This window comes from Marmota monax, unplaced genomic scaffold (genome assembly GCF_021218885.2).
Source record: "Marmota monax isolate L192 unplaced genomic scaffold, Marmota_monax_Labrador192_F-V1.1 WCK01_AAM20220418_F8-fsc00061, whole genome shotgun sequence".
Classification (NCBI taxonomy): Eukaryota; Metazoa; Chordata; class Mammalia; order Rodentia; family Sciuridae; genus Marmota; species Marmota monax.
This window is the reverse complement of record NW_026695230.1, coordinates 3,978,279-4,266,636: the sequence shown is the minus strand read 5'-3', so window position 1 is coordinate 4,266,636 and position 288,358 is coordinate 3,978,279. Positions and strand designations below refer to the sequence as shown.

The 288,358-nt window shown below is 35.9% G+C and overlaps 3 protein-coding genes across 5 annotated transcripts; all 3 read left to right on the top strand.

Moving 5' to 3' along the window:
• Positions 1-55,916: 55,916 nt before the first annotated feature.
• Ano5 (anoctamin 5) lies at positions 55,917-168,643 on the top strand. 3 transcript variants are annotated; one of them, XM_046438268.2, is made up of 22 exons: positions 55,917-56,372; positions 63,760-63,806; positions 80,141-80,188; positions 82,679-82,720; positions 84,784-84,897; positions 103,785-103,853; positions 105,549-105,833; positions 111,024-111,137; positions 113,904-114,019; positions 122,099-122,233; positions 122,590-122,695; positions 122,801-122,861; positions 137,083-137,234; positions 140,488-140,562; positions 141,999-142,221; positions 144,236-144,405; positions 145,050-145,147; positions 151,900-152,030; positions 154,031-154,236; positions 155,966-156,144; positions 157,678-157,783; positions 164,786-168,643. In XM_046438268.2, the coding sequence occupies exons 1-22, from the start codon at positions 56,333-56,335 to the stop codon at positions 165,005-165,007; spliced, it is 2,739 nt and encodes a 912-aa protein (XP_046294224.1). In that variant the 5' UTR covers positions 55,917-56,332; the 3' UTR covers positions 165,008-168,643. The 3 variants fall into 3 exon arrangements, with proteins under 3 accessions (XP_046294224.1, XP_046294225.1, XP_058432883.1); XM_046438269.2 differs by lacking the exon at positions 82,679-82,720; XM_058576900.1 differs by lacking the exons at positions 80,141-80,188; positions 82,679-82,720.
• A 28,829-nt stretch (positions 168,644-197,472) lies between these two features.
• LOC124088516 (protein FAM204A-like) lies at positions 197,473-198,773 on the top strand. Its single transcript, XM_046438197.2, has one exon. It carries the CDS (start codon positions 197,524-197,526, stop codon positions 198,223-198,225), a length of 702 nt encoding a protein of 233 aa, XP_046294153.1. The 5' UTR covers positions 197,473-197,523; the 3' UTR covers positions 198,226-198,773.
• A 42,834-nt stretch (positions 198,774-241,607) lies between these two features.
• Slc17a6 (solute carrier family 17 member 6) lies at positions 241,608-281,061 on the top strand. The gene is made up of 12 exons (XM_046438277.2): positions 241,608-242,480; positions 245,149-245,401; positions 246,945-247,063; positions 261,951-262,065; positions 263,023-263,110; positions 264,548-264,634; positions 267,891-268,033; positions 272,052-272,201; positions 276,991-277,123; positions 277,573-277,683; positions 278,076-278,203; positions 278,979-281,061. Exons 1-12 carry the CDS (start codon positions 242,395-242,397, stop codon positions 279,312-279,314), a joined length of 1,749 nt encoding a protein of 582 aa, XP_046294233.1. The 5' UTR covers positions 241,608-242,394; the 3' UTR covers positions 279,315-281,061.
• The last annotated feature ends 7,297 nt before the right edge of the window (positions 281,062-288,358 follow it).

Below are 288,358 nucleotides of genomic sequence, written 5' to 3'. Positions count from 1 at the left end.
CAGCTCCATTGATAAACTTCAGCACCAAGTTTTAAGTTGAAATGTCATGATGGTATACAACATCTTACTTGATGGCTCAAAAGCTCCCTGGCTTAATTTACTGCAATTTTCTCTTTTTAGAGCAGTTCTTTTCTGAAAAGATACATCAGATTTTCATGATTGTATTAGAGATGGAAATTATAAATGTTACTTTTATAAATGCTATTTTTACATAGCACTCAGCAAGCATCAGTTGTCAGATCTAAAACAGGCTGTCGGTGTGCTCTTGCTTTAACTGGTGTTCTAGCTGCTTGAATAAGCCTAAAAATATTTACCAGCATGCACACCCAACTGGCCAGATACATACAGAACCAGAGCCAGAGGCTAGCTATTTGTTATTTGAATAGAATATTAATGTCATAGAAGTAATAGAAGGTATTTGCTTGTTTCAGCAAGACTACCACCATAAACTTTGCAAAGTAATTCCTTGGCTCTAACAGCATAACTCAGGAATCATTTCAAGCAGTAGCCATAATATGTCAAGTATGGTAATGGATGGCTGTTCAAAACAGAATTTCCCACTCTACATTACAAATTTAGGAATTCTATAAAGGTGAACAAGAAAGGTGAAAGGCTCAAATATCAGCACCCTAGCACCTTGGATTCCAAGACAGAGAACAGCTAGAGACGTGCAGTTACCCAGGATATTATCAGGCTGCCCTCCAAGTTTCTTGGGCCTGGCCATGTCTTGGTCATTTAATCCCCCGTCTCTTTACTCTCATACTCTAGAAGATTAGACAGAACGATTCCTTCAAGAAGATTCAAATTCCTGCTGATTCTCAATCAAATATAAATATGTACAAAGTGTTAAAGACTCATATAGGAAGACAACCTAAATGAAATTATATTTTCAAATACATATCAACTAGCTGCTAGGCCCACTCCCTTTCAATTCCTTCCTTTCCCTCTTTCAAAGAGTTTGCTTCTTAGTATTTTAAATTAACACATTCTCCTTATAAAAAGAGATAAAAGTTTAAAAAGGAAAAAAAAAGGTTTCCTATAATGTCTCCAAAACCAGGAAAACCACTATTTATATTTTGGTATATTTTCCCAGTATTAAGAATTTATTATAAGTAAGAAAGTATGACATATTTTGTATAACATAGCAAACATATTGTGTATTCTATTTTATATAAAATATATGATTTATTTTTTAATGTCTTCTATGTATTTTTTTATTATTTATATTAAATATATAGTAAAATTAGAAAAGAATTCTGGCTTCTTTGACAAATTTCTCCATTTAAAATACAAAGATGATTTTAAATGTTTATATGATATTTGTTTCAGTCAGCCTTTTCAATGCTGTGACTAAAAGGACCCCACCAGAAAGACTGTAAAGGAGGAAACGTTTGTTTGAGGGCTCACGGTTTCAGAGGACTCAATTCATAGACAGCAGGCTCCATTCTTCAGGGCTTGAGGTGATGCAGAACAACATGAAGGAAGAGTGTGGTGGGAGGGAAGTTGCTCACATGATGATCAGAAAGTAGAGACAGAGAAACTCCAACCTCCAGATACAAAATATGTAGCCCATAGCCATGTCCCCAATGAACCATTTCCTCCAACCACACCCTACCTACCTCCAGCTACCACTCAGTTAATCCCATGAGGGATTCACCCATTAGGCCAAGATTATAATCCGATCATTTCTCCTTCAAAATTTCTTGTACTGTATCCCATGTGAGCTTTAGGGGGACACCCCACATCCAAACCCCAACAATATTATATTATATATGATATATTATCTAATATCTCTAAATATTTTTATATTGTTTCCAATTTTTCAATTTTTGATATTGAAAATGATGTAATAAATATCTTTGTAGTTAAGTCCTTGTTCATATATCAGCTTATTTTTTCAATCTGTATTCCTATAAATGAATTGTTCTATCAGAAAATATGTCATTTTAATCTTTGGGATACATATCACTGAACAGCATTCTAGGCATGTTTGAGTAGACTATCTTTCCAGTAGCAACAAATGAGAGGGGCTATGACATTATTCCAAGGCAAGCAATGAATGAGATCTTCAAAAATTACTTTCTTATTTTAGCAAATTTGATAAATTAACAAGATATTTTTAATTTCAAAATTAATTTATTGAATTGCTAAAAATGTTATAATTTTAAAATATGCTTATTAGATAGGGAGCAGATCTTTGATAGTTACTGGTTTTGTAGGGTCTATCAAGTCAACTTTTTCTTCTGAAACATTATGTAGAAGGTGTTATTTGAAACTTTATGAAAATCAAAATTATTAACAACAAATGAATCCAAACATGAATTATATACATATTATTTATACTGTAACTAAGGAGCACCACAGGAATAAAATCTGAAATCTATGGAAAATATATATGGCTATAATCTTCCATGAAGGGAAGAATTCAGCATATTTGAGGAACTAAAATGTTATGTCTGATATGAAGCCTGGTCCCCGCATAAACTGTTCATACCTTCCTTGTTTCACAACTGTGTTAAAAAATCACCTGATGTGCTCAGTACTTAATTATGTGTTTGCTTAATTTTTCTATTCATTATGCTGTTGAAAATTCGTTGCTATAGAGTATTACCCTTTCTAACTTTGGCTCTATGGTTTTGCTGAAGGCCCAGGGATAGTTTCATGGAACTGCACATTCCTCTCTAAACTTACCACGATTTTTGACTTGTTTTCCCCACTCCTGAAAATGCACTGTAGTATATGATGATGGGAGGGTATTGTGAAGACTCTCAATGTTGCTCGTTGATTGGACCAGGATCCCAGATGAGAATTGTCCTTGATCTTGATTATTATCCACAATCATGATACTTTTATTTATAAGGAATATTTCAGAGATAATTCTCCTTTATTCTTCTATGCTCTGTATGTGGCTGACTACCCAGATACTGTTCATTAAACAATTTATGCAACATAATATCATATACAGATGAAGATTGCTGAAAAATTGTTCATATAGACAAGGCCTAAGCTTCCATTGCTAGATAGCCTTAAAATAATATATGTGAATTTCACATAATCAATTATCCTAAAGTAAATGGAGAAAGGGGAAAAGATAGAAAGCAAAAGATTAAAAAGAAAAAAAATACTTAAAGGTGGTATTTATCTTATTTTATATAAAGCAAAAGCTGAATTAAAGGTAATAGGTTTCAGCTGGGGTATAGATCAATAGTAGAGTGCTTCTCTGGGGGAAACAAAAAAAAGCATGTTTCAGAGGGGAAATGAAAGGGAATAAAATACAATTTACCAAGCACTTACTAAGTGTCAGTTACTGCATGATAGCTACTTGATGATAAGCTAGTGATAAGAATCAGGATAGTTTCTATTTTTAAGCCAGGCACTGTGTTACATTCTTTGCACGTTATTACATTTAATTCACATAGCAATAATGTATGTGCATATTATATGTTGGTGCTTATTGACAACGGAGAAAATTTGGATTTTTTTAAAAATTTCCAATATCAAATTGCTAAGAAATTTGTAGCCATAAGAATATGGATATAAATCCATCTGATGCCAAATTTCATGAACTTAATTACTATGCTTAACTAGCTCCTTGTAAGGTACATTTAATCACCACTTTTAGAATTCAGAAATTGAGGGTCAAATCCATTAAGTAACATAGCCAAGGACATTAAGACTTAGATCTGTTTTGCTCCAAAGCTCTAAATTATCCAACACCAAGGGAAATAAATAAACATTCATTTGTTAAGAAAAAGATCTCCTGGGTATGAAAATAGGGATAGCTTAAAAAATAGATATCGGGCAATGTTAATTAAATAAACAGAAAAAAACCTCTGGTTACTCTTTCAGTTAAGAAAAGCAAAGGTCCTCCTCAATCCTAAATTACAAAGAAAAGACCAGTCCTGAAAAAACAACTACTCTCTAGGTCAGGATGTTAGAGTTAATTGATTATCTCTGCTTCAGTGTAAATAATTAGAACACACACTCATCAACAGGGCAAGCCACTTGAAACAAATCGTTTAGAAATACCAATGAAACAAAGAAGAAAATCTGCTCAGAGCAGCCCTCCGAGTTTCCCTAGCCCCCTGAAATATCAATCCCCATAACAAGTGAAGGCTTCACCATGGAAACTCTTGATTTTCAGGTTTCAGGACAGCTAAAGCATATCAATATTTCAGGATAAATGTATGCCCAACAATCTCTTTTAACAATGTGTCAGGAAAATTCTCTTTTAAGAAGACTTTACAGATATGTAAAACACAGATGGTCAGAGGTTTTACCGAAGGATAGATTTTATAGATTAGAAGTTTCACAGTTTTGGTTTTATTTTCAACAAAGAGTACTCCTCCCTGTCCTAGAATATCAACTCAAGTAGCAGAGGCCAGCTATAATACAGATCTTGCTCTTCTGAATACTGGAAGACTGTATTGATAAGCCCTACCCTGAAAGGAGGTGTGTGAATCCATTGTCTGTCCTGCATGATAAAAACATAACTAAATATGAAAACCTTCATAGCACCAAATTTGCTTTTTTAAAATAGTTCTCACTGGACGTGGTTATGTGTGTCTGCAATCCTCACCACACAGGAGGCTAAGCTAGGAGGATCAAAAGTTCCAGGTCATTCAGCCAACTTATGAAACCCTATCTCGGAAATAAAAATAAGAAAAGAAATGGACTGAAGATATAATTTGGTGGTAGAGCCCTTGCTTACCATGAGCAAAGCTCTAGTTTGATCTCCAGCACTAGAAAAAAAAAAGTATTTTAAAAAATTAAAAATAAAAAAAAACTTCATTTCTTACCAAGCCCTTACCTATTCCAATTCTTGAGTCCTAATTAATAAAGAACATATAGGAATATATTTTTATTATAAGCACAAATTATATTAATTTTTCATAGCCATCTCTAGAGCTGCCTGTAGAGCTTTTCTACATTGAGAAAACTGTTCTTTGTGCTGTCCAGTACACCAGCAGATGACCATATGTACTTAATAATAGTTTGCCCTCAATATCTGTAAGTCTGAGAAACTGAATTTTAAATTACATTTAAATTTAATTATTTTGTAGTAATTTAATGAACAATTTTATTTTATTTTTAATGTACTTTTTTATACCTTTATTTTATTCTTTTATTTTTATGTGGTACTGAGGATAGAACCCAGTGCCTCATACATGCTAGGCAAGCACTCTACCACTGAGCCACAACATTAGCTTAAATAAAATGAACAAATTCTTTGAAACAAACAACCAAGCTCACTCAAGAAGAAATTGATAACCATAATAAACCTATATCTAATAATTGAATTGAATTTACAGTTAGAAGCCTTCCCAGAAAGAAAACTCCAGTCTTATAGTTAATAGCTTCACTAGACTATAAAACATTCAAAAATGAAAAAAAAAAATACCAGTTGCACAAAAATTCTCCTAATTACTCCAGAAAATTTAAAGGTACACTATAATTTCAACTCAGTTTGTGAAGCCAGAATTACTCTGGTAGCAAATCAGAGAAAAATACACAAAATACATATAGACCAATACCTCTCATGAACATAGGTGAAAACATTATTAAGTTTTTAGCACGTTTAATCCAACAATGTTTAAGTGAATAATACTTCATGACCATGTGATATTTATTCCAGGAATATAAACTTGGTTTCATAATAAAAATAACTCACCATATTTGCAAACATAGGACAATTATCTCAATAGATGCAGAAAGTATTTGTTAAAATTCAAAACACATTTCTGATTTTTTAAAATGTCTAAGAAAAATAAGGATAGAAGAATCTTCCTCTACCTGATAAAGATGACATATGAAATACCTATGGATAACATTCTCAAGAGTGAAAGACAGGCTCTAAGTTGCATAGGCCTCACTAAGCTGAGGCTGGTCTTAAACTTGTAATCCTTCTGCAAACTTAGTGAGACTCTGTCCTAAAATGAAAAAATAAAAAGGGCTGGATATGTAGTTTAGTAGGAAAGTATCTCTGGGTTCAACTCCCAACACCCTAAAAAAATAAAAGAAAAAAAAATAAGAAGTATAAGACAGCATACTTTACCACTAAGCAAAAAAGGACCAATGAGTCTTCTTGTAGCTTCTATTCTACAATGCATTAGAGACTAGCTATTGCTATGAGGCAATAGAGAGAAATAACATAATTCTAGATTGGAAAGGGAAAATTTAAAACATCTCTTTTTGTAGACAGCACAATTTTCTATGGAGAAAATGCTAAGTTGAATATAAAACATAATATTTGGTTTCATTTATATACAATTCTTCCAAAGGAGATTAGTGGTAATGTACATCAGTATTTCTTGGAGAACAGGAATGGAACACTATCATTTATGACAACATGGATGAATCTGGGGAACATGATGTTAAGTGAAATAGGCCAGTCAGAGAAGAAGAAATTCTTTATTAAATGAGGTAGCTAATATATTCATATTCATAAAGGCAGAGAATAGAATGGTGGTGGCCAGTGAATGTAGGGCAGGGGAAATGGATAGTTGTTGTTCAATGGGTATAAAGTTTCAATGATATAATTGTAATTGAAAAAACAAGTTCTAGATATCTGTTGTACAACATGTCTATAATTAATAATATGGTATAGTGTACTTAAAAACTTGTTAAGAAGCAATATCTCATGTTAAATGTCCTTACCTTAAAAAAGAGAGATAAGAAATATTTTGTTGTCAGTGGGTATGTTTACTAACTTTATTGTGAGGGTAATGTCACAGGTATAAGTCAGACACATCAAATGGTATACATTAAATATAAGTAGTTTATATTGTATAACAATTATTTCTCAATAAAACTGTTTTAAAAAGAACATCTTCCATGATAGCAAGATGAGAGTGTAACTCAATTTAAGATATTAGCAAAGCTAAAGAAATAGCATCAAGTGTAAGGAACATTGGGTAGCAATAAAACCAGAAAAAATAAAAATCAGGAAGACAGACATGCTTTGCAACTACAAGGAAGAGCACACTATGAAGTTGATGGAAAAGTCCTCCCCCTCTCAGCTGACGTCTGTCTCTGGGATACCTATCCAAAAACCATGACTTCCTGTCTCCCTTGATAAAAGAAGCTAATTTTATTCCAGTGTTAGATAGAGTTTGTCAAGGAAATCTGAACTGATTCCAGATATGAGATAAATCATAATGAGCTTACAACAGTTTTGGGGTTGGAGGACAGTTTTGAAAAGTAGAATTTAAGAAAAGAGCTTACTCATTTATCAGTTGGAAATGACACTTGGAACAAGGTAGTTAGTTATCTTGAATGCATGACACCAGCCAGCCTCAGAAGACAAGCCAATAGGAAATATAGATGGAAAGAAAACCAGATCATCAATGATAGAGTAGTTACTGAATTTACCAACTCTAGATCTTCCATAGCTTTAAGCTAAAGTTTCTGAAATAACTATTTTGGACTACATAACTTTTTTCTGAACTAAATAAATTTTTGTTGTGAGAGTCTGTCTTTGCATTACAGTAATATAAAATGGTTAAGCATTCTTAGCCTCCAGCCACTAGATGTTAGTAGCATCCTTTCTTCTGTGGTAACAGGAAAATCATCTCTTAGCATTGCTAAATGTTTCTTGACTGCAGAAACTCTTCTCAAAAATATCTCTGGCTGAGAACCATTATTTAGGCTCATTTTTTTTTTGTACAAGATAATACAATCTCCTTATTATTTAAGGCATTTTATTTGGATATGCAGCCTGAAAATTTTCCATCCAGAACCTTTTTGTCATCAACCACATCTTTTTACCCATTCAACCTCATATTTTTGTTCTAGTATCTGATTGAAATAGAAAAAAAAATTTTTTTTCTTTTGTCTCTGTTGCATTTTTTCTGTCTTCTTACTTTCCCATTGTCTTTCTATTTCTTTGTTTCTTCCACTCTATTCTGGTTTGTAGTTTTCCAACTACAGGAAGAAGGCATTATAAAAATTATTTCTTAATTTCTCTTCCTTTCCTTTTTTCCCTCTTCCTTTCATCTCTCTTCATTCCTTCCTTCCTATTTTCTTTCATTTTTTTTATTTGAATCAGAAAATCCTGAATCTGCATAAAATAGCTATTAGAGCTAGCTTTGGGAAAGTTGAGGTGATTATGATTCATGCATTAAATCAAAGAATTTGGAGTGACAAGGCCACTTATCAACTGATTGTGGAATAGAATGGCAACAAATGAATTACTCCATCTGCTCCTCTTAGAGTTATTGTCAAGCATGCGTCATTTATGCTGATTTTGAATCTCCTGATGAGGTACATCAAAACATTCCACTCATAAACTGGCTTGAGTCACTCCAGGCAAAGCTAAGGTGAATGCAGTGTGTCAGAGGAAGATATTACATACAGAGGACATTCCTTGGGGATCCTGTGGGAAAGGTCTGTTCTTCCCCACTCCTTCTGATATCATAATGTCCTAACCCTCTCACAGTCTTTACTTTTCTATGTTCTTGGGAAAAGGACTTCTGATATCAAATTGTGATGAAATTTAGCATTTCCTTAAAGTGAACTTGCTTGAACTGAATTTAAGACACACACTAAAATGGCTGTATTACATGTTAGAGAATATTCTCCTTCCCTAGAATTCTTCTATGGCAGACATAATGTAGGGATAATTACAGATTGTCAGGATCAAGTTTTGCTTCAATTTAACATAATTAAAAATAGCATTTCCCAAATTCAGTATCCTTTTTTTTTATATTAGCAAGAATACCTTAATGCCTTCTTCCTGTAGTTGGAAAACTACAAACCTAATGGAGCATTTCTGCTTCAGAATTAAAGTGCCATGTTTGTCAAAGATGCATCTAAATCCAATGCCAAAGCTTTTGTTAGCTGTTACGACAATTAAGTAACAGTTTTACAATTTAAGAGGCAATAAAATATCACATATAAATGGAATTTCTAAATAATTAAAATCTTAAAAATATATAGTTTTTCCAATACTATTTATGATTTACCAAATGACCAGTATTATCATCCAAAGAATTTCCATATCATATTCCCAACAGCGCCAGTAAATAGTTATCCAACTGGAGTTTAAATACTTTGTTGCAAAGTGCTTCATTTCTATTGTTGAACAATTCTGATTCAATTTCTTTCTCTTTCCCTTTGTCCTTTCCCCATCTCTCTCCCTCCTTCCTTCTTCTGATCTTTTCTTCTTTTATTCTACAATTCTTATTAAATGCTAATACATGAAAAGTTCTATGTTAGCTCTATGGACATAATAATAAATCACGCTATGATTTGAATGTTTGTATCTCTCCCAAATTCATATGTTGAAACCTAACCCCCATGTTGATGATTTTAGGATATGGAGATTTGGGGAGGTGATTAATTCATGAGGGTATTCTTATAAAATAGGTTCAAGAGAACTCATTCACACTTTCTATCATGTGAGGACACAATGGGAAGATGCCATCTATAAACCAAAAAGCAGACCCTCACCAGATATTGGGTCTTCCAGCACCTTGATCTTCAACTTCCCAGTCTGGAGAATCCTGAGAAACAATAAATTTATTATTAATAATGTAATATACAGTGTATGATAACATATCATAGCACCTGAGTGAACTAAAAAACACATACACAGTGCTTGATTTTAGGTGGATTACAGTCTTTGTTGAGGCATAGTGAAGTGAAAAAGCAATGCAGGATGGATGTGTCAAGACAGAGAGTAACTTAAACACTGAAGCAGAAAATCAGTAAATATATTTGCTGATTTTTACTTAAAGCTAGGAAACTTGCAAGACAAATTTGTACTTAAAGTAAGGCAAAACCTGTACCTTTGTAATTTTCATTCACCTAGTTCTTTCCTCTAAAAACATAAGAAGGGTTCTAATCATTTTACTATACACAATAATCTTAATACCTTTTCTTCTTTTCTTGGAAGGCACTACAGGGCAGTCAGATAGCCTATACTTATTTCTTAGATGAGGGTAAGTCTTTGAAATGTTCCTAACATGGGAAAATATGGATGAAAGTTTGTTTGGAATTTTCCATCATTGTTAATTTCAGTTGTAAAGACAAAGCACAGAAGATTGTAGTCACAGTTTCATTTTCCCAAAATATGTTCTGCAAACAATGGCCTTGATGAGTCATTCTCACTATTGACACCAAAGTCAGTGCTCTCAGATCAGTATTCCAGGCTACACTAGCATTTCAAATGGTAAAAAAATGTCAAGGTCCTTAAAGGAACAATGTTATCAAAGTTGAATTTTCTTGATGGGGCACCCAAAATAAATTTGGTTCCCCTTTATTTTTTTCCCCTTTTTAAGAAACTACTTTAAAGCAAAACATGCAATTTAGGATGTGGTGTATAAATTGATAAAAAATATGAACTGACTGCTTGAGGTTTGGCTTGTGAATCAGAAGACTTGAATTCTGTTCTCAGTTCTCTGACAAATTTGCAGTGTAACCTTGGGGAGAATGTTAATTATATTCCAAGGATACCATCAAAATAGAACTGATATTCCCTAGTGCCATTTTTATTTCTATCTTTCTCTGATTTTGAAAGGTCTGTATTGAAGAAGTAGTTAAGAAGTCTGAGAATGCTTCAACTCTTTCCTACATACTTTACCAAATACCCTATGGTCAGAAAATCTAAGGTATCCTGTATTTCCCCTTCATAATATTCATGTATTAAATTTATAAGCTATAGATTAAAGATGGCTCAGACAGAGAAGAAAATAATTGAATGTCTTCTAAGCACTTGGTAATATGACACATTTGTTTCATGGGCTTCTTTATTCAGTCTCGCAATAACTCAGTTTGCATGCCTCTGTCAAATATTCCCTATCTTATCATCATTATCTTGAATGAAGGGACAAGAAATGAATAATTATTGAGTTTTCACTATGTACCAATAAACATTGCAAGTGTTTTATAAGCATTAATACAGTGTTTGATACATTTTAAAAGTTCATTTTTAAGTTAAAAGTTGTTTAAACTTTAATTTAAATATTTCCAATATTGATTATATCAAATAACAACTGTATGTTCTGTTGTAGTGTTCTGAAAAAATTTTGCCTTGAATCCAGTCTGCTTTTACCTATTTCTAATTTCCTTATCTAGGAAAGCAGGAACACTCAGTGAAATATTTGTTAGGATCAAGTGATATTTTAAAATGCATATTTTGTTTTAGATTATCTGAAGTTTGTATTGATATAAATCATTATGTCCTAGTCTCATAATGAAGATGTCATAAGAATTGGCATCATAAATTCTAGACATTATAAAAAGAGAGAAAGAAGAATCTAGAGATGGAATTTGAGAAACTTAGGCTATTCTCATAAACCATTTATTTGCTACTATCATCGTTGCAAACATCCCAGGCCAAAAGTCCTAAAGCAGGGGTCACAGGGTCAAAGTCACATGGTCTAAGCAAGTATAAGTAGTGGGATTGGTGAAGGATATGGTTAATTTCAGAGTGAATAACTCTTTCTAATTGGGCTGTCATTGCTCAGCTCTAAAGTTCGCTCTGCAGAAATTCAAGACTAACATTACTAAGTTTTCCAGATTTAAAAAGATGGCTAGAAATTCATCACTTATTTGAAATTCCCCATGTTTTTAAAATGCCATGGAAACCAAACGTTTAATAGATTGCAAATTATATCTGCCCTGATGTCTATTTTCTTGTATCCCATAGGAGATTGTGTTTTTTAGGCCTTTTTTCTGCCCCTTTCCTGAACAGGCCATCATGTCCCATACTTCAAGTTTATCCTTTTCTCTGGATAGTCCCAGGGAAGCTGGGAACTCATAATTCTAATTGTTTTCACTGTTTCTTTCCAGATTAATCTTTCTGAGACACCATTTTAATCAATTTAATCCCATTTTCAGTCATCTATAATGGCTCCCTGTATCTTTCACATTAATTCTATGCTCCTCTGCCTGACTCTTGGGATTCCTTTAACTGGATCACATCTTGTTTAATCTTTTTTTCTTTCACATCTTTAAAGACATACAGAGTCAGTCAGGCTAGTCCCCTCTGTCTTTAGAGCTGACATGTTTGTTTTCCCTCTACCTTTGCTCACGCCTGCCCTTCAACCTGGAATGTACTCATCTCTCCAAACCTGTCAGACCTACACTCTTCTCGTGGGACCTCCCACTTGCCCCAGCCAATACTCAATAGACATTACTTTTTTCTGAATTTTTATTTTTCTAAATTTCTACATTCAGGAGCCAATAATTTAACAACATGAAACTGATGTCAAATGATACTACATTTTAGTCTTGGGTATAGAGTTATGTCATAATCCCCTTAAGAAAAAAAATATTCTATCTTCCACTTCTTTAGGTAATTTATTGTGTACAACATGTTCAGTACTTAGGTAGTAAATTTTAGAAAGGGTGACAGGATGAAAGTCCATAAACACCTGGGTAGAAAAAGGTTGAGTTTGAATGGGAACTTTGTTGTAACCCAAACCTGAACCTTGGACCTAGATCCAAGATCTACAGAATCAAACTTCTGGATCTTGGGTTTTGAAAATCAATTTTCTTATCTGAAAAGGCATTAATGACAATATATTATATTCAATTAATACTTATTATCCCAGGCAGTGTTCTAAATAATTTTATGTATTAATTCAATAATCATGACACTAACCCCCAAGCCAGTTAATATTCTTATTCCTGTTTTAGAGCTAAGAAAACTAAACAGAGAAAATTAAGCAACTTTCCCAAGATTACAGTTAATATGGGAAAGACTCAGGATCTGAACACAGGCAATCAGGTTTTTTTCTTTTCTTTTTTTTTTTTTTAGTTATACATAATATTAGGATTCATTTTGACATAATTATAAATGCATAGAATATAATTTGCTCTAATTCAGTCCCCAGTACTTCCCCTTTCCCTTTCCTCCTCCCTCCTCGGTTCTCTTCCTTCTACTCTACTGGGATCTTTTTGCTATTCACTTAAAGTTTCTTTTTTTTTTATAACTAGTATCTTATAGATATACATGATGGTGAGATTCACTGTGGTATATTTATATATGTTCATAGGAAAGTCAGGTCAGATTATTTCTCTTCTATCTTTATTTCATACCTTCTCCCTTCAATTGCCTTCATCTACAACACTGATCTTTCTTCTATTTTTTATTCATGCTCCCCCAAAGCTTCCACATGTCAGAGAAAACAGTTGACCTTTGACTTTGGGGAACTGTCTTATTTTACTTATCATGATAATCTGCAGTTCCATCCATTTATCAGCAAATGTCATCATGTCATTCTTCTTTATGGATGACAAATACTCCATTGTGCTTCTATATCACAATTTCTTTATCCATTTATCTGAACATAGGCAATCTTTGTCCAGAGTCCATATTCATAATCACAGTGCTATGGGAACTATGTAGTACCTACCAAAAAAGTGTTAATTCCAAGTGGAGGTGATAGTGGTTGGAATAGAACTGTTTAATATTTGGAAAATCAGCCAGGCATAGTGGCGCATACCTGTCATCCCAGTACCTCTGGAGGCTGATGCAGGAGGATTGTGAGTTCAAAGACAGCCTCAGCAACAATGAGGCCCTAAGTAACTCAGCAAGACCTTATCTCTAAATAAAATACAAAATAGGGCTTGGAGTGTGGCTCAATGGTTGAATGCCCCTGAGTTCAATCCCTGGTACCCTCCAAAAATTTGGAAAATCAGTTTCTCTGATGTATAGTTTTCATTAAATTCTATTAATTTCATCAGCACTATTGAGATGTACAAATGAGATAATGCATAAAACATTAAACAGACTACATGTTGTTGTTTTAGTACTATCATTATGTCTTGAAGGACTTCTCAAACTGTCACTCGTAAATCTTTGGTTTTTAAAAATTCTTCCTAAATCATGGCAATCCATGTCAATGTAGCTTATCAGGGCTCTTGTCACAGGTAACAGACACTCTAAACAACTCAGAAAGTAAAATCCTAGGCCAAAATAAGGAACTTAAGTTTGCTTTATTTATTGTTTCTTTCTTTTTTTTTTCTTTTTCTTTTTTTAATTTTGTTTGTTTCTAACCTGTGGGATAACGATATAAAGCAAAAGTGAGATTTCTACTAGGTTCTTAAAAATGTATTTGGAGAAAAGCAGACATCACCCACATTATTGGCTAAAGGATCCCAGGTTGAGAATGATACTGCAGGTTGATATAGGCTAAGTAAGTTTCGGGCTCTTACCTCCCACATACCCTCCCTGTAGATCAAAGATCCCAAGTGGTCAACTCACCCACCAAAGGTTTTATTGAGTGCTTTGCGGTTCATTTATATTAATACCATGCTAGGTTTTTCATTCGCTCCTAAAATGACCATTCTCTCCTTGGACTCCACAGTTATAAAATCTTGTTGTAGATCTGTTCTAACTGATGGCCCCAGGGACATGAGTGATGATGTTCTTGGTGAGAAGTTTGGGGGCAGCTGTCATAAATAGTATAACAGAGAATTAAATGAGGTAGACACCCATTTGAGAAAGTAAATATCCTGACCTCAAATAGGGAATTTGGTTTAGGGACCATTGGGAGAGATTTTGTTCCAATAAAATTTGAAAAAGAGTGTTGAAGAGTTTATTTGTTATAACAGCGAGTAACTATTATCTTGACAGCAATGACCTCTAGCGTCCTGATGGTATTGTAAAGACCAGCAGCCACTATTTGCTTGGGAGAATATTGGAAAATTATGTTGATCTTCTAGAATTCCCCCACACTTTGGAAGTAAAGCATCATCTCTTGAGGCCTTCTTCAGGGTAAAAGCATTACTAAAGATTTTACAAGCTTTAAAGTCACAACAAAATTCCAAGCCCCTTCTCACTGATATAACCTACTTCTCAATAACACAGTGTAGGCCTAGAAGTAGTTGCAAAGTACAAGTAGCTGTAAAGAAGGGAATGGCAAAGAAGAGCAAGTTATTCTAGTTTATTCTTTGCCTAAAATTTTATATCTCTCATTCCTTGTCCCTTAAAATTTCAACCAAGGCTGGGCATGTAACTCAGAGGTAGAGCATGTGCTTAGCACATGTGAGGCCTTGAGTTCAGTCCCTAGCAATAACATAAGCAAATTAATCTAAAAGTAAAATATAAATTAAACCATGACCAGAATTCTTGGCAGCTTGTTAACATCAAAATTTGTAATTCTACACATAGGTTTCCCAACTTGAAAGGTAATTTTTTTAACTTTCTACTAATTTTGCTTATAGAGGTTGTTTTCAGGTTCAAAGAATATAGGCATATTTGTTTAACAGGCATAATCTAATTAGATTAGCCATGAAGGAAAGGACTAAAAGGTTTCAGTCCTCTCCAGTTCACTCATAACTCCAACAGTTTTTTTTGTTGTTGTTGTTGTTGTTGTTGTTTTGGTACTGGGTATTGATTTCAGGGGCACTCCACCACTGAGCCACATCCCCAATCCTATTCTGTATTTTATTTAGAGACAAGGTCTCATTGAGTTGCTTAACGCTTTGCTGCTTCTGAGGCTGGCTTTGAACTCACAAATCCTCCCATCTCAGCCTCCAGAACCGCTGAGATTACAGGCATGCACCACTGCCCAGCCTCCATCCATCTTTAATATGCTTGATGAGAACTCGTCATTATTCTATTTCAAAGTAGTCACAGTCCAGTCTTTTAAAGAACTAGTATGAATATAGAGATTAATGTCAGAGACAGATTATCCATGAGGCTTTCACTCAGGTACAATAATAGTAGTAATGGCAGTTTTCCCTCTTTTGACCCTGCTTTCTGACCTTTCAAAACATTTAATATGAGTGAGCCGAACAAGGCTGAGTGAACCCTTACTTAGGAAAAAATTTTTTAGAAAGTTAAAAATCTTTAATTTTATTCTATATTTTAAAATTAAATAGAAAATCACCAAGAGCTTAATTTATATTTTGAAATATGTTGATGAAAAATAAATCAACACTAGGAAAAAGAAGAAAAAAAGGCATTCCCAAAGGGGCCACTATAGTTACCTTCTCTTTCTCACTCATCTCTTGCAGAACCTCTCAACAAGTGCTCTGTAACTCCCTGACCTAAAGATCTTTCCAGAGACTGACACTGACACAGCTCTACATATGGCCAGATGTGGCCAGAGTACCTAGAGATATTCATTTTTCCATAACCTTTAAATTTCACTCCTGTGCCTACAAATATTATCCATGTACCATTACAAGATAAAGGTTAGAAGGAAATGCTGCTCAAGTTTTTTCACAGGATAGACTATACTAACCTAGCAGTTTATGTGGTGTGTGTGTGTGTGTGTGTGTGTGTGTGTGTGTGTAGGTTTGCTTTCACAGTTAGCCTAAACATTCCTTGAAGATAAGCAAATCAATATTATAAAAGTTATGAAATTGTGTACTTAGTACATTAATCTTCACATAGTAGGACCTTCATAGTGAAATGATGGTAGATGTCAGCCCATTTTGTGTCAAAAAGAATACGGCACACACAGATCAGCCACTCACCCAACTGCACAAGGAAACCATTTCCCCTTTCAGCATTGTGCATATTCCATCTGGTGACTAACACATAAGGGAAGAGCTTGCATTTCAATGTTTCCAGCTGTATGAGTAGTGGTTAGGATATCATTATTTTATAGACAAAAAAAAAAAAAAGGATTGGCATGTCAGTTACTGACATTACTGGCCAGACCACCATAAGTTGACTGCTGATCCTCAAAATTGTTTTAAAAATTTTTTTGTGGATAATTTTTAAAAATTCTGTCCTTTTGCTTTGAGTCACACAGTCTGTGGGTTCCCCCTGCTGGCTCTTTGGCTGTTAGAATTCAGAAGCCAAAAACACTTAATACCTACACACTGACAACCAACTCCAGGGAGAGAAAAAGGTACCAGTATGAGCCTGATCCTAGAAGATTATGGTTTGGAAGGGCAGAGGGATGTGGAGACAGGACTAATCTATTTAAGCTAAGAGCCAGTGAGACACAGCACATGCTATTTAACATACACCCTCACTGAATGTTTTATGAATGTTTAAAGTCAATGTTTAAAACCTGGATTTCTAGTCTCCTTTGAGAGCTAACAACAGAGGACCAATAACTCCCTGTGGCACAGTGGTATTTGCCCTTCCTAGATGGTTCATGCCATCTAGATTTTGCCACAATTGCCTATATACCTTGTGATCTGACTCACGCTGATAGAGTGTTAGTTCCTATCATTGTCAGGCATGAACATGTATTTTCATATGCTTTTCCCCTCACTCTCCTGAGTTGTGACCAGATTTCTACTACATGTTTGAGTCTTGGACTTCATCTTTGAAGCATAGTTCTAGTATCACTTTTTCCAAAACCAACAATTGATTCCTCCACATCCTTATATTTCAAAAAGCTTTCAAGCAAAATGCTTTTGTTATTTTAACATAAAAAGGGAAAACAAGCCTAGGGGAAAGTTTGCTAGGAAAACTTTAATCCAAGGTTTGGTTGCTTATAATGAGACAGTTTTTTATCATTTGGAATTTTAAAATGAGAAAAGTACATATAGAGATTTCTCTTAATAAAGAAGATTATCAAAAGAATATACTTTCCAGTACTGTTTGTTTATTCTGAATCCATTTCAACAGCTACCACAAGAAAAAGAGAGAAATTAGTATCCAAAAAACCTTTTTTTTTCTTTTAGTAAAACAGCAGAAGAAAAACATGTGCTGTGACTGAAAATGGGATGAAAGGAATATTTGAGTTTTTTTTTTTTTTTTTTTTTAAGAAGAGACCATATAATCTTATCAAGACCTGCCCACGACAAGCTGGAATTTAGAAAACCCAACCCTCGTTTTACACTGTATTTAGATAAAAGGAAAACATTTATTTGGTCTGTTATTTTGTGCCCCAAGAAACTCCAACCTGCCATCTGGGCTCCTTGAAAATAGCGATCCCATATATTGGTGGCTCACCAAAGCAGTTTTTACTTGTATGGGTGGCATGAAATGAGGTGTGTTTGGCAGGGTGGACATGGACCTTTTTTTTAGCAATAGAGTGGTAAAATAATGGCTTTCTGAGAATTTCTGTCTTAAAGGTCTTCTATCCAAGCTTAGTTTCTCTTTTCAACCACGTCTCACTCCAAATCCTTATTTCCCATTTCTCAGTGGTCCTTCTGCCATTATGAGATTGATACCGCCAGTTTTCAGAGACAAGTCCTGCTTCCCCGAATGCTGAAGTATAACACCAGAGAAGCATGCCGAGGCAAGCATATGAAGCAGGGTTTATTTAGAAAGGGATAATATAGACTTCTCCCATGAGGGAGAAGGGGGCCATAGCTGGTATCCCAAGAAGCAAGGTGTTCTGCCCTTTTTATATGTCCTAGGATTCCTTTGTTCTCCTGCTTTTCCCCCTTATCTTTCTCCTTCCTGCTGAAGTGACTAGGTCCAGGAATGCTTGGTGGGATGGCCTAAAAGTGGGAAATAAGTGGGCTGAAGGGGGAAGGGCAGGATTGAGTATATAAGAACACATTAACAACCATATAGCTCCCTGTAGAGTGGAGAAATTCCTGGGACAGGTTACTTTGGCAACAGGGGCAGGTTCTTGATAAGATCCCTCAGGGGACAGTCTCCAACTTCCCAGACTCACTCAAAATTGGCCTCCTTGATGGACCTGACTTGATTTACCTATCTACACTGACTGCCTGTCTAATTCTGGCTTCAAGATTACACAGTGGAGCAGTATTAAGATTCTGCCCGAGAATTGGAATTCCTTGGTCCAAATCCCATCTCTGCCACTGGCTGGTTCTGGAACAGCTTCTCTCATTGACAAAATGTGACTTTGAAATATAGGGAAATATGCTGTTTTGCTGTAATTACTAATGCATGATTGCACATCTGCAAGCAGGTGGTTAGCTAGTTTAATCTTTTTTAATTGAAAACAAAGACAAGTCAAAGGGTTCACAGTTAGTGCATGAGAATTGTACATGACCCAAACATGAGTGAAGCGCATATAGAGGCCTTATTCACATCTGTTTTTTGTTTGTTTGTTTTATGGCAAGGATCTTGAGTAAGGATCCCCTGTTGTTTTCTGAAGAAATGTTTGTAAAATGAAACCTGAGCTGCTCAAACTAAATAATGAATTACTAACTGCATCAAGTAAAATAATGGATTGATCATGCCAGCTAGATAGATACTGGGCAGTTGGTCATAAAAATAAATATATGATTAGATCCCCAATCACTTGAAGGATTTAAGTGCACTCCAAATATTATATGATCATTTGTGTCTTTTCACATGTTAATATTCCTTTCCTTTTCCTTCTTCATAAAGCATTGTTTTCAAAAGGACATTCAAAGAGATGCCACTTGGTGTTTTAAAGAGAAATAAAGGGGCTGGGGAAAGGAATCCTATAGGTATTTAGGAGATATTTAATTGATTAAAAATACAAATAAAGGGAATTCTTCCCTGAATCTTTAATATACTCATGTGCTGTGTGCTTTTTGTATTTGTATAAGGTGATAGCAGCACATTTTCAGTGAGGCTTATTGTTATCACCTAAGGTCATTTATAAATGTATTATGGGCAATCTGATCATCACCATAACTGAAGTCCTCCACTTACATCTGAAGGCCAGGCGACATGGATGCCAAATGCCTTGCAATACTTGGGACTACCATACACATCACAGAATTGCTGGCTGTAAATGTATTACCCTCACTGACATCAGCAACGGCTACCATATTCCCCAAAGGGATTTGACCACAGAGTCTTTAATTTAGAGTGCAATTTGTGGGACTAGTATTCTCTGGTTCATTTGGGGAATATAAGGTACACACTTACAGGCTTCGGTTGCAGAGCTAACCAACATGTTGGCTCCCCACACGCACATACACACCCATTAATTTCTCTTTTTAAGTGGACTTGGTGAAGACCAAAATAACTAACCCTACTAATTATGGTGAAATAGAAGTCAGTGGAAGGGAGATGCATAATGTAGGCTAAAATTCTGCCTGAATAGCTCCCAAGTCAGAAAACCAGCTTCATCTCCTTATGACATTTATAACTTACTCTACTTCCCTCAAATATTGGAATGACCCTATTATCAAAGCCCTTCCATATCATAGTACAATTTGCTGAAGTAGCTGCTGTTCACACACTGGGATGGGTGTTAGTATTTTGACAAATACAAAAGACACAGAATTAAAGATGTATTGAAAAAAACCCAAATCTTATATGTGCCTTTGCATTAGCTTAGGTATTGCCCCCACTTCCACATCAAGAAGTCTGTTCCTCTCTGCTTTCATACAAACCTTCTCAGCCGACATAACAACTTAACAACTGTCTGAATACAGTTCATTATCCAATTTCAACACTAAATATAGAAAGCATTTTCAGGAGAGTAAAGGGACATGTGATGGCCATATTAACATCACCCCTTATTTGGATAATAACAGTTAAATTCTTTCCAAAGCCACTTAACTGAGTCATCTTGGGCAAAACAATAATACTTTTTGAGACTCAGTTTCCCTACTAATAAAAATATTCACTCACAGAGTTTGCAAATGAAATAAGAACATGTAGCAAAGTCCTTGGTCATGTCATGTAGCTAAGTGCTCCATAGATGGTAAAATAATTGTAGTGAACTAACAATATAGTTAGTTTAAACTCAATATATATGTATATACACATATATATATGTCTGAATACATATATATAATATTATATATATATATATATATATATATATATAATATTATATATATGTATGTATCAGAAAAAGAAACACCTTAGACTCAACAATACCTGTCCTTACAAGGAACCTGCCCAAAAGGTACTGAGTCTTCCTTTGCTGTTGAGGTGGGATATGAAGAGTGTGTCTTATTGAGATCCCACAGGGATCCGGCTCTTTCTTTTCCACCATCTCCTGCTGAATATTTGACTTAAATAGGACAAAAGGTATCCCTGGCTAACTTTAACAGTGAAGACTTGAGGAGAAATGTCACAATCTTTATTTGTGTAGTTAGGGGAAGACAAAGGTTGATGAATTTCTCCTCCTTAGACCTCCTACATAGCCCTTCTTCTCAGAGGTTTTGCTGAGGCTTCTCTGGGGGCATTTTTAGAAGTCTGAGCTTGGATCCTTGTGATCCCAGGACCCAAGCCCATTTCTCCGTTTTCTTCAGCCTTTTCCTAAGGGGACCCTGTCTCTGCCTTCTGTTGCTCACATCCACTCTGCCTCTCTCTATATGCTTCCCTTATTTCTTCCTTTCAACACAAATAACAAAAGTGGAAAGGCACTTTTCTCATTGACATTAGTGGCTCATCAAACTTGGACCTAAGTAATCCGCCCCCCTTATCCTTGAGGGTAAAAAGGCTTTATCTCCAAACCTTTCCAGAAGGTGAGAAGAAAAATGGCAACTCTTGTAGAATAGCAAAAAAAAAAAAAAAAAAAAAAGGCATGCAATGCAAATCAATTCTCTATTTTGAGATCATCTGAATGTTTACATTCTGCCACAGTTGTAAATACGAAGAATATTTAGTCAATATGAAATCCAAACCAAACTTCTCATCTTACTGCAATTAACTCTCTGCTCTTAGTTTCTGAATTTTTTGATAGGTCTTTTATCTGGTAAACTCCCTTATTCCATTTAATCTTTTGTCTCTTTTCTTCTTGTACTCCTTCTTAGACTTACATATTCCAGATTTTCAGGGTTTACAATGGAAATAAAATAGGGATATGGGAATACTCCCTCAATATAATCTACAAAGTTGTGACAAAGCTGGCCTCTTAAAATAGGAATAATAATAGAATCTCACCTATAATGTCATTGTGAATCCTAAAATGACAAATTTCATGTGAAATATTTAGTATACCCCTTGGCACATAAGTGTCAATAAATGTTTACTATTATTATATTTTATAGCAAAAATTTCCCTAGATAATAACAATATATTTCTTCCCTTCTCATGAAGAATCTAACCTTCAAGGAACTCCTCTCCCAGTGGTGTGACGTACTTGGAATTATTAGGAGAAAAATGTATTAATTGATCCCTTTGCTTTGGTTCCACTAGCTGTAAATTTAAAATGAAACTGAAATAGGGAATATCTTCTGGTTCACTACAAAAGAGTCTATTGTTTGCCAAGCACTGTACAACCACAGGGGAGAGAAAAAAAGCAAGCATGTTGAAAGCAGCAGGAATTAACAATGTCATGGGAAAATAAATAACTTACCTGGGTTTTTATTTTGAGAGGTAGTGAATTGAACTTTATTTTTCCCTTTCTTACTTCTCATTTCTAGTTATCAAAATTATAAACAAATGTATTATGTAGAAGCTTTACTTTCCTACACTCCTTTGCCAAGAGTGCATCTTCTGGTCATTTGATGGATTCAGGAACTATTTATCAAATACTGAGTTCTATACTTCTCACTTCTCAAATGATATTATTTGAATTACCTTAAGCTGTAAGATTTCTACCCCATTCAACAATTCTAGTAAGTGTATTTTTACTAAATGTTTTTACTAAACATTTTTACTAAATGTATTTTTACTAAAACCCAGATTTAAAAATTCTAACCAAAATAATAACAATGATAATTTATTAAAAATAAATAATTATTTAATAAATGTAAATAATATTTATACAATAAATCATTATTGTATAATTATTATTATAAATTAAATCCATTCAAGCAAAACTGCTTGAGTGTCACTGAGCACATTGCATAACTGTAAAGAGATATATATGTATAAGCACTATATAAAGCACTAAACAAAGAACTATATAAAATTTAACTATCTTATTAAATGGTTATTGCCAATACAACTAACAGTAATTATAATGAAACATATCTCCAACATTCAGCTATAATATTATGCCTTGGCAAGAAACTCTAGAAGAAACATAATAAACTCAAGGAGATGTTCCTAGAAATAAAATTCTGACTAGTCAATTAAATATTGTGAGGAAGAAATAAGGGAAGCATATAGAGGACCCGATTTGAGTCTTTTAAATCATTCAAATGAGTTTTAATTTTACAAACAGTAAGACAGGGATGCTAAAGAAAGCATTGCACTGGGGAAGATGAGCAGACAGAAGTTGATTTTATACCAATATTGTGGGCAGGAGCAGGCAGAGCACGGACTAAGTCTGGCCATTCACATTCCATTAGAAATATTCAAGTTTTTTTTTTTTTTTTTTTTTTTTTTTTTGCGGGGGGGGATGGGGACAGTAGGCCATCTATGGTGGGCTGATTGGCCTTATTCAATGAAAATGTAAAATTCCAGATTGCAGAATCACATCGGTTACACATCTGCAATCTGTATACAGGGTAAAAATGGGAGTTCATAACCCACTTGAATCAAAGTGTGAAATATGATATGTCAAGAACTATGTAATGTTTTGAACAACCAACAATAAAAATTAAAAAAAAAAAAAGAAAATGTAAAATTCCTCCAATCTTTGTGACAGGAGGTAGTTTTACAGCTCAGAACAAAACGCCTGCTGGGGTTAGTCTCCTACCCTCCATCAGATATGTACCAAGATTAACAAGATAATTGTTAAAATGATTTTAAAATGAAAGTAGCCTGCTCTTTAGCCCCTAACATATTTTAGTCCCTAAAACAGATGAAATCTTAGGCACTTTTCCCAACAGGAAACTGTGACTACTTATGCCTACAATATGAACTCCCAGTGACTTATGTAATTTGTAGATTTGCTTTAAGTGCTGTCTGTTTTCTTTGATGACAGTTCTAAACACTGAGAGAAAAAAAAAACTAGTCAGAACATAGATTTATCTAGAAATAGTACAGGCAATAATATATTACCTTTATATACTAGTATATAGCATACTCACATTTACTTACATGAACATATAGTACTTCATAGTTTGAAGCTACTTTTTAAAAATCTTTTAATTCCTTTAATTCTCACAATAGCCCTTTAGGATTTATTATCTCAGTTTTGCAAATAAGATAAATGATGCTACTGGTCACAAAGCCCAGTCTTATACCTAATAGATGTCCAAGTCACAAACAGAAGAATAGGAAAAGTCATTTCTGGTGTTGACTTTGAGAGGTTTTCTTTTTCTTTTTCTTTTTTTTTAATATTTTTTAGTTGTAGTTGGACACAATACTTTTATTTTATTTATTTTTATGTGGTTCTGAGGATGGAACCCAGGGCTTTGCATGTGCTAGGTGAGCGCTCTACTGCTGAGCCACAATCCCAGCCCCAAGGCCTTTCTTTTATTGGAGCTCTCTTTAACAACTTAGAAATGGACTTAGACTAGGTTAGGTGTGGGTCCCTTTAGCAATAAGTTTCAAAGTTTGCTCTGGAGTTTTTTTGTAATTACAACTTCAATTCACTGTCCGTATGTTAATTTCCATGATAACATATGTACATTTTTATAAGAACTTCTGAAATCAAAGCTGTCTGTCAAAGAAACAGCTCAACTTTCCTGTCCCACTTGCATGAAATTAAGGGACCAGAAAAGAATGTATCTAAGATATTTTCCAGATCTATTATTCTATTAATTCTTTTTATGGTTCTGTCTCTTTCTACTATAAATCTGCTTTACAAAATGTATGTATTTGTTGGCAAATTCATGAGAAAGTACATTGCATTTTCTAAATACACAGACAACTTCAGAAACTCAGAAGCAACCCATCTGAATCTGTCGACCAGTAACAAACCAGAGATCTGCCTTTATAGGCAGGCTGATCTAAATATAGCCAATTCATGAACATGAAGGTGTTCCTTTCCCAACTGCAAGTGACATTCAGTCATCCCACTGGAAAATATTTTCTATCAGAGGACTCAAATAAAACCACATTTAAGGGGAGGCTATATGACAAATGTACCATACTACATGTAGTCTGAAGAACTTGGCAAGGTTTCCATTGCTTCTACACTGAGAATGAGATTTGTGATAGTATTATAAATCTGGAGGAATTGCTCAAAATCTACACCCTGTCTTATTTAAATGATGTAGCTACCCAATCTCACATTTAAAAATAAAATTTACAGTGCACAGCTCAAGAAGCAAGCAAAAAGGAGAGATGAAACTACCAGGCAGCTGAATTTGTGTTCCACAAGTTAAACAAGCAACAAGGGAGGCACTAATGATTTGTACCAGCTTCTTATTTTCTGCAGACCTACTCCAGTCCCTGCCTCACACTGCCTTCCCCCCTCTACTCAGCTGTCAGGAAATAGTGCCACCCTAATCTCCACTTCCACAACCCTCTCCCACATAGCGTATCCCTCGTGTACATAAGCAAACACCCAATAACATGCTGGCATCTCTCTCACTTTACAATCAACTCCTTTCCCTTAATGGTGGGAATACTCCCATTCTTACCTAGGCAAGAATTTCCTGGCTGTAGATAATAAGTGTTTGATTCAACTTATATAAAGGCTAAGATCCAGCTTTTGGAATCAGACAAAATTTGCTGCCACTTACCATCAGACATTAAGTAAAACACGTTAAGTTTTACTTTCTTAATATAAAGTGAGCGTATTTCCTTCTTTACTGTTCTGTTGAGCACATAGTTTCTGTCCCCAGAACTATAGTCATTCTATTTGTTGATTTCACTTTAAAGAGAGAAAATAATTCCAGGAGAATATAACTTGAACTTAAAAGTAAAATCAGCTTGCAGATGCATGTCCACATGGTAAAAATGGTACTATACTAGCCTAAGCATTGGAAGATTTAAGATCTGGCCTTGGCCCCCACCTCCTTTTTATGCAAATGTAGAAAAGCCCCTTAACTTCCAGATTGGTAAAATAACCTATGATGTGCGTTTCAGCTTGTGCTGTTGACCAATTTATTTCTTTCCAGATTCAAATTCATAATATTTTTTCTGTTCTGTGAAAACAAAGCTGGGTCCTTTCAACGTTTTTTTCTTTCGAAGCTGGCAAAATGTTAGGCTTCCTCAGTAGATGGTGCAGGAAAGATTGCAGAAGAAGGGAATTTTTCTTAATGGTTGTGATGTGCTGGTTCAAAAGGACTTTGCAGCACCCACTGCTTCTACAGTGCCCAGCTCTTCTGGTGAACTGTTTCTCTAGCACCCTCCTCTGCAGCAAGCAGTGCTCCCCAGATCCTAGTTCCTACAGTAGGTAGCGTAGGCAGCAGCCAGTGTGCAGCAGCTTCCCCAGCATCCCCTCACCTGGAAGACTAGATTGGAGTGCCTCACTCTCCATACAACATTCTGTGAGAAACTTCCCTGACTTTCTGTAAGTTCCACAGGGCCGAACTCCATCTATTTCAAAGTATGAATGATCTCTACAATTTCTCTGCCCCCAGTGGACCAGAGCAGAGCTTCCTTCCATCGCAGCCTAGGGTTGAAGGTAGGATGTCTCCTAGACATCTATTTTAAAAAAAAAAGTTGCCTATTTTTTTTTCTTTTTTTTGCAGTGCTGGGGATTGAACCCAGTGCCTCATGCCCTTTGCAAATGCTCTACTACTAAGCTACATTCCCAGCCCCACAGGTTGCTTTTTGTATATGCTACCTCCTGTATTCCTTAAAATCCTCTTCACTTCTCACTCATCAGACCCTCATTGCTACAATCTCCTCTGACAGTCAATGATTCTTTGGATTAAATTCTCCCTATTCGAATCATCACATAGTTTTCAGCTTCTGATTGGACATTGACTAATGCACACCTTGAAGATTTTGATACTCAGAAATACTATGATACCAGTGTTGGTGTTGTTCTGAAAATGTTTTTCGGATCTCGATACTTAATCTCCTAAGGGTAAGAAGGCCTTTGAAATGGAAGGACAGACAGACCTTCACTTCAGATGCAAAAGAGATTTGACTTTTAAAGTAAACAATCATCCAAATAATCAAAAGAAACATTTAAAAGTTTTGATTTGTTTCTATATCACTTTGCATTATCCAAACTGCAAATTGTAGTGATAAGGGCACAGTGCTCTAGACTGACAAATCTGACCAAGATTTCTGACGCCATCTCTAAATTCTGAAGACTCAGAGTCACTTTAGGCTCCATAATTTACTACACAGACTCACAGAATTCACTGAAAGCCATTATACCCAAAGTCACATTTGTTATAGGGAAATGATTCAAATTAGAACCAAAGGAAAAGACAGTGGGCAGTCCAGGAGGGATCCAAACAGAGCACCCAGCCACTCCCTCCCTATAGAGTCAGGAACAGACAGTGTCACCTCCTACTGGTCACATATATGACAGGAAGCAGGAGTAGTATGCATGAGTATTGCCAACTAGAGACTCTCAACCTAGGTCAAAAGTTGGGCCCGACAGTGCATGCCTACAATCCCAGTGACTAGGAAAGGTTAGGTAAGAGGATAGCTAATTCAAGAGGCCCTATGGACTTAGTGAAGCCCTCTCTCTAAATAAAAGATAAAGAAAGGGATGTTGATGTGACTCAGTGATTAAGTGAGCCTGGGTTCAATCCCAAGTATCAAAAAAAAAAAAAAAAAAAAAAGATACGAGGTCCAGAATTTTTACTGGAGATAATTACTTAGACACAATTAATTGAATCATGCTCATGTTGAACTCAATCTCCAATACCCACCTGTTCCTTGGAGGTTGAACTTAGGTCATATGGCTAGAGGTGCTTACCATGTACCATGGCTTTCTCAGAAGCATAAATTATCAGGTAAGGTCCTAAGGCCCAACATAATAACAAAGGCACCTGAATCACTAAGGTTTTGAGGTTATCTCCCCAAAACTTGGTCAAAGGCCAGCCCTTCCTCTGAATAGGCCAAATTTCTTACTACTCATGCAACAAATACGTTGAAGAGCTGCAGTAAAAGAAACCACAGTAGTTATTACACTAAGGGTGGATGGCACTAGAAGCAAAAGTAGCTGTTCATTTAAGGGCAGTGTCATTGCAAGGAGATACATTGCATATAAAAATGGGGAAGCAACAGTAAAATGTTAGAGGATCTGCTCTTTCACTGCTTTTTACCTCTATTTTTCAGTTCGGGGAGCTGAGGTCTCATACAACTGCAGGAAAAGATGATCTACAAATGAAGTGTCATATTAAATCTCTGTTTTCTTCCTTTTGTATAACAACATTTTCATCTGCATGCGTGTCCCCCAACCCCTTGCTTTCTTTATTTTAGCCACTGTAAACTCCAATTAATAAAAGTGCCATGTTGCTTCCTGTCCTGTGTTCTGCATGAGATATTCCTTTACCTTTGCTCTACCCATGGAATGTTTTATTGGGATAAGTGTAAATTTCTGTTCTCTCACAAAGATCTGAAAACTACTAAACTAGGTAAATCCCAGTGTATAGATGAGGAAAAAACTAAAGCACATGTAAAACAAATGAACTAACCCAAAGTTGCAGAAATGGCTAATGGTAGAATCTCCATATTAGATGAAAAGTGGAAATTCCCCAGAATAGGAAATCCTCAAGAGTAGGAAAAATCCCTTGAAAAGAATAAATTACTAGTTTCTTCTTTCCCTCGGCTCCTTTCTGCTCCTGGTTAGTCGCGTTTTTCTCTTGCTGCTTTTATTCTCACAACATTTTCTACACACCAAAAAGTCAACTTCACAGACTGTATGTGAATATCTCATCTTTTGGCCTTGTAAAAGAGAGTCCCTCCAGTCACACTCCAGTCACTGTGTTGCCCAGGCAATTTGCATTCTTCATTTGTCAGATGGAAATCCCCCAAATTTTTAATGTTGGAGTTACTCCCAAATGACTGTCATTTCTGAAATAAATGTAAAAACATTCAACGTTAGCTCAATCTGTATAGATGGTATTCATCTATACCAAGAAATCCTAATAAGCAGGAAACCAACTAGAAACCTCTGCAAACACCAGAGGGCAGTAAATACTGAAGAAAAGGTCAGAAATTCAGCAAAGGATATTTTTTAAAAAAATTACTAGAGGAATTTTTTAAAAAAGAAATGTTATATTATGTATGCTCTTGAAAGACACTCTCTAAATAGAATTCATATGCTACTTCAAGACGGAGGCCAGCACATCTGTTGTAATCTAGAGAAACATAACTATCAGATTGCTATTAGGAGTCTGCAACGAAAATCAACCAGAATAATGATCTCTTGCTTAGGAATCTTAAAAAGATGAAAAATCAACATCTAAATTATATATATTATTTTCTCAGACTTCCTCTCTTCATGTACACTGTGTCATCTCCTTCCTTTCCATATCTCTCCTGTAATTATCTCTTTATTTCTGTCTCCATTTCTAGCTATAGTTCTAGCTCGCTTCTCTCTCTCTCTCTCTCTCTCTCCCCCCCACACACACACACACAAAAAAAAAACATATCATGTAATGAAATACAAACAAAAACTAAATTATATTATTCATCTATAGTGATAGGTTGTGTTTACCCAATGAGTATAGCAAAACTTGTATTCTCATACAAAACTGGCAGAAATTAGTAATTTGGTAAAATATTTGCTATTCTTTTGGGGGAAAATATGCAGTTTTTCTTTCTCCACCTTTTATTCATTCACTTATTTTTATCAGTATGAGCTCACAGATTGTTTCAGTGATTGGAATACAACCTATGAATATCATTATTTTAATACCAATCTTCTCAGCTTCGGGCTCTGGGAGGCATCTCAGGCCAGCCCCCTTCCACTGTTGCCATACACTCTTACGTTTTTCTTTGGGTACTTTCTTACTTTGCACTACCACCAAGTGCTCTGTGCTCATCTTGTATTTTTTCTTTTTCATAAAAGCTGTGGAAAATTCCCATCCAACAGTACAAGGTTCTTCCTAGTCCTCTTCTACTTTATGTTCACCTGATAACTCTGCATTCATATATTGCCAGTGTCTTCACTCATTTGCTCAATCCCACAACACACATACAACAGTTCACAGTTGCTACATACTACTGTGAAATACAAACAAACCAAGCAGAGTTCTGAATTAGTTTGTAGCTTATTTTATCCTTGAAATAAGGCACTAAAGTACACTGTCTAAAATTTATTTGGTTTTAAAAAATATATTTAAAAGTTATTTTTTAAATATATTTAAAAGTTATTTTAAATATATTTAAAAGCTACTGAAGGGGACTTTTATCCCCTTCAGTGTAGTTATGCTACTGAAAAGTTTCTTTTTATTTTACAAAGGTAATTATATTTGATTAAATTTAATTTACTTTAAAATGTCCAATTAAAGTTTCTTACATGCTTGTTAATGCATTTTCATTTGATTCCAAATTATAAATATTCAGTCTTTTTTCCTAATAAAAAGTATCATATACCCCAAGCATAAAATAAATATCCATGAGTCTATACTGATAAAAATAAGTTATTAGATAAATAAATCAGAGATGAGACTAATTTCCTATGCAGAAGAATTCTGAATAATTTATGTAGGTACTTTGTCTTCAAGGAAGATAGTACAACTCCTCACTCTCTGAAGTATGATCTGTATGTATACAGTGACTTCCTTTCAAATTGCATGAAAAGTATGATAGTAGATTAAAAAGAGTAACATCACAGTACAGAAGTCCACCAGGCACTATCTGCTAGGTCATCAAGGTCAACATCTACAGTGATAGGTTGTGTCTACCGTTGATAAGCAGTGAAGGAAATGGCTTTTACCTCTGTGATTTTTCTTCCCCCAACTATATTACCCCAATTTAACCATGAGAAAATCATCAAATACATCCCAATTGAAAGACATTCTATAAAATGTCATACCAGTACTACTCAAAACTATAGAGGTTGTCACAGAAAAATGAAGAAAACCCAAGGATGTTCCACAGCCTTAGGCTGGCTCACTAGAAAAACCAACTGAATTTACTTGTAGCATTCTGGATAGCATCCTAGAACAGAAATATGCCACTGGGCAAAATGTAAATAAACCTGAATAAAGTAGGAACTAGCTATTGATAATATATCAATTTTAGTTTATTAACAATGACATTATGTACTCTACTGATATAAGATGTGAATCATAGAGGGAAAAATGGTTGTAGGGTATTGGAGGAATTTTCCTACTAGCTTTTTAATTTCCCTGTAATTCCAAAACTATTATAAAATACAATTTTTTATTTTTAAAATCATTGTAAACTATTTGGAAGATTTGTGTATAAAGAGGAAAGCTTAAATTATCTTTTTTCACCAGTTAATACTTATTTTAAAAACATTTGTAGCACACTTTGGCCTATCTTTCTCTCTCCCTCCTTCCTTCCTACCGCCATTCTTTTTTTTTCTCCCTTAATCTTTTTTCCCCTTAATCCTTAATTAATCTACTTCTACTTCCATCAGTTAATATTTTTAGGAGGTCTCTATTTCTCCCTTGCACCCACTGACCCTCTTTGGGTTAGTGTGTGTGTCGCGACCGTATACCCAACATAAAATAGATGTGAAATTTTAACTGATTTTGAATATCTGCACCAAATCAAAAATATAGAAAGATTGGAGAGCAGACAGAAAAATTACCAGAGAGAGTTCCTTGAAGAAAGCTGCTTCTACAGTGTGAATTCTTACCTATTTCACCCCAGACCTGGAAAAACTGTCTTTACTTCAAGCATTCTGAGGCAGGAGAATGCTTCTAGGACCACCTTGCAGTAATAAAAATGTGTTCCTTCAATTGTGAAATCTTGAGGACTATTAGCTGGTTTGTGTCAGAATGCCAACGTAGTCCATGGCAACATAATTGAGGGAGTTGCATTGGGATAGGCTTAAACTCTCAGGCTTGGCTAGTGCAAGAAAACAGAGAGATTCCCTACTGACCAAATATAAACACCCCAGGAGAAAATGTCATTATAGAATTACCCTGGGACCTGGCTAATAAGGCTGACTAGAAAGGCAGAGGGCTTCAGCTGCACGAAGTTAGATATAGCCAGATGGTTACAGGAGTCTAAGAAAATAAACCACAAGCAGTCACTTGAAATAAGGACATATGCACTCAGGTCAAGAGAATTGCTGGAAAGAGGTGCTCATCCCTGCTGATCACTAAGGCACTTAGGTGATTAAGATGATTACTTAAGCATTTGCTGAAGCACAGAGCTGTCCAGACCAGTGAGTCAGGACAGATCTGTGGCTCTTCTTACCTCTACTTCCTTTCTTGTCCCTTTGCCTCAGAAGAAGAAACAGCAGTTTGTAGGTAGGTTAGAGGAAGGCAGACAGGTGAAGAGATTTATCATACACTCTCTTCTCTAAAGATAGGCAGCTGCCACGTGTCAACCTTAGCACAAATGGAGGAAGGAGAATGATCTGACCTGTAATGAGCATTGAATCACTCAATATTTGGAAATTGGCACAGCCTACCTACTGAATTGAAACAATATTTTGTGTATTTAAGTGATCTTTTTAGCTCTCTGAAAGCTAGAAAATTCTTGAACTCTTTTCAAATGCTTTTTAGGCTCAGAAGTGTTTACCTCCATTAGATAAATGTTTAAGGGAAAGCATAAAACTAATGTGAATTAGCATTTATACTGTACCCAAAGCATGTTTGTTCATTTTACTGAATATATATCTATTAAGGGTTGAATTGTATTCTAATCTTCAAATTCATATGTTGATGCCATAAGGATGGAGTTAAGATTAAAAGAAGTAACAAGGTGCAGTCCTAATACCACAAAACTATCTCTTTATAAGAAGAGAAAATTTGGACACACAAAAAAGACACCAGGGATGTCGGAGCACAGATGTTCAAAACCACAGAGGGAAGGTAGCCCTGCCAGCCCAGGGGAGAGTCCTTGGGAGAAAGTAAACCTTTATCTTGGATTTAAGCCTCCAGAAATGTAAGAAAATTAATGTGTTATCAAGCCACCCAGTAATTGGCATCTTATTACAGCAGCCCTAGCAAACTGTCACAATAATCAAATGTCTGGGCTGCCAGCTGCTAGCATACCTGTATTTGAAGAAAGGAGATTTGTGGGAAGCAGTCAGGTGTATTCAAAGGGAGCCTTGAAAAATACAGAGGGGCTAGTTCCTCAAGGCAGTTCCTTACTGGACTAGGTAGGGGAGAGTTTTCATGGGGAAGGGAGGAGGCAGTGAATGCTATCTTCTCCAAAAGTTCACAATGGATGTCCATCTCCTGCACTAATTACTAAGGACGGCTGTTAAAAAGCCATCTGATTTCTATGACTCCAAAGAAAGGTTTAGCAGTTAACTGTGTGTATGGGGAGGAGTGCTTCTTTTTCAGCCAAAGAATTATGGAAGGATGAAAAAGCTAAAGGAAAGGGGGAGGGGAGGATAATTTCAAAAGAGTCCCTGTTACAAAATGAGTACAATATCGCCTTCATAGGTTTGGAATATGTCTTAGTCCATTTATGCTGCTTCAAAATGCCAGAGACTATATAATTCCTAAAGACACAAGTTTATATTTCTCATAGTTCTGGAAGCTGGGTAGGTCAAGATAAAGACATCAGCAAATTTGGTGTGTACTGAAGGTCCATTTCTCATTGAAGGCATCCTATGTGTCCTCACATGGTAGAAGAACAAAACAGACAAAACTCTGCCACAGTCTGGCTGGGCACAAATGCCACAGTCTGGCTGGGCACACAATCACGAGCCACCACACAGCTTGTAGATTCAAACAGCAACTCTTTATTCCCGAACTCACACCAGCCGTCTACAATCACGTTCTGGGGAAATCCACGTTCTCTTCCCAAATCCACACCCACTGGGCTTCTATCTCCAAAATATATTGTCTGAATCCCATGAGAACTCAAGGGGAACTCAGGCAGCAGGATACGCCCTATTCCCAGCAGGAATAATCTTAAACCTTAAACCTGGAACCTAAACTGGGAACGCCCTAAACACGATTATCTTAAAACCGGGAACACCCTAATCTGCCTTGGTCCTTGAGCAAGGTCACGTACATTCAATGTCACTGCAACATGGGGTACGCTGGCAAGGAAATTGTCATACCTACTTGGCTAATGGCTCCCAGCATCTCCCCCCTTCTGATTAGTTAAACAACAAGCAATGTGGCTTAAGGACCGTGCCTGGTAGGTTGTCCAATTCAACATATGGTTCTTACCCGTCATCGGAAAACTGACCTTTAGGCGTCAGCCTCCTGTCTTAGGTTGATACCACTGCAATTGAATCATACCCGTCACTGACTACCGGTCCAGCATACAGCCATACTTGTGGATAGGTCTATGCACCAGTGGGGGGGTGAGGTTCTTTGCCTCACCTTTGTTGGCCCCCAAATTTGGCCTTGGTGCCAGTGGGGGAGTGAGGTTAATGTGGCTTATGGACCGTGCCTGGTAGGTTGTCCAATTCAACATATGGTTCTTACCCGTCATCGGAAAACTGACCTTTAGGCGTCAGCCTCATGTCTTAGGTTGATACCACTGCAATTGGATCATACCCGTCACTGACTACCGGTCCAGCATAAGCCATTGGCCCCCAAATTTTATACCATCACTAGCAGAAGGGAGGAGGATACAGAAATGCCACGACACCAAGCCAATTGACGGCTCCTTGGGAAAAATTGCATCACTGGTGACACCATCAGCAAAGATATGCCAGCATTACCACAATTCACTGCACCAAACGATAGTTACATAGTCCAGGCAAGTTCTGCAAGCAGTTCAAAGCACAGGAATCTATCAATATGTCCATTTCCTCCCAAAATCCGTTTCCTCCCAAAGTAAGTTGACTCTTTGATTGAGCATTACTTGTTGAGTTCTTCACCGGCACTGGGATGGAGATAGGAATTCTGGCAATGATGCTAAAGAGACATTATCCTGAAAAGAATTATTAAATATAATGAAAAGGAAAGGTGAAAGTAAACAAACAGATCTGTTAACCTACTTTAAAAACAATCCTTAACAGCCTTTTACCTAATTTAAACTAGTAAACAAACAGATCTGTTAACCACCTTTAAAAACAATCCTTAACAGCTGTTTACCTAATTTAAATTAAACCATTTAAATCACGTGAATAAAAAAAATAATAATTCGGATCCATTTTTTCATGAGCGCTCCTCATATAAGAAATATGGACATACGCACATACAGACATACAACACAAAACACAAGAGTGTACACAAACGTACAACACATAAGAAAATAGTAAAGGCCTTGTAGCTTTACCTAGGTGAAATCTCCATTGCAATGTTTAAAAACTCCACAGTCAAAAAATAAAACTGATCAGAAAAACATTAACCTAGGTTTGTATGAGCTCAAAAAATAAAAATAGAACCTTATGATGTGGAAAAATGCAATAATAAAATAGCTATTGAAAAAAGCATCCTGGTTAATCACTGTCGCAGATGTAAGAATGGCTAAGCTGGAGTTCTGGATATCAGCTGTTATGGATTTGAGTCAAATCATCTTCTTTTCGATCTGTAGAAACTGTTTTAGTTAATCTCTCTGGAATCCAAATGGGCTGCTGTTCTCCCTGTGGAAAAACACAAACAGACCCCCGACTCCAGACAATCACTGGGTCAGGACCTTTCCATTGTCCTGTTAGAATATCTTTCCAAAGTACTTTAGGCTTATGTACATTTTTTGGATACATATGCCTTTCCGCAGCACTAAGTCCTGATGAATCCAAATTTAAAAAGTTTAGAGTAAAAAGGGTTATTTTAAGTTTATCTTTGGGGGATATATACCCCCTTCCAATTCCCTCTTTTTGCTTTAATAAGTATGTTTTAATAGTTTGATGAGCTCTTTCAACTATGCCTTGTCCCTGTGGATTGTATGGGATTCCTGTTATATGAGTAATACCAAATGATGAGCAAAATTGTTTAAAAGAGGTAGAGGTATAGCCAGGACCATTATCAGTTTTTAACTGTTTAGGAACGCCCACAGTGGCAAAATTTTGTAAGCAATGAGCTATAACATCTTTAGTTTTTTCTCCGGCATGAAGGGAGCCCATCAAAAATCCAGAAGAAGTATCAACTGTAACGTGTAAATATTTTAATTTTCCAAATTCTGGCAAGTGTGTGACGTCCATCTGCCAAATATGGTTAGGTATCAGTCCTCTAGGATTGACTCCAAGATTAACTTGTGGTAAAAATGTCACACAATTTTGACATTGTTTTATTATATGTCTGGCTTGTTCCTTAGTTATTTTAAAACGCTTTTGTAAAGTATTAGCATTAACATGAAACCTTTTATGAAAATTTGTAGCTTCTTCAAATGTAGAGAAAATATGTATGTCATGTGTAGTTTTATCTGCTAAATCATTGCCTAAACTAAGGGCTCCAGGCAATCCTGTATGTGCCCTAATATGTCCTATAAAGAATGGATCTTTTCTGTCCCAGATTAGACTTTGTATAGTGGAAAGCAAAGAGAAAACAGTAGAAGAAGGGGAAATCCTACCAGCATCTTCAAGAGATACTATAGCATTAACTACATACTGACTATCAGAAAATAAATTAAATACAGAATCTTTAAACATCAAAAAAGCTTGTAAAACTGCATTAAGCTCTACCTTTTGAGCTGATTGTTTGGGTACTAAAAATGTAAAAGTTTGATCAGGGGTAACTACTGCTGCTGTACCATTATTTGACCCATCAGTGAATATATTTGGAGCATTCATGATAGGTGTTTTTCTTGTCATTTTAGGAAAAACTACAGGATGCTTAGACCAAAAAGACAACAAAGGATTAGATGGTAAATGATTATCAAATGAAACATTAGATTTACACATGATTATTGCCCAAGTATTTAACTCATTAGCTAACTCATCAATTTGATCCATAGTATATGGAGTAATAATTTTATTGGGAGAAATTCCAAACACTCCCTTCGCTGCTTTTATTCCTTTGAGTATTAATTGTCCTACAGCCTCAGGATACCTAGTAAGAATAGTGTTAGGAGAATAAGATAAATGTATCCACAATAATGGACCTTTTTGCCAAAATACTCCTGTAGGAATATTTTTTGTTGGTAGTACAATAAATAATAAAGGCAAACTTATATCAATTCTATCCAAATGCATATTTTCCATATATGTTTCAATAATTTTTAATGCCTTTCTTGCTTTAGGAGTTAACATGCGGGGTGAATTTGGATCTGATGGACCTTTTAGAATATCAAATAAAGGTCCCAACTCTCCTGTTGGTATACCTAGATAAGGCCTTATCCAATTTATGTCTCCCAATAACTTTTGAAAGTCGTTAAGTGATTTGAGTCGATCTACTCGTATTTGAATTTTTGGTGGACGGACCATGGTTGAGGATAGTAGAACTCCTAAATAATTAATTGGAAAATTTAATTGTACTTTATCCATTGCTATCTCTAGATTATAATTTTTTAATAAGTTTGTAAGTGTGGCATAACATTCCAGCAATATGTTTTTATCTTTATGTGCCAATAATACATCATCCATATAGTGAAATATTTGTAGTTCAGGATTTTGATTTCTAAGTGGCTGGATTGCTTTGTTAACATATATTTGACACATAGTTGGACTGTTAGCCATCCCTTGAGGGAGTACTTTCCATTCATATCTCTGATCAGGACCTTCATGATTTAATGCAGGGATAGTAAATGCAAAACGTGGACTATCCTCGGGATGAATTGGAATTGAAAAAAAAAACAATCTTTAATATCTATAGCTAAAACATGCCAGGTTTTTGGCAAAGCAGACAATTGAGGAATCCCTGATTGAGCAGGTCCCATAATAACCATCTCATTATTAATGGCTCTTAAATCTTGCAATAATCTCCATTTACCAGATTTCTTTTTGATGACAAAAATGGGAGTATTATGGGGAGATATGGAAGGTTGTATATGTCCTTCTGCTAATTGTTGTTTGACCAGATCATGGGCTACTTGTATCTTTTCTTTAGTCAGGGGCCACTGAGGAACCCACACTGGTCTTTCTGATTTCCAAGTAATTTTGATTGTCTCAGTGGCCCTTTCTGAAAATCCAACCCATGTCTGTCTGTTCCTTGATCTATTTGTACTGGTGCTGCTATAAATTGCCCTTGTTTTCCTAATCTTTTTTCTTTCCTAAAGCCTTGTCTAGCCCTAGTAGTGGGCGCATTAGGATTGATGTTATTTGTTAACGTCAAACCTAATTGATCTAGGACATCTCGTCCCCATAAATTTATAGGAAGATGATCCAATACATATGGCTGTATAGTTCCTTCACATCCTTCAGGATCCTTCCAATCTAATACCATTGCACTTCTATGGGGATTAGTCGCCACTCCTAGGCCTCGAAGCGTTTGAGTGGCTTGTTGTAATGGCCAATGTTTTGGCCATTCTTGACGAGATATGATGCTAAGGTCAGCTCCTGTGTCCAGTAGCCCATTAAACTCATGACCTTGTATATTTAGTTTTAGCATTGGGCGAGAATCTAAATTTAAAGACAACATAGCCCAATCTACACCTGTGGAGCCTAATCCCCTGGAACCTCTTTCTACACTATGACTAGGAAATTTATTATGTAGGCTGGGTATTATTAACAACTGTGCTATTCTATCTCCAGGTGAAATTACTGATATACCTCTTGGAGAACTAGCTATAATTTTTATTTCACCTACATAATCGGGATCAATTACCCCAGGACTTATCATAAGTCCTTTTAATGTAGATGAACTACGTCCCAGTAATAAGCCTACTGTTCCTTGGGGAAGAGGTCCTTTTACTCCTGTGGGAATGATTTGAACTCCCATCTCTGGAGTTAATACTGCTCTGGCAGAGGCACAGATGTCCAACCCTGCGCTCCCTTGGGTTTGTCTGATGAGGGATTTAATGGACAATGTGTCCTGGGCACTAGCCTGATGGTGTTGCTGGGTTCCTCCACTGCCCCGTATATTTGTGGTTGTGGGCCCCGGAGCATTGGGCCCCCCTGTCCGTTTTTTGGCAATGGAGCCTGATGCCTTTCTCCACGATATCGTGGATAAATACCTGGTCTTTGTCCGTTTTTTGATAAAGGAGTACCCTCAATGGTGGTTTGAGAACGGCATTCATTAGCCCAATGTCTCCCTCTATGGCATCGTGGGCAAATACCCGGTATTCTATTCCTTTGATACCTACTTTTGTTAAACCCTCCTCCTATGGGGCAATTCCTTTTAAAATGTCCTGTTTGTTCACAATCATAGCATGTTTTTGGCCTGGCATCTAAAGCCTGTTGTACTGCAGCTGCCAAGACTTGCCCTTGTTCATTAATATCTCTACATAATTTAATATATGTGTTTAAATCTTCATGTCTCCATGGTCTAATAACCTCTCTGCAGCAACGATTTGCTTGGTCATAAGCTAGTTGTTTTATTAATGGCATTGCTTGTTCTGTATCCCCAAAAATTTTGGCAGCCGTTTGAATTAGCCTATCTACAAAGTCAGCGTAAGGTTCATTAGCTCTCTGTATTACCTTAGATAGCTGACCTTGTAAATCTCCATGTCCTTGTAAAGTCTTCCATGCCCTAACTGCGTCTGCAGCAATTTGTGCATATATAGCAGGATCATATTCAATTTGTTGCCGTTGACCCTCATAAGGTCCTTTTCCTAACAACATATCTAGATTTCTTTGAGGGTAACCGGCTGCTGCATTTCGCCTAGCTGTCTCCGTGCAAAATTCCTCATTGGCAACCTTCCATAACAAATATTGTCCTCCATTTAATACAGATTTACACATGCTAGCCCAATCTGCTGGCGTCATGTCCAAGTTAGTAATGGACTCGACCATGCTTACCGTGAAGGGAGCTTGGGGACCATAGGTTGTTACAGCCTCCTTTAACTGCTTCACTGTTTTAAAATCTAAAGCACGGTGAATTCGCTGCCCTCCTGCCTGTTCAAGTACAGGGCATGCTAATCTTTGAGGTCCTGTCTCAGGATCCCATTTATCAACTACGGGGTTTGAGGGCCACTCAGCTGTCTCCATCGGTGGGGCTGTTGGTTGAATTACGCCCTCTTGTGATAAAATGGAGTTAGTAACAGCCTCCTGTTGTGGCCTTTTTCCTAACAACCCCTTTTCCTTTAAATTTTCTTCCTCTGTCTGACTAGCTCGAGAGACCTTCTCTTTTGTTTGATCTAAAATGTCTTTCTCCATGGTCTGAACCTCTAACAATTTACTTAACATCTTTTCGGTTTGTTTTTTACTAATTTCTAATCTACTATAAAGATAATGCAACCCAATAAGATAGCACAAAACAAAGCCGAAACTGAATGAAACAAAAACGGAATAAAAAATCGTTGTATCAATTTTCTCTTCCTCAGGGCCGACAAACTTCAAACCTTTAGTCAACCATTTTTTCCAGTTTGCCTGAGAAATTTCTAGGGATAGGCAGCTTGAAACAAAAACAAGATAAATCAAAACAATAACACATTGTTTTTTGAATTGGTCACCCATTCTTTCGCTCTTCCTCAGGGGCGAGCAATTTCACTTACCTCCAAGCTTCAGAAGTTCCCCGTACGAGCCGCCAAATGCCACAGTCTGGCTGGGCACAAATGCCGCAGTCTAGCTGGGCACACAATCACAAGCCACCACACAGCTTGTAGATTCAAACAGCAACTCTTTATTCCCGAACTCACACCAGCCGTCTACAATCACGTTCTGGGGAAATCCACGTTCTCTTCCCAAATCCACACCCACTGGGCTTCTATCTCCAAAATATATTGTCTGAATCCCATGAGAACTCAAGGGGAACTCAGGCAGCAGGATACGCCCTATTCCCAGCAGGAATAATCTTAAACCTGGAACCTAAACTGGGAACGCCCTAAACACGATTATCTTAAAACCGGGAACACCCTAATCTGCCTTGGTCCTTGAGCAAGGTCACGTACATTCAATGTCACTGCAACATGGGGTACGCTGGCAAGGAAATTGTCATACCTACTTGGCTAATGGCTCCCAGCAAAACTCCTTTCCTTGAGACCTTTTATAAGGACACCAATCCATTCATGAGAGTGGAATCTTCACAGCCTAATGGCTTCCTAAAAATCTCACCTCTTAGAACTATTGTGTTAGGGATTCAGATTCAACCCAGGTATTAGGAAGGAAACAAATGTTCAAGCTAGCACAACACATTGCACTTAATTCCCTAACACATGCTTATTGTCTGTTTATGACTTTGAACTCATTTTTTAAACTTAACTCAATATCATTTTTTTTCTCACTGTCCTCTTTTCTTTCTGCTATTTTTCTTGTCTTCTTTCTTGAACTGCAATTGGCATCAGTTCTCTCACATCAGGACTGCTTTTAGCCTCTACAGGTAAAATTGATCTAAGTGGGTGCTGGCAGCTTTCCTGAGGCCGCGTCCACAGGGCTAATGGAATGGCCAAGTTCCATCTTTTCCATTCTCAACCTAAAGCCTGTGGTGGATGGAGCCAAAGTCCAGAAACTAGACCTTATGAACTTCTCATCAATTAACAATCTTCCATCAAGACTTGGAGCAGGAAACTTCCTTCCAGGCACTGGAAAGAGCAACAAGTCAGATCAAGCTTCAAAGTCTTTGACAGTACATCAGCACAAATAGGGTTGATGGTAGGAAAAGAGTTGTTTGTCTCTGACAACCTTACACTTGCTCGGTACCAACAATCCTATTGTTTCTTTTTACTCTTGCCTTATGCAATGATTGTGTTATCTGGAGTGGAGTTTGGTGTGGGTAGAGAATATTACTCTTTTTTCTAGAGTTCTCTTTATATAATTTTTTTTACTGTAGTATGTGGTGTGTGTGTGTGTGTGTGTGTGTGTGTGTATCCTTACCAAAGAATATATGTGTATGTGTATGTGTGTATGTATGTGCATATGCATGTGTATATGCATATGTGTGTGTGAGTGTATATATATACACACACATATATATCATATACATATATATACATATGTTATGGTGTTATGGTTTGGATTTGAGGCATCTCCCCAAAGCTCATGTGTGAGACAATTCAAGAAGGTATGGAGGAGAAATGATCAGGTTACAGCCTTAACCAAATCAGTGAATTAATTCCTGATGGGATTAACTCTGTTGTGACTGGAGCCAGGTAGGGTGTGGCTGGAGGAAGTAATTCATAGGGAGTATGGCTATGGGGTATATGTATTTGTATCTGGCAAGTAGAAACTTTCTCTCTCTCTCTCTCTCTCTCTCTCTCTCTCTCTCTCTCTCTCTCTTTCTCCTTCCTGATCATCATGTGAGTTGTTTCCCTCTGCCACACTCTTCTCCAATGATGTTTTACCTCACCTGAAGCCCAGAGGAATGGAGCCAGCTTTCTATGGATTGAAACCTCTGAAACCATGAACCCTAAAATAAACTGTTCCTCTTCTACCATTGTTCTGGTCAGGTCTTTAAGTCACAGCAGCAAAAAAGCTGACTGAAACAATCTATACCTACACACAAACACACACCCAGACTATGAAAGAGATTAGAGAGTAGAGGAGTTGAGGCAGTGGGACTGTGCTTGCTGCCCACACTCTGTGCCTGGTGTGACAGATGTCCTTGGGGAGAGAGGAGATAAGACTGGAGGAGCATGAGGGAGCCTCTCACATGATGAACTTAGGATCTGGCACTGCCGCTGTGCCACGATTGGCAGAAAATTGAGAAGGTCATTCCCTTCCCTTCCTTACATGCCCTGCTTTGGATTCCAGGAACATCAGTGCTTTCACATGTTTATTGTTACAAGTATGCTTTGGTTGCCCCCCTTTTGGCTTCTAAGGTTCTGGATTAAAACAAGTGGGTGCTGAATAAGAGGCAGAAGAGAATATATGCAGGCTGTGACTGAACCAAGTGTCTGCATTTTGAACATGTTCTACAAATGCTCTTTGAGGGTCTTTAGAAGTGGCAAGAGGAGACACTTTGCTGGGAGAAAGAATTTGGGGCAAAATGGGAAGTGATGACTGAAGACAATGTATGGTGGAGAATCTTTTTTTTTTTTTTTTGCCCCATGTTTCTACATAGAGAGGCCTATGATCTCATCTCAAGATCCTTAATTTAGTTTTATCTGCAAATATCATATTTCCAAATAACATCATATTCATGGTTTCCAAGGATTAGGGTTTAGGCATATATTTGGGGGGATACACTATTCAACTGTCTATACTCCACTATGGAAGTGTTCCTTCAGTTGAGAATCCATGTATTTTCTACTAATTTCTTCCCTGGAAGGTACCCAGAGTAATGGGAAAATATGGGTTCAGAAATGATTTTAAATTCATCCTCAGCTGCTTAATATCTGTATGATTATGGGAAATTCCTAACCTCTCTGATCATCAGTTTTCTCATTCACAAACTAGTGCACATAGTAGGTATCTCAGTGTTGTGACTGTCCAATCTGAGAGATATTTCTCCCCCCCTCTATCTTTTCCTCACCAAGGCACCAGATCCAGCCTCAACTTCCCAGCGGTTCTCCAATACTGCAGGGTTTACTTTCTTTCTTCTCCCCAACCCTTAGATACTAGTCTAGGCTAATGTTCTCATCTACCATAGGTATCTAAAATGAAGTGACTTGTTACCTGTTATAGTTACCTGTTACCTGTTATAGTTTGGATTCATAATGTCCCCAAAGGCTCATGTGTTAAATGCTTTGTTCCTAATGCAGCAAAGCACAGATGTGGGAGTTTTGGGAAATGTCTGGATCATGAGGGAATCTAACCTCATCAGTGGATTAATCCATTGATTGATATGGAATTTGACTACATTTTTGGGGAAAAAATAGAATCATAAGATGTGGGACTTATTTGAAGGGAGTGGGTCCTTGGGGTAATGTCCTGAGGGACTACATCTTGTCCTTTCCTTTTGTCTCATTTTTGCTTTCCAGCCACCATGAAGTGAGAAGCTCTGCTCTGCCTCATGTTCTCTGCCATTATTGTCCATCTCACCTGAGGCCCACAACACTGGAACCAGCTGATTGATTGTAGACAGAATTTGTAAAAAAAAAAAAAAAAAAAAAAAAAAAAGCAACAATTTCCTCCTTTACATTGATTTTGATGTTATTTTGATGCAGTGATGAAAAGTTGACTAACACATGATACAAATGAATGAAACCCTAATGGTGCTATTAGAGGCAGTTAGTGAATTATGCTATTCCCGATAGTGGAGAAAATCCCCAATGGTAATTCTACAATATTAACTGGCAATCACTTAGGTATCGGAACACATCTCCTTGGTAGTAGTAGTTTTCAGCTAATAATATATAGAATCAATAATTTGTAAATCATTAAAGAACAGAATTACACACAAAAAGAAAAGTTGAATTTTTGGAACCTATCTACCTTTGTGAAACATAGGAATTATGTGATCTTGAGAAAGTTATTAAGACCATCTGTGCCTCACTTTCCTCAACGGAAAAATAAGGGAATAGCATTGCTATGGTTTGAGTAAGGTTTAATTGTGTCTGCCCCACAAAGGTTCATGTCATTGGAGGCTTGGTCCCCAGAGCAGTGATACTGGGAGATGGTGAAGTCTTTAACAGGGAGTGGGAGATCCTTGAGTCACTGGGGAATTAAGTACTTCCCTTGCAATCCCTTGATAATTCTTGTTTGATTTTTGGTATTTCTCAGGAGAGTGCTGTTCCAACAGGAGTAAGCCTGACCTTATCCAGTTCTCGCTTCCTGGTTCCAATTGTAGTTTTTTCTTCTTGCACACACTCCTGTCATTGCTGCCTGTGTCATGAGTTGATACAGCCAAGGAGCAGTCCTTGAGGAGCCTGTGCTGTGCTGCTTGGATTTTTACCTTTCAAAACAGTGAGTTAAAGAAACTCTTTTCCTTATAAGTAGCCTATGTTGTATACTTTGTTGTAGTGGTGAAGAGCTGACTAATAGAAGCATCTGGTTTTCAAGGTTGCTGTAAAAGAGTCAATATATTAAAGTCCTTAGAATAGTACCAGAATCAGAATTGAAATAAGTTGATTAAAGTTATTAAGGTGAGATGCAGTGGCACATGGCTATAATCTTAGTTACTGAGGAGGCTGAGGGAGGAGGATCCAGAGTTCCAACCCAGTTTATGTAACATAGTGACCCCATCTCATAAATAAATAAATAAATAAGGGAGAGAGCTTTTAAAAAAAATCAAGAAGATGAGCAAAAGAAGGATATGGGAATGATGCTCTATGGTAGAGTGCTTACCTAGCATGTGTGAGGCCCTGGGTTCAATCCCCAGCCCCCAGAACTTGGATGGGGGGTGGGTAGAAAGAATAAAGAAGAATACATACTATATTCTTGGGCCATTATCCTTCTTTTATTCAAAACGGCTAAACCTACTATGTGAGCAGATTGTAAACTCTAACTCAGAGATAAACAACCGCCACCCCATGCTCCTAACAAATGAAGGGTTAGGACCCCAAATATTTATCAAGTATGATGCATACTTGTCTTTCATGCATGCTTTGAGAAGAAAAATAGATGGTCCAAGTCAGACACAGACATCTTTACCCTCTCCCTCTCACACTCACACAAGGACCATCGTCCTTTTTATTTTTCTCCTATACTAGCTCCATATCCTGTTGTCTGAACACTAAAAATTTTTCTGCTAATGGATTTTATAGCTGGTTTAAAACTGTAGTATACTGTAGTAGTTATACACATGAGCATCGGGCCACACTTATAGTTCCTTGTCTGTAAAATGGGAACAATAATAACCATATCTACCTCATATAATTATTAGAGAGATTAAAGGATATATTGAAAGCTTTAAACTGATCCATAAAGACACCTATCACACCTAATTTGCCCATTTTAAAGATGAGCAGATTGAATTAAAGAAATGTTGAGATACTTACATGAAGTGATTGGGAGGAAGAGCTATTTTAATTATTTGAAATGGGCTAGAGATTGTAGAGATCTCAGCTCACCTAACTTTCACACTAGTGCTCCAAAATGGTCATCACACCCATTTTAAAACTCAGTCTGAGGACCAACCAAAATTGTGAGCTTCTACAATATTGAAAACTAATGAGTGTCAGGGCTTTGACTGAGATTTGATTGATGGCACAGAATTCAGGTTTTTTTGCTCTGCTCTCTTAACATTTATTACTACCTGGAAGTTTGATGGAATCACATGAAACTGATGTGAAATAGGTAAAAAATATTCAAATTTGCTAACTGTGTGTACTCAATGTACACTTAGACATGTTTTACAGAAATCATCCCATTATTACCACTTTTGTTTTTTTTTTACTTTTTCCACAAGTTCAGAACTTAATATCCTACAGGTATTGTAATTGGAAATGAGACAGTCAGGACACTGACATCTGAAAGCAACACTTTATTAGTGGTGCCAGGCCCAGAGGGATAATTCGCAAAGTTTGAGCCCCGAGCACAGTAGGGCTTTAACTTTTATGTGTAAGCAAGTTTGGGGTATATCAAGGCAAGGGAGTTGGTGAAATTCTATTCAAGGTTGCATTCTACATTTCCTTGACAAGCTTGAATCAGCTTGTTAACAATGTATAGACTCTTAGTTCATATAGCTTAGAGACTTTTACTGCACTAAGCCTAAAGCAGGCTTGTTCTGTCCCCATTGCCTGTTTCTCCTTCTGCTTCTGTGGTTATCTTTTATAGGTCCCTGTTAGTCACTGCAAGCCTCTTTGGTTAAATGTCAGTAAGCAGAGCTGCAGTGTGTCAGCATGCAAAACTACAGTTTGTTAGCTCTTAAAACTGCTAAAATTCTCATTTTGCTCTGCCATAGTATCAACAGTGATTTTGAAAGAAGACCAGCATGAAGCTTTGGAGGAATATAAGATGTGGTCTCTGCTCTCAAATGATTATAACCTACTTGGGAAGATAAGAAACCACATGAGGAAATACCAGAGAGCAAAAACATGAAGGAGAGATTCAGCTGGTCATCAGTTGATGGATATTCCTGTGTTGTGCCCTGTGCTTGCCTATGGAGAACGCAGGGACAAGTAAAAGTGACATTTCTTGCCTTCATAGAACAATGGTCAAAATAATGAAACCAAATAACTAGATAATTGCAGATGTTAACTTTTTTATATATATATAGTATTATACACTGGTTCTTTTCTGGCTAAATTCCGTACCTAGACAAGTAGGTTATTCAAACCCCCGCCCTGACATTGATCTGCAGGGCTGTTCTTGTGAGGTGGATGGTGATCAGCTAATTTTAGGAGCAGTCTATATTGTTTTTCAAGATTCCCATTCCTTGATTTTTCTGGCAATTCTGACTTAGAGCCTTTCCCTCAGTGTAAAGCAAGTATATAATCAGGCAGGGTAGGCTCATCTCTCTGGGGAAGACTGCTTACTTTCAAATAACTAGCTTGGGAGAACTAAATAAAGAACATGATCAACAACTTTCTCCTTAAAACAGGAGATTACAAAGTACGGCAGGCTCAGTTACTAACATGCTCATTATTTGGGAGGAATAAAATATATTTTTGATGCTTGATATGACACTGGTAAAGACCATGTAGCCACTGGGTGGAGCATATAGAAGATTTAATTAGGAGGATTAAACCCAGATTTCACCACCGAGGCAATGGAACTCTTTAATTTCACTTTCTTTTTACCACATGGTAAAATTGTATATAAATTAGACATATTGAAAATAGATTGTGTTTTTAAAATATATTTTACAAACGGTCTGACCAGTTTTAGTGTAAATGAATTGTATGCTTTCACTTACTTGAAGCTTCTACATTTCAATGAAGTTTGTTTTTCTATTTAACCCAAATTGTTTCAAGGACCTTTTTAGAACATTAGTAGTGGCTATAATATATTTTAGGGAACACGAGTTGTGTAACAGCATATTTGAGTTCAAGCATGAAGTCATTTTTTAATGGGAACCTACTATTTATCAGGAGTCTTTATTTCATTTCCATAGCACTAAAGCTCATCTGAACACTGCTTAATGGAGCACTAAAATCAATATGTGATTCCACTGGGTCTTGAGAGTTGCTTCTATTGCTTCAAGAAATATTTGTATTGACATTTTTATGCATCATGTACTTACAATGTTAAAGTTCAGAAATCTTTGGATTTGCTCCACAGATTACTAGAAGCATTACAGACCTAAGAACCCTTTTGTGAAAATGAAAGGAATTAATACCCATTAAACAATAAAATGTCCCACCTTCTCAACACTCTACCACTTAAACTCAACAACAATAACAATGAACACAATGAAATGAGACTGACATCCTGTGTTTTAATATTTGAAAAAAAAATGAAGGAATGGATCATTACATGTAACTCACCAAACATCCTTAGAAGAGAGAGGTTGTTTTTTTTTTCTTTATATAAATAAGAAAACTGAAGTTTAGAGAAAATATGAAACACAACAACAACAAAAAACCACACAGTTAAAAAGTAAGTTAGGATTTGAAATCAGTTTTATCAAGCTATTAAATGATTAATTCTCCAATATCACTTCCATTAAACTATATTGCTTGGTTGGAAGAATGAAAAATCACTAACAGGCTATTGTAGGAATCAGAGAGGCAGACAGTAAAGTGACAGCAGTAGAAAAGATGAAGCAACAATGGTTTCTAGATGATCCCCAAAATTACCCACTGTGGCTTCCAACAAGATGAAATTATATTCAATAATTGATGAGTGAAACTTTTTACTTTTATTTATTTATTTTTTTTGATATTGGGGATTGAACCCAAAGGAGCTTTGCTACTGAGCTACATTATCAGCCTTTTTTTAATTTTTAATTTTGGAACAGGATCTTGCTAAATTGTTGAGCCTGACCTTGAACTTGTAATCCTTTTGCCTTTCCTCTGGAGTCACTGAGATTACAGATATGCACCACTGGCACCTGGTGCTTGAGACATTTTAAAAGAAAGGGCAAAACTCCAGAGAGTTTAGATATAATTTTTTGAAATATTCAACAAAATCCAAACTAACTTTTTTCCCCTTGGAAAGCAATATGGTGATTAAACCATGAAGAGGGGAGTTAGGTTATCCTGGATCCAAGCTCTTGCTCTGTATTGTAATAACAATGTTTATTTGGAAAGTCATTTAACCTTTTTTTTTTTCTTTTTGCATGGGTTTCCTAAGTGATTTTTAAAGGGATGTAAAAAAATTGTAATGTTAGTTACCCTGAATTTCCCCTCACCTGAGAATCAGAGATAAGACTTGTGTACAGAAAATTTATTTGGAGGAAATGGCCCTTTGGAAGAGGAGTCAGGGGCAGGGGCATGAAAGAATTCAACATAAAAAGAAAGCCAATCAAAGACTGTTATTGAAATGGCTACCACTGTGGGCAAATAGGCACTAGTCCTTCTGAGGAACCCTTGAAGAGCCATGTGAAATGCATCTCAGAACTGCCCCTCCAAAGAATGGAAAAGAGGAATATTTACTCATCATATTTCTTGTTCAGAGTTGCCCCACATTGCAGTTTTTCCTACTAATGGGTTTACGTATGTCAGAGTTGAGGCATGGACATGCACAGGAACCCCATATTGTGGTAAAGAAGAAGCTCCGGGAGAGAAAGCGTAAGGTACCCAACAGAGTTGAGGTAAGGACCAGTCAGGTTATGTGTGTTCACAACAAACCATTATAATAAAAACTGGAGTAAAAAACTGATCCCCAATATACTGATACCTAGTAGCCATTATAAATTTAAATCACTAGTTGATGCTACTTCTGCTATTGGGGATTGAACTCAGGGACACTTTACCACTAAGCTACATCCCTGGCCCCTTTTATTTTGAGGTAGGGTCTTGCTGGGTTGCCCAGGCTATCCTTGAATTTGCAATCCTCTTTTCCTCAGGCTCCTGAGTCTCTGGGATTAAAGGATACACCACCATGCCTGTGGTGACTTTGAAAGAAATGGAAGAATTTGAAAGCCAAGTTAGTATGGGGTACACTTGATAGAGACTTAGGTATTCTCAAATTAGGTTAATGTTAGAATATGTAAGTAACTTTAAAATTGTATTATGAATTGAGAAATCTTCGATGAGAAATTAGTGGGGAGCTGGATATTTGAGAGACTTAATAAGTGATAGTTATGGAAAAGAGTAAATGGAAAAGAAAACAATAGAGATTTCGGTAAAGGAAACAATGAAGTCATAGAGGCTACAAAAGAAGGATAAAAACTAATATTCATTTAAAATCTATTGGGGCCAAAGAGAGCATCACTGTTTAATTTTCATAACCATATCTTTTGGTGGATATGATTGTTTCTATTATATAGATGAGCAAGTTAGGATTTAGAGACATTAACCCTCTACCTCAAGGCTACACATGCAATATGGTGGCTGAGGGAGGATTCAAGATTGAGGGAAATTTACCTGATCCATAGTTGTCTGATTTTAAGGTACATGCTCTTTCTTCCACATGACACTGTCTAGAGTAGAAGGATAAGAATTATTGGAAAAGATCGAGAAAGGTACAGATCTTGGAAGCCATAGTGGAGCGTTTGGAAAGAGATATTGGACTTAATGACTGATACAGGATAATGAAGAATGAGTTTGGGGAATAGTCCCCTCAATGGCATTATACAATTTTTTTTGTTTTGTTTTGTTTTAAAGATTTAATGGTAAAGAAAATGTTTGAGAATTTGTAATATAGATGCATCCACTCAGGACCCAAAGTCCAGATGCTTACTTTTTGATGCAACCAGTATAGAGTATTTGATTTTATTTTTGGAGTCCTATTTATGTGTATGACAAAGAAAAAAATAACAATTCTAAGCATCTCCCATTTAAACAAGAGGAGGAAATCATACTATAGCATACTTGTTGCTTCAGAAACAGAGTATCACTAAAGCTGAGGTAGTAATAGCTCACCTCTTCCTGTCATTTTTTAAAAAATATTTTTAGTTGTAGATGGACATAATATCTTTATTTTATTTAGTTTTTTTTTTTTATGTGGTTCTGGGGATTGAACCCAATGTCTTACGCATGCTAGGCAAGCACTGTACTACGGAGCCACAACTCCAGCCTCTCTTTTGCTGCCATTGCTTGCTTCCTTTACAGGAAAGTGGAGGTTGGTGCCCAGATGATGAAGTGAATTTCCAAATTACTGTCTCTAACTCTGCTAAATCTAGTAGTTCCCTTAGGTACATGTTATAGTTCTTTAGTATTAGAAAACTAGTTTTCTGACACTCAGCATTTCAGAGCCATAGAGCGGTCCAAATATGTAATATGATTACTCTCCCAGCTGCTTGGAAGCAAGAGACATTGGAGAAGCCAACCCTTAGCCAGACTGGGGCAATGTGAAATTTGATGATAGCACGGAGTCAAATCATTCCTTTTATAGATATTTACTGGGAACCTCTTTTTGTCACTACCGTTCCAAGTGTCACAGATATAAAAGTGAAGAGGAGAACTTCAGTCTTCATAGAGCTTGTACACAAATAAATAAGCAAAAGCAAATATAAAAAGTTAGGAAATGATAAATGCTATGAACACAACTGACTCTCAGTAAATAGATATTGATGTGGCGATGTTCTCTTCAGGTGGTCAGCAAAGGTCTTTTGAAGTAAGGAACTAAATGATGTCAGAGTGAACCATCAAGCATCTATCTGTGTGAAAACCTTTATGTGGGAAAGAGAGGTGGAAAATAATGATGGAGATTTAGCCAGGCCCAGATTATGTAAATACAGCATTTGCAAGCCTACTGACAAGAAATGTGTTTGGGTTTTCCCCTATATATGATCAAAAGCCATTTGAAGACTAAAAGCAAAGTCTATTTGTAACCTCAGTTACTGTCACATGGAGACATGGGAGAGACAATGCCTCCATGTTCTTTATGTTTTACTGAGAAGGTCGCCATAATCCCTTTAGTCAGGAAACATAGTCATTTTGCATTCTAGTTACAATGAAGAAGAGCCATGTCATCCTTAGGCATTTAGATTGGCAAACATCAAGCATGTATGTAAATGCTAAGTACTAAACTTTTTTTCTAAGAGAGGGAAGAATGCCAGGCGACGGGCAGGGATGAAGGTGCTAGTAATAAAACTAGGTTCACACTAAGCCCAGGACCTAAAAAGCCAGGTTTCAGCATGATAAATTTTGCAAATAAAGAAACTTGGACCCTTCTCTAAAGCCAGGAGGTAGTAAATGTATAAAGTCAGAAAGTGTCTGCATATGGAGAGAAGCAACACCCCCATCGGGATTTCTATCTCAAGGTAAATCTATTATTTTACCTCTGGTAGTTGATAAAACTCTTTCTCATGTTTATTACATTTTTATTGTTTATAAATTCTTTCATGCACATGATTTATTTGACTTTCACAACAATGTCAGAAGAACCTCAGTATTTCAGAGATGGGACCTGGGCTTCAAAGAAATCAAGTCACCTGTCCATGGTCTTTGTACTGCTCACATTTTTTTTTTATCTTTATACATGTACTTTGTTGTTGTTGTCGTTTTTGGCATTACAATTCTTATTACACATATATACCACAATTTTTCATATCTCTGTTTGTATATAAAGTATGTTGACACCAATTTGTGTCTTCATAAATATACTTTGGATAATGATAAATGGGGTGGAATCAAACTAAAAAGTTTCTTCTCAGCAAAAGAAATAATCTGTGAGGTGAACAGAGAGACTACATCATGGGAGCAAATTTTTACCCCTTATACATCAGATAGAGCACTAATCTCTAAGGTATATAAAGAACTCAAAAAGCTAAGTACCAAAAGAACAAATAACCCAATCAACAAATGGGCCAAGGACCTGAGCAGACACTTCTTAGAAGAGAACAAATATATGAAATCAACAAATATATGAAAAAAATGCTCATCATCTCTAGCAATCATAGAAATGCAAATCAAAACTACTCTAAGATATCATCTCATTCCAGTCAGACTGGCAGCTATTATGAAGACAAACAACAATAAGTGTTGGCAAGGATGTGGGGAAAAAGGTACACTCATAGGTTGCTGGTGGGACTGCAAATTGGTGTAGCCAATATGGAAAGCAGAATGGAGATTCCTTAGAAATCTGGGAATGGAACCACCATTTGACTCAGCTGTCCCTCTCCTCAGACTATACCCAAAGGACTTAAAAACAGCATACTACAGGGACACAGCCACATTAATGTTTATAGCAGCACAATTCACAATAGCTAAACTAGTGGAGCCAAACCAGATGCCTTTCAGTGGATGAATGGATAAAAAATGTGGTATATATACACAATGGAATTTTACTCAGCAATAAAAGGGAATAAAATAATGACATTTGCAAGTAAATGGATGGCATTGGAGAAGATAATGCTAAGTTAGCCAATCCCCCCAAAAAAACAAATGCTGAATGTCCTCTCTGATTTAAGGAGGCTGACTCATGGTCTGGTAGGGATGGGGAGCATGGGAGGATTAGATGAATTCTAGATAGTGAAGAGGGGTGGGAGGGAAAGGGAGAGGCATGGGATTAGCAAGGATGGTACTGCTCACATTTTTAAGGGGCTAAAATTAGCTTGCAGGTCTTTCCAGCCCTGTCACAAAGCTCCATATATTAGAGTATGCTATTTTTGTGGGCTATGGTGATGTTGAAAATACATGAAGTAAATTATAATTTAGGGGATAAACATTGATGATGAGTAATCCAAAAGGAGGGAACTTATTCTAGGAGTCAAAGTTTGACACTTAGAGAAATTGAGATTGATCCAGTCCAGACTAGAAGTACAGTATCTTTGTTTTAAATACCAGAAGGGAGGATTCATTTGTTGACTTCCCGAGTCTTTTTCTGGCATTCAAATTCTATATCATAAACTTACACTCTTCAAAATAAGTCCACTGATCCAATCAGGCTGGTAGAATTAAAACAACCCCCCCACCACCACCACACACACATACTCACAGATACTACTTAAGAGCACTCACATGACTTTTATACACTCAAGTTTTCTTTCATACACTATATACTGACAACCCTTTCCTATAGCAAATTCATACTTTCCACATCAGCTGGCCAACAAGTATTTCAAGTGGCCAGTTGCCAGCTTAGTTTTCAAAGTATAGTTATTTATAGCTGTTTGTATAATTATGTAAATAATTTTGCATGCTTTAAAAGACCTAAAAAAACTACATAAAGATGTTACCAGATGCTTGTAATAATTTAAACAAAAGCTGAAATCATTTAGAGGGGAAAAAACAAAAACAAAAGAAAAAACAAAGCCAAGCCAAGCCTTTTGAATCCCAATAGAGTACTTACCTGTGTATTCAACTACATTCAAGGAATATGTATTCAGTATTCAGTACATAATTCTGGAAATGAATGGTTGCAGACTGTGTACAAAGAGGCAAGGTGTAGAGATGGAGGAAATTGTAAAATTATGAATGGATAAACAACAAAAAAACATGTCAATGATTCAAATACAAAGAATATTTCTCAAGATTTAAAAAGTTATGGATAAGATGTTATGTAAAAAGAACACAGCTGGTTTCAAAATTTTATTAACAAAGTTTAAAGAAAGTTGATAAGATATTAGCAAATTTGGTTTCAAAAATATTTAATTTCTTGAAAATCATCAGTACATAATATCTTCTCATATATGTAACTTTGAATATAGTGCAGAATCACGAAATATGAAACAGAATTATACAAAGTACAGAAAAATATTGTTTCTTTATATTTATTTAATCAATGTAAAGCAAAGATTCTACCCATTTGTTTACTTATAACATCCACAGCATCTATATCTATATGCAGAATACCTATCTTATAGGAAGAAGAACATTTGAGATATTCACATTATCAAGCATTCATTAGAATGAAACAAAGTTTAATAATCAAGAGGTAAAATACAAACTGGTCATCATTCGCCATTTATTATAATCACATGTAAATCTATTGCTTGACTCGTCCATATTCCCCTTTCAAACATAATTCAAGAACACATCAACTAGGGAATTGCTTGTAGTCTTGAATCACTTGGCAAGCAAGAACTGATGATTCCTAGAAGTTTTAGTAGGGAAGATACAGGTGAAAAGTGATTTCAGTTCTGCAGTAAACCATGACCTTCACCAACTTTACCAAAATCTTCTCAATATGCCAGTTCCTCATCTGCCAAAGGTGATTCTCCGTTTGAAAATATCAGTGGAATGGGAAAAACAACAATACAGTAGCAGAGCAATGAATAAAGACCAAGTTTTCTTTAGTCATCTCTTCCTTATTCTGAAATTACCTCAAAACTCAGTCCCTCTTTCAACATTCTCAAAGCTCTCCTATCTGCTCAGATGTCTGCATCACTTTCAGTTCATCACCACTCATCTGTTTCCTGCTCCCCATTGGACAGTAATTCCTATATCCTGACTATTATGGAGCTGGCAATTGACAGGGTCTCAACAACAAAAAACCAGAGAGGCCTATGAGCATCAGGTTCAAGTTCTCTGGGCACTAAGGGATCGAAGTAGGACTCAACGTGATATAGGCTAATTTTAATAGTAGCCAAATTTATAACACATTCTGGGCCAAGCACTCTGCTCCTCACAACACCACTAGAATTAGAAGGTGGGTACCATTATTCTCACCTAAAGATATGGAAACTGAAGCTTATAGAAATTTGGCCAAAAGCTACGCAACCTTTAAGGAGCGGAGTCTGACTTTAACCTCTGGCCACAATGCATGACTTTCTCCTTTCTCTCAACTATAGAAAAGATTCTGTTCAGCGTCCAGGTAGCTGGCAGTGCCCAGAGAAAAAGTGCTCAGACTTGGGCAGGACAGGTCTGCTGGAATCTTGGAGACCCCAGCCATTCACCGGCGGTAAAGGGGTGGGGTCTCTTTAAGGGACGGGGACTTTTCTCACCCGACAAAAAGTAACTCCCGAACCGGGGAGGGGGTTCTCTCTCGGTGGCACCCACGGTGGGTGGGGGCCAGGCGGATGAATGAGGACCAACTGGCTGAAGCAGCGTCTAGCCCACCCGTGGGGGTCGGAGGAGGGTTCAGAGAGAAGGAGGGAAGTAGTCGCGGAGAGCCCGGATTCCGAGGCGAGGGTGGCCCGGGTGAGATAGGACGGGCGAAGCCTGTTGAGAATGGAGCGGGAGAGTAAAGAGAGGCGGAGGGCCGAGGGCCAGGAGGCGGACCGCCGGCGGGCGAGCCCGGCGGCGGCGGGCCCCGAGCAGGAGCAGGGCCGGCAGGTGGAGGAGCCGCGGCCGCGGCCAAGTGGAGAAGAGGAGGCCAGCGCCCCGCTAGAAAGGCGGGAGGGCCTGGAGATGGCGGTTCCCGAGGGTGGGGCGCCGGCGGGTCCTGAGGTTGGATGTCGGGACGAGGGGCGGGGAAAGAGGTGGGGAGACGGCGACCTAGAGCAGGCGAAAAGGAAGCGCCGGGAAAGCAAAAGCAGAAAGGACTCGGGCAAGGAAGGCTGGCGCCGGGACTCGTACTGGGAGGCGTACACCGAGAGAGCCGAGAGGCGCTACCGGGAGAGGTCAGTGAAGCGCAAGGTCAAGGACGCGGAGTCCCCCGACGACAAGTGGACGTTCCCGCTGGAGAGGAAGGCCAAAGTGCCCATCCAGAAGGCGTCGGAGGAGTCTGAGGAGTCGGGGGACAGCGGCCCCGAGAAGCCCGAACTTCCCAAGCAAGCCAGGCTACCACTGCCGCGGCCCAGGATCCGTTTCAGTTTCGCCCCCAGATTGTCTCGCCGCTGGTCGCAGTGGTCGGCCACCGACACCCGTCCCCGCGACAGTGTGATCAACGAGCTAGCGAAGATGGGCGATCCCGACCTCCTGGAAATGGTGGAGCAGGAAGGTAGGACCCCCTTGGAGAGGCACCGGGAGAGGGCGGGCTGCCCGCGTGGACCCCCTCCATTCCCAGCACAAGGACCCAGGGGACGTTGGCGGCCCTGCCGCGGGAGTACCGGGGACGTTCGCTGAGTGGCCAGCCCTGCGCGAGACAGACAGCAGTATGGACATTGGGTGCTTGAGCTGGGCAGGTGGGTTTCCTTGTCCCGCGATTTCCTGTGCCACCCTCGTTGCTCCCCAGGACTCCACTGAGCCTCTGAGCAATTCTGGGCTGCTAGAGTGTGCTGAGCCTCCTAACAAGGCCCAACTGGAAAGGAGGGATTTCCCCCAAGGGAGTCACAGCTTAGAGTGCAAGATGGGGTGCCCTCTCCTGTAGGGAGCTGGCCCTCGGGTCCGTTTGCCTACCTGTCTGCTGATTACCAATCATGGGTGGAGATGCTCAATTATGGGAGGCACAGACCTTAAAGTTTCTCTGCCTGAGATTCCTTTGTTTCTGGGGACACTACTGTTTTAACAGAACAGCTTTAGTTGAAGGCTAAGTTCTGTAGAGAAGTATTTGTCCATTCTTTGCACAGACCTATGCTTCGTGGATCTATTTTAATAAACACATTTTCTTTAAAATGCACTTAGTTTTTTTGCTCATTTTCCAAGACAATAATTTCATAATAGTTTCAATGACAATAATTTCATGTCCTGTTTATTATTTGATCTAAACCTGAAAAGCAGCTTTTTAAAAAAAGTAATGAAATACACGAGCATAGTCTTACTATTCAGTTTTCAGAGACCAAGAAATAGTGTATTATTGCATCCTTCTATCCTTTAAAAACAGCTTTATTGAAATATAATCTATATACCATAAAATTCACCCATTTAAAGAATAAAGTTCAATTGTCTTACAGATTTTTGTAATCATCACCATAAAGTAATTTTAGAACACTTTCATCACTCCAAATAGAAACTGCCTATGCAGTCATTTCCCATCCTTCTCAGTTCCCACCAAAAAAAAAAAAAAAAAGCTTCAGGCAGCCAATAATCTATTTACTGTCTCTATAGATTTACCTTTTCCAGACACTTAATATAAGTAGAATCATACAATACATGGTCTGTTGCAACTGGTTCTGTATATTGGCATGTTTTTGAAGTTCACCCATTTATCAGTTCCTGATGACTTTTAATTGCTAAGTAATGTTCAATTGTAGAGATGTACCACAATAATCCAGTTATCAGGTGGTGGTCAAATGGGTTATTGAAAACATATATGTTTTCAATTTTGGAGGGTATATTCCTAGGAAGGGGATTCCTGGATCATGTACTAGCTCTGTGTTGCTTATTTTTCCAAGTGTCTGTATTGTTTTATTTTCCTACCAGTAATGTATAAGGATTTAAATTATTCCACTTCCCAACACTTGTTATGGTCTGCTTTTATTATAACTATTCCAGTAGTTGTAAACTGGTGTCTTAATATGATTTGATTTGCATTTCCCCAATGACTAATGTGTAAACTATTTTATATGCTTATTTGTTATATATATGTGTGTATTTGCATATATTTATATATGTTTATATATTCTTTGGAGAAATGTTTATTTTCAAATCCTTTTGCTCATTTTAAAATTTGAGTTAATTTTCCTTTTGTTATTGATTTGTGAGAGGTCTTTATATATTCTAGATACCAGTCCTCTTTTTATATATATGACAATATTTTCTTCCACTTCATGGGTTATCATCTTTTATTCTTTTGTTCCAGGTCACTTGAACCTCATGCCCCCCCCTTTATATTTAAAAAACTAATTCGAGGGGGCTGAGGTTGTGGCTCAGTGGTAAAGTGCTTGCCTAGCATTTGTGAAGCACTGGGTTCGATTCTCAGCACCACATATAAAGAAATAAAATAAAGATCCATTGATATTTAAAAAAAAAAAACTAATTTGAGGATAGAAAAAAATGAAGCTATTAACAACTCTAAGCTTTGAATAATGACTGATAAATATATTTATTAGGAAAAATAATTGTTCAGTGTTGCAAAAAACAGTCACATGGCTTTTAGAAGTATAAAATTGAAAGTCGTTTTCCATATTCATTTGATGGTTTAGGCTTTTGTTGAGATTTATTTCCTGTTGTAATTTTAGTAATTGAAGAGTCTGAATGGATTTTTTTTTCATTCACAGCATTCATTAATTTTTAAAAATTGATCCTTTTCAGATAAAACTATGAGAGCCCAAAATTTTATTCTTTATTGAAGGAAGAGTGGAGGGAATAAATGTATATGATGAAACTTTCTCTGTATAATTTTTTGTTTTGTTTTGTTTTTTATGGTCCTGGGGATTAGACCAAGGGCCACACATGTGTTAGGCAAGCACTCTATCCCTGAGGTACTTCTTTATATAATGAAAAAAATATATTTTAATATAACATTACAGAGATTAACCGATACTGTCTTTCAATTGTTTGGAGTCTGATGATTTTACTTACTAGAATCTATACTTAGAACTAATAGCATTTTAACATAAAGTCACATGCAGCATAAGTTCATTCTAAGACTGTTTTAGTACTTTTCCCCAAATGACTTGAGTTTTTACTTTTCATCACAAAAGACTTTGTAATATTTCTTTATTTATTTACTTGAACTTGGGATTGAACTAGTGACACTGCACTGTATAGAGCTACATTCCCAGTCCTTTTTATTTAGCCTTGTCTAAATTGCTAAGACTGATCTTGAACTTGACAACCTCCTACCTTAGCCGCCTGAGTTGCTGGAATTATAGGCATGCACCAAAGCTTTGTAATTTATTTATGCTCTCTCATCTGATTTTGATGTAGGTGAGAAAAAAGACATTGATGAATAGTACTATATATTTGATGGATAAGTCTATGACTTTATCCTTCCCAAATATCTGTGCCCAGATTTGTTCACAGATCCAGAATCCAAGTTGCAGAGTGTTGTGGCATTGGTGGGAGCAGGGCCTAAGAAGGAGAGTGGACAAGGCCACTCAGTATCTTTTATATTCTGGATGCAAAATTAAAATGTCAATTACTTTGCTGAATTGGCTTTGTTGCCCATTATCTTCTGTTATTAATAGGGTCTTATGAAAGTGCATTGTGATTAAGATGTTTATTTTAACATCAACAATCCATTGGATTTTTAGATATCCCCTTTCAGATCCCTCCCCACCTCCGAATTAAGTGACACAGTTATAAAAACAAAAGTGCTGGCTAAAGAAAGCTAAAATTTTCTAGGTTCTGGAGCATCGATTTTTAGAAGCCACTTTCATTTCTACATTTTATAGTGTCAAAGGATTTTTTAGAGTAAGTTCATTTCCTTACATGTAAACCAGTCTTATATGTCATGTGTTGCCTAAATCGCCTTCAAAGATTAAACATGGGAGAATTAAACAATTGATTTACATGTAATAAGATTTGTTTCTAGAGAGACAGTTAACATCTGGCCTGTTAAATATATTAATGAGAAATTTCTGATTTGTTGCATTTTCTCAGTCTGTTTTTATTCAGATATTTCCGTTTGGCTATTTTCCTACTGTCTACTAATTTTTAAAATGAAATTCTAATGGAAATTTGTAATAGTACACTTAAATAGTTATGTAAACAAACAGTAAAAACGTCAATGCTGCTGGAATTGAATTACTGACTAGTTGACATTATAAGGAATCTGATTTGCAATGTTCATGCTTTGATTTATGTACAGTTAGCATTGGAAGAGACAGTTTGAAAGTTGAATGTAAAAAAATAATCTATACTTAGAATCTATACATAGAACTAATACCTTTGCATGTATATTAAGCATCATGCTTAATAAAACCACCTATCATTAAGGAATGTAGATATTTGATTGTATATACAGTCATAAGCTGTTGAATTTCAGTGATATGTTCTGAGATTTTGTTAGGTGATTTCACTTTGTGGGAACATCATAGAGTACTTACACAAAAATGGATGGTATAGCCTATTACATACACAATGTCTGTAAGATTAAATCTAGGTTATATTATAATGTTACAGACATTGTGTTATATGTTGTCCATTGTTGACAGAAATGTTATTATGCTAGCACAAAACTATATTTTATTTTATGCTGCTGGTAGGAGTGTAAGGTGAGAAGACCATCTGGTTAATTCAAGAGCTATTTTAGGACTCTGGGTTTGCTGGAGAGTATATTCTTAGGAATATGCTTTCAGTGAAAACTCAGACCTTAGTCTTGGAGCTGGCTTTTCTTTTAGCATCTATCAGATAATTCTCCACAATTATTGGTACCAAACCTTTATATCTCTTGTTTCTACTCCACAAGAAGAGTATAGCCACTTAGAAATTGGAGAAATAGCAAGAAGTTGATTTGGAGTTGTTGGCTTCAAATCCTGTCCTTTCAGCTAGACCTGTTTTGACAGTGGTTTGGAGATCATGCATCATGGTTAATGTATCTTCATACTCTGTGAGGGAGTGTGAAAGTCTGTGTAAATATATGGCATGTATGAACGTCTCATTGTGCATGAGAGAGACACAGTGAGCAATGTGTGAGGAAATAAATCTATCCTGAATTTTTCTGCTTTTCACAAAACAATCCACCTTACAAAGTGTGCTCCTAAGAAAAGGATCCTCCTTACAAAGTGTACTTCTGCGGCAGTATCAGCAAGGCCTGAAAGGAGAATGTTTAAACTGACATAATGTGAAATATAAGCAGGTGTCAGCAGGGGAAGAGAACAGTTGTTCATTTCAGTGAAAGAAAGCAGTGAGTTTAAAGGTTAAATGTGAGAGGCGGACTAGTAGTGATGGGAGGTTTTCTGGAGGATTCTCTTTTCCTCTTTTCTAAATTCTCAATTAAATGAAGTGTAACAAGTTCAGACATAAATTTGAAATTTTTTAAACTTTGTTGTTTTCCGTTAAATGGGGCAAAAATAATTAGAGGAAGGAGGGATTAGTGTCTGCAATTTTTCAACTTTCTTTTCATAAAAAATGGTATTACAAATGATCAATAAACCTAGCCTAAGACTTGTACTCGATGGATTGTTCTGTCCTTGGAACAATATTTTGTTTGATGCATTCTTCTTCAGTGTAATAGTGACTGTTTCAGTTGTTAAAAAAATGTAACCCTCCTTAGGTCAATGTTCAAAGACAATATCTTGAGAGACAAAGCATGTATTTCTTAAAATACTGTTCTTTACCTATGCATTATAAGGTATAGTTCACTTTGGGTTGCTATAATAAAATAGTTGAGACTTGATACTTTATTAAAATAGGGTTTAATCAGATCACAGTTTTTGGAGGCTGCAAGACCAAGATTATGTGGCCCCATCTATTTAACCTGAACACCTTCTGGCTACATCAAAACATTGTTAATGGCATGATGGCAATTGTGTATGAGAAGGAGATATTACATGGCAAGATAGAAAATAAGAAAAAATTCAAGAGCAAGGCTTGCTCTTTTTATAAAATCTTGTTTTTGTTTTAATTTGGGTCACTGAGTATTATGTTAGTCTCTTCAAAGATTGTTGCCTCCAGTGGCCTAATTACCTGCCATTAGGACCCAAAAGTTCCACCCACTCTCAACATTGCCACAGTGGGGACCAAGCCTTCAGAATGTGAACACTTGGGGGATACACTTAAATCACATGCAAACCATGAAACAAGAACATCAGATTAGTGTGCATTCCATATTCAATGCAGCGATAGGTGTTCTGGACATTGTGAAGTTTTCAACGGTGTATCAAGGTAGTATTCATGGGAAAACATTTCTTTTGATGGTACTGTACTACATATATTTTCAGAGTATTTTAATTTATATATTTCTCTTTTTACATGAGAAATTCTCCACTCAGAAAAGTTAAGCTCTAGTTGGTTAGTTTTCACGTTTCGTTATAGCAACTGTTTGCATTTTAAGATCAGATCTTTCAACAACAACAAAAAATGCAAATAGGAAAGAAATCATTTCAACTTTATTCTGACATGCTGAAATTTAATCCAAAGAAATTTATAATAGTTATTATTAATAAGGAACAGAATCTCTATCTTAAGAGTAATAGCAGTATCAAAAAGAAGACTATTTGTTGGCCTCTTGTTTATGCTCACACAAATCTTATGAGACAGACATTATGCCCTTTATGAGATAGTTGAGAGCTCTGAACTTTTGCTGTACTCTTCAAAGGAAGGATAGGGAATCTTTTGTTTAGTTTATTAAAACACATCATACACCTTGGATAGTAGTCCCCCTTATTTGTGGGGAATACATTTTAAGACCCCCCAGTAGATTCCAGAAACTCAGATAATACCAAGTCCTATATGTATATTATTGTGCTTTTTTCTTATGATATCATACTTATGACAAAGTTTACCTTATAAAATAGGCAAAGTAAGAGATTAATAATATGAACTAATAGTATAGAACAGGTATAATAATATACTATAATAAAACTATTTGAATATAGTCTTTGTTTCTCAAAACATTTATGGTACTGTATTTACCCTCTTGTGATTCTCACTAATCATTAGTGATTTGAATAATCTGTGAAAATGAATGGACTGTTGTAAATTAAATCTTTTTCATCTGTTTAAAATCATTTTGTAAAATGAATTGTTTCTTGGATTCCGAGAAAATATTTAAATGATGGATTTGTGATTTTTCTATTTTCTTAGAACATATGTTAACTTTTCCTAAAATTATAATTATTTATTATGGGTGGCCTTTAAGTGATACCAGAATTTTATTTCATTCACCTTGTGATATTTTTTTAAAAAAATTTCATGTAAGAAGTTTTTGAGTTGATAAATATTTCATAGTATTTGTCCAAATTGGAGTCACTAGAGAGTAATAATAAGAATTCTACATTATAATATTTTTTAGTATTAGAAACTTATTTGAACATGTATTTCAGTCCAAATAAATAAGAACATAGCCGTTATGAAAATATCTGTTTGTTGGGAAAGTAATCTGAACCTGCTGAGAACTGGTATGCTCTGATAGTGTTTCCCCTGAAACCAGTTTGGTTCAGTTCCAAGAACGAAGTGGAAAAAATATTTAATGTCTCATGCTGAGAATTAGAAGACACCAGTGGACATTCTATTGAATGTTTTCTTCTTAGTGCTTTTTACCTATGGTTTGATAACTCCATTGATCAAACTTTAAGTTTATTTCTTAGTGGATGAGAGTATATCCTACACATCAGTAATTGGCATTTTCCTTTAGATTATAAACAGATTTTAGCGAGATGTCTTTTTAGGCTGTTTTCAATAATTTATTCCCAGAATGGTCTTTCAGGTATTTTCCCAGTATTTTTGCTTTGAATTTCATTTGTTTGTTGAATTCCAGTTTTCTCATTATGTAAGTTTTTGAAAGTAGTCCATCAGCTGACCAATGAAACGTGTTTTTCTATTTCTTTTTTTTTATCTAGGGAGAAGAAACAGTAGAGAATTCATCTATAGTGTTGAAACGAGTGATGTAAGTGAATTATATATGTATTAACTCCCTTGTATTTAAGAGACAAAATTTATCAAGGCAAAGTTAGCAGTGTCCTTCCTATGAACAGTTAAGTCTTTGTACTTTAGTTTATTTACTCAGGCTACATTTTATTTTGTCCTCCAACCTATTCACTTTTTTGTAAGTCCATGTTTCATGCAGATTTAGTAATAGATATTTCTAGCTGTTATAAGGAACAAACCTAAGTTTGAATGTTTTAACCTTTTTTTGTGAAATGAACTCGGATATTCTGGATTTTCATACACAACGTAATAGTATTCAACCAAACCCTTTGGGAGAGCTTAATACAGGCTTATTTATACCTATTTTCTTTTTTAATATTTATTTTTTAATTGTAGTTGGACACAATTTTAAAAATAAAATAAAAAACACAAAATAAAAATACCTTTATTTTGCTTATTTATTTTTTTGTGGTGCTGAGGATTGAACTCAGGGCCTTATATGTGCTAGGTGAGCACTCTACTGCTGAGCCACAACCCCAGCCTCCGAACCCACTTTTTATGTTAAGAATCTTTAGTATGTTATGTGTTTTAATCAGTCAATCTGCTAGAATTCAAGTGATTCAACTTTAGTTAAATAAACATATTGAATAGCATAATAAAATGAGTGGCTGGGGTTGTGGCGCAGTAGTAGAGAGCCTTCCTAGCATGGCTCAATTCTCAGCACCACATATAAATAAAATAAAATAAAGGTCTCTCAACAACTAAAATTTTTTTAAAAAAAATAATAATAATTGGCCCTTTTTATTTGTGGTTTTCACATCTGTAGCTTTAATCAACTGAGAATCAAAAATATCTGGAAAAGATAATTGTGTCTCTATAGAACATTTATATTTTTTCTTTGTCGTTATTCTCTACACAATGCAATACAATACTACTTACATAGCATTTACATTATATTAGATGTTATAAGGAATCTAGAGATGATTTATAGTATGAAAAAATTAGGTGGAGGCTATATGCAAATTCCATGCCATTTTTTTAATGAACTTGGGCATTGTTGGATTTTGGTATCTACAGGGGATACTGGAACTAATCCCTTGAAGATACCAAGGAATAATATACAACTTGTAAAAACCTAGAATTACTTCAACCAAAGGTCTTATTTTACTTATATAAGCTTTTAAAAAATATGACACTTTATATTGCTTCTATGCCAAGTATAAACATTCTAAAAGTGTTTCAATAAAATAATCTTTCTGGTAGGTTCTAATTGATTTAGAACTCTGCACAGCTCTCACAAAGGTAGATGCCCCAAAGTTAGGTTAGAGGTATCTAGTCAGATAAAATCAGTTTTTTAAAAATAAATTTCTAGGAGCCAGGCACAGTGACACATGCCTGTAATCCCAGCTACTCAGGAGGCTCAGGTGGGAGGTTTGCCAGCTTGAGACACATTTGAGCAAAATAAAAAGAGTCAGAGATGTAGCTCAGTAGTAGAGCACTTCCCTAGTAAGTCTCAGGCCTTGGATTCTATTCCTGGCATTCAAATAAAAATTCTAGGAATAACAGAAATTACCACTTGGGGAAACATATCCTTTCAGGATAAGTTGGCTGTGGGTTGGTTGGCTGGATAAATTGGCTGAATAATAAATATGATGGTTGACTTAAAAGAAAGTCCCTAGGATTCCTTTAAAAGCTCAGTGAGCATGATACTGAGAGAAGCAATATGAGAACTGGCAGGTACTATGAAAATAATATAGTCCAGTGATTTTTTTAATGGTGTAGTTTGCAGATCATCTGAATAAATTTTTTTTTTTAAACGCAGACTCTTGAACCCAATCTCATATGTCTACCAATCTTTGAGGATAAGGATGAAGTTGTTATGATTTTTTAAAAAGTATTAAACATGATTCTTAATGTCACTAGATTTGAAAATCACTATCATAGAGCAGGGTCTCCACAACCAGAGTGATATAATGTGCTACATTATATACATTAAAACATATTGAGTAAGTGAATACATAAATCAAGACAATTGTTTAGAAAATAAAGATCATGAAACATAAGTTTTCGTGTCATTAGTGTAGACAGAGGAAAGATTTATGAGACTGATCCAATTAAAATAATAACAAATATGTTGTTATTTTCATATTGACATAGTTACTACTTCCAGGATGATGTAGAAAATTTCTATCCTATTTGTTCTTCTAAGTACAGCTAAAACTTCTAGACATCATATATAAAACAAACATAATAGGACTTTGAAGTTAGAAGAATAGAGACCAAAAATGGGCAGCCTTGAAACACAAGAAAAAAAAACAAACAAACATGGAGTTAGTTCTTGGGTTTACTCTTTGCTTTGTATGTTGTAGCTGGCTATTGGAGAAGCCAGCAACCAGAAATGCTGACACTGGCAAAGAAAATCTCAAGAAATGCCTACTCTGTATAGGAAAAGGCTGACCTAGGAAGACAGAAAACTCTTAGCCAGTAAATACTTTATTGCAGCCAAACACCATGGGGTGGGGTGGGGAATCAAGACCCCATCACTACCCCCTCTACCAGAGCTTAAGCATGGAGGCTAGATTTTCACCCCCAGCTGTTGGTGATAAAGTGCTTTGACTCCCTGTAGTGTTGGTGTCAGAGAATTTTGAACAGAGAGCTGGAACTTTCATTCCCACAGGTGATAAAAGTCCTTTTGACATCCTGTCCCTTTATGGTGTCAGTGGAGACCATGTGAGGAACTGGGACTTCCATACCCAGTAGTGGTAAAATGGTACAGCAACTCTTCCTTGCTGGGGAGGTGACAGAGGTGGTCTGGTGGTAAGTTAGAAGCTTCATCACTGCCCACAGGAAGAGAAGCCACCTCTACCCCCTTTCCCACCATGGTGACAGTGGAGGGCATTTGGGAACTGAAAATGAGGCATTCTTGCTCTTGGAATCAGGGAAGGCCTATGGGTGAGATTGGAGTCTCACCCCAACTGAGCAGTTATGAGAAACCCTTCCACTGCTGCCTTCTTCCATGTCCACAGAGGCTGAGTTTCTATTATCACTGAGAAGTGAGGCATCACCCTGCTTACTCACCTGGAAGTAGTATCAGCAGGTTTAAATAAAATCAATAGTTTTAACACATTATATTCCCAAGTCCATGTTTTTATAGGAAATGACTCACAATGCCAAGAAATGGAAGAATGAGAAAATATGATTAACAGATGCCAGTTCTAACATGATATCAAAAATTAAAAGTATAAAGAAGAGTAAAATGGAAACTTTAGAAGTGAAAATACTTACTAGGAGAATCAAGGGAATAGAGTAAGGAATCTGTGATGTTGAAGATAAAAGAATACAAATTGCCCAATGTGAACAGCAGAGGAACCTGTGGGACTTAACAAAAGTTTTAGCATTCAGGAGAGTAGAGTCCTGAGAGAGGAGAGAAAGTGAACTACAGACATATTCAAGAAAATCATAGCTGGAATACCAAAGCGTCAAAAGACATTAAGACCCACAATTTCTAAGAACTGAAGGAACCCCAAATAGGATGAATCCCAAAAATTACAGATGAATCAGACTAAAATTAATTCTTAAAATTGAGAATTAGGAAAAAAATATTGAAAGCAGTGAAGAAAATAACACATTAACTCTAGGAGAAAAGTAGTGAAAATGACAGCACATTTCTTATAAGAATTCAGATTCTGAAGGAAATGATGCAAAAATTTTCAAAAGTATATAACTCAAAAGTATATAACTACAGAAATTTATAACCAGTGAAATACATGTCAGGAGTGAAAATTTCAGATAAAGGAAGGGAAGATGGCGGCGAAGGGAGAGCATTACCCCCGTGTACCACGTCACTGTGCGGGAGAATGACGAGTTAGAACGGCTAAAAGCTATCTTGTTAGGAATTTCCAGCAAAATTGGGGTGCTCCAAAACCTAGAGGAAAGATTTCCATCTCATGAGGATCAGCTACGGGGGCTCAAACGCGAGAGATTTGTCTGCACGGAGGGTCACGCCGCTTATTCAGCAAATTGCCCTGCGGCTAGAGTCTGCGGCGCACGCTGGGAAACAAGGAGATAACAACGCAAAGATACAGTGCTGCAGTTTCCGCGGGCTTCTGCCAGCTGTGCAGTCACTGTACTAAGTGCTGAATTCTGGGTTTGAGACGGGGGAAGGAAGCGGTCCAATTCGGTTCTCCACACAGGTCAGACCACAGAGGAAGCCAGCGGCCACCATCTTGGAGAGCTGACGTCACCATCCCTGTTTTCGACTGATCGCAGCTCATTCAGCCATAGAACAGGTAATTTCAGGCTGCCATTCGCCTGCGGCTCGCAAACAAATTACTCAGGCTCAGTGCTAAATAACCCGCAGAAACTGCTTCTTGGAGCCTGCTCCTATCAGAACATACACCGAGCACGGAGTGGCCAAATTCCGGCTCCCGGAACTGCTCTGGCCCAGGGATAAAGAACCCGCAGAAACTGCTTCTCGGTCCGGGTCCTGCTGAATACTGTGGAGGTAAATACCAACCGAGCCTTCATAGGCAGTGGCAACAGGACTGAGACAGGGCTTGTGAGGGCCAGTCAGGACTCACCCGTTGCTTTGGTCACCCAGCAAAGGGAACGAAATGCTGCCATTCGCATGGGATACCAACATGGCAGAGATCTGATGTCATCAGAAAGCGGCGGAGGAGAGAACTTCATCGATACCAGCGGCGACAGAAACAGTTGGTCTCCTAGTAAAGAAAGTGAGTCACAAACACCCGAGTCTCTCTCACTTTCTCATCAAGCCAGAGGGGCAGAGCAGAGCCACCGCCCGCGACCGGATCAGGCCCAGCGGCCCGCTGGTGTGGTAGTCACGTAACCCCAATTGGAGTAGGGGCAGAGCAGAGCCGCCACCCGCGCCCGCAAGGTAGGCAGACCTGCGCGCGACTGGCAGAACAGGCCCAGCGGCACTCGGGTGTGGTAGGAGGGGCAGGGCAGAGCCGCCACCCGCGCCTGCAAGGTAGGCAGACCTGCGACAGACTGGTGGATCAGGCCCGGTGGCCTGCCGGCATGGTACACACATCACCCCAATTGGAGTAGGGGCAGAGCAGAGCTTTCGCCCGCGCCCGGGACAGGCCCAGCGGCCCGCCGGCGCGGTAGTCACGTCACCCCAATTGGAGTAGGGGCAGAGCAGAGCTGCCTCCCGCGCCCGGAATAAGCCCAGCGACCCGCCGGCGTGGTAGACACGTCACCCCAATTGGAATAAGGGCAGAGCAGAGCCGCCGCCCACGCCTGCAAGGTAGGCAGACCTGCGACCAACCAGCAGAACAGGCCCAGGGGTCCGTGGGCGTGGTAGATTCCTCACACCAATTGGAGGAGGGGCAGAGCAGAGCCACCGACCGCGCCTTCAAGGTAGGCAGACCGCAGCCCGACCCTGCAAGAGAGACTTTTCAACTATACAAGAGCAATATAAATATATAGGGGGAAAATTTTTCAAAAACACAACAGTTTCACCAAGCAGAAAGAAACACAAGCAGTATGAAAAGACAAGGAAAGAAAGGACCACAAGCAATGCAGGTCAACTCAACTTTAGAAGAGGTAACAGCTGCAGCAGATGGAATGTCAGATAAAGAATTCAGGATATACATGCTTCAGATGATCTGGAGTCTCAAGGAAGACATTAGACAGCAAAATCAGACAATGAAAGATCACTTCGACAATGAATTACACAAACAAATCCAGGAAGCAAAAGATCAACTATACAGGGAGATAGAGGTTGTAAAAAAAAAAAAAAAAAAAACAGAAATCCTAGAAATGCAGGAAGCAATAAACCAACTTAAAAACTCAATTGAGAATACTACCAGCAGAGTAGAACACTTAGAAGATAGAACATCAGACAATGAAGACAAAGTATTTCAACTTGAAAAGAACATAGACAGCTCAGCAAGACTGTTAAGAAACCATGAGCAGAACATCCAAGAAATATGGGATAACATAAAGAGACCAAACTTAAGAGTCATTGGGATACAGGAAGGGATAGAGGTTCAAACCAAAGGAATGAGCAATCTATTCAATGAAATAATATGAGAAAACTTCCCAGACTTGAAGAATGAGACAGAATCCCAAATCCTAGAAGCCTACAGGACGCCGACTGTGCAAAATCATAAGAGATCCACACCTAGACACATTATAATGAAGATGCCCAACATACAGAATAAGGAGAGAATTTTAAAAGCTACAAGAGAAAGGAAGCAGATTACATTTAGGGGTAAGCCAATCAGGATAACAGCTGATCTTTCAACACAGATTCTGAAAGCTAGAAGATCCTGGAATACCATATTTCAAACACTGAAAGAAAATGGATTCCAACCAAGAATTGTGTATCCAGCGAAATTAAGCTTCAGGATGGAAGATGAAATTAAAACCTTCCACGATAAACAAAAGTTAAAAGAATTTGCAGCTAGAAAACCATCTCTTCAAAACATCCTCGGCAAAACATTACAGGAAGAGGAAATGGAAAATATCAATGAAAACCAACAGTGGGAGGTAGGACACTAAAGGGGGGAAAATAATCAAAGAGGAAAACAAACCATGTATAGTAACATAAATAAACAAATATGGCTGGAAGAACAACCCATATCTCAATAATAACCCTAAATGTTAATGGCTTAAACTCACCAATTAAGAGACACAGGCTAGTAGAATGGATCACAAAACAAGACCCAACAATATGCTGCCTACAGGAGATGCATTTGATAGGAAAAGACATACATAGGTTGAAGGTGAAAGGTTGGGAAAAATCATATCACTCATATGGACTTCGGAAACAAGCAGGAGTGTCCATACTCATATCAAATAAAATAGATTTCAAGCCCAAGTTAATCAAAAGGGATAAAGAGGGACACTACATACTGCTTAAGGGAACCATACACCAACAAGACATAACAATCATAAATATATATGCCCCAAACAATGGTGCAGCTATGTTCATCAAACAAACTCTTCTCAAGTTCAAGAGTCTAATAGACCACCATACAATAATCATGGGAGATTTCAACACACCTCTCTCACCACTGGACAGATCTTCCAAACAAAAGTTGAATAAGGAAACTATAGAACTCAATAACACAATTAATAACCTAGACTTAATTGACATATCCAGAATATACCACCCAACATCAAGCAGTTACACTTTTTTCTCAGCAGCACATGGATCCTTCTCAAAAATAGATCATATATTATGTCACAGGGCAACTCTTAGACAATATAAAGGAGTAGAGATAAAACCATGCATCTTATCTGATCATAATGGAATGAAACTGAAAATCAAGATAAAAGAAGGAAGGAAAAATCATGCATCACTTGGAGAATGAACAATAGGTTACTGAATGATCAAAGGGTTATAGAAGACATCAACGAGGAAATTAAAAAATTCTTAGAGATAAATGAAAACACAGACACAACATATTGGAATCTATGGGACACATTGAAAGCAGTTCTAAGAGGAAAATTCATTGCTTGGAGTTCATTCCTTAAAAAAAGAAAAAACCAACAAATAAATGCTCTCATACTTCATCTCAAAATCCTAGAAAAAGAAGAGCAAAACAACAGCAAAAGAAGTAGAAGGCAAGAAATAATAAAAATCAGAGCTGAAATTAATGAAATCGAAACAAAAGAAACAATTGAAAAAATTGACAAAACTAAAAGTTGGTTCTTTGAAAAAATAAATAAAATCGATTACTAGCATACAGGATGAAAAAGGCAATATCACAACAGACACTTCAGAAATACAGAAGATAATCAAAAATTATTTTGAATCCTTATACTCCAATAAATTAGAAGATAGTGAAGGCATAGATAAATTTCTTAAGTCATATGATCTGCCCAGATTGAGTCAGGAGGATATAGACAACCTAAACAGACCAATATCAATTGAGGAAATAGAAGAAACCATCAAAAGACTACCAACTAAGAAAAGCCCAGGACCGGATGGGTATACAGCAGAGTTTTACAAAACCTTTAAAGAGGAACTAATACCAATACTTTTCAAGCTACTTCAGGAAATAGAAAAAGAGGGAGAACTTCCAAATTCATTCTACGAGGCCAACATCACCCTGATTCCTAAACCAGACAAAGACACTTCAAAGAAAGAAAACTACAGACCAATATCTCTAATGAACCTAGATTCAAAAATCCTCAATAAAATTCTGGCGAATCAGATACAAAAACATATCAAAAAAATTGTGCACCATGATCAAGTAGGATTCATCCCTGGGATGCAAGGCTGGTTCAATATATGGAAATCAATAAATGTTATTCACCACATCAATAGACTTAAAAGTAAGAACCATATGATCATCTCGATAGATGCAGAAAAAGCATTGGACAAAGTACAGCATCCCTATATGTTCAAAACTCTAGAAAAACTAGGGATAACAAGAACATACCTCAATATTGTAAAAGCAATCTATGCTAAGCCTCAGGCTAGCATCATTCTGAATGGAGAAAAACTGAAGGCATTCCCTCTAAAATCTGGAACAAAACAGGGATGCCCTCTCTCACCACTTCTGTTCAACATAGTTCTCGAAACACTGGCCAGAGCAATTAGACGAAAGAAATTAAAGGCATAAAAATAGGAAAAGAAGAACTTAAATTAGCACTATTTGCGGGTGACATGATTCTATACCTAGCAGACCCAAAAGAGTCTACAAAGAAACTATTAGAGCTAATAAATGAATTCAGCAAAGTGTCAGGATATAAAATCAACACGCATAAATCAAAGGCATTCCTGTATATCAGCGACAAATCCTCTGAAATGGAAATGAGGACAACCACTCCATTCACAATATCTTAAAAAAAATAAAATACTTGGGAATCAACCTAACAAAAGAGGTGAAAGACTTATACAATGAAAACTACAGAACCCTAAAGAGAGAAATAGATGAAGATCTTAGAAGATGGAAAAATATACCCTGTTCATGGATACGCAGAACTAACATCATCAAAATGGCGATATTACCAAAAGTTCTCTATAGTTTAATGCAATGCCAATCAAAATCCCAACGGCATTTCTTGTAGAAATAGAGAAAGCAATCATGAAATTCATAGGGAAAAATAAAAGACCCAGAATAGCAAAAACAATGCTAAGCAGGAAGTGTGAATCAGGCGGTATAGCGATACCAGACTTCAAACTATACTACAGAGCAATAGTAACAAAAACAGCATGGTACTGGTACCAAAACAGGCGGGTGGACCAATGGTACAGAATAGAGGACACAGAAACCAATCCACAAAACTACAACTATCTTATATTTGATAAAGGGGCTAAAAGCATGCAATGGAGGAAGGATAGCATCTTCAACAAATGGTGCTGGGAAAACTGGAAATCCATATGCAACAAAATGAAACTGAATCCCTTTCTCTCGCCATGCACAAAAGTGAATTCAAAATGGATCAAGGAGCTTGATATCAAATCAGAGACACGCCGTCTGATAGAAGAAAAAGTTGGGTACAATCTACATACTGTGGGGTCGGGCTCCAAATTCCTCAGTAGGACACCCATAGCACAAAAGTTAATAACTAGAATCAACAAATGGGACTTACTCAAACTAAAAAGTTTTTTCTCAGCAAAAGAATCAATAAGAGAGGTAAATAGGGAGCCTACATCCTGGGAACAAATCTTTACTCCTCACACTTCAGATAGAGCCCTAATATCCAGAGTATACGAAGAACTCAAAAAATTAGACAAGAAGATAACAAACAACCCAATCAACAAATGGGCCAAGGAGATTTCTTGGAAAGCTGGGAATGGAGCCACCATTTGACCCACCGCTATTCCCCTTCTTGGTCTATTCCCTAAAGACCTAAAAAGAGCATGCTACAGGGACACTGCTACATTGATGTTCATAGCAGCACAATTCACAATAGCAAGACTGTGGAACCAACCTAGATGCCCTTCAATAGACGAATGGATAAAAAAAATGTGACATTTATACACAATGGAGTATTACTCTGCATTAAAAAATGACAAAATCATAGAATTTGCAGGGAAATGGATGGCATTAGATCAGATTATGCTAAGTGAAGCTAGCCAATCCCTAAAAAACAAATGCCAAATGTCTTCTTTGATATAAGGAGAGTAACTAAGAACAGAGTAGGGACAAAGAGCATGAGAAGAAGATTAACATTAAACTGGGATGAGAGATGGGAGGGAAAGGGAGAGAGAAGGGAAATTGCATGGAAATGGAAGGAGACCCTTAGGGTTATACAAAAGTACATACAAGAGGAAGTGAGGGGAAAGGGGAAAATAATACAAGGGGGAGAAATGAATGACAGTAGAGGGGATAGAGAGAGAAGAGGGGAGGGGAGGGGAGTGGAGGGGGGATAGTAGAGGATAGGAAAGGCAGCAGAATACAACAGACACTAGTATGGCAATATGTAAATCAATGGATGTGTAACTGATGTGATTCTGCAATTTGTATACGGGGTAAAAATGGGAGTTCATAACCCACTTGAATCAAAGTATGAAATATGATATATCAATAACTATGTAATGTTTTGAACAACCAACAATAAAAAAATTAAAAAAAAGAAAATTTCAGGCATAATTGAATAAGGAAATCTTAAGGATATTCACAAAAAATAAAACAGAGATTCACAAAACAGAAAATACTATCCTTCATAACATAAACAAAAAATATTTAATAAAATATTAGCAAATAAAATTCAGTACTGTATGAAAAGAATTGTATACCATGAAAAAGTGGAGTTTATTCCAGTGATACAAACATCATTTATTATTTGAAAAACATCATATTAAAAAGTTAAGGAGGGCTGTGGCTATAGCTCCGCGGTAGAGCACTTGCCTAGCATGCATGAGGCACTGGGTTCAATTCTTAGCACCATATAAATACGTAAAATAAAGATCCATCAACAACTAGAAAAAATATTTTAAAAAGCTAAGGAATAAAAATGATATTTTATTAGAAAAAAATTGTTAAGACTCAATGTCCATGCATTAAAGACAAAGAAAGAAATCCTATACAAACTCTCAGAAAAGTAGGAATAGAGGGTTATTTTCTTAATTTGTTAAAGAATATCCACAAAATACCTTCAGTAACATCATGTTTTATAGTAAAGGATAGAAAGCTTTCTTCATAAAATCAGGAATAAAGATCACTTGCCATTTCTATTAAAGAAATTGTTGAAGTCTTGAGATAAGACAAGAAAATAAAAGGCACACAGAACAGAAAGGAACAAATAAAACTGTCCCTGTTTGCAGAAAATTTGATGGTCTACATAGAAAATTCCAACAAATATGTAAAAACAAAAGCAAATAAACCTACAGCTAGTTAAGTGAGGTGACCAAGGTCATGGAATACAAGAGAATAATATAGAACTCAATTGTGTTTATATATACTGGCAGTGAACATATGAAAACCCCAGTTGGCATATGGCTTAATGCAATTCCTGTCAAAATATCTGCATGGTATCTTGTATATAGACAGGTTTATTCTTAAAAAAATATGGAATGACAAGAAAGTAAGAGATAAACCAATTTCAAGAAAGAATAAAGTGGAAGGAATCACCAATACATCTTATTTTAAGATTTTTTTTTAGCTGTATTCTGAAGAGGGAAAGCTATGTAGATTAATGAAACAGAAAAAGAAACCTCATAAATAGCTTCATATACATACAGCAAAATGATTTTTGGTATGAAAAACAGTTCCAATGAAGGAAAGATAGTCTTTTCAACAAATGTTGCTGGAGCATTTGTGTATCCATGGGCATCCCTGGGAACGTCAACCTAAACTTCACACCTTATACAAAAATTAATTCAACCCTGAATATAGGTTTCAATGTAAAACATAAAACTTAAAACTTTTTGAAGAAAAAGTAAGTTAAACTCTTTGAAAACCAAGTCATGTTAAAGAGATTTTAAACATAACAGAAAAGCAAGATGTATAAGAGAAAAAATTGATAAATTGGAATTTGTCATATTAAGTATATCTTGTCCTATGAAAGATCATAGGAGAATTTACAGAGTTATAGTATAAGTTACACACTGAGAGAAATATTTACATATTATTTATCTAACAAAAGATTTGTGTCATGGTATAGAGATGGTCCCCTACTTATAGCACAACTTATGTTTTTTTGTATGCTATCATGATATGAAAATCCTATACTTTCAATAGAAATTATACCTTGAATTTTAAAGTCTGGTCTTTTCTTGGACCTGTAATATGTGGCATGATACACTGTCATTATACTAGGCAGCAGCAGCAGCAAAACACACAGTTACCCACACACTCTAGAGTATACGGTGTTGCTGAGCTGTGATGCTCGGTAGGTTAGGTGTATTAGATATATTTTCATTTTGGAATATTCTCAACTTGTGATGGCTTTTTAAACATAACCCCATTGTAAATTGAGGATCATCTATAAAATAATAAAAATGTTCAACATTAAAAATCAAACCACCCATTTAGAAAATGGACAAAATATGTGATGGAACATTTTCGTAAAGAGGAAATATAGGTGACAGATAAGCACATGAAAATATGCTCAATTCATCTGTTGACAGACAACTGGTAGGCTGGTTTTTAATTTTGCTATTGTGCATTCTGCTGCTGTAAACATTGATCCGAATGGATCACTATATAAGGTGATGGCTCTTATTTTGAATAAATACCAAGGACTAGCATAACTGGGTCATATAGTGATTCCTTTCCTAATCTTTTGAGGAATCTACAAAATGTGGTATATGTACACAACTAGGCTCCAGGGCATTGTGCTGAATTAAAATATATATACATATATACATATATATATGTATATATACATATATACATATATATATGTATATATATATATGTATATATATAATCAGAAGTATACATATTTTTTTCACTCCATTTTTATAACTCCCCTGAAACAACATTAGAAACCTGGAGGAAAACATAGTGGTTCCTAGGGGATATTGACTTTGAGGAGAAGGAAAATGGACAGAAATTTAAAAGGGTTGCATGAGGGAGATCTTTGTAGATGGAATAGCTCTGAATATTGCTTGGTATGGTTCGCATCCAAATGTACATATGTGATAAAAGAACATGGAACTATACACACATTGTACTCATATTAGTTTCCTAGATTTGATATTTTTTCTGTTATTATGTAAAATGCAATCATTAGGGGAAATTGATTCAAGGGTATATGAGATCTCTCGTATTTTGTAAAATTCCCATGAAGCTATCATTATTTCAAAATATTTTTAAAGTGAGTACAACCTTCATTATTTAATGCCAATATTTTCCATCAATATTCAAGTGCCATAAAAATGAAAACTCTACTTTGCAGTGAATTTTAAAAAAAGAAATATGTTAATATAATATTCATCCACATATTGGATTGAGGCAGAGATGACTAGAATCAATGAATAATTTAATCCATTAGTAAATGTTGGGCTAATGAACTGATGAATGTTTGGGCTATTTATGACAGAAGTATGTATAGAAATTCTAGTTTCCTTATTTCAAAATTGTTTTGTGCATTGAAAAGTTCTTCTGTATTTTCATAACTGCTTAAAGAGTGAAGAACTGAATTCCAGAGTGTTGAGTTACCTCTGATTTAGAATTAATATAGGTCGTCATTAAACATTGTTACAGTCTTTTGGAGATAAGATAATTCATATGAATTGAAAATTTATGATACAAATAGCAAACTTATCAATGACCACTGGAAAGTAACTAAAGATTAATTTTAAGAAGCCAATATTTATTGAGAACTTTTTATCTCATTTAATTTTGCTGTGTGGATGTCATGGTAAACTTACTCAAGTATACATATGTAGTTAGTTTTACATATTGAAGAAGAAATTTATGAAGATTCTGTAAAGTGAAACTATATAAATTGATATATTATTTTATCTATGAAATTTAGGAGCTGATCATTCCATATTTCTTTTATTTTTCCCATTTTTGCTTAATTTTTTATTGGTGCATATTATTTACACACAATAATGGGTTTCATTGTGGAATAGTAATATAAGAATATAACAATTCACCTGACAGTATTACTTCTTTAAGAATACTATATTAAGAACCCTATGTAAAATTGAGCTATAGTTCTGGGATTTTCTTTGCTGATGGATTACAATTATTTCTTCTATCTCTCTCCGTTATTGGTTTATTGAAGTTTTCTATGTATTTCTGATTGAATGATAGTAGCTTAATAATAATAAATAATAATAAATTATAAATAAATTATAAAATCCATATGTAAACTCATACGAACACAGACATGCTTAGTGGAACAGAATACAGAACCCAGAAATAAATCCAAAAAGATAGAGTCATACAAATTTTGACAAGGGCTCAGTCTAAGAGGTCTCAGTGGGAAATGGATAGTCTATGCAGTAAGTGATTCTTGAAATACTGGATTTCCATGTAGAAGAATGTATTTGGATCCTTATCTTAAATCCTATACCGGCTACTTAAAATGGATAAAATAGATGAAAGACTTAAATGTGAGATCTGAAACTACTGATCTTAGGAAAAAATTTCCTGGAAATTGTCCTTGAATTTTTGAGTATCACAGTAAAATTCAGGTTACAAAAACAAATAAGTGAAAGGTACTACATCAAACTAGAAACTTCTTCATAGGGAAGGAAATAACAAAACTGAAAAGGCAATCCATGGACTGGGAAAATAATTACAAACCACGTATTTGACAATGTGTTAATATTGTAAATTTTACTCTACAACTCAAAGGTAGAAAAACATGTAACCCAGTTTAAAAAAAAATGGGCAAAGGACCTGAATGTCTATTTCTCCAAAGAAGACATAAGAATGCCCAAAATATGTGCTAAACAATCGGAGAATGAAAATTAAAACCATTGTGAGATCAGATTATATTGAATACCTTAAATATACATAATGAAATATGCATAATAAGTTAATTCAAAACCAGAAAATTCCTATGTAGAAGTTTTGTTATGTTTTTTTTTCTGAATTTCAATCTCCACATCTTTCCTATTTAATATTCCAAATATTCAGAATGACTGACTTCTCTGTGTCTATGATGATTTATAGCTTCTGAATAGTGTCCCATTTTGCTACTAAAGTTTGTATTACTTTCCGTTTATTCATTTTGTCTCATTTTGTACTATTTCACTAAATCCTTTGATGGTTGGAGTCAAGAAAGAAGGCACCTGAGAAATGAAGGTTATTGCCACTGTTGAGGGAAATGTAGAATTGATAACAGTCTTTTGCCAAATAAAGAGGTCAGTAAGAAGGGAGATAATGCAATACTCAGCAAAAAGTAGAAAAACTCATTATTTTATTTTACATTTTGCCAACTGGAGATATAACCGCAGACTTTGATTGAAATGAGACCAAATTTATTTTTCCTGAAGTGAGAGATTATAAGGTACTACACTGGTTGCTTTTGGAATATTTCTTAAATTTTTTTGTATTCTTTTATAAGCAAAGAAACTGACCTTTCTGTAGGATAATTTTTAAAAAGTTATAAAAAAGCAATATACAATGAAAATATACTATGGAACTATACATTTTATTTGTAGAGACTGCTATTTCAGAATTGACTGATTAAGATATTCCTTATTTGATAGCTGACATATTTAGATTTGCTAGTGAAAATCATTCACAGTCCACAAGTTAGAATCACAGGTAAGTGGAATAGTATTTTTAGCAAGTCTTTAATGATTCCCACTACTTTTTGCGTAAAGTTATATTGAATAAAATGCTATGGTAATTTACATGTGTTCAAAATTATCTCTTCTTCCTCTTTAATAACACAAAGAGATCACTTCTTCCTGGCATGGTTTGCCACTTAACTCCTCCCAGATTGCCCTATGAGTGTTTTATATAACTATAAATTCTTAAGAATCCTGATGATAACTTTTATAAAACCAATGTTGTAAGGCAGAAAATACCAATTAATTTTGCTCTTCTGGTTGATCCTGTTCAAAATTCAGTGCATTCGAAGAATAGAGCTTCTGGTTCTTTCCCTGTAAAATTATTACATTCTTAAGCATTTCTTAGGTCACATATTATTTAATAAAAGTACTTCCCAAATTATCATTCTTTCTAAAAGATCCATTCCTTCTCTTTATATACAGAGACTTGTATACATACAGGCACATACATAGATATCTAGATCCATACATGTACATGGATATATATGTATATACAAAATTTGAGGCCCACTTTCAGGAGTTTCATAATTCACTTGAGTTCCCATTTTTGTATCTGTGCATAGGAAACCTTAATTTTTTTGTTATGGAAATTTAAAAGTTCCACTTGGCTTGATGGACACTATTATTGACAGCATTATATCTCCCCCCCCCCACGCTATTAACAGAGCCTGAGCAGCGCAGAAACCTGTTTTCTCATCAATGAAGAAAGAATGGTAAGCAATTGGTACTAACAATGGCACACATGGGATACCTTTTTGCATACTGCAAGGTGATGCTATCTTTCCCAATGTAGTCTTTTTGAAGACCCTAACACATGGTATTTGATAGTTCATTACTTTTGTAAAAATACCTTATGTAGGGAAAATAACATCAGTCACACTAATGAGAATGACATATTAAGCATAGCATTTTGCTTGCATTTTAATAACTTCTAGTTTGCAAAAGAGAAAATGAAAAGTCCAGTGAGTTTATGACTTGATCCACATCATCAGTATGGGTGGTTAAAGGATGGATCCTAGACTAGAGCTAAGATTATGGTATTTTTTTTGTCTCTTTCTTAATTTTCTTTCTTTTTTTTTTTTTTGGTACCAGAGATTGAACCCAGGTGCACTTAACCACTGAGCCACATCCCCAGCCTTTTTATTTAACTTGCTAAGTGTTTTAGGACCTGGCTCAGTTGCTGAGCTGGCTTTGAACTCAAGATCCTTCTGCCTCAGCCTTCTCAGCCTCTGGAATTACAGGCATGTGCCAACGTGCTTGGCTAGAGCTAAGTTTCTGATACCTAGTTTGGAATTTTTTTTCTGTTACATAACCCTTCTTATTTATGAAGAGATGCCTAAAAATAATCATGAAGAAATACAACTAATTTAAAATTAAATTTAAATACCAATTAAGAAGTCAGTAGAGAGACTCCAAATTTTTCACTCTGCAAATAAAAAATGCCATTTTGGAAGGTGGGAAAATAAGAGTTTCAACATAGATGATGGTTTGTTTTTTATCAAGGTCCTAAGCTTTAGTATTCTGAATGAGGATTGTGGAGATGATCAAATTAAAATAATTGAAATTTTGTTGGTTTACTATTTATTTTTGGTTTTGGAATCATTTACATGATTCCAAAGTTGAAAACCACAGATCAAATAAGAATGATGCCTAAAGCTTATAAAATTTAGGTGTTTTTCCTTAAGGAAAATCAATTGAAAAATTATTTAACTATGAGAACATATTGCTAGGGTCTTTCCTAAATCCTCTGAAGTGGCAGGTGCAAGTAAAGTGCCCTGAGGCTTAGACTTTATTGACTTGAAGTTAAATCCATCTCAGTTGAAAATGAGAAATAAAGCGTTTTCAGAAAAAAAAGAAGTTTCTTCCTTCTTTGGCCTCTCAGTCCTTCTGTTTTAACTATTTTTATTTGGTTCAATTCTTAAAAGGCTGTCCAATAGGCTACAATGAATACCCATGGGGGTTAATTTTAAGCTACTTTGGCCAGTATATCTTTCTACATCGGATTTCTTTAATAGAAAATGAAGACACATGCGATCCTGCCATATGTTGCGAAATTCCACCCCATCTATTCTAATGAGAGTGCCTGTCTCCCTACAGCCTTGTCAACTGGGCTGTTATACCTTTAGATCTTTGTCCATTTGAGAGCCTTTTGAGAGCTATTTCAAATTGTTCAGTATCCTTGCTTTAGTTTAAATTTTCATTTCTCTCTATGTGAGTGAGATACTAATTTTTTCAACATTGAAAGGTCATTTTAATTTATTTGGCTCTATAATTCTGTTTGTCTATGTTTTCCACTTTCCTGTCTGGCACTTAGGCTTTTCTCTTATCTCTTGATTTGTTTTTCTTGTCTTTTTACACACAAAACTGCTCATTACTTTATAGAACAGGAATTTTCACCCGCAATGGTCACCGGTTGCCTAGGTCCCCTCAGTCTATTCCAGAAAGAGAATAGTTGAAACAAAACTTTTTATTAAGAACTGAACCCCTTCACTGGTAATTTTGTTGGATTATTATTCTTTCATGACACTGTAAGGTATGCACAATACTGGCCTTTTTGTGCTATTGATTTTGTTTTCTTTCAGATATCATTGCTTATTACAGATATTTTAAAGACATTTCATTGGTATTTTACATGTTGGTATTTTATCCATGATAACAGAAACTAGGATACAATTCAGCATTTCAATAATTGAATGACTTTTTCTTTTCTTCGGTGTTTTAGGAAGTTATAGGAAATTTAAGAAATAAACCCTGGGTAAACTTTCCACATTATGTATCATCCTAGAATATTTAATGTTAGTAATTTTGCTTTCTTTGTCTGATGTATAGAGGCATATTTACAGAATATATATTTTTGCTTTACATTTCAATTATTGCCATGTTTCAGTTCATTATACCTCTCTTTTTTTCCTTAATTCAATTTCACAAACATCTTTCATCTACATTTTCTTTACAAACAATTTAGGGAAATTTACTTTGAAGTAATTTTTTATTATTCTTTCCCATTTTTTCTTTCTTGTTAACCTTTTTACCCTTCAGCTTTAATATCTCCCCCCCCTTCTCTTTCTCTCTCTCACACACACACACACATACCCACACAACACAGAGCAATCACACTAAAGGTTTGTTTAATAGTGATTTTCTGTTTTTTAAACTTTTTAATCCTGAGTAAGGTTGCTAACTCCCTGTTGATTGCTTCACAGCCTGCAAAGCGATTCAATTTGTTCCTGAAGCGGCGTCTTATGGTAAAACAGTGTTGAATGATGTTGCTTATGCTCTGGATGGCTCAATTTTCTTCCAATGAATACTATTAATATGGGGGGGATTTTATTGCCAATTCCTATTTCCCTGACAATTGACATTTAAGAATGGTGATTCTTAATCATTGATATAATGAGATCTATGTACCCTCTTCCTAAAAATGTATATGAACACACACACACATACACATACACATATTAAGGCACAGAGAGTTTGTGTAGTTCAGAGGTATATGAACTCCTGTCAGGAATACAGGTCATGAACCTCAGAATAAACCCATTATTCAAAGAGAAGTCACTCCGGACGTTTGCTTAATTATAGACATTTCTCAGAATCAAATATAAACACTAATGTATGCATATATTATAAAATATGGTCTTTGTGTCATGTTTTGAACAAAACAAAGACAAGATGTGTTTTAATAGTATTCTATTATATGTAACAGAATTATACATTTTTGCCCCAGTTAATTTTAGTCAGTTTTTGTTAACAATATTAAAACATGTGCCTAATGGTGATTGCAAAGACACCAGTGATTTTTTTTCTGTATTTTACAAATATGTTACAATTTATAATCAGTGTTACATATGAGAGAAGTTTGGGTTGTTCTAGAACTGTTCTTTGTGGACTTACATTTAGCTTCTATAAACAAAATGATCATTTGTAAAAATAGTAGTCATTTAACAAACCTACCATATATGTGGCTGTAACAGAATCAGAGCAAGAGGAGTGTTTTTTTTTTTTTTCTTCTCTATCTCTAAATTTGTACTTAGACTATACTTAGTTTGCTTAGTTTTTTCATCCCACTTAGCTTCCATAAATTTGGGGGAATTACATAAGATGGGCTTATATTATGATGATTTATAAGAGTGCCAATGCTTTTTTGTTTTGTTTTCAGTTCTTTTCCTTTTGACTGATTTATAATCATAGTATACCATATAACATATAGCAATGTGAGTTTTCTCAGGTTATTTTACTTTCTTATAGGAAAGAGTAAATGATTATTCAGTTCTTCATATGGTGTGCCAAAAACTCAGACATAACTTTGGAGTTTCTACATTTTAATTCTTTGATACCATAAAAGAAAATCAAAAACTAATAAAACCACCAGTTAAGAAAATACAGACATCTAGTTCTCCATTTGCAAGTTAGCTTAATCAAGTAGAAAATGATCGCATGGACATCCACTGCATAATTTATTTGCATGATTCTAAATTTTACATGCGAACTACTAGAAGTATCAAGTATTACATATTGCATATAGACTGTAAGGAATACTAAATAAATCAAACATGAAATCTCTTTTTTCTAAGCTCTGTAGTACTTTTTTTGCTGTTTTGAAAGGGAAGGAATAAATGAACTATACAACATATGAAACCTAAACTTGTAAATTTGATTATAATAGTGAGATAATTCCATAAATTTAAACAAAAGATTGATTGTAACTCACCCAAGATCAATGATGGAAGAGAGATTTGCATGAGAACTTATTTACAGTGAGACCAACTAGCAGGCTACCCGCTTTCTAATTTTTAACTGTGCCTTGATTTTATTCTTAACACTTCAAAAGTTGAATTAAAAACTGATAATTATATGAAAATATCTGGAACTATCAATCAGAAATTTATTTTCTTATAGTAAGATACCATTAATTGGTCTGAAATTAATCACATCCTGGAAGAAGTGTGTAATCATCGTTATTTAATGAACTAATTGGTATGTTTAATAAGTATAATAAGACTCTGTGCATTTTGGGATTAATATATACATATGTTCATTTTATAATTTGGTATAGTTGCAGCATTGTTGTGTGTGCATGTAGTTAATATTCTTACCTTCCTCCTGAGTTGTTTTTATTTAACCCCCCTTATGAAATTTCACTTTATAAAGTAAGCATTCTCTTCTGATGAAAACTCATGGTTATTTGCCTGACTTATTATTTTAAGATCAAATATAAGATGGTAATCAACTTTTAAATAATATCCTCTTACGTTTGCTATTTGAAAATAAACAATATTTTTAAATATCTCATTGATGTCTCCTGCAGTTTCAAAAAAGGGCACAAAGCAAAGATTCTGTCTTCTTCCGTGATGGAGTCAGGCAAATTGATTTTGTGCTTTCCTATGTTGATGACATAAAGAAAGATGCAGAGATAAAGGCGGTAAGTGCTTATCTAGAGAAACAAGAATAAAAGAGATGCCCATTCTGTATTGTGATGTAGATGACCACATTGAATTATGTTGTAAATGTGAAAGTGCTCTGAAGTTTTCTTGAAGGCTGAAACTTAGTGAGCAGACTGCAAAATAAGCAGCCTACAAATGGATATTTAAGTCAATTTTATTTGGGGGGGGGGGTAGTTTGGAGACCAACTTCTTTTTCTTCTTTCAAATGATTGATATATGTTTTACCTAGCTCACTTTAGACATTTAATGTCTTAAAATATGAGATTGTTTGTGAATATTATTTCCTTTTTGTATGAAGTTCTCATTTTGAAAATGTTTGACTAATCCATCTGATTTGAAATAACCTTCATGTTGTGATCTATTCCCTACCCTATTATTTTCATTGTAACACTTATCATGTTCTCAATTTATTTACTCATTTTTTTTAACTTGTTTATTGCATCTACTACCCATAAATTATGTTTATAAGGCCAAGTACTCTGTCTTATTCATTGCTGTATACCCAGATATCTGGAATGATAATTGGAGTGCAATTAATATTAAATACTCAAATGAAGTACTAAGTTAAAGTGCAATGATAAACATATATATGGATGTACATATATACACTCACATTTATTTACATACTTACAAAGTAAATGTCATGCAACTAAAGCTGTTATACATATCCGCAAGAATATATGACTGTCTAGTCCTGTCTCTTTCTTTTACTCTTTCCTTATCTGGTGCGGCAGGTCTCTGAAATTCATATACTGTTATCTTTTTATCTCTTCTCTTAATGTTCCCTTCATTCCTGGCTGTTCATTGGGGTAGTCATCTCAAGTGGAGGCATTTTTCCTTACTTTCCCTGGAGATGGGGTAAATGTTGCTCACCCATTTGTCTTGTTGATTACACTGTATTCTCCCTCCCTTGTTCCTCAAATTCCTGAGTTTTGAATTTCATCAAATTGACTAGTGCTCTGCACTTGTCACTTGGCATTTCTTGGACTCTGGTTCTTCCCTTTTTATTTTTCTACATTTTTAGCTCCTGCTCACTTTCAATATTTCCTGCTCTCTTTCAGTATTCAGTATTCTTTCTTAAATCACTTTTGATGTCAGGGCATGCATAGAGGATTATTTTGTCCCTTTGGACCTTCTGTTTTTTGAACTCCCTTCTTCAATCATCTTAGGCATTATTCTAACTCTTATTCACTTCCCTGAAACTTGTAACTTCCCTGATAACTGTAACTCTTTATAATTTCATTTCATAGGTCAAATGTTTTAACCAGCTCCTCAAATTTTCTAACCTATACCCTTCTCTTTCAATCCCAGGACTAGATGAAATATAATTATCTTACCACCTTTTTTTATTGCTATTTATCCCCCTCTTTCTGGTGTTTTTCTAGCTTAATTCTGATGGTCAACAGTTGTAACCACTCTTATATATGACATTAAGTTCCTTGCCCCTCTTTCAAGTATACTTACTTGAGAAAACAACCTTAATTAAACGCAACTTTTTTACTTTCTAAATGCCTACTCCCATGCAAAAAGAAAACCATACTTCTTAGACTTCACCTTATAAGGTGCCCATGGACCATAAGTAAGTCCTTAGTGGTGTATGGCAATAATATCTGACTTCCTTATTCTATTGTCCTCCACTCTCCTGCTTGAGAACTTATTATTTTTTCTTACACCTCGACTACCTCCTTCCACATTTCAAACTAAGGAGACCACACTTTTATACTTTACTGAGAAAACTGCTGCAAGAAGAGAAATTCTATAAGTTTCTATCATCACATCTCTCTAGCCACTAGCATTTTCACCTGTATAGTCTGCCTGCCTTCCTGTTACTGTAGAATAACTACTCATCCTTCTATCTAAGGCCAGCATCTCCACATGTGCCCTGTAGCTTATTTCTTCTTACTGACTCTTCAGAAGTCACCATGACCACCCTTAGTTTTTTTTTTTTTTAATTTTTTTTAGTTGTCGATGGACACAATACCTTTATTTTATTTATTTATTTTTATGTGCTGTGAGGATCGAACCCAGTGCTTCACGTGTGCTAAGCACATGCTCTAACACTGAACCCCCACGGTACCCCCCCTAGGTTTTTTGATCATTAGAAAGACTCACAGGACGTAGCATACAGTCATGTTCATGGCTGTTTCATTACAGTGAAATGATGTAGAGCAAAAACAGCAAGGAGAAAAGGCTCATAGAATAAAGTCCAGGAGAAAGCAGGAACAAGCTTACAAGAGTCCCTGGGGAATACTTAACCTTCTCCAGAAACAATATATGACCACAAATATAAAGCATTGTGTACTAGGCAAAATCATTAGAGACTCAATGCACTTAGGCTTTAATAGTGGGCTGGTAACCTCCTCACATTCTGCCCAGGGCATGTCCAAATCCCTTACTCCCAGTAAAATTAGGTGTTTAGCATAAACTACTCTGCGTGTACAAATAGTTTCAGCATATTGAGCCACTCTTATCAGTTCTGGTATTGAGGAGAAACCTCCAGAAAACCAAGTCCCCACACTCCAAGGATGACCTTTCCAACGCTGCAGGCAGGATAGCACTTTCATGTCTATTATATGAACTCTTTTCTTTACATCTACTTAAGAATATTGTTCCTGCAATTCTTTCCTTTCTCTACAAAATCATATTTTGTATTGTTTTTTACTGAATTATTTCCTTAAAAAATAAGCAGTTAATTTTTCTACTTTGAGAAAATAAGCAAAACCAGGACAAAAACTTTCTTGATGCAAGTTTCCTTACCAACTACTCTCCAGTTCTCAAACTCTTTTTTTACCCAACTCCTTAAACCTCTTCCTTTCAGGCCCTCATCCCAATCACTCTGTGCATCTCCACATATAGAGTTCAAGTCTCAGCCCCCATCATACGGGACATATTACAGTTTGGCATAGTTGATAATACCCTTTCTTATGTATTTTCTTCACTTAGCTTCCAAGAATACATTTTCTTAATTTTTCTTCTTTCACTAGTTGTTCCTTCTCAATCTCTGCTGGAACCCTTACTCTTGTGGTGCCACAAGAGACATAGTTCTTAATCCTTATCTTTTTAAACTTCATTGATTTCTCTGATGATATGATTCTGTTTGCTAGTTGTAAAACTGTTGTGCCAAATACAGAGTTTCCTTTTCCTGTTCAGAGTTTTCTCCCAATAATGCACAACTCAATGACTATTCTGCATTTTTATAAATGCCATAGACATCTGAAACTCAACAGTTCAATTCCTATACTTCCCCTAAAGACAGACCCATCCACAAGTCCTCCCCATCTATAATTATTCATCATATCCTTCAATTTTTGGAAAGGATATAACTTAAAATATACTGTAAATGCACCAGTTCAATTACTTTTCCTGTGTTTCTATAGAAAGAAAATTCTGTGAAAATTGGATATCAACCATCATTCATTTTTTAAAAAAATATGAAGAAACACCTAAAATGTTCATTCTACTTCCCCACATAATTTTACCCTAATATGCATGTTTTATTATTTTTTTAAATAAATTTATTTTAATTAGCCATATATGACAGCAGAATGCATTTTGATTCGTTGTAAAACTTGCATCACAACTTTTCATTTCTCTGATTGTACGTGATGTAGCATTGCACCATATTACATTGCACAGTCTTACATGTACCTAGGGTTTTAATGTCCAAATCTCATTCCACCATCATTCCTGCTCCCATAGCCCCTTTCCATCCCTCCTCCACCTTTGCCCAGTCAAAGTTCCTCCATTTTTCCCATGCCCCCCTCCCATATGGATCAGCATCCACTTATCAGAGAAAACATTCAACCCCTGTTTTTTTGGTATTGGCTTACTTCACTTAGCATGATATTCTCCAACTCCATTCATTTACATGCAAATGCCATAATTTTATTCTCTTTTAATGCTGAGTAATATTCCATTGTATATATATACTACAGGTTTTTGTTTTTTTTATCCAGTCGTCTATTGAAAGACATCTAGATTGCTTCCACAGTTTAGCTATTGTGAACTGAGTTGCTATAAACATTGATGTGGCTGCATTACTATAGTATGCTGATTTTTAGTCCTTTGGGTATAGAACAAGGAGTAGGATAGCTGGGTCAAATAGTGGTTCCATTCCAAGTTTTTTAAGGAATTTTCATACTGCTTTCCAAGATTGGTTGCACCAGTTTGCAGTCCCACCAGCCATGTGTGAGTGTGCCTTTTCCCCCACATTCTCACCAATACTTATTGTTGTTTGTATTCTTGATAACCACCATCCCGACTGACGTGGGATGAAATCTTAGAGTAGTTTTGATTTACATTTCTCTAATTACTAAAGATGTTTAACATTTTTTCATATATTTGTTGATCAAATGTATTCTTCTGAGCAGTTTCCAGCTCCTTAGCCCATTTATTGATTGGGTTGTTTGTATTTTTGGTGTTAAGTTTTTTGAGTTCTTTATGTATGCTGGAAATTAGTGTTCTATCTCATGTGCATGTGGCAAAAATTTGCTCCCAAAATGTAGGCTCTCTCTTTACCTCATTTTAGTTTGAATCCATACCATTTATTGATTCTTGATTTTATTTCTTGTGCTGTAGGAGTCTTATTAAGGAAGTCGGGGTCTAATCCAACATGATGAAGATTTCGACTTTCTTCTTCTTCTATTAGGCATAGGGTCTCTGGTCTAATTCCTAGGTACTTGATCCACGTTCAGTTGAGTTTTGTGTATGGTGAAAGATAGAGCTTTAGCTTCATTTTGTTGCATATGGATTTCCAGTTTTCCCAGCACCATTTGTTGAAGAGCCTATCTTTTCTCCAATGTATGTTTTTGGCACCTTTGTCTATATGAGATAACTATATGTGGGTTTGTCTCTGTGTCTTCTCTTCTGTACCATTGATCTACATGTCTACTTTGGTGCCAATACCAGGTCATTTTTGTTACTATAGCTTTGAAGTATAGTTTAAGGGATGGTATTATAATGCCTCCTGCTTCATTCTTCTTGCTAAGGATTGCTTTGCTTATTGTGGATCTCTTATTTTTTCAAATGAATTTCATGGTTGCCTTTTCTATTTCTATAAGAAATGATATTGGGATTTTAGTTGGAATTACATTGAATCTATATAGTGCTTTGGGTAGTATGGCCATTTTGACAATATTAATTTTGCCTATTCAAGAGCATGAGAGATCTTTCCATCTTCTAAGGTTTTCTTCAATTTATTTCTTAGTGTTACGTAGTTTTCATTGTAGAGGTCTTTTACCTCTTTTGTTGATTCCAGAGTATTTTTTTTGAGGCTATTGTGAATGAGGTGGTTTTCCTAATTTCTCTTTCAGAGGATTCATCACTGATATATAGAAATGCATTGATTTATAGATATTAATTTTATATTCTGCTACTTTGCTGAATTCATTTACTAATTCTAGGAGTTCTGGTGGAGGGTTTTGGATCCCCAAAATACAGCATCATGTTGTCAGCAAATAATGATAGTTTTGAGTTCTTCTTTTCCTATTCATTCCTTTTAATTTCTTTTGTCTGTCTAATTGCTCTGGCTAGAGTTTCAAGGACTATGTTGAATAGAAGTGGTAAAAGAAGGCATCCCTGTATTGTTCCTGTTTTTAGAGGGAATGCTTCTTATTTTCTCCATTTAGAATGATATTGGCCTTGGGTTTAGCATAGATAGCTTTTACAATGTTGAGGTATGTTCCTACTACCCCTAGTTTTTCTAGGATTTTGAACATGAAAGGGTGCTATATTTTGTCAAATGCTTTCTCTGAATCAATATAATCATTTGATTTTTATCTTTAAGTCTGTTGATGTGATGAATTATATTTATTGATTTCCATATTTTTAATTAGTTGCTCATGACAATACAATGATCTTAACATATCATACATTTGAATCAAATGGGGTATAATTTCTCATTTTTCCAAGTGTACAGGTTACAGAATCACATTGGTTACACGGCCACGTATATACATACAGCAGTACTAGTGTCTATTTTATTCTGCTCCTCTTCCTATCCTCCCTTCCCCTCCCCTCCCCTCCCCTCCCCTCCCATCAAATCTCTCTACCCAATCTAATGTGACACATTTCTCTCTCTCTTTTTTTTCTTTCCCCCTCACATCATCATATATGTATTTTGTATAACAATGAGGTTCTCCTTCCATCTTCCGTGCAATTCACCTTCTCCCTCCCATTGCCTCCCACCTCTCTTCCCTATTTAGTAGTAACCTCTTCTCATGCTCTTCCTCCCTACCCTATTTTGAGTCACCCCCCTTATATCAGAGAAGACATTCGGCATTTGTTTTTTAGGGATTGGCTAACTTCACTTAGCATTATCTGCTCTAATGCCATCCATTTCCCTGCAAATGCCATGATCTTGTTATTTTTTAGTGCTGTGTAATATTCCATTGTGTACAAATGCCACATTTTTTTTTTATCCATTCATCTATTGAAGGGCAACTAGGTTGGTTCCACAGTCTAGCTGTTGTGAATTGTGCTGCTATAAACGTTGATGTAGCTGTGTACCTGTAGTATGCTCTTTTTAGGTCTTTTGGATATAGTCCAAGAAGGGGGATAGCTGGGTCAAATGGTGGTTCCATTCCCAGCTTTCCAAATAATCTCCATACTGCTTTCCAAATTGTATGCACCAATTTGCATTCCCACAAGCAATGTACGAGTGTACCTTTTTCCCTGCATCCTTGTCAGCACTTGTTATTGTTTGACTTCGTAATGGCTGCCATTCTTACTGGAGTGAGATGGTATCTTAGAGTAGTTTTAATTTGCATTTCTCTGATTGCTAGAGATGGTGAGCATTTTTTCGTGTATTTGTTGATTGATTGTATATTCTCCTCTGAGAAGTGTCTGTTCAGGTCCTTGGCCCATTATTGATTGGGTTATTTATTTTTTTGTTGTTTAACTTTTTGAGTTCTTTGTATACTCTAGAGATTAGAGCTCTATCTGAAGTGTGAGGTGTAAAAACTTGTTCCTAGGATGTAGGCTCCATGTTTACCTCACATATTGTTTCTCTTGATGAGAAAAAACTTTTTAGTTTGAATACGTCCCACTTGTTGATTCTTGATTTTAACTCTTGTGCTATAGGTGTCTTATTAAGGAATTTGGGGCCCCAAACCCACGTGATGGAGATTAGGGCCAACTTTCTCTTCTTTCTATTAGACGCAGAGTCTCTGGTTTGATTCCTGTATTCAGTACCATTGGTCTACCAGCCTGTTTTGGTGCCAGTATCATGCTGTTTTTGTTACTATTGCTCTGTAGTATAGTTTAAAATCTGGTATCATTATACCACCTGTTTCACTCTTCCTGCTTAGAATTGCTTTAGCTATTCTGGGTCTTTTATTTTTCCAGATGAATTTCATGATTGCTTTTTCTATTTCTGCAAGGAATGCCATTGGGATTTTGATCGGAATTGCATTGAACCTGTAAAGTGCTTTTGGTAATATAGCCATTTTAATGATATTAATTCTGCCTTTCCATGAGCAAGGTCTATCTTTCCGTCTTCTAAGGTCTTCTTCTATTTCTCTCTTTAGGGTTCTGTAGTTTTCATTGTATAGATCTTTCACCTATTTTGTTAGGTGATTCCCAAGTATTTTTTTTTTTTTTTGAGGATATTGTGAATGGGGTAGTTGTCCTCATTTCCATTTCAGAGGATTTGTCACTGATATACAGGAATGCCTTTGATTTGTGCATGTTAATTTTATATCCTGCCACTTTGCTGAATTCATTTACTAGTTCTAGAAGTTTCTTGGTAGAACCTTTTGGGTCTGCTAGGTATAGGATCATGTCACCTGCAAATAGTGCTAATTTAAGTTCTTCTTTTCCTATATTTATGCCTTTAATTTCTTTCGTCTGTCTAATCGCTCTGGCCAGTGTTTTGAGAACTATGTTGAATAGAAGTGGTGAGAGAGGGCATCCCTGTCTTGTTCCAGAGTTTAGATGGAATGCCTTCAATTTTTCTTCTCTTAGAATGATGCTGGCCTGAGGCTTAGCATAAATAGCTTTTACAATGTTGAGGTAAGTTCCTGTTATCCCTAGTTTTTCTAGTGTTTTGAACATGGAGGAATGCTGTACTTTGTCGAATGCTTTTTCTGCGTCTATCGAGATGATCATATGGTTCTTATCTTTAAGTCTATTGATGTGGTGAATTACATTTATTGATTTCCGTATATTGAACCAGCCTTCCATCCCAGGGATGAATCCTACTTGATCATGATGCATGATCTTTTTGATATGTTTTTGTATCCGATTTCCCAGAATTTTATTGAGGATTTTTGCATCTATGTTCATTAGAGATATTGGTCTGTAGTTTTCTTTCTTTGAAGTGTCTTTGTCTGGTTTTGGAATCAGGGTGATGTGGACCTCATAGAATGAGAAATAGCTTGCAGAGTATTGGTATTAGTTCTTCTTTAAAGGTTTTGTAAAACTCTGCTGTATATCCATCCGGTCCTGGGCTTTTCTTGGTTGGTAGTCTTTTGATGGCTTTTTCTATTTCCTCACTTGATATTGGTCTGTTTAAGTTGTGTATATCCTCCTGACTCAATCTGAGAAGATCATATGACTTTAAGAAATTTATCAATGCCTTCATTATCTTCAATTTTATTGGAGTATAAGGTTTCAAAATAATTTCTAATTATCTTCTATATTTCTGTAGTGTCTGTTGTGGTATTGCCGTTTTCATCCCATATGCTAGTAATTTGAGTTCTCTCTCTTCTTCTCTTCGTTAGCATGGCTAAGGGTCTGTCGATCTTATTTATTTTTTCAAAGAACCAACTTTTAGTTTTGTCAATTTTTTACATTTTTTCTTTTATTTCAATTTCATTGATTTCAGCTCTGATTTTGATTATTTCTTGCCTTCTACTGCATTTGCTGTTGTTTTGCTCTTCTTTTTCTAGGGCTTTGAGGTGAAGTGTGAGATAATTTATTTCTTGTTTTTTTTTCTTTTTTTGAGGAATGAACTCCAAGCAATGAATTTTCCTCTTTGTACTGCTTTCATAGTGTCCCATAGATTTCGATATGTTGTGTCTATGTTTTCATTTACCTGTAAAAATTTTTAAATTTCCTCCTTCATGTCTTCTGCAACCCATTGTTCATTCAGTAGCATATTGTTCATTCTCCAAGTGGTGTAGGAGGTTTTCTTCCTTCTTTTATCTTTGATTTCCAGTTTCATTCCATTATGATCAGATAAAATGCATGGTATTATGTCTACTCCTTTATATTTGCTAAGAGTTGCCCTATGGCATAATATATGGTCTATTTTTGAGAAGGATCCATGTGCTGCTGAGAAAAAAGTATATCCACTTGATGATGGTTTATATATTATATGTATGTCAGATAAGTCTAGGTTATTAATTGTGTTATTGAGTTCTATAGTTTCTTTATTCAACTTTTGTTTGGAAGATCTGTCCAGTCATGAGAGAAGTGTGTTAAAGTCACCCATAATTATTGTGTTGTGGTCTATTTGTCTCTTGAACTTGAGGAAAGTTTGTTTTATGAACATGGCAACACCATTGTTTGGGGCATATATATTGATGATTGTTATGTCTTGTTGGTGAATGGTTCCCATTAACAGTATATAGTGTCCTTCTTTATCCCTTTTGATTAACTTTGGCTTGAAGTCAATTTTCTTTGATATGATTATGGCCACCCCTGCTTGCTTCTGAGGTCCATGTGAGTGGTATGCTTTTTCCAACCTTTCACCTTCAGCCTGTGTATGTCTTTTCCTATCAGATGAGTCTCCTGTAGGCAGCATATTGTTGGGTCTGTTTTTTTTTTTTAATCCAGGTTACCAGCCTATGTCGCTTAATTGGTGAGTTTAAGCCATTAACATTTAGGATTACTATTGATATATGGTTGTACTTCCAGTCATGGTTGTTTATTTTTGTTATTTAACTTGATTTGTTTTTCCTCTTTGATTAGTTTTTTCCTTTACTGAGCTACTTCCCACTGTTGATTTTCGTTGTTGTTTTTCATTTCCTCTTCATGTAGTGTTTTGCCCAAAATGCTTTGCAGTGCTGGTTTTCTGGCTACGAATTCTTTTAACTTTTGTGTATTGTGGGAGGTTTTTATTTCATTGTCAAACCTGAAGCTTAATTTTGCTGGATACAATATTCTTGGTTGGCACCCATTATCTTTCAGCATTTGAAATACATTGTTCCAGTATCTTCTTGCTTTCAGCATCTTTGATGAAAAATAAGCCGTTAACCTAATTGGTTTACCCCTGAATGTAATCTACCTCCTTTCTCTTGTAGCTTTTAATATTCTCTCCTTGTTCTGAATGTCGGATATCTTCATTATAATGTGTCTTGGTGTGGGTCTCCTGTGGGTTTGGACATTTGGTGTCCTGTAGGCCTCTAGGATTTGGATTTCTGTATCATTCTTCATGTCTGGAAAGTTTTCTAAAATTATTTCATTTAACAGATTGCTCATTCCTTTGGTTTGGACCTCTATACCTTCCTCAATCCCAGTGACTCTTAAGTCTGTTTTTTTTATGATATCCCATATCTCTTGGATGTTTTGCTCGTGGCTTCTTACCAGCCTTTCTGAGTTAACTAGACTCTTTTCGAGATGATATATTTTGTCTTCATTGTCTGATGTTCTGACATCTACTTGGTCTACTCTACTGATGATACTCTCATTTGAGTTTTTGATTTGGTTTATAATTTCATTCATTTCCAGGATTTCTGTTTGATTTTTTTGTATAACCTCTATCTCCCTGTAGAGTTGTTCTTTTGCTTCTTGGATTTGTTTATGTAATTCATTGTTGAAGTGATCTTTCATTGTTTGCATTTGCTGTCTTAAGTTCTTCTTTAAGACTCCATACCAACTGAAGCAAGTATGTCTTGAAATCTTTATCTGACCGTCTCTCAGCTGTGTCTACATCTCCTGTAATGTTGAGCTGTCCTGCATTGTTTGTGTTCCTTTTCTTCCTTGTTTTTTTTCATAATGCTCACGTTTCTTTCCAGCTCTGTGTGACTGCTGTGTTATTATTTTCTCCTATAAATTTGTTTTGCTTTTGTATAGCTCCGAGATCTCTCCTTTATGATAGGAGACAATGTCTAGAGATGTTGGGTTTAATTGTAATTTAAAGTAAATTCATTAGTTTCATAAAAGGCATACAGATTCTGATGGCATCTAGAGAACTTAGAATTAGTCTTAGGACTTTATGTTTAGGTAGAAAGATGTGATGATATGGGGGTTAGTATATCTTAGCTATTTTGGAGGATAGCTCTAATGAAGGGGGATATTAACAGGAGAATAAACAGGAGTATTTGGGGGTATCTAAGTACTTAGGAGCACTATAGACAGCCTCGAAACATTCAGCTATTTGCATTTAGTAAATTACACGTAGTAGAAGTAGTAATGCTTGGGAGGAAAGGATTAGGAAAGGAAAGGGAAAAAAGAAAGAAAAGAAAGAAAAATAATAAAAAAATAAATATATATGTGTGTGTGTGTGTGTGTGTGTATAAAAGAAAGAAACAACAACAAAAAAGCACTCTTAGAGTTCTATTTTCTTCTCTTCCAGTAGGTGGAGCTTTGCTTTCCGGGCTAAGCCTCTGCCCTCAGGATGTAGGAAACAGTCTGTGTGAGGTGGCTCTCCCTCCCCAGCTTGGTCACTTATGGTTGATCCTGGTCTCTTGCCCCCTCACTTCTCCTGCCCGCCAGGCCCCACTTACTGGGGCTCTTCTCCACAGTTCTAGGTTCACACTGGGCATGCAGGACCCTGGATGCCCTGCTCTGTTGAACGACTGGGTGCTCTCTTTGTTTGTTATTCACTCAGTCATCATGGCTGTGGAGCCCGGGCATTGAAAACTGGCAGCCTATACAGTCTGACTCCCTCTGATAAACACGCCCCCAGAGGGAGGGGGAGTTGGAGGTCAGGTGCCTTTTCATTTTCCCTTGGCTCTGATATTCACACCCACGGAGAGCTCAGCGCACGAGGCGGCTCAGGTTTTCTTGTGACTGAGCTACATCCGTGCCCCTCAGATGCTCAAACTCCCTGAATATTCCTGACAAGACAGCATCCAGCCATTCTGAACTTACACCCTGCTGGCGCAGTGGCGCAGGTCACGGTGCTGCTCACTCCCTTCCCGCTGCCATCTAAGAATTATTCTGATTTCCATATGTTGAAACAACCTTGCATCCTTGGAATTAACCCAACTTGATCAGGGTGCACTATTTTTTTAATATGGTTTTGTATGTGATTTACCAGAATTTTATTGAGAATTTTTGCATCAATGTTTATCAGGGATATTGGTCTAAAATTTTCTTTCCTTGATGTTTCTTTGCTTGGTTTTGTATCAGGATGATACTAGCTTCCTAGAATGAGTTACCTCCTTTTCTATATAATGGAATAAGTTGAGGAGTATTGGTCTTAATTCTTCTTTGTAGGTTTTGTAGAACTCAGCTGTGAATCTGTCTGGTCTTGAGCTTTTCTTGGTTGGTAGGCTTTAGATGGAGTCTTCTATTTCCTTACTTGAAATTCATCTCTTTAAATTGTGTATGTCCTCCTAACTTAGTTTGGGTTGATCCTATGCCTCTAGAATTTTTCTGGTGTTTTTGAGGTTTTCTATTTTACTGGAGTATAAATTTTCAAAATAGTTTCTAATTGTCTTCTCTATTTCAGTAGTGTCTGTCATGATATTTACTTTTTCATCACAAATTTAGTTAATTTGAGTTTTCTCTATTCTTTTTGTTAGTGTAGCTAAGGGTTTGTCAATTTTATTTATTTTTTTAAAGAACCAGCTTTTTGTTTTGTTAATTTTTTGAATTGTTTCCTTTGTTTCAGTTTCATTTATTTCTGCCCTGATTTTAATTATATTTTGTCAAATGCTTTTCTGCGTCTATTGAGATGATCATATGATTCTTATCTTTAAGTCTACTGATGTGATAAATTACATTTATTCATTTCTGTGTGTTGAACCAACCTTGCATCCCTGGGATGAATCCCACTTGATCGTGGTGCATGAGGGGTTGGAGGGGAAGGGAGAAGGCATGAGGTTATTAGTGATGGTGGAATGTGATGATCAATATTATCCAAAGTACAGGTATGAAGACACGAATTGGTGTGAACATACTGTGTATACAACCAGAAATATGAAAAATTGTGCTCTATATGTGTAATAAGAATTGTAATGCATTCTGCTGCTATATATAAATAAAAAAGGACATTTCATACTGATCAAGGGATTCATGCATAAGCAAGACATAACAATCATAAATATCTATGCCCCAAACAATGGGGCATCTATGTACATCGAACAAACCCTTCTCAACTACAAGAACCAAATAGATCATATACCAATAATACTGAGTGACTAATACACTTCTATCACCACTGGATAGGTCTTTCAAACAAAAACTAAACAAAGAAACTATGGAACTTAGTAATACCATCAATAATTTGTCCTTAACAGACATGTATAGAATATTCCAGCCATCAACAAGCAAATACACTTTCTTTTCAGCAGCATATAAATCCTTCTCCAAAACATACTGTGTTATGCCGCAAAACAAGTCTTAGCAAATACCAAAAACAACAACAACAACAACAACAACAACAAAAAACAGAGATATTACCCTGCATTCGATCTGACCATAATGGAATAAAACACTAGAAAAACTAAGGATAATAGGAACACTGCTTAATATCATAAAGGCTATCTGTGCTAAGCCCCAGGCCAACATCATTCTAAATGGAGAAAAATTGAAGGCATTCCCTCTAAAATATGGAGCAAGACAGGGATGCCCTCTTTCACCACCTCTATTTAACAGTTCTTGAAACACTGGCCAGAGCAATTAGATGAAAGAAATTAAAGAGGTACGCATAGGAAAAGAAGAACTCAAATTGGCACTATTTGCTGATGATATGATTCTATACCTAGAAGACCCTAAAAGTTCCACCAGAAAACTAGAATTAGTAAATGAATTCATCAAAGTAGTAGGATATAAAATCAATACTCCTAAATCAAAGGCATTTCTGTATATCAGTGACAAATCCACAGAAAGGGAAATGAGGAAAACCACCCCATTTTCAATAGCCTCAAAAAAATACTTGAGAGTCAACAAAAGAGGTGAAAGATCTATATAATGAAAATTATAGAACCCTAAAGAAAGAAATCAAAGAAGACCTTAGAAGATGGAAAGATCTACTTTGCTCTTGAATAAGCAGAATTAATATTATAAAAAATGACCATACTTCCAAAAGCACTATACAGATTTAATGCAATTTTGATCAAAAGTCCAATGACATTTCTCATAGAAATAAAAAAGACAATCATGAAATTCATCTAGAAAAATAAGAGACCCAGAATAATTGAAGCAATCATTAGCAGGAAGAGAGAAGCAGGTGACATCACTATACCAGAACTTAAACTATACTACAGAGCAATAGTAACAAAAACAGCATGGTATTGGCACCGAAACAGACTGGTAGACCAATGGTATAGAATAGGGGATGCAGAGACTAACCCACAAAACTACAATTATCTTATATTAGACAAAAGTTCCAAGATCATGCATTGGAGAAAAGATAGCCTCTTCAACAAATGGAGATGGGAAAACTGGAAATCCATATGCAACAAAATGATAATAAACCCCTATCTCTCACCATGCACACAACTCAACTCAAAATGGATCAAAGACTTAAGAATACAACCAGAGACCCTGCGTCTAATAGAAGAAAAAGTAGGCCATAATCTCCATCATGTGGGATTAGGCCCCAACTTCCTTAATAAGAATCCTTTGGCGCAAGAATTAAAATCAAGAATCAATAAATGGGATGGACTCGAACTAAAAAGTTTCTTCTCAGCAAAAGAAACAATCTGTGAGGTGAAGAGAGAGCCTACACCTTGAACTGTCCTTCTTTTTCACTAGTTTTGGTTTGAAGCCCACTTTATCTGATAATGAGGATGGAAACCCCTGCTTGTTTATGTGGTCCATGTGAATGGTACGTTTCTTTCCACCCTTTCACCTTCAGTCTATGGATGTCTTTTCCTGTGAGATGAGTCTTTTTTTTTTTTTAAGATGCTTTACCTATGTCCATTACTCATTTTTTTTATTAGTTGTTCAAGACAATACAATGATCTTGACATATCATACATTTGATTCAAATAGGGTATGAATTCTCATTTTTCCACATGTACAAATTGCAGGATCACATTGGTTATACATCCATGTGTATACATACAGCAATCCTAGTGTCAGTTTATTCTGTTGTCCTCCTTATCCCCCCTCCCCACCCCTCCCCTCCAATCACTATTCTCTACCCTTTCTACTGTGACACTTTCTCTCTCTCTTTTTTTTCCTTCCCTTCCCCCTCACACCATTGTATATGTATTTTGTGAACCCATGAGAGTCTCCTTCCATCTTCCATGCAATTCCCCTTCTTCCTCCCTTTCCCTCCCACCTCTTTTCCTTGTTTTGTGGTAATCTTCTTCTCATGCTCTTCCTTCCTACTCTGTTTTGAGTCACCTCCCTTATATCAGAGAAGACATCCGTCATTTGTTTTTTAGGGATTAGCTAACTTCGATTAGCATAATCGCTCTAGTGCCATCCATTTCCCTGCAAATTCCATGATTTTGTTATTTTTTTTTAGTGCTGAATAATATTCCATTGTGTATAAATGCCACATTTTTTTTTATCCATTCATCTGTTGAAAGGCATCTGGGTTGGTTCCACATCTAGCTATTGTGAATTATGCTGCTATAAACATTGATGTAGCTGTGTCCCTGTAGTATGCTCGTTTTAGGTCTTTTAGGTATAGTCTGAGAAGGGGAATAGCTGGGTCAAATGGTGGTTCCATTCCCAGCTGTCCAAGGAATGTGAAATGAGTCTTTTGATGGCAGCATATTGTTGTGTCATTTTTTAAAAATCCAATCTGTCAATCTATGTCTTTTAATTGATTAATTTAGGCCATTCATATTCAAGGTTATTATTCAAATATGATTTGTATTCCTGGTCATTTTGGTTTATTTTTGGTTTTTAACTTGACTTGGTTTCTCCTTTGATTAGCCTTTCCTTTAGTGTATTTCCTCCCTTTGCTGATTTTCATTGTTGTTTTTATTTCCTCCTCAAATATTTTGCTGAGAATACTCTGTAGTGCAGGCTTTCTAGTTGTAAATTCTTTTACCTTTTGTTTATTATGAAAGGTTTTATTTCATCATCAAATCTGAAGTTTAAATGTGCTGGATATAAGATTCTTGGTTGGCATCCATTTTCTTTCAGAGTTTAGTATATGATCTCCTGGCTTTGAGGGTCTTGGTAGAAAAATCTGCTGATATGAATTGGTCTCCCCCTATATGTGATCTGATTCCTCTCTCTTGCAGCCTTTAAAATTCTATCCTTATTCTGTATGCTAAGCATTTTCATTGTAATGTGCTTGGTGGGATCTGTTGTAATTTTGTACATTTGCTGTCCTTTAAGCCACTTGTATTTGATTTTCCTATTCATTCTTCATATTTGGGAATTTTCTGATATTATTTCATTGAATAGATAGTGCATTCCTTTGGTTTGAATCTCTGTGCCTTCCTGTATCCCAATATATCTTAGTTTTTTTTATGCTGTCATAATTCTTGGATGTTCTGTTCATGGTTCCTTACCATCTTCATTGTGTGATTAACTTTATTTTATGGATTGTATATTTTGTCTTCATTTTCTGATGTTCTGTTTTCCAAGTAATCTAGTCTGTTGGTGATGTTTTCTATTGAGTTTTTTATTTGATTTATTGTATCCTTCATTTCAAGGACTTCTGATTATTTTTTACTTGTTTGTTTTCAGAATTTCTGTCTCTTTTTTGAAGTAATCTTTTGCTACCTGTATTTGTTCCTATCTCTTTGTTGGAATGATGGATTCTTGCCTGTATTTGCTCACTTAGGTAATTCTTTAATTCATACATCATCTTAATTATGTACATTCTGAACTCCTTCTCTAACACTTCATCAATTGCTCTGTCCATGAATTCTATTAATGTAGTATCTTGGTTTGTTTGGGGCACTTTCCTCCCTTGTTTTTCATGTTTTCTTTGTGTCTTCCTTCTTGCAGTGCAGATCTGATGTATTACAGTTTCTACCCTATGATCTTGTAGTTTCCCTGCAGATTACCTGTACTTTACCTTGGTATTGGGCTTCTAGTCCCTGGCTGATGTCCCAAGATAAATGCTACTGCAACTAAAGATGATGGTGGCAATAGTAGAGGTAACTCAAGATAGTAGTGGCTGTATCCCAAGATGGCTGCAATCACTTTTAGAGATGGGGCTGAAAGGTTGTCTTGCCTGTTCAGAGATGCAGCTGCCTTTAGACCCTATCTATTGTCCCAAGGTAGAGGCTACTGTGTGGGGTAGGCTGTGGTGATGGCTCCAGTGTCCCAAGATGTAGGCAGGCTAGGCCTAGGTTTCTGCATCTGTCTGCTGTCTGCAGGGCAGTCCTGGGTCTAATTTTGGCCTTGGCTCCTGCATGGATCAGCAGGGTGGTATTAGCATGTTTTATTCTTGAGAGTATTTTTATTATTCAGTTAATCATTATTGCTACAAAACCATATTTATATTGATTGAAATGTTTTTATTGTCTTTATAATATTCTGAGTCTTAAACTTTTTGTATTGAATTATTTTATAATTGTATTAGTGCTTAATTGAAAACCATGAGTATATTTCAAAATTTAACAAGTAATTATTTTAAAAGTAAGCATGTTATATATACATTGATTAATTAGTTTTTTATATTCATGCATGAATAAAAATTAATCTTAGGATGAGGTGGTTCAGCTTGGATTATATTCTTCATTTTTATATATTTTACAATAAAGGAAGGTTGGTTAGATAAGTAAACAGATTGTATTAAAAGTATTAGTATAACAGTGTCAATCTTTTTTGAACTTCTGCAAAAGTGATTTGATGTTTAAAACAATGTTTTATGATTTGTCAGATAACAATTTAATGAACTCTATTATCAGCTTTATTGAACTCAGAGAATGGATAACCATGTGATTTACAAAGTGTTTCTGCAGTTAAAAGAAGAGTTATTCACTTTATCAATACTGAAAGCAATAGTTGAGTCCCCCATCCGATCTTTGGTTTTCTGGAAGTTTGTGTATGCCTTATTTTGCAAAAGAGCAATGATGAAAATGTAGCTAAGAAGGAGAATTTGCAGTGTTATCACAGGCCTAGTTCAACCACCCAGGAAGTGGAGAAGAACAACATATTAAAGCTATTTGTTATTCTATGAAAATTTTACAGAAACTTCAAGGTAGACATGCCTATTTGACAATGAATGTCCTAGAATATCCTAGTAAGGCTTTTAACAATTTTTTTTCACTTTGAAATTCTTCTCACTTAAATCGTAATTAAGGCCAAAAAAATTTGGAGCATCAATACATGGTTTTAAACCACACAGTAATTATTATTTACAATAATGACCTATAGTGAAATTTGGCTGCACTTTTTTCTAAGAAACTATTCTATTCTTTAAGATTAAAAAGTCATGATGATATTTGTCTTATAAATTTATTAAATTTATAATTTATTTCAAGAATACTGATCTTTGTAATGTTGAGTCTTTCTAACTAGGAGTATGATATGTCTCTCTGTTTGTGAGGGCTTTTTAAACTTTTGTGTTATTCAGTAGTTTTATATGCCTCTTCAAATAGAGATCCTGCATATTTCTTAGAGATTATTCCTCCATGTATTGTATTTTATGTTTTATGTTTATGCATAGGTAAAAAGCAACACATGACATTAAGATGGGGGTATTACATAGAGTACATTTATAGACAAAGCTGAGAGGGCCAGAATCGTCTGGAGCACAGCCTTTGTATTTTGAGTATGCATAGCACTGAGCAAAAAATACAAAAACATTCATTTATTTGTTTTGCTGTAGGAAAGAAGAAAAGAGTTTGAACAAAATCTCAGAAAAACAGGTCTTGAGTTGGAAATTGAAGACAAAAGGGTAAATGTAATTGATAATTTGTATGAGAATTTTATGTTTTAAGTCTTGTTTTCTCCTGTTCCAGCCTTCAAGTGGGTATATTTTGTGTTTAGATCACTATGTATCAGCTGTCTGCACTGGGCATGGTAGTTTCTATGGTCTTACAGGTCAGTAATGTAAAGGAAGGTTGTTCAAATAAAGTAAAAAGATTGGATTAGAAGTACTGTCATAACAGTGTTAATCTTTTGAACTTCTAATTTATATTAGAAATACAGAACTCAGCATATAGTCATGTGATTTAATGTTTAAAATAATGTTTTAGGATCTTTCACCTAGCAGTTGTATTAGCTCTGCTATTATTTTTGTTGAATTCAGAGAATGGGTAATCATCTGGTTTACAAAATCATATGTTCCTACATTAGGAATAAGAGTTACTTTCTCAATTTTTTAAAAAAATTATATATATTTTGAATGCCCTCTAGAATGTTGGGAGACCAGTAAAACACTTTAAAATGAGCATACATAATATATCTTTCCAGGTTACAAAAGAAGTGAAGACATGGTCTTAGGTTCATCCTTATTTTGAAGACTGTCTATAATCTGGTACATTAAGTAGTTAAACTGGATATATTACAGCATAAGTCAAGATGCACTGTTCATGAATATACCAAGTTTTTAATATTTAATCCCTGTCTTTCACCATTTTTCTGGAATCACTTTTAAAATTGTTTTTAAAGACACATTTAGGATCCCACCCTGTCTATATATTTCTAATGCTTTTTAAATTTAATATTCTTTAGTTCTTATTTCTCTCCTACTTTTACTAGCTAAAAATGTATATTACAGCACACATCTGTAATTTATTCTGCTATATGATGGACCTTTATTATCTAAAGCTCTTCCATCTTCATGTAGGCTTTATACAAAAGCTGGATAAGAAGAGTGAGACCATCTTATAGTTTGGATATATCCCTTATATAAACTAAGCAGAATTCTGAGTTTATAGCTAGCCATTTCAGCTGGGTACTGTGGTATATTCCTGTAATCCCAGTGACGGAGTAGGCTGAGCAGGAGAATCACAAGTTCAAAGCCAGCCTCAGCAATTTAGCTAGGCCTTAAGCAACTAATGAGATTCTGTCCTAAATAAAAAAGAAAAAAACAGCAACAAAAGCCTGGTGAGGGGCTGTGGTTGTGGCTCAGCAGTAGAGTGCTCTCCTAGCTTGTGCGAGGCCCTGAGTTCGAACTTCGGCACCACATAAAAAAATAAATAAATAAAATAAAGGTATTGTGTCCAACTACACCTAAAAAATAAATATTTTTTTTAAAAGGCTGGTGATTTGATTCAGTGGTAAAGTGTCCACTGGGTTCAATACCCAGGACCAAGGAAAAAAAGATTTATTCAGAAATTGTTCATAACCATGTGTGGCTGTGTATTTAGGGCTGCATGTTGATGGGCCATGTAATATATTTTAAAAAACATTTTCTCTGTGTCTCTGTCTCACGCATGTGTATGTGTATATACATATATAACATAAACTTATAAATGTATAAGTATTTTATATCTGTTTTCAGATTAATTTTGTAAAAATTTTGCTATAGTTTTTCAACAAATTAAAATGCTTTGACATCTTTGATTTTTTTTTAAGTTTTGTTTCTTTAATCAGCTCAATAACAAATGATCAGTAAGCTTACTGATTTTGCCTTTATTTTATTCAGGACTCAGAAGATGGAAGAACTTATTTTGTCAAGATTCATGCACCTTGGGAGGTACTAGTTACTTATGCAGAAGTTTTGGGAATCAAAATGCCTGTTAAGGAGAGTGATATTCCCCGAACTGAGAACAGCCCTTTGCGTTATATGCTCGGGCCTGTGAGGCTCCCACAGGAAGTGAAGTTTCCTCGCCCTGAATATTTCACTGCCCAGTTCAGCAGACATCGGCAGGAGCTCTTCCTCATTGAAGATGAAGCAACCTTCTTTCCATCCTCATCAAGAAACAGAATTGTAGGTAGAAAAGATCTTGCACATCTCTCCAACTATGGCATGTGTGACTATGTGTGCTTTTATATTTGTGCATGTACAATACTATGTGTAGGATATAAGCATTTGGCAGTATTGGGCAGGTTGGAAAATCTGTTTGGCTCACTTAAACCTGTTATCCTCCACGCCTCTCAATTTTTCATTTAAAAAATGAGTCATTGACACTGTGGATATAGTAATAAAAATAGAACCATGCCATCCTAGCAAATCCCTTCACTGAGAGCCAGAGGACTTTGATTTTATATGATCTTTGTAGATTGCTCTTATAATATTCAAGTCTGGTTTTATAAAATCAGTGAATAGTATGAGGAATATTGATCATTTCATGTAAAATTTTAATGTTTCAGTTTATTTATATAGAGATAGAATTTGAGAAATCTCAGAATTTTCTCCCCCAATTTAAATTTCAGCCTTTTGAATCAATATTTCCTCTCCATTTGTACTACTAGGATCTTTTAAGCTTCCCGTTAAAAACCTGTCTCCTAAAAAACTAAAGGTTCTGTGCCACAGTTTCTTTGTGTTTAAATTAGGACAGTATCCACTTCACAGATTACTCTAAAAATTAAAGAAGCTAAGATATGAAAAGTTTTGAACAGTACATGTCACATGTCAAATGTTCAACAAATTTTAGATATTATCCTTATTATTTGACTTCAGAAGAAAATTTCAGGTTTTGTGTTGCCCTTATACATTGTTGCATACTAATTCAACCACCTGGTTTCTAAAAATCTCAAGGTCTATGCCTTGAGGTGATGTGCTTTTTTTTTTTTTTTCCTGACCAGAGGAGAAGCTTAGTTCCATTTTATTCCTAGTTAAAGGTTCATTGAAGGGAGTATTAAAATGTAATTCCTAGGATTTTTGGTATGAAAACATGAATTCACAAACTGAAAGTTTTCTTCCTTTTTATACCAATATTAAAAATCAGCAAAAAAACCTTAAGAGGCAACCACTAAGGACATGAAAGCATGAGACACGGAATCAGATGCCCTGGTATCAACTCATAACTCTGTCACTTTGAAATAAGATAACTAAATAAAGAGAACTTCTTGAAACAATGATAATGATTATACTGGTGTTATAGTGAAAATCAATTGAAGGAAATATGCAAAGCACTCTGCAAACTGTAATTTAATAATACTTGTCCCATTAAAAGTTTGGGGAAAAAAAAAACAGTGAACACACGGGAATGAAATGGGATCTTTATCAGACACAAATGTTACTCTTTTTTTATGTTTCTTGTTCCATATAAACAGTGACAATATAGACTAATTCAACATTAAATTATATTCCCCTTCTTCAGAAGGGACAACTACTATTCTTGTTCTATTACACAAGTCATTTGGAAGATTGATGTAAAAAAGTCCCCAAATCACACACTTGCAGAGAGGCCACCACAACTTTATTAAAAATATACATCTATAAGGAAATATGCTTGCCCAGAACTGTGTGTTCAACTTCAGACAGAAGCCACTTTTGATATTAATCATAGTGGCCAGGGATTATTGTTTCAAAATATCTTAAGTAATCCCCTTCATTTTTCTCATTAAAAACATGCCCTTGCCTCCACCAGGAAAGAGATTACGACTCAACTGAATGCAATATTATTATTCACATATTTTAGCAATTAAATATTTTTCATTAAGGTATAGCAATTGCTATTTTTGGAGATACTAATATTGTGCAACTAATAGATTATAGTGCACTATAAAGATACTTTTATATGCACTGGGAAACTAAAAAAAATTGTGTAGCTTTACTGCAGTGGTCTGATCTGTGTTGTACAATATCTCAGAGGCATGCCTGTATTATTTCACTTATCCCACTGAGAATCACTCTTTACCTAGGATTAATTTTTGTGCATGGCAGAAAATAGTAATTGATTTTCCCCCGTTGTCTATGGTCAGCTAACTTGTAACAATTACTGAAAACACTCAACTTTTCATACTGTTTTACAGTGCTACCTTTGTCATGACTCAAATATCCACTGTCAACCTACATTTAAATAATCAGAGCTTCTCCAAACAATGAGATATTTATTTGGGTATATGTATTCAATTCTAAACTATGAGTATATTCAAAGAAATTGAGGCTAGGGCAAATTTCTAATGAGAAATGATTCTGATAGCCTTTTGTGACAATATCAGGCAATCATGAAGAAGAATCCTTCCTATGTAACCTACCAGTTTTATTTCGAGTTTGTTGTTAGGGTTAACACAAGTGACTCCATTTTGATTCTGACAACTTTCATATTTCTTTTACACCACAAATTCATAGGTTACTTCTAGCCTCTAATCTGTGCCTTTGATCTTTTTATTATTTTTAAAATGAATTTACCAGAGTTCTGTAGTCTTGGAAAGCAGGAACAGTTAAGGAAATCCCCTATACTTTTTTTTTTTTTCTGGGAACAAACTCACTGAAAAAGCCATTCTTCCTCATGTGATTGAGTTGATACTCAGGGATACCTCTACCATCTCATCAGTTTGATTCCACAGCACCATTTATCCAGTGCTTTATCCTAAATTTACCTGGAAATTGAACCATCAGACTATGCTAGTGCATTGCTTTTATGAAAAGAAAAAAAATGAAACTTCTTTCTGTCAAGTGGTAGTTACAGCTTGGAATCAGGTATCCAGGCTAAACCTCCACAGAAACTCAGAGATAAAAAATGATATCAGGTTTGTTGCTGTATATATTTAAAATAAATAGCTCCAAGGAAACTTAAGAAAGACTTTGTTAGTTTGTAAAACTGAGGAGATGCCTATTTAGCTTTATAAAGATTTATATTCATCACAAAAGAAGAGATAAAGAAGGTAAGGCATTTCCCTTCTGGGACCAGGGAAAATTCAGTTATTTTAGAAGTTTGGCTTACCCTCACAATTTATCCCTTTCAATATTTTGTAGTAACAAAAGCTGCCACAGTCCTTTCAGATTCTCAGTCTTTGTTTCATAAAGGGTTAGTTTAATTGTTTGGCACCATTGGTCCCTCAGAACAAAGACCTTGTTAATTCACATAAAGGAACTTAACTTTTCATCCTCACAGGAACCAAAACCTTGGCCTATGATGTTCCCTGCTCTTTTATTTCTATCAGGAAATATCTAGTAGAGCCAAACCTGAGCCAACATTAATATGTAGAACAGCTGCAGCTGCTCCCTAACACAAGGAGAAACTCTCCCTAATCCTTGCTTACTTCTTTGTAAAAGAAAATTTAAAAGTATATTCTGCCTGGTCTTGCAGATGTTTGAAGATTTCCTGGTTAAAATATTCTTTCTATTGTCATAGTTGCCATCCCTCTCTTGGAATAATCTTTTTTTAAAATTTTTATTTTATTTATTTTTTCTTTCTTTGAAAAACTTTTTTTATTTATATATGACAGCAGAATGCATTACAATTCTTATTACACATATAAAGCACAATTTTTCATATCTCTGGTTGTATACAAAGTATATTCACACCATTTGTGTCTTCATATAGGTACTTTGGATAATAATGTCCATCCCATTCCACCATCATTTCTAGCCCCATGCCCCCTCCCTTACCCTCCAACCCCTCTACTCTGTCTAAAATTCGTCTATTCTTCCCATATTTCCTCTCCCTATCCCCCTATGAATCAGCCTCCTTATATCAAAAAAAAAAAAAAAAACATTCAGCATTTGGTTTTTTGGATTGGCTAACTTCACTTAGCATTATCTTTTCTAACTCCATCCATTTACCTGCAAATGCCATGATTTTATTCTCTTTTATTCTGCAATAATATTCCATTGTGTAAATATGCCACATCTTTTTTATCCATTCATCTATTGAAGGGCATCTAGGTTGGTTCCACAGTTTAGCTATTGTGCATTGTGTTGCTATAAACATTGATGGGTCTGTGTCCCTGTAGTATACTGTTTTTAGGTCTTTTGAGTATAGACCAAGGAGAGGGATAGCTAGGTCAAATGGTGGTTCCATTCCCAGATTTCCAAGGAATCTCCATACTGCTTTCCTTGTTTAATAGTACTATACTTATTACCATTGCTTTGTAATATATCTTAATATCTGGTAAAGCAAATTTTTTCACTCAAGACAAACTTCTTATTTTGGTGACTATGTCTTAAGGAAATAATCCAAAGTATATAAAATAGTTTCATTACACTGTTTATCAAAATTAAAACTACCTTGCATAAATTATGATTTCTTTATTAAGATGGAATATTAAACTTCCCTTGAAATGAATGGACCACATTAGATAATGATGATTCAAGGACAAACACCACATTGCAATCAGCAAGTCCTTGAATGATGAAATGTAAAAGAAAAGAGTGGGAAATGCATTTAAAATAGTGCTGAAGGACCAATTAAACAATCATAAAAGTAGAAGTTATGAAAAGTTCCTGAAGACAAAAAGCAGATTAGAATGAATTGATAGAAATACAATAGCAAGGGAAACCAAGGCCCAAGGTGTAAACAGGAAAAAAATATATATATAAAGATGTAAGTGGTTGCAAGTTGTGGACCTATGATAATCTTGAGTCAATAAATTCAACTCAAGATAATAACAGGTAAAGGTCCAGCATAAATCATCATAGTAATTAAGTGAAGAAATATTCAAAACAGCTTGGCTATATATTGATTCTACTTTGTATTTTTTCAAGTGAAATGTTGGTGATATTAAGACTCCATCTGGGTCTGGGGTTGTGGCTCAGTGGTAGAGTGCTCACTTAACACATGCAAGGCCCTGGATTCTACCATCAACACCACATAGAAATAAATAAATAAATAAATAAAATAATGGTATTGTGTCCAACTACAACTAAAAAATAAATATATATTAAAAAGACTCCCATCTGGAATCCTGACTATCCTAGGAATTCTACACAAAAGACTCCTGGAGGAGCTTGAGATAAAAGAACCAAACTACATTATAATCAATCCACCCATGACCCCACTGCAAGGGTAGGGGACTCTCAGAACCAGGAGCTGAAATATCTGCAGAGTCCTTATAACCCCACATCCTGTATCTTCTCCCAAAACAACCAAGCGAGGCTTCTTTCTGTAATCTCAGCCTGTGTCTACATTTAGACAAAATGGACATTGTTAAATAAATAGTGATTGAAAAATGTAGAAAGTATAAAAGTTATGAAATGTGCTAGAGTCTTTTTGTATTTATCTTGTAGGTATATTATATTCTCTCACGGTGTCCTTTTGGCGTAGAAGATGGGAAGAAAAGGTTTGGGATTGATAGACTGCTAACTTCTAATACCTATTCATCTGCCTACCCACTCCATGATGTAAGTACAGATTTGGCTTTGAAATTTCCTCTTACATTTGAAAATTGTTTTGTTGTGAGATAGAGTCATCCACTTGATTTCTTTTTTCTTAAAATTTGACTAATTCATTCATGATGGGAAAATTCCCAAAGACCTCAATTTGAGAACTCCCCCAGCTATGCTGAAACACCTTGCCAATGCCTCTTGATGCTGAGGTTTCCAATGTAAGTTCATTTTTTAAAAGTAATTGCATTTGCATATGAATTTTTAAAAACCCATTTTGAAAATAGTCAGATTAGTCAACATTTTAGAAGATAATATTTGGAAATTTCTATCTGAACTTATCAGGTCTTTCTCTTAAAGCTTTTATTTTATTTTATTTTATTTTTACAGCACTTGAGATGGAACTCAGGGCCATTCATATGCTCAAGTACTCTACCACAACCCCAACCCTTTTTTAAAAATTTTAATTTTGAGACAGGATCTAAGTTCACCAGGCTGGCCTCTAACTAGTAATCCTGTGGCCTTGGACTTCTAAGTAGTTGAGATTGCACTTGTGTGCTACCATTCCTGGCTTCTCATAAAGTTTTGAAGCCTTGATGGATTTAGATTACATTCATTCATGTATTCATTAATCAAATACATAATAGGTTTCTGTTACATGGAAACATTCTCCTAGGTATTATTGGAACACAACCAGGAGTCCAAGCTCACAGACTAGGCAGTTCCTAGAAATAAAGGTTGTACACTACTGCATTACAAGTTATAGGTTTCAGTCTATAAGAACAATTCAGACTAATAATTGAGATTAAGAATTCTTCTCTGGGACTGGCAAATCAAAAAATACTAAGACTTATAGATTACATAAGGAAGTGACTTTTTACATGATGTACCCATTGAATCAAACTTGAAAACAGCCTGGCAACCAAGCCCTAGTTTCTGGGGTTTCTGAGGGAAATCTACTGATTTAGATAGTCAGTGTATTCATTTCACTATCTGCTGACAATAGTGCATTTAATTTAATTTGGGATCATCCCTTGGATCTTTTCTTTTATTCCAGTTCTAATCTCCCGTACTTAAAGACTTTTTGATGATAGTCTCTTTGCAAGAAACATATTCTTTGACAATATAGAAGAAACAAATATTTTCACTGAAATAAGTAGCAGATAAATCATTGTCAATTTTCTGGAGGTGGTGTTGTTACAACAATTTCCAAAATCCCAAAGCAAAAAACTTTCCTCAATCTTCTGTGTCATCCTGTATTAATCAATACTATGAGAATTCACTCCACTCTAGTTTGACACTGATGAGTTTATTAATTTTCATGTTTCCTATAAGAATAAAATAGAATTTTCCAAAATGCATGACCATCTTGAATAAGAATATCAATTCATTTGCACCTAACTTAAGTTTTAGAGATCTCAACCATCCTTTTCCCTCCTGTAATGACCTCCCCACCCAACACACCACACCAAAAAACAAATATTTTTCCCCCAGGGCAAAATCATTCCTTGGAGATTATGGATTCTAAATGCCATAGGCATTTGGTAAAGTAGAGAAATCTAAAGTAGATTAAGGAACATTCTTGAACACATTCTATGTCAGTCTTTCTTCACAAAAGGCTTATTGTTTTTTGAGTACTTTTGTTTGTTCACTTTTAGGGCATTAATTCTCTTCTTTCTATGTCATGTCATGAGGCCAAACTAACATCCTCACCCACCAACAAATTGAATCTATACATCTAGCTTTTAAGCAAGTGTCATGCTCATTGGAAATTCAGTGATATGGAGTTGTCTTTAGAGATACCTATAACTTAACAGCCAATTAATTGTACTTTTCTTACCTTCACTTCTGAATGCAAGTTGACATACTGGATTTTCCCTTATCTGCTTTACAGAATCATTTGTACAAGATTCCTATATAGGCTACTTATTTCTTTTCTTTTTAATTTTATTTCTCAAAATTCAGTAGAAATCTACAGAAGAAAGAAGTTGGAATATGTACAGTACAAAATTTTACACTCTATCATATATATTTTCACATGTGCTAAATTTTAAACATAGTGTGCATTCAATGTGGTCCTCAGTAGTTCAGTTGTCTACATAAATAGTAGAACAGAATGTATTACACAGCTAAATTTGTACACAGTATTTTATTTGCCTAGCCAGGAAGAGATCTTAGCAAAGCTATTTAGTATCTAACAATGGGTAGGGAAGTCATACATGAGATAATACTGAGGCTCTTAAGTGCTAAAATTTGCAATAATTTACATTTGTTGGCAAGTGATTATTGGTGATAACCAAAGAGAACTGTACAAGAATCTCTTCCTGGCATAGCAGTGTGACTTAGATCATTCACTTAACTCTGCTTTGGGTTTAATTCTTCTAGCTATAGAATAAAAACATTGGCCTATCTCTTAATTCTGAGCTGGCTACATAGCAATTGAATCTCTAAGCTGAGATGAGTAAAGAACACTTGAATAGAGAAGGCAGGGCATTTTAGGTGAAGGGAACAGTTTGAGCAGAGGCCAAGTCTCAAATTTTAACTCATATTTTTAGTTAGCTGTGTAAAAACTTAGTAAATAATCACTATTAGCACTAGTAGTATGAATTTTGATGGATTTTAGTAATTAAATTCACATCAGTGGAATATGAAACATAAATATAAAACTAAAATAGAGTATTAGTCTTGTCCTTTAACCTCCTGGGGGTGGGGGAAAAAAGCATTCATTTACTTTTTCCTTGTCTTTTACTTTGTCTTTTGTTTCTTCTTCTTGAATATTTATAGGGCCAATATTGGAAGCCAGCAGAATCTCCCAGTACTGTCAATGAAAGGTATACACTTTATCAGAATTGGGCACGCTTTTCCTATTTTTACAAGGAGCAGCCTTTAGATTTAATTAAGTAAGTATCTTACAATGAAAACTATGCTATTACATTTTGCTACCATTTTCACCCATTACATTTTACATATTCTCCGTCTCATAATTTTCACCATCAAGTAATTCATTTGGGAGCAGAATATTGTTGCCAAAATCCATGAGATCATCAGGTTCTGCCTCTTAAAAGTTATATAAAGTTGGTCAAATCACTTGGCTATTAAGAAGGTCATCTGTAGAAGAAAAATAACAAAAGTACTTTCTTTTGGATTTATTTAATAATTAAATAGACACATGTATTTTCTAGCATTGGGACCAGCACTTACTTCTCAGTGCATATTAGTGTAGATTTTCTTCTATAGTACGAGAATCTAGAAGATAGAAGGAAGGTAACAGGTAGATTTTTGTGTGTATATTGATCTTAGAGATCTGTAAGTCATTTGCTCAATAACCTGAACTGTCTTCAGATAGTTTTATTAACTGAGCAAGAACAATATGGTTGCAGGTTTTCAAGTTGAAAGATAACAATGTTTCATGTACACAGGCCATTGAGAGACTCTGCTATGGTATCAGTAAAGGAACAATCAGATTACAGATGCCCCTGCCACTAGAGTCAGTATTTTTATATAATTTATGCTTGTACTGTGATACTTTCACATAGCCAGTGACTCTGTCAATCATTAATCAGACTCATTCTTGGATGACTATTTTAAGTTTTGAAAAATCATCATTTAATTTTTTAAGTGACAGAATAGCACATTTATGAAAAATTTAAGTAATAAAAATGTAAAAATTTTAAGTGGAAATTCCATTTCTGGCAAACTCCACAGAACAAATTTCTCTTGCTTTGTGATATCTATTTAGTTCTATTTTTATGTGTCTGCATAAGAGAATATACATAAATATATTTTCACCTGTGGTATTTTTTGATGTACTGATTAGCTATCCATAAGCAATTTTTGTTAAAGTGTCTGTTATAATCTTTTGGCATTTTTATCATTTTTATGATGCTGAGAATTTCTTTTGCTCCACTTAATAATATATCCTTTTTGGTAGATATACAAAGATCTGTCTCATACTTTTTAACAGTATGCAATAACTTTTTATGCATTTTATAGGGCATTTGTGAGTTTTTCTAGTGAAAAACATTAGATTGTCCTGTATTTTTTTACTGTTGCATTCAGTGTTGTCAGAAATATCTGCTATTGAAGAATATATTAGTAGGATTTTTTTAAGAAACAAAGTTGTGAAATGTTTTTATTCACCTAACATTATTCAAATATCTACCATAAGTGGACATTTAATAAGTATTCCCCAGGGTTGGTTTTCAGAATCCTAGATCCGTAGACACATTATGTCTCCGATTAGTGCTGGTGTATTTGTAATATCTTGTTAACATCTGCTAATTTCCTTTTGCAACTAGAAGGAAGTTCAGATATTCCTTTGGATGACAGTGTGTATCTTAAATTCAATAATTATAAAACTTTTCATCCTGTTAATCATTTCCCATATATAGCAAGCAGAGTGTTTCATTTTCAACAATAGAATAAAAAAAATTAGCAGAAAATTTATTCTCAGTACCAATAGCTGAGTAAAGGTGTTTAGTAGATAACTGAAAAGGCAACAGAAAAAATACTGCCTTATCACAGAAGTAGCAACTGCAGGAAAGAGCCATTATCCTTAGAATTTGCTCACAGTGGTTATGGAAAGGATCTTCATTCTTAAGAATGTACAATGAAATATTAGTGTTAAAGGACTACAATGTATTTAACTTATTTTCAAATGGTTCAGGTAAAGATATATGTGTGGACAATCATATACACCCATAAAAAGAGGGAGAGAAAATGTATATGGAGCAAAATGCTTACAATGAAAGAATCATAGCATTCTATGAATTGTACTTTCAATTTTTCTTTGTTATTTGAGTCATTTCCAAATGAAACCTTTAGCAAAAGGAGAGTTCAGAAAGACTCATATGATTAATTTATTATCAACAAAGTTACCTGAAAATTCAATGGGGATGATGCTGATACAAATGGATATGTGTATCCAAAACATAAATCTTGATACTTTACCATAAGAAGATTTAAATTAACTTGAACAGAAGCGGACCATAGAACTAAGTGTAAAAGCAAAAACTACAAAGTGTTTTTTGTTTGTTTGTTTGTTTGTTTTTTGTACCAGGGATTGAACCTAGGGGTGTCTAACTCCTGAGCCACAACCCTAGACCTTTTTATTTTTTTATTCTGAGACAGGGTCTCACCGAGTTGCTTTAGGACCTTGCTAAATTGCTGAGACTGGCTTTGAATTTGCATTCTTCCTGCCTCAGCCTCCCAAGCCTCTGGGATTACAGGCATGTGACACCATGCCTGGCAAAAACAAAAAAAAAGAAAACCTGAAAGTGTTTTCAAGAGAGTATAGAGAAAAATCTATATGACTTTGTGTTAGGCATAAACTCACATAAGACACCAAAACACTATAAGAAAACGATATGTTTGATTTAATCAAAATTAAAAATATAGTCTCCTTAAAAGATGGTCACAAAAATCAAAAGACAAATTACAGGACAATAGAAGAAAACTTTTACAATAGACATAATAAAAGACTCTTACCTATAGTACTTAAGGAACTCTTATAATTCACTAATAAGGCAAAATAATTTTAAATGACAAAAGATTGCAACAGATACTTCCCCAAACAATCATGTTTACTGATGATTAATAAGTACATAAAAGCTCAATATTATCATTTATAGGGGGAATAAAAATTAAAATGTTATTGAGATATCTCTTTTTACTCCCTATATCAGCTAAAGTTAAAAAAAAAACACTCACAAGAAGTACTGGCAGGGCTGCAGCACTATGTGAAATCCCAAACACTGCTGGTGGGAATACATTATGGTACTGCACCTTTACAAACCAGTGTGAAGGTTTCTTATAAATGCATAGTTTCTGTGTTAGTCAGCAGTTTCACTTATGCATAACCAGAGAAAATGAAGCAAATGTCTACAGAAGCATCATTATATGAATATTCATGACAGTCTAACTTCTAATAATAAAAATCTGGAAACAACTCTCCATGTACCGATGAGTGTATAAACAAATTATCATACATTCATACAGTGGATATTTTCCCTCAGAAATAAACAGAAACAATTTATGCAACATCTTCATTTCTCTGATGTTGCATTAACATGGCAAACCACTGAAAACTACATACTCTGTTTCCATTTAAAAACATCATTATGTAAAAGACACAGCAATAGGGACTGACTTTAGAATAACCATTTTCCAGAACTCGGTGTAAGGGAAGGGTCAACTTCAGGGGCTATAGGGAACTTTTTAATTGATAGAAGTGATGTGTATGTGATTGGAATTGTAATTACATGAAATGAAAGCCTGAATTTGAAATTCTTGAACTATGCATTTAAACCAAGTGTATTTATCATATGTGAATTATACTGTTAGTCAGCTTTTCATTGCTGTGACAAAAACAAGTTTGAAGAGGAAAAGTTTGCTTTCTATTCAGAGGTATCACTTCATGGTTGCCTGTTTCATTGATTAGAGTTTGGGATAGAGCAGAAATCATGGCAGAAGGGCTGGGGAGGAAAGCTGCTCATAACATGGCAGCCAGGAAGCACACACACACACACACACACACACAGAGAGAGAGAGAGAGAGAGAGAGAGAGGCACCAAGGACATATTATCTTGAAGAACATGCCCCTCCAGTGTCCTACTTCCTCCAGCCATTTCCACCTGCCTACAGTTACTACTCAGTGGTCCATTTAAATGACTAATCCACTGATGAGGTTGTATCTCACATGGTCCAATCTTTTCCTAAAAGCCCTACCTCCGAAACTTGCTGTATTGGGGACAGTAGTTTCAAACAATCTTTTTTAGAAAAAAAATTCAAGATTCAAACCATAACATACTCAATTTGATTTGATTGAAAAACAAAAAGAAAAAAGAAAAAATCCTGTTAAGATTTATCTTTGGGATAAAATAATAGTTTGGGGGTGCAATGAGCAAACCCAGAAGAGGAGAAAGACTGAAGCAGGCAAGTAAGGAAGCTGTTGATTGTGGCAATAAATATTGAAGAGCCTATCCAAGGCACTGGAAACAGAATAGAGGAGAGACCATGGATTATAAAACTTTTTTTGTGTGTGTTTGGCAGTATTCCTGGGATCTAGTGGGTGACTGAACGTAGAAAATAATAGAGAAGTCAGGATGACTGTGGTGTCTAGAAAGAGATTCAGAATATAGGAATATAAATTCCTACATTTCACATAGTTTATGTTATCTCCATACCAAATTACAATTCCAGCATCTGAATATTTATAAGTGATTTTTCTGTCACTAGGGCAATGATCACTTTATTGTATTAAATAATATATTGGGGAAATTTTAATACCAAGATTTCTGTCATTGTCATATTAAACTGCAATTTTATATGCTCTATCAGCCTTTTTTCCTTGCCAGTTTAACAACTTTATAAATTTTTTCTCACTGTTTAGAAATAAAATGTTATATTACTATCTATTAAAGCGCAATGACTATAATGAACTATTATAGTTCCAAGATAATATAATAGCTAAGTTTCTCATTTGTCAATGAATTTGCTATGAAAATGAATTCTTTTAGAGTGGATGTTTGCATTTGTTCATTCTTTCTTTGGGACTCTATTTTAGTCAATTTGTCATTGGACAAAGGTCCAAGGGGCAGTATGTCCACAAATTGGCCTGGGAGGGTTCTTGACTTATACCACTAAAAAAAAATTGGAACACATTGAAAGCAGGGCACAAGAAAGATTGATTAAAGCAAAGATATGCACACCCCAAAGGCAGGGTGCAGACTCCTCTTGCCTCTTTAGAGAAGACAAATGACATACATAGGATTTTCTACATGGGATTTTCTGGGGAAGAAAAGTACAGGTTTCCTAACAAGCTTTTGTGAAAAATCCCATGTCAATCATTTGATATTTAGGGTTAAGAATGTTTCTTCCTGGTTAAAGCCGTCTGGTCATAAATCATTTATGGGTACTCTGTGTAGGTCTTTGAATCTGCTGGCATTGAAACTGATTTGTTCTCATTATTGATAATCTGGTACAAGCATACACTGGAGGTTTTATTCATCTAACTAATGAGGCAGGTGTGGCTGATCATACTCACATATCTTGGTCCCTCTACCAAGGGTCTCCTTTTGTCTCTCCCTGACATCCTATCTATCTCAGATTCTATCATAATTCTTTGTACTACCTCAGACTAATTTTTTCACCTTGGATTTACAAAATTAGACTAATCCTACCAGGCACCATGGTGGCACGCCTGTAATCCCAGCAGTTTGGGAGGATGAGACAGAAGTATCTTGAGTTCAAAGCCAGCCTCAGCAAAAGCAAGGCACTAAGCAACAAAGCGAGACCCTGTCTCTAAATGAAATATAGGAATGGGGATGTGGCTCAGTGGTCAAGCCCCTGAGTTCATTCCCCAGTACATTCCCCCAAATTAGACTAATTACTTCATATAATCATTGCACAGCCATTATTACTAAATCTCTTCTGTCAGATGCTGTTAGATATTAGAAGGTCAGAGACAATTTGAACATTTAGTAAATAAAATGAGCAGGTTGAGAAATAATATGCATATAAATATATGGCACATTTTTCCTAGGAAATGCTCAAAAGAAAGGAGTCTCAGTATATTTGAGACTTTGTAGAGTGTTTCATATTGTTATATTTATTTCTGTTGTGAATAATAAGATAGGTTAAGCAGCATCTTAAATTTTATTTCAATAATCTATGTATTTTTACTGTAATACAAATGTAAGGTATGTCTTATAAAGTAGTTTAAGTGTTAATCAGTTATTGTTAAACTTAAGTTCAAAGTTTAGTAAAATAATTGCTACACTTCCAGATACAATAAATTCTCATAACTTTATCTAATAAGTGCTTGACTATTTTCCTCCTTAAAATATTCATGAAATCTGAAAGGTAGATAAAAGCAGTTTGTCCTTTAAAAATAAGTTTGTTGAGGGCTATGGTTGTGGCTCAATGGTCGAGTGATCACCTAGCATTTGTGAGGCAAATATATAAACCACATATAAACAAATAAATAAATAAAGGTCCATTAATAACTAATAAAAATATTTTTTAAAAATAAGGTTGTTGAAATATCTAGTTTTCTTTTGAATTTCTGAGGAATTATATGTCTATAGGAGTAATATTACCTTATACCTCCTAAAATTTTTGCTTCTATAATGTTAAAACATCAAAGGAAAATAAACATGGTGAAAATGATCTTCCACAAAATAAAACAGTATATACTTTTTCCTGATTTTATTGTTATATAGTATTATAGTAATTATTATATGTTTCAGTAAAATACTGGGAGAAAGCAAGTCCATTCACCCTAGTTGAGAGTAACTGTAAGGAAGTTATGAATGGTAGATTAGTAAGTATGGTGTTATAGTTAAATTTCATGTCATGGTGATTTGTAAAACAATAGGGAAAATAAAAATTTAAAATGTATACACAATGGAATATTACTTGGCCATAAAGAAGAATGACTTAATAGCATTTACCAGTAAATAAATGAAACTGGAGTCTGCCATGCTGACTGAAATAAGCCAGTCCCAAAAAGTCAAAGAATGTTTTCTCTGATATGTGGAAGCTAATCCCAAATATGGGGCAGATGGGCATAAAAGAAATAGAAGAAAGACCAGAGTATTAGACAAAGGGGAATGAAGGGAAGAGAGGACAGATGGGATAGGAAAAGACAGTAGAATATATCTGACCTAACTTCCCTATGTACATATGTGAATAAACCATCATGTACATCCACAAGATATTAATTTTTAAAAAAACTATAAATAAATAGCAGAAAAATAGTAGATTAGAGGGAAGGGTGTAACAGGTGGAAGGAAAAGGGGTGGGGATGTACAGGGAACTAAATTAGAAGCAATTATATTCCATGCTTTTATGAAGATATAAAAATGAATTCTATTGTCATGTATAATAAAAATATCCAATAAAATTTTAAAATATATAAACCATGAGAAAAAATACAAAATGCTTATTATTACGGAAAAGAATGAAGGAAGATTATACAAACAGAAAGAAGCCTATTTAGAAAAGAGTTTTGAAAAATGAGAGGTTCAATAAAACTAATATTTAATATGAGAAATACATTTGAAATTCTCATTGGGAAATGATGTTTATTGAACCTTTACAGACCTGGATGCATGTATGAAAACTGCAATTTAAGTGCTTTCATAAACATGCTCTTGAAATCAAAACTAATCACATCTAACTGTCTAGGAAGCTGTTGAAAAGCATACAAATTTGGTGAGCTAGTCTCTGTATGAATAAGAAGGAGAATAACCAGGTAAGAAGCAACAATGAAACCTGGTTTTCTGAATCAGAGAAAACTATGCTGTTAGATTCCTAAAGAAGGACTCAGTTAAAAAAGAAAACAAACTTGATTTTGAAACCTGAATATTTATGCTCAATATTAAACCTTTATAAAGGAAGAGCTGAACTACTATACTTGGTGGAATTTTTATTAAATAGTCCTTTTAAATTCCTTGATCAGTTACCTATGTTCCTCCATTAGAGATCCAAACTAGGAGGAAGATGATCATATATACCTACAGTATGTTCCAAGTACCATTGTCAGTGTCAGAAATTAGGTAAAGCAAAAATCCATGCAGATTATGAGTATGATTTTAAGGTGTCAGATTAATTGCTAGAGGTTTCATTTCAGAGTACTTTGTAGTTTATTTAAAAAATGCTTGATTTCTCTAAAATTTAGAAGCTCTTCAAATTATCTTATTATATAAAATTTAAATTTATATTATATTCAAGCAACTCCTCCTATGTGCTACTTCTTTTAATCCCTACATGTATTCACATAGAATGGGATAGGGATTTTCCTGTTTTTTATCATGTGGAAAGTAAGTTTAGAGAGTTAAGGAACTTTACCAAAATTACACATTTAGAAAACAGTGGGGCCAAAATTAGAATGCATGTCTGTCTGAATAAAAAACCGAAGCTCCCCGGACTACACCATTCTTCTAATTTCTGATTTTTCTTTTTAATCTTTTTCACAGGGACTATTTTGGAGAAAAAATTGGTATCTATTTTGTTTTCTTGGGATTTTACACTGAAATGCTTCTAATTGCAGCTGTAGTTGGCTTAGCTTGTCTTATTTATGGGATATTATTAATGGATTCTAACCAAACCAGGTAAGTAGAGCTGAGCTCCTCAGAGAAAATATTTCTTATGTTAAATGAAACAAATATTGTTATTTCCCTGGCATTTGTCCAAAATATTTCCCTATGCTCTCAGTTAACTGATATTTCCAAAGAGGACCCAAACACAGCAGCTGCCCTTCACCAGATGCTTTCTTGAAAATGTTTTTAATGATGTGCTTTAAAAATTTTTCTCCTCAAAATATAACTTGACCCATTACAGAAAATGCTACTTCATTGCTCCTTCTCTTCTATGTGAGAATCTATATAAACAGTTGTTCTAATAATAGTAGCTTAGACTTTCACTGTAAAACATTGCCTTCAAAATAACTTTACTGTTCTCCGGGTAGTACTGACATCTGTGACCCTGAAATTGGAGGTCAATTGATCATGTGCCCACTCTGTGATCAAGTATGTGATTATTGGAGACTAAATAGTACCTGCTTGAGTTCAAAGGTATGTAGACTTTGTGGTATGTTCAAAAAACTTGGAATTTCCCTCCTTTTATATTGCAATTGATACTAACTGGTCTTTGTGATGTTGTTATTGTTATTTTTACAGTTGTCCCATTTATTTGATAATGAATCTACAGTATTCTTTGCAATATTCATGGGAATTTGGGGTGAGTACATAGTCCCATAAAAAGAAAACAGTTTTCTTCATATGATATTATATAGCTCATCCATATAAGATATTCAGATGACATATCTTAGATACCAAAGGTGGTTTCAGACCACTGTTTCTTCTCTAAAGTAAATACACAGGTGAACTCGTTACCCCTTGATCCTTGAGAAATAAAGGTTTCTATTAAATATCTGTTTGTTTCTCTAAGAAATGGTATAATTTTTGAGCCGGGTGTGGTGGCACACACCTGTAATCCCAGTGGCTCTGGAGGCTGAGGAAGGAAGATTGTGAGTTCAAAGCCAGCCTCTCAGCAACTTAGTGAGGCGCTAAGCAACTCAACTAGACCCTGTCTCAAAATAAAATATAAAAAGAACTGGGTATGTGATTCAGAGGTTAAGTACCCCTGGTTCAATCTCTGGTATCAAAAAAAAAAAAGAAAAAGGTAAATTTTTGAGACATCAGATATATTAGGCTCCCACTATCTCCCCGTGCCACAGTAAAGATAGTTTCAATAAGCCCTTAATTTGGGAGTGGCTTAGCATAAATATATGGTAGCTGGAAGTTAGGGATTCATGGATACAAACTGGAGCAAGGATTGAAAACTGTGGAAAGCTACCTAACAATGTTTGAGTCTGAATTCTTTGTGTCTTGTTCTAATTTCGGCTTGCAGTTCCATTTATTTAAAATCATCCACATGGGTACTTAATGTGCAAGGTGAGTGCAGAAGACTCAGAGGTGGGCCAAGCTTACACTAGAGGGGGCATTCAACAGTAATGGTTATAACCCTAACACTTAAATTTGTGCCTGATACAAATATGTGGCTCAAAGTATATTTTGGGCACCAAAGTAAATAATGCAATTAAACTATACTAAGTTTGGAGAGTTAATCCAAATAAAGAAAAAAAAACAAAATAAACTATTTTTAAACATTATTTTGTTAGAAAATGTGTTATATATTCCAACAATCTTACAAATAAACTGGTAGAATACAATATATGCAAATTCTGGAAAGTACTTGTACACTTTTTGGAAAAACTTTTTTTCTTCTTATTCTTATAAAGACTGTTTGTAAATGTAAAATAAAGTGAATGACAGATTACAACAAATACTTTGTTAGAGTTTTCAGATTTCTCCTTGGAGAGAGAGGGTGCTCCATCAATAGGAAGAAACACACTGGAAAGTGAGCATTTCAGAGATGTCGCCATCACTTTTTCCTTCAGAAATGTTTGTTGTAGTGAAGAGTTAAGTTTAAGCTGAATGATATGATGTGTTGGAAGAGCAGATGTGATAAAAGACCATTTATGTTAAAGGATCAACACTTTAGTCATTTAGTTGAGACTCAAAATAAAGAAGGCTTTGTGGTTGAGAGAAGGGAGTGTTTTCTTTCAGTGTTTTGTTTTGTTAGTAATAAAAACACATGACCTTTATAGGAAATTCAAAAAGTATATAACAAGCACCCAAGTCCCACACTTCTCTGCTGAGACCTCTGTCCATGGCTATCAAAGTTTCATTATCCCCTGAGAAGGATACCTGAAGCTACCAGGGTTTTCATGTCCAAGGGAATTCCTTATCCAATGAGGGATGGGAATTAGTGGGTAAAAACTTCAGCTTCCCATACCTCAAGAGGTAATTCTGAGGTGTTTTATATATATAATTAATAAGAGGATGAGGACCCCCCAACAGGACTGAGCTCCAGTTGCCCACAAATGGCAACATATTTATGAACCCATTTTTACCTTTTCTTCTTCCCTATCTCAACTTTCCTCAAGTGTCACATGTGTCTCTTGGCATCAACTATCTGGGATCAAGTCTTCATCTCAGTGTCTGACTTGAGATAACAAAAAGTAAGAGTTTTCAATGATAATTAAAGCACAATTCCTGCCCTCATGGAGTTTCCAGTTTGTTGGGGTTTGCAGATGCATGCCATTCACTTTTTTTTATTATATTTTTTTATTGGTTGTTCAAAACATTACAAAGCTCTTGACATATCATATTTCATACATTAGATTCAAGTGGGTTATGAACTCCCATTTTTTACCCCAAATACAGATTGCAGAATCACATCGGTTACACATCCACATTTTTACATGATGCCATATTAGTGACTGTTGTATTCTGCTACCTTTCCTATCCTCTATTATCCCCCCTCCCCTCCCATCTTTTCTCTCTACCCCATCTATTGTAATTAATTTCTCTCCTTGTTTTTTTTCCATTCCCCTCGCAACCTCTTATATGTAATTTTGTATAACAATGAGGGTCTCCTTCCATTTCCATGCAATTTCCCTTTTCTCTCCCTTTCCCTCCCACCTCATGTCTCTGTTTAATGTTAACCTTTTCCTCCTGCTCTTCCTCCCTGCTCTGTTCTTAGTTGCTCTCATTATATCAAAGAAGACATTTGGCATTTGTTTTTTAGAGATTGGCTAGCTTCACTTAGCATAATCTTCTCTAATGCCATCCATTTCCCTGCAAATTCCATGATTTTGTCATTTTTTAGTGCTGCATAATACTCCATTGTGTATAAATGCCACTTTTTTTTAATCCATTCATCTATTAAAGGGCATCTGGGTTGGTTCCACAGTCTAGCTATTGTGAATTGTGCTGCTGTGAACATCAATGTGGCAGTATCCCTGTAGTACGCTCTTTTAAAGTCTTTAGGGAATAGTCCGAGAAGGGCAATAGCTGGGTCAAATGGTGGTTCCATTCCCAGCTTTCCCAGGAATCTCCATACTGCTTTCCAAATTGGCCGCACCAATTTGCAGTCCCACCAGCAATGTACAAGAGTATCCTTTTCCCCACATCCTCACCAGCATTTGTTGCTGTTTGACTTCATAATGGCTGCCAATCTTACTGGAGTGAGATGGTATCTTAGGGTGGTTTTGATTTGCATTTCTCTGACTGCTAGAGATGGTGAGCATTTTTTCATGTACTTGTTGATTGATTGTATGTCCTCCTCTGAGAAGTGTCTGTTCAGGTCTTTGGCCCATTTGTTGATTGGGTTATTTGTTTTCTTATTGTTTAATTTTTTGAGTTCTTTGTATACTCTTGATATTAGGGCTCTGTATGAAGTGTGAGGAGTAAAAAATTGGTTCCCAGGATGTAGGCTCCCTATTTACCTCTCTTATTGTTTCTCTTGCTGAGAAAAAACTTCTTAGTTTGAGTAAGTCCCATTTGTTGATTATAGTTATTAACTCTTGTGCTATGGGCGTCCTATTAAGGAATTTGGAGCCCGCCCAACAATATGTAGATCGGAGCCAACTTTTTCTTCTATCAGGCAGAGTCTCTGATTTGATATCAAGCTCTTTGATCCATTTTGAGTTAACTTTTGTGCATGGCAAGAGAAAGGGATTCAGTTTCATTTTGTTGCATATGGATTTCCAGTTTTCCCAGCACCATTTGTTGAAGATACTATCCTTCCTCCATTGCATGCTTTTAGCCCCTTTATCAAATATAAGAAAGTTGTAATTTTGTGGATTGGTCTCTGTGTCCTCTATTCTGTACCATTGGTCTACCCGCCTGTTTTGGTACCAGTACCATGCTGTTTTTGTTACTATTGCTCTGTAGTATAGTTTGAAATCTGGTATCGCTATACCGCCTGACTCACACTTCCTGCTTATAATTGCTTTTGCTATTTTGGGTCTTTTGTTTTTCCATATGAATTTCATAATTGCTTTATCTATTTCTACAAGAAATGCCCTTAGGATTTTGATTGGCATTGCATTAAACCTATAGAGAACTTTGGGTAATATCGCCATTTTGATGATGTTAGTTCTTCCTATCCATGAACAGGGTATATTTTTCCATCTTCTAAGGTCTTCTTCTATTTTTCTCTTTAGGGTTATGTAGTTTTCATTGTATAGATCTTTCACCTCTTTTGTTAGGTTGGTTCCCAAGTATTTTATTTTTTTTGAGGATATTGTGAATGGGGTGGTTGTCCTCATTTCCATTTCAGAAGATTTGTCGCTGATATACAGGAATGCCTTTGATTTATGTGTGTTGATTTTATATCCTGCCACTTTGCTGAATTCATTTATTAATTCTAGTCGTTTCTTTGTAGACCCTTTTGGGTCTTCTAGGTATAGAATCATGTCTTCTGCAAATAGTGATAATTTAAGTTCTTCTTTTCCTATTTTTATGCCTTTAATTTCTTTTGTCTGTCTAATTGCTCTGGCTAGTATTTTAAGAACTAAATTGAATAGAAGCGGTGAGAGAGGGCATCCCTGTCTTGTTCCAGATTTTAGAGGGAATGCCTTCAGTTTTTCTCCATTCAGAATAATGATAGCCTGAGGCTTAGCATATATAGTTTTACAATATTGAGGTAAGTTCCTGTTATCCCTAGTTTTTCTAGTGTTTTGAACATAAAGGGATGTTGTACTTTGTCGAATGCTTTTTCTGCATCTATCGAGATGATCGTGTGGTTCTTATCATTAAGTGTATTGATGTGGTGAATAAAATTTATTGATTTCCGTATATTGAACCAGCCTTGCATCCCAGGGATGAATCCTACTTGATCATGGTGCACAATTTTTTTGATATGCTTTTGTATTTGATTCGCCAGGAGTTTATTGAGGATTTTTGCATCTATGTTCATTAGAGATATTGGTCTGTAGTTTTCTTTCTTTGAAGTGTCCTTGTCTGGTTTCAGGATCAGGGTGATGTTGGCCTCATAGAATGAATTTGGAAGATCTCCTTCTTTTTCTATTTCTTGAAATAACTTGAAAAGTATTGGTATTAATTCTTCTTTGAAGGTTTTGTAAAACTCCACTGCATATCCATCCAGTCCAGGGCTTTTCTTGGTTGGTAGTCTTTTGATGGCTTCTTCTATTTCCTCCTTTGTTATTGGTCTGTTTAAATTGTGTGTACCTTCCTGACTCAATCTGGGCAAATCATATGACTTAAGAAATTTATCGATATCTTCACTATCTTCTATTTTATTGGAATATAGGGTTTCAATCTAATTTCTAATTATCTTCTGTATTTCTGTAGTGTCCGTTGTGATATTGCCTTTTTCATCCCGTATGTTGGTAATTTGAGTTCTCTCTCTTCTTCTCTTCGTTAGCATTGCTAAGGGTCTGTCGATCTTATTTATTTTTTAGAAGAACCAACTTTTAGTTTTATCAATTTTTTCAATGGCTTTTTTTTTTTGTTTCAATTTTGTTGATTTCCGATCTGATTTTAATTATTTCTTGCCTTCTACTACATTTGCTGTTGTTTTGCTCTTCCTTTTCTAGGGTTTTGAGATGAAGTGTGAGTTCATTTATTTGTTGGTTTTTTGTTTTATTGAGGAATGAACTCCAGGCAATGAATTTCCCTCTTAAAACTGCTTTCATTGTGTCCCATAGATTCCAATATTTTGTGTCTGTATTTTCATTTATCTCTAAGAATTTTTTGATTTCCTCCTTTATGTCTTCTGTAACCCATTGATCATTCAGTAACATATTTTTCATTTTCCAGGTGATGCAGGATTTTTCCTTCCTTCTTTTATCATTGATTTCCAGTTTCATTCCATTATGATCAGATAAGATGCATGGTATTATATCCACACCTTTATATTTACTAAGAGTTGCCCTATGGCATAATATATGGTCTATCTTTGAGAAGGATCCATTTGCTGCTGAGAAGAACGTGTATCTACTTGATAATGGTTGATATATTCTATATATGTCGGTTAAGTTTAGGTTATTGATTGTGTTATTGAGTTCTATAGTTTCTTTATTCAGCTTTTGTCTGGTGGATCTGTCCAATGGAGAGAGCGGTGTGTTGAAGTCACCGATAATTATTGTGTTGTGGTCTATTTGACTCTTTAACTTGAGGAAAGTTTGTTTTATGAACGTTGCAGCACCATTATTTGTTGCATACATATTGGTAATTGTTATGTCTTGTTGGTGGATGGTTCCTTTTAACAGTATATAGTGTCCTTCTTTATCCCTTTTGATTAACTTAGGTTTGAAGTTGATTTTATTCGATATGAGTATGGCCACTCCTGCTTGCTTCCGAGGACCATGTGAGTGGTATGATTTTTCCCAATCTTTCACTTTCAACCTGTGTATGTCTTTTCCTATCATATGAGTCTCCTGAAGGCAGCATATTGTTGGATTTGTTTTTTTAATCCAGGTTACTAGCCTTTGTCTCTTGATTGGTGAATTTAAGCCATTAAGGTTACTATTGATATATTGTTTGTACTTCCAGTCATGCTTATTTATTTATTTATTTTAATATGGCTCATTTTTCCTTTTTGGTTATTTTTTTTTTCTTCCCTTTACTGAGTTACCTCCCAATGTTAGTTTTGGGTGCTATTTTTTCAATTCCTCTTCTTGTAGTGTTTTGCTCAAAATGCCTTGCAGTGCTGGTTTTCTGGCTGCGAATTCTTTTAACTTTTGTTTATCGTGAAATATTTTAATTTCATTGTCAAATCTGAAGCTTAATTTTGCTGGATACGGTATTCTTGGTTGGAATCCATTATTTTTCAGCGTTTGAAATACGTTGTTCCAGGATCTTCTTGCTTTCAACGTCTGTGATGAAAAATCAGCCATTAACCTAATTGGTTTACCCCTGAATGTAATCTGTCTTCTTTCTCTCGCAGCTTTTAATATTCTCTCCTTGTTCTGTATGTTGGATATCTTCATAATTATGTGTCTTGGAGTTGGTCTATTACGGTTTTGTATGTTTGGGGTCCTGTAGGCTTCCAGGATTTGGCAATCCATTCCATCTTTCATATCTGGGAAGTTTTCTAGGATTATTTCATTCAATAGATTGTTCATTCCTTTGGTTTGAACCTCTATACCTTCTTCTATCCCGATGACTCTCAAGTTTGGTTTTTTTATGACATCTCATATCTCTTGGATAGATTGCTGGTGATTTCTTAGCATCCTTTCTGTGTTGACTATATTCTTTTCAAGTTGATACACTTTGTCTTCATTATCTGATGTTCTGACTTCTATTTGATCTAGTCTATTTGTAATATTCTCGTTTGAGTTTTTAATTTGGTTTATGGTTTCCTGCATTTCTAGGATTACTGTTTGATTTTTTTTAAAATCTCTATCTCCTGGTAGAGCTCGTTCTTTGCCATTTGAATTCACCTATTTAATTCGTTTTCAAAGTATACTTTCATTGTTTGGACATGCTGTCTAATGTCTTCTCTAAGATTCCGTTCCATCTGAGTTAGGTATGCCTTGAGTTCTTTCTCTGTCCATTTTTCTGATGCCTCTAGGTTCTCCTGTGAATTTAAGTTGTCCTGCATTGTTTGTAATCCTTTTTTCCCTTGTTTTTTCATGGTGCTCACGTTACTTTCCAACTCTGTTTAACTGCTGTGTTTCTGTTTTCTTCTTTAAATTTGTTTTGGTTTTTATAATTCCAATATCTTTCCTTTGTGTTGGGAGACAATGTTTAGAGATGTTGGATTTAATTGTGATTTAAGGTAAATTCATTAGTTTCATTAAAAGGCCTACAGAATTTGATGGCATGTATAGAATTGAGGTTTGAACTTAGGATGTTATGTTGAGGTCGGGCGCTTGGATGGCATGGAGGTTAGTATATGTTATCTTCTTTGGGGGGTTGCTCAAATGCAGGCGGATATTAACAAGAGAATAGACAGGAGTACTTGGGTGTAGTTAAGGACTTAGGCGGACTATGGACCGATTCATAGTATTCATCTATTTGCATTTAGTAAGTTGTACATAATCTGGGTGGTCATGCTTAAGAGGAAAGATGGGGAAAAGGTAAGGAAGCAAACCAAGAAAGAGAGAGGGAGAGAGGAAAGAAAGAGAAAAGAATAGAAAAGAAAAGGAAATGATAATAAAAAAATAATAATAAAATGCAGTAAAATAACAATTACATTTAAAAAATAATAGTATAATTATAGAAAAGAAAAAAAATTAAAATTTAAAAAAAAAAAAAAATTAAAAGAAAAAAGGGACACTGTTAGGCTTCTATTTTCTTCGCTTCCAGTAGGTGGTGCTGTGCCTTCTGGGCCAAGATTTTGCTGTAGGAAACAATCCCTGGGAGGCTGCTCCCTCCTCCCGCTCCTGGTGTCTCTCAAAACCTGTTAGCTTAGGTTTATTCCTGGTTTCTAGTCCCCTGGCTTCTCCTGTCAGACAGGCCTTTCCCAGTGTGATACCTCTCAGCAGTTCAAGCTACACTCTGGACCTGCAGTTTCCTGGACGTGGAGCACGGCTTTTGGGAACTGGCACCTTATTGTTTTGATTCCCTCCTCTAGCCCCTCCTCCGAGAGCTGGCGAGATAGGTTTTGTTTTCGCCGCTGGTGGGAGGGGGGAGTTGGAGGTCAGGTGCCTTTACCTTTCCCCCACGCCTCTATTCATGCTCACTCTGTTAATCACGCCCCCGGAAAGCCGGGGAGAGATTTCATGTGATTTCCCCGCTGTTTGGGAGATGGTATAAATGTCACAGACCTGTTCTATTGCTGAATGAGCTGCAATCTGTCTAAAACTGGCGATGGTGATGTCAGCTCTCCAAGATGGTGGCCGCTGGCTTCCTCGGTGGGCTGACCGGTGTGGAAGACAGAACTGGACCGCTTCCTTCCCCGTCTCAAACCCAGAACTCAGCCCGGAGCACAGTGAGGGCACAGCTGGCAGGAGCCTACAGAATCTGCAGCGCCGTTTCTCTGCATTGCTAGCTCGCCATTTCTAGGGACACCATTTCCGGCACGCCGCAGTCTCTAGCAGTGGAGCGGGCCGCTGAATAAACAGCTTGTATCTCTGGGTGGACAGATCTCTCACAGTTGAGCCCCAGTAACCGATCCTCGGGCGATGGAAATCCTTCCTCTAGGTTTCGGTGCACCCCAATTTTGCTGGAAGTTCCTAACAAGATAGCTTTTGGCCGTTCTAACTCGTCATTCACCCGTGCAGTGAGGCGGTACACGGGGGTGATGCACTCCATTCGCCGCCATCTTTCCTCCATCATGCCATTCACTTTTTATTGCATGTAATGATAGCATCAAGATTTGGCATCCTTATAAAGAAGAGATGTCCATATGCCAACTTAACAAACCTGGGATTGTGGTAAATTGTTAGTGAGATTTCTTGATCCTCTGTTCTCTCTTTGAAACTAGAACTTATCTCTTCAGAAGACAGCAGCCAAGAAGAAATGTTAGAAACCCATAAATCCTTCTGGTTTACACAAATGCCTCTTAATTTTTTTTTTTTTTTTTTTTGGCCTCAGATAAAGTAATCCTTGCCCAACTATGAAATGCACATAGTTGTATTTGTTAGATTTTGCTACTAATTGGAAAGAAAAGAAGTCTATTTTCCCCCAGAATCCCCATGTTTTGATATACATTTTAGTGACCTTTTCATGAGTTATTCTTATAGAAATAAATTTTCATTCTGATGATAGGAACAACTCTATATCACATCAACTTCCAATATAAAATTGAAAAAATGAAGCACTAGGTGCAACATTTCCAAAGTTAGTTGACACTCAATATAAAGAAGGCTTTTTGGTTGGGGGTAGGGAGTGTTTTCCTTCAATGTTTTTTGTTTGTTAATAATGAAAACACACAACCTTCATGTGAAATTCAAGCAGAGTATAGCAATAGGAAATGTTAGAATCACTCAAAATGTGATAATTATTTTGTCCATAATTTTCCAGAATCTTTCACTCTGAGTATGTGGGACTTATATTTATGTAATTTCACATAACCAACATAATATTATATAAATTGTTTTCAGCATGCTTTTTTCACTCAGCAAACAATGAATCATGGGACTCCTTTTGTATCAATGAATGTGCGTGACAGGGTGCAGGTACATGTGTACATATGGACATGTGTATTTATGACTAAGTAGAATTGCCTTTTGTCAATTTATCACATTTTACCTGATCAGTTCTCCATTATTACACATTTAGGTCATTAACACTTTTAGATCACCTATTGTTTTACAGAGCTATGGTAACCAAATACTACTTCAGAAATTTATAGTAGTTTTTTCCTTGTAATTTAAATAAAGAAACAAATGGTAAAACCCTGCTTAATGGGATGGGGATAGAGCTCACTTGGTAGAGTGCTTGTCTTTCATACACAAGGCCTTGGGTTCAATCCCCAGCACCACAAGGAAAAAAAAAAAAACTACTTACTTGTATCAGACTTTTGAAACATTTTTATCCCTACATGTGTCTAGTATATGCAAGAGAAAAAAATGAATAGAGTTAAAATACCTGTCTCATAAAATTGAAAATCAGCACTAAATGATAAAATGAGTGAGTGAAAGTTTGTGTAAAATATAACCTGTTATGGAAGAAAACAACAGTTTAAAGATTGGGACACAATCTAAAGACTATTTTCATAGAAGTCCATTTCAAGTGCGGAGAATCAGACAAGGACTGAATTACCTTTTAAATGTTTTTAATAGTGCATTATAGTTATACATAATAGTGGTGTTAATTTTGACATAACCATTCAAGCTTGGAATATAATTTGCTCCATTTCAGTCTCTAGTACTTCCCCTTTCCTTCCCTCTTTCTTCCCCTGTCCCCCTTCCTTTATTCTACTGGTCTTCCATTTAATGTATGAGTCTACATTTTTCCCCACACCCTCACCAGCATTTATTATTGTTTGTGTTCTTGATAATTGCCATTCTGACTGGAGTGAAATGGAATCTCAGTTCTGATTTACATTTACCTGATTTCCATGGTGTTGAACAGTTTTCATAAATTTGTTGCATTTATATTTATTCTTTTGAGAAGTGTCTGTTTAATTCTTTTGCTCATTTGTTAATTAAGTTATGTTTTTGGTATCATCATTGTTGTTTTGTTTTGGTGGTTTTGAGGGGTTCTTTATATAGTCTGAATATTACCCCAGTTGGAAGAGCAGCTGTCAAAGATTTTCTTCCAATCTGTAGGCCTACTCTTCATGCTCTTAATCATTCCCTTTGTTGTGCAGAAACTTTTTTTTTTTTTTATGGTGCTGGGTATTGAACCTAGGGCCTTGTGCACGCAAGGTAAGCACTCTACCAACTGAGTTATATCCCCAGCTGCTCAGAAACTTTTTTAAATTTGATTCCTTTCCCCCGCCCTTGTGCTTTAGGAGTCATGTTAAAAAAAAAAAAAAGTTAATGCCTTTGGAGTGTTGGTCCTGTTTCCTTCTATACTTGCAAATTTTCTGGTGAAATTCCCACGTCTTTGATCTACTTTGAATTGACTTTTATGAATTGTGAAAAATAAGGGTCAGGTTTCATTTTACACATGTATATCCAGTTTTCCCAGCTCCATTTTTTTTAAAAAAGTCTATCTTTTCTTCCACATATATTTTTAGCATGTTTGTTGAACATCAGATGACTGAATATATTTGGATTGGTCTCAGTGTCTTTTATTCTATTCCACTGGTCTTCATGTCTATTTTGATGCCAATACCATGCTAATAATTTTACTGTAACTGTGTAGTGTAATTTGAGATCTGACTGTGATCCGGCATCACTCTTTTTGTTCAGGATTGCTTTGGCTATTCTGGGTCTCTTATTCTTCTAGATGAATTACTCTGTTTTTCTTTTAAATTGACAGTCAAAATAGTATAGATTCGTCACATGTGGTATGATAGAAGTACACATTGCAGTGGTTAATCGATGGAAAATTTGATTTCCATGAAGTTTACTCATACACAGTCAACCTGTCTTTAGGATTTGTTCCAAGAATACACAATGGAGAAGTGATAGTGAGCCAGATCCCATCAACAAATGGTGTTGGGAATCCTAGCTATCCACATGTAAAATAATGAAATTGAACCCTTCTACCATAGCAACAATCAAATGAAAATGGGTTTAAGACCTAAACATAAGATCAGAGCCTGTAAAACTCCTAGAATAAAATGTAGGGGAAATGCTTCATGACACATGTGTGAGCGATGTTTTCATAGACATGACACCAGATGCTAGGCAATATGTTCAGAAATAAACAAGTGAGTCTATATCAAATTAAGGAGCTTCTATGATAAAAGGAAAAACAATGATAGCAAAACCTGTGGAATGGGAGAATATTTGCAAACCTTTTATCTCATAAGAGTTTAATATCCAAACTGTATTATAAACTCCTTTACTCAATCCTGCATAGAAAAATAAAGACATCAGCAACCTTATTAAAAATGGGTTAAGGATTTGAATAAAAAGTTCTCCAAAGAAGATATGCAAATGGCCAACACATATATGAAAAAAATGCCTAATGTCACCAGTTGTCAGGAAAGTGACACTCTAAACCATAGTGAGGTATAAACTCACACCTCTCAAGATGGATTATATATATATATATAAATAGATACACACATACACATATAAAACATGCATGGGTAAGAACATAAAGAATATGGAACCCTTTCATACTGTTGTTAGGATTGCAAGATGATGCAGTAAATGTGAAAAACACAATGAAGTTTCCTCAAAAAGTTAAAAATTGCACTACTATATGTCAACATTCCTACTTCTGGATATTTACCCAAAATAGCTGAATCAGGATCTTGCAGAAATGTTACCACTTCTATGTTCATTGAAACATAATCCATAATGATAAGATGTGCAAACAATCAAAATGTCCATAGATAGATATATGGATTATAATTAGCTGTATATACATGTAATAGAATATTTTTAAGCCTTGAAAAATAAGGGCAATCTACGATATCTAACAATATGGACGAAACATAGGTACATTTTTTCCCAGTGAAATAAGACAGTGACAGAAAGATAAGCAGTGCATGATTCCATTCTTATGAAATATTTATAATAATCAAATTGATAGAATCAGAGTATATAGTGGTGGTTGATAGGGACTGAGAGACTGGGAATTTGAGTGTTAGTAATCAGTAACAAATGGGCATAATGTTTCAGTTAAGAAAGATAAATAAGCTCTAGAGATATATACAACATTGAACCTATGGTTCACAATAATGAATTGTACTCTTGAAATTAGTTAAGATGGTAGATATGATATTAAGCATTCTTGAAACAATAAAATATATTTTGTAATCAGCAAAAGAGCATAATAAGCAAATGTACATATGAGCAAATGAACAAACAAAAAACTGGCATTCAGGCGATAGGTATATTTGCATTGAAAAGGACATATATTGGAGGCAGAGAGACCAGTTAAATGAGAATTGTAATACTTTGAAAAGATATAATTAGGGCTTTAAAAATGTTCATACATAATCCACAGTTATTATTTAAAAGGTAGAGATTGAGTAAGAAGAAACTTTAAAAGTTAAATATTTCATAAATGATAAAATAACAAGCTGATTCTGTTGCAGTATTCTATTCCCAGATATATATCCCATAAAAGGTACATATATGCCCACCAAAAGGTATATCTTAGAATGTTCAAAGAAGAAACATTTTCAATAGTGAACAACTATAAATAGCTCAAATGTTCATCATGCCAAGAATAAATAAATACATTTGTGGTTTAGTTTAAAAGATGACATACTCAACAAAAATTTTTTGTTGTATGACACCAGTTTTTAAAAGTTCAAAGACAGTGAAACTATCCTGTGATTTAGAAGCTAAGGTACTAGTTACTTCTGTTTCAGAAGATTCAGAATGAGAGTTTCTGGGGTGTTGCTCATTTTCTATTTTTTAAAATATATTTGTGCTGATAAATGAGTGTGAGTGTTTTGTGAAAATTATTCTAATTGCATAATTAATTGTTTATGTACTTTTCCATAAATGTGTTATCATTCCATTGAAATTTGAAGTTACACATATACTGTAGTATGTGGAATCGTGTGTGTGCACGCGCACGAGAGCGGGGTGGGGGGGGGGGAGAAAGATTGAACTACACTGGGAAATAGCTCTTATGTTTTCCTTAAATATTCTTCTTAGGTAACATTTCCCTAAACTTGAGAAAATGTATGTTAACTTGAATGATTTCAGTAAAACACATTCAAAGAAATCTTAGTGTTCATTAAAATGTTTAGTTCAAATATTACATAAAATTATATGAATGAAGAAACAGCATAATATGCTTGAATAAAATTTCTTGTTGAACTACTAATAAATTAGCTTGAATTTTTGTATATGAGTTATTTGAATGTTATTATTTAGTATTTTGTCAACATTAATCATTGGTAATTTCATAATCTAACAATGACAGAATATAGCCACCTGAAAAATATGAACCACCTTACAGCCAAAATAATGAAGAAGTGGGAGAAAATTATTTTCTTATTAATTTTGTTTCTTATTTTATTATGGGTTTTAAAAAATATATTTCTTTACCTATAGTCACACTGTTTTTGGAGTTTTGGAAACAGCGACAGGCCAGATTGGAATATGAGTGGGATTTAGTGGACTTTGAAGAGGAACAGCAGCAGCTTCAACTGAGACCTGAATTTGAAGCTATGTGTAAACACAGGAAAATGAACCCAGTGACAAAGGTACATTAGGAGACTGTGAAACGGACAGCTCACCTCAATGAACACTCTGCTTTAGGTTGCTTCTCAAATAATAATGTATGTTTTAATTTCCTTTTAATATATTCCCTAAAATATAAATCATGTAAACTTCTCTATTTGTAATATGTACATATGTATTCATATATCCATATATATATATGAAAATCTTCAGAAACATACAAAAATAGAAGGAAAACTATACTGACCCAATGGGTGGAACTATTACCCATTTTCAAACATTTTTCTAATTTTTATTAGTACTTCATTGATTTTTTATCACAATCCTAAATTTATTAGCTTTTCTGAATTTTAAAATTTTACTTATGCTTTACAATAAAACATGATTTTTTTTTTTTTTACATTTGTATAGCACGTCATTGTTATACATAGTAGTTGGGTTCATCCTGACAAACTAATACATTCTTGAAGTTCAATTTCAGTTCCTGATCCCCTTTTTATTCCTCTCCCTCTTCATTCCTGTCCTTCTGTGTTCCTTCCTCTATTCTGTTAGACTTCCTTTCATTCATCTATTTATTTATATTTGATTGTATAAAGATGAAGCTCCCTGTGATATATTTATATATGCATATAACATGAGTTTTTAAAAGTCATTCTGCTTTGCCTCCCCTTACCCATCCCTTTACTCTTTCAATCTCCTTCTACATTACTAATCTTCCCTTTATCTTTATGTTATCTTATCCTTCCCAAGCCCCTTTCCTTTATTTTACTCTAATTCTGCATTTGACAGAACACATTTAACCTTTGAATTTCTGAATTTGGCTTATTTCACTTATCATAAGATTCTCCATATCCATCCACTTACTGGCAAATGCCGTATTTTTTTCCCTTTTCTTTATGGCTGAGTAGAACTGCATAATTTCTTAATCCATTTATCTATTGACACGCACCCAGGTTGATTTTATAATTTAACTATTATAAATTGTGCTTTAGTAAACATTGAGGTGGCTATATTACTGTAGTATTATGATTTTAGATCTTTTGGGAAGATTCCAAGGAGTGGAATAGCTGGGTCATATGGTGGGTCTATCCCTAGTTTTTTGAGAATTCTTCATACTGCTTTCCAGGGGAATTGTAATAGTCTGCAGTCCCACCAACAATGTACTAATGTACCTTTTTACTCCCAATCTTGCCAACATTTATTATTTTCTGTTATTCTGATTGGAATAAGATGAAATTTTAGTGTGGTTTTGATTTGCATTTCCCTACAGCTTCAATCATTTTTAATTAACGCAATGCTTTTCATTACACCTTTATGCCACTAGGTTGTTTTAAAGCAAGCCCAAACCATTGTAACATTGTACATAGTTTTAATACTTGGTGAGTATAAGGAAAATGAAAAACAATGTGTATACTTTGGGCTTTGTCTATAAATACAGAAATAGAAATGACACCAAGTTAATATGCAAAAATTAGAATAATGTTTGTATTAAGATAGTAGGCTTATGAGTGAATGGTTCTTTAGACTGAATTTTCTTCACATAGTCCCTTTCAATTGATTATAGTAAAATCATTGCATTAATGTGTGCAGGAGCATGGCCAGTAAGGGAATTTATATTGTAGAATCATTAACTGGCAAACAGGCTGTATTTTTTTTTCAGCAGGAGGGTGCTCTACCATTGAGCTACATCCCTACTCCTTTTATATTTTCATTTTGAGATAGGGTCTAAGTTGCTCAGGGACTATGTTAAGGGACCAAGTTGCTCAGGCTGGCATTGAACGTTTTTTCTTCCTGCCTAAAACTCCTGGTTCTGGGATTCTAGGTATGTGCCACTGTGCCTGACAGGCTGTATATACTTGACTGAGTCATTCAACTCTTAGTCACTAACATTTTTTCATGGGAAAGTGGAAGATGATTTGCATTCACAGACCAGAATTTTGGTCATATATTTGTCCATAATCTGCTGTTTGAAAGAGAATATTGAATATGTCTCAAACACAACCTATTCCACACAATTCTCTCACGTTTTCAGGATGCTATTCTTTCAGTATAACACTGAAAATTCTTTTCACTATACAAGTATTCACCAAACATAATATTTCATTGAAAAGTCACAAAAGTTTAGTAAATGAATAAAGGATAAAATGCATCTCAGAAAATGCATGAACAAGTTGGGTAGTAGTTTGAAATTAAGATAGAGATATAATGTTTATTCATTCCTATTTCATATTATTTTTTTAAAAAGTCAACCCTTTTAGTTTTCCCACAATTAATACCATCACCAACAAAACATGAAATGAATGTTTACTGTTGGAACTGGTTGAAAAGCAATATGTGTTGATTCACAGTGAATCATTCACTTGGTTTTGAAATCAAGAGGCAGATTTTTTTTTCTCTTACTTGTGGAACATTTTTTGGTGTTTACACACAAACAAAATTCTCACATTTAATTCTGCATTGACAACAACACAATTGCATGGGCACACACAGGTGCACTTACAAATATGCACACATTAGAGTGCACACACTGGATGTACACACATTAACACAAAAAAATCACACATGCACACAGGGACACACATTCTAAACTTCTGTAGTGTCCTTGGATGGTCTGCACAGGCCATTGAGAATTGTTTGCCTTCATTCCATCCTGAAAATCCATAAAATGTGAAATCTTCCATTTTTCTTGACAACTATTTTTATTCATTTATTTATTTTTGTATGGTGCTGGGGATCGAACCCAGTGTCTCACCCATATGAGGCAAGCACTTTACACTGAGCCACAATCCCAGCCCCTGACAACTATTTTTTACTACATGGCAGATGTATTTAGTAAAGTATGCCTACCTTTTAATATAGCAAAAATGTTAGCCTATGTAATTAATCTTTATCCGTGACTTTAAAACTTCTAGGTAGAAAATCTGATCTGCTAAACTATGTGAAACAACACAGTTACACTATGATTAACACACCAAATTTAATATCATCTAGAGCAATTATAGAGCAATGCCATTCATTTCAATTCAATGGGAATAAAAGTATAAATTTATTAAATCTTGTCTACTTAAGAGCACCCTTGAGGTTTTGACTTGTTTCCTGTCTATCAGGCCCTGAATAGGACTCTCACTCAGCTAATATGTGTCCATTTTGTCCCTTACTGTGGGCCCTTTTGTGGGGTTCTACTTTAATCATGCTCTGTGATTTTCAATGCTGCTTGAAGTACCAACTTCAAGGGCAGATTTTGAAATTTTCAGTGTATTTTTTTCAACATTGCAGGAATTGGAACCTTACATGCCTCTGTGGAATCGTATTCCATGGTACTTTTTATCAGGAGCCACAGTGACATTCTGGGTAAGCATTTCCTTAACAACCATTATCCTCTCTTTAACAGGTATCCTCAGGATTATCCCAACATTTTCATCTGAGGTGGCTCTGGAGTCCCTCATGCTCTTCCTGTTCCTGGTCTTTTTATCTTGTTTATATCTCTTATGTAAAATAAATTGTAATTGACATAAATTTTTCAAAATTGGACTTTGTGGAAAGATCTAAGAGAATAAAGAGATATTTTATCTTACAGTTTGACCTTCTCTATCTCATAATTCAATAATTAAGTGATAACTTGAAATCAGACCAGAATAACAAAAGATATTTTGATTATAGACTCTGGTTAGTTTTAGAAAAATCATTAATGTATCTTTATCTACATTTAAAATATCTACATAAAATGAATAAGGAACTCATATATTTCTCTTGCTGAAAAAAATAAGTATTTTTATACTCAAAGAATATAAGTAGTATATCCCATTGTATGGAAGTCAATTGTTCCCCATATTTTTTAGCTGACAGATTTCTCCATCACCATAATCTATTTCCTTACCTCACCTTTCCACATTTGTGCCTTCTTAACAGTTGGCCTTTTTAATTTGGGAAAAGAGGTGACGTTACCTTCTGAGGGGTTATTATATTGAAGTATAAGTAAATTAACAGTTGTTGACTGTAGTCAACAATGCATATATACTGTATTTTATAACTTTAACAGTTCTTTTTTAAGTTCTAATTTTGTTTATCTTAAAAGAGTTAGCAGAAATGTTTTTTTCTTAGACTTCCAACAACCATGGTAGAAATGTGGTAAATGAAGAGGAGGCAATTCAGGACACTCTTTGAGAAACATTTTGGAATATGGTCCCAGAAAGATTATTCTATCCTGCTTACTAGTTCTCATTCAATTTGAGTTTCTTCTTCAGTGCTTAGAATAAAAGTTCTCTACCCATTGATATTAAGACTATCTTTTTTACAATATAGGACGTGTACAAAATTTATGAGGAATCTGTGTAACTACAACTTAGAACATGAATCAGCAAATTTTTTTCTCTAAAGGAGATACACATACTTTTAGGCTTTATGGCCACATATAATCTCGGGCACAAATTTGTCTTCATTTTTTCTTATAACGTTTACATTTGTTGGAGAGTGGGGAATATTAACTGAAGGGCCATAAAAAAACAGATTTGGTCTTCTGGTTGTTGTTTCCTAAATGCTGTCAGGAGAAAAAGCCTGACAGTGAATACATTTTTTTTCCTATTTTTGTCCTTAACCAGCTGCTATTCAGTGATTTTCCTTTAACTCTACCTTGCAACTGTGTGTGTCCTGCTATCCATAAGAGAGACTGGTTTGGTTTGGTTTTCATATGACAATTGCTAAACTGAATATAATGACATAAGAGATAATGTATGTATTGCAGATAGAGACCTGCATGACTAATTCTTTGCTTTGCTTCCCTTCCCCAGATGGCTCTTGTTGTCAGCAGCATGGTAGCGGTGATTGTGTACCGCCTGTCCGTCTTCGCTACATTTGCTAGCTTCATGGAAAGTGAGGCAACCTTACAGCATGTTAAAGTTTACTTTACTCCTCAGTTAGCCACATCACTCTCAGGATCATGCTTGAACTTTATTGTCATCTTGATCTTGAATTTCTTTTATGAAAAGATATCTGCCTGGATTACAAAAATGGGTAAGCTAGCCAGATCATCACTGTGATTGAAAATAGGTCCCTACCAATGCTACACATCCATTTTGGATCATCTCTGAGGGAGTTCATTTCCTCAAGTACCATTCTAAGGCAGTTCTGATCTCTAAGTAGATCCACTCCTGGTAGTTCAGAATCTGCTAATAGCTACATTCAGGCCTATCTTAATGGAAGCAGGATGAACAGAAGACGAAGAAGAAAATTAAGACTCTAGATAATTTTTAGTATTCTTGTTTTAATCCTCCCTTGATGGATCTAATTGAATCCTGACTAAAATCCTGAATGCACTCAATATAAGAAAATTTGACTTCATGCGTATGGTTGTTTGAAAATATTCGGTTTGGGAAAATATCATGAGATAAAGAATATTATTTCCTCCAAAATAAATCTCAAATTTAGCACTTTTCTCTTCAGTTGCCATCTCTTAGAATCTGAATTGTTTTCTTGCTTGTGTTTTAAATTTCTAAACCATGAGAGAAGGTGAAGTGGGTCACGGGTAAAGCAAAGGATTCAATCAAGGATGGTAGTACAGAGTGCAGTTGTCATAACAAGTTAGCGATAGATCTGAGACACAGCCCAAGGTGTATCTTCTCTGGTTAGTCCTCACCTCAGGATCTCATCATGCTCCCCTTACCCTGTCTATGCACTGGCACCATGTCCCATGCAGACAAGAAGACCACAAAATCTTCACCCAGCACTGATATGAGCAATGCAATGTTAGAGTCTGTAAACAAGTCAGGATGGCGCCTGGCATTTTGCCAGAGAAATGTTAGCGTTTGTAAACAAGTCTGGATGGCGCCTGGCAAAATGCCAGAGGGAGTGGTTTGTGAAGTAACGCCAGCGAGCCATTAAGTGTGGAGTTTCCTTATTGGTTGACTGATGTATCTAGTTTATGCTAATTAAGATAAGCTATGTGGAATGTATATATACCACTCCTGCCCTACAATAAACGGCTCCTACTCCTGCTGTATCAATCTACACAAGTTGCTCGTCACTCCCCGGTTATTTTGCTGCAGCCGGACTGCGGCACAGTGCCAGGTAGCTTTACTTACACAAATCTTCAGATTTGGAATTCTCTTTCAATTTTACTTCTTTTCTCTGCTAGCAACACCAAGAAAACCATAGCAGATAAACTGCTTTTAAAAGCACCTATCAAGTCACGGCTTTTTTACATTGAGAAAAATCAATGAATTCATATTAGAGATTTTTTGGAAGTCAACCAAATTTTGCTAACATGGAGGAGTTATCAGTGTCATTAGAATAACTTGTTACTATTGTAGTATTCCTAAAAGTGTCATGGATTTGGCTGGGTCAGCTGTGCTATTGGGAGATTATTAGCTCAAAATCACATGCTTCCTGGTACTCCAGGTAGTATGAAGAGAATTTAATATCTTCTTACTTTGGAATATGTTGAATGTCAAACCATGATCATACATTTTAAGTAAAGGAGAGGAAAAATGTGTACCATTTATGTTATTAATTGCCATCACATTGTTTTCAAAATTGATACATCATTTTAATTCTTGAGAAGAAACATAGGTCAGTTGAAATCTCTGCCCTTGATGTAGAATCACTTTGTTTAAACTTTTCTAATTGAAAATAGAAAAGGGAGAGAATTCTGGCAGGTTTATAGGAATACAGGTCTGGTAATGACCCCATGGTTCTTCAATCTTAAAGGGATTTGAATTCCATATTCTGACTATGTGACCCCCCCCAACAAGTATTCACCCTTGAAATGTGAAAAATGGAGCTTTCTGGGCTTTCACAGTGATTATATTAACAGAAAGGGTTCAACAGAAAGCCTAGACAAATCATCTTTACTAATATCGTTCTGCCATGATCAGAGTGGGGAGCATTTTATTTGGCTCTCAAAATAATATGACTAGGCATTCACTTATTCCAGTGAGTATATATTTTAAGGACAATTAGGAAATTGTATTAAATCTTGACTTTTCTTTATTTCTTTTTCTTTACTTTTCTGTTTCTTTTTACTTGCCAGAAATTCCTCGAACTTACCAGGAGTATGAGAGCAGTCTTACTTTGAAAATGTTCCTGTTTCAGTTTGTAAATTATTACTCATCCTGCTTCTATGTAGCTTTCTTTAAAGGAAAGTTTGTGGGCTATCCTGGAAAATACACATATTTGTTTAACGTGTGGAGAAGTGAAGAGGTAAGAGTTCTTTTTAAAGTTGAAGTCTCTGGCTTACCTCAGCATTAACTAAGAATTTTCCTTGTGTTTAGCACTAACTCAGATGTTATCAAATTGCAAAAAAAGTCTGACAACCAACTCTACACATATGAATCCTGCCATTTTCTAGACTTTTCAGGTCTCTTGGGACAAGAATTTATACAGATCTTATGGCTTGATAATAAAATATAAAATAAAAATTTAATAAGATCTTGATTCCTGAGGCTTCATAGAAGAGACCAATTATTACTTTTTGGAGAAAGTGCTCTACTGTGGGCTACAGAGTTAGACAAGAGCAGTGGTTTCTGAACCTGGATGAACATACAAATCACATGGAAAATACAATGGTTGACCCTAACCCAAGCATAAAGATTCAGAATTTTCTAGGACTAGGTAAAGAAATTTGTGTTTTTAACAGAGTTCACAGATTAATGTAATACAGTTAGCCTGGCACTGATCTGTAACCGTGCTTGAAATTATTGGACTAATATTTCTTTTACCTTCTTCATAGACCTTCATACCAAACATTTGAGTTTCTAATCTTCTGGTTGGGGTTTCTTTAAGTTCTTACAAAATTCTGTTTTTTGTCATTCATTTTTTATTTCTCTCCACTTGTTTCCAACTAGTGTGATCCTGGAGGCTGTCTAATAGAATTGACAACACAGATGACCATTGTAATGACGGGGAAACAGATCTTTGGAAACATTAAAGAAGCCATTTATCCGTATGTATGACTGACAAGTTTTTGTGCGATTTAATTAACCATGAAAAATTTTCTCATGAAGAAAATGGAAATTTTTTATTATCATGGTGCCTTTGTTACAAAATATTTAATCCAAAAAAAAAAACCCTTCATTTAAAATCAATTCTAAAGGATACTTTAAAGCAATAAAATAAATAAAAACCTTTTTTATTTATTTAATTATTTAAAGAAATAAATTTATTCCAATAGTATGTAAAATTATTATTTGTCAATTGAAAAAAATTAAATTAAAAACTGCTTTTAATTTAATTGTTTTTCAATTGACAAATAATAATTTTACATACTAATGGACTACAGTGTGATGTTTTACACACAGCACAGGCTTTTAAATTTGCATTTCTTTTGCATGAGTGAAGTTGAGGGAAAAGTAATTATCATCATCTCCCCCTAATATTTCACGGGTAAATCTAAATATTAATCATTTATAAATTATTCTACATGTTACTTATTATTTCATGTTAAATATATTCATGTTTAATGCAATCTAGGCATAAAAATTGGTTGTGAATAAAATGCTAGAAAACTTTCAGGTCAATATGTGAAAGGATTCTTCTTTTATCCAAAAAGAGCAATAATGAATATATCATCAAAAGAGAAAAACAAATAGCAGTTGTTTTCAATTATTAGGTGACTATTCTCTTGGATTAAAAAAATAAAGAATCATAAAATCATGTTTCTTACATTGCAGAGTTCTTACTTTGGAAATGACAATGTCAGAGTTTAGCACCTACAGGATAAAGTAGAATAAAAGTGCCTCATTCATAAACAGAGGACTAGTCAGATTAACTGAACTCAAAGCCAGGGACTGAGTTTTTTCTCTTATTTTTGAAGGAAGGTTGAAAATACTGTCTTCATCTACCTCTACTCCAAGATACCCACAGTCATAGAGCCAAGTAGGATTCTATTTCATGAGCTGATGAAGGATAAATATAATCATAATTTTAAACAGTAATAGGTTTCAGCCAAGCCCTCTTCTGGATTCATAATTTGTAGCACCACATTCCTATAGAAAATAACTCAAACCTGTTATTTGCATCATAGCTCTAGATTGAGAATCCAGAGGACAGAACAGAGTTAGCTTCTGAACCAAATACAAGAGGGATTATAAATATGCACAGAGGAGGATAGAGAGAGATGAGGGAATAAAAACAAGAATTTTTTTAAATACCAAACTATTGTATGAGATTTAATGCTACAAATATTGTAAAGAAAATAATTTTTTAGCAAATGAGCTTAGTTTAGCTGATGGTTTGAGTTAGAAACTCCCAGCAATGCCCATAAAAGTTACATTGATTATATTAAAAACATAAAGGGAAGTGACACTGTCATTAAAAAGAATCAGGAAGTAATTGAATAAAAACTGAAATAAGAAAAACGAAATGTGAAAGGGAGTCAATTACATATAAGTGGGATACTTTAAATAACAAATACAATAGATGTGACAATTCCAGAGTATAATTCCAGACTGAACATGATTTAAGAATAAATTACTGAATTTTACAGAGAAATTCTGACATTGTACAGTGCAGGATGAGGTTTTCAAAAAATTACAGGACTAAGTGTATAGCTCAACAGTAGAATGCTTACCTAGCATGCATAAGGCTCTGGGTCTGATCCCTGGCACGCCAAATATCTAAAAGTATTATCTGTAGGATAAAGACTCTTTCATCTTAATCTACCAGTAGTTCCAGTAAAAGATAATTTAGGTAAGTGGTACAGGGAAAAACTCTTTGAATAGGTGGAATAAGTGTAATAGCTGAACATAATTCAAATATGAAAAAAACATGAATTTTAGAAATGCATTCTGAAAATTATGCAAGGTCACTAGAATTAAATTCTCATCCAGATTTATTATAGAATAGATTAGAATATTTAAAGATAGTCTTGAAATCTATTCAAAGATAAAATACTTTCAAAAAAGTGTCATTACACTATCAACAGATTTCTTCTTGATAGCATTAGATGTAAAAGACAATATTTTTAAGTTTACAAGTGAAAATAATGTTCATTGTAGTTTTCTGGAACAAGGTTTGCTATTCTTTAAAATGCAGGTGAAATGATGCCATTTTTAGACATATTAAAATACTAGGAGAGTTTAGCATTCATCGACCTTCATGGAAAGAACTATTGAAACATATAGATGAACAGAAAAAAAAAAACACAGAAAAATTTGGGATGCAAGAAACATTGGTTAGCACAGAAATTGTTGTTCCAAAAACTGCAATATTTTCTTTGAATCTAGAAGTCATACAAGATTTGTATGCTGAAAAATACATAATCCTCATGAAAGAAAGAAAAAATATGTAAAAGCAGAGAAATAGCCTGTTTATGGATTCAAAGACATAACATGGTAAAAATGTCAGTACTTCCAAATTGCTATATACATTTATTTTATTTTAATCAAAATATCAACAGGGGTTTTGTAAGTATAGACAAGCACATTCTAAAGTTTTTATAGAAGACCAAGAAATTAGAGTAGCTCAAAAATATAATATAGAAGAATAAAGTTGGGGGAATTATTCTACTCACTTTTTAAAAATTTGCTATAAAATTTCATTAATCAAAGCAGTGTGAAATTGGTGAAGGAATGAATCAATGGAACAGAGCATGAATCACAAGAATAGAGATTGTAGAGTGTGCAGAAATTTTTGATCTACACAAATACAGTCATTTTATTTTTGAAGAGTTGCAAAAATTGAGTAAAGAAAGTTTTTCAGCTATGTTGAAATAATTAAGCATCTATATGCAAAATATCAAATTCCATATTAACTTTAACTTGCACTTAAAGATCAACATGCAATATATCATAGATGATAAAACGTTTTGAGAAAGCAAGGGAAGTGATTACTACAGAATTTAAGATAATCATTGCTGCTGTGGGGATTGAGGAGTTTGAATGGAGTCAAGGACAGGGGAGAGTTTCTGGAATTTCTCACAAGCTTCTTTATTAAACCTGATAGTCACCTTTTCAGTGTGCATTTGTTTAGCATTGTCTCAAAAAATCTCAACTTTTCTGTTCCCTCTCATCGTTCCTTTGTCTCTTTGTTTTTCAGTTTGTATATAAGCAATATATAAATGTTCATTTTAATCCACAATTGCTACAATACTTCATAATGTCTTATTTATTTTTGTCAACATGGGGAAGTATAAATGATATCTCATTCTGGTTTTATTTTGCTTTTTCCCCAATTAATAATATGAAAGAAATTCTTGCCCATGTGTGTTTCCTTTTCAATGAAATACTTATTTATGTTGTTTTAACTATTTTCCTACTTTTTTCCCCTAACTGATCTGTAGGAATACTTCAGAAATTCTGGTTTCTGAATTTTTAAATATTTAGTTGCCATTGTTTATTTCATTCTTTCTTGGTTAAATGTGTTGAAAATATTTTATCCTAACAAAAATTTTATCTTTTTATTTTTTAATAGTATTCATACTTTCTCAGTTTCAGCACTATTTTCAGTTAGGGCCAGATAATCCTTTATTTTAGCAGGATATCCTTTGCATGGTAGATTTTTGTTGTTGTTGTTGCTGTTCTCATAGATTGAATCCAGGTTGCTTTACTGCTAAACCACATCCCCAGTCCTTTTTTTTTTTTTATGAGATAAGTTTTTACTAAAGTACTGAGAGTATCACTAAGTTGCTGAGTCTGGCCTCAATCTTGCAATCCTCTTGTTTTAGCCCCTCGAATCACTGGGATTACAGGATTGCAGCCTTGTGCTGGGCTTGCATCATAGAGTTTTAGAAATATCCTTGGTCTGCACCTTCTAGATGCCTTCAGGCCACCCACTCTATAGTTATGACAGACAAAATGTCTTTAGACATTGAAAAGGTGCTCTTGTCAGAAAAAAATCACTGTTGACTGGGGGTCAATGCTTTATCTGGATGAAAGCACATAATTTTATTACGGGTCAAGTACCCTTGATCCCAAATTCAAAATCTGAAACGCTTCAAACCCTGAAGCTTTCTGAACTCTTATGCAATGCCATAAGTGGAAAATCCCACACTTGACCTTATGTGAGAGTCTCAATCAAAATGCTGACTCGAATACCTGATCTATTTAGTGTCCCCCAGAAAAAATACCACCCAGCCCCTTTCAGCTGCAACATATCTTTTCCACACATTCCCAGATTTCCCTACACAAGCACACTCACAAATGCTAATAAAAGCACAGATCAGATGCCCCAACAACAGTTTCTCCATGATACTTTACTTGGGGCCAAAGTGTATATGCATTATTCACACCACATTTTTTGCTTATTCTTTGTCCTGTGGTGTGAAGATACTCTTGGAAATTTCAGAGGATTGCAGGTTCTACCATTGGTAATAGTGTTAAGAAAAAAAGAAAGCACTTAAATTTATCTATGGCACAGAAAGTTAAGCTGTTGGAGAAAATGGTCAGCAGTGTAAGTGCAGAATATCTTTACAGACAAGTATGGTGCTGGAATGACCACCATATGACCTGGATAAACAGAGATACAGACAGACAGACATTCAATAGGTTGCTGAAGGGGATTTAGAGAATTAATGAAAAGAAGAAAAAATCTGCAAAAAGCTAACATTTAAGATCTGTATTGTGTATTGAAAGAAATTAACCTTCAACATCACAGTGGATACAGGCTACTTTGTGGCATGCAGATCAGGAAACAAGCAAAATTCTATCATAATTAACTAAAAATTGAAGAACATTCAGCAGGCTGTTTGTAGAAATTTAGAAAAGACACGTAAGGTTTTTTAGATTTGTAGTGATAAAGTATTCTTCTGATCTATGATCTTCTGATTTATGTCATGCAAAAATTACTTAAGAGAGTACATAAAATCACCATCAGGCTATGTATTTTATGTATATATCAAACATATTTGAATTTCATGTTTTCACTTGGATCCAATCCCCAAGACACCTCACTATGTACAAGTAAATATTCCAAAATCCAGAAATACTTCTGGTCCCACACATTTCAGATAAGGGATACTCAAGGCCTATAGTAGACTTTATCAGTCATTTCTATGTTAACATTTTTGACATCTTGTTTAAAAAATTCTTCCCTAACCCAAGATTTAAAAAATGCTCTTACATAATTCTTCTAAATTTTAAAGTATATTTTAACATTATTGTTTTTTTACTTTCAAATTCTTAATATGTGGAAACATTTTTTATGTTTGATATGAGGTGAAAATCTAATTTTTTATGTATATATTTGTATATATAAATTACATACATGTATATGTAAATTGTTATATTATTTCTTACTAAGAGACTCCTCTTTCCTATACTCCGTAATCTACAATACCATTTTTGTAATACACAAAGTGCAAAACTATTTCTAGGTCACCATTCTGTTCCAAAATTTGATTACTCATGCATTAATACTATAGTCTTTTAATTAATATATGTTTATAATTGGTCTTGATATCTGAAGGGGAAGGTTTTACCAAATTAGTCCTTATCTATAGAACTGTATTAACTATCCTTGATCTTTTTGTCTATCTCTATAAAGCTTAAAAAATATATTGTTAGATTTCACATGGAACATGTTTTGGATGTTTTATAGAAATTTCATCTCAATTATTTCAATATAAATAATTGACATTTTATGAAGCAAGTCTTCTTATTCACAGAGATTTATTTTGTACTTTAATGAATTCAGATGCAGATTTTAAACTTGTGCATAAAGGTTTTTAAATCTTTTGTCAAATCCATTTCTAGGTACTTTTAATTTTAGTTGCTATTGTAAATGATATCTTCTTAAAACTTATATTTTGCCCTCTGTTTGGGGTATATAGGAATGAAACATATTGATAAACCTTATTACCTCTTTTAATAATTTTTGTCTAACTTCATATCGTTTTTCTATGCTGATAGTCATGTCATTGTTAATCACAGCTTTCTCTTTCACTTTTCCCACATCTTATTTTACTGGCTCAGATCTACATTAGAATCTTAAATATAATCCTGCATAATCTTATTTTCTTCTTGATTCTAAAGGGAGCAGTTCTCATTTTTTTCACTGTTAAGAATGATGTTTGCCTCAGGACTTTGTTAGATACTTTTGATCAGATAAGTTTTTTGTTATATATTTCAAACATCTATTAAAACCTCTAAGTAGTTTTTAATAGATGTTTGAACTATATCAAATACATTTTTGTACCAGTTGAGATGATTTTATATTTTTGTACTTAAATCTGTCAATATGGCCTATTTCATAGATATGTTACTTAAAAAAAAGCATTTGTTATCCAAAACATTGAACATTATCACAATACATTTTTATATAGTATGGAATTTATTTGGTTAAAGTTTTATAGTACTATTGCATCTATAAAAGTCTTTATATTTTCCTTCATAAACAATCTCTATTTTTCATTTCCTTGAATGTCCTTCTGAATATTGTGATAATATAAAGTTTATTAAATGGTTCTAGTGGCGATCTTCTTCACATGCTCATCAACAAACCTGTATCTGAGCAAATATATTTCCATGATCAGTTTCAGAGTGGTCTTGTTTTCTTAATCACTCCAATGAGGAAATCTTGACCTCCACATTTGTGGTGAAAAGAATAATAGATTTTGATTTAAAATTTAGTTATAAACTTCTTGTTCTGTAGCCTTCAGTTATTTAACCTTACTGCCATTTTCCAGATTCAGCACACTAACTCTCTGACCTCTTCCTTTTTAGCTCTCTTTCATGTATTTACTTCTGTCACTTCCAACAGCTTGGTTTTTAATTGGTGGAGACGCCGAAAAGCTCGGACCAACTCTGAGAAATTGTACAGTCGCTGGGAGCAGGATCATGACCTTGAAACTTTTGGACAACTGGGGTTATTCTATGAATACTTAGAAACAGGTAATTTCCATCCACCATTCTGAAAAAGTTGGCTTGAATAAAATGAGTGGTTTTTCAGATCTTAATATTTTTTTTCTGTCTTGTACTTAGTAGATGTTGAGTATCATTGGATGGAGGGTGAAAAGATGGGTGGATAAAAATGGATAAGTTAATTCACCATTTCTCTGTCTCACTAAACAGAACATAAATTAAAGTTTATTTCCAAAACAAATGAATCTTAGAGATATTTTTCCTGACAATTGAATGTTAATATTGTTGAAACAAATTAAGTCAGAATCACAGATTAACACCCTTCTCAAATTACTTCAGTGGCTATTTTTTCCTTGTTTGCCTTAGTGAAAGCTCAGAGAGAAAATAAGTTGGAAAACATTTCCAGAGTCTAACATGCATTTAATGTATATCCTTAATATCAGACTGAGAAGAATGTAAAAGCGGTTTTGCAGGATAGATACAATCTGAACACAATAAATGCATAAAATATTCAAGGGTTGGACAGAAAAGAAATGTTGAGATATGTTAGGAAAGTTAGTGCTGGGGACTGCTCTATAATCTGCTTAGAGTATTTCACCCAAGTGACTATCCTTTTCTGGTGGAATTATAGATGACAACTTTTTTTCATTGATTTCCAAGGCTCATAAAATCATGGAGCAATGCAGGAGATGACCTCAATCACCTACTCTTTATTGAGACCCATTGAGAGTTAATTAGTTCTGGAAACTTCCATTCATTATCTCTAATCTTAAAATAATTGTGCTGACTAGTCATTATTTGACATTTTACTTTTGAGAATACTGAAACTTAGCCTAATTAATTTTCTGTGAATCACAAATATTCTAGGTAAAGATCTGAGATTTGAACCTGGAAAATTCATGCTGCTTCAACCAAATGTTTTCTCTTAATTTTCTATTAAGTCAGTAAAGATAGCAGGAGAGGAGAGAGTCCATATGTATTCACTTAATAACACACCTGATTCATTATTATGAAAAAAAGATGAAATACAGAAACATTCAGGACTAATTTTAAAATAGAAAACTGGTGGAAGATTCTTTCTTTTTTCTTTAAATGGAAAGTCATTTCTGTATTTCTCATTATATTTTCTTCATTCATGTGAAGAAAAGTTCAGGCTGTCAGCTGCATGGGTTCCAGCATTGCTAGAATCAAAAGAGCAAAAATAAGAAGAGAAGCCCACTTGCAAAGGTATAGTTCCCCTGCTAAGTCTTAATGAGGGGAGAGAGTAAAACTCAGAAAGATAACCAAGGTAATACATAAGATCAGGGCTTTAGCAGATACCTTATTCCAGAAATTTTGTTATTTCTTTGCCTACATATAAGGGGTATATGTGGGTGGGTGTGGGTATTAGAAGCATCCAGATGTCATTCATCTCAAAATGTACATAGGATAACAAGACAAAAAAAAAAAAAAACTCAATTATCCCAACACAAATTTATATGTGAATACAAATTTGAAGATTAGCATAAACCTAAACTTACCATAAAATAAAAGGCAAAGAACGCCAGTCTCGATGGTACACGCTTATGATCCCAGCAACTTGGGAGTCAGAGGTAGGAGAATTGCAAGTTCGAAACCAACCTCGGCAACTTAGTGAGGCCCTAAGCAACTTAGTGGGACCCTTTCTCAAAATTTAAAAAAAATTAAAATTAATTAATTAAAAGATCTGGGGATATGGCATAGTGGCAAAGCATCCCTGAGTTTGTCCCCCATACCAAAATAAAATAAAGACAAAGAATAGATTATTTCTTCAAACAAGCAGATCTCAAAAAAAAGCAAGAAAATATCTGAGGTATGCATCTAAGTTCTTTCCAGTTCTAACAGATAAGTCATTCTGCCTTCTATGTGGAGGATGCAATAGGCAGATGGAAAGAGGCCTGGTTTGTTTTACTGATATAGATCTCTTCAAATGAAAGAAGAGGCAGGAGTTTGAAAATGTGTTCCTCTCTTTTCTTCTTCATGAGTTAATGGTTCTTTTTTAATCTCTACAGTTATCCAATTTGGATTTGTCACACTATTTGTGGCCTCTTTTCCTTTGGCCCCTCTTCTTGCCCTTCTGAATAACATCATAGAGATCCGAGTGGATGCCTGGAAACTTACTACTCAGTATAGGAGACCTGTAGCTGCCAAAGCTCATAGCATAGGCGTTTGGCAAGACATACTTTATGGAATGGCCGTTGTTTCTGTTGCAACTAATGTAAGTGGACCTACTTTGGTTGGGTGACTGTGTCCTATTTTGTTTTCATAGGAATGGGGACATGTGAATGGTACTTAACTCAGTCTTTAGTTACGGTGATTTCATCGTGAGAGTAGGCCAAGAAGATAAAATATCCTAAACATTCATGCACTAAGTCATAAAGAAAGGAATTATGTCATGTAAACTCTTAAAAATACAAGAAAAAAGTACAATTACTCTTTAAAATGTCATGACAATCCATGACACAGTTTCATAGTGTGTGACAGATTAGAAAATAAATAATGATATGAAGAATACACATTTGCTTATGGTTAGAGAGCTTTTATGAAAAATTAAGAAGAAAACTAAATTCTCAACAGTACAAATTGTACAGTGCATATTTACCCATAATATATTTGAAAACTGAAGGTGATACTAACATAATCAAAGAAAAAAATCTAACCACTTAATTTTTATTCTTCTAAGTAAGCTTTGTATAATAGGAAATAATGATGAAATTATAGACAGAACAAAATTAAAAGGAAAACATATAGGAATGAATTAAAATCACACTGACAGAGAAAAATTTCATACCTATACATGTTTTTTTTAAAATTTATTTTTTAATATTTTTTAGATTTTGGTGGACCTTTATTTTATTCATTTATTTATATGCAATGCTGAGAATCAAACCCAATTCTTCACATATGCTATGCAAGCGCTCTACCACTGAGCCACAACCCTAACCCCATGTTTATATTTTTTAAAAAAGAAAACTGGAAAACATGAGCTGAGCATTTGACCTAAGATACTAAAGGAAATTTATGAAACACATCAGTAGAAGATATGTAAAAAAAGAATAAGTAAAAAAAATCGTAAATAACCAAATTAGAAAACAAACAAAAGTAACATAATTGCTAATTAAATCAAGAACTGTTTTGTTGGAAAGAAATAAAAAAACAAAATTCTGGAAAAAAAATATGAGAGACTGCTATGTAGCCATTTATTCTAAAAAAATGTATTTGAAACTAACAGTTTCTTAAAAAATAAAAATATGTCAGATTTATTCAACAAGTGATAGAGAACCTAAATAGATTAGTAGCCAAAAAATAATAACCATGGCTTTTAAAAAAATCTGATAAAAATGAAGATGCCATAGCCAGATGGATTTAAATTGACTCATCTGTTCTAAAGAAAACATGCTATTTGTATAATTCCAACACTTCATGAAAGAATTGAACACTAACATCCACATGAAATTGAATGCTGAGATTAATTGTACTGAGCAATTAAGTATGGTTAATCAGCATCTGGTCTTCTATCTTTCCATTTCCTCCTTATCTGCCTCCTGTAAACACACACACACACACACACACACACAAACACAGCTAGATTATGGAGCTGGTCTAATCATGAGAATTTGGGTTAAGGACAGTAGTGAAAGGAAACAATCAGAAAAGTAAAAAGGAGCAAGGCATGGGGGGAAGTTCATGCTTCGTGGAGACAGATACATTTGGTTCAGTTCTCATTTCAGCAGCTTTGTAGTTTGTAAAATCTTGGAATAGTAATCTCTCACTATAAATAAGCTATTTCATGTTTTAAACCAAAGACTGGCATATGAGTAGAATGATTTATAATAATGTTTTAATCATTTTGCATCCATGTCTCTTGGGTACTGAGAAATATACAGATAGTACATTTGAAAAATGAGATTGACAGCTCACTATCTTTCTCTTGCTTTGTCCTTCAGGCTTTTATTGTCGCGTTTACATCAGACATCATCCCCCGTTTAGTGTACTACTACGCCTATTCAACAAATATCACGCATCCTTTGAAAGGATATGTCAATAACAGTCTGTCGGTATTCCTGATAGCTGATTTTCCAAACCACACTGCACCTTCGGAAAAACGAGAGTTCACCACTTGCAGGTTTCTTTTTGTCTAGGTTTTAATTTTTCCCTTTAACTGTATGTCTTACATTATCCATTTCTTTCTTGTCTTACAATGTATAGGATTTACTAGAGTCAACAAAAACCTTTGATAAATAATGCATGCTAATTCTACAATTCACACATTGTCTGATTCAAATTTGGGAAAATAGAATGTGTAAAAACAATATATTATGGGTAAATATCATATTGATATCAGATAGTTTCTTATTTTGGTTAAGGATAGTAGAACTGTAAAAGAAAATAATCAGAAAAGTAAGAAGAGCAAAGTGTGGGCGAAAAGAACATGCATGCTTGGTGGGAGACAAATGCATTTAGGTTTGAGTCACATCTCAGCCACTTTGTAGTTATAAAATCTTGGAATACTAATCCCTCGCTATAAATCAGCTTTTTTGTGGCTTAGACCCAATATTGGTGTATTATTTTCAAAATTATTGCTCACCAACAAATGTCCTTAGTCTCAATGTGTAATATCTGTCTGTCATGCGGCATGATCATATTTATGTGGCATTTAACTTTCTTGAATTTATCTATGTGTCCTCAGAAAAAAAGGTAGAATGAGAAAGAAATAACATAATAATGTGAGAGTCTTCCCATTTAAGGGATTTTCTGTGTAGGGAATGTGAAATGGGATATGAATTTTTTTCCACATTCAGTAAGTCAAACACTGTGAGGATCTTTATATTATTTGAATTTAAAGATAGTATGTAGGTAGGTGGATAGGTAGGTAGGTGGGTAGGTAGATACCCATACACACCAAGATACCTTAACCTAATTTAAGCCTTAAAACACTGCCTCCTTTGGGATTCCAACAAAGAATGAGAAGAATGTTGCAAGGCAAATAGACAGAAACATGTAATATTCCATACTTAGACATCAAGGAATCATAGTATAATGTTTAAGAACATGGGCACTGATTTTTGTTTCATCACTTTCTAGCATCAGAAGAAATGTTATCCCTTATCTAGTGACTTTTGTAGAAGAGAATGAGCTCACAGAGTTGAACATTAAGAAAAGTCCAGAAATTTAGTAAGAAACAATGATTTATGCTGTGTCAGTACATGTAAGAGAAAACAGTTTCAAGAAAACAGAAATGGTCAACAATCTCAAATCCTATTCTTCAAAGGTTAAACAAAATGAAGATTAAACTGTTCTTTTAATTTAGTAAGAGAATACAAGCCGTTTTGGTGGAGAGAGGGATAGAACTACGTGGTGATGAGTAGGAAGAGAGAAAAATGGAGACAGCAGAGTTTGGTAACTGAAAGTTTGTCTTGAGGACATGAGAGATGTTTCAATTGTATGTTTCCTTTAGAGATCTTCTGCATATAAATAGCATGCAGCCATGGTTTTATATAAACAAGAAAATGTTTTATATTAACAAAAAATACAGTATTTATTTTATCATCCTATGACCTGACTTTTGAGGTCAATGAACAGGGTAATAAGAGCTCATGCCAAGTCTCTATAGTTGAAATTATACTTAATTTTTTTGCTTTTATTTCTATTTTTTCAGGTACAGAGATTATAGAAACCCTCCTGAAGATAAGGATAAATACATTCATAATATGCAATTCTGGCATGTCCTTGCTGCTAGGATGACCTTCATTATAGTTATGGAAGTAAGCTGTTCTTAACTTTCCTTCCAGTTACTCTTTCCTCTCACTTTAGGTAGCTATTTCGAAAGGTACCTGCTCATCAGAAAGTTAGAATTACCTCTTTTTTTATAATTGATTCAAAATGAATTCTAATATTTTATATAACTAAAAAGAATCAATTAAAAGGATTGATTGTGCATGAAGTAGAGTCACACCATTCATGTAATCATGTAATCATGAATGTACACCTAGGGTAATGATGAACATTTCATTAGCTTTATCTCAATAAGTTATTTTGAAGGAAATATTTCTTGTCATAAGAGGCAGTTTATGTTTTCAATGCAGATGAGTTGCCCGCTATTTACTTACTCATGTCAAAGAGACCATGGTGACAGAAAAGGTAACGAAAAATGTCACCACATTTCCCTGAGATGAGAGAACGAAAGTGGTGCACTGATTTTATAGATTTTAGTTATTATATTCTGTTTCCAGAGGCAATTTTAAGTCACAACAATCTCATAAATTGTACTTATTCACCTTGACAAATAAATTGATGCCCTCCCAAAATAGGTGGTTGATTTAAGGTAAATCAAGTAAATTTTAGAAGTAGGCTTCTGATACCACCAGTTATGGGTGACAAGTTCTGCTGCCTCACACACTGAAGTATAACATTAGAGAAGCATGCCAAGGCAAGCATATAAAGCAGGGTTTATTTGTTTATTTATTTTCTGTGCCTATTTCTATGCTCTTTATTGTATCCCATTGATGAATTAGTATATTTCTCATGGTTGTGATGCTATTGTAAGGTCAATTTTCTTTGATTTTATTTTCCAATAGATTATTCTTTATTTTATTAGTTCTAATAAGTTACTTATGACAGCAGAAAGCTCTTTGATTCATTGTACAGAAATGAAGCAGAAGTTTTTACTTTTCTGGTTGTTCATGAAGTAGAGTCACACTATTCATGTAATCATGAATGTACCTAGGGTAATGATATCCATCTCATTTCACCATCTTTCCTATTCCCATGCTCCCTTTACCCCCATCCCTTTTGTTCCATCCAAAGTTCCTCCACTCATCCCATGCCCTCCCTTATGGATTAGCATCCACTTTATCAGAGAAAACATTCGACTCCTGGTTTTTGGGGATTAGCTTACTTCACTAAGCATGGTATTCTCCAACTCCATGCATTTACCTGCAAATGCCATAATTTGATTCTATTTTAATGCTGAGTAATATTTCATTGCATATATATGCCTCATTTTCTTTATCCATTGATCTATTGAAGGGAATCTAGGTTGCTCTCACAGTTTAGTTATTTTGAATTGTGCTGCTATAATATTTAAGTGGCTGCATCACTGTACTATACTCTTTTTAGGTCCTTTGGGTATAGATCAAGGAGTAGGATAGCTGGGTTCCATTTTAAGTTTTCTAAGGAATCTCCATATTGTTCCAGATTGGTTGCACCAATTTGCAGTCCCATCAGCAATGTATGAGTGTGTCTTTTTCCCCACATCCTCACCAACACTTATTGTTGCTTATATTCTTGATAACTGCCATTCTGACTGACTGGAATAAGGGTAGTTTTGATTTGCATTTCTCTAATTACTAGAGATGTTTAATATTTTTTCATGTATTTGTTGATTGGTTGTTTATCTTCTCCTGAGAAGTGTCCGTTCAGCTCCTTTGCCCATTTATTGATTGGGTTGTTTGTTTTTCTGGTGTTAAGTTTTTTTAGTTCTTTATATATGCTGGAGATTAGTGCTCTATCTCATGTGCCAAAATTTGCTTCCAAAAAGTAGACTCTCTCTTTACCTCATTGACTGATTTTTTTTTCCTGACAAGAAGATTTTTAGTTTGAATCCGTCCCATTTATTGATTCTTGATTTTATTTCTTATGCTTTAGGAGTCTTGTTAAGGAAGACTAATCCAACATGATGAGGATTTGGGCCTGCTTTTTTTTCCATTAGGTATAGGGTCTCTGGTCTAATTCCTAAGTACTTGATCCACTTGTGAGTTGAGTTTTGTACATGGTGAGAGATAGGGGTTTAGCTTCATTTTGCTGCATATGGATTTCCAGTTTTCCCAGCACCATTTGTTGAAGAGCCCATCTTTTCTCCAGTGTATGTTTTTGGCACCTTTGTCTATATGAAATATCTATATTTATGTGGGTTTGTCTCTGTGTCTTCTCTTCTGTACCATTGGTCTACATGTCTACTTTGGTGCCAATACCAGGCTACTTTGTCACTATAGCTTTGTAATATAGTTTAAGGTCTGGTATTGTGATGCCTCCTAATTCACTCTTCTTGTTAAGGATTGCTTTGGATATTCTGGGTCTTCTCATTAAAGGGATGAAAATAGGAAAAGAAGAACTCAAACTATCATTATTTGCTGATGACATGATTCTATACTTAAGGGATCCAAAAAATTCCACCAGAAATGTTCTAGAATTAATAAATGAATTCAGCAAATAGCAGGACATAATAGCATAATACCCCTAAATCAAATGCATTTCTATACATCAGTGATGAATCCTCTGAAATAGAAATTAGGAAAACTACCCCTCAGAATACCCTCAAAAAATGATAATAATACTTGGGAATCAATTTAACAAAAGAGGTGAAGGACCTCTACAAGGAAAACTACAGAACACTAAAAGAAATTGAAGAAGAAATTGAAGAAGACCTTAGAAAGAAAGAAATTGAAAGAAAATTGAAGAAGGCCTTAGAAGATGGAAAGATCTCCCATGCTCTTGGATAGGCAGAATTAACATTGTCAAAATGGCCATACTACTAAAAGTGCTATACAGATTCAATGCAGTTCCTATTAAAATCTCACTAACATTCCTTATAGAACTAGAAAAAGCAACCATGAAATTCATTTGGAAAAATAAGAGATGCAGGGTTTATTTAAAAAGGGGTAATACAGACTTCTCCCAGTAGGGAGAATGGGGCCATAGCTGGTGTCCTATTATCCCTAGAAGTGAGAGTGTTTTGCCTCTTTTATGAATTCTGTATATTTTCCTTTGTTCTCCTCTCTCTTCCTCATTATTTCTCTCTTCTTCCTGCATATGTGACTAGGCCTAGGAGATGTTCCAGTGGAATGGCAAAAAGGTGAGAAGCAGATGAGCTGGAGGGGCCTATGTGAAGTGATCTGGGCAGGAAGAGGGCCCAGGTGCATTAATTAACAACTTTTACAATTCCCTATAGGGAGGGAAAATTCCTGGTATAGGTTACCTTAGCAACAGATTGGAGCAGGAGCAGGTTATCTTGATAAGGGTTGAGGAAGGACTGTGAGGACATTACTCCCCAGACCGAAATTTGCCTCCATTCTGTCCATCCAACCCGATATATCTGTCTATACTGACTTCGTCTTTAATTCTGGCTTCATTCTCCCCTCTAATTTTAAGAACTCCTTACAACTATAAGGAGAAGGGGCGACAACTTCTCTTATGGCTTCGAGCTGAGAGGGGGTGACATGGAGTGGGGAAAGCAGTCTGGAGTTTCCTTTTTAGAAATTAGGTCAGTCCCTCTCAGCTCGAAGCTGTTGGGAACAGGTTATAGAGTTATCTGGGGATGGGTACTTCTATGAGAGAGAAACAAGAAGACATGAGTACTGAAATGAGATTAAAGCAAAATAAATGTTGCAGCATCTGGAACACGTCAGTGAATATCATGAAGATGAAAGAAGTCAATAAAATTGTCCCTTTATCCTTTAACAAGGCTGGAGAGGGCAAGGCCTTTATTTGGGAATATAAATCTTTAACATTGTCAGAGTTATCAGGAATGTACACACACACTTTTAATGTCACAGATGTCCATCTCCATAAGGTGTAGTTAAGCTATTTAACATCATCTGATTTTGTAAAATATCTTTTTACTGGTGTGACCTGTTATTTAGTAAAGATCTTTTTATTTTGGTACTTCAGGCTAGATAATCATACTAGCAAACACTGAGCCTACCCATGTAGAGGTTAGGAAAATCTATAGGCCTTAAACTGACTAAGAACTTCTGACTCTGGCAGTTTTTCTTGATAGTTATCAGGTATTCCTGCCTAAGAATCTGTCTTTTGTAGCCTCCAGTCTTATTTATTCTTAGGGGCTAACACAAGTGTATATCTTAAGTTAAAGTTAACTATTGCTTCTTCTTTTATATGCTCAGGAATTACTTTGGTTTTGTTTTAACTGCTTTGGCTAAGTGTTTAAGATCAAGCTGGTCAAATGGACTTCATTCAGATCTATTGTTGAGTCAGCTGAGTTCTCATGGGAGTCAGTCTTCAGGAACTTAAGAGCAGCTTCTTAGCTCTTTAGTTCCATTTGCTTGGAAGCATCAGGGATATCTCACTTTTCCAATGACTCCACTCTTGCAAGTGCACTGATTGGCTTTCCTTTGCAAAGCTCTTTAGAGAAGTTCCCTTATTCCCTGGGTTTAGGCGGACTTAGAGGGCAAGAGACAGATGATGGTTTTCTTGGCCCTTTTGTTTTAAATTCAATCTTTAATTCTTGATCTTAAATATCCAGCAAGCCAGTCTCTCCAGTCTCACATATCTCTCACCATTCATTATATTATGGATCCTCTTTTGTGGAATATCTAATATATTTACAGAGACAAGACATGCATGAAAAGATAACCAATACAGAGGGAGTATTTGACGTGTTACAAATCCTAAGTTTGATTGCTACAAATCATAAGGAAGGCCATTAAGGGAGAAGGAAAACAAAGTTTGGCACCTTTTTACCCTGCAGAAAATCCCAAAATAAACAATGCTGACACATGGACATTCAATTCCATTCAGGTTCTTTTGAATTTGTTTTTATTATCATCAAGGTTATACATGGAAGTTTAAAAATGAAATAGTTTGACATGGCCATAAAGGAGCCTTCTCATGCATTTCTCCTCATCCTCATCTTAATCTCCAAAGGCAAATATTTTAGCTTCTTAAACCCACTTTTCTGATATCATACCTCTGGCAAAACAACATCCCTATGCAAAGAGTTTTGAATAAGAAATTGTAGATTAGTGACAATAGTCAAGTTCTATAAATTGTGACTTTAGAAATAATAGTCACATCTGCTTCATGGATTATATTCTGAACACATTGATTTTACTGTAATTTTGTTTTCCCTCTTTCATACTCTATTTTTCCCTCCCCACTTAGTTCTTCATTAATTTATTACTCTTTTATTTCTACATTTCTCATCAGAAGTTAAGATCACCTTTCTATCCAGTAAATGGTATTGGGAATCTTTTTTGGTTTGCTAGTTTAATTTGTTGAAGCACATCTTCCAGTAACTTTCTCAGTTTGGGATGGTCAACTTTTGATATCTTGAATATTCCAAAAAGGCTTTTTGTTCCCAAATGATTATTTGTTACAGAATTCAAGATTGAAAGTTATGTTCCTTATGTATTCTTGAAATGTTTTAAGACTTTTCTTCATCTTTCAGCTTTCAGGGTTGTTTTGAAATTAAATGCCATTCTTATTTCCTACTCTTTGTTTATGTATCCTTTGAAGCTCAATAAGCTTTAGAAATTTTCTCAGTAACCCCTACTTCTGTAATTTTTTTTAACAGTTCCTCACTATTTAACAACATAGTCATTGTGGACACTTAGATCTGAAAACATACTTACCTCTCAAGTTGAGAGCATTTACTTGTATCATTTCCTTAATAATTGTTTCTTTTTGCTGTTGTTGTTGTACCTCTCTGTTTCTAATTTATTATTCAGGTAAATAATTCATATTTTCAAATTCTAATAACCATTTATTTTCTCTTTTATAATGTGATAGATTGATACCTTTGTTTTTTATTCTACTATTCTTTTGCTCCTTTTGCTTTTAGTTCCTGTTTGTATTTTTTTCTCTTTTTCTTTCACGTTAGAGACTTACCTAGTTGGTAGTTTTGCTCATGCTTAAGAAAGAGGCAATTAAAAGGTGATTCTAAACTTTATAAGCCTACAGTTGGATTGCACTTGAGAGATTTCACTGTAGAGTGTAAAGGGAGTAAACCAAAAATTTCATTGGAAAACCACAAAATTTTGGTAAATGCAGTTGTACTTTCATCAGTGGGTTATTTTACCCATGGGGAAAAATCCTCCAACTTCTTGTTCATGGAGAATTTCATGGTTGCCTGTGTACTGAGAGCTGAGCAAGGCAAGTGAACCTGGGGTCTCTTAGTGTATTATTCTGCACTTCCTTTTTATAAACTTTTGTTTTCAGTATGTACCACAATGCCATCCTTGGCTATGTCGATGTCTCTAAATCCACAGCTGTCTTGTGTAAAAGTGAACTGTTCAGCTGCTACATGGGTGGAGTATGGAGAGAGAGAGAGAGAGAGAGAGAGAGAGAGAGGGTCTGAATGTTCTGTTGGCATCTTGCAAAAATTTTTGATTTTTTTTTTTTGTACCAGGATGGAAGCCAAGGGTGCTTTACCAGTAAGCCACAATCCCAGCCCTTTTTATACTTTATTTAGAGACAGGTTCTCACTGATTTGATTTAGGAACTCACTGAATTGCTGAGGTTGGTTCTAAACTGGTGATCCTCCTGCCTCAGCCTACTAATCCGCTGGGATTACAGGCTTGAATCAGTGCTCCCAGCTTTAATTAATACCCTTGTTTTCAAGTTCAACCTATATAATGATTTCTTTCCTGAACTTTTCTGAAGATCTAAAACAAAATTGTTTGTGTCTTTTCAGTTTCCACTCTCAACCACCACATCACCAAGTTTAAATGCTTCCTTTATACTTGAAATTAATTTTTTCACAAATATTTTACTAGCTCATCAGGAAGAAATAGAAATAAAATGTATATTCAGTAATTAAACTCGATTGAATTTTCTCTAATTATGTATTTAAATTATATACTTGTTAAATGCCAGTGTATGGATGATGATAGTAGGACAGGGTTCTTGGTAGCCCAAGAACTTCAAGCTTCATGCATTTCATTGAATGAGTGAGATTATTTATAAGGATTTCCCGCCAGATGGTTAACAATTCTAACAGTATCTTTGTTTTCCCTTTATATTTTTTCTAGCACATTGTGTTCTTGGTTAAATTTTTGTTGGCCTGGATGATTCCTGATGTTCCAAAAGATGTTGAGGAGAGACTCAAACGAGAAAAGTTAATGACTGTCAAGATTCTCCATGACTTTGAGCTCAAGAAATTAAAAGAGAACTTGGGAATTAATTCAGATCTATTTTCCAAGCAAGTCATGATGGAAGAAAGCAAAGTACAGCTGGCTAAATCAACAATCTAATCAGCATAATGAAAAAGCAGCTGGTTGCCTGTCTCACTCCAATTTTTTTCTCTGGGTTTAGGGCCAGAGGCCAAAAGCCATGTGTCAATTTTACTCCTTTTTTTTTTTAACTCAATTTTATATACTTTCATAAGAGGCCAACTTTGTGATATTGTTCACATAATCCTCTGGTCCCTTCCCAGATATTGTTTTCTAGGGTCCTATAAATGATTGTTGAAAGCACATGTAGAATCAGATTATGGGAAATCATGGTGTTTTGCAGTTCAGAATGAAACACTGAACTGGGGCTGTCCCTTCTCCTTGCAGTGCATCTGCACATTTTTATGGTCTTCTTTTGGGTTGCTTATATCTCCTCCCCATCAAGAAAAATGTTACATAAAGAAAGGGAGCAGAGAGACCTCCTGAGTCACATAAATCCTGCCATTTTAAAATCTGCAAGTGAAACACCAAAATCAGATGACATAATAAAACTAGCAGGAGTTTGTTCCTGAAATTGTCCAATAAAAGTTAAACTCCATCATACTCCCAGATACTTCTTCCAGGCAAATGCAGAATTCATTTTTTTTCTAAAGACTAAATGTTTGAGTTTCAACAGAGACTAACAACAAGTTACTTAATGATAATACTTTGGTAACTATAATTTCTAGACTGTAGATTGTCTTATCTGGAAAACCACATTACAAAGTTGTTAGGTCTTCAAGTGAGTGAAAGGTATTGGAGAAAGTTACCTGTGTTTTCTTAGCAGTTAAAGAATGCATATTTATGTATTCACTTCAATCTAGAAAATTGTTAAAGTTTTTTAAATTACTTTTCTTCTGGAATGCCTGTTTTGCATCATGAAGCCTTTTTGAACACAAGTTATTTGTATAAGCTAAGTAAAGTTATTTATGAAATGCGGTCTATTTGCTTAAAGGAGTTTTAACTCTTAATAAGTTTACAGCATTTTCATATCGGTGTATCACTGTACACAATGCCCAGTGCCTTGTTCCTATGCCTTTGACACATGAGAGATCATATTATTGGCTGTTGATTTGACACAATTTATCAAATATAAACTTATCTTAGAGAAATGACCAAAAAGTTTAACACCAAGGGAAAAATCAACAAAGTAAAAATAATGTGATGGACTTGATAGTCAAGTGAACAATATTTGTCAAATTATTCCTCTCAAATTTAGACCTGTGTACATGTACAACAATTTTAGCTCTTATTCTGTTTAACAAAGTATTATATTTGTGTGTTACAACTAGAGAGAAAGAGAGATGCAGTCTAATTATATACCATATGATTCTCTAGTTTCAAATTACAGGTCAGTTCCAAAGGAATAGTGTTTATCACACACAAAGAAACTGTATCACAAGATTTTTTAAAGTAGTATTTCTTAATCTAATGTAAATGAATTTTATAGCATTGCTAATATTAAATATATGACAGATGAACAATATTAACTACTGATTAATATTAAGCATTTAAAACTGGGGATTATGCATTCTATAAAACTGTAAGGCCATTACCCCAGTATTGGAAGAACCAATTTGTCATCCACTGGGCATATTTCATGAACATTTTTGGGTAACTTGAACTCATAATTGAAAGATGATTATATATGTGGAGGAGATATATTTCATGCTTGAGAAAACCAGTCAGGGTTACCATGAAATAAGCCCCAGACACAATAATATTATTACCTTGTCAAATCAAACTGCATTATTACAGTGAACATTGTACACAAGTTCATATTGTTTCCTTCCTGGGTGCTGATGAAAATAAGGAAGAGCATGGACTTTAATTTCTTGGATATACAATTTTATTATTTTATTTTTATGGCTTGAAGTATTTAGAAGAGCGAGATAGTAAGATAAAGACAAATTTAACTCATAAAGTTACCTGTCCACTACAGCTTTAAAACAAATGTACCCAAGTGTTGGGTTAATAGAGAATATACGAATAAACCAGCAAAAGAAGAAATTGTTTTTAAGATAATTAATTCTTATGATTGATGGTACTTTCCTTTTAAAATATATTGATATATTCTTTGTATTCACCTTGTGATTTCTTACTGAGAAGTTTCTTCTTGTTTTAGAGATTTTAAAATTAAATATTGGTATCACTTTCCTCATAGTTTGCAAATGAAAATCAGAAGCCAAATGTATTCAAATATTTGTTTCATCTAACCAAATCCATTGGTTTTTATTGGAGGGCTGGATTAAGAGCACCTGAACACCAAGTATAACTTCATGGTGATCAGCATTCGAGTTGTTTTTGTCCCTTAATCAAATTGAGGTCACTTTTTCTTTTCAGAAATGTTCCAGGGAACATTTGAGATCTTATGTGAAATAAAATGTTTCAGCCAAAAAAAGAAAACAATAACACATAACTCTTTTCAAATGTTCTCTGTCATTCTTACCTTCATCAATTTTTATTTGCATACAAGAAACAGAATCCTTTAAAATATTTATTTTAGATGAATCTATCAAAAAGGAAGAGTCCTAATTAAATGCTCTCTTAAGTTTACTACATCTCATGGATGTTCCTGGCTTTAACATTCTTCTTTTAAGCCAAACTATTAAGCAAGTTCTCCAGAGAAGATGAGGAAAAAGAAGCAGAGCAATGGAGGAGGAAGAAGGAAGTATTTATTCCTTTGGATCCTGCTTGTGTTCCTTTAGGAGAGAGAGGTACTGTGCAGATGCATGGCCACTGTGGGTGGAAAGAAGCACCTCTCTCCCATGTCATCTTATAAAAGTCGGAGAAAAACTAGAGAAACTTCAAGGAGACAACTATTATGTGTCAAAAGTAAAAGTTGGTTCCAAAATAATGCCAGGCCCTATGAGAGTAGCTATGGATCTCTGGGAACTTACTCCCTTTGAGAGTGAGGAATTTATACTGCCCATTCATAAAGGCAATCTATTGTTTTAAAAGAACCTCTCAGGCTGGTCATGGTGGCACACACCTGAAATACCAGTAGCTCTGGAGACTGAGGCATGAGGATGGCAAGTCCAAAGCCAGCCTCAGCAACTTAGTGAGGCCCTAAGTAATTTTACAAGACCCTGTTTAAAATAACAAAAAGGTCTGGGGATGTGGCTTGGTAGTTGAGAGCCCCTGGGTTCAATCTTCGGTACCAAAAAAAGAAAGAAAGAAAATAGAACCTGTCTCATCTGTGTTTTGTGTCAGGAATAGGGAATAGCTCTTATGTAATTGAAGATTATAAAGGAATGGCCTTACCAGAAGACCATTGGTTGGACTGGAAGTATGCCATGAAGAATCCTGTGACTATTGTGTTGCTCTTTTTCTAGACACATTTTTTACTGTTCAATTTTCTGTGTAATGATTTTTAAGTATAACTATTCCAGCATTATGTAAAAATTGATAAGAATGTTCAAAAGTAACATGTAGTGTGGCTTAATTTGTGTGAGATGCATGCTTCCAGTCCCCAAAAATGTTTGACTAGATTTCTCTGTTTGTGTGAGGTTGTATGCCCTGGAACTAATCCATAAAATAAGTGCTCCTTTTTGTTTTCTCTCTTTCTTTTTTCAGGAAGAGGATACACATGTATGTAAAAAATTTCTCTTAAGTAATATGTACATAAATTTCAAGAGACTTAAACTTGCTCAGTGAATAAAGTGATATTAAAATAAACTTTTGACATAATCTTAAATTTATTTTTCAAGTAAAACTCAGATATAGTTTTTCTGAGTTTGAGTGCTTTTAAGAGAGATTTTTGACTCATGTTGTTGTTTAGAGATATTTAAATGCACACATACATCATGGTTCATTCAGGAAATACATTTTTTACTCACACAGAGAGCAGATCCTTTAAGTAAGAAGCTAGAAGGTCTAGAAAAAAGGGAGAATGTGGTAGTTCCTATTTCGCTGTCTCTTCAGTTTTTCTACTTTGGAAAATGATAAAGATGAACAGAAAGATCCACAAGGAAAAATAATGTGTTGAAATACTTTCCATTTTTTTTTCAGTCTCATTTGTTTCCCAGAAAGAAGTCCCCAACGACTTCCATTGGAAGTATCTGAACTACTTACTACTTGTTGGAAATGCAGACTTCCTAGGCCCTATCCCAGATCTCTAGATGCAGAGTCACTGAGAAAGGAGATTTTTAAAAATCTGTAAACTCTCAGGCATTGTCTCACACGTGAGTTTTGGGGGACACCTAATATCTAAACCATAATAATATTGTAGGGTAGAAAAGGAATTTTTATTAACAAAAGTGACCTTTTGTAATTGTAAAAGACTGGGGAGTAATAATGGTCTAGAAAAAAGATCAGGAAAAATCTGACAAGGCATTATTCATCTCTCCTGAAACACTGTCATGGGAGAACAACTTGGAGCTTGCAGGGTCAACTAGTGCTGAAGAGGAACTGGGAAAGAGAGCTCCTGAGGTCCATGGGAAGGAATATTTCTGTGTAGGTGCTGCTGCTTTGAATCTGCAGCCAAGTTTGACTCATGGCCCTGGGACCAACTGCTGATCAGGAAGTGCAGGATATAGAGAGGAAAGGAGAATGGAGACAGGCTAGAGCCCTCTGGACACCTTTCCATGTGTCTTTAACATGTTGATACTCAAAGACCTTCTGGAAAAAAAATGGCTCTTGCTTGATTTCTGTCTGCCTCTTTGGCTAAGACTATCTGACATCGTATAAGGCAACAAATTCATGAAAATAAAACTCCAGCTTCACTAATTTGACATAGTACATACTGCCATGGAGACCAAAAATTAAAATTAGAAAGTTTAATTGGCCAATTAAACTGTATGATTAGCAAAATAGGTTTAATTTACCTTCTTAAATTAATAACTGAAGAATAGAATTTTCCTTCTTTTCAATCACAAACATTTAAAAAATCTGATCAAATACCAGATCATAAAAAAAGCCAAAACCAATAAATTTTAAAAGACAGAAATCAACCAGATAGGTTTATTTGCACACAGTAAAATGAAATTAGAAGAGATAATTAAAATATAACTAGGAAAATTATATGATAAATTTTTGAAATACCTTGCATCAAAAGAGAAAGTGAACTGGAATTTAGAAGAAAAATTAATTATGTGGTCCCAAAAATACTGTATAGTTTAATTTTTGTTTGATATATTAGTTATAAGTGGTGGGTAGTTTTTAGGGGAAATGTGTACTATTTAACTAGCCAATTCATAAAGATAAAAAACAAGCTAAGCCTGTAACAAAGAGAATAGTATATAAACAAATAATTAAAAGGAAGGAAAACCTCTTAATTGGAGAAATTCAGGCAAAGTATACACAAAATATTATTCTTAATGGGAACATATTAGACTATCCCTTTATAATCCACAATACAAAGTCACACTTTCAGCAATAATAGCCTGGATTTTGTTTAGACTATTATAATCCTGATAAAAAGTTGAAAATTTACATAAAATACTTTAAAAATTTATTGAAAGCACTGGAAAAATATAAAGAGGCCTGTTAGAACAAATAACTAGGAGGAGAGGGAAAAGTAGAGAGAGAAGTGGGCCTGCTGTGTGGTAATTTTTCTATTTGAGGAAATTAGAGATCCAAACATAAAAATGATAGTTGAAAAGAACCAAAGTTCAGTTGAGTTTTCAACAGATTTAGTGCCTGGGGAAAATATTTGTTTGGGATCTATTAAGAACAAGAAGCCCTGTTAAAATCCCAGCACTATCTGTTGGAATATTCCATATATAAGGACACAGAAAGTTTAAGAGAAAGAATGGATAAAGAGATATTTCTTGCAAACACTGAAATAAAGTATATCTATATTAATAGCAAACAACGTAGATTGTGATGAAATGCTAGAGAATGAGCTATTCTATGATATTAAAAAGATACTTCCAAGAATATATAACTATTCTAAATATGTATTCATCTAATGACAAGTAGGAAAAAATATAAAAGAAATGTTGACAAAGGGATAGTAAGCCCACAACTTTGGAAATGTTATCATTCTTTTAGTGATGAATGGGCCAAACTGGTGCCGGGATGGGGTAGTGTGGAGGTTATGCAATTAAGACACAGAACACTTGAATAATGCAATCAACTTGATCACTAGTATTATATCTCATAATTGCAACACAAACATTCTTTTCAACATTCATAGGATGTTTTTCAAAAGGGAGCATATTGTGGGCAGTAAAGCAGAGAAAATTAATCTCAGATGACTAAAACCATTCAGAAAATTTTCTGAACGTAGTGAACTCACCTCGAACACAATAACAGATAATTAGACAATCAACAAAATGTTTGGAAATTAAGCAATAGACATAGTTCTCAGTATCATATGGATCAGAGAGGAAATTTCAATAAATATTGGAAAATGTGAAAAAAATAAATACTAACATTTCAAAGTTTGTGAGAAACAGCTAAATCACTGTTCTGAGGGGAAATAGCTAGAGATCTTAATGCACATATTAGTAAAATAGGAATTATGAAGTACAGTAAAGCTTATGCCTCAAACATGTAAAGGGAAAATGAACAAAATAAATCCAAAAACTAGAGAAAAAATAATGTTGTTTGAAATCACTGAAATGGAAAGCAAACTTACATGGAGAAAAGTAACAAGTATGAAGCTTAATTCTTCCAAATGATTAAAAAATTGATACACATCTAGCAAGAAACAATCAAGAAGAGAGAGAAATAATAAATTGCTAAAACCTAGAGAATATGGGCTAGGCTAAACAGTAACTATTAATGCAATAGTATTAAATTTGACTTTTTTAAAATTAGAAAGTTCTGTTTAAGAAAACTTTGTAAGACTATGAAAATATATGCCTTTAACAGATAAAGAGAAGATATTTCCACAGGAAAAGACGCATATCCAGAATATATAAAGTTCTATAAATTTATGAAAAAGTCAACAGCTCAATGTTTCAAATTTAAATCTGTCTGAATGAATATGAATTTATACTTAAGATAATCTGTTATTTAAAAAAAAGCCAAGTGCAACATAAGTTTTATAGCACGCTATATTTCCTGTAAAAAATAATTGCGTAAGGAAGGAAGAAGATGGTGGAACAAAGGTAGGCAGCATTTTTTTAATATTTATTTTTTAGGTGTAGATGGACACAACACAATGCCTTTATTTTTATGTTTTGCTGAGAATCAAATCCGGGCCCCCCCTCCCCCCACGCTAGGCAAGCTCTCTACCGCTGAGCCACAATCCCAGCCCCTAGGCAGCATTTTTAACCCTCTAGAAAAGAAGCAGTAAAAGAGCTGACTGGAGAGGTGGCGAGAAACTGATGTGACTCCATTTTTAAAAATAAATAAATAACAGCAGCTTCTACCTCAAGGCCTGTCCTAAGGAAGGGGACGTGACCCTTATCCTTGGAAAAACCCTCAGAGCACTCTTAAACACATACCCACCCTGTTGAGTTGTTTGTCTACAAATAACAGGAGAGATCTGGGGTGCCAGGTGTCCCTGACTCACCCCCTAGCAACCTCAATCAACATGAGACAGGGAAAGTACCTAGGATGCCAGATGACCCCCCAGTAGTTTATGGTGGTTGATAACATGCTAAGAAACCATGTAGTTTAGCACGTACACCCCCTTGTGGCTTAAACCAATCAGTTCAAAGGAATCCCCTTCTTGTACTAACCAATCACCCTTACCCAACTTGTTCCTCCCAGTGAATGTGCTAGTCAATGTTAAAAGTGGTTGTTTGATTTTCCTGCAGTATGGAATGATTTGCTGTGTGATGTTATGTTGCATAGAGTATCCCCCCCAAAACCTATAAAATCTCACTGAACAAAGGACCGGGACTCACTCCCTGGGGCCGCTGTGTCGGGAATGGTTGTGAGTCCAGGCTCGAGCTTGCAATAAAGACTCTTGTGTGATTGCATTGGATTCAGCTCCTGGAGGTCTATTGGGGTCCCAAGAATCTGGCATTACAATGGATGACAGTACATACTCTAAAACTCAATATTGGACAGCTTGAGACTTGCAGGGACTTGAAGATTGGTCACTGAAGCATAATAAGGACAAAATCCTTACCCCTGAACCAGGACCAACATGGATTTAGGAGGGAGGGGTAACAAAGAGAGAAACAGGGAGAGGAAAAAGCACATAAGCTTACTTACTTGACAACAGAGAGAAAGAAAAGCAAACCAAGTTAAAACATGATAAAATCAGTGAAGAACAGCAAACTCAGTGAAGGAGATGGAGCTGTTTAACCCAAATTGTGAGCTAAAAGCCAGGCCCGACATGGCAGTCACAGCTAGCAGCCTCTCTAGGAGAAATGAAATCGATACATCTACTCTCTACCTTAAGATAACAACAAATATAACCAGAGGGAACACTTGTGAAACAGGATGTCTCAATAATTCGTCTACAAGGAATTTGTACAGGGATCACTGCCAGCTGAAAGTAACTGACACTCTCTCCCTTCCACCATGGACAAGGGAAGTAGGGCAGGATGGAGAAAACCTGAGAGCTAATCCTCCCAGGGAGTGCTAGCACTGACCCAACACTTAACACAGCCTCTGCAGGAGCTCAGGCAAAGATGGGAGTGGATGGACGTGATTCACAGCCACAGGCAGTGAGAGCCCAGACCCAGGTGAGCCAATGGTCTTCATCCCAGGTACTTGAGGGAAACATGCCTGTGATTCACAACCTCAGGCAGTAAGCTCAGACAAAAGTGGGCCAAGTTTCTATTCCAGCCAGCAGAGGAAAGGGGCACCCATGATTCACAGCTGCTGACAGTGAAGCCTCAGATGCAAACAGTCATTAGACTCTATGATAGTTTAAACAAGACCCTATGGAGGGGAACGAGTGTATAGCATCCTGCAGCAATCACTGTAACTGACATCCCTCAGGCCTGCATCCTGTGCACCTGCACCCAATAGAAAAAAAAAAAAAACCACAAAACACAAAACAGCACCCTCCAAACATGCAGCCCCAGGCACCTGAGATGACCAATAAGAACCTTAGCCCCTCTTTTCTTTCTTACATTACCTCAAATACCCCCATCAAATTTTGTCTTTTTTTCTCTTGGATTTACATTATTCGTTTCTACCATTTTAAATATTCCTTCTATGACTTTTTTCTTTTCTTCTTTTGTCCAATTTTTCTCCACCTCTTCTTTATCCTTACAAAATGTAATAGTAATTTTAATATCTTTAATAATTAATTTCTTAACCTATTCCAAAACATTACTACAATTTTATATCTGGATTAGAGGAAGCATGGAGAACATTATTGACAAGTTTTTTTTAATCATTCCAAAAGATGATTACTATGAAACTTTGCTCTGAAGTGGTTATAGTAAATAGGGTTTAAAGTCTTCTCTCAAAATTTGTGTTGACACTGGGAACAGCAGAGAAAACATGCTGAGTGAAAGTACCAATACTTCAATATTCGCCCAGCCCAGAGCTCTTAAAGGAACCAAGCTCAATAAACAGTCCCTTGCATAAAAGTAGAGTCATTAATCATCCCAATAGACATATGAGCAATATGAAAAAGTAAGGAAACGAACATCCCAAACAATTAGCAACACTTCAACAACTGATTCCATTGACACCACAGTGGAGAAAATGTCAGATGAAGAATTTAGAAAATTCATAGTTAAAATGTTCAATGGGTTAAAAGAAGGTGTAAGAAATGATTACTCAGCCTTAAAGAAGAATGAAATTATGGCATTTGCTGCTAAATGGATGGAACTTGAGAATATTATGCTAAGCAAAATAAGCCAGTCCCAAAGAAACAAAGGCCAAATGTTTTCTCTGCTATGTGGATGCTAATTGAAAATAAGTGGGGAGGAGGCTAGGAAAGAATGGAGGTCCTTTTGTACTTTGAATTAGACAGAGAGGAGTGATGAGAGGGGACGGATATGGGAGTAGGAAGATAGTAGAATGAATCAGACATTATTACTCTGTGTGCATATATGATTACACAACCAATGTAATGCTACATCATGTACAACCAGAAGAATGAGGAGTTATACTCCATTTATGTATGATGTGTCAAAATGCATTCTATTGTTATATATAACTAATTAGAAAAAATTCTTAAAAAGATATAAGAAATGAACTTAGAAAATATAGGAAGTTTAAAATCATTTCAATAATGACATAGAGATTCTGGAAAAGAATAAAATGAAAATCCTCGAAGAGAAAGACTCAATAAATCAAATTAAAAGTTAAATGGAAAGTATCACCAATAGATGACAGAACTATGAAAACAGATTCTCAGGACTTGAAGACAAAGTACACAATCATGAAAATAAAGTCAAGAATAAAGAAAAGCTCAAGAGACTGTGTCCAAAATATTCAAGAAATCTGAAATAACATATACAGACCAAATCTAGGAATCATTTATGTAAAGAAGTCTCCAAAAAACAAACTAAAGGAATGCAATGCACAATCTTTTATTTATTTATTTATTTTCTGTATTGAAGCCAGTGGTTCTTAGCCACTGAGCCACATCCAACATACCCAACCCATTTTATTTTCTATTATGAGACAGAGTCTCACTTAGTTGTTCAGGACCTCACTAATTTGCTGAGGCTGGATTTGAACTTTCAATCATCCATCCTGGCTTATTCTCCCAAGACACTGGGATTATAGATGTGTGCCACCACACCAGCACAATCTTTTGAGTGAAATAATACCAAATTTTTTCGTGTCTTAGGAACAAGATGGTAATCCAAATACAAGAGTCATATAGAACCTCAAATAGAACACATCAAAAAGTTCCTCTCCAAGCCACATTATAATTAAAATGTGTAGTATACAGAATAATAATAGAATTTGAAAGCCACAAGAGAAAAATGGCAGGTCACATTTAGTCAGATTCCAAACTGGTTTCTCAACCCAGACCCTAAAACCTAGGGGTGCTTGCAAAAATACATACCAAGCCCTGAAATAAAACAAGTGTAAACCAAGATTACTATATCCAGCAAAACTACCCTTCAGAAAGGAAGACGAAATAAAAGTCTTCCATGATAATCAGAAACTAAAAAGAATACAAAACCACTAAGCCTGTACTACAGAGCATAATCAATGGAATATTTCATGCAGAAAAAAAGGAAAAATAAGCATGAACATCAGCATAGGAATGAATTATACTAGAAAAAAATATTCAATTAAAGGAGAATCAAGTCAAGTGATTGCACTTTTAACTAACTATATAATTTCAGGCACATAAATCATCTACTATTTTATCAGGAGAAATGAGAAAAAAAGAAATCAACATGGTAGAAAATAAAAATCATATCTCTATAATAATATTGAATGTAAATAGTCTTAACTCTTTAACCAAAAGATATAGATAGATTGACAGAAGGAATTGAGATCAAGACCCAACCATATGTTGTTTACAAGAAACCTTCTTATAGGCATATATATCCACATACTGATGGTGAAAGGATGGAAAAAGATATACCATGCAAATGGAATCCAAAAGCATGCAGGGTTAGCTACTCTCATAACAGACAAAGTAGACTATATGCCCAAATTAATCAGAAGAGATTAAGATGGTCACTTTATGCTAGTTAAAAGAATCAAACCAACAAGATATAATGGTTATAAATATTTATGCCCCAAACAATATACATAAAAACAAACCCTACACAATATAAAGAATCAGTAGACCACAATAGAGTAATACTGGGTGATTTGAACTCACCTCTCTATCAGATAGGTCACAGATATTAAGTAAGTAAAGACTCTTCAGAACTTAAAAACACTACTAATCAAATAGACCTCATAGAGATCTATGGAATATTTCATCCATTGGCAACTGAATTGATTCTCTTCTCATAGCACTTGGAACTTTCTCTAAACTAGATCATATTTTAGGTCCCAAAGAAAATCTTAGAGAACACACACACAAAGAGATAATTCCTTGATTGTGAACCATTATAACAATATGAAGATTAAATACTACACTTTTATTTTTGGTACTGGGGATTGAACCCAGGGGTGCTTAAAACTGACCACATCACAAGTTCTTTTTGATTTTTATTTTGAGACAGGATTTAAACTAAGCTGTCTGGGGCCTCACTAAGTTGCTGAGTCTGGCCCTGAACTTGTGATTTACCTGCTTCAGTCTCATAAATTGCTGGAATTTCAGATGCCAGCTCAAATAATATACATTTGAATTATGAATGAAGCAAAGAGGAAATCAGGAGAGGAAGAAAAATTCTTAGAAATAAACAAAAACAGAGAAATAAAACTTTTCAGAATATGAAGGCAGTTGAAGGCAATATGAAGGTAGTTGTCAGAGGAAAGTATATAAGCACAGAACTCCTACGTTAAAAAAGGAGAGAGAGATATACCAAATAAGTAATCTAGTATTATAACTCAAGGCCTCAGAAAATGATAAACTAAGGAATGAGAGACCACAATAATTGTTATATGTAGGGAGCCACTCCAAGTGCATGCACGTTTAAGTCCTGATACACCACTGGGATCTGAAAGATCACCATAGTCTGGGGCAGTAGTGCCATGACTTGGGCTTTTCCCTTGCTGGCATAACAAGATGTGGCCTAGGAGTAGGGTGGAACCCAGAGGAATTGAGCTCACCTATTCATTTGTAATGCTACCCCTTTGCCCTTTTGGGGATAGAATGTTCCATGGAACCTCCCCTTGTGTGTTCCCTATATAAGAATAAAGAATTACAATGCTCTCTCTTTTTCCAAGGACCCTTTTTTTTTTTTTTTTTTTTTTAATTTTTTATTGTGGGTTGTTCAAAACATTACAAATTTCTTGACATATCATATTCCACACTTTGATTCTAGTGGGTTATGAACTCCCACCTTCACCCCATACACAGATTGCAGATTCACATCAGTTACACATCCATTGATTTACAAATTGCCATACTAGTGTCTGTTGTGCTCCGCTGCCTTTCCCATCATCCACCCTCCCCCCTCCCCACCTCTCCCCTCCCCTCCCCTCCCCTCCTCTCTCTCTACCCCCTCCACTGTATAACCCTGAGGGTCTCCTTCCATTACCGTGCAATTTACCTTCTCTCTCCCTTTCCCTCCCACCTATAATCCCTGTTAAATGTTAATCTTCTTCTCCTGTTCTTCGTCCCTACTCTGTTCTTAGTTACTTTCCTTATATCAAAGAAGACATTTGGCATTTGTTTTTTAGGGATTGGCTAGCTTCACTTAGCATAATCTGCTCTAATGCCATCCATTTCCCTGTAAATTCTATGATTTTGTCATTTTTTAATGCAGAGTAATACTCCATTGTGTATAAATGCCACATTTTTTTTTATCCATTCGTCTATTGAAGGGCATCTAGGTTGGTTCCACAGTCTTGCTATTGTGAACTGTGCTGCTATGAACATCGATGTAGCAGTGTCCCTGTAGCATGCTCTTTTTAGGTCTTTAGGGAATAGACCAAGAAGGGGAATAGCTGGGTCAAATGGTGGCTCCATTCCCAGCTTTCCAAGAAATCTCCATACTGCTTTCCAAATTGGCTGCACCAATCTGCAGTCCCACCAGCAATGTACAAGTGTACCCTTTTCCCCACATCCTCGCCAGCACTTGTTGTTGTTTGACTTCATAATGGCTGCCAATCTTACTGGAGTGAGATGGTATCTTAGGGTGGTTTTGATTTGCATTTCTCTGACAGCTAGAGATGTTGAGCATTTTTTCATGTACTTGTTGATTGACTGTATGTCCTCCTCTAAGAAGTGTCTGTTCAGGTCCTTGGCCCATTTGTTGATTGGGTTGTTTGTTCTCTTATTGTCTAATTTTTTGAGTTCTTTGTATACTCTGGATATTAGGGCTCTATCTGAAGTGTGAGGAGTAAAGATTTGTTCCCAGGATGTAGGCTCCCTATTTACCTCTCTTATTGTTTCTTTTGCTGAGAAAAAACTTCTTAGTTTGAGTAAGTCCCATTTGTTGATTCTAGTTATTAACTTTTGTGCTATGGGTGTCCTATTGAGGAATTTGGAGCCCGACCCCACCGACTGTAGATCGTAGCCAACTTTTTCTTCTATCAGACGGCGCGTCTCTGATTTGATATCAAGTTCCTTGATCCATTTTGAATTCACTTTTGTGCATGGCGAGAGAAAGGGATTCAGTTTCATTTTGTTGCATATGGATTTCCAGTTTTCCCAGCACCATTTGTTGAAGATGCTATCCTTCCTCCATTGCATGCTTTTAGCCCCTTTATCAAATATAAGATAGTTGTAGTTTTGTGGATTGGTTTCTGTGTCCTCTATTCTGTACCATTGGTCCACACGCCTGTTTTGGTACCAGTACCATGCTGTTTTTGTTACTATTGCTCTGTAGTATAGTTTGAAGTCTGGTATCGCTATACCGCCTGATTCACACTTCTTGCTTAGCATTGTTTTTGCTATTCTGGGTCTTTTATTTTTCCATATGAATTTCATGATTGCTTTCTCTATTTCTACAAGAAATGCCATTGGGATTTTGATTGGCATTGCATTAAACCTATAGAGAACTTTTGGTAATATCGCCATTTTGATGATGTTAGTTCTGCCTATCCATGAACAGGGTATATTTTTCCATCTTCTAAGATCTTCTTCTATTTCTCTCTTTAGGGTTCTGTAGTTTTCATTGTATAAGTCTTTCACCTCTTTTGTTAGGTTGATTCCCAAGTATTTTATTTTTTTTGAAGATATTTTGAATGGAGTGGTTGTCCTCATTTCCATTTCAGAGGATTTGTCGCTGATATACAGGAATGCCTTTGATTTATGCGTGTTGATTTTAAATCCTGCCACTTTGCTGAATTCATTTATTAGCTCTAATAGTTTCTTTGTAGAGCCTTTTGGGTCTGCTAGATATAGAATCATATCATCTGCAAATAGTGATAATTTAAGTTCTTCTTTTCCTATTTTTATGCCTTTAATTTCTTTCGTCTGTCTAATTGCTCTGGCCAGTGTTTCGAGAACTATGTTGAAGAGAAGTGGAGAGAGAGGGCATCCCTGTCTTGTTCCAGATTTTAGAGGGAATGCCTTCAGTTTTTCTCCATTCAGAATAATGCTAGCCTGAGGCTTAGCATAGATTGCTTTTACAATATTGAGGTATGTTCCTGTTATCCCTAGTTTTTCTAGAGTTTTGAACATAAAGGGATGCTGTACTTTGTCAAATGCTTTTTCCGCATCTATCGAGATGATCATATGGTTCTTATTTTTAAGTCTATTGATGTGGTGAATAACATTTATTGATTTCCGTATATTGAACCAGCCTTGCATCCCAGGGATGAATCCTACTTGATCATGGTGTACAATTTTTTTTATATGTTTTTGTATCCGATTCGCCAGAATTTTATTGAGGATTTTTGCATCTAGGTTCATTAGAGATATTGGTCTGTAGTTTTCTTTCTTTGAAGTGTCTTTGTCTGGTTTAGGTATCAGGGTGATGTTGGCCTCATAGAATGAATTTGGAAGTTCTCCCTCCTTTTCTATTTCCTGAAGTAGCTTGAAAAGTATTGGTATTAGTTCTTCTTTAAAGGTTTTGTAAAATTCTGCTGTATACCCATCAGGACCTGGGCTTTTCTTAGTTGGTAGTCTTTTGATGGTTTCTTCTATCTCCTCAATTGATATTGGTCTGTTTAGGTTTTCTATATCCTCCTGACTCAATCTGGGCAGATCATATGACTTAAGAAATTTATCTATGCCTTCACTATCTTCTAATTTATTGGAGTATAAGGATTCAAAATAGTTTTTGATTATCTTCTGTATTTCTGAAGTGTCTGTTGTGATATTGCCTTTTTCATCCCGTATGCTAGTAACTTGAGTTCTCTCTCTTCTTCTCTTCACTAGCATCGCTAAGGGTCTGTCGATTTTGTTTATTTTTTCAAAGAACCAACTTTTAGTTTTGTCAATTTTTTCAATTGTTTCTTTTGTTTCGATTTCATTAATTTCAGCTCTGATTTTAATTATTTCTTGCCTTCTACTTCTTTTGCTGTTGTTTTGCTCTTCATTTTCAAGGATTTTGAGATGAAGTATGAGATCATTTATTTGTTGGTTTTTTCTTTTTTTAAGGAATGAACTCCAAGCAATGAATTTTCCTCTTAGAACTGCTTTCAATGTGTCCCATAGATTCCGATATGTTGTGTCTGTGTTTTCATTTATCTCTAAGAATTTTTTAATTTCCTCCTTGATGTCTTCTATAACCCATTGATCATTCAGTAACCTATTGTTCATTCTCCAATTGATGTATGCTTTTTCCTTCCTTCTTTTATCGTTGATTTTCAGTTTCATTCCATTATGATCAGATAAGATGCATGGTAATATCTCTACTCCTTTATATTGTCTAAGAGTTGCCCTGTGACATAATATATGATCTATTTTTGAGAAGGATCCATGTGCTGCTGAGAAAAAAGTGTAACTGCTTGATGTTGGGTGGTATACTCTATATATGTCAATTAGGTCTAGGTTATTAATAGTGTTATTGAGTTCTATAGTTTCCTTATTCAACTTTTGTTTGGAAGATCTGTCCAGTGGCGAGAGAGGTGTGTTGAAGTCTCCCATGATTATGGTGTGGTGGTCTATTAGACTCTTGAACTTGAGAAGAGTTTGTTTGACGAACATAGCTGCACCATTGTTTGGGGCATAAATATTTATGATTGTTATGTCTTGTTGGTGTATGGTTCCCTTAAGCAGTATGTAGTGTCCCTCTTTATCTCTTTTGATTAACTTTGGCTTGAAATCTATTTTATTTGATATGAGTATGGACACGCCTGCTTGTTTCCGAAGTCCATATGAGTGATATGATTTTTCCCAACCTTTCACCTTCAGCCTATGTATGTCTTTTCCTATCAAATGCGTCTCCTGTAGGCAGCATATTGTTGGGTCTTGTTTTGTGATCCATTCTACTAGCCTGTGTCTCTTAATTGGTGAGTTTAAGCCATTAACATTTAGGGTTATTATTGAGATATGGGTTGTTCTTCCAGCCATATTTGTTTATTTCTGTTACTAAACATTGTTTGTTTTCCTCTTTGATTGTTTCCCCCCCCCCTTACTGTCCTACCTCCCACTGTTGGTTTTCATTGTTATTTTCCATTTCCTCTTCCTGTAATACTTTGGCTAGGATGTTTTGAAGAGATGGTTTTCTAGCTGCGAATTCTTTAAACTTTTGTTTATCGTGGAAGGTTTTAATTTCATTCTCCATCCTGAAGCTTAATTTCGCTGGATACACAATTCTTGGTTGGAACCCATTATCTTTCAGTGTTTGAAATATGTTATTCCAGGATCTTCTAGCTTTCAGAGTCTGTGTTGAAAGATCAGCTGTTATCCTGATTGGCTTGCCCCTAAATGTAATCTGCTTCCTTTCTCTTGTAGCTTTTAAAATTCTCTCCTTATTCTGTATGTTGGGCATCTTCATTATAATGTGTCTAGGTGTGGATCTCTTATGATTTTGCACATTCGGCGTCCTGTAGGCTTCTAGGATTTGGGATTCTGTCTCATTCTTCAAGTCTGGGAAGTTTTCTTGTATTATTTCATTGAATAGACTGCTCATTCCTTTGGTTTGGAGCTCTGTACCTTCCTGTATCCCAATGACTCTTAAGTTTGGTCTCTTAATGTTATCCCATATTTCTTGGATGTTCTGCTCATGGTTTCTTAACAGTCTTGCTGAGCTGTCTATGTTCTTTTCCAGTTGAAATACTTTATCTTCATTGTCTGATGTTCTATCTTCTAAGTGTTCTACTCTGTTGGTAGTATTCTCCATTGAGTTTTTAAGTTGGTTTATTGCTTCCTGCATTTCTAGGATTTCTGATTGCTTGTTTTTTATAACCTCTATCTCCCTGTATAGTTGATCCTTTGCTTCCTGGATTTGTTTGCGTAATTCGTTGTCGAAGTGATCTTTCATTGTCTGATTTTGCTGTTTAATGTCTTCCTTGATACTCCAGATCATCTGAAGCATGTATATCCTGAATTCTTTATCTGACATTCCATCTGCTGCAGCTGTTACCTCTTCTAAAGTTGCGTTGACCTGCATTGCTTGTGGTCCTTTCTTTCCTTGTCTTTTCATACTGCTTGCGTATCTTTCCTGCAGGTGCGGGCGGCGGCTCTGCTCTCTCCTTATTCCAATTGGGGTGTCGTGGCTACCACGCCGGCAGGTCACTGGGCCTGTTCTGGGAGCTGGTGGCGGCTCTGTTCTGCCCCTACTCCAATTGGGGTGACGTGTCTGTCGTACCAGCAGGCCACTGGGCCTGTCCTGCTGGTCGGTCGCAGATCTGCCCACCTTTCGGGCACGAGTGGAGGCTCTGCTTTGCCCCTACTCCAATTGGGGTGTCGTGACTACCCCGCCTGCAGGATGCTGGGTCTGTTCCTGGCAAGGGAGGTGACTCTGCTCTGTCACTACTCCAATTAGGGTGGTGTTTGTACCCCGCCGGCAGGCTCCTGGGCCTGATCCGCCGGTCTGTTGTAGGTCTGCCTACCTTGAAGGCGCGGGCGGCGGATCTGCCCTGCCCCTCCTACCACGCCTGCGGACCCCTGGGCCTGATCTGCAGGTTGATCACTGGTCTGCTCACCCTGCGGGCACGGGTGGCGGTTCCGCTCCACCCCCACTCCAATTGGGGTCACGTGACCACCACACCGGCAGGGCCTGATCCGGGCGTGGGAGAAGGATCTGCTCTGCCCCTACTCGAGTTGGGGTGACGTGTGTACCACACTGGCAGGCCACTGGGCCTGACCCGCCAGGCTGTCACAGGTCTGTTTACCTTGCAAGCGCGAATGGCGGCTCTGCCCTGCCCCTCCTACCACGCCCATGTACTACTGGGTCGTGGGTCTGCCCACCTGGCGGGTGTGGGTGGCGGCTCCGCTCCGCCCCCTCTCCAATTGGGGTCACGCGGTCACCACGCTGGCGAGCCGCTGGGCCTGCTCCGGGGGCTGGCGGCGGCCCGGCTCCTTCCCTCTGGCTCGAGGACAAATTGAGGAGACTCGGGTGACTGAGCCTCACCCCCCTTACCAGGAGACCAACTGCTTATGTCACCGCTGGTATTGATGAAGATCTCTCCTCCACCGCTTTCTGCTGACATCAGATCTCTGCCATGTTGGTATCCTATGCGAATGGCAGCATTTCGTTCCCCTTGCCAGGCAACCCAAGCAATGGGTGAGTCCTGACCTGCCCTCAGCAGGACCCGGACCGAGACACAGTTTCCGCGGGCTCCTAGCCCCGGTCCAGGGAAGTTCCGGGAGCCGGAACTCGGCCGCTCCGTGCTCGGTGTAAGCTCCTATAAGTGTAGGCTCCAAGAAGCAGCCCCCGCGGGCTCAGTTCCGGGAGCCGGAATTCGGCCGCTTAGTGTTTGGTGTATGCTCTGATAGTAGCAGGGTCCAAGAAGCAGCCTCCGCAGGCTCCGCAGCCCTGAGCCAGGGCAGTTCTGGGACGGTTCCGGGAGCCGGAACTCGGCCGCTCTGTGCTCGGTGTAAGCTCCTATAAGTGTAAGCTCCAAGAAGCAGTCCCCGCGGGCTCAGTTCCGGGAGCTGGAATTCGGCTTCTTGGTGTTTCGTGTTTGCTCTGATATTAGCAGGGTCCAAGAAGCAGCCTCCGCAGGCTCCGCAGCCCGGAGCCAGGGCGGTTCCGGGACGGTTCCGGGAGCCGGGACTCGGCCGCCCCGCGCTCCGTGTTCACTCCGATAAGATCAGATTTTAAGAAGCCCCCAGGCGCTGAACCCTAGCAATCTGTCTGCAAGCCGCAGGCGAATTGCAGCCTGAAATTACCTGTTCTATGGCTGAATGAGCTGTGGTCAGTCAAAAACAGGTGTGGTGACGTCAGTTTACCAACATGGTGGCTGCTGGCCTCCTCTGTGGTCTGACCGGTGTGGAGAACCGAGATGGACCGCTTCCTTCCCCGTCTCGAACCCAGAATTCAGCCCTGAGTGCGGTGCTTGCGCGTCTGGCAGAAACTGCAGCGCTGTAACCCTGCGTCTCTATCCCAGCGCGCCTTGCAGACTCTAGCCGCGGGGCGATTTGCTGAATAAGCAGTTTTACCCTCCGTGCGACAAACCTCTCGCGTTTGAGTCCCCGTAGCCGATCCTCGTGCGATGGAAATCCTTCCTCCAGGTTCCGGCGCACCCCACTATTGCTGGAAATTCCTAACAAGATATCCTTTAGCCGTCCTGACTTGTCATACTCCCACACAGTGAAGCAGCACACGGGGGTAATGCACTCCCCTCGCCGCCATCTTCCCTCTTCCAAGGACCCTTAAGGTCACAGAACAGTCTCCAGATTATTGAAAAGATAATTCTGTGTGGTTGCGTGGTTTCTTTGTCGTTTTCTTGAGTTATTGGAAGAGTCAGATTTTGTGAACCCAGCATTAGGTCACTGGCAAGGATAGATGGCAACAGTTATAGGCTAAAATTAATGGTAAAGCATGATTTTTAAAACGTAGAATATTTGGAGCTATGGCTGTAGTCAGCGGTAGAGCACTTGCCTTGTACATGCAAGGCCCTGGGTTTGAACTTTAGCATCACATAAAAACAAACAAACAAATAAAGGCATTCTGTACAACTACAAAAAATGTTTTTTAAAAAGTAGAATATTTGCAAAAACTTAAAATATCATTCCCCACAAGTTATATGCTTATTACTGAGGTAAAAATAATAACTTTGCCACATAGAAATTTTGTGTACACTAGTTTTACTGAGAAGTCAGGGTTAATCACCAATAACAACACATATTGATGCCATGTATCCCCAACAGGATACACGAGATGGACACAACACCAGTCTTTGGTGTTTGGTTTCGCTTGGTTAGGTTTGGCTTGATTTGGTATTCTTGCCAAAATGCATAACTTTAATCAAGTCCTGACAGAGTACCAGGCAATCTCGTTAAGCAAGTACCTCCTGCCCCCGACTCCAGCATTTCATTTTTCCCCTGCTTCTTGTAGAAAATTTCAAAAAGGACATGAATGAAGTACAGTATTTAGGATGAGATTCCAAAGATTGAGGAAATAAGACAAGAGAAAAAGCATGTGTTTATCAGCAAGCTACCATTATGGGAAAGTGAAGTTCGGTTCCACTGAGAAACTCACTGAGACTGTTTAAATCAAAGCTCAGAATCATGACACTCAGAGAGGCAGAAGACAGGGTCATTCTCTACCAATCTCTATACCTCTTGGACTGAGTGAATTGCTTCTAGGAATGATCATTCTTCAGCAGTCCCAGGAGCCCAACCCGGTCAAGCATATTTTAGTACCCAGGGGCAAAAAAAAAAAAAAAAAACATTAAAGTAGAGAGATGCTAGCACTTGGGGTACAATGCCATCACATTTTATAGAAATTGTCCACAGAATCTACAGGCAAACCTTAGACAAAGAAGGAATAATGGGTGGGACAATAATGGCATCTGTTTATAGCCCTTCATGTTATTATGATGCATAACCCCACATGGACTAAAGCCCTGAGGAGGAAATGGAGACCCACATCTAATCAAAAGACTTTACTCTGGACTTCATCTTTGTATTATCATCCCCTATAGTTATAAGCAGTAAGAGTTTCCTTTTTCCACACCTTGCTTCTTCCTAATTATAAATCCAGTCTTGCTTAAACTTTAATGAATACCCGAAGTTTCTTTGTCTATGCACCAAAGAACATTATGGATGGCGCCTGTAAGCTTACCTCTTGATTTGCTAAAAGGAAGCTGAGTAAATTTATTTTAAAAATGGCCTTATTGAGACATACGTACCTACCCAGAATTTATGCATTCAAAGCCCTTGATACCTTAAATGATTCTGATTTAAATATTCATGTATAATTTTTTTTGTGTGAGAACAGTTTTCATTTTTCTTATAGACCCAGGAATGGAACTGCTGAGTCATAACATGAATCTAAATAAACTTAGTAGATGCTTTAAGAAACCAAATAAAAACTTAGTAGATGCTTCTCCTTTCAGTATATGTATTGCCTATATTTCAAGATTATTGAACTCCCACAAATTCCAACTCTCCACTTAGAGATTGAACATTAGCTTACACTTTATTATTATATTCTTTTGAAAATAAATCTTAGTTATGTCATCTTAGTATCTTATTCTAAGGTGAGTAGTGCATTCTTAAGAAATATAAATAAGTACACAAATGACCGTCAAAATATTATTCTCTGTCATGTTTAAAATATACAAGTGGTTCTGTGATTCAAAAAAAAAGTTTAATAAGGATGCACACCAGACTTTCAACAGTGGGTTCCACAGAGTGGAATAGAAGTATGTTCTCAGGCATTCCTTACTTTAGTATAGTTCACCTCTTATTTCATTCAATACTATGTAGTTAGACCTACAATACTTCTGTCTCTACTAAACATATATTGATGTTTTTTTCTTGTCATTTTTCTTTAAAAAATACAGTGTGACAATTATTTACATGGCATTAGCATTGTACTGTGTATTATAAGTAATCTAGAGATGATTTACATTTTACTAGAAGATGTTCATGGGTTATATGCAACTACTCCACCATTTCACATACGGGACATGAACACCCATAGATTTTGGTATCCTTTCTTCCTTTTCCCTCTTCTTTCTTTACTTCTGCTCTTTTTCTGCCTGGTCAGAGGAACCCAGTAAAACTTTTCACGGTTGAAAACTGTCTTACTCCTTGTTTGCGAGAGAAATAAACCATTCTCTCTCTCTTCCAGGACCAATTTTTCAGAGTCACAACATAACATTTTGAAGTAGCAAAAAATAAAAGTATTTACTTAGTTCTACAGAAATATGGTTATAGCACAAATGAGCAAAAATTATCTACCAGCTTTAGAATAGTAATTTTTACCATTCTTTTAATCATTGTATAGCTAATGTTTATTGATATATCAAATATATTCATATTTTAATAAATTTCACCCACTAACATATCCAAGAAAGAAACACACACTAAAAATAGAAAACAGTTCAAAATACAGAACAAGACTTTGTGGAAAAATAGGATGTGCATCCAAGGAAATACAGAGTTTACCATCAAAGATGCTGTTAACTGCATTATTGGCAGGTAAATACAAAGTGACATACCATTGAATGAGTAGAAAAGTTGGTATATATTAGTATGCTTGACCCATATCAACCACAGTTTTCTTAACTGAAACACAGTGACAAAGATCTCAGGAACAAGGAGTCTTCCTGATAGGCAGTTCCAGGACTTGTTCATTTTTTTTTAAAAAAAAATTACACCAGCAGGAAAACAACTCATTCTTTCTTTCCAACCTGCCATCCTTAACTGTTGGTATTTATGCTTATTTTTAAAATGTCACATTACAAGATGATGGCTACTCTAACTCCAGGTTTCATTGAGGTAATTGAAGGAGAAAAAAGGTACATTAGACAGGAACCATATTTGGAAGCAACAAATTCACTCCTGCTAATTCAAGTTTAAGAGTACTCTGAAACATATTTGCTTGCTAGTAAAATCTTTGAAAGGGTGGGTAAAAAGACCCCAGGCCCAGCTTCCAGGAAACAAAACCCATATCCCGCCATAAAACAGGAAAGAAGCTTCTGCCACTCTCATTGCTTAGCACTAAATTCCAGAAACTTTTTTCACTGTGCTACAGTTCAAAAAAGATATGTCTCCTCTGGAACTCCTGTTAACTTTAATCCCCATTATGTGATATGAAGAAATGAGACCAGGTAGGATGCGTAAGAGGAGATCAGGGCTGTTTAGTCACGAGTAGATTTATTCATTCATGAAATTAATGGATAATGGATTAATGGGGTATCTTGTAAGTGGGTCTGCTATAAATGTCAGTTTGGGTAGTCCCCTCACGTGCTTCCTGTTCCCTGCCATGTTATGCCATGTACCACTTCGGAATACTACCAGCAAGAAGATGTCACCAAAGGTAGCCCCTCAATTTTAAACCAGAAATGTAAATCAAAATGAACCTCTTTTCTTTATAAATTGCCCTGTGATGTTTTTAACAGCAGTATGTTTAGGACATACTGAAGCTTGTTCACTACCACACTTGTATCAGTAATGTCATTCTAGCCATTGGGTGACCAACTGTCAAGGTTTCCCAAAAGAAGGGATAGAGGATTTTCCATGGTAAAACAGGAAATCCTGGGAAAACCAGAATGAGAAGGATACCTCCTTCACCTCCACAAGGAAACCATCACCTCTGCCATTGATGACAATCAAAGTCAGATCTCTCCACCATTACCAAACAGCCACGATCACACCTGCATGTGCCACACAAAGCTTGGTTCCTAACAGTGCTCACTTCCAGATCATTCTCATGAGGGTACTTCTGACAGATGGGCTTAGATTGTATGCCTGTCCAATTGTAAGACCCTAAATTCTCTGCCAGGAAATTCAAATGATAATCAATAATCATGAATATGATAACCATTCCCTTTAAAAGGTGAGGTATCTGTAGCAATCATTCTGCTTCTACCTTTATTTTCTATCAGGAAAGAGATTAGATTCCCCAGAAGCCTTTCTTGGTGAAAACTCGTTTGTATGACCAAATGCAACTGCACTGCAGACTGGAACAATGAGTTCTGGGATTGTCAGCTCCTACAGGGAAAAGCCACAAGTGAAAATGAATTGAACATGGCACTGGAGGAGTCAACCAACAAAATTGCTGGAAGGACGCTGTATTTCTTTCTTCTGTGTTAATACGGGTATTGTTTGCAGCAATAGTTGTGTCATTGTTATTGTTTGTTTGTTTTGAAATCAGGAATAGATGTCATCAGCATCAGAATTACTTCAAATTTTAAAAAGTCTGCTGATATTTTAAAGTCAGGATTCTGGATCCACCATGAATAAGCTAAATCAAAATCCCTAGAAGTTGGGGCTTGAGGAGATCTACAGTCTTATAAGACACCCTAAGTAATTCTGCTCCACATTAAAGTCAGAGAATTGCCAATAAGGAAGGAAATTTCCCCAAAGTATAAAACAGTTACATCTGGGTGGTAGAGGTTTAGGCGATTTCAAGATTTTGTTTTCTTGTTTTACCTTTTAAATTTTTAGAATAATTGTAAAGCTAATTTAAATTCCAAAAGTAATAATAAAATAGTAACAATTTGCTCAAAACACAATTAAAGAATTAAGTAATGGGCAGTTACATAAATGACATGGTATAAGAAAGCAGAATAAGGAGACCATACAGGAATAATGCTGAACTGATGCCTCAGTGGGAAGAGCTGTCAACCGTCTAGAAGCACGTGGAGTACAAAGGGCTGAACCCAAGCTCTGCGCAGAAAGACCGTGGACTTGGAATGATCTGGCTTGCAAAAGAGAAAGTTAAAATTTGAGGAAATGGCTTGATCATATCCATCAGTGTTAAACATGCTGTTTCATGTTTTCATCATATATTATCTTTCACAAATCCTTCCCTCAATTTATATCTTACTCAGGACATATGACTCCATGTAAGGAAGGGACAAGTGTCCTTAATGCTGCCATATATTAAATTTTAAAAAAAGAAAAAAATATATATGAGAAATTTTAACTCTTTCTCATATTGCAAATTAGAACCAAAGTTTTACCTGGAATATTTGTGGCTTGTCTCCTTCCCTGTTTCTTTCATTTTAATCACATAACTGCCTTACTCTTTTTTTTCCCTCTTTAGTACTGGTGATCAAACTCATGGCCTTCAGCATGCTAGCAAGTGTTCTACCACTGAGCTATATCCCCACTCCTGTCTTGCTCTTAATACAATGGCACTCATAAATGAAAGAAAATTCAACACATAAGGAGAAGCAGACCAAGTGTATTTCCTCTTGATGACTCATATCATTTTCTGGACAGAACAATTTTTTTTTCCCTTTTACTCTTCCTACTCCTTTGCCATAGTTCCCTTTATACATCATTGCAGGAGTTTATTCATAGAACTGTCTCCTCTGCCAGCTGGATGTTTCTTAGTGATCAGTGGTCTTATTTATCTTTATACTTATAGCATTTACATAATATCCAAGATTCTGTGACCACTTAATAATATTGGTAAGTGAAAGGAAAAAAAAAACATAATTGCCTATGTGCATACTTTTATTCAACTTACTCTGAATTTAGCTTCTACTTCAGATACTTAAGAGCTCTAAAATCTTGAGTGGTATTGAGTTTTCTCACTAGAAAAATATCACATTATTATTGCTGTGGTTTGACTCTGTATTCCAGAGTCAAATGTGTGTTGGAAAATTCATCCCCAGCACAACAATGTTGGTGTTATGGGACCTAATAAGATACGATTAGATAATGAAGGCTCTTTCCTCATGAAAAGATAAACACTGATATTACTGGAGTGGGTTAATTATTGTGAAAGTGGGTTATTATTAAATTAAAATCAGATTTGACCTTGTCTTCCTCTTGGGAATTCCCTCTTTCCCATTCATATTCTAATGTGGGATGACACAGTCGAAGGCCCTTGCCAAATGCAGGCCCTTTGACTTTCCGCTTACTAACCTCCAAGACTATAAGACATAAATCTGTGTTCTTTATAAATTGCACAGTTTCAGGCACTTTGATAGAGAAGCACAAAACAAAGACAGTTAATTGTGTAATATTATTGTTAGTCAGCTTTTTCCATCACTATGACAAAAATACTACAAAAGAACAACTTGGAGGAGAAAAAAGTTATTTTGGCTAATGGTTTCAGAGGTCAGCCAATGGCTGCATTGCTTTGGACCTGAGGAGAAGCAGAACATCCTGGTGGAAAGGAATGGAGGAGGAAAGCTTCTCAGCTCATGAAGGAGAGAGAGGGGTTGGGGGAAGAGAAAGAGAGGAGTAAGTTAGGAAGAAGATGAATCATTTATCATCTCCTAAAAGCCCCAATCTGTACACATGAGACTTTGGGGGAAAACCATAATGATTCATATCATACTATACCATATTATATTTTATTATACACTTACTTCCTAGTGTTACTGTAGGATCACAGAAGGTAAAACGTATAAGGTCATCAAACAGTGCCTAAATCTTAGTAAGTGGTTGTTAATACATAATGCTTTTCTAAACTGGGTAGACATAATAAAGTCTTTGCTTTTCTCTTACAAAAGACTCTTTCAACAGGAAATTATCTTTCTTGCTCATTTTTTATCCTCAGTATTTGGCACATAGAGTCTGGCACAGAGCAGATGCATAATAAATAATTTTGGAACAGAACTTGGTGGCACATGCCTGTCATCCCAGTGACTTGGAAGGCTGAGGCAGGAAGATTACAAGTTTGAGGCCAGCTGCAGCAACTTAGCAAGACCCCCAGAAATTTGGTGTGGCTGTGTCTCAAAATAAAAAAATAGAAGCCTGGGAATATAGCTCAGTGGTAAAGGGCCTCTAGGTCCATTCCACAGTCTCAAATAAATAAATGAATAAATAAATGTAAAAAAATATAAGATTTAAAATAAATGAATATTTTTTGAGGAAATGAATGAATTGAATTTTAATAAAAATATATTGAGGATACCAGACATGGTGGTGCATGTCTATAATCCCAGCAGCTCAGGAGGCTAAGGCAGGAGGATTGTGAGTTCAAAGTCAGCCTCCGTAATTTAGCAATGCCCTAAGTAACTCAGAGAGACCCTGTCTCTAAATAAAATATTAAAAAGGGTTGGGGATGTGGCTCAGTGGTCAAATGTCCTGGGATTCAATCCCTAGTACCAAAAAATAAAAATACATTGAGGAATACAAAGTGCCTAAATTGTACTATGTCAATCATAATTGCATTCCTCTTTGTGTCCACAGTGGGAATTTGATGCATAAGGATTACAAAAATGAACCAAATAATTCCTCTAAAAGAGTTTTATTGTGTGTTAGATATCCAGACAAAGGCCTTTGAGATAGAGTAAGCAGCTGCAGCTTGTGAATGAAACCAAATACCTTCCTCTCAATTTAATTATTGGAATTGTACCAAGCATTTTACAATCACCTGAAGGAAGAAAAGCAAAACAAAGGAGACAAGAGAGCCACATCTGCTTAACTTACTCCCTGGGTTGTATTAATGAAAGTGGCACAAAAGAAACTACAAAGCAGGTACTTGTTGTTTTAGCCCAGTAATCTGGCTCAGTGGTCCAGGTGGCCTAACTGATGTTTTAAATTTTGTCTGGAGAATCATTTTCTCTATTGAAGGTATAGCAAGAGGTGGAGGGAGGTGATACAAAGGAAGCCAGGAACTTCTAAAGTTTTTAAAAATATATACTGTGTTTTTATAAATAAAAATATGCTTTTACTTATGTCTACGTATCATTTCCCAGTTATTAAAAGTAGCTTGCTACTAAGAGAGAATATACATATTCTTTCCTGGGTCACCACATGAAAGGAACCCATGGATAGACTCTTTACCTGGTGATAATAGAATTATAACCTTGAAATGTAGTAAACAGATGAAATAAATCCTCAAAGTCCTTTTAGTCCTGGAGTTACATCTTAGAGCATGATGTCACATCTTTTAAATGGGACAGTTTCACTAATAGGCAGTCAAGTGTGGGGAAGTGACTCTGGTAAGAATGGAATCCATCTGGTCTTCAGTTCTGAATCCCAAGTACCTACCTGTAACCCAGATGGATCACCTAAAGTCTCTGCTCCTCAGTTTTATCACTGGTAAACTAAGGGTTTTGACCTATTTAATCTTTATTTTTAAAAATATTTTTTTAGTTGCAGATGGACACATATCTTTATTTATTTATTTATATATGGTGCTGAGGATTCAACCCAGTGCCTCACATGTGCAAGGCAGGCTGTCTACCACTGAGCCCCAGCCCCAGCTCTATCCTATATAATCTTAAGTTCTAAAATTATGTGCCTCAAAAAAATAAAAATAAAAAGCTCATTGTTTCAGCTCTGGCTTTTTAAAGAAATATAAGGGACTTCAACCATAGAACTTTCAGCCTGTAGAAATTAGATTTAAAATTTGCCTGACATTTGCACCAGAGTTTTAACTGGACCAGTCTGATGGCAAAGCTATGCCACTAAATTCTCTACTGCTGAAAAGAAATGAAGGAATATGTGTGTTCCTTAATGGGATCAGTGGTACATTTTTGTCTAAGACTATAGAGAAGCACATTAAAAGCTGCAAAGTCCCAATGAGTTTCCATCCCTTCTCACACCAAAGTATTATTGCCTCAAGTCACATTTTCCCTGCTAAGGAACCTGAATTTCCTCTGCCTGATATTTTTCACTGACCTTCTAGAACCTTTCTCTATTTCCAAACGACTACCCTAGGGCTAGAAACAATTGGATTCCTCGAACCCTTTTTTTTAAAATTCTAAATAAGATTGTAAGGGTTATAATAGCAAAACCTATTTCAGAGCAGTAGGGTCAGTCAGTACTTCCCCTGGGCTTTCTAGTTTCTTTGGTTAGAGAAAATATCTAATGAGGACAAGGTCACTGGAACCTTTGAATTTTTATACTACTCTGTGATACAGACTGTATTCCTAGATTTGGAAACAAAAAAAAAACCCAAACAAACAACAACAACAAAACAGGCTCATTTATTCAGTATTAATTGACACCATTAACTGTATAGATAGATGCCAGGCACAGAAAAAATATTGATACTAATAAGTAATTTTGAGGCAATTATGATAGTCTAGATATTGTGATCTGTATGTTTTATGCACAGAATTTCATTTAGTCCTTGAAACAGCAGCTTGAAGACAGTAATATTATTATCGCCATTTTCATCTGAGGAAACTAGGACATGGGCAGATCAAGGAGTTTACCCAAAGAGGATGACTGCAGGAGTCAGGATTCAACCCAGAAAATCTGAGAATGTATAGCTACATTGGGGAGCCAATAATGAAGTGTCCACTACATAAAATTTCTTTAATTATGATTTGATTATAATACTCAGCATACAATTGTGATAAAGACTAAAACACTGCATTGAGGGCTATTGGATTCTATTGCAGATGTCAGAAAATGTCTCCCTGAGGAAGGGTCACTTAACCTGAGACATAAATGTTTGGAAGGAGTTAGGTAAAAAGTACAGGGGTGAGAACAGGAGCAGCGGCCTGCTGAGAGGCAGAGCCGCCCCCTACCCCCCGCGCCTGCCAGGTAGGCGGAACTGTGACCACCGACAGAAAAGGCCCAGTGGCCCGCGGAACCACTCCTGCAAGGTAGGCGGGTCTGCGACCCACCGGCAGAACAGGAGCAGCGGCCTGCTGAGAGGCAGAGCCGCCCCCTCCCCCCGCGCCTGCAAGGTAGGCGGACCTGTGACCCACCGGCAGAACAGCCCCAGAGGCCTGCAGAGGGGCAGTGCCGCTGCCTGCGACTGCAAAGTAGGCAGAACTGCGACCACCGACAGAATAAGCCTAGTGGCCTGCAGAGGGACAGAGCCGCCACCCGCGCCTGCAAGGTAGGCGGACCTGCTACCGAACAGCAGAACAGGCCCAGCGGCCTGCCGGCGTGGTATGCACATTGCCCCAATTGGAGGAGGGGCAGAGCCGCCACCCGCGCCTGCGAGGGAGACTTTGCAACTATACAAGACCAATATAAATATATAGGGGGAAAATTCAATAGCACAAAGTTTCACCAAGCAAAAAGGAACGCGAACAGTATGAAGAGACAAGGAAAGAAAGGACCACAAGCAATGCAGGTCAACTCAAAGTTAGAAGAGGTAATAGCTGCAGCAGATGGAATGTCGGATAAAGAATTCAGGATACACATGCTTCAGATGATCTGGAGTCTCAAGGAATACATCAGACAGCAAAATCAGACAATGAAAGATCACTTCAACAATGAATTACATAAACAAATCCAAGAAGCAAAAGATCAACTATACAGGGAGATAGAGGTTATAAAAAACAAACAAACAGAAATCCTAGAAATGCAGGAAGCAATAAACCAACTTAAAAACTCAATTGAGAATACTACCAGCAGAGTAGAACACTTAGAAGATAGAACTTCAGACAATGAAGATAAAGTATTTCAACTGGAAAAGAACATAGAGAGCTCAGCAAGACTGTTAAGAAACCATGAGCAGAACATCCAAGAAATATGGGATAACATCAAGAGACCAAATTTAAGAGTCAATGGGATACAGGAAGGGACAGAGTTTCAAACCAAAGGAATGAGCAATCTATTCAATGAAATAATACGAGAAAACTTCCCAGACTTGAAGAATGAGACAGAATCCCAAATCCTAGAAGCCTACAGGACACCGAATGTGCAAAATCATAAGAGATCCACACCTAGATACATTATAATGAAGATGCCCAACATACAGAATAAGGAGAGAATTTTAAAAGCTACAAGAGAAAGGAAGCAGATTACATTTAGGGGTAAGCCAATCAGGATAACAGCTGATCTTTCAACACAGACTCTGAAAGCTAGAAGATCCTGGAATAACATATTTCAAACATTGAAAGAAAATGGGTTCCAACCAAGCATTGTGTATCCAGCAAAATTAAGCTTCAGGATAGAAGATGAAATTAAAACCTTCCACGATAAACAAAAGTTTAAAGAATTTGCAGCTAGAAAACCATCTCTTCAAAACATCCTCGGCAAAACATTACAGGAAGAGGAAATGGAAAATAACAATGAAAACCAACAGTGGGAGGTAGGACAGTAAAGGGGGGAAAATAATCAAAGAGGAAAACAAACCATGTTTAGTAACAGAAATAAACAAATATGGCTGGAAGAACAACCCATATCTCAATAATAACCCTAAATGTTAATGGCTTAAACTCACCAATTAAGAGACACAGGCTAGTAGAATGGATCACAAAACAAGACCCAACAATATGCTGCCTACAGGAGATGCATTTGATAGGAAAAGACATACATAGGTTGAAGGTGAAAGGTTGGGAAAAATCATATCACTCATATGGACTTCGGAAACAAGCAGGTGTGTCCATACTCATATCAAATAAAATAGATTTCAAGCCCAAGTTAATCAAAAGGGATAAAGAGGGACACTACATACTGCTCAAGGGCATACACCAACAAGACATAACAATCATAAATATATATGCCGCAAACAATGGTGCAGCTATGTTCATCAAACAAACTCTTCTCAAGTTCAAGAGTCTAATAGACCACCATACAATAATCATGGGAGACTTCAACACACCTCTCTCACCAATGGACAGATCTTCCAAACAAAAGTTGAACAAGGAAACTATAGAACTCAATAACGCAATTAATAACCTAGACTTAATTGACATATATAGAATATACCACCCAACATCAAGCAGTTACACTTTTTTCTCAGCAGCACATGGATCCTTCTCAAAAATAGATCACATATTATGTCACAGGGCAACTCTTAGACAATATAAAGGAGTAGAGATAATACCATGCATCTTATCTGATCATAATGGAATGAAACTGAAAATCAACGATAAAAGAAGGAAGGAAAAAGCATACATCACTTGGAGAATGAACAATAGGTTACTGAATGATCAATGGGTTATAGAAGACATCAAGGAGGAAATTAAAAAATTCTTAGAGATAAATGAAAACACAGACACAACATATCGGAATCTATGGGACACATTGAAAGCAGTTCTAAGAGGAAAATTCATTGCATGGAGTTCATTCCTTAAAAAAAGAAAAAAACAACAAATAAATGATCTCATACTTCATCTCAAAATCCTAGAAAAAGAAGAGCAAAACAACAGCAAAAGAAGTAGAAGGGGTCTTAAGATGGACGCCGGGCAGCCGCTTCCTGACCGAAGAAAAGATGTGGAGTGGACTGCTGCCTCCTGGCCTAAATGAAAGTGATGTTGAGTCAAATTCTGAAGATGAAGCCACACTGGAGAAGTCTGAACTCGACTTACAGGAAAATAAAGAGAATGGGACTAATAGAGACACAGAAATCTCAAGTTTCCCAGCAGATGCACCAAAAACAGAAACAGAGGCCAATATAGATGCATATGAAGAATGCCCTTCTGGAATTCCCTTAAATTTGTGGAATAAATTTCAAGAATTGCATAAAAAACATTCTGAACAGAAAATCTCAACCTCAAGATTCAGAGGGAAAAAGAGAAAACGCTCCAGAAAAGATAAATTGAAGAATGAAAAAGAATCTCATAGTGAACAGCCTTTAAATGAAACCCAATGGAAGGAGCTTACTCAGTACTTTGGAGCCAATGATAGATTTGAACCCCCTGTTAAAAAGAAAAAAGTTGAAAAGTCAGGTCTTGAAAAGAGGATAGACCAGGCTGTGGAAGAATGGGATGTTGAGAAGGCTGAAGAACTCAGCAACCAGCTTGCTACTCGAGAGCTTGGTGTAAAAATTGCCAAAGCAATTGCCTGTCACAAGTTTGTAAAAGCCAAAAAGGAGGCTGAAAACTCTCAGGCTGCTCGAAAAAAGAAGAAACTTGCGTGGGGATTTGAAGCAAAGAAGAGATGGGAAACCAAAAGCAACATGGGATATATGTAATTTGTCAGAGTTCTTCAAGACACTTGCAGAAATTTACTGAAAAGATTTTCCTACTTAGGTTAAATATATCAGGAAATTGATAGAAGTAGAAAAAATAAGCATAAAACTATGGAGTTGATTATCAACTCTTTTCAGCCTTTTCATAAGGAGTTCTTTCTATTGAAGTGGATGAAATGAAGCATTTTATTATTTATGTAAGGAATCTAAGCATACATACAAGAAAAGAAATGGGATTTTATTTATTTATTTGTATAGACCTACAGTATAAAATCAATTTTGCTTTTCATGTGTTTGGTATAGCATAGCCTGTGAGGTCCTTGTACTTTACTTGCTTATCTGTTCTTGGCATAACTACACTTTTTTCTAGAATTGTGTTTTTAAGATTGGCTTTTGTTTATAATGGATTAGTTATAAGTGCAAGTAAGTCTCAATTGATGCTGTCTTTACAAATGACTTTAATTACCCTGATGTCATCAAAACAACTTTTTTATTTATTGGAGGCACTAGAGTTGATATTTCAAAGTCACATATTAAAAGCAATTGATATATTTTGCATACCTTCTGATTATTTTTGCATACCTTCAATTGGAAGGTATGCAAATACTTTAGAATGTAGTATTTGGAGGATGGTTTAAATTCAGCACGGCCTAGAAATGTTTTCCTAAATATCTAGTGACCTTGTCATTCTTTAAATTGTGAGATGATTCTTGGAATAGAAAGTGGTAAAATTATATTAGAAGAGATGGGAAAATTATAACTGTAATTATAAAATTATAATTATAATTATAACAATTATAACTCAAGATAACATAAAAAAAAAAGAAGTAGAAGGCAAGAAATAATGAAAATCAGAGCTGAAATTAATGAAATCGAAACAAAAGAAACAATTGAAAAAATTGACAAAACTAAAAGTTGGTTCTTTGAAAAAATAAACAAAATCGACAGACTCTTAGCCATGCTAGCAAAAAGAAGAAGAGAGAGAACTCAAATTACTAGCATACGGGATGAAAAAGGCAATATCACAACAGACAATTCAGAAATACAGAAGATAATCAAAAATTATTTTGAATCCTTATACTCCAATAAACTAGAAGATAGTGAAGGCATAGATAAATTTCTTAAGTCATATGATCTGCCCAGATTGAGTCAGGAAGATATAGACAACCTAAACAGACCAATATCAATTGAGGAAATAGAAGAAACCATCAAAAGACTACCAACTAAGAAAAGCCCAGGACCGGATGGGTATACAGCAGAGTTTTACAAAACCTTTAAAGAGGAACTAATACCAATACTTTTCAAGCTACTTCAGGAAATAGAAAAAGAGGGAGAACTTCCAAATTCATTCTACGAGGCCAACATCACCCTGATACCTAAACCAGACAAAGACACTTCAAAGAAAGAAAACTACAGACCAATATCTCTAATGAACCTAGATGCAAAAATCCTCAATAAAATTCTGGCGAATCGGATACAAAAACATATCAAAAAAAATTGTGCACCATGATCAAGTAGGATTCATCCCTGGGATGCAAGGCTGGTTCAATATACGGAAATCAATAAATGTTATTCACCACATCAATAGACTTAAAAATAAGAACCATATGATCATCTCGATAGATGTGGAAAAAGCATTCGACAAAGTACAGCATCCCTTTATGTTCAAAACTCTAGAAAAACTAGGGATAACAGGAACATACCTCAATATTGTAAAAGCAATCTATGCTAAGCCTCAGGCTAGCATCATTCTGAATGGAGAAAAATTGAAGGCATTCCCTCTAAAATCTGGAACAAGACAGGGATGCCCTCTCTCACCACTTCTGTTCAACATAGTTCTTGAAACACTGGCCAGAGCAATTAGACAGACAAAAGAAATTAAAGGCATAAAAATAGGAAAAGAAGAACTTAAATTATCACTATTTGCAGATGATATGATTCTATATCTAGCAGACCCAAAAGGCTCTACAAAGAAACTATTAGAGCTAATAAATGAATTCAGCAAAGTGGCAGGATTTAAAATCAACACGCATAAATCAAAGGCATTCCTGTATATCAGCGACAAATCCTCTGAAATGGAAATGAGGACAACCACTCCATTCAAAATATCTTCAAAAAAAATAAAATACTTGGGAATCAACCTAACAAAAGAGGTGAAAGACTTATACAATGAAAACTACAGAACCCTAAAGAGAGAAATAGAAGAAGATCTTAGAAGATGGAAAAATATACCCTGTTCATGGATAGGCAGAACTAACATCATCAAAATGGCGATATTACCAAAAGTTCTCTATAGGTTTAATGCAATGCCAATCAAAATCCCAATGGCATTTCTTGTAGAAATAGAGAAAGCAATCATGAAATTCATATGGAAAAATAAAAGACCCAGAATAGCAAAAACAATGCTAAGCAGGAAGTGTGAATCAGGCGGTATAGCGATACCAGACTTCAAACTATACTACAGAGCAATAGTAACAAAAACAGCATGGTACTGGTACCAAAACAGGCGGGTGGACCAATGGTACAGAATAGAGGACACAGAAACCAATCCACAAAACTACAACTATCTTATATTTGATAAAGGGGCTAAAAGCATGCAATGGAGGAAGGATAGCATCTTCAACAAATGGTGCTGGGAAAACTGGAAATCCATATGCAACGAAATGAAACTGAATCCCTTTCTCTCGCCATGCACAAAAGTTAATTCAAAATGCATCAAGGAGCTTGATATCAAATCAGAGACATGCCGTCTGATAGAAGAAAAAGTTGGCTACGATCTACATACTGTGGGGTCGGGCTCCAAATTCCTCAATAGGACACTCATAGCACAAAAGTTAAAAACTAGAATCAACAAATGGGACTTACTCAAACTAAAAAGTTTTTTCTCAGCAAAAGAAACAATAAGAGAGGTAAATAGGGAGCCTACATCCTGGGAACAAATCTTTACTCCTCACACTTCAGATAGAGCCCTAATATCCAGAGTATACAAAGAACTCAAAAAATTAGACAATAAAATAACAAACAACCCAGTCAACAAATGGGCCAAGGACCTGAACAGACACTTCTTAGAGGAGGACATACAGTCAATCAACAAGTACATGAAAAAATGCTCACCATCTCTAGCAGTCAGAGAAATGCAAATCAAAACCACCCTAAGATACCATCTCACTCCAGTAAGATTGGCAGCCATTATGAAGTCAAACAACAACAAGTGCTGGCGAGGATGTGGGGAAAAGGGTACACTTGTACATTGCTGGTGGGACTGCAAATTGGTGCAGCCAATTTGGAAAGCAGTATGGAGATTTCTTGGAAAGCTGGGAATGGAGCCACCATTTGACCCAGCTATTCCCCTTCTCGGTCTATTCCCTAAAGACCTAAAAAGAGCATGCTACAGGGACACTGCTACATCGATGTTCATAGCAGCACAATTCACAATAGCAAGACTGTGGAACCAACCTAGATGCCCTTCAATAGACGAATGGATAAAAAAAAATGTGGCATTTATACACAATGGAGTATTAGTCTGCATTAAAAAATGACAAAATCATAGAATTTGCAGGGAAATGGATGGCATTAGAGCAGATTATGCTAAGTGAAGCTAGCCAATCCCTAAAAAACAAATGCCAAATGTCTTCTTTGATATAAGGAGAGTAACTAAGAACAGAGTAGGTTTGAAGAGCATGAGAAGAAGATTAACATTAAACAGGGATGAGAGGTGGGAGGGAAAGGGAGAGAGAAGGGAAATTGCATGGAAATGGAAGGAGACCCTCAGGGTTATACAAAAGTACATACAAGAGGAAGTGAGGGGAAAGGGAAAAATAATACAAGGGGGACAAATGAATGACAGTAGAGGGGGCAGAGAGAGAAGAGGGGAGGGGAGGGGAGGGGAGGGGGGATAGTAGAGGATAGGAAAGGCAGCAGAACACAACAGACACTAGTATGGCAATATGTAAATCAATGGATGTGTAACTGATGTGATTCTGCAATCTGTATATGGGGTAAAAATGGGAGCTCATAACCCACTTGAATCAAAGGGTGAAATATGATATATCAAGAACTATGTAATGTTTTGAATAACCAACAATAAAAAATTAAAAAAAAAAGAAATAAATCACTGATAACTGAAGCTTAAAAAAAAAGATCAATAAATCTAATAACCAAAGGAAAATGAAACAAAGCATTAGTTAAGAACACTTTGGGTAAGTGACTTTTACATCTATAATGAAAACTACAAAGCATTATATAAAAAATTTAATAATATGGCAGCAATGTATTTTATAATGATTCCTGTCTTTATAAAATTCCTGTTACTGAAGATATCTAATTGTTTTCTCAAGTGTTATGATTATGTGTATAAGATAGTAATTTTTTTAATAAAAAATAATAAAATAAAATAAAATAAAATAAAAAGTACAGGGGTGGCAAGCTTCCCAGGAAGCAGTACCTGCTTTAGAGTAAGGAAAAGTCAATACTATGTAAAGTCAGCATGTATTGATTAGCTAATAACAACCCAGCTACACTAAACTTCTTATATAGAGATTGCTGATTTTAATCTTCATAGAACCCCTTGAAAGTAGATATTACTATAATTATTATCTTCATTTCATTTATGCATAAGATGAAAATGGGTGTGGCTAAGTAATGAAGCTAAAGGCAAACATCCAGTAAGGGTGGGCAGAGCTCTTCATCTACTTACTCTAGCTCTAGAATTTAGATTTTAAGTGGGAAGGAGTCTCATCATACCTCTAGTGGGTTGAACAGAGTTCTTCCAAAATTCTAGTTCACTCAGAACCTTATTCACCCAGAACCAAATAAGTGACCTTATTTGGAAATAGGGCCTTTGCACATGTAAATAGGACCTTGAAATTGAATCATTCTGGATTTAGAGTGAGCTTTAAATCTGAAAACAGAAGACCTTATAAGAAGAGAAGACACAGAGAAACAGAGAAGAAAGATAAAGGCAAAGATAAAGTTAAAGGAAAAGATGGGCATGATATATCTAAAAGCTGAGAATTATGAGGATTGTCACCAACTGCTCATAGGCAGGAAAGAGGCATGGGGTGATTTCTCCCTCATGGAAGGAACCAATCTTGCTGATCAATGTGGGTTTGGACTTATGGCCTCCTGATTTATAAGAAAATAAATTTGTTATTTTTTAAGTCACTCAGTCTGTTGTCATTTATTCTGGGAGTTTTAAGAAACTAATGCAATACCATTTGCTACAAAAGGAACATCACAATATGATTTAGGAGAATTTACTTATTAAACAATTTTTACTGTTTATATGGTTGTCAAGCATTTGGGCAAGAGTTATGGAAAAGATATATCATGCAAATATGAACCCTTTTTTAAAGACTGCAGTAGAGACTCTCATACATTAGGTACTTTTGGGTCAGGCCCTAATTCAAATTATTATTCTTCCCACCTTGATAAAGTAACTTAGGATTAAAACTTCTCATTGTCTTCTCCAAGTTTACACCTTTCTACCAATATCAGTTAGGACTAGATCCTCATTCCCAGTGAAAGAATAAAAGAAAGAACTTCATTAAGTAACATATACTTGATCCAGGTCTTGGATGTGAGTGGCAAGAGCACTAGTAAGTCCAGAGCAAAAAAAAAAAAAAAAAAAAAAAAATATATATATATATATATATATATGGCATTATAGGTAAGACTAACAATAAGCACTAAGGCAGAGGAGCAGGGAGAGGTTTCTTGTGAGTCATACCATATTCATTTTGTTGGTTTGTGAAGACTTTGCTAAAGCAAGTGTAATGATCAGAGTGTCGCTTCAGGAACGTGAGTTCCACAGGAGAGTGCAGAATGACCTGGAGAATGGAGGAGTCTGGAGACCAAGGCTCATGTAGGAGGCGAGTGCCATAAGAGAGCAGGACAAAATCCACTTGCTCCTTGGATAAGAACTCTAAGTTCAAGTCCCAGTTATTCTTTTATTCAAAAATATCTGTTGAGCCTTTCCAGGATACCAACAGAGGGTTCCATACTGTTTTCTGGATTCCCACAGTAACCAAAGGGGAAATTTTCACCATGTCTGGAACCCTTTATATCCTGTGATGAAAGAGGAGGATATTCACAATTTCTTTGCAGGAATCACCTAGTTGACACTAACATTGACTTTCAAATGGAACCGTACATTTACAAAAGGAAAAGTTATGGTACCTACATCATATGTCTGAACAGAACTCGAGAGAAACTTCCCCTGGTAACTCATGCCATTGTTGTCATTGAAAATCCAACTCTCACTGTCAAATCCTTCAGGCATAAGGGCCAGTGGCCTAAGCCAAAGTCCACTGGAGCCACTTTTGTAGCTAAATATTTTACTTCTGGAACCTTCACTAACCAGATCCGTGTATCCTTTGGAGAACTAGATCTTGGGTTACAGATCTTAGGGCTGACCACCAGCTATCACAAAGGCTTGTCATTACTCTGTGTAGCATGTATTTTCCTCTGTATTATGTGGACGTTGCCATCCCAGGCAACTCAATGGGTCTGATGTGGTGGCTGCTGACCTAGGAAGTTTGGCACATATAGCAGAATGAGAACACCCAAGTGATATCTACTTCTGTACGGATCTTGAAGGGATAGAAAAGAATCACTGCTGATGAAAAGACAAAGAAAGAATTTGAGAGTGAATGGACTATTTCAGCTCCCGAGTTCACTATTGCTCAACCGGGGCAGACTGAGACTTCAGACTGGTCTGAAGGTGGGCAGGTACACTCTGACTGGAGAGCTCATCCTGCCACTAAAGGCTGCTCTGTAGCTCCCACTGCTCAGCTACTGAATTAATATGAACTTTGAATGGTCTCTAACTAGATTTCCACAGACTCTTAAATAAGGGAATGGAAATAAGGTTGACCAAATGCAAAAACCAATTTTAAAATGATCTTTATTTTTGTAGCAGGAAGCATTACAGGTGCTGGGAATAGGATTCTGAAAAAGAGGAATATTTCCTATCATTGAGGAGTGTTTGCTAGTTAATTTAGAAAGACAGCACAAAACAAATGCCCAACAGATACTGTGGTAAGCAAAATAATAGTCTCTCCCAAACATTCTCTTCAAAATCCTCAGAATCTCTGAATCTGTTAGTTTATGTGGTAAAGAGGATTTTGCAGATGCGATTAAGGATATTGAACTGTAGCAATACCCTAGATTATCCAGATGGGCTTAGGGTAATTATAAAGGTTCTTATACATGAAACAGGCGGTAGAGTCAGAGAAGAAGTAATGACAGAAGCAGAGGTCTGTGACTTGATTGTTTCCAGGTAAGTAAGGGGCATGGTCCAATGAAAGCAAACAGCCTCTAGCACAGACAGCCTCTAGAACAGACAGGCCCAGTTTCTTCCCTAGAGTATCCAGAAGAATGCAGCTCTGCTGATAACAGGATGCTAGCCCAGTAAGACCCATTTCAGACTTCCCTTCTACAAACTTAGAGCACACTTGTGTTTCTTTATGCTACTAAGGTAATGGTCATTTGATATAGCAGCAATAGAAAACTAAATCAGATAGCAAGCAGAAGAGCAAACAAGACATTTTTATAAAATGAAAAATTCCAGGAGGAAGAAAAAATACAAAGTATTTATTTATGTTAGACAGTGAAGCTCAAAAACACACTTGGCCTGTCTCTGTTCCTGGTATGGAAGAGCAAGAATGAAAAAACCGTGAAGGAGAAGTAGGTTTCTCCAGAGAGAAAACGCTTCAGAATTCTGCATATGATCATCTAACCTTCCTCAGAATGAGGAAATATGTGCATAAGCTTAAATACTAGAATTTTTTTTCTGTGACAAATGTTGTTATTATCTTTCTTTAATGCAAAGTAATACTATGAAAAAGAGAAACATGGGCCCTACTTCAAAGTTTACACAGGTAATAGAGTTTTGTTTCAAATATAAAATGGATGCCCATCTCCAATTAAATCTGGAAGATTAAGCATATTAGTTTATGTCTGCTTTCTCCTGTGACCACATTAATATGATAAGAAAGCAAATTTTAAAGTGCTATAAAACAGAATAGATATGAAGTCATAGAATTTAGACAATGAAAACAAGATTTCAGGAGGTAGAAAACTATTGGACAAATAGAAAGTGACCCAGATAGCAGAGAGAGATAAAACCTAAATGCTTTTCAGCAGAAAGCATTCTAATTTATGCATAAACTCTGGGATAGCATGGGAATTGGAAGTACCTGGTGGATGGCCCAGGCTAGTTACAGGATACTTTGCTGTAAGTCTAGATAATAAGGATTTAGATCTTCCCTAGTCTATTTCTCCAGGCCAGTGAATCTCACAGTCATGACAGGTGAGAGAAATTTGTGTCTGTAGGGTAAATCATATAGACCCAGACTTCAAAGACAGTATGCATGCTGAAGTCTGTGGTGAGACACCTTGCTGAAATCATGAGGAGAAAACCGAAGTTTGAATGGCAAGACTCCATCCTCATTCCCACTTTCTACACAGATTTTAGATTGTTGTTTGTCAGATGTCTAATCTCCAGGAAACAGATAGAACACTCTTAAACAGAGTGACTCATCAATGCAAGAAATGAAAACAAAATAGCATATATTTGTTGCTACCTGGAGTCCACAGCTCCAAAGTTATGGGAATGATGTCAGTTCAAAAGGCCTACACATCCACCATGCCTTCCTCTTAAATACAAATGGTTAGCCAAAGTCCACGAGATTTTTTTAATAAGGACCCTAACCAAATATAAAGCAAACATTTTGAAAAACAGGAAATTAATGGAAAAAGGGAACACAAGAAAACAAAATAGTAATAATTAGAATTAAAAATTTTGAGGAGAAAAAAGAAAATAGTGCCTCATTAAAATAAGAATGTGATGCCGCTGGAATAAAGACTGTTTAGAGAATGAAGAGTTCTTGGAAGTTAAATGCATATAGCAGAAGCCTTTAAATTAATTAATGTGTTCGAAGAAAAAAGTGGGAAATCTACCAAAAACTTAAAGTCAAAACAAATAATTGGAAAGAAAAAGATTTTTAAAACTGGAGATCCTGGGACTGGGTGCAATGGAACACGACTGCAATCCCAGAGGCTCAGGAGGCTGAGGAAGGAGGATCTCAAATTTAAAGCCAGCCTCAGCAATTTAGCAAGACCCTGTCTCAAAATAAAATAGAAAAGGGGCTGGGGATGTGGCTCAAGCATCCCTGGGTTCAATCCCTGATTTATATATATATATATATATATATATATATATATATATATATATATATATATATATATATATATATATATCAGTTCAGGATAGCTAAGATCCAACTAATAGGATTTCAAGAAAGAATAGGGAAACTGGAGTAGAGGAAATTATCAAGTAGATTTAATGTGAATATTTTCATATTTGAAGGACATGAAAGGTTTGCCTCTGAGTAACAAACATAAAAACTACAAAAGCTCCTCTAATATATTTCTTAAATTTTCATAACAGTAGAGATAAAGTATCATAAAGTTGCTAGAGAAAAAAATTAAAGCATATAAATTTCTGCAAGAGTCAAATGGTATTGTCTACCAATAGCAATACTAGGAGGTGGAAAGCAATAAAGCAAGGCCATCAAAATTATCAGGAAAATGACTGTAACTAGAACTCCCAGAAGCAAACCAGTCAGGTATGAAAATAAATTTTCAAACGTGCAAATTATCAAGTAATTTATTTCTGAGCGCTTTGCTTCAAGAAACTGCAAAATAATGCATTCAAGAAAGATATGGGATCTAGAAAACGTAGAGCTGATTAAGGAAAGAAGTTGAAGGATCCCTAGGATAATGGTACTGGAGGATCCCCAGGTTGGCAGATGTGCAACAAGACCACAGAGCATTTAGTATATTTTGAAAGAGAAGATCAGAGAGCAGCAGGACAAAAGTATATAGTGACAATATGTTGAATTGATAGGCTACCTGTGGAATTTGACAATATGGAGGGAATTGTACACTTCTCTTTGAGTGTTTTGAGATCGATGACAAAAACATAACAAAACAATGTCAACAAATAGAAGTATGTCATTATAAACTCTAGAGAAAATAGAATGCTTCATAAGAAAACAAATGAAACCAAAGAAACCCTATGGTTTGGTTGTGAGCAACAAGAGGTGAATGTCTTGAGTTGGAGTTTTATCTCTTCCATGGAATTATGTGAGCTTCGACAGTTGCTTAACATTATTATTATTATAGTTATTATAAGAAACTAGAATGTTGACATGAATAAATTAGTGAGAAGATGAAAGTTAAGAAGTGAGTATATGTTTGTGTTCGTGTATTCATGCATGAACATGTGCGTGAGAGAAAAAGAGGGAGAATTAAAAGTAATTCTTTCACAGGAGAATATCAGTAGATGCATCAAAAATTGAAAATCAACAAACAGCAGCATAATGATCACAACAGTTGACACATATAGTGCTTATTCTGGGCCTGACACTGCTTTAGGCTGGAAAATACACACACACACACACACACACACACACATTTTTCTAGTAGCAACAATTGTTAGTAGATGGAATAAGTGGATGGACCATCACTCCAAAAAAAAAAAAAATGTATTTGACATCTAAGTCCAGGTACATATATCAGTTTGTTAAATAAAAGCTAGAACTAGATATAGGACAAATGATGGACTAGAAACATTTGCATATTTTCTTACCTGTTATGTCCTTTAGGTGCTTTAGTTTTTGTCATTGGCAACATTTTGCCTCCTTAGTATATGAAGAAATGATCTACTTAAAATTACTCTCACATCTCCCTCTATCCTCTTCTGATATTGTAGTCTCTTGGGTAGAAGCTACTGTAAGAAAGCTGACCTCTACTCAAATGGCCAGACTACTATTGTGCACAATTCCTATGTTCGGATACTGTTTTCAAATAGATCTCAATCTGGAAGACTTTCTCTGGAAGGAAAATCCAAATGGCCAGACACAGGGAGTCTGTTTGTTTCAAGATAGCCTGCAGGAGCACTTTCCCAATGTAATTTGAGTTAATGATTTTCAAGTGATCTATTGAAAAGGCTTGTGTCCTCCACTCTGGTTGCTGTTCACTATCTGTGTGTCTATAGGTAATTTTTCCCCACTCCTGAATGAATCAGAAGCCTGATCATCAAATGAGAAAGAAGACTAATTTTGTAACATATTTCATCAGCTGGCAAAAACTATTGCCATAGTTACTTTCTGGACTGGGAGTCCATCTCACACCATTGCCCAATTAACCTTCAAAGATCGTTACTGTGTTTGTTCAAATGATTTCCTGGGCTCTGGATGTAGCTCAGTGGTAGATTGTTTGCAATATTATGCAGGAGTCCCTGGGGTCCATCCCTCATACCAAAGTCAGGGGGTAAATTTCTTTGCTTATAATTTTTTTAAAAAATTATATTATCTATAACAAAAAAACTAACTTTCTTATATAAAAAGTCTGAGCTTTTTGAAAATTGGATCTTTATCTTATTTATTTCTGTTTCCATGGTACTCAGTGAAAGAACTGGCACATAGTAATAACTTAGAAATACTGAATAAAAGTGTTTTGAATTAACGTTGACATTCAAGCCTTTCCTTTGTCCTAATCTGCCTGCCTTTCTAATGTTTTGTTCTGTGATTACTCTTATGAACATTTCTTCTTCCCAGTATTTAAAATTTATAGCTAAACCTTGATTCTGTTTATCCATCCTTTCTCCATTCATCCACTCATGTATTCATAAAATAATTTCAATATTGTATATCAAGATGTTTCTGGTTGCAAGTAAAGAATAACTAGCTCAGACGGCTAAAATATTAATTAAAATTGGTTCATTGGCTCAAAGGTGTTTAGAAAAATTAGTCTAGTTAGAGAATAGGTTTTAGTTTGGTTTGAAGAGATCTATGACTCTGTTTCTGAACAAAGAATGACTGAAGGTATTGGCACCCAATACTCAATGATTCATAATGAATTACCAAAGAATCTGCATTCTATGCAGAAGCTGGCATCTTCGTCCCGAGAACAGGCACATGAAAAATTGTGTAAGTGATGGCACACTTTCCCAGTCATAACTTATAAGTGCCATTTTATTTCTTTGTTCTAGGACACCCCCTCACACACACACACCTAATATTATTCCTATTGTAATAATAGAATGTTTGGAATAACATGTTTGCTGGCTTTCAAATAACTTTAATGTTTTTGCATTAGCTTTTCACTTGAAGAACTCTTTTTCTTTATTCACCACTAGAGGGCAGCAGATAGAAAATAGTTCGCCACCATTGTATTTTTCTGGTGGTGGATGTTATTCTCCAAATTATGATTAGGGTATGCTTACTGCAGAGGGATAGTATGCTTATTGCAGTGAGATATTTTGGATTTTTAAATATCTTTTTTATTATCATATCAGTATTCCTGCTCTGTTGTCCTGTATATTCATGCAGGACAGGGCTGACACCCTCCACTTCCACTTCCAAGTTCCCCTTGCTAACTTGGCTGGCAGCAAGGACAGCCTGCTCAACTCCCACCCCCTGGGATGAGGGGTTTGTTGAACACTGACTAAGGTCTCTCTTGCTCCTGTCCATTCTTTCCCTCTCTAGGTTTCAGCTCCCAAATTGTCTACATGTCCCAAACCTTGCCACCCGTGTCCACTTGCCAGACAGATGCCTTTATCATCCACTCCCAGGAAGCACCCTAGTTGCTACTCTTGTACCCTGAACACAGCCCCTCCTCAGCCCCAGAGCTTGTCACCTGATAGGGAGCAGAGAACCTATCCCCATCTCTAGGTGGTCCAGCACTACCCTGACCCCACAGCAACTCCCACCACCCCCACTTACCACTAGTTTGCTGGGCTCAAAACAGGTTTTCATCCCCTTGTCCTCAATTTTCTTTCCCTTACAGCTGGACACAGCTTAGACACAGCGCAACACCCCTAAACACACACACACACACACACACACATATGTTCACAAACTCATTCACACACACACACACACACACACACACACACACACACTCAACCACTGTGCCTCTGGGATGTGGACAAGACAAAGCAGTAAAGTCAAATTCCCAGAACTTTCTGGAATGAAAGGAATAGCTTCTATGTTAACTGAGACAGCAAATACTGAAACATGTGCATTTGACACGCCCGCACTGAATTGTACACTTAAAAATCTGTGCTTTCTAATGCATGTAAGTTGCATCCCAATTAAAAAAAGAGCAAGCATGCTAGCCATTGAGATTGGCTGAGCCAGCAAAAGGCCCTGGGGGTGCCATCTCCTCAACAGGGAAAAGACACAGGAACTCCCCAGAGACCTCTATGGGGAGGCCAGAGTGAGGCTTCCCTTCCTCCCCACCAAGCCCTACCCTCCCAAGACCCCTCTAAATAAGCAGGCAATAGAATATAAAACATGTTTGTTGGGCCAATTGTGGCCCAAATGTGCTTATTGGGCCAACAAGTCACATACTCCAGCCCCTCCCCACTAGTTAGGCATCCTCCTAGATGGAAGTTCTCCACAGCTGCGGCTGCCTGGAGGTTAGAGGTGGGGTGCCGTACCCATGCAGGTTCCCTTCCTGAGACCTTGGCAGCCTATGTCTGGGGGGACTCTGACTTGGGATTCCCTCACTGGTGTTCCTCAGCCCCACCTCCAGCCTCATACCTCTCTCTCACCAAATCCCCCATTCCTGAGTCCTGGGCCAGAGAAGTCAACCTCTTGTGTCTCTCCCCTAGCCCTACCCAAGCCTCCCAAGGAAGGCCCACTGTGCCTTTGGGCCTTTCTAAGCATGGACTCCTAGGTTCTCAGAGCTCGTAGAGCTACCAGGACCCTCTAGGACCCCTCTACTCAATGCAGGGGTGGACTAGCAGCCTCGGCCTCCCTTAGGAGCTTGTCAGAAATGCAAATATTGGGTCATGCCTGAGACTTACAGAGTCAGATTCTGTCTTGTAACAAGATCCTCAGGCAATTTCCTGTACACACAGGCAAGTTCCAAAAGCACTGCATTAATCTAGCCCAGCCCCATGCCCCCACTCACAAAGCCCTGAGAGTATTAGGGACTTGCTCAGGACACTTGGTGGGTTGACAGCTAAACTGGGACAGATTCACAGCCCTGGCCAGGCTGGTTCCACCCAACCCACACTCTTTTCCTCTCCACTGCTTTTCTAAAGCAGATAACCACAGTTCAGTGCTAAGGAGATGGAAGCACAGAGTGGGGACATCCAGGGACAGGGCTTTCAGAGCCCTTCCACAGGTGGTTTCTGTCCTACTCACATCAAGCCCCCTGTTCTGTCCTTACCCTGCCAAGCTGTGGTCACCAACAGAACCAGCAGAGTCCATGGGCTCATGGCCTCCATGGGACAGTGGCAGGCTGAGACAGGGCTGGAGGATGACAGGGCACCAGGCTCCCAGCTACCAGCCCTGCAGGGATGGGGACCTCTGGACACATACTTCACTCCACTGCGCTGGCTGTTTATCTCATTTTTCTCCTCCTCCTCCTTGGCTGATCCTCTCTCCCTTTTATGTAGGCAAGGCAGCTACAGAGTTTGTAAATCTTGGGTCTATTAAAGAAAACAAGCCATGACTCCCAGAAGGCGGGGGTAAGTCTGGAGCAGGGCAAGACTGATTCTTGGGAGAACTGGATAAATTTGAGGATCCTCTGAAGCCACCTCCAAAGGGTCCCTGGAGAAGATGATGCTGAAGAGCAAAGTAGTCAGTCAGTCAGAAGCACAAATGGGGGTCTCCTGAGCAATCAAGGGCCATTGTTTGAGCCACAAGAGAATTTAGGTTGGTCTGGGAGAGCCTGACAATAATGGAATGAGACTTCCATGCACACTTACCAACCTTGACATTCACATTCACTGTCTCCTTTGGTTCTCACAAAACTTCATGTGGCAGTGGGATGTTATGAAGTATATTTGTCTTTATCCCCCATTCCCTGGTATTCAACTCCTAAAACTCTTGAAAACTTCAAGATGTCAAATGGTTTTTTGTAAGAGAACTAGGACTGTGTCTGGAAGCTGCTAGGCAGTTTCAGGATGGGGACTTGTCTCCAGAAAGGCCAAGACATGATTGCAAGTTTGGGAATTTCAGCCCTACCCCAGGTAGATGTTCCTGGAGGGCAGCATGGCCCCTTCCCTCATACCATGCTCCATCTACCTCTTCATCTGGTGGTGACTGGTATTGTTTGTCTTACTCTTTATAAAAATAAATAAATGAAAATATTTCTCTGAGTTCTGTGAGCCATTCTAGCCAATTAATCAAATCTGAGGAGGGGTATTGAGAACCGTAATTTATTGGCATTCCAAGGAAGATAGCTTGGAGTCTGAGTCCTTAACCTCTGAGACCTGAGCTATGTCCAGGTAAATGGGATCAGAATTGAATTGAATTCAGAATTGAATTGAACTCCAGCTGGTGTCCCTCAGAATTGATTGCTTGTTAGATGTGTGGGAGGAAAAAAAACCCCACATATTTGGTCACAGGCATCTTCTATACTGATTGTAGAGAACACAGAAGATACTGAGTTTGGTTATTCTCATATTCTGAGAGGTAGATACTATTATCACTCATTTTGAGATGGAAAAGCTGAACTTCACAGGGGTCAAATATTTTGAACTTGTCCATAGTCATACAGCTCCCAAATGGTGGGACTGAGATTTGGACATAAGCAGTCTGGTTATACAAATGTCTTTTTTTTTTTGGGGGGGGGGTTAATTAAATTATTTATTTTTACAAGAAGTTTAATTGTTTTGCCATAATACATAAGGAAAAAAAATAACATTTCTCCTCCTCCTCCCCTTCTAGAGGTAATTGCTTTTACCTCTTTTAGTTGATTCACTTAGTCTTCTTATTTTTAAGTAACTAGTTTGTAAAGTTACTTTTGAAACTGAAAAAAAAAAAACCTCAATATAACATTGATTCAGAAAAATGATCATTCTTCCCTTGTATTCAGGTGTGTGTATGTATCAAGATACTCTTTTTCTAGGAAAATGTTTTGAACCATTAATAATCATGACTATAAAACAAAACTGGCTCAAGAAGAAATAAAAAAATATGAATAGATATATAACAAATAAAGAAATTTAATCAATAATCAAGACCCAACAAACAAAGGACAAGATAGCTTCATTGGTGATTTCTACCAAGCATTTAAACAAGAATTACCACCAATCCTTCTCAAACTCTTGCAAAAACCCGGGCATGCTAGTCCACGTCTATAAAACCAAAAGGGCTGGAGGTGTAGCTCAGTGATAAATTTCCCCTGGGTTCAATCTCCAATACAAAAACAAAAGACAAAACTAAACTCTTCCAAAAATCAGAAGATAAAACTAAACTCTTCCAAAAATCAGAAGATAAGGGAACACTAATTAACTCATTCTGTGATGCCAAAAAAAAAAAAAGGCAAACAAAGATATTTCAAGAGAAGAAAACTGTGGACTAATGTAGATAGATGGATACAGATGAAAAAATTCCAACCAAATATTACCAAGACAAATTCAAGAGCATATTGAAAGGATTACACAGAGTATGCACCATGACCAAGTGGAATCTATGCCAGAATGTAAAGGTGTTTTCAACATGAGAAAATCAATGTACTATATCACATCCATAGCATGGAAAATACTGCATGGTCATCTCAACAGATGCCGAGAAAGTCTTTCACAAAATCCAGCATGTCTTTGAATTTATATATATATAATTTATATATACATACATATATATATGACAGACTAATAATAAGACAGAACACTCTCAACATGATTAGGGTCACTTTTGTAAAACACACCTATCTCAATGGTAAAAGACTGAGAGCTCTCCCCCTTGGATGGTGCATGCCAGCTCTCACCACTTTTATTCAATATTGTACTGGAAGTTCTAGCCAGAGAAATCAGGAAGAAAAAGAAATAAAAGACAACCAAATAAAAAAGAAGAAGTAAAATTATCTTTATTCATAGATGACATGAACTGATATGTAGAAGAACCCTAAAGGATCCTCCAAAATAACCTATTAGATCTAATAATTCTTCTTTTCTTTCACATGTTTTATTGGTGCATTATATGTGTACATATGATGGGATTTGTTGTTACATCTTTCTACATGTTACACAATATAACACTATAATTTGGCCAATATCACTTGCCAGCACTTCCCCTCTCTTATCCCTTGGTACATTTCCTCAACTAATCTATCTCCCTTCGATTTTTATGATATCTGCTCACACTTCCTTTTCCTTTTCCTCTCTAGCTTCCGTACACAAAAGAAAACATATGACCCTTGACCTTCTGGGTTTTACTTGTTTTGCTTAAAATAATGGTCTCTAGTTTCATACATTTTCCTGCAAATGACATAGTTTCATTTTTCTTTATGGATGAATAAAACTCTATTATATATGCATACCACATTTTTTAATGAATTCATCCATTTCTGGACACCTAGGCTGGTTCCATAGCTTGGCTAGTGAATTGTGCTGCTACAAACATAGGTCTGTATGTATCACTGAAATACTGTGTCTTTATTTCTTTAGGATAAATACCGAGGAGTGGTATAGCTGGATCATATGATGGCTTCATGCTTAGTCTTTTGAGGAAACTCCATATTTTTTTCCATAGTGTTTGTACTAACTTACAATTTCACCACCAGTGTAAAAGTGTTCCTTTTACTCCACATCCTCTCTAGCATTTATTATTATTTGTATTTTTGATGACTGCCATTCTGACTGTTATGAGATAAAATCTCAGTATTTTTATTTCCCTAATTGCTAACGGTGTTGAACACTTTTTCATATATTTGTTGGTTATTTGTATCTCTTTATTTTTTTGAAAAGTGTTTGTTTAATTCAGTTACCCATTTATTAATTAGGTTATTTGAATTTTATATAAAGTTTTTGAGTTCTTTATATATCCTAGATATTAATCCTCTGCCTGAAAAATAGCTATCAAAGATTTTCTCCCATTCTGTAGGTTCTCTCTTCACATTCCTAATTGCTTTCTTTGCTGTGTAGAAGCTTTTTAATTTGATGCCATCACAATTACTAACTCTCTCGGCATTATTTCCTGGGCTTTAGGAGTTCTATTGAGAAAGTAACTACCTGTGCCTATAGGCTGGAGTGTTGACATTTTCTTCTCAAATTACATAGTTTCTGCTCTAATTCCTGGATATTTTATTCATTTTGAGTTTATTTTTGTGAAAGGTGGGAGATATGGGTGTAGCATTCTTCTAGATACAGATAACCAGTTTTTACAGCACCAGTGGTTAAAAAGTCTCTTTCCTCAAATGTACATTTTCAGCACCTTTGTCAAGGATTAGATAACTGTAAATATGTAGGTGTGTCTCTGTGTCTTCTTTTGTAGCATTGGTCTATGTGTTGATTTTAATGCCAGTATTATGCAGTTTTTATTTCTACAGCTCTGTAGCATAATGTGACATCACGTATTGTGATGTTTCCTGCATTGCTTTCTTGGCTTAGAATTGCTTTGTCTATTCTGGATCTTTTATTCTTCCAAATGAATTTTAGGCTGTTTTTGTTCTAGTCCTGTGAAGAACATCATTGGTATTTTGATGGGGATTGCATTGAATATGTATATTGCTTTGGGTAGTATGCCCATTTTAATAATATTTATTATTCCTATATGTGAACATGTGAGGTCTTTTCATCTTCTGAAGACTTCAATTTTTTTTTTCAGTGTTGTATAGTTTTCATTGTAGAGGGCTTCCATCTGCTTGGTTAGGTTTATTCCTAGGTTTTGTTTGTTTGTTTGTTGAGGCTACTGTGAATGGAATAGAGTTTCTGATTTCTTTCTCAATAGATTCATTGTTGGTACATGGGAAAGCTAATGATTTTGTAAACTGTTACTTGGCCACATTTGTTTATTAGATTTAGCAATTTCTTGGTAACTTTTTTTCTTGTATCGGATTATATCACCAGCAAACAGTGGTAATTTGAATTCCTCCTTTCCTAATTTTATCCCTTCTATTTTCTTCTATTGCCTAATTGCCTGGTTAGAATTTCTAGCACTATATTAAATAGGAGTGTTGATAGTGGACATCCTTGTCTTGGTTCCAGATATAAAAAGAAATGTTTTTGTTTTTTCATTTACTATGAGGTTGGCTTTGGGTTTTCATATTCAGCCTTTATTATGTTGAGGTAGAGTCCTTCCTCTCTATAATTTCTAGTGTTTTTATCATGAATGTCTGCTTAATTTGGGGGAAGACCTTCTCTGCATCTATGACTAAGTGGTTTTTTTACCTTAATTCTATTTATGTAATGAATTACACGTATTGATTTGTATAAATCAAATCATCCTTGCATGTCTGGAATAAAACCAACTTGATTGTAGTTACAATATGTTGCAGAGAGGTTCTTTTTTGATCGTGTCTATGTTCTGAAAGACTCCTATATGTGGACATTCATCTTATTCTGAAGCTTTGGAAATTTTTCTGTTATTATTTCCCTGAAGAAGTTATACATTCTATTAGCCTGCATCTCACAATCCTCCTCAATTCTAATTATTCTTAAAATTTGTTGTCTCATAGTTCTTATATATTCTGATCATGGTTCAATATTTTCTTTTCTTTAATGCTATTTGAATATTCAAGGCTGTCCACTTTGTATTCCAACTCTCGGATTCTATCTTAATCATAGTCTACTCTACTTGGGAAAATTTCAAAGGAACATTTTATTTGATTTATTGTATATTTCATTTCCAAGATTTCTGGGTCCCCCCCCCCAATATTTCTATTTTGTTATTAAAGTTCTCATTCATATCCTATATTTCTTCATTCATTCAGTTGTTTTTCTGTGTTCCCTTGGAATTCATTGGTCATTTTTATAATGATTCTTTTGAATTCTTTATCTATATTTCATCCCCTTCAGTATGGTCAGTTGCTGGTGAATTATAAACTTTAGTAGGTGTCATATTACCTTGTTTTTACATATTTCTTATATTCATGTGTTACATGTTTTGCATCCATTTTGAGGGATTTCTCTTCTACCCTGTGTGTGGGCATTTTTAGGGCACATTTTTCATTTGCCAAACTGTCCTAGAGTGATCTAGATTGAGATCGCTTTGTAGGTGTAGTAGTCACAGTCTTTGTGTTAATTCTCTCTGCTTTCACTGTAACAGTGAGTATCCAGGTAGGATCTGGGGATTCACCCCTAGTCATTTCTAACTGGGGCCTGGTCATTAGTTTGGATTTTTGTCTCTTCTATTCTTTGAATTAAGGCACAGCTGAAAATCGAGTGTCATTAATTTGTGTGTGAAGCAAATTGCAATGTCTTTTGAATTAGTTCAGTAGAAGGGTCTCTGCCCTGTGAACTTTTAGTGTACTTGTGGTTTCCTAGAACCTTACAGAATATGGGGAAACAAATAATAGCTGTAGCCAAAGCAAACAACATACAGCTTTAAAATAAATACCTGATGCCTATTAGGACCTCTACCATGTTAATTGCCACACAAAAAAATCAGAAATGGTGGGCTCATCAATTGCCAACAGCAAAAACAATAAGTAACCATAAAATAGATCTGACATTAAAGCAAACAATAGGTGTCAACTATTTCATCCACAGAATAATCACAACAGCATTAATGGTGGGGGCAGAAATTCTATAAAGCTAATTTTTTAAAAGATGGTAAAATACAATTAATTAAGAGAAAAGAAAGTGTGAAAGGAAGGTAGAAAAGAGTTTACAATTTCAAAAAATGCAAAGAAAGAATGCAGAAGAGATGTAGCAGGTGATGGTTAAGAGGAAGGAGGAAAAATAGAAGAAACAAAGTAAAGGGAGAGAGAAATAAAGAACAATAGAATCCAGTGTTAGGAGGAGAAGAAAAGAGAAAAAAAACAAACGAAAATAATACAAAACAAAACCAAAATATATGAAACCCAAACCCTAAACCTCAAAAATCAAGGCATAGAAAAATCACTAAATTTTAAAAATACGAAGAAGAAGAAGGAGAAGGAGAAGGAGAAGGAGGAGAAGAAGGAGAAGGAGAAGAAGGAGAAGAAGGGGAGAAGAAGAGGCAAATACATACATGTATGTATGTCAATGAATCAATCAACACAGCAAGACTGCACACACACACACACACACTCAAAGGAAAAAGATTCTTAACGAAAAATGAAGGAATTATTTCCACTGAGGTGGTCAAAAAATAGTTGACTAGAATGAATGATCACTTTCTATCCCTAACAATCTTTCTTTATGATTTTTCTTGAGTTATGTACTGAGAGCAAAATCAATGGCTAGGGATTGTTAACCCCTTCCTCTTTTTGTGTTGCTCTCTGAGCTGTCAGGTGGTGTGGCCCAAGACTAAACCTGATTGAAATATTCTCAGCTTCTCTTCTTATCAGTATAAGGTAGGATGGAGTGGAATATATTGTCAGTTAGAGCTTTGTCTGCACAGACCACATCTATACACTCCCAGGGTGGGGCTACTGCAGAGTTCTATGAGTGAAGTTCTTGCAAGTTAGTGGGTCTTAGTCAAATCAGGCTTCAGGGGCTCTGTTGGGTGTTGTCTGATCAGGAGAGATTAGATCAACATGCTCTTAAGTTCTCATAGTTGCTGATATCTCTGGAAAGTCTGCATCTCAGAAGCCTCCCAAGAATTCTAATATGAGGTAGGGGAGCCAATCCTCCACACACTGTACTGCCAAGAACACGCCGGTCCCAAGCTTCGTCTCTGAGTGTATTCATACCACCATGTTCAGATTCCCTACCAACTTCAGTTGGTCATGTGAATCAACACATTCAAAGAAGAAGCAAGTCGGGCACCCCTTTACTTTTCCAACTTGAGTTCCCCTAGGTATAATCTTCTCTGTGCCTGTTTCATTCACCTTCTGCTAGGTACACCCTAGGCCATATGGTAGGGGCTTGCCTGGACAGTGTGGCAGTGTTTGTTTGCTTTGATCTCCTGGCTCAGCAGCAACTGCAGCTATGACTCCTTCAAGATGGCTCCCACCTCAGATCTCCACCACCAGTTGAAAGTCAGAGAGTATTTTTCAAGCACCAGTGCACGGTGCAGCCTCTGGATCATCTAAGTTCAAGCTGCTTTTTTAATCTCATTTTTTCCATATGTAAAGCTGCCACAAGTGCCTTGACTCTAATGTAGTCTTTCTTCTTTGTTTAATGTACCCAAATTTCTGAGTTTCTAAGACACTCTGCTATCCAATATGAAATTTTAGTGAAATCTCTCTTTAACTCACCTCATTGAGAAACAATAATCCCACTGCTTGAATCTTGATCCATAGAGTGACTAGGAATGCAGGCTTCTTCTAATCTGCCATCTTGAATCCTCTCCCAAATGGAAATTAACAAAATGATTTTGATTGGTAATAACATTAATAAGAATGAAATACTTGGAATAAATTTAATCAAGGGGGGTATAAGACTTATACACTGAAAAAGCACAAAATATGCCTGAAACAAATTAAGATCTTAATTCATGAAGACATTTTGTTTTCATGGATAAGAAGATTTAATGTTATAAGATCACAATTCTCCCAGGGTGATCTACAAATTCAATGCAATCTATATCAAAATCCCACCTGTCAATTTTTGGCTGAAATGGAAAAGCTGATTTTTCAAATTTCAAGGGATGCTGAATAATCAAAGCAATTTTGAAAAAAAGAAAAACAAAATTGGAAGAGTCAGACTTCTCAATTTCAAAAGTTACTGCAAAACCACAGAAATCAAAACAAGGCAGTATTGACATTTAAAAGAATATATAGATCAATGGAATAAAATTGAGAGTCAAAGAATAAGCCCTCACAATGATGTTCAATTGATGCTCAACAAGGGGGGCAAGATCATTCAATGGCAAAATAATGTTCCTTTCAATAAACGGTACTAAGTATATTGGATATCCAAAAGCAAAAGAATGAAGTTGAACCCTTACTTTGTACCATATGCAATGATTAACTCAAATTAATTGCAGAAATGAATATAGAATCTAAAACTGTTAGAATAAATTATATATAACATCAAGACCTTGAACTAGAAGTTAATTTCTTAGTTATAACACCAAAAGTACTGGTAACCAAAGAAAAAATAGATGAAATAGATGTTACTAAAATTGAAGGGTTTTATGCATTAATGGACAATATTGAGCGAATGAAAAGGTAACAAAACATGGAAGAAAGTGTTTTTAAATCATATATCTAATAAAGGCCAAGTATCCAGAATATGTGTATCTATATCTATCTATATCTCTACATACATCTATAATATATATATATATATATACACACACACACACACACACACACACATGTCAAATGGAATGAAACTTATAGCATCTTGTACAGCTCAAGAACAAATAGACAAACAATTTAATTTAAAAAGGAACAAAAATTTGAATAGAGATTTCTCCAGAGAAGACATATAAGTGATCCACAAAATATGCAAAGATACTAAACATCATTAGACACTAAGGAATTGCAAACTGAAACCACTAAGTTGTTTACTAAGTTGCCCATAATTTTAAAAAATCAAAAAATAACAAGTATTGGTGAATATATAGAAAAAAACCTGTACATTGCTGGTAGAAATGTAAAATGGTGCAGTTGCTATGAATTGGTTGGATAGTTTCTCAAAAAGTTAAACATAAAATTGCCATATGAGCCAGCAATTCTGCTCTTAGGTATAACCAAAAGGGATTCAAACAAATGTTTGCAGATAACTGTTCAATGCATCATTGAATTAGTCAGTTTTTCATTACTATAACCAAATTACCTATCAAGAACAACTTAGAGAAGAAAATGATTATTTGGGGCTCATAGTTTCAGAGGTCTCAGTTCATAGTTGGCCAATTCCATTGCTTTGGGCCCAAGATGAGACAGAACACTATGGCAGAATGGTGTGGTAGAAGGAAGCTTCTCAGCTCTTGGGAGCCAGGAAACAGAGAGAAAGCAATGAGCCAGGGACAAATACAATCCTTAAGGGCATGCCACAGTGATCACCACTCCGGCCATGACTCATTTTCCTATAATTACCACCCTTAATATATTCAAATTATTAATACATAAAATAGATTAATATACTGATTAGGTTATAACTCTCATAATCTAATCATTTCACCTCTGAACATTCCTGCATTGTCCAACACATAAGCTTTTAATGGAGCACCTTATATCCAAACCATAATAAGACTATACACAGGAGAGAGGTGAAAACAATTGACAAATGGATAAACAAAATGTGGTATATCTGTACAATGGAATACTACATAACCTTAAAAATAGTTAAAGTACTGACACCTGCTACAATATGAATGAATCTTGAAAACATTGTGCTTTGTGAAAGAAGCCATACACAACATATTAGGTATTTATGATTCCATTTATATGAAATATCCATAGGATGTAAATATGCAAAGACAGTGGACTAGAGGTTTCCAGGAGTTACAGGGGGAGGAAATGGAAGGTGACTTCTTAATGGGTATGAGGTTTTCTTTAGGGGTGATGAAAATATCTTGGAACTAGATAGAGGTGATGATCAATGTGCTAAATGTATTAAATGCCACTATTTTTTATTATGTGAATTTTATTTTTAAAAATTTAACAAAAAAGAAGGGATAAAGACTTTAGATAAATATAAACAGAGAATTCACTGCCAGTACACCAGCACTACAAAAAAAAAAAAATTAAACCAAAAGCAATAATAAGGGAAAAATAGATAAAAGGAGAAATCAATGAAACCCAGAAAAAAGAATTGGAGGGAAGAATCAACAAAATCAGAAGCTATTAATTGAAAAAAATCAATAACATTGACCAAGAAAATGAAACAGGAAAGATACAAATTACAAATATCAGGAATCAGCTGGAGAGGCAGCTCAGTGGCAGAGCACTTGCTTACCATGCTCAAGGCCCTGAGTTCAGTCCCCAGTACTGCAAAAACCAAAATATCAGGAAAGAAAGAGTGGCCATAAAAGGAAAATATGAACTAGTCTATGACCATAAATTCAACAATATAAACAAAATTAACAAATCATCTGAAAGACACAAACTTCCAACACTTAAGAACAATTAGATAACAAGAACAGTTCTGTCTATTTTTCAAACAATTAAACTTGTAATTAAAATCCTCTAAAAAACACCCAAGCCAGGTACATTTCTGTGATGCCAGTGACTGGGGAAGCTGAGGCCAAGTTTGAGACCAGCCTTGGCCACTTAGCAAGACCGTAGCTCAAAATAAAAACTAAACAATGCTAGGGTTGTAGCTCAGAAGTAGAGCACCCCAATATCACAACAAACAAACAAACAAAAAGAAAGAAACCAAGCGGCTTTGCTGGCAAATTCTACCAATGAGCAAGAATCAGATAACATGAATCCACACAAATTCTTTCAGGATAAAGAATCTGAGAGACTACTTCCCAAATCATTGTATGTTACAAGCACTGCCCTGATATAACCACAAAGGACATTACAAGAAAATAAGCTATAGGCTATTATCATTCATAGCTGCAAATATTCTGAACAAGATGTCAATTAATCAAATCCAGTGATTATATAAAAAGGTCAATACATCAGGTCTAAGTGGTATTTATTACAGGACCTGAAGGTTGGTTCAACATGCAAGAGTCAAGCAATGTAATTTATCATATCAACAGGCTAAAGAAAAAAAAAACATATGAGCATCACAATAGATATGAAAAAAATCTTTTGGACGATATTCAACATCTGTTGTGGTTTGGATCTGGATTGTGTCCCAAATTCTCAAGTGGTGAAATCTTGGTTCCCAAAGCAGCAATGTTCAGAGGTGCAGGTTGTGAGAGGTAGGCCCTGACTGAAGGGAGTGGGTCCCTGGAGGCATGCCCTTAGTGTCTGTATCTTGTCCCTAGCCCCCTCCTCCCTTTTTCCTTGCTTTCTGCCTTCAATGAGATGAGCAATTCTGCCTACCTCATACTGGAGCACCAGAAAAGCCAGGGGACAGGCTGCATGTTCCAGGGGAAGGCTTTTGTCTCCAAGGGTTAAGCCTCATCCACAGCCTGTGGATCTTTTCAGTTCCCCTGTCCTCCTAAATGGGAGCCCCAGTGAGCCTGTCCTTTGCACCTTCCCCTTGCCCTGTGAGCCTCTGCTGACTGAGAAGGCCCAACAGTCAGGGCAAAAGTACATCAGAAGGGCCAGCCAGCCTGCGGTTCATTTCCACTTCCCACTGGCAAGGACCCACACACCTGACTTAGCCCCCCTGACTCTGGGCCACCCCATACCAAGGGAAAGCCCTGGAAGAAGGTTACCAGGAGGCTTGCTACCAGTGTACGACAACTGTGTTCATGCATGCCACATGTCAGCAGTAAGGTGGCTCCAATGTAAGAGGGCAGAAATGTGCCAGATTCATAGAGTGTGGCTCCAAAGAAGGGGACAGCTCTCTCTCTCTCTCTCTCTCTCTCTCTCTCTCTCTCTCTCTCACACACACACACACACACACACACACACACACACACCAAAAAAAATGCACAGCCTGAGGACCCTGTTCTCTGTGGATCCTGACACCTTGCGTGGGCTTGGGTCATGTGAACTCTGAAACAGCTGCAGGAGCAATATGTGCCAACTACCTTAGGTTTCTCTGCACAAGTTCCAGCCAAGAGCACTTCAGCATCCACCAGGATGTCAGGCGTATCCTCTGCTCCCACCTGCAGAAGACATCCAGAGGCTGTTCTTCCTGGAACACTCCCCTTGCCTGCTCCTCTGTCCTTTCTCCAAATCTTCTGAGATGTTTCTTAACAAATTTATTTCAAATTGTATAATGAAATTATTCACAATAAGGTAGAATAAGGTGGGTGACTAGGGAAGAATAGAGGTACTTCTGATTAGACAGAGGGCAGTGAAGGGACAGAAGAGGGTATGGGGATAGGAATAATAGAATAATGACACATTGTTATCTTACGTGCATATATGATTACATGACCTGTATGATTACAGGACCTGTGTAACTCTACATCATGTACAACCAGAAGATTGAGAAGTTATACTCCATTTATGTATGATGTGTCAAAATGCATTCTACTGACATGTAGAACCATGAAAATAAAATTAATTTTAAAAAACTTCTTATGATCTATAAAATATATTTTGATAGACTATATTAAAATTTACTATTTCTACTCTTGAAAAGAGATGATTAAAAGACAAACCACAGAGCAGTACAAAATATGTTTTATCATGTATCTTATAAAGGGCTTACAGCCAAAGGATGTATAGAACTTTCAAAATTCAATAAGAAAAAATATTCAATAAAAATGAGGGAAACTTTTGAACAAAAATGACATACAGGTGTCAAACATGTACATCAAAAAATGTTCAAAATCAATTTTGTTAGGAAAATAAAATTAAAATCATAATAGAATTCCAACACATATTTAGGGGAAAAAAGTTGGCAATTTCAAGTGTCTAGAAATTTTAATTTTTAGAACTCTAGATATGATAGAGATGTATAATGGAGTAATCAACTTGGAATCAGTTTGGCAGTGTCTTATAAAATCAGAAAACAAATCCAGTAATCCTAGCGGCTGAGCATGTTCACTGCAGGTGGACATGGGATGGGAGAGAGTCCTGGGACTTGGTGGGGTGACCCCTGGATGAGGGAACCAAAGTGCTGCTGCCAGGAGGAGGATGAGCAGGGATCCTGGATTGACAACACCCTTCCTGTAGCAGAGGAACTTTGAGAAGGTTTTGCATGGCAGCCCAATGATTAGGAAATTCTCACCCATATGTGTGGGTCAGGTCATGCTTCTGCACATACAGAAAGCACAGTCCTCACCTCCCTGCCTGAGCCTGATTCCTGGCACCTCTAGACCCCATGTTATCGACAACCAAACCCAATGGCCTGGGACTCTCCTGGCTTGGGCTTCCCAACCAGAGAGTGGAAGGGTGTCCAAGCCAAAAGCCTGGCACCCAGCTTCATAGCAGTTTGGCAGTTCTCTGGCAGGGCCTGCAGGACCTTCCTGGTCTTCTTTATACCTTTACCCATGGCCATGCCTGGTAAATGGGAGCTCAGTGATTGCCAGGTGCAGGAATCAATGTGTAAACAGGTGAATGATCTAAGAGAGAGTAGAAGGAGTTATCCACACTCTGAAACCAATTTATTTGGTAAACACTTCATGAGGGCTTATTCTGGGCCCAGGAAGGCCAAAGCTCAGAGATCTTCCCTGCATTCAGGGTCTGCAGATGTCTTACAATAACTGAAATGGGGTGAGAGGCTTGGCATCCCTGTCTTCAGAGGTGATATCTGAGTTTCTGGAAGATCTCCACCTATTCCCCAGAAAATATGAATATTCCTCCTCCTATTAGCCTATCCCTCTGCCTCATAATTCCTATCCTATAAGTGAGTAATCATATCATTCAAACCCCTGGACTTGAGAAGGTGCTTTGTGAGCAAAGCTCCCTCTTCTCCATTCTTTGGCCATTGAATAATGTCTTTTTCCCTAACACTTGTCTCTCATTGACTTTCCCATGAGATGAACTTCTTGAACTTGGGCTGGGTAAGTGTCCAAGTGACCCTGTCCAAGGGGCATGCTCTTTGTGCCAGGCTCTAGACTGAACTCTTAGACACGTCATCTTATTGATGCTCACAGCTACCCTAGTGGAGAACTATAATTATCTCTTTTAAAGACGAAAAAAGGCAGGCCCAGAGGCAGTAAGTGGCCTTCCCAGAGTCATACAGCTGGCAAATGGCAGAGCTGATGTTTGAATCCAGGAGTCTACGTTCAGGACCAATGGATTCAACCACTGATCTTCATCAGTTGCTGGGCTCTCAGGGACACTGAGGGTAGAGGTGAACAACCTGGGATTAAGAGCCACATAAACCAGGATTTGCAATCCTTGCTCCTAGCTGTGAACACAGACAGTCCTTGGCTTCTTTGGGCCTCATTTCCTCATCTATGAGTGGGAAAGGGGTTGTTGGATTGGATCTAGTGAGACAATAATTCAGGTTAAGTACATTCAACATTTATAGAGCAATTACTCTATGCCCAGCCCTGAGGACACAGGGGTGAATAGTATGGACATGTCCCTCCCTCCTGAAGCTCACAAACTATTGGTGGAAACAGGAGAAATATCTGGGGAGTCACAGGATGTTCTAGGAGCACTAAAGAGGGAGTCAAGGAAGGTTCTATATGAGCTGAGAAGGAGTTGGGGGAGGCACAGGGAGCAGGGAATGTTCCCAGCAATGAGAAACAGCATGGCAAAGACCTGGCAGCAAGACAGTCCACAGTGCATCAAAGACTCACAGTGCTGAACAAATATGAAGGCCCACAAGAGCACAAGGACTGAAAGCTTTGAGCAATCCTCTGACCTTCAGTAGCAGAGAGTTGGGCATTCTAGGATAGAGGACAGCACCAACAGAGGGGCAGAGGTCAGAGGACTTGTGGGAGGATGGGTCTTGGAGGGCACAGGAGGTGAGGCTGCAGGAGAGGCTGGAACTGGGTGAGGGAGGGCCTTGAAGACTACATGAGGACTTTGTTGGACCATGGGGAACCACCAAAGGTGATTGAGCAAGGGAAAGCCAAAATCATCATTATGCTTCAGGCAGATCACTAATAAAGAAGAGAAGCTCAGATGTGGAAATTTCCATCCTGTCCCTTTAGAGGGGAAATGGGACTCTGAGAATTCTGTGATTTTCCAGAAATTTTCCTACTTCCCCACATTGGTGATGTTTCCAGCTCCTTGTGGTGATTACTCACAAAACCTAAAGTCAGGAAGAGTGGGGAGGTAGCAAGTGGCAGGCTGCTCGGGGGCCTGTCAGAGGAGGAGAAGCCCTGAGCTGGCATGTAGGGAGCTGCTGGGGAGTGCAGCAGGGACACCATGGTGCAGAGGGAGGCACAGGGAGACAGTCCAGCTTCTGTGATGTCCCTGAGGCCCCAACTTAGCCCAGCGTCCCCTCACCTGGCCCTGAGGCAGTAGGTACTCCCCACGGCCCAGAGAAGCCACAGAAATGCAGCCCTAATCTGAGGAAGAGCCCACATCTGCACTAGGTGGCAGCATCCTGACCCCAGGCTCAGCCTGCTGCCTCCTAGGGCACTCCAGACCCCGCACACATACCCCCACGCAGGAACTGGACAGAGACACTCCTGAGGGAGACAGTGGCAAGGCCTGTGTTGACCATGAGCGAGCCACTCCAGGGCTCTGAGCCTCAGCTTTGTGTCCAGGCCAGTCTCCTCCTGGCACCTCTTCCAGGCTTATTGTGAGGATTGGAGGGGACCACCAACAGGACTCACTCTGCGCACTGTGGGTGGGATGTTTCCTCTGGACCTGGCAGATGGTGCAGTCGAGCTGGGACCCGACTGGACAGCACTGAATTGCACAGTTCTGCCTGGTCAAGCATTCTGGAGCTTTGGTCCTGTCAAGGAAGTCTAGCTTGCTCTGTGTCTCTGAATCTGCCTTTGGTTCTCTCTCTCTCTCTCTCTCTCTCTCTCTCTCTCTCTCTCATGATACTGGGAAAAATTTACCACTGATACACCCCCACACACCCACTCGCCACCTTTTTTTTTTTTTTTTTTTAGATTTTGAGACATGGTCTTGCTGAGTTGCTTAGGATCTCACTAAATTTCTGAGGCTGGCCTCAAACTTGTGATCCTCCTGCCTCAATCTCCCAAGTTCCTGGGATTATAAATGTGCACCACCAAGACTGGCTGCACATCTTTCTTTACCTCTTTTCTCACACTAATTTATGGGCTATTTTAACAAACCTGAGAGGTTCCAGGCTGCCTCCAGAAGACCAGAACAACTCACTAGAATTAAACAATGTTTTTATGTTTGATTTTCTTATCCTTTGGAAAACACTATATTTTTTTGGTATTTTAAAGGGAACTTTAGACTCTACCAACACTTTAAATGTTTATTCTCTCTACTCAGCAACTCTGTGTCTAGAAGTTTATTCTATGGGTACAAACATACAAATGTGAGAATATAAATATATTTTTAGACCAGGGTCATTTCAGCATAATTTATAACTCTACAAATGTAAAAACAATGTAAATGTCCATCAATAGGGGATCGGTTAGCTAATTTGCGGCACAGGCATGCTTTTAAATGGATGTAGTTCTAAAAATGGATAAATAATATCTTTATGTACCACTATCCTGTGAGTATGTCCACAATGTACAGTTAAGTAGAAAACAAAGTTACAAAATAGTAGTGGTAGTTTTGAAAACAACTATAATTCAATTAGATGCAAAATAAAAATATTAGTATGCATGTAAGTTGGGGGAACCCTAGAAAAATAAAACTGAACTATTAACAGTTTAAACAGATAAAGTCCTACACACGGAGCCACTGACTAAAGTAAGAAAGCATTTAAAATGTTTTAATAAAATACCAAACACACAAAGTTCAAAAGCACACAAAGGGAACTTTTTCTCGTTCGTTATTACATACTCTGATAATGGGTTTGGGCATAAGTTCTTTAAATGCTTTTGTAAACTAATTGTTGTAAAACTAGATAATAAACTCAGATAACAGAGGCCTTGGAGAGACATGGTTCTAATTCAGAGGAGGGACATTAATGGGGCTGGAGGCCCCTCCTAGGCTACAGTTCAGGGCCCAGTAAGAACAAACTCTTTCAGTCCTTCCCTCTTTTTCCAGGAACATGGAGAATGGGGTAGTCGAAGAAATGTGTAGTCTAAGTGGCTCCTCTGTCTGGGAACCTGATCATTTCACTTGATCTACTCAATAACCCAATGGGCTCATGGTCTCCTTCCATCTCCAAAGCTGTAAATCCTGCTGATGGGACCTTTGATTCCATTGTCACATCCCTGATGACTGACTCTCCTGCCTTATTCTTTTTTTTTTATTTTTTAATTGATTTTAAAAAAATGACAGCAGAATGCATTAGAATTCTTATTACACATATATACAACAATTTTTCATATCTCTGTTTGTATATAAAGTATGTTGACACCTAATTCATGTCTTCATACATGTACTTTGGATAATAATGTCTATCACATTCCACCATCCTTGCTAATCCCCTGCCCACTCGCTTTCCCTCCCACTCCTATTCCCTATCTAGAATTCATCTATTCCTCCCATGCTCCCCCTCTCTACCCCACTATGAGTCAGCATCCTTATATCAGAGAGAACATTTGGCATTTGTTTTTTGGGGATTGGCTAACTTCACCCAGTATTATCTTCTCCAATGCCATCCATTTACCTGCAAATGCCATGATTTTGTTCTCTTTTATCGATGAGTAATATTCCATTGTGTATATATGCCACATTTTTTTAATTCATTCATCTACTGAAGGGCATCTGGGTTGGTTCCACAATTTAGCTATTGTGAATTGTGCTGCTATAAACATTGATGTGGCTGTGTCCCTGAAGTATGCTGTTTTTAAGTCCTTTGGGTATACAGTATAGTCTAAGGAGAGGAGAGGGATAGGGTCAAATGGTAACCATTTGAAGTTAGCAATCCCCAAAAGGACTTAAAAACAGCATACTACCCAGCTATCCCTCTCGTCTCCTGCCTTATTCTTATAAAGACTCTGTGATAACATGGGGCCCACCCAGGTGACTCAAGATGTCTCCCTATCTCAAGATCTTATCACATCTGCAAAGCCCCTTTTTGTCATAGGTTCAGGGGATTGGGATGTGGACATCTTTGGAGGCCATTCTTCTTACTACCATACTGGGGGAGTAAATAGGAAGTATAAATGGAAGAAGATGGAGTTGCTTGAGTGTGACTGAAAGTGGGCGGAAGAACATTCCGGAAGAGGAAACAGCACAAACCAGGGCCCTGAGGTAGGAGGGAGGATGATGGGGTGAAAAACTATAAACATGGTTGGTGCAGTGGAAGTGCAGAGGGCAAAGCCTGTAGTAGAAAGAGGAAAATGAGAAGGCAGAGTTCCATGTCCTTGGCCCTGCCCTAGAGAAGAGTAGGGGTACAATCAGATGTGTCCTTTGGACATGGATCCCAGAATGGACACAGGGAGCCTTTTAGATAGTTGTGGGTCTGGAAACCCCTGGGGCCACCACTTAAAATCTCCTGGCCCTCTGAATCATGTGCATCTTACCCATAAGCTTTGGTGCTAATTTTCATATGGGAAATTCTAAATATCTATAAAAACAGAGATAATGGTTGACTGAAGACCCATGTATCTACCCATCTCCTAGCTACAATATCTGGTAAAGTCATGGTCAATCTTCCAGTATCTATAGTCCTTCAGTCCAGCGTTATAAAATAATAGTAATATCTCAGAGGAGATTGGGCTTCTTTTAAAATAAAAACATCTTTCTGAGACAACAATTACAACTTGTATTTCGTGCTTTCATCAGCAATTTCAGAAAAGATGGAAAGGAGACTTAAAGGATGCTGATATGTGCCTTATTGTCTGTGGCACCAAGGAACCAGAACTGCCATCCCCCCACGGCCTCCCACCCGACCTTGATGTGTGCTAGGGTTTTCTCATTTACACAACTACTGAGACTGAATGGTCCAGAGCCCCAGATGCCCCAACTCCTGCCTCCACCTCATATTAAATTCATGGATCCAGTGCTAAGAGGGCTTGGGGGAGATTTTCAGATGAGTCATAGCAGCAAAGTTTCATTATTTCTAGATAGCATTAGTTAGCTCACCCAACCAACATAAGCCTAAAAGCTCCCTTAGAGCCTCCAGCCAGGGGCTCCTGGGTGGTGATACTGGCTGAGCCTCTAGTGGGCAGGATCTAGCAAAGCAGGCAGCAGCACACATGGGCTGTAATTCTAGGCAGAAGAGCATTCCCAGGAGTGGGAAGAAAATGTTGCTGTTCCAGGAATGTCCAGGGGATGACACTAATAGAACAGACATCTTCATTAGAGACTGAGTTAATTTTGAAGCGAAAACTAATCTAGGTTCCCCTTCTTCTCTCTTCCTCTCTTTCTCCATCTCTACCCTCAGTTAAACTGAAGTAATATTAGAAATGATTAGGAGTGCATCTGTTAGGACAACAGAGTGAACCTACTGAGTAAGGATGACCTGTCATATAAAAGAGCATGTGGCTATGTCTTCTTGGCTCAACTAAAAAACAAATAATAATAATAAATAAATAAATAAATAAATAAATAAATAAATAAATAAATAGTGCAGCAAGCCAGAGGGCTGAGAGCGTTACTCAGGAAGATTTTAGATCCCAGGGCCCTTTAAATTTGTCACCCTACAGGGAGGGAATGGGAATCCTTTTTCAGATTTATCCCTAGGATATTAATCTCTTTTCTATTTTTATCCTTTGGAAGAGAAGATGAGACCCTGCAAACTAAGAGGAGCCATTATCTCTGCTAAAGTAATTTCAGCTCTAGGAAAAGTCCAATTTAGATTTTGGGGTGTTTTTCTTTTAATTCCTTGCAAATCAAGTGATGACAAGAATAGTTGAGAAGCTGGGGAAATAGATCTGTGAGTACCAGGAAATAGGGCCAGATATGTCAATGGGGCTCCTTCAAATGACATATCACTACTCTCTGCTGTCCCCCAACTCCTCCAGCCTGGTCTACCAAATGTCTTCCACAATTCTGTGTACATCTTTTTTTTTTTTCCTGCATGGATTCCATCACCATATTCCTGTGCTTGAAAACTACAGTGATCTCCACACTGTCTGTAGAAATAAATGGCCACTCCAAAGCAATGATACACAGACCTTCCAGCCAACTTCCTGGGTCCAGCCTGCCTTTCCAAGTCCTCTCTGCTTCTCACAGCCAGTGGCCATTGCCTGGCACAGTACCTGCTACACACTCAGTCACACTGGTCCTGCAAGGGTTACCGACTGTGCCAATCTCTATCCCCTGCATATAACACATGCTTATGCTTCTTCATATTTTGTACATTCCAGTTATTTCCTTTCCCATCCCATCTGCTTGGGGATGTGTACTTATTCCTAAATCTCCCGCTCAAACGTCACCTCTTTCCATAGCCTAACACTCCCTCTCTCCACCCCTGCTTCCCCAGGCAGAATCATTTTGGGTTTCCATCCCATGTTCTGTGTTCCTCACATGTAACAGCTCCTGCATTGCCAGTTTATACACTCTAATATGCTATCAAGAGATAATTGAGTTTCCAAGAAAATTTATTTTATCAATTCCATTAAAGATAAAAAGGGGTTGAGGTTAGGGTGTTTGAGACTCACAAATAACACAGTTTTCCTCTAGGGATTTCAATAATAACAATGATTTGTAGCTATCAGAGTATTTCATTGCAAGCCAAAATATCAAATTACTTGATCAAGTAAAAATATCTCATTTGCCTCACAAGCCACATACCTGTGAATCTTCCAAATCCCAATTGTCTTTGGACTTGAGCTTCTAATTTTTCTGGTGTCACAATTCCTAACACAAAGTCAACAAAAGGACATGAGTATGAAAGAGTGGGCAAAGGAAGCATCACTCACACCATGGTGGGTCCTGGTGCTCTGGTATTAGGAGACCACCACCTTTTCAGAGGGATGAAGCCCCAGTGAAAAGCCTGTTGTGACCAATGTTTGTTAATTCATTGACTGTATGGTCAATATCCAATCTCCTTAAGAAAACTCTCTCTTAGGAGAAAGACCCCTACTTAGGAATTCATTACCCTTCTTCTAGATGGAAGGACACCAAAAGCAAAGATGATATCTTATTCAATTTCATCACCCCAAAATTGCTGAATTGGTGATAAATGTCTTGCACTATCTTGACTTTGAGTAGAGCTTGTTTCTATGCCTAGACATTTGTAGCATGAATTGGATACAGTTCCGTTCCTCACCTCAAACGTCTATGTACTGATGACAATATTTTATTGTCATTAACTGAGTGATTTTAATATAAAATTAACCCTTTTAAGATAGGGTATTAATGTGTATTGAGAAATATGCTAAGACCTTTACAAGAATTATCTCAGCTACTTCTTCAACAACTCTATGTCATAAGCATTATTGCTGAACTATTATATACATGCGTAAGTTGGGACCTAGTAGGATCATTATTTGTGCCATAAACAAATTTGTGGAAAATGGCATACAATAATCTGTCAAAATAAAACTTCTCACTTTGAATCAGCTAATAGTTTTCTAATATTTAATCAGCTCATAGTTTTCCTCTTCAAGCAGAAAGTTAATTCATTTACTTGCACATTTGTAAGTTTTGTGATAAGTTTATCTTGCAGGATTTATCTGTTTAGTATTAGATATTCAGTGGATGTTCTATATTTATGCCTGAGATAATGATGATTTGAACATGCTCAAGCTAAAATGACCATAGCTTTTTTCTATAGCAGAAAACTGAGGCCCTCACCACATATTTGTTCAGTGTAGTGTGGGACCAGAGATGTTTTCTAAAGGAAATCTTGACCCATGAGGGCACTTAACTATAGTGATGTTTGAGCAGTAGAATGGCTTCACTTTAACCAAAGGATATCAACTCTCTGCAAGAGTTGACTATTAGAGAATATGTTCCACACTTAATCCATACTTTAGTGCATGTCCTCCAGTACTAATTAAGGTATCCCTGTGAACTTTCTGCTACTTGATTTTTATGAAAAGCTTAGCTTATAGAAATTAGAGTCATGAAAGAGGTTTGGAGGAGTATTATGCCTATAGTCTATTAGATTGCATATGAGGTATCTTAAGTGGACTTGGGAAAGAAGCATTATATATATATAATTAATTAATCAGGTGAATACATGCAAGCCATTTAACTTCTTTGCATCTTAGTTTCCCTTTGGTTCCATGTAGTAGTTGAACTGAGTGACCTTGATGTGTTTTCCAATACTAGTATTTCAAGAGGTAGTCTTAACTCTAACTATTTATGTGTTGATGAGAAAATCACATCAGAAATCAGTCAAAGTAGTAGAAGATCCAAATTTTATTTCTACGGGGTGTGGGAATCCATTAGAGTTTGTGATATCCCTGAGTCAGTGATGAACATATAATGGATGCCTTTCTATCATAACCTACCTCCATTTGGATATTGAAGTAATTTCAAGGAAGCTTTGTCCACCATAGATGAGTTGAGACACTCTTGACATAGTCCTTGTAAGAGATGATGATGGCTTGGGGCACAATGACATCAATAGAAATGGACTTAAGAAATACTTTTGATGGTTAGAAAATAGAAAATGATAGATAAAGGTATATCAAGAAGAACTTCTAAGTTTCTGGCCTCTCCAAACTTGTGGATGATAAAACTATTTAATGAGACTGAAGACTAAGGGATAAACAGGTTGTGGTTGAGGTGAGAATTAAGAGTTCTGTTTTGAATGTGTTAGGCTGGACCTTCAGGTGGAAATGTCAAGAAGGTTGACATATCTAAGTCTGGTGTCTAGAGGACAGGTATGGGCTGAATATACAAAAAGTTTGGGACTCATCAGCCTTAAGGTTGGAATTAGAGTTTGGGGATCAGATAAAGTCACTTAAGGGGAGAACAAAAGGGGAAAACAATATGACTTTCCCCCATTTCCTGGCTCTATTAGATTTTTCAGTCCATCTCTTTTCTTGGCCATTTTCTCTTCAGTTACCCTTAATCAAGCAATTAATCAATAAACTGAAAATATTTAATGAATATTTTCAAATCTGAGATCTTATCTGCATTCCTTTGTGCTTTAATGTTCTCTTATCCAAGAATGGGATTTAATGCACATTTAAAAGAGTGCTATCTCCAATACAGTGTCCTCCAAAGAGCCATTCTTCAATGACCTCTTCAGTCCTTCAGCAGGGCAGCCAATTCAGTGGTCCACACAATCACAGCTTTGAAGAATACCCATCTAAATATCCTACAAGTAGAAATGCCCCCCTCCTCTGCCTGTGATAGCTTAAGTAATTTAGAAAACAATGTGAAGTTAAACAAAATCTCAGGGTGTTGACAACCAAGTAGGAACTTTCAATAGTATTATATACCTTCATTCAAGGAAGATTGCATTCCACACTCTGTATGACAAGCATATGGTACCCAAAGGAAGAGAGTTTGTAACCCAGATGGTCAAAGCAAAATAGGATCTGTATGGAACCCAGAGAGAGAAACATTACGAATAGGTAAGATTCCATACAACCTGCCCTGTAAGTGATTTATGGATAACCTTTTATATGCCTCTAAAATATATTTATATACATTTAATTAATATTAATTTTATGTATAGAGATAAACATACATTTGGTGATAGGGAGGAAAAAGATCACATATTATTTATTGTTCAATCTATTTGGTTATCTTTAAAGAGCCACAAGTCATGATAATCTCTACATTTGTCTCCTTCATATTTGAAGGATGTATTTTATTTCCTTATAAGTTGCCCTGCTTTTCTAATCTTAAAATCTCCCCCAGCCTTCCCTTATACAACAAGCCTTTTACTTTAGGAAAATGTTTTTTGAGAGTTTAAAGAAACCAATTATTTCAAAGTCCTTCTGTAATTTACTACATCAATCCAGATGTAGAGTATGGAATTCAAATGTAGAATTTCATTTTCTGGCATTAGAAAAGTATTACTATTATTATTTCTAGCAGTTGTTTCCAGTCACTTTAAAACTTGGATTTTCACAAGGCATAATGTTGCACGATGAATAAAGTTATTCTTCTCTTGAGTACAGAAAGGGCTGAAATAAGATATATAATTCTTCCTAATTATAAATTGTAAATACAGGGTAGATGCTCACAAAAAAGATATATTTAACATATATATATATATATATATATATATATATATATATATATATATATATATATGTATTTTCAATAGTTAAAACATATACTGAAGGAAACACTGTACACTTATTAAAAATTTCCTGCTTCTGTTTTTTTTTTTAACCAGACAGATAACAAAGAAAATGAAAGACATTCAATACTGAGGCAATAAATATAGCAGTGCAGAGTATTAGGTTATGTACACAGGTGGTTCTTAAGATAAACTAAGTTATTCTATTTCTGGCTCTTAAGAAACTGTACAATGATAATTTCTTTGAAATGTCTCTGAGGATAACACTGCAAAGTAAAATCAAATAAAGCTGAACTAAAAATTGTCTACTTAAAAACCTTTGATAAGAAAAAAGTCACAGATGAATCCTAGAGCTTATTTGTATAGCCTAAACCTGAAAGATTTGTGCAATTATTAAAGTGAACATTTACTTAGGAATACAAAGTCAAATAAAGCCATACTGTAAAAAGATTTTAAAAGTCGTTTTCCTTTTGGGAATGTTCACTCTCAACAGGGGGACTAGCCCATAGTAGGTGAAATACCTACTGAGTGAATATTTGTTGAGATAAAACAGAAAGTGCTGCATTCAGGATAACCTCAAAATTAGTTATGTTAAGGTAATTTTAAATTAAAATTTTGTAAAACACCCTACCCTGTAAGTGATTTATGGATATCCTAATGTATGCCTTTAAAATATATTTATATACCTTTAATTAATATTAATTTTATATATAGATATATATGTATACATTTGGTGATTGGGAGGAAAACATCAATCTATATTAATATTTTAAACTATTTTAAAAATCATCAAAATATAACTATGGGGTTAGAAACTAACCATCTTTCCCTATGCTATTATCATACCAATCCTATACCTTGATAAAATGAAGTGTTCTTATAGTGGTATCTTTTGGGTTAACTGAAGGATTATCAGGCAATCGACTTATTTCTAAATTTAATACTAATTACAGTAAATTGCTTCCAAAATGACTTCATATTTTAGGTATATATTTGAATTTAACAAATATGAGAAAAGTAATTTAAATAACACAATTAAGGAGTATAATTGTTTCTAAAATATTAATATATTTTTCCACCAGAGGGCGACATTTGCAAGACATTTCAATCTCTGGAAAGTATTTCTTTACCCAGGGATGTAAATAAACGTAGACATTTTTCATTGCAGTTGGCTTATATTTCATGTAATTATTTAAAAATATCCATATTATCATTTAAAATTTTTATATAAATCTCAACATCTACTAATAGTAAAATATGCACAGTAATAAGTTTACTCTTTATATAAGAGAACTTTCAAAGGAAACAGGTATATATTTTTGTTTTTTATTTCAATTTATTAATAACAATCCAGTTCAAATATTATTAAAAATATTAGTGTGGAAGAAACAAAGGAAAAGAAGTTTTCATAAGGGAATAATGAAAAATTTATAGAATTTTACAAATGGAATGTATAATAGAGATCACCTACTATAAGACTCCATTGTTGCCAATAAAAATGTGGTCCAAGGGGGCTAGAAGTCCTGGAAACTTATGAAAATGCTGAATATTGAGCCCTACCCTATACCTATTGAGTCAGAATCTCTGTTTCAATAACACCTTAAACTGTGAGAAATGGCTGCCACTCACGCTTATAATCAGGTGTGTGACTTCCAGCAATTCTTAAATCTCACTTTCCTCCTCCTTAAAATGGGAAGAAAACCATTTTAGGTCTGAGGTTGTGGCTCAGTGGCAGAGCACTTGCTTAGCATGTGCGAGGCACTAGATTCAATTCTCAGCACTGCATATAAATAAATAAAATAAAGGTTCATTGACAGCTAAAAACCTTTTTTAAGAAAATTTAGTTTAAAAATTATGAGGAATAAGTGATGTCAGAATGAAAATAAAAGCCATTCATAAACTGTAATATTCTATTCAGGTTTGTTATACTCAATGAAACCTTCTTGGGAGGAGGGACAGTTCTCCGGGAGGAAAGGTTGGACTAATCATGGGATTTGAAGCACTGTTAAAATTGAATATAAAGTATTTGAGATAAAGGAGAGTGTCTAGAGAAAGTAATTTCTTTTTTATCCACCCAAATTAATACCATATGTATAATTGCTAACATGTCTTTGCCTAAAGATAAATCCAATTAATTTATCAGGGTCACAAAAGTCCATGTTTAGTGTTTGAAATTTGGGACCATTTATGAAGAAAATCTGTTGGGTTAGTGAATGGTATGTGGGTATACATCTCACATATTGGGAGAAGCTATTATTTAAAAATAACCCCATGACATTGTTAAGCTTCAGGTGGTCCAACAACAATTCTTATAATTCTCTACATACATTTTCCCCTTGTTTATGACTTTGCTAAAAGTTCCTCCTCTGGCTGGGATGCTTTTCAACTGCTACCACCCCTCATGCCTGCCCGATTCCACAGGGCTGCCATCATCTTCGTAGGTCTAAATTTCTTTTAAAATATTAAGACAGACAAGAGAACATTGCCTTCTGAGATCTTTTGCGTTTACTTCCACACATAAGCTGAGTATTTAACTTGCCTCATTTTACCTATAATTATTTGTAACCATATTTGTCTGTCTCCCATGTAGCTTGTACAGTCTCTCATGGGGGTTTTCCCAGACCTAGTGTAGTTCTTGGCACTCAATGAATATTCTTAGAATGGATAAATCAATATTAGCAATTATTTTGGTTCAGGCACTCAAACTGCTATCAAGAGAATGAAGGAGAAGGCCAGATAATATTTATTTCAGTGTAGGTGAAAATAATGTAATTATTTTACTATAGAAATAATATTTTAATGCTGGATTTATTTTGTTTGGTCTTTTTGAGATATATATATATATATATATATATATATATATATATATATATATATATATATAGAGAGAGAGAGAGAGAGAGAGAGAGAGAGAGAGAGAGAGAGAGAGATAGATAGATAGATAGATGGAGGTGGATAGATGTGGCCCTCAAGTTTTCTGGTGGTTCAGATTTCTAGTCACTGAGGTTGAAATTTAGACAGGAATACCAGCTTTACAAACATTTGTCATAGCTTTCATTTTGTGTAAATTTTCAGAATTTCAAAATCATATATATTTCTAAATGAAATAAATTTATTGGATGAGTTATTAAAGACTTACCATGGATATATTTTAAAGCACCTGGTTGAGGCAAGTCCTGAGTAACTTGAGATTTTGTTTGTAAGGGGCAAGTTTAATGAGTTTTTTTCTCATACCTGATATTCTTTGGAAGTAGATAATATTTTAAGGCATTCTAGGATTCATTGAAATATTCATTCACTGTTTTATTGGAGATGTATAATTTAATGTATGTTTATCAAAATTTAAAAGAAACTATGTTTCTAGTATTCTTTCTTATCATAATTCATAGTGGAATATAATTTGGCAACTATCAAATTTAATAATAGAGAGTGTTTTTGAAAACTTGTGAATTTTTCCAATTATCTGTTCATCAAATCTATCCACTATATCATTTACACTATTCAGGGAATATTCTTACATGATTCTATATTTAGGTTCATGTAGTTGAAGATTTAGGACCATGGTCTCTAACTAAAATCTACTCCCCCTCTTGGCTTAAATAACATTTAATGTTTTGACCTTGAGAATGTGGTTCAAGGCCAAGCTGTTTTATAAGCATTCGCCTGAATTGCATCTAAGAGGTTTGTGGGTTTGTGATTCATGTGAAAGGCATTAATAATTCATATTAATTTTGTACAGTTTTCTTGCTTTGCTTAATGAAATAAATTCATTGATGCTATACTTATAGATGAAAATCTTAAAAAATCTTACACGGATACCTCTCCAAAAGTTTGCTTTAAGAGAAAGCAGCTCAAAGCTGGGAAAGATTTCAACAGAATTTAAGTATATTAAAATAAATCTTAAAACATTTTCAAATTATATATATACATATACGTATATGTATGTGTGTATATATATATATATATATATATATATAAATATATATATGTGTGTGTATGTATATGTGTGTGTGTATTTGGGGGATACAGGGGATTAAACTGATGGGCACTTGACCACAAAGCCACATCCTCAGCACTATTCTGTATTTTATTTAGAGACAGGGTCTCACTGAGTTGCCTAGTGCCTTTCCATTGCTGAGGCTGGCTTTACAAATTATATACTTTTTAACAACCACAGGTATAGGTACAGATTTCATTAGTAGATTCATTTCAGTAATGTATTGAAAATTAATTATAGATTCTTAAAATTCTAAGAAATTTATATTAATTTTTCTGTCTTTTATTTTTTCTAGTGCTCTGACATTATAGCTTTTTTTTTTTGCCTCCTTTCCCTTTCTCTGCCCCCTCCCCCTTATTTCTGTCTCTTTGTGTCTCTCAATTTCTATCTACCACACTACCTTACTTTTCTTTTCAGGGATTAAATCAAACACACAGACGATATAATTATGCATTTTGTACACAGATATTTTATGTTTTAAGAAATCCAGGTGCTCAGGAATATCGCAAACCTAAGTGAAATATCTTGCAATCTTCTTTCCCTGCAATACTGTCAGAGCTGGCATCATCATCGTGCTGGGCAAAACGTAGCACTGGAAGTAATTTGTCATTTTTAAAATAAAGTCTTCTTCCCTTGCAGAACCAAATACAACATTCTTCCTGCAAACTCTGGAGATGATGACATTTTCCCTTGGTTTCCATAGCATCCGTTCCTGAAGAGCCTCAGAATGGCCCTTGGTCAAGGCGATCCGCCCAGCTCCCCAAGAAAGTTGATAACCCTGGTAGCCAAAAAGAAGCGGACCCTTTTCTGAAACTCTGTCCGTGGTGCTGAACCATTCTGTCCAGAACCGCCCAGACGGGCGCTGTCAGCTGTTCTGAAAAATTCTTCCCTGACGCTGCCCAAATCAGAATTGTTTGTATTATTTACTCACGTCCTCAAAGAGCAGCAGACCTTCTCCATCTTAATTCGACACTACCGCAGAGCCGAGTTACGCCGGCGTGATGGGAGGAGACCAAGGGAAGGGAGGAAAAACTAGCGGCATTGCTCACCTGAGACCTGAGATGCTCCCATGAGTTTTCAAAGTGCTGGGCTCCTTATGGCAAAGACACCATTTTAAAAAGTAGTATTCTTTTGATTTTTGCCCTTAAACAGGGGTTCTGCGACATTTACAGCCCCTCTGTTTAAAAGCCAGCCGACTTGACTGCAATAAGCTTTCAAAACTGGGAATGTACATTGTTTTTCAGTGAACTGATTTCCAGGACAAGGACTCGTCTGCACCCGCCCAAATACCATGGCACTGCTTGCGCCCTTTGCCACCGGATCCTTCTCTTCCAATGAGACTTTCTGATTGTGTCTACCAACTCTCCTATTAGGAAACCCGTGGGTTGCATGCGGCTATTCTGTTGTATTCTCATTCTCACCCTCCCTCCCCTCTCTCACTAGCACTCTTGCTGGAGGCACACCAATACCATTCCGCTGAGAAGAAAAAGCCCACAACTACCTTAAGCGATTAAGACAATATGCGCAACCCTCGCCTTTCATAGTAATCGCTGTTTAAACCTGGCAAAACCGAACACCAGTCTTTGCAAGAATGGAGTCGGTAAAACAAAGGATTTTGGCCCCAGGAAAAGAGGAACTAAAGAATTTTGCTGGAAAATCCCTTGGCCAGATCTACAGGTAAGAGAAAGCAAACCCGCGGGGCTCGCCATGGAAAAAAAATCTGCAGGGCAATTTCCATAAACCTTGGATGCTTAGAGACCGTAGTATGATCAGAAAATCTTTTTGTTGCTCATTGCTGGAACAAGGCTGCTCTGGAAACCTGCTTATTAATGCAAGAATGTTACACTAAATGAACCTGTGTGTGTGTGTGTGTGTGTGTGTGTGTGTGTGAGAGAGAGAGAGAGAGAGAGAGAGAGGGAGAGAGAGAGATTGATTTGTGTTGGTATCTGCAAATTTTCATCCTTTACAACCCAGTACTTATCCCATTTGCATGTGAGAAATGACTAGTTCCTGTTCAAAGAGCTTTCCTTTTGGTGCTTATAAATACCTCAAATTAGATTCCTTTGATACAGACAAATGAATATCAAAGTACAACACTCTAAAAAATTAACCAAGAAATTCCGAAGACTAGTGGCAAAAAGAAATTAAGGTCTCAGCTTCGAGACCATAGTAGAAATTCCCCATGGGATCTTCCTTTTGTATTGAATGGAAAGGAATAAAAATGTATCAATAATGGATAACTAAAGTAGTTCTTCTCTCTGAACCAGCAATAATGTATATGTATTTTTAATCATTTACCCTCTTCTATATGTCTATTTCTTTCATGGTAAATGCCCTAGTGTTTGCATGAGCAACAATAATAATAATCAGTGAATTTACTTTGAAAGTACTAGAATTGTTTTTTTAAAAAATTTAATACCCCTTGTAGCCACTGTACTAATGATGCTGTAAATTGCACAACTTAAATCTTTTCAGATATGTTATATGAATGCATCTTTTTGTTAATAATATGAGCAAAATCAACAAGAGAGAGCAGACACAGAAGGATAAACGATTCTAAGCACTAATTTTTCACATTTGGGAAATCTGAAGCATTTGTAAAATATAGGAGATGTCAAGAAAATGACCCATGCTCCTCCCAGTTTTGCAAATCTCTTCGGTTCTGGTGGGCTTCCTGTACACACCATCATGCACCTATGCGGCAGCACATACCGCAAGGGCCCTGCAGTCCCGCAGCTCCCCTAAAAAGGACTGCTCTTTCCCAGCCCAACTGCCATCAGGGGGGGAGTTTAGATGCCGAGTTCAGATTTGCATTTATGAACATATAAAATATCACATTGATGATTTTTCCCCTCGAATAAATAAATTGAATGTTTCCTAACATTGGAATCAGACTTGATGGATCAGCTTTAACCTACCTGTAAATACCTTTATGACCTATTATCCAGGTGATAGTCTATAGAATTTGAAAGTCTGATATTCTGTTCTGGTAACCTCAGATCTGGGGGCAGCTTTATACCAAGTATGCATTCTTGGAATCGATTTAAAATTTTCATTGGGTTCACTCGCGTGAGTGAAAATAACCCAAATGTGCATGTGTTATTTAAAAGATCCCAGATTAAAATTTAATTCCGTGGTAAATTGGGAGAATATTTTCCAATTGTAAACGAAAAGACTTGATTTTTTTAAATATCGAAAATTATCTCAGGGAGATAATAATGCTGTTACTTTTCACACTCTTTTTTTTAAAATATAAATTTCATGGACATGTTGGATTAGAACAATAGTACCATCTTTTAGTAAATCCATTCCATCACTCGGCTGTCTCTTCCCTTTCTTTTCCCGCTTCCCCCAAGGGCGAAAGCCCGAAAGGAATTGAATCAAACAGGCGAAATCTTATGAAATACTATTTTTTTTTAAAAAAAAAAAAAAGTAAGATCTTTCACCTTGGTGTGGGACAGTGGTTCTGGGGGCGCCTTTGTACATTTTACGTCTTTGGAAATGGGCCCCTGATATTTTTCGGTGTTTGTAACCGAGATAGTAATGACGCAAGATTGTGAATAATTAATTATTCATGTTCTAGCAGTAGAAAGCTAAGGTGTCAGCCATATGTACGGAGGCCTTTGTTTCCAACTCGAATAAAAATAAAATAAAACAAAGATGCTTAACACAGAAGTAAGTATTTAACTGGCACCCTGGAGCTGGAGGAGAGGGAAGTAAAGTGCTTGACACTCGCAGAGAGGATTCCGGCCCTTGTTGGCATGGCTGCGGGCCTCTGCCTGGGTAGGGTGTGAGGGTGGGCTCAGCTGAGGGGCGGGATCCAGGCGTGCTCAACCCAGAAAGCTTCAACTTGGCTGAGAGGGAGCGGGTTTCGAGGTTGTGGCCGTGCGGGTCCGCAGCCAGGGAGCCCGAGGGAGGTTGGGTGATTGAGTAAGACCCGCACTTGCTAGCGTAAAGCACTGCGGAACTGGGAGATGGGGGCGGGTGGGGAGAAGTCCTCAGAGGTGACCGGGACACGCGGCTCTGCTAGCCCCTTCCCACAAGCTGCAGACCCCAAATAAAGTCTGGTTCCAATGACCTATGCCTGAATGGAGGAACTGAAGGGGGGGATCCCGAGAGCATGGGGAGTCTCTGTTTTAGGCCCGAAGGTATTAAAATTCAAGCAACGCGGCCGCCGGGAGGGGGACTGATAAAATGTTAGAGAACTCAGAAGGCCCTGAAGCTCCAGGGAGGAACGATGTCAGTACCCCTGATCTCAGTCCCAAAGGGTCCTGGAAAATGCGACTGGGCCTGCATCCTGGGTGCCTAACGCGGCGTCCTTGCTTCCCACTACTCTGACGCGCAGGGTGCTGGAGAAGAAACAGGAGACCGGGGAGACCATCGAGCTGACCGAGGATGGGAAGCCTCTGGAGGTGCCTGAGAAGAAGGCGCCTCTGTGCGACTGCACGTGCTTTGGCCTGCCGCGCCGCTACATCATCGCGATCATGAGCGGCCTGGGCTTCTGCATCTCCTTTGGCATTCGCTGCAACTTGGGCGTGGCCATTGTGGACATGGTCAACAACAGCACCATCCACCGCGGGGGCAAAGTCATCAAGGAGGTGGGCGACAGCGGAGTCCCCCAGGTTCCCCGCTCGCTGGCCTTGTGGCCTCTCAGAACCACATCGACTGAATCCTGTTATCCCCTCACCGAAAGAGGAAGGCAGGGATGCTTTCTAAGCCCCTTTCAAGTCCTGCCATTGTAGAATGGACCGCAATAATGTTCCCTATGTCTTTATCTCTTCGCATCTTTATCTGGGCCTTTCCTTTTTCGTCTGCAAAGTAGAAAATAGCGTCCAGCTCACTAGATTTTTGTGAAGAGTGGCTTTATACGAGTTGGTGACTTACAATGCCTGCTAAGTGCAAATAGAAGTATTTTCCTTTTCCTTGGAGGGAGAGAGTAGCATATTAGTTATAATTTCCCCCGACTTCCTCCAGATCCCGCCCAAACATTTTTAATAATCAAAATGAAACAAAACAAATCAAATCAGTTGTGTGCATATCCGCAGGTTTGGTAGGGGCCCTTTAGGAAGGTCGACCTCCCTGATTTGGAAAGGATCTGCAGCACAGCGAGTCCTGGATCCACAGGGCGACCACTCCGTAGTCTTATAATGTGTGTCTTAGGTGGAGACGCCTAGAGATGGGAGGGTCAGTCCAAGGTCACAGAAGTCCCCCTAATTCCTTTTGTTCGGGACTTATGTAGCCTGACCATAACCGGGTTGCAAAAAGATTGGGAGGAGAAATTGAGGAATGCTCTGTGGGTGGAAAGCAGGAGCATTACTGGGGTCTGGGGAGTCCAGAAACCCCTACAAAACCCGTTTGGTTTCAAAATTTCATTAAAAGGGAGAAAAAAGGTCCCCAGTTTTCTGGACATGATAGCTGCTCTCTTTACAGCGCTAATGCAGATATGTCACCTCAGTATCCTTTGAGATTCACCTTCTGGGGCTGGGTGGAGTTAGGCCTGGACCTTCAGATATATCTCTCATCCACACCCTTTAATAATAGCTTCCTCTCCACTGATCCCCTGCCCCCAAAACAAAACAAAAAATCTCAAGGGCAAATGGCTCTAAGACCTTCCTGCAGGAACCCTTCCGATTTGGGAGAGACACCCTTTCTCTTAACCCTTGAAGTCTTATCCTTTCCTTTTACTTAGTTTCCCTATTTGGATCAAGAGGGTTGTGTTCCATTCTCCAAAGTCATTACTGCACCCTCATTGGTGCACAGCCAGGGACAAAAATACCCTTGCCAGGAGTGTCTATCGCTCGCGACCCAGTCTTTTCAATGGGAGTCTGAATTTCCAATTTACTGGGACAATAGAGATTCCCCACTCACTGAAGCATTCCCACCTGCCTGACGGGGAGGGGAAGCAAAGCTAGGGAGCCCAGCTTCACTGTTTTCATGGAGATATATTTCGTTAATGAGCACCTTCTTTAATTAGACGAAGCAATTTTGTAAGGAAACGAAAATTAAGTCGCGACACCTTCGACTAAAGGAAATGTCCCGCAGAGTTGAGGGCTAGTTTGGCCTGCAAATCCCTGAAAGTGAATTTTCCACACTAACTCTACTCTTTCCCTCCCCTCCCCTTTCCCCGCTCTACCTTTCTAGAAAGCCAAATTCAACTGGGACCCAGAAACCGTGGGAATGATCCATGGTTCCTTCTTTTGGGGCTACATTATCACCCAGATTCCGGGCGGATACATCGCATCTCGGCTGGCAGCCAACAGGTAATACACCTGGCTGGGCTGTAGTTCAGGGGCTTGGTGTTTGTAACATTCGAAGATAATCCAGTGGGGTTTAGGAACTCCCGGGGGCGGGGGGGGGGGGGAGTCTTTTGGTGCCTTGACCAACGCACAAAGGGGTAGACGAACTTTTGTCTTTTTCCAGAGTCAAAAAGATTTAGGGTCTCTGAGGCGACCGCGGGCAAATTTGCCCACTCTGGTGACTGAACAGGCTTTTCGAGAAAGGGTGGACAGAATAGGAGTTGTAGCCAGACAAGGAACCGCCACCCCACCCTTCGCAGTCCCCGCTGGCCAAGACAGCGTGATCCCGGGTGTGCAAAGTGGGTGTGGAGGGTCGTCAAGTGTGGTGCTTTTACCCGTGCGTCCCACGAGTTAAAAAAAAAAAAATCATCAGTCCCAGATCTCTGCAGCGCTGACCCCCTGCAGGCCGCGAGGAATGCTTGGCCCTGGGGCATGCCTAGATGATGTTTTGTGTCTGAAGAAATCGAAATCGACTGGTCTCTATCAAAGCAGGTGGGATTTCCCGTGCCCGGGGCGCGAGTCCACCTGTTAATGAGCTTGACTGCTTAGGGGCGGGAGTGCGGAGAGCGCTCAGCTGCGCCCTGGGCCTCCAGCTCAGCCGTGGTAGCTGCAGACGGGGTCCTAGCGCTAGCTTCCAGGAGTTACCCAGAAGCATCTGCAAAACCTGCCGCAAAAGGACTGATGGGTGATGGGATGTCAAGGAGCACAGCCCGGCCACCCGAGGGTGAGAGGCAGCTTCGTTTGCTTTATTGTGTATATTTTGATAATCAAGACTAAATTTCCTTAGTCTGAATTGTTGTGCTGACAAAGAACACAAAAGCGCACACACCCTTCCAGGTCTTGCTGGAATTCACATTTTAGAGGAAGAAGACAATAGAGCGCCTTCCTAATCACAATCCAGTCTTTCTCTGTACTCTGGCCCCTCCCACTGCTAACTGAAGTCTTTCAGGCCCCCTCCTCCCTTGGTTTTGGCACCTACAGTTCCTTTCCCTGGAGGCATCTTTCTGACTAGTGCCTCCTACCATCTCCAGGGCCTCCAGAGAAATTCTTGGGGATTTATTGTAGGCATTATGACCATAGAGCTCAGATTTTGGGGCAGTTATTCAAAATGTTAAGAGGATGGTGCAATAGATTAGGAATAATGCCTTGGGATATTGTCTTTACCTGACAACATAGATGATTAACCCTCAGACCCAGCGGGAGGCAAATATTCTCTTTTAAAATTAATCAATTTAAATTATCTCTAGCTGATGTAAAGACCCACATTTTATGAATGTGATAAATCAAAGAAAAAATCCATGTTAGGCAAAAACATTTAAAGAAAATATTCACTCCACCTAATATTACTGAATATGAACATGTGACAATTTTAGTTTTTAAGTTTTTTTTTCCTAAAAATCATTTCCTAAAACAAAACAAAATTTGCTAAAAGATTCTCCAAATGTATATGCATGAAATATTTTTAATTCAGGAGGAAAAAAAAATACCAAATGACCCCCCCCCACCCTGAAAATAAAAAACAGAAAATACAATAAGAAATTCAATATGATGTCAAAAGAAATATAATGGTGGTTCCTTTAAGGGTTGTTTCAGTGTCAAAATATTCAGCTTGCCACCAAATGCTAAAATGCTAACATTTTCCTGCCAGGAGAAAACACTAGGGATGCTCCAGCTTTCCTTCTTTATAACACTGGGAGGTCAGTAAACAGGTCTTTCCTGGTTGGAAAAAAAAGCAAGTTCATTGCTATCATTTGTGTCATGTTTAGTAATTTGTGTCATGTTTAGTAAATGAAAAGACTGGTGCTCTTAATTTATTTGCCACATTTTCCTCATAGGAAAAAAATTTGAATTTTGAAATTCTTACTGGATCCGAATTCATCTCCCTTTAAATGAATATTAAAGGGTGGGAAACTTAACAGTTTTTTATATGCAATTGTCTTGTGTTAAGTTAAAAATTATTGTAGAATATTATGAACATGCAGAAAATTAAATAGGCATACATCTGAGAGCTTTGACACAGTTTCTTCATTTTAAAAATAAAACTAAACATTGCAAATATAGTTGAAGCCTCCTGTGAAAATATATCTTCAGCATATGTAAAATTTTCTTTTTGTGATTGTAAAAGTTTTGTATGCTTAATAATAAAAATATATTAAGAAATCATGATAAAAATCATAAATAATTTAATCAGCCAAATACACCTATTTTTTGCATGATGGTAAATGTCCAACTAGTCCTGTGAATGTCACATATAATTTTATTTAGAAGGCTTTTTATAGGTGAAAATCTGAGAAATTTGCATAATAGATTTGAAATATGCATGTTTCCTAATGTGATTTTTTTCAAAACCAGTAAGAACACAGCGAGACCATTCTTGTACCTACAAGCATTGTATGCCCATTCATGTAAGCTTCTCCATATAGGTAATTTGGTAGTAAGATGAGATTCCCATGAGTGGAAGACTGGGGAGAGATTCTGCTCCCTCTAGATGTAAAAGGAGCTTTACTTTGGAAAGTGTTTGCCATCACTGTTATGGGCAGAACTGGAGTGGAGGAACTGAGGTGTATAGAGACAGCTTCTCAGGAGAGAAAGGCTCCTTATTACTCCTGGAAAATTTCTCAATGAAAAACTAGCAGCAATGGTTTAGCTTCTCCCTTTTATTGATTAAGCAAAGACAGCCTCACTCTTTAGTCTGAACACAGACTCTTGGTCCTTTTATTGGTCAAATTCTAAGTATTTCAGCTTTCCTACTCATTGAGAAGAGAAACTGGTAGAGTCAGCAGGGGAAGAAATTCAGTCCCAAAGGAGGGCGCTTATGTAATTTTTTTCCTTTGTCTTTCCTTAAAGAGAAACTGCACATCATTGGCAGGAGAAATTAGTCACTTCCATGAAGGGCCTTAAAATGGGAAATCCAAGAAGATTCCTTTAGAAATATGTAATGTTCTAAAATGAGAACATACTTAATATTGTGATAAAAAGATATTTGGAGCAAATTAATTTTGTCTTTAAATAATACAGGGCATGGGGAAAATAGTAATTTAGATATTTACAAATGTGAAATTGTTAAGGGTTGTTTTTATTGTATGTTCCAATTGCTGTGAAGAACCAGGGTGAGTGTTTAATTGTAAAGGAAAAAAAGAAAAAAACAGATTTGTTTTTGCAAAGAGCATAACCAAAGAAGGCCAGATACACCAAAGACCAAAGGAAATTTGGTCAACATTATGACTTGAATGTATAACACTGTATCTACAAAGACTATTCTTGTCTTTTTCCAGGTGGAAATATTATTTAGACCCTATGTATAATTTCCTCTCCCCTGCTCCTGTCCTCCTGATTTCTCCATGCTGCTTCTACTTTATGCAGTATTTACCACCCTTCATACCAATATTTCACTTTATCCAGTAAATGCAAGCTTCACAAGTGTAGGTAATTGCATGGAACATATCTAAAATTTTTTGAGGTGTCTAGAACCTGGTAATTTCTTGATATTATTATTTATTATTAATGCCATTTTAGATTAAGAAAATCCAGAATGAAAAAACCCTTATGTCTATTCAGCTTGTTCATTTTTGTCTTAAGTATTAGTAATGCTAATGGATTATTTCCATTGTGATAAAAAGGCCTGTTTTCATATCTCATTTCTGTTTTTTAAAATTATTCTCCCATCCATATTATTTAGAATTGAAATCATTATTCACTAAAAAGTCCATAAATCTCATTTGAAAGCTTTTTAAGAGCTAGCCTAACAATTATTTTTGGTAGTGCATAGAGTCTGCTAGTAATTCAGCGCATCTTTAAATATTAGCCAGGCATAAATACACTTACATAAATTCATTTAAGATCAAGGTTATATTTTTTTCTGTTTAAAACTACAGTATTCCTCTATTCCTATCTTTATTTACAAAGGTTCAATTTATAGGACAACATTTTGTTTCCTCGGATATTTCTTGCATTTCTAACTTAACTTTTGCTAAGAAAAAGATATAACTCTATAAATAAGAGGCTGAAAAATCACATATGCTGTAGCATACAGTGACTTCCATGAGAGGAACCTATATTAAAACTGGACAGGGCTCACCTAATCTAACCCTTCTATTTCACAGACTAGAAAATTAAATAGAGAATCAGGGATGTGGTGACTTAGTTAAGGTCACAAAGGGATTTTGATTAGAACTCAGGTGTCTTGAAATGCATGGCTTCTAACTACTTCTACACTGAGATTTAACATCTCTGCCTAAGATTGTGTGCTTCACCACAAAGTTCATTTTCAGCAGCTGACTGAGCTACCTGCTCTCTGAATGAATAACTATAATCTATCCTGCTCCAAATCCAGGGGAGAATCCATGAGTTAGAGATAGAAGACTTTGGCAGACCCAAGGTTCCCCTGCCCCCCCCACCCCCAGGAGAAACATACTGTATTTGTGTGTGCAATCTTCCTTGGGATTTTGACTAATAACGACTCAATTCATAATCCTGATATGAGAGAGAGAGAAAGAGTCTGTGTATTTTAAAATGAACAGATCCAAAGGTATGACTTTACATCTCTTTATAAAGGAACATTTTCATTTATAAAGGTGAAGTTTGATATAATTTAGGTAAATATCCTGGCTTCCCTGATTATATAAAAAGAAAATCTCTTGTTAATTTTCAGAGAGTAAAAATATTTTAAGCAAACAACTGAAATGCCAACAATTGACATTTTAAGCCCAGAAAGAAATGATTTTATTACTGCTATTCTTTTTCCTTCACAGAATCAAACAGTAAAAGTGTGCTTGGTTTATTTATTAGAAGAAGCATTGGAAATGAATTCCTAAGTCCTGTCAGCAAATACTCATGCACACACACATTCATTCATTCTGTCTGTCTATCTATCTATCTATCTATCTATCTATCTATCTATCTATCTACTATCTATCTATTTCTCATTGTCCTCTCTACTTAGCCATCCCTTTCAAAGAGGGATTCTTAATCCTTTCAGTAAAAAATATATTTGCAAATTCCTTTTGTGTGAAAGAAACCTGAGCATAAAGCCTGCTGCAAGAGTCTACCATCCTGCTGTGGTGGAAATGATTTATAGGCACACAGTCTTTAGGGCCAGAGGTGACTTTTTCTATGATTCACCTACCTGCCTATCAAACCAATATGCAGCTGTTATCTCCTTACCCCCTTAGGGGCCATATAGATTAGGTATCTGGGGGTAATGCAACCTTCTTCTTCTTCTTTATTTCCCCCCTTAACAAAAGAAAATACCCTTTACCAGGAGATGAATAGATGGATTGAGGGGGGGGAGGGGTCTCCAAGGACTAGCACAAGCTTTGCAGACATGAGCTTCTCTTTCTCCATTCTCCAGTCCCCTCACCCCCTTCCTGGCTCTAGCTTCTGCTGCTGCAGCAGTCTACTGCAGTGCAGAGGCAGCTTTTGGAGGGGAGGGACATGATTTTGCAGGAGAGAGAGTCAGGTGGGCAGCTGGTAGAGCGCTTCTTCAGTTGCCATATGCCACCATTGGGGCCTTCTAATTTCTCTGTCGTGAGTGATGAAGTCATTTTTACAACTTAATGATGTACCAAGGGACCTAGTGGGCTGGCTTGTGCCTGTGTACTCCTTTTTTAATACGGAAATGGGGGCATCAGATGTGACAAAGGGAGGCACCCAGGCCCTGATTTGATTAGATTAAATAGATTAAACAGCCTGCATCAGTCTACTAATGCAGACCCTCCAGGAAAGGATTAGTCCCACACCTGGGGTGAGGAACACTAGTCTCCTGTTAGGTGACAAGCTACTGCCCAAATGGAAATTGATTGACTGACTTAGAGAAAAATGGATATTATCTGTGGAAGTGACAAGTCGCCAGTGTTTCTGTCACCTATTCTGGGCAAATCTTTTTGGGGTGGGCCTGATACTCCAGGGGGTTTGTTATGGAAATGAGTGACTGAGAATTTCACTACTAACTCTTTATGGGGCCCCTTCAGATGTTAATCTTCAGGCAGTTTGTGATGCAGTTTTTTGCAAACACTGCTAATCTCTTTAGTTTTATAGAGTCTCCCACCACACCTACACCAGTGTTCCTAAAGTAACTGTAGGAAATTTGATCATTTCATATGTAAGAGAAAGGAAAGGAAAGAGAGAGAGAGAGAGAGAGAGAGAGAGAGAGAGAGAGAGAGAGAGAGAGAGTCAAGTAGAGGAAAAACAAATAGAAATTAGACTTTAAATTGAAAATAATCAAATTTAATTCATTTTAGTTTGTTATTTGAGCAGAGGAAATCATGAGGAAAACAATTTTAAGTGGTTTCAAATGGTTTATCATTTTGAAAAACAACTTCAATATGCAAATGGCCCTCATTTTATCTCTCAGAGATTATAATACTATTCTTTTAAAAAAATTTAAGAGTTCCCATATGCTTTTAATACTTTTCTTAGGGAAAGAAAAGATTTTAGAAATTAGTTGGCATTTCATTCCTTTTTTTTTCCCTTCAGCCCAGTTGCTAATGACATATCTCTGACTTGCATTCACACCCTGAGTGGGTTTTGTAGCATTTTAGCTGCCAGTTATAAGAAGCAATTTAAACAAAATTAAATATTAGTCTGGTTGAGGTTCAATTTATTATTTGGATTTTCAATTGAGCAATACACATGCATAAATATTTAATAATTATCTAGTTTGATTATTTATTTAGTGGAAGTAATAAGTTTACTTCATTGTTGAAAAAAATGTGTGTAATCTGTTAAAATTTTCATTGAGGCTTTATTTGAACATGTAATAGTGATATAAATATACTGCCTCATACGATAGAGCACTTGCCTTTAACAATTCAAAAAGTCAAAAAGAGCCAAAAGTTGTACAAGTTATTTATTTAGAAAACTTTCCTCATTTCTAAACATGCATTTTTATGTAAGGTGTAGTATTTCTTTTCCTGTTAATTATTCACTCCTGTGTAGGAAAAAAAAAAGCAATCAAGTCTTAAATGAATTTCTTTATTGAGATAGGATTATAAGGCAATAAATGATGCAAAATAAAACAACCAAAACTAGTCTGTAAAGCCAAATTCAAAGATTAATTTTACAAATATGTAATTCATTAATCACACTGAAGAGTCTTAAATGTCTCTTCTATAACCACAAATTGTTAAGGCATACTCACATAAAGCTATACTATTATCACATGCTAGCATTTAATCTATGAAGAAACATTGAAAATGCACCTGAAACATTCCACAGTGGGTGTTAAAAAACACGAAGATTGTAAAAGTACACGTAAAAAACAGTACAAAAGTTTCCTTTTTTTTTCTGTTTTGGTTTTATGATATTTTTTTCCTTGTAACCTTATGTAATCTAGTTTGTTTATTTATTTTTCCATATTTTTCATGTTGCATTATAATTAAACCTAACAGTGTGATTCGCTGTTACCTATTCATGTAACACTATGTAACAGTGTAATGTGGTCAATATCATTCCCCAGTATTTACAAATGTTTTCTTTAGGCCTGCTGAAGTCAAGCCATACCTGACTCCTTAATTTATATGATGAGGAAGGGAAGACTATTCCTATCCTCTACAACAGCAAAGGTCTGGGAATCTAGCTTTTAGACCCAATTGAAACACAGAAGAGATACTCCATGTAAAGTGGAAAGGAGTCATGAATATCAAAAGAGCTTTCCAGTCAGTGTAGAGCAGATTATTCAGCAAGAAGTTTTCTACCTCCTTTTAAACAGCAGAAATTTGTATTAAGAAAGGCAGAGGATATGAATTATAAATCATCTTCCTAATTGCTGTAGTTTTCCATTTGAGGAGGCACATGAAATTAGAGTTGAATGAAACAATAAATTCACAGATGAGTTAACTTTTTAATACATGTCTTTCTTCCTGACAGTGACTTTATAAGGCAAGCATCCTGAAACTTATTTTACTCATGAGAAAACTGAATATAGAATTAGTAGAATTATTTTCCCAGATTCCACTTCAATGGTCAGAGATATAGTATAAATCCCAGGATGTCTGATTTCAAATTATATTATTCCTTACTAAACACATTTCTCCTATTAAATTCTCCTGTTAAATAAATTTAATTTTTTAAAAAATATGCACTGAGTCACTATATGACTAGGATCATAGGAAAGAGCATGACTGTGGAATAATTTCAAGCTTTTACATGTTTGCCGGTTTTGATTGCTAGACAGGTCTTTTGATCAGAGGATGACTTAAAATATCTGCTATGGTATATATTATTTTCTGGGCAATATTTCTGTGAAACCTGATTATAGGGTTTCAGAGAATGAGGAGTGTTCAGTGATGAACAGACAATGTGAGCACAGTTGGTTTCAGGAGATTCCAATGTTGTTTGAAAGATCTAAGGATGAGGCCAGACTGGGCCATGTACTTGAACTTAGCAACTATCTCAAGTGAGGATTTATCCACAGGTGTGCTCTAAATTCCAACCCAAAGTTGCTGACCTGCAATTATTCTGTGAAAGGAACTGAGCTTCCTAGAATTGGTAGGATGCCACAGCAACAGTTCAAGAACAAATAAGTGGTCAATTAATTGGAAAGTTTATTGAGATAAAGGAGATTCAAAGAACAAAGATTTGATATTGCCTACATATAGGTAGGAAGGGAAATTATTATTATCCTTAGTTAAGCATTTACCCAAAAGTAATTGGAAATGCATGACCTAAGGACATGTCCTATGTCCACAGCATTCTTTTAGCACTATGGGAATAAAATAAATGAAATCTGGACTCCATTCTCCATGGGACACAAATAATGGGTAAAGTGAAAGATCATATGACCTCTTGGGTTAAGTGATCTACAGTGCTTTAGGAATATCTTCACAGAGTATTTAGGAATATCTTTAGGAATATCTTCATAGAGAGGTGTGTGTGTGTGTGTGTGTGTGTGTGTGTGTGTGTGTGACAGAGAGAAGAGAGAGAGAGAGAGAGAGAGAGAGAGAGAGAGAGAGAGAAGAGGGAGAGGAGGGAGAGAAGGAGGGAGAGGGAGAGAGAAGAAAGGAGATGAGATTGAAGGATAAAGGTGGGGTAAACTAAGACAGGTATTTACATAGGAAAGTCTGCACATTTTTAATTTATTATTTGCTTCCCATCAGATATTTTAGAAAGACTATTGCAGCTCAAATTAAAAGGTTGGGGTACCTCCATCAATCCTGTGTGACTTCAGTATGGAAGATAGAATTCCTGTTACATGTCTTCATGTACCTCAGGCTGCTGGAATTTCTGTAGGACATGGAAAAACAATGTATCTAAGCTCACAGAAACAGCATAATTGAATCAAGACAAAACTGTCTGGAAGGAAAGGATGAGGAGTAATAACTGTGAAATTTATTAAAGGCTAGGGAATTTTTATGTTATGATAGCTAATGTTTATAAACCGTTTATTCCAAAGCAGACATTGTACCCTTTCATGATTGATGTATTCAATCTTTTTAATGTTCCCTTGAAGTTTGGTAACTTGTTATTTCCATTTTACAGGCATAGAAAGTGAGTCTTAGAGAAGTTAAGTGAGGACAACTTGCCGAGGGTCATGCCTAATAAAAAATTAGAGCTGAAATCTGAATTCTCACAGTGTATCTACAAAACTTGTATTCTTAATTAATACTATGTCAGGTTGTTGTGTAAAATTCCACAAGAAAAATATGATAGCTCAGTCAATCTGGTTAGTGAAGACAAATTCAGATCAAAGAATTTAATTTGGTTCTTGATTTAACTTCAATTTGTGGGTTTTTTTTAATGTACATCTTTTATTTCAGCAGATGTTTCTATTCTAGCCTTGATCCTGCCTCTTATGATAAAAAATTAAGTCCCACATTTTCATGTCTGACTCTAGTTTTGTAGGTCATCCCCACTCCCATATCTGCTTCTTTTGTGATGAGCTGGGGGAATACCTAGCATTGCTGAATCAATGATTCTCAAAGCAGGACAAGCAACATTGGCATTGCTTGGGAACTTTTCAGAAGTGCCATTCTCAGGCCCACAAAAACCTACTGCATTAGAGACTCTGACACCCTGCAATCTGTATTTTCAAAAGTGATAGTTGATTATCACGCATACTAAAGTCTAAAAATCATTGTGCTAAACTATTTTATAGTCTTGAACTTCTTTTCTATACCGAATTCTAGTACTTCTTCCATTTCTTTATTGAAAGCCAGATTTCTTTACAAAAGGCAAAGCAAATATAAGTGAATCTCTCATTTAACTACTTAATTCAAAATGAAAGAGCAAAGCAATACAATGCTATCCTCACTCTCAACTGTTTCTACTGTCCATACTTCTAAAGGGTTTTCATTTTTTATTTTTCTTTTTTGGCAGGTGCTACTAGGGATTGAACTCAGGGGCACTTGACCACTGAGCCACATATCCAGCCCTGTTTTTTGTGTTTTATTTAGAGACAGGGTCTCACTGAGTTGCTTAACACCTCGCCATTGCTGAGATTGGCTTTGAACTTGAGATCCTCCTGCCTCATCTTCCCAAGCTGCTGGGATTGTAGGTGTGTGCCACCATGCCCAGCTTCAAAGTTTTTATACAATATATATGTGTGTGTATATATATAAATATATGTGTGTGTGTGTGTACATGTATATATTTACAGTCAGACTGAGAAAGTATAAAAATAGTTTTCACTTTATTATCTCTATTACCTGGCAAGTTATTTAAACTCATTGGGACTTGGTTACTCTATCTATAAAAGAGATCTAGAAGTTATAGCTTTATAATACTGTTGTTAGCTGAAAATGAGAATCTGGATACTCTAATTATTCAATAACCATTGACTGTTATGGTTTCTACTTGACTGGTTCACAATTATGAATTTATTTTTATGTGCCAAGCACTAGACCTTTGTTTAGCCTCAGAGCAGTCTTAAGAGCTATCATAATACATCAATACCATCATTATACAAGTTCTAACATCCCTTAAATGTTTGGGACGTGCCAGACAGTTTTCTGAATACTTTACCTGTAATAATCTGTATGTTCTGTTAATACTCCCATTTTGTAATCAAGGAATGAAGTACATAAAGTTAAATATACATTTCAATGTCACTCTAGTAATAAGTGACAGAAATGATATTTGAGACCAAGCAAGCTGGCTCTAAGTTCAAATTATTGTTCTTAGCCATTGCACAGTGCTGCTCTCTGCTCTTTTCATGGACAAAAAAATCAGAAGTCTAGAGAGATTAAATAACCTACCATTTACCATTATTAAATAACAAGACAGAGTCATAGAAAAATTTCTTTATTGTATCTATGTCAGTCTTTTTCTCCTTCAACCACTGCCAGTGACATTAGCTATGTGTGCCTCGGCAAGCCATCAACTCACCTGAAGAGAGGGTCTTGATCACCTTCAACTTCTTGGCTTCATGGGTCTCTCCTGTCAGTTCCAGTAAGCTTCATGCTTACTTTACTTTAGGGACATAATCATCTCTCATCTCATGATCACCCCAGACTCCATCTTCTCTAGGATGTGCTGACACCTTGGACCCTACTCTCCACTTCCTTGTCCTGCCTACATCTCTTCAAACCTTCCTCATCCATCACTGTATACTAGATATTCTTATTTTCCTTTCCACCACTTGTAGCCATATTCAATACTGCCCTGGTATCTGGAACATTGTGTGTTGCACAATGACATTTCAATCAATGATGACCACATTTACAAGGAAGGCTCCATAAGATTATATTATAGCCACAACAGTTTGTTTAAATATACTTTGACGTTTGCACAAGGATAAAATCATCAGCAATGTATCTCTTAGTACATATCCCATGGTTAAAGAAGTAGATCCTCTTCTACTTTTGAAACTGTGCTGATCTATTCCTTCTTTCAGAATTTCTTTCTTTTTAATATTCATCTCCCAAGGCCTAGCTAGAAAGTTTTCCTGTGAAAGGTATGCTTCCTGGTCAACCCAACTGAAATGAGCTTTTCTCTCGTTGGGTTTCTATTTGTACTTCTGTTACGGCCTTTAGCACATGTTGTCTCTTGGTTCTCTCTTTCTCTGTCCTGGAGTACAGGAACCCATCCTTATCTTTCTGAGTGTCTGACTGCATCTTATATATGAAAGAGCACATGTTTTCATTTCAGATATCTCTGGATTCAAATCTCAGCTCCAACACTTACTATTTTCTGGGCCAATCTGTTTCAATTTCCTTAGTTGTTAAAGGAAAGGAAAACTAACACAGAGAGATTTTGTAAGAATTAGAATAGGTAATATAGGTGGGAAAAGTATAGTAAGTACTCTGAAATCTTAGCACTCTTCCTCTAGCATACTGCTCTACTCTAAATATAATCTCACACAGGCTAGATGTGTGAATGTATAAATGAATGTTGAGGAGGGAGGCTGCTTCAATTTTAGCTGTATAGTAAAAGAAAGTTTAAAGGAGTTTCATACATGGCAAAATGTTTGATAATCAGAATTTTAATTACTTGGATATTAATTTGGATAGCAGTTACATAAAATTAGATAAAATGAGGCAATGCAGATTTTGGTAGATTTTATCCTTAAACAGAATAAAGTCGATTTATTTTCAGAAGCAATGGCAACTAATAATGAAAAGCATAGCTAAAGGGATTAGTGAACTTGAAAGCATTTAGATGATATAATAAAATCATATCGTTAGAAACACTATTCAGAGGAAGTGTGGAAATTAAACACTGAAAGTGACCTACTGGCATATTATTTCAGAAATAATAGTATGAATATTGATATTTAATTTATAGTTAGAATCCTGAAGTTCATTACTGTGTAGTAATTGCATTGTCAGATATAAATCTTCTGGCAAAACTTACCTTCCTGGAAATAAGATAGAACTGGAGCTGTAACAGGCATCCCTTATTTAGAAATGGTTAACAACATGAACAAGTAACTTCACTTATGTATATCTTAATTTCTATATGTACAGTAATAATACCTGTGTCATTGTGTTAAGTAGTTATGGATTTTATAGCATGTGAAATGTTAGCATGATATCCACCAAGTCATATAAGCAATCATTAATTTTGATTATAGTTTATAATTGATTCAACTCTATGTGGGGAGGGGGATGATGTTGTCCCCCCAGGAAATATTTGTTAATTGATGGAAATGTTTTAGTTGTTATAGCATGGGAATGGATGGGGACATACTACTTGCAACTAGTGTGTAGAGATGCTACTAAACATCATGCCATATGCAGGCCCACACTCCACAACAAAGAATTGTCTAGCCCTAAATGTCTGTAGTATGGAAGTTGAGACATTCTAAGAGGAAGAATGAGTAAAATTCATCTCTCACCAGCTTATCTACTGACAGTACTGTTTTACGACCCTTTAAACTAGGAGAGGGGAAGTAATGGTGGAAACTTATAGTCATACAAAATAAAATTTATGCATAATACCTTCAAAATACTTATAAGAAGAGTTGTACACATGTTAGGCAAATGTAGACAAAAAGATATTTTCCTCCTCAAACCTTAGCATGCAATATTATCTTTGACTCAAACCCAAAGATATCTATTCTCACAGATGTGACAGAGGAAGCAGGAAATAGAATACTTGCCTGATTAGTGATGATTTGTCTCTGGAGAGAAACCACAGAGGGGAAGTGGACATAGCCTGCATATATTTTTACACAACAGTATTTGATGATCCTATGAGTAACGGTAAAAGAGCTGTTCCATTCAGCCCTTTATAAAGTCACCTATCAAATTTCGGGAACAAATTAATATTACTCAAGGCCCTTCTCAGAATTCCAGGTTTTTAAAAATTATGCTTTTTAACAGTTTAAATGCTTCCCCTGGAACAATTTGAGATTCTATGAGGCAGCCAACCTTCACTGAATTTGGAGATCAGTGTGTGACCTGATAAAACTAGCCCCAAACAGAGTCAGTTCATTATAAATAGTATGTAACCAAAACAACTCTGCAAGGGCATAGTTCTTAAGTTCCCCAGCTGAGGGACATTTTTTTTTTAAATTTTTTTTTTATTGGTTGTTCAAAACATTGTAAAGCTCTTGACATTTTGTTCCATAGTGTGAAAATTACAGAAGCTCTTTTTAAATGATGAAATGGAATAGAATTTTTACTTGCAAATGGGTTAGGTGTCTAGCCCCATATTTGTAGCAATTCTTTCTTGAATTGTGTGTAAGTATGATCTTGGAGGTGTGCCTCAAACAGGATCTTTCCAACTACCTAAACCCCCACCCCTCAAGAAAAAAAAAAGAAAGAAAAATAAGGTGGAATAGAAAAAGATATATTAAGTATGATTATTTGTATTATAAAAACATGTGCTATAATATGTAATCATTAGATTTCTTGTGAGGCATTTAAAATATGATTCCATTTTTGTAATTTCTATGTATATGCAGTTTCTACAAAGTTGCAAACTTTTATAATGTGAGGCCAGACTCCACTTATGCAATCATTATTTTTCAACAACCCTTCAGTGACTACCAGCTGTGTGTCAGGCACTGTGCCAAGTGCTGGGGCTAAAACAATTGATTTGAAAAACAGGCTCTTGTCCTTAAACAACTTACATTATAGACTGAGATTTGGGCCAAATACATATTCAATGATTCATTAAACATTTTCAATTTGCAATTAGATTTATGACAAAAATAAGTAAGTATAATCAGGTTTATTAGATTCTTCTTTTATTTCTTGTGCATCGAATGATGTATAATTTCTTAGAGAGTTGAAGTATGCATTTACAATGGCTAACCAATCAAGTCCAGAATATATTTTATTATTTCAGAAAAAAAAACTACTATAAAATTATAATTGTTGATTAAGTGTTTAACTTGACCTGAGAAATTGAGCTCTGTGCCTATATGATGATGAATCATTTAAAGAGTGTTCTGTCTTTTCTATTTCAGGGTTTTTGGAGCTGCCATACTTCTTACCTCTACCCTAAATATGCTAATCCCATCAGCTGCCAGAGTGCATTATGGATGTGTTATCTTTGTTAGAATATTGCAGGGACTTGTTGAGGTATGAAACTATAGGATGGCATAATTTTAGATTATTTTGTTCTTGAGAACTACTAACTGGTCTTTGTCTAAATAAATATATTTTATTAAGTTGAACTACAGTTTATCAAAGTGTAATACTGGAAAGGTTAGGTAATTAGATACTTGGAGATCAAACTGAGGGTCTCACACACAATAGGCAAACACTCTACTGTTGAGCTACATTCCCAGCCCTTGGGCATTTTATAGTAAGTCCTCAATGTCCTTAATCATAAGTATCCACTGATATAATACATTGAATATATACTTTGGGCATCTAATGGTAGTGATTTGCTCTTGTTTCATCTGTCTGCAGACATTGGAAGACTATCATTTAAATACTTGAGTTGGTCCTAACTATTGCCCCTTCCCTATCCACGAAGTATGGTGGAACTAGATAAGTAATCTAAAATATTTAGACACTGGCAAAACCTCCTCTCTACTTAAAAGTAATGACATCAAAATAATAGAAAAAGGTTAATTATTTTAAGTATCTTAAGTTCTAGACACTACTATCAGGAAGTATAAACTCCAAGGCTATAAGCCTCAGATTCTTTTATATAGATTCTTTTTTTTTTTTTGAGGAATCTCTGAATTTAATACTCACAAACAATTCCCCAAATTTCATAAACTGTTCAGAATTACATGTAACTTGATTAATATGAGTTTTTTTTTTTTTTTTTTTGCCTTAATCAGGAAAAAAATGTGAGGTGGAAGAAAGACCTGAGGTTTGACAAACATTCAAACAAGTCACTGAAAAAAATCTGTGTAGTGCATAGTCTGAACTGAAAGATTTTTAAAATGAAATTTCAGGGTATTAGTGAGGCCCTATGTGTAGCAGCTTTTCCCATCCTTTAGGAAACAGCCTCTGCCAAGGAGACATGCTTCTTTTCCCATGACTCTGCATCCTAAATGATGATAATTATCTTCTGCATTGCAGGGTGTCACCTACCCAGCATGTCATGGGATATGGAGCAAATGGGCCCCTCCTCTGGAGAGGAGTAGGCTGGCCACCACCTCCTTTTGTGGTGAGTAAAGTTTTAGGAAAACCTTGAATAAGAATTAAAAATGTGGTAAACTTGACCCAGTAAACTCTCCGGATTTGGCAGGGGGTTAAGTTCTTGAACATCATTTCAATTTCATCAGTTGTTATTGGTTCCCTCAAACTCTCTATTTCTTCTGTTTTGTATTTCTCTAGGAGTTGATCCATTTCATCTAGTTTTTAAATATAGTCAAGATTGGTTTTTATTCTGCTATTTTTCTATTTAATACAGTTAGACATAAAAATGTACAAAACGCATAAATTTTAAACACATTTGGAAAAGTGAACATTTAAACAAATGACATCTGTGGATTTATGTTTGCAAACATTAATTTTATTTTGAATTTTATATGGCATTATAGTCTCACAGTTTATTAGAAGTAATATTTGATGCAGCTATTTGCTAGAATTTTAATGGACAAAATTGATAAAAATCCAAATCAAATACCCTATAAAATAATTTAAAATTAATATGTTTTTCAACTAGTTTCATAAGTAATGGTACCATAATTTTCTGTTCATTAAAAATTTTACCTTAGGGAATAAAACTGATTTACTGCTATTTTAAGAAAGAGAATTAATAACATTTATTACACTTCAATCTCTATTTTTAAAACTCAATGCTTTTTTTGGCTACTTTGAAAATACTTTTGGTTCACTGCTAACTTTTAAATCCTTAAGACAATCAATTTGATCAAAATTTCTATCTTTCTCTCTTTCTCTTTTTTTGTCTGAAGAGTGCTTGGGTTCTTCATTTTTACACCAAAACTGCAAAGCAAGAAAACAGTTTTCCAAATCAAACAAAGGAAAATATAAACCCTTTGCAAAATTCAAGGATTAGGACTATTGCAAATAATTCTAACAATAGGAAATGAGGCATTAACCATAATGAAAGTTTAGCAGTGTTATTGTCTACAATTATTGCATTCATAAACATTTATGTATAAGTCATAAGGCGTAAATATTGCCATATTTGTTATTGTTTTCACAATAACTTTTGGTAAGTTTTAAAATGAATTTAATAAAAAAAAAAACACTATGTAAGCCGAAATTGTATGATTCTGCTACAAGGAGATACTTACCTGACCTTCAAGAACAGATCTCCAGTGTTTGGTTAGTGTTGAAACACTCTGCTCTCAGCTCAGCACACATATAGCATCCAACATACACTTTTGTTTATTTTTGAATCTATTTTGTGTTTTGGGTGTTATTCACTGTATAGCTTTATATCCTATATAGGTATGCACACGCGCACACACACACACGCACACACACACACTCGCACACGTGAGTATATGTATGACTGCAAATGGAACTGGGTGAGCATGTGTGACTTCGTGTGAACCAACCCAAGAACGTGAGATGAAGATGAGAATTTCTATTGATTTCACTGACTTTCCTCCCCTCTTTCTTTCTAATTTAGGTTCTTATGCTGGGGCTGTAATTGCAATGCCTTTAGCTGGTATTCTTGTACAGTACACTGGCTGGTCTTCAGTATTTTATGTCTATGGTATGTTACCTTTCTTTACAGTAGAATTGTATGAAATATGCATAGGCTAAAAGAAATATGGTTGTAGGCAATGAGGTCACTAAGTGTATTTTTCTGTATTCACTCATTTTCTTGCCTTAAGGGGGCGGAGGGGCAATGGGGTACGTAAGATGGTGGAATGAGATGGACATCATTATGCTAGGTACATACATGTATGATTGCATGAATGGTGTGACTCTACTTCATGTACAACCAGAGAAGTGGAAAATTCTGCTCCATTTGTATACAATGAATCAAAGAGATTTCTACTGTAATGTATAACTGATTAGAACTAATTAAAAGAAGAATTCTTTCCTTATATTCTGTGGTTGAAGAAAATATTTTATAACTGCTACTTTGCCTACATTGCTATTTCTTATTTTAAAATAAAACAAGTACATTGCTGATGAAGACTTTGTAATGTATGAAATATGTTTTTGGTTATGATGATAAAGGATAGCTCTTGATTTAAAGCTGACAAGGAGAAAAGAGGCAGAAATACACTACTCTTTTTTTGGTTTTGTTTTGTTATTGTTTCTTGGTCATTTCCTTGATTCTACCTTCTTAAGACTGAACAGGGAGAGGGAGGTGTAAGATGGTAGTAGTGTTAATGCCACATTTCAACTCTGTGATGAAATATCAGAAATCAGCTCCTGCAGCAGCACATCTTAGTTGTCATTTCCCCATACTTAAAAGCAATTAAGCCCCCAAGTTGAAGTGTAAATCGAAACCCTAAATCTAAATATGCTATTAAAAAGCCAAAAGCTTACTGCTTTAAAGTACCCTAAAGTCGCTCTAAGAGGCATTTTTTTAATAACAAGGAAAGCAGTAGTATTAGATAGCTGAATTCCAATGCTGTTGTCTCTGATTAACCTCATCTTTAAATATGGGTATGATAATCTGAAATATTAATGAAGTCATGCCATAGAACAGTGTTGGGATGCTTCCAAATTTGTCCTGATTCATTCCCATTTTGAAATGTTCTCATCAGAACAAATACAGAATGTTCTTAGATGGTATTTTACAATAGGGGCTCTTCTGGTCAAAGATTATAGATGGTTTTTTGGTTTATTTGCTTGTTTTTGTTTTCATACATGTACTTAGGGTAATGATGTCTGTATCATTCCACCTTCTTTCCTATCCTCCTGTCCCTTCCTTTCCCCTCCCTCCCGTTTGCCCTATCTAAAGTTTGTCTATTTCTCCCATGCTCCCCCCATCCCCATTATGAATCAGCATCCTTATATCAGAGAAGACATATGGTATTTGGCTTCCTGGGATTGGCCAACTTCACTTAACATTATATTCTCCAAATCCATCCATTTACCTGCAAATGTCATGACTTTATTCTCTTTTAATTCTGAGTAATTCATTCAGTAGATAGGTTTTTGATTCATGAATATCCTGATTTTAAGACAAATGTGTAGTTGTTTATATTTTTTCTAGGGAGATCTTTTCATTAGATTTTAATACATACTTTGCCTTAGATCTTCAAAGTAGTTCATAATTTAGCCAACTTAAAAAGAAACTGTTTGGAATGTATAGTTTTGGTTTGCATGAAGACATGAAGACCTCTTTTTTTTTAAACCTCTTTTTGTGCCTTTTTGTTCATTACTTACTTGAATATATGATGTATCTTTAATGTAGTAAGCATTTGTCTTCAAATCTTGATATTTTTTTCATGGGGGAGAGGATATAATTTAGGTAATGTATCATGAATCTAGTCTCTTCATTTCAAATTTTATCTCATTTAATATTTATCATTGAAGGATACAAAGCTATAATCTGAAAATCTCATAGTACTTGCTTACTGTCTCTAAGAAAAATTGGGTTTTGAGCTACACATTAAACATTTATGTATTTTGAATTAACAAGGTAAAAAATGTACAGTAGAGTAAGATGAAAAGATAATACATGCAGAGCAATTAGGAGAGTATATGACACACAAGATGAATTCATTTAGTGGTAATGTAATTATGATTGAATTATGGGTACTCTCCTTTGTTGGATACTTAATATATGCCCTTCACTGTCCTGGATTACAGTTGAAGTTAAAGGATTACCACTGTTAACCTCTTTTTGCCACAATATTATAAAAATGAAATATGTTCCATTTTATAGTGGCAGTTTAGTTGGATTCAGTTACTATTTGGATTATGTAACTAACTAGGGACACCACCTGCATTTGGATCTGGGAGAGACCTATTCTACAACCACTACATTATTCCAAATTTTCACTTACTGTCTGGCCCCAAATCATGCTTGCTTCCATGTTTGGTAATTAAAAGGAACACAGCATATCAGAAGCTCTGTATGGTATTATGGAATACATTTTAGAGATTGAATAGGCAAAAAATAAAGCATTAGAGAGATCAAGGGCATTTAGATTTTTACCCAAGGGACAAAAAGAACCATACGAGGAAAAATGAAATGTCCAGCCGCTGGGAAAACAGAATAAATCACTTGAAATGATTTCTCTTTTTAATGCATATGGATTTATGTTGCACAATATAAACATGTAAAATGGTGAGAATGCTAAATAAAGAAGTGTATAAAAAAAGACTTGCACACTGTTTATGAATATGGAATTTATAATTTCTTTCGCCCAAAGAATAATCAATAGGCAATGTCAGTGCTGAAAATAGTGTGGTATGTTGTCACATACAGTGTGAAATGTTACCACGGTGATTATAGAGGCCTGTTGGTATGCAATATGACCACTTAGATTAAAATATTCTTCTGGATTTTAGTTAGTAGTCTGTTTATTAGGAATTGCTAACAGGAGAAGGGAATGAACATTTTCCTCTCAGGAAATGCAGACAACTTTCAGATAAGGCAGGCAAATATGAAAAGGATTCACCCTCAGAAAATTATTTGAGGGTAAGAATTTGTTTTGTTCATTATATTTTTTTCCTCACTTGGCAGATTTTCTGGAGTAGGAAATGCTCCAGACATCTGAATACCTTCCCAACTACATCATTCAATAGATACAGGGATTTGTTTGCATATCAGTGCATTCAAAACACCTAGAGAGAAAACCACAGGATCAGACTTCAGGAAGCTCCAAGTTGAATTGGCAAACACAGGAAGAAGTGACCAAAGTCAATTAACCATATTTCAAATCAAATTCTCCATCATAATGTGTCATGAGATTACTATAGTTTTGTTTCAGCACATACTATTCAATGAAGTATTTGTGATAGCTTTCTTTGACTTCCTTATTTTGAACTGTTTCTTGCAGGAAGCTTTGGGATGGTCTGGTACATGTTTTGGCTTTTGGTGTCTTACGAGAGCCCTGCAAAGCATCCTACTATTACAGATGAAGAACGTAGGTACATAGAAGAAAGCATTGGAGAGAGTGCAAATCTTTTAGGTGCAATGGAAGTAAGAACCTTATTATGGTGTATATTCCTACTATTATTCCCCATTTCATCTTCCTTTATCAACCACGCTGTTTTATAATTCTCTATTAAGTAAAACTAAGATGATAACAATCATCCTTTTTTTTGTTGTTGTTTTGAGGGAGGGTTCCATTCATACTTCCTGACTCATTTAGGAAGGATTGCTAGCTACTTCCTCCATCTATATTCCTTTTTTTCCCTTTATCTTTTCTCAAGCATCTTAAAGCTTGTCCTGTATTATAGACATAACTTTAAATTTCAGCCAATTTTAATTCAATATTGTCCACAATTTAAACAAGTTACATTAATACTTGGTAATTTTAAGTTATAGAAAATTTCAAATTGGCCATGAAAAGGTCTATTTTTGTGTATTGAATATTCTAAATGTAGGCTCTACACATGTATATTTAGTTACATGTGATTAGTAAATAGTAAGGCATTAGAATGCCAGAAATAAACAGCTTACATGGAAAATATTCTTAACATACTTTAATATACTTATTGATAAAATGTCATTATCTTTTAGGATTTTTATCAATGTCAAATAATATAATGTTGTGAGCTTTTTCTTATCATTTAACCAAATTATATAATTGACAGGATTTGCCTACAAAGAGGGGAAAGATAAATGTTTAGATTCATGTGACATTAATATATAGTACTGAGTAATTAATAAATAGCCATCTGATGTTAAGAAAAAGAAAAGTGGTCAACAAAAATAGTGTTTTCTAGAGATGTACAGTAATTCATCCATTGAATGAGTTACTTCAATTTTTATGCTTAGAATTGGAAGGTATAGAGCTCTGGATGAGAAACAAACATCTGCATTATTAAAACAAAAACAACACAAACCACTCTCATTTCCCTTCCTTAAGCTTGTTTAATTTCTGTTCTTATTCTCCACTTAATTTGTTAGAGAACCCTTGTTTTTGACATATCCTAGGTAAAGAGGCCCATCTTCCATTGTTGCTGAGAATATCTTGGCCTTTACTGAATATGAAATCTCAATCTTTCAGAAGCAAAATTTTCGTGATTATAAAAATCCTTAATTTCTAGTTATTCCAAGAACTAGACAGATTTGGTGTTAGTACTTTTCTCATTCTGTGTTCTTCTGTAAATGGCCTGAAAGTTGCTTTCTATTGGTGGCTACTTGAGAAACAAATGGTAATGGGGTGGGGGTAGGTGGAGTAGGGCTTAGAGTGCTGTGATACCCATCTGCACATTTTATTGTGAGCAGAAGCTAAATAGAAGCTGGTCTGTGACCAGTTCTGAACTGAGTCTCAATTTCTAGCCCAAATATTTTGATGAGCATATATCCTTATTAGTTTATCATATTTCTTTAATTTGCCGGTTCTTGAAAGACTATGGGTTTAGATCATATATACTTAAAACAAAAAAATCAGAAACTTGGACTATCTAGTTCTCAGAAATAAACCCCTAAAGAACAAGCACATAGGTTGGTAAAATAATCTCCAAATTTCCATTTCCTATACGTTATTGCTTTAAAAATGTCCAATATTTTACTTCTTAATGATATTTTCTGTGTTCCTGTAGCTTTAAAGTAAACGTAAAAATGGAATCAAATGGAAGTATAATTTGTATCTTGTTACTTTGAACTTAGAATTGTGATCAAATTCAATAAATAAGAAAGCAGAAAGAAGTGTAACAGATTGTTTCCTCCCACCTAACCAGTGTACAGAGTTGCTTAAGAGTGATGGCAGGGGAATTCCCACAAAGGAATGGCCCAAAGATTTAGAGATGAGAACTCTTCAGGGTTCCAAAGAAAGATTCACTGAAAACCAGGGAGATCCGTCCAAAGCCTTTGTTAGGTGAACTTGCAAAGTGCTGTAGCCTACGCTATGGTCCACTGCAGAAGAACAGGTGTTCTAGCGAATGACTGAGGTGAGAACGCCTGTGTAGAGTTTATGTGAGGGTTAAGGAGTTCAGCTCAAGGCTGGGGCCACTTTCTTTCAGCATTTTGAGTATCAACCTAGTCATCTTTATCAGTGCCTGGGAATGTTTAAGGCTTGTGCTTGAGGTCCAGCCTTGGGGAGAGAACATACAGCTAGTTGAATCATAGAATGCATTTCTCAGTCAAGACAGAAGAAAAATGAGGAGGAGAGTCTGGGATACCCCACCCAGGAAGATCTGTGTACCACATAGGTGTACCAATTGTTAACATATTGACATATTTATTTCATTTTTGTTTTTCTGAACAATTTCCAAGTAAAACACAATATCCATGAATACTTTACATGCATCTCTAGAGAAATAATAATCTTCACAATTTTGGTACTACTATCATACCTAACACAATTAGCTGTTACTCCCTAACATTATCTCATACCTATATCACATTCCAATTTCTAATACCCTGTCCATATTTTGAGACACAGTCTATATTTATGTTTTTTGACAGTTAAATTTGAGTTCAGATCCAATTAAGGATCCTGGGTTGTAATTGACTATAATTTTTCTTAAATCTCCTTTTTGTTCTTAAAAATCATATTTAAATGTAGCACACAGATAGAAAAATACATAAATTCTAAATAGACAGATTGCTGATTTTTTATAAATTAAACATATCTATGAAGCAAACAGCCAATTTAATAAATAGAGCTTTATCAGAATATCATAAACCCACCTCTAACTCCCAACAATCTTTATGGAATAACATTAGATATTTTCTCTTATACTTCATGAAGTGCTCTACCACCTAAAGAATAGAATTCTTAGGGGAGATGATCCTGCTATGAATTAAAGAAAGACTTTCTCAACAGGGAAAAGTTATTTGCTTCTGATAATTTTTTGAAATGCAGACATTTCTCTTTGGCCATTTTTATTATCTGTGGAATGTGTGTATTCATCAGGCACCATTTGCCTTGGACATATTGAATTAGTTTTGAAATTGTGACTTTTGAATCAGTCTATGGTGCTGTCACTATAAATTTTGTCTAAAGTCATAGTATTCATTATGTATTATTGGGATAGATTTTTGGTTTTGTTTTGATTCTTTTTTTTTTTGTATTACACATATTTGTTATCACCACAATGTAACTTCTGATTAAAAAGCATTTGAAAAGCTAATTATAGTCACAATATTAACATTTCTGAGGTTCTACATCTAGGAAAAATTACTAAGTTTGAGTTTAAAATATTGTTTACCCCTGTTTTAGTAATTTGATCAGATCAAGGATCTAAACCTAATATTAAATGTAGTTATTTTAGGCTATTGTTTCTTTGCAAATTGTATGTTAGTATTCAAAATAAAGTAATTGAGAGAGTATTTGCGAATATAAGAGATCTTTTTGAAAAATTTTTAAGTATGCTAGTTTTAAGTTTTTAAAGGATATCCTACACAAAGGCAATCATATTCAGATTGTTAATTTTGAATGTTAATATATTATAGGTAACTAATTATGATGTCCTCAGTGTGCTGGATGGTCAAATATTTTAACCTAGCTGCAGATCATGTAACTTTGATAGAACCTTGTACTCTGTTGTCACAGAACTTATTAACATCCATGAGCTATCAAGAGAATTTATATGTAGGTAGTTGAATAATTGGCTTAAGACAGGATCTCAAATACTGCATTTCTTAACTTTTTCATTTATTCCTTTTACCAACTACATTTAATTTGCAATACTTTAAAAAATTATTCTGGATATCACTGATTTTGCAGTGAGTGTTTAGCTGGAAAAAAACTGTTAAGAATTTTAGAATCTATGCTTCTGGACTTAATTTTCTGTCAATGGAATTTTACATATTCTTAAATTGAAACAATTTAATCAGAATAAGAGTTGCATATTTTATTTTCTTCTTCCAAAGATTATTCATACAGATAAGGCTAACTGATGTTTTGAATGGTCAATTCTCTACTTCCTGCCTACTCTTACTCATGCTCCATCATATGCATCCAAAAATGGACAGCACCTATTAGTCCAATTTGAATTAGAAAATATTAAAAATGGTCTAAATAACTGTGTTTTTCAAATTTCAGAAATTCAAGACTCCATGGAGGAAATTCTTTACATCTATGCCAGTCTATGCAATAATTGTTGCAAACTTCTGCAGAAGCTGGACTTTTTATTTATTGCTTATTAGTCAGCCAGCATATTTTGAAGAAGTCTTTGGATTTGAAATTAGCAAGGTATGTGAAAATTAACCTTATTTAAATAGTGAATGACTTTTGTATTTAAGATAGCATTAACTACTTTTGCCATCAATTTATCCTGTGACTTTCTTGAGTTATTCATTTATTCATTCCACAAATAACTACTGGCAAATTGAGGCTGAGTAAAGTGTTTGAGTGTACTACTGTATTCTGCTGTCTGTGAGAAATTGCTCTCTAGTCCTGTGAATACAGGCAAACAAACCATTGTCTGACTCTACAGAGCTTATATCCCAATTGGTCTGAGGACTAGTGCAGCTTTTTGACATAGATAGCACAACTTCCTTGGAGTCTGAAGTCAGACATAACATAACAGTAAACAAAAAGTTATTTCAATCAAAGCAAAAGAAATTTTACTTATGTAATTACCAATGTAGCTCTTCTTCCATGTTCTCAGAGATCTGTCCAATTAAAGATGTAAGTTTAGCTAAAAAAAAAAAGAAAATATTCTTGTTTTGTTAATCAAAGTATATAATTTCACAAGCATTTGTTGAGCATAGAATATGAAGCTTTGTGTGAGGTTGTTTAGATGTAAAAGCATGGTTTCTGTCTCCCAAATGTTCACAGCTTGGTGCTACAGATAAAAACTAAGTTACCAACTAAATATAGCACAGCATGTTTAGTGCTGCAGACATTGGTTCACAACTATGGAAGTATAATGATTTTGAGATTTTTCTATAGGGTTGAAATGAACTTGCAATACTACCTTATATTTATATCAGGATTTGAAATTTATAAGTTCTTTCATATTCATGAACAATATTGTTTGTTTGACCCACTGAATAACTATCATCATTCCTATTCAACTGATAGGCAAACGGGAACTAAGGAAATTATTTAAAAATTACCTAAAACCATGCTAGTAATAAGTGACAGAATCAAATTTACGCCTTGATTATTTGATTTCTATTTCATTTCCCTTTACTATGCTATTTAAATTCAGGTAAGCCCTAGATCCATTCAAACATTTAGCACATTATTGAATGCCATCTCTGTGCCAAGCCCTTGGGTGAGTCCTGAATACACTTGTCTGTGCCAGCAATGGTCTTGCCATTTTTATTTCATGTCGTTATATAAGACCAGCTGGGCTCTCGTTATTCATATTATGTCTCTACTTGAAAGACTATCTGAGGCCTGGGACTGAAGAAAACCTTAGTTTAGGAGGAGCTATTCTAAGAGCTCTTTTGTAATCCCTGTTTCTAAGGAAACTGTTTCCTCCATCCCTGAGAAGAATGACTGCTTTAGACAGGGCTCTTCTCTCTGGAGCTGATCAAACATTGCAGGGTAGCCTTTGGGAGCTCTGAGAGGTGTAACACTTCTCAACAAAGGATGCTGGAGGTGTGAGTCCATTTTCATAATCTAGGACAAATATGACACTGAGAGGCTATTAATAAAGTCTAGTCTCCTGGGGGAGAGTGAAGAAGCCAAGTGATGCTAATGAAACTGTGTGGTCATTTTGGCCTTCTATTTCCAATGAATTCAAAAAGCATGGATACAATCACTGATGCTTTGCAAAAACTAAACATGATAATCAGATGGGTTGATGTATTTAATTCACTGTTGTATTTTTAGCAAAAATTGTGGATAATTTCTATACACAGAGATTGGTCTAAACATTTTGATTAGACTGGAAAAAAGCATCTATGTCTTACTTAAAAAATGTGCAGAGGAAATAATGGAAGACTTAGAGCACAGGTTTTGGATTGAGGCTGATGTGGCTTTGAATCCAAGTTCTATAATGAAAAATTAATACACAACATTGGGATAGTTTTTGATTAATTCTCAGTCTCAATTTACTTTTTCTATGAATAATGGTATTGATACCAGCTTTCAAAATTGAAGCAAATTTCATTTATTTACTTATTTTCATTAGAGTTCTACATAGTGTTTCAGTTAGCAAATTTTAAATGAAATAAAATATTCACATGGAAGTTTGCTCTCTCAAACCTTCATGAAATTGGGTATCCTACAGATAAAACTGTAAGTTCAAGGGCTTAATATTCATTCCAATATAATGACTCAGTTATGACAGAATACATATGTAAGTTAACTATAAATATAATTTTATATGTTAGAACTAACATTTATATACATATAAGTTAACTGTGTAAGTGAGCTATAGTTTTAAACTGATATGTGTGTATATATATGTACATATATATAACATTATATCAGCCTATGCCAATATGAAAGAATTTTCAGTCTCTTTGAGAATGGCATATGAGGGGAAGCCCAATACTAGGGTTATTAGCATTTGGGAATATGCCAAATGAGAGAGGATATATGTTTCTTTTGACCTTCACATTTTGGGGAAGAAAAACAGTATTGAATCGGTGCTACTTGCTATGGTGCATCCTGCCAATTTCTAAACAGAATATATATCAGAAGGATTCCTTCCAAGCTGTGACCCAGATGAATAAAGAGGAAGAGGTGGCAATATCTAATGACCTGAAGTTTCCATGAAGAATCAGTTACAGAAGTGGAATGAATCTGGTCTAACTTTCCAATGTACACATACATAAATACATCACAGTGAATCTCCGTCTCATATACAACCACAAGACTGGTATCCTAATGAAAATAAGATGTACTCCATATTTGTATAAATATATCAAAGCATACTCTACTGTCATGTATAAATAAAAAGAAAATCTTTTTTAAAAAGAATCAGTTATAGAACTAAAGCATTTACCCTACTCTTGGGCCATCTTAAAATAATTGGCAAACTTCTTAGTGATCATTATAAATTATGATACTCTTAAGAAAGGTTTGATCAGTCTGATCATGTATCAAATGCATATTTATGATAAGTCACTAAAAGATGAGAAGACACTTGGAAAACTTTCATGAAGTTTTGAAATGTCTGTGGCCTTGTTGAGGTCACATACAGACTACCTCTACATACTGCTTATGGAAGAAGAGATTCCATACCTTAAAATGTTAAGTCAGTGCACTAAAAGATTCCAAAACTTCTGTCTCATTAACGATTTTGTGCTCTTTGTATTTCCCACACACTTTGCATTTACACCACACTTTTCAGAAAGAATGAATAAATGATAATTATAGCTTCATTCCTTTTTTATTCAAAGTAATGAAAATGTTTACTTGAGTAGATAGTAAATAGCAGAGAACATTCAATTTAAGAATTTTTCAGATGTCTCATATACAGGGATATAATGCACGTTAATTTGGTGGGCTTAGGAAATGTAGTGACTCCCAATCTTTGAGCTTGCTTTCATGAATATCAAAGGCATGGCATATTATTCTGTGCAAATCTTTATATGGTGTGTTTAAGAATGTTTTAATTTCCCCCATGGATTTTTTTTCTACACATTGATTTCTTGAAATGTGTCTAACTGCTACTAAGAAAGAACCATTGAATTTTTCTAAGATGTTATCATCAAAAGCAATGATGTTCACCTATTGTCAGTTTGCCATATGTTTATTTACCTTGCCTTTGTTAAGCCCCTACTAAATGCTAGGTTTTGAACTAAACTAGTCACATTCATGTATATTATCTGTCATTGTTTGATTTTTCTTTATCAAGTGACTTTGGTGCTAGGCATATGGGTTAAAAGCTTAGTCTTTGGAATTAAGTAGAATTGACTTAAAAGTTGTCTCTGACAAAAACTTAACCCTTTAAAGCCTCAGTTTCTTCATTGAATAATAACATTACAGACTTCCACTTGGAGAAGAGAGAATTAAATAGCCTAAATAGTTAGGATATCTTAGAATCATTCACTCTCTCAACAACCCAAGTTCATGATCATTCAGCTTCACCATACACCATTCTAAAATAAAATAGAATTCTTGTCTCACATCTTCAGTAATGTAACTGAAAAAGTATCCTTAAACACAAATACTAAACACTTACCTATTACTTATCATATGCATGAAGTATACTTAGTGAAAAAGTATACTTCAAAGTATACTTAGTGAGAAACTTCCTTATAGATTACATTGAAAATTTACTATCTATATATGTAGTAGTATATAATTTAAATACATTTTATTTATACTTCCTGCCCCCATAATGTCCCCATAATGCCTAGAGAACCATGCCTTGCACATAATCTATGTTAAATTGATGCTTGTGGGTTAGTTTTTAGTTGGGGCTAAATAGTATAAATTCAGTTCAGAAACTGTAACACTGTCTGACAATATTTCCCAAATATTGATATTTGGCAGAAAATACCTAATATTGAAGAATTAATCTGCACTCTCTGGACTTTTAGTCTGTGGAACTTAAATATCATTTTATATGATGTATATATGTATATATAGTATATTTAAAATGCAAATATAGAATGTTTAGCCTTAAGAATTTGAAAATATAGACTCCTCATTGTGTATCAAAAGCACTTTTTTTTTTCTCTATTTCATCCCCCCCCCCTTCCTTCATCTTGCTAAAGATGAATCTGTGTAAACATATGTAGGAATATAAAATGACAAACAAATGTGTATCATTCAATGATAAGATCCAGAAGAGTTAATTCATGAACTCAAAATTTACTGAGTGACAACATAGAACTAAAAAAATTTCCTTCTTCATGAAGAACAAAAGGGATGAAAGTAAGCTTGCTTGGTCTTTATTATTTATTCAGTGGAAGTATTGCTTTGTCTAGGAATGAGTAGGAGGTCATTTGGAGACAACATTTTGCCTCCCTTTTTTTGTGAAGAGTTGAAGATGGATTCAGAAACCATGGCCATTGAATCGCCCACATACTTATGGCCACGTACATCTTTCCCCCTTCTTGTTTTTCATCAGGTCGGCATGCTCTCTGCTGTGCCACACTTAGTCATGACAATCATTGTGCCTATTGGAGGACAAATTGCAGATTTTCTAAGAAGCAAGCAAATTCTTTCAACAACTACAGTGAGAAAGATCATGAACTGTGGTGGTAAGTGCATGTGTCCTAGTAAGGACATGGTTTTAGTTCAGTAAGTTCTGATCTACATGAGAGGATAACTTCTCCTGCACAGATGAAACTAATTAATTGCAACTGAATTTGTGCCTTCAGCAGTCGTTTTAAAGTATTTCCCTATCTTACTTCAAACTTTCATAACTCCTAGTTTTGGTGCATTGCATAATATTATTGTTTCTATTCATTGTAACTAAACCTTTCCAACCACTGAAACTTTATGTTGCTTTGGGTATTTACAAAATTAAAACACAAGGAAGGTACCTGCAATCGCTGCCATAATTTATTGCTATTATTGTCATTTTAAAATTTAAGTTTTCTGGTGTGTGGAATGTCTAGATCAGTAAGAATGAACATTTTTAGCAATTTTGGATCATTGGTCAAATTCACTCAAGTTTCTGAAATACTTCCATTGTTTGCTCCTGAAGGTTTTGGCATGGAAGCCACATTGCTTCTGGTTGTTGGCTATTCTCATACTAGAGGTGTAGCGATCTCATTCTTGGTGCTTGCAGTGGGGTTTAGTGGATTTGCTATATCTGGTAAGACACATTTTTCTTTCTTATGTGTATGATGTCCTGATTTTGGCAGGTGGCTATATAAATACATATATCTAAATTTTGTATATTGAGTAACAGTTAAGACATTTAGGAAATATTATTTAGATGTGTTACTATTTACTTTTTTCCTTGTGTACTGATTGTTTCTTGCTGTTGTTTCTTAATAGAACATTTCCCTTATTCTATGGCTTGAGCATTACATGTTAAATACTGAATAAGAAAACATAACTCATTCATTGCCACTGTATTCCTGAGCTAAATAATCAGAACATGATAAGCACTTGCTATGTGTTGAGCTGTGATATGATTCTCTACAGATATTTATTTCTAAGAGATCAGTGACTCCCTGAGTCAAAGCTTATTGTGTATTTCAGGCTTCAATGTTAACCACTTGGATATTGCTCCAAGATATGCCAGTATCTTAATGGGCATTTCGAATGGTGTTGGCACATTGTCAGGAATGGTTTGCCCTATCATTGTTGGTGCAATGACCAAAAATAAGGTAAGATGGACCAGGATAGATATTCAGTTATAGAAAATTCTTTGTCATGATTGGAAAAAGTTACTATGTCTACCTTGGTATGCTCCTTCTGAATGTGATTCAATCACCATATTTCTGAGTAGGAAAGATAATTGAGATCCATAGGAAAACCTCTCCCAGAAATTCTGAACGAGTCCACTTTCCCAATCAATAAGCAAGTTGTTCTTTGACAACTTTTAACACCTATTTCTTTTAAAAATTTTTGTGGTGCTAGGGAGTGTACCGAGGTCCTTGTATATAACATGTATTTCTGGTGTTTCTGGTGCAACAACAACAACAACAAGATTACCCCTAGCTTATTAAAATAGGCAAGCAGAAGATTTCTCAGCTTTATTTGTAAGCCTCAATTTTGAATCTCCTGTAGTTGTCCATGGGAGAATATTAATATTAGCTATTTTTCCTTATAAACATACATGTAGAACTTCAAAATTATAGTTTAACAGAAGGAGATAAACAAAGGAGTAAGAAAAAAAAGATAAGTATATGAAAATACAAAGAGAATATGAGAGCTTTTTTAAATCAGCAGGGTGTAGATATATTTAGAGTTTCACTTTAGAACTTTTAATTAAAAAATTAAATAGTGAAAGAAATAGTTTTATAAAAAGGTTCTAGAAAAATGTTTGCATGATCAGATCCAGTAGTAATGAGAACTATAATGGCGGAGCATTCAGATCAGATGCTAAGCTTTTCAGTCACTTAGGGTTTGTTCTCACAGCACCATGTCTTGTCCCTGCAGTCACGTGAAGAGTGGCAGTATGTCTTCCTGATCGCTGCACTTGTCCACTATGGCGGAGTTATATTTTATGCAATATTTGCCTCAGGAGAGAAGCAACCCTGGGCAGACCCTGAAGAAACAAGTGAAGAAAAATGTGGATTTATCCATGAAGATGAACTTGATGAGGAAACAGGGGACATTACTCAGAATTATATAAATTATGGTACCACCAAGTCTTATGGTGCCACAACACAGGCCAATGGAGGTTGGCCTAATGGTTGGGAAAAGAAAGAGGAATTCGTACAAGAAGAAGTACAAAACTCATATACCTATAAAGACCGAGATGATTATTCATAACAAAACTACTTGCTGGATTTATTTTTAGTGTTTGTGATTAAATTGTGATTGCACAAAAAATTTAAAAACATGTCGTGTAAACATGTAAACATATCAACAAGGCAAGTCTTGCTGTAAAAATGAAATCAAACAAATTCATGAAATTATCATCAAGTGCAATCTGTAGAAGTTGTGAAATTACATCATTTCCATATTGGTCCTCCATTCTTGTGTTTGTGATTTAGGGTTTCACTATAGAAACAAGTAGGATTCATTGGATTCATATGCTCTAGAACTCATCACCATTTAATAAAGCACAACTAAAACAGTTGGCACATCTCATCTTACAAAAGTTAGGAAGCCAAAGCTACTTGATCATGCAAAATGCACTTATATACTTGTTACCCTGTGCTGCAAGATATCATACAGAAAGTTCTGTGTTTTAAAAAAGAAACTGTCAAATTGGTTGCATCAGAAGTTGGCAAAATTAAGTGTAAATTATGGAATTGAGATATAACTCAATTGAAGAAATATATTATGTATTAGCAGCTAGCAAGTTGAAATGAATAATTATCAAGATTGCATAATGTGGAATATTTTGTGATCCTCAAAAGGAATAGATATCTTGCAGTGTTTTATATGAAATGCTTGGGCACAAACACTTATTTTTGTGAAAGAAAACTTGTAAAGTGAGGGGTATGCTTCATGTTCTTCCATTCATTACCTAACAGTATAAAAACACTTCACATTTCAATAAAATTCAACTTTTCATGTAGCATATCACATAACTTTTTTGCAAAAAAAGATATAAAAGAAATAGACTTCAATGTATTTTTATTACAACTTTGTACTGGTTGTAACTTGCATTAGGGAAAAAATATATACACCATAAAGAATCTAATAAGAAATTTACTATGAAGGTATAGCCCTTATAATGCAATATTAACAACAAAAGGAGTTGAAAATGATTTAGATATTCTTCTTCCTTAATAATTAAATACTATATGACACTTGTGCCACAGAGCTATATATAATATGAAAAAATAAACTTAATAGAGATATTGTAAGTAGACAATTTTATTATTTAAAGTCCCACCTAAGAGATATTTGTCTTAAATATATAGGACAATAAATTATATTAAAATTATATCTATATATATATCTATATATCTTATACATATCCATACACACAGAAACATTATAAAAAAAAACCCCAAAATAGCATACACCTAATGTCGGGTTAGGGAATTGCAATTTCTACTTTCATAGAGTCATAGAATTTTAGATGGGGAAGAGGCATTTTGCTTGCCATTTCTTAATATAACTCAACAGGAATTGCAACATTTGTGTACCAAGCAATAAGTGCAATGCATAAAAATTCCTGTCTGTATATTATCTTCATTTTGCTTGTGGTAGCTTTTCTGGGTGGTTGGAATGATTTTTTTTTTTCCTTTCAAAAAAGTTAACATCAGATCTCTTTATAATGTTCTAAAATAATAATAATGCATTTCCCCATTCAACTCCAAATATTATTGGTGTATTTAATTGTCTGTTCTCGATATTTGATCTGTTCATTGTATTGTGCTAGTGACTGGAGGCCCTGCTACTGCAAATGTAAACCATAAAGTTTGTTAAAAAATGCAAACCATTCTTGACCTTAAGAAAATAAAAGTATCTTTTTGCTTTGTGTCTCAAAGTGATGTAATGTGACCATAGCTTTTGTTGTGATGAATAAAAATAGCGTGAACTCTCATTTTGTTGCAGGAAAAAAGTGTCAATAAAATGCTCTATTTATCCTTTTGTAAAAAGGAGTACATTAGTTTGGTTTTATCTTAGTTGGTAGCTTTGATGTGAATTTGACTGATGGATGCTCCAATGAAGCCAAGTCTAGGCTGAAGAGTAATAACCTGTTCAGCCACTTGGGATTTAATGGAATAATATAGCATTCTTTAGATTGTGTGAGACATGGTTTCCTAGGGAGAGTTTAAAACTAAATAGGTCTTTGAGTCAAATTCTATCATTCAATGACAGTATTGTTATAACTCCTGCTAAATTTAAAGAAAATTTGGAAACAAATTTGAAACTTGTCAGTTCAGGACTGCCACCTAATTTTCATTGCTCACATAACTTATGCTAGGTACTACCACTAATTTTTCTATAGTATCTTATGTAACTCTAAAAATGACCCTCCAAAGTAGGTATTCATTTATTCCCAGCTTACAAATGAAACAAATGGAAGTCTGGAAAATCTGATTAACTTTTCCTACGTAAAATGGAGCAATGGCATTATGTTTCAATGTTTTAGCCAAACCACTTGGCAGGGAGCAAGGCAGCCAGTTGAGTGTTTTTGCCACTGGAGAGGTGATCATTGAGCTCTGATTTCTCATTTTATGGATGTGTAGAAAACGAATGCTATATACAATCTACAGAATCTATATATCTAAATGCAATCTATAGAATCTATGTTTGTAGAATAAATAGAATCTGAGACACATAAAACTGTATTGCTCAAAGGATTTATACAATGATTTAGTTGACACAAATTATTTTAAAAATGATAAAACTGAAAATCAAAAAGGAAAACCTGGGGATGTGGTAGTGGCTCAGTGGTAGAGCACTTGCCTAGCATGGGTTCATTCCTCAGCATGACACAAAAATAAATAAACAAAATAAAGGTGTTGTGTCCATCTACAAATATATATATATATATATATATATATATATATATATATATATATATATGTTCATGCTTGTATGATTATGTCAAAATAATTGTATGATTATGTCAGAACCCCAATATTACAAAAACAGGAAAACCCACTTGATCTAGGGGGTACAGAGATTGTTATGGTTTTGAAATAAATAATCACATTAGGTATGTGTTTATTTTAAATCAGGTTTTTATTTAAGAAATTGACTAAATAAGTTATTTATTACTTCAAAAACTACCCCCGTATTAACCACTCAAATTGTCTACAGCAAGTGTGGTTTGGTAGGTGGGAATTGAAGGGATACATTTTCTCTTCCTACCAACAACTTCATAAAGAAACAAGAGACCCAACCTAACTCTAAAGGAGGTTTCATGTATCATCTCTTCATAATTTGATGGCAGGAATGAAAATATCTTGACTCCAAACTATGTAATTTTCCCAACTCCATGACCCAATATTCACATTTTGTGTAGAATTGCTCAATGGATGTCTTCAAATATTACCACCAGTCACATTTGTTTTCTCTTAACCCAACCACAAAGCCATCATCCCTTTTTACTCTTTGTCCTTCCTTTCTCCTCATTTTACTCATCACTATTAAATGTATCTAATATTTTGAAATTTGCAACATGCTTATACAATTCTATGATCACATTTGTCTTGTAAAATTGGAAGACCATGCTTCATTATTAGCATTTCTATTTTCTAGATGAGGAGACCAGACCTATGAGTGTAATTAACTTCTTAAAGATTCTCCAGGCAATATAAATGTAGTACTTGGTGTGAGGGAGATTCATTAAGTAGAGTTCAGTATTAAAAAATGAAAATAAAGGTAATCAATAATTTTGCTATCTTGAGAAAAGCATGATCAACATTTCAAAAATATGAAAAACACACAGAAAACTTAAAAGTATTTTGTAATTTGCAAATTTGAAACTACTCTTCATTTACTGTTTCAACCTACGTTCTTCATTCCATAGCATGGTATGTATATTTCCCTATTTGAATAGATTTCTCTCATTTTTAATATTCCACTAAGTGATATCAACCACAGTTGTGTGTAGGCCTTAAGATGTTTCCATTAGTAATGGACTGCAATACAATGGTGGTTCTATAAGTTACAAAAGAGCTGGAAATTTTTCTTTTGATAGGTAGCATAAAGCCTACACAATGTCAACACCAAAAAATTTACTTGCTACACATTTGTAAGATTCCAGAGTAAAGACACATATTGCAGTTCTATTATGTATAAAAGTGTAGCACATAGTGTTATGTACAATACATAATACTTGATAATATACTAATATTTTATGGATCAATGTATTTACTATATTGTACTTTTTATTGTTATTTTAGAGTTTACTCCATATTTCTTGGAAAAAATTTATTGTTAAGCAATACACCACATCACTGCAGTAGCAGTGAAGTGTATCTTGGTTTGCTGCTTCTCTTAATTGAGTCAAGAACCCACATGGAGTGATTAACCTGTATACACCTTTAGGCTGTGTAAGTGCACTATATGATGCTCACACAATGACAAGATCACCTGATGTGTTTGTTAGAACATATCACCATCATTAAGCAACACACTGACTTTATATTTAAACTACTCATCCCATACCTTATTTATGAGTATTTTAGCTATTTCTAATATTTGGCTATTGTAACCAACGTTGTTACAAAGATTTTTGTGTGTTAATATTTGCTGCCCTTTCCTTTCATTTTTCTCCTTGTGTAGACAATTTTGAGATATACAAAGTCACGCATGCATATATGCAACTATAGTCATTATGAATGATCAAGTTACCATCTGTGGCGTATTATTCCTGAGTTTGTCTACAGAGAATAAATACTACTGGAAATTGGCTTTCCTGGGGTTTCACTCGATAATTGCTTATTAAGCACCTACACTATGTGAAGCCCTGGGGAAAGAGTACTGAGATGAAAGACCCAGTTTCTTATGTCTTCCAGTTGCCCATTGAGGCCACACAGATGTGACCAGGAGAAGCAGATCTGCACATCAGGCTTTCACTAGCAACCAGGAGAAAGGGTTTTTCTTAAACCCTAAAACTCCCAAAGATAGACTGACTTCAGAATGCTTCCATTCCGTGTCATTTTTTTTTTAAATTTAAGTAAGGAAACTTTTCTGATTCACAGAGACCCCCCAGTTGCAGGGAGTCTAAGTCATTGGGGGAAATCAGCATATACTCTTCTGCTGAAAATTTGATCTAAGCTTCTAAGGGCATTTTCCAGTTCTTCAGATTTCTCTCTGTTGTGTTATTCCCCTGGGCTTCTTATAACCTGTGCATTTTCCTTTCCCATTTTTTTCCCTTACCCTATATGTCACATCCTTAAGTTTTAACAATACATAGTAGCTACTGAGATTAAGTGCATTTTGCACTGAAGTTATTGGAAGGGATTTTCTTTTTTTCTTTTCTGTCCTTATCCAAGACTTGAAACCTGAATTTTCATTCAAATGCTGTCAAAAACAATTAATCTGTAAAGGTTGGTCTAATGCTATTCATTCCCTTAAAATGCTTGAGCTTCTCTAAGGTTTCTTAAGCACCTAAAAATGGCATTATCGAGACATATCACTCTGTGCTCTGCCCACATTCAGCAGCATTCTTGTCAATAAAAACCTTGGCTTTCACCAAGAGAAAACAAAATGAAGAAATCTTTCTTGTCTTATTAAACCATATTTGAAGGCATGTTTATTAATTTGCCCTCTATGAATTGATAAAGATCCTTATATTTCTAAGAGTTTGAGGATCATTTTTCTTGATACATGAGCTCATGAGCAACAATTGGAATTGGATATGAAAAAACCTAGAGCTCTTGAGATTTTCTTCTTTATCTCCTTCGTTTGGGAGCTTAACACTTTTGGGCTCATTTGCTGTTTTTATGTCCTTTATTTATTGTATTTGTTTTCTGTCTTTTACTTTTTGTGTGTTTAAATGTTATGTGCCTTTGATTTTATTTGAAAGAAGGACGTGAAAGAAGATTTAGCAATAATAATAGGTGTATACGCACATTCGATTTTCACAATAACCTTTTGTGGTAGATACTCTTGTAAACTCAATGTTATAGATGAGGGAACTTAGGCACAGAGAAGGAAACTCATGTATACAATGTCATAAAGCTTTAATGTGGTGTTGGCATGTGAACACAAGCTGCCTGGTTGCAGATCCAGTGCTTTTCATCACTACAATCCACAGCCTATGCATAACTATGTGACTTTGGTAAATCAATTTCTTGGAACCTCCATTTTCCATATCTTATATGGTACTCTGATACCCAATTTGTAATTTGTTTTGTGTTTAAACTCAATGACATATATGCTTAGCACAGCACCCTGCATATTAGTTAAGTCACATATGCATATATGTGGCTTACTCCTTTATCCCAAGACACTCAGTAATAAAAGGTGTTAACTCTTCAAATATGTCTTCAATATCAGATCCATCATAATGGGCCATTTGGAAATATATCTCAAGTTATTTTTAGATTACTACAGATTGATTATTGACATTATTTACTTGTATTTTATAAATATCATATGATGTAAAACAAGTGTAGAACAATGAACATTATAAAATACTATTTATGTAAAATATAATGATTTATATATATTTATAAAAAATATATTACATACTTTGTAGTAAGAAGAAAAAACATGAACAGGAAAGGTACATATAGACATAGTTGCTCTGGAGAAGAAGGAAGAAAAATATTTAGCAAAGCATAACAAATTTTAAATTTAGCATTTTTTTTAAATTGAAAAAAATATTTGAAGCAAATATAAAATATCAATATCTATTTATTCTGGGAATTGACAGATAGATTATATGGTTTTGCATTTTAAAAAAATGATCAAGCCAATATAAATCCCCTCAACTCCAGAAAACATGTTTTATTGCTCTTCTGCCTTTGAATATATTTAGTTTTTAATCTCTGTGCTGCCAATGAAGATATTGTCATAATCGTCAAGGACATTTCAGTTTTCTGAATACACAGACTTCAATGCAATAGCTTTGGGAAATGCTTTTATTTTATAAAGTCAAGGTAAAGAAGGAGTTATGCACATTTATGAATAGGTTTATGAATCCAAATGAAGTTCTTCTGCACAAAGCCAACAAAAGTGTGCATGAGAATAAATGTCACAGATAAAAGCCATCTTTCCATCAGAGGCTATTGGATTGCTTCTTTAAGATTTATAAAAAGGGAATGGGGGAAGGCCTGTCTATCTCCATAAGTGTAGGGTGGAAATTAGTACGTCACCATTAGCCCAAGGCACATTAACTCTCAAGCCCAATTGCAATGGAGTGGGAGGAAAAAGCAAGACTGCTTGTAAATGAGCCTATACCTGCTATTTCTCTCTTATATAATCTAGGAAAAGTTTTGTTAGTTTGGGTCTCAGTATCCTCATGTAGAATATAAAATAATTTACATATACTCAGCTACCTAGAGGTGGTGGGGGAGCTTAAATTTACATTCTGGGATTCATAACTGTGTTTTTGAAATAACTGAAAACCACGTTTTCATTCAGTAAGTTAATTTGTCAAAAATATTTATTGAAAATGAATTATGTGACAGATGTTAGAAACAAAGAAAACTAAATAGACTCTGCCTCCATAGAACTCTTAATGCAATATGAATAAAGAGTAAAGAAATGAAGATAAAAACCATTTACAATTATGATAGATGCCATGAAAGAGAATTTGGGTCCTTTAAAATGTCAAACAGGACCTTGACCCAGTCTATCAGTTGAGAAATTTCCTAATGGATATGATTTGAAACATGAGACCTCAAAGGTGAGTATAAGTTAGCCCTGCAGAGCATGATAGAAAAGATTGTCAGAAAGGAGAAATGAAACTGCAAAAAATCCTAGGTGGAAAGATCTTGGTATGTTTTTTAATATTTTAGTGTGAAAACAGCTCTAATACTAGTAAGCAAGTGAGGTTTACTTAATAGGTAGCAATGCTAATTAGCTAAGCCTAAATGTGGAATTGAAAAACATTTTCTTTTCTTTTTTTAATTTGTTTCTTTTTCTATTGGTTGTTCAAAACATTCGAAAGCTCTTGACATATCATATTTCATACATTAGATTCAAGTGGGTTATGAACTCCCATTTTTACCCCAAATACATATTGCAGAATCACATTGGTTACACATCCACATTTTTTCATAATGCCATATTAGTAACTGTTGTATTCTGCTACCTTTCCTATCCTCTACTATCCCCCCTCCCCTCCCCTCCCATCTTCTCTCTCTACCCCATCTGCTGTAATTTAATTCTCTCCCTTGTTTTTTTTTCCCCTTTCCCCTTACAACCTCTTATATGTAATTTTGTATAACAATGAGGGTCTCCTTCCATTTCCATGCAATTTCCCTTTTCTCTCCCTTTCCAAACTCCCACCTCATGTCTCTGGAAAAACATTTTCTAACAAGCAAAAATATTCATCTGTTCTTTCAACATTCTTTGAGCTATGTTCTGGCCTGCAACTGCACTGCGAGGATAAAAAGATAAATGAGAAATGGTCTCAGTTCTTGAGAAACTCACAGTTTAATGGAGAAGAATATAAGCAGAGATAGGAACAGAATGTAAAAGCCAATAAAGGGGTACTTCTTGTGTGCAGAATCTCATAGTAGCTGGGAAGCCTACCTAACACAGTAGCTCTTTAAGGGATGGTTTCATTTCCAAACCATTACAGTAGAGTAGCAGATATGAAGCTGGTTAGAATGATCAAGCTGTTCACATAGTGCCTGAGATCTCCCACTAAATTGATCAATGGTATCTTATAACTGATATCATAGTAAGTAGAGCCAGAAATGAACAGATCTGTGCTGCAAGGAAGTGGGGAGACTGGAAGCCAGTTCTGTGCAACAGTATCAAAGAAGACAAGGAGGCAGAAGATGGCATGTTGTGGGATTATCCCAAGTGTCAAGACTAAAGCTTGAGGAGGTTCATTCCTTCCTCATCCTCCACTTACAACTCCAACCACCAAGAAGGATGTGAACTTGAAAATTTACTGACAAATCATGTTTCGTGCTTTCTGCATCTTGCATAATAATCCCAAAACTGAAGGGTCCATGTGTCCCTGACTTCTACAACTCTAGACAGAACCTATGGCATTTATTATTAAAATACTTCTTTTTTTCTCCTCTTTTAATATCCAGTCTCAAACATCAAGGTTATACATAATGAGAAGAGAAAACATAAACAGTGATTTTATTTTCTCCATCAAAGCTAGGAATGGATTTATTCTAGAAATATTCCCAGCATAGTGTCCTTCTTCAAGAAATGTAGTGCACTCAACTCAGGACATAAGAGACACATATTAATGGTATATTCAA

Excerpts from the sequence above, each read along its gene's own strand:
- Ano5 (XM_046438268.2), top strand. The coding sequence starts at position 56,333 with ATGGGCGATCCCGACCTCCTGGAAATGGTGGAGCAGGAAG. Across the intron at positions 111,138-113,903 it reads CTGCCTACCCACTCCATGAT|GGCCAATATTGGAAGCCAGC; the intron begins GTAAGTACAGAT and ends GAATATTTATAG. Across the intron at positions 156,145-157,677 it reads CGAGAGTTCACCACTTGCAG|GTACAGAGATTATAGAAACC; the intron begins GTTTCTTTTTGT and ends CTATTTTTTCAG.
- LOC124088516 (XM_046438197.2), top strand. The coding sequence starts at position 197,524 with ATGTGGAGTGGACTGCTGCCTCCTGGCCTAAATGAAAGTGATGTTGAG.
- Slc17a6 (XM_046438277.2), top strand. The coding sequence starts at position 242,395 with ATGGAGTCGGTAAAACAAAGGATTTTGGCCCCAGGAAAAGAGGAACTA. Across the intron at positions 242,481-245,148 it reads TCCCTTGGCCAGATCTACAG|GGTGCTGGAGAAGAAACAGG; the intron begins GTAAGAGAAAGC and ends TCTGACGCGCAG. Across the intron at positions 262,066-263,022 it reads TATTGCAGGGACTTGTTGAG|GGTGTCACCTACCCAGCATG; the intron begins GTATGAAACTAT and ends TCTGCATTGCAG.